A 286,505-nucleotide genomic window follows, 5' to 3' on the forward strand; every position below is an offset into this window, starting at 1 on the left:
ACTCGCTAAAGGGATAGAGCCCCTCATTGGCACCTGGAATACGGCCCAGAGACACTGCATCTCAGATTTCTCAAGAGAAGCCAGAAATCCAGACGTGTAAATGTGAAATTTCTTTTAACTTTAAAATACTGGCTATTTGCAACCGGTTTCTAAACTCTGCAGGCCAAGCAGCATCTCTTACGCGTGGTTCTGGGCCTCAGAACCAGTCTGGGACCTTTGAGTAAGCAGATGAAATCCAAACTCCTGAGCCAGGGCGATTGAAAGTCCTTCCCAGGGGTCCTTTCAGCTACCTTCAGATGGCAGTGGTGGTCTTCCGACAAAAACACTCTGGAACTCAGAACTGTGATTCCTTCTATTGAGCATACAGTTTGCATCTCAAGGAAGGGAACTTGGCAGGCAGAAAACGAGACCCCCGTTTAGAAGTTGAATCCAAGGTAGGTTGTGTGTGTGTGTGTGTGTGTGTGTGTGTGTGTTGCAGATGGGGGCCTGTTCCTCTTCTAGTTCTCGTATGAGGGTCAGGGTTCCTTATAGGCACTCAACTGGAGCTCCTGTCTTTACTCCCCTTGTGGGCTTCTCAGACCCTGTGCCTCCAGCTCCCAAGCCTGTTCGAGAAGCAGGGGCCAATGTGTCTAGCTGGCGTCTCCCCCTGGGGGCACTTCAGTGTTCGAATTCGGTGCCAAGGTAGCCGTCACTGTCCCTGCGTGTTGTATCTTCCAAATATGAGCCGACCCTATGCCTCCTGGATTTCGTCTGTCCTTCAGGTTAAATCTTTTTATTCGTCTACTGTCCTTTCAGTAGGTTTTGGGAGGGAGACAAGAAATGCATGTTTCCTGGTTATCTCGCTGTTTCTTGAGGCTCCAGGTTTCAACATGAAATTTGATTTGTTCAAAGACATTTCGGTAATGACAAGTAAAGCAGCATTTCTTTGTGCTAGGAAAGTCAATATTTATGAGTGGATCAGAGTTTCATTCAGCAAAGTCAGTTTCCAGAAAAACAATTTTTGTAGATTTGCCATGAGTTTCATATATTTTCCTCTTCGTAGTATTTTGAAGCGTTCAGAATATAAAACCAAGTGTCATTACTTTTGAATATGTGACTTTAAATCTTCTGTTTTGGTTCATTATGTGTCTAATTGCAACTTGGTGCTCTTTATTTACCCCCGCCCTTACCTGATACCGGAGAAGGCAATGCACCCCACTCCAGTACTCTTGCCTAGAAATTCCCATGGACGGAGGAGCCTGGTAGGCTGCCGTCTATGGGGTCGCACAGAGTCGGACACGACTGAAGCGACTTAGCAGCTTACCTGATACTCTTAAGCAAGTGGTTCAATTTTTTTTTTGACGATGATCTATTAAGTATAAATATATTTTACGTCAACAAGCAGCACATCATATATAGTGTGCGTGCATGCGTGCTTAGTCGCTTCAGTCGTGTCTGACTCTTTGCATCCTGTAGACTGTGAACCCGCCAGGCTCCTCTGGCCAAGGGATCCTCCAGGCAAGAATACTGCAGCGGGCTGCCATGCCCTCCTCCAGGGGATCTTCCCAACCCAGGGACTGAACCCGTCTCTTACATCTTTTGTATTGGCAGGCGGGTTCTTTACCACTAGCGCCACCTGAGAAGTCACATACATATGATTAAAACAAAAATGCCATGAACTGGTCCCTGGCGATGATGGACTATCTTGCCGCCTTCTACTTTGCTCTCTGTTGTGTGAGGCAAGGTGGGGTCCTGGTTGTGATCCATGACACTGGTTCGTAACTCACTCCCAGAGTTTGAAAAACAAGGAAAAAGAAACTTCATTTATGGTGCTTTTTTTTCCCCCTTTCTTTTTTGTTTTGTGCTTTCTGAATACAGATCTTCTCTTGTCCAAGCTTCTCTTTTGCTCCCCACACTGTTACATCACCCTTGAAAGGTGATCAGCATAGAGAAGAGACCCGTCACTCTGCTCTGCCAACACTGAACACCCTTTCCTGTAAGACATCATCAATCACCTGTCCACAGAAGAGACTCGGGCCATGTAGAGAGCGTGTCTGCAAAATCGCTCCATGATCACCAGGACACTGTGAGGGTGGCCACGGGACGTTAAGCTTCTCCTGAGAGTTCTGTGGAAGGGGATGTTGCCGTGCCAGGCACCGGCTCTGCAGTCCCGGGTCTGACCGAGTCAGGATGGTTTCCCCTCTGAAGTCCACCGCCTTGGCTGTGTATTCCTCCTGAGATTGTCTGGCACAATGTTGAATTCTCAAAGGTGCCTTGAAGTCCCGTCATGGTACTGGTGACAGCTCTCATTCCTAACACATCATTCCAGATGCCCTTGGGTCTTCTCTTCAGCTCAGAATCTGACTATCCACTGCAGACTCCAAGCCTGGCCACACGCTGAGGTCATTGTCCACAGACCAAGCTTTGACTCTGAAAACCTTCCTAGACCCTCCCAAGCCCAGATCCCCAGCCTGCACATCCACAGTGTCCCGAGGGCACTTGTAGACCTAGAGAAGGGAACCCCAGAGGAGAGGGGCGAGCCACGGGAGGAGCCCAAGGCCACGCAGGCAAGGTGGGGATGAACTCCACTTCATGCTGGCCCTCTCAGGCCACAGAACCTACACAGCTGTGCCCTGGGCTGGCTCCCCCTCCAGTGTTCCCCGCCACGCCCCAAGGGGGGTGGCCTTGGTAAAGTGGTCCAGGCTCTGTTTGCAGCATGTTGTTCATAGGTGGTCATCCCAACAGTGCTCTGGCTTCACATGACCGACAGCCCCCCCGGCTGTGCCCTGTGGGTTTCACTTCTGGAAACAGCCCCGTCTCCTTGGGGACATGACCCCCCAGGACAGAGAGGTGTTCTCTCTCCCTAGGAACTGGAGTGGCAAGGGTATGATGGCTTCCACCCCAAAATAAGACCTGTCCGTTCTTACAGGAATGTAAGAATGCAGTGTTAACTGCAACCTTCGGGCATGTCTTCACCACAGGATATAAATTCACGAAGGGTTCAAGAATAGCAAGTAATTGATCAATTTTTAGGTTATTGTTATTTATAAATACGTCTTAGAAATTCTAATCTATTCCATTACGTGAGAAACATGTGGTGAATCCCCAAGATCACTTTCCTTAAAAATCCTTCATATGTGAGTGTTCCTCCTAACATGTCAATTGAATCACACTAGAAGCATGAAATGTTAAAATTTTTTAAAGCATGTGTACTTTGGATTCTAAATATTAAGTTAAATTTTAAATACACCATCTTAAGTTGAAGCAAACCTTGTGCATATGATTGCAGAAAAACAGAACTGTAGTCATTGTCGCAATTAGAATACTGAAATAACACTGGATTACGTGCATGGCTGGATAAAGAAATGCACCTTGTGTGTGTTATGACCTTGGGGAAAGGGTCCTACTGATTGGTCCATGGCAGTCAGAGTTTTCTGTTGATTTTAGGAGGGACTTCACATTGCAAGTCTGAGAAAATATTAATAACTCAGAGTATCAGCTCACACACATTGAACGGAGGCAGTTATAGGGGAGCAGCTATAAGCATAGGTTTCCTGATCGCGAGTGTGTGACCCCGGGCTAGTGACACAAGGTTTCTATTCCTCAGTTTCCTCATCTGCAAAATGGAGATAAGAAGAAGAAGAACTCACCTCAACAGGTCCTTGGAACAATTAAATGGAGGAGCTGGGTTAAGGTGCTTAGAGTCTTTCATGCTGAGATGCTTGCTGTTTATTATTTGTTGTTAATAATCACACAAAGGTCTCCTGCGAGCTCCTGAGAGGTCAGTGCTGTTTGGCTGCTGATTTAATAATTGTTTGATTAGGGGCTTAAAATACCAGTAACATCAAACCAGCTTCCCCAAAGTCACTTAAAGTAATACTCAGCAATATATGTAACAGATGCCCCAATAACGCTTATGTAAGTTACTCTTCCACAAAACATACCCCAAATTCACAGCAAGGCACAGCCCTTGCACTACACTAATCCAAACCACAGTCTTCTTTTCAAAAAATGTGATCCAGAGAGTGGCCACTGGGGGTGAGCCCCCAGCAGCCGTCCCACCCCTCTCCTTTACCCCCAGCTGACAGGTCGATGTGGGTCACCTTGGTGCCCTTCACAGTGACCAGCTCACCAAGTGTGGTCCGGCAGCCATGTGCAGGGCCCGCTGAGTGCTTCTAAGAAAAAGCTATAGCCCCCACCACTGGGGGTGGTCAGTGGTCAGCCTCTTGGGAACCAGCCTTGAAATCAAGCTGACAATGGACGGTAGGTCAGAGAAACCCAGAGTCTGGAGCTTGGGAGACACTGTCCAGCCCTGAACCCACCCTGCTTTCCCACCTCCTCTCGTTGAGCAGATCTCCTAGTTGTGCAAAGCAGCGTGAGGCTGGTTTCCTTCTCCTTGCTATTGAAGAAAGACATCTTAGTGTGGACACAGTTGTCCTCTCAACTGACAGTTAACACATGGAAGCACAAAAGCCTCCCTGCTCACAGAGGCCGCATACCCCAGGCTGAAGCCACGAATGGAAGAATCTTCCAGACTGTTGTTGACTTTGTCCCAAGGCAGAGAGAAAGCCGGGCTCCATCTGCTCCCACCACTCCCAGCCCAGGTGGCCTCGTCCTGATTTACAGCCTCAGCAACCCCATTTCCACTATCAATCAAACAAGAAGCTGGACTAGACAGAGGAAGGACTCTGACTCGCTTCCTGAGCCATCGGGGTCCTCAGACCTGGCGCACGGTGCACACCCCAACACCCCGTGGGCGTTAGCCCTCACGCCTCCCTGTCCCGGGCTGCGTCCAGGGGAGTCTGTCAGCCTGAGCAGAACAACTCAGAGCGGATTTCTGACACCCAGAAGCTTCATTATGGGGACCCAGGACCTCAGTCACCGTCCCTGGACACTCCCGTGCGCCCGTGTGTGCTGTGTCAGTGACGACAATCACACTTCTTCCTGCTGACGAGGCCCCGTCCCAGCTGGAGAGAAACACTCAGTCTCAGGAAAGCTGTGAAACCACCGCAGTTAAAGGGAGTGCTACCTGCTTTCCAGGGCCAGGGCCTGCGGTCCGCTTTTACAAACAGCCGGTGTGCGCTGAACGCTCTGGGGAGCTGGGAAAGTCTCTGGGTGACAGGTGAAGGCACCGGCGCTCCAGGCCGCTGGTTTCTGAGCCATAGCACTGCCTCCTCCCTAGAAATGCACTCTGCTGGGGGACATGCTGGAGGGGCTGCCCCCGGGGGGCAGGCAGAGAAGCAGTAAATTGTGGGGCCGTGGGCGACTACTCCTCCAGCCTCCCGGCCCAGAAAGAAGCAGCGCCCTCAGCCAGGTGGGCGGCTTCCCCTGAGCTACTCCGGGCTCACCCAGTGGACAGACAGTGACACAAACACATGAGACAAGTCGGACAGAGAGAGGGGAAAGTGAGGGACAAGGAGCAAAGTCAGCCAGTAGAGATCAGATGAAATGAGTCCACCCAGAACCAGGGGGAGCACAGGTGAAAACAAGGCCCAGGTAACCAGGCAGGTCGTGGCCCACCCACACAGGAACTGTGGAAGACCACTGTGGCTACCTCCTTTTACAAGACCCATCCAATGTGTTCTATCTACAACCCGCATTTCTATCAGGGGCAACTATGCACCAAAAATAAAAGCCCTGTCACGGCTCCTTTACAGAGTGTCAGAAATAGGATGTTACTCGGGGGAAGAAACCTTCAAGTGACTTCCCGACACATCATTCTACCTGGAGCTCAGAAATTGACAACGGGCCACACAACACAGACAGGTTGGGGAAGTGCCCACTTCCTCTTGCTGAAGTCTTGCTGCATTTAAAAAAAAAATTAATTAAATATAAATTAAATTTTTAAATTATTAATTAAAAAAAAAAACTATTTGGCCGCACTAGGTCTTAGCTATACAGGTAGGACCTTAGAACTTTGTCACAGCCTGCAGGCATGGCATTCAAACTCTGAGCTGCAACACATGGGATCTGGTTCCCAGACCTGGGATCAAACCCAGGCCCCTGGATTGAAAGCGTGGAGCCTTAGCCACTGGACTACCAGCGAAGTCCCTTGCTGTGCTTTTTAAAGGCTCAAAGAGCCTAGAAGGCCCATCTCAACATGCCTGATGATGAAAATGATTCCATGGGAGGTAAGTCCTCAAAAATTAACAAGACGACGTCTCTAATCACTTAGTCCCCAAAATGTTTAACCAAACATTTTTAAAGAAGAACTGCCAACTAAAAAATTGCCCCTGAAAATATTTAATGTAAGCTAATTCCTGGAGATGGTGCTTGTTATAAAACGTTGGTCAGCAACTGCCTTTTTTTTTTAGGGGACAGGGCAACAGGAAGGTGGGGACAAGACATCAGAAAATGATATGATTGCTTTTTATTTCGATGAGAGTAACAAGGAGGCCCCCCGCCACTCTGCTTTATGTAAAAACACGTCCAGCATCGTGAGCAGCAGTCATCAGCGGGAAGGGACCGAGCCCCAGGCGCCCACAGAGCATCTTCAAGCCACAATTCTAGGCTCCCTCAACTGTGTCCAGAGCCACTGGCCAACGAATTCACCTTCCCATTGCATCTTGTTTTCTCCCCTTTCCTCTCTTTCAAGGCTTCAGGAATACAGCAGAAGGATCACGATGTCGAAAACAAGGACAGTTCTCACAAGCATATCGCTGTCAGCCTGTGCGGGGTAAACTCAGGAAGGCACGCAATAAATTAAAGCAGACCCCGTCTCTTGGGAGGGTCTGCCGTGACCTCCAGGGTGGGGGCCGGGTCTGCCAGCAGCCGAGTTTCCAGCACTGGTGAGGTGTCAGGACTGCTAGAGGGAGGAGGCAGTGTCCTCCTTTCGGAAGCCGCGTCAGTCTGCAGGGTGAGCGGTCGCTTGGAGGAGACAGTCCTCCGCTTCTGCTCCGAGGCCACCTGGCCTTGCGCCCTCCGAGGCAAGGGGGACCCTCCCGTTGTTACCTGCTGGTGCGCCACAGCCAGTGCTGGTGGCAAATTAGTCCACAGGACTCCATCTGCCACTGACTTACGGAAGTCCCTTGGGGGGGAAAAAAAGCAAACCGGAGGTTGCTGCTCAGTAAAACAATAAAGTGCTTTTTGATGAGAGTAGCTGTTATTTACTGGTTGTTTCTCATTTCACCTGAGGCACCGACATCAATGACAAGAAAGGCGATCATGTTTACCAGGAGTAAAAAAAAAACTGTAAAAGCTTGTTTCTACTAAGAAGCCTGCAGTTCTACAACGTACTTCTCTATTGGTTTCCACGTCCTCATGTTACTAAATTTTAACGCACTACTGGAAAGGGAAATAGTTTACGCTGGAGTGGGGAGGGTGGAAAACATGAAGATAGAAAAGGTCCATAAATATCCCTTAAGGGGTCCACTTGTGAAGGTGTAAGAGGGGGGTTACAGCCAAAAAGGCCAGGCCCCGTGCTGAATCCAGATGTGTGTCCGGACGGGTGGAGACACAGATTGGCTTCTGGAAGGGTCCACATATCAACCTAAGAGTGTCCTCTGAGTCCACATGCTAGGTAACTGCTATAACACACTTGCATTTTCCATGGCCTCGATCCACCTGCAACACAGAAGAGAGGAGACACTCGGTGTCGAGGTTCTGCCTGGAACTCTGGTCACGGAACCCAAGAGTGATGAGACAATAGTACCATTAATCCAAGGTGAGCGACCAGGTCCTATTGTGTTCGTTTCCCTAGCATTTAGCAAAAGGCCCGGAGTGCAGTGCACAGTTGATGAATCAACGCACGCCTGTATGGATGAGTCATAATACAGGCAGACCTCACTTTATCATGCTTTGCTTTCCTGTGCTCAGAGACACTGCGTTTTCTCTAAATTTGAAGGTTTGCGGAAACCCTGTGTCCAGCAAGTCTAGCAAGCAGCGCCATTTTCCCAACAGTATTTGCTCCCTTTGTGTCTCTGCATCACATTTTGGCAATTCTCACCATATTTCAAACCTCTCCATTGTTAGTCGATGTGTTGTGGCGATCTATGAGCAGTGGTCTTTGATGTTACTACCGCAAAAAGATTATGACTTCTTAAAAGGCTCAGATGATGGTTAGTACTTTCAGCAATAACGTATTTTCCAGTTAAGGAATGTACACTTTTGTAGACATAACGCGACTGCACAGTTAACAGGCTACAGGATAAACATAACTTGTGTATGTACTGGGAAACCAACAAGCTTGAGACTCCCTTCACTGCTGCATGCGCTTTACTGCGTGGTCCGGAACCCCACCCAGTCTGTCTGAGGTCTGCCTGGGAATTTCAATCTGCTCTTCTGCTGTGGCCCAAGGGAACCTGACAGGACAGGCGGGCTGGAGAAGAACAGAAACCAAAGCCCAGGGTGACAGCTGGTTCCCTTCTAAGAGAGGAGAAGGGGAAATGCAGGACTAGTTATTTTGGTACCTCTGAGCCGAACTGCCATCCTCAGCTTTGAAGCTATAAAATAGGGTTTTCTTGTGGTAAAGATGAAAAGTAGGTCCTGCTTCGCTGCTGCCCTCCTCCTTGCCTGGCGCAACGGTGAAGCCAAGCAGGGGCATACTCTCCAAGGCCACTGTGTCCTGCAGAGAGGCAGAGGGGAAACGGACGTTATACATGGCAAGACGCCCATCAGCAGCTGAGCATCCATGCTCTTCACCCCCACTTCCTGCCAGCACCAGTCACGAGGAGGAAAAGAGACTTAACATTCTGCGACAGTGTTTACAGCGTCCTGGGACTTCCACATTATCTTGTTTAATCTTCATGACGGTCATGGAAGGTGTCACCCCCATGCTAAGAAGAAACTGAGGCTCAGGGGAGGTAAATAAAGCCCCAAGATCACACAGTGTGGAAGGGGCAGGGCCAGCATTTGAACTCATGAACACTTAAAACTCTGCATTCCTTCCACTGACTTGGTGTGTCGTGTCAGTGACTCAGATTTTCCACCGTTAGCCCTGTTAACGTATTCTGTGCCCAGCCTCCCATGGTCTCTTTCACAGTGCTTCAATGTGGAGCACTCAGGGCATCGGTGCTACCAAGTTGATAATAATTTGATGAGATGCACCCACAGAATGCACATAGATCTTAAAATCATGGAGCTCGGTGGAAAAAGAAAGAGCTTTTTATATGTAGATAAAGAACTTTTTATAATAAACACACCCATATTTATGTACAAATACATGTTCGTAAAGAATACAACTTAATAAGATCATACGTGAACAGAGATAAGTGGTTAAGTACATTAGAATGACTGTGGGCGAGAAGGAGGGGTTAAATTTGTGTATAAAAGGCAATCAATTTTCTAAGACTGCTGGATCAGAAAAAACATTTGACAAAATTCAACATCCACTCATGAGAAAAACTCTTAGCAAACTAGGGAATAGAAGGGAACTTCCTGGGTCTTCCCGGAGGTACAGTGGATAAGAATCCACCTGCCAATGCAGGGGACATGGGTTTGATCCCTGCTCCAGGAAGATTCTACATGTCACAGAGTAGCTATGCCTGTGTGCTACAACTACTGAGCCTGTAAGCCTAGAGCCTGGGCTCTGCAACAAGAGAAGCCATGGAATCCAGCTCACTGCAAATAGAGAAAGCCCTCAGGCACCAACAAAGACGCAGGGCGGCCAATAAATGAACAGAAGAGAACTTCCTTAATCTGACAAAGGGTATCTATAAAATACCCACCAATAACATCATACTCAATAGCGAAATACTTAATGCTTTTCCCCTAAGACTGAGACAAAGCAAGAGGACACTGCCCGTTACCAATTAAATTCAACACTGCACTGGAGATCCTACCCATTGTCTTAAGGCAAGAAAAAGAAATAAAAGACATCAAGATCAGAAAAGAAGAAGCAAAACTACCTGTGCTTAAAAAGGACATGTTTGATTGCAAAACAACTACTAGAACTAATAATGAATTGAGCGATGTCACGGGATAATTTTTTTTTTTTTTTTAGCCCTCGCCCCTCCCCCTCCCGCAGGTGTCACGGGATAATTAATTGTTGTTTTTTAAAAATATTTTTGTACCATCAGTGAACAACTAGAAAATAAACTCCATTCAACACTGCATCCAAAAATAAAATACTTAGGAATAAAGGTAATAGAAATGAGAGAAGTATAAGAATCTCTACACTAAAAAGTACAAAACATTAAATGCAGAATTTAAAGAACTAAACAAATGAATTATTCATGGATTGGAAGATTCAATATGGCTATGATGTCAATTCTCCCCTGATTGATATATAGATTCAATAATCCCTGTCATAATCTTAATAGACATTTTTATTGAAATGGACATATTTACATGGAAACACAAAAGACCCAAAACAACCTTTAAAAAGAACAAAGCTGGCGGATTTACACAAGGCTTACTATAAAGAATTAAAACCACGTTAAGATACTAATACCTTTTCACCAGAATGGCTAAAATTAAAGACTGGCAATACCAATTGCTAACAAACGTTGAGTAAACAGAACTCCCAAATTTACCTACATTGTTGCAGAGACTGTAAAATGCCACACCAGTTTAGAAAACTACCCAGTAAATTCTTAAAGATCATATGCATATCATTCTGTGATCCAGAAATTCCATTCCTAGGTATTCACCCAAGGTAAAATAAAAACCTATTTTCACACAAAAACCTGTATACAAAAGTTTAAACTGGCTTTATTCATAATCACCTCAAATTGGAAACAACTCAAATGTCCTTCAACTGGTGAATGGATAAACAAAGAGGTATATTCACAAAACAGAATACTACTCAGCCATAAAAAGGGCATGACCGACTGTATGCAACAATATGGATGACTCTTAAAAACACTGTGTTGAGTGGAAGAAGTCATCCATGATTCCATTTATCTGAAGATCTAAAAGTTATAACTAATATATGGTGGGAAAAAAAATAAAACACAGTGTGTTGCCTCTGGGGATGGAGATGAGGTGAGGATTTACAGGTGTATGTATTAGTCAAAACTCAACAAATAGTATCAAGATTGGTGTACTTCATCATATAGAAGTTGTACTTCAAAAGAAAAAAAAGATACACAAGCATTGAACTCTTAGGGAGAATTAGCTCAGTTGGTAAAGAATCCGCCTGCAATGCAGGAGACCTCGGTTAGATTCTTGGATCAGGAAGACCCCCTGGAGAAGGGATAGGCTACCCACTTCAGTATTCTTGGGATTCCCTGGTGGCTCAGCTGGTAAAGAATCCACCTGCAATGTGGGAGACCTGGGTTCAATCCCTGGGTTGGGAAGATCCCCTGGAGAAGGGAACAGCTACCCACTCCAGTATTCTGGCCTGGGTCCAAACATTTGGACACAACTGAGTGACTTTCAGTTTTCAGGGGGAATTATACTTGAAAAGCATCAAAAAGCAAGATGGATGAGAGACTGATAGATACTTGACTAAGTACAGCAAAATGTTGACTGTATAATCAAAATTCCTTCAACATTTCTTTATGTTTGAAATTTTTTGTAATAATTAATAATAAATATATTAACTACAAAATAAAATATTGGAAACAAATGTAAAAGATTCCTATATATTTCTGACAAGCACTCTCTCCCAGGGCTGATACTGAGTAGCAAGTTACATCAGCTTTGGGTTACCTCAGGATGCATGACGGGGGGTGCATGGCAGTAGAAATCTGCCCATCCACTTTATCAAATCTCCTTCTTCTAATGGAATTTGAAAGCTTGGCCCTGTCACTGGTTTAGGCTTATTGGGCAATTGTACAAGTTCCTCTCTCTGAAGAAGTGGCTTTGGAAGCATACCGAAATTCATCTTTGAAAACCAACCCACACTGTCACTTCCACAACAACTGTTGCTCAGGACATAGAGCCTCTGGCTTTTATGCTCTCAGACAGGATCCACACTCTTTGATGGTTGGTTAACTGTCAATAGCTTTTATTCCCCAAGTGTGTTTTCCACGAGATGCTCTGTGGAGGAAGGGTCTGCTCTCAGGACAGCTGGATACTCTCCATACCTCGGGGGCCCACAACACACCCTGTGCACCCCCTCAAAAGCGCTGCTGTGAAGAAATCTCACAAACTGTCCCCTCAGTTCTCTCGGAACCCAGGTCTCAGAGGGCCCGCCACTGCGGGAGTCCTGGGGAACATCTACTTAGGAAGATGCCACCCTGGGCTGCAGCACATTTCAGTTTGCTCTGGAAAGACCCACAGGCTCTTCAGCACAGAGAGCCTCCATGTGTGGCCCCCTTCGGGGAGGGCGTAGTTCACACAGCACCCTGGTCACTCAGGCCCACAGTGGGTCCCTTCTGTGTGTCTGGGATCCCCGACAAAGGGGCCGACTGCAGCTGCCACAGCTGCAGGTCCCTCGTGAGGGGAGCTTTATGCCCCAAAGGGGGACGTGCCTTCTGCCCGGTCGCCAGCATCCGTGGTCAGGGGAGAAGGGCCTCCCCTGAGGTGACGTGCTCATCCTCGTGGGTGAACCAACCACCCTCTGCAGTTGGGGAGAATGCATTTAAGTCCCGTTTTTCAAAGCGGATTTCGCCTGCGGAAACCATCAGGTGGTGGGGTCTGGAACTGGTCATCTTATCTCACAGGTTCAGCCCGAGCCAGGACCAGAGCGCCCCCTGCCGCACAGCCAAGCTCACACCTCTCGACTGCAGAAGCAGGCTGCACCAAGGCCTCTCTGCCCGCTGTATTTTAGCAGATGCAAGTCGAAGATGTTGTGATACATAGGAACGTCGGGCTTATTTAGTAGAAGAGCTGCCATGCACGAGGCAATACAGTTCCCTGATCGATGCACAGAGGACGGTAGCTTCCTCCGGCTCTTGGGTTCCGTCCGGAACAACTGAAGCGGAGGGCAGAAAGGAGCTCTCTTTCAGGCAGCGCCCTGGGTGGCTGCCCCCTCCCTCCGCCCCTCTGCACCGGCCCTGCCCGCTGAACCGCCCGGGCCCACCAGGGAAGGGCCGGTTCCTGAGATCTGAGACAGACGCGTGGCTGTGCATCCACATGGCGCCCCTCAGAGAAGACCTGACCGACGTGGCACTTGAGGCGGGAACCAGACGCAGGCCTCGCGGCGCCCTCGGCCCCGCACGGACGGTGTGAGGCGAAGCTTAACCCCCCGGCCCCCCGACAGGAGAGGAGAGAAGGCGGGGACCACTCTACCTCACGGGCCGCGTAGGTGTAGAGCACTTTGCCTTTGATGACGAACCAGAGCTTCTTCCAGTGCCTCTTGCCCTTCTTGCACCGGCTGAGGTAGCCGCTGATGGCGGAGCCCTCTCCGGAGGCGGCCACCTGGCGGAGGGAAGGAAGCGGGGCGGTCAAGGCACCGGGGGCAGGGGCGTGGACACGGTTCCGACGGAGCCAAAATTACACTGCCAACCGGCCGGCGGGGCGTTCGTGCCGCTCTGGAATCGAGGCGCTTGGGTGGTCTCGGGGTGCATCCAGCCCCTCAAAGGCCGCACAACAGGACCGTGTTTGAGAGACAGGATTGACTGAAGGGGCCCGAGACCCGAGAATCGAAAACTGCCTGCAGGAGTGCTGCCCTCTGGCGGTGAGTCCGAGTCCTGGTTCTCTCCCTTCACCCCTCAAGACCCCAAGTTACAAAACTGCAGGTATCCGGGTGAAAGTTTCTTGCTCATAAAATTGATTCTTACGCTTTTCAGCTTACTTCTTTCTTACACTTAAGAGGGGATCCTTTTTTTTTTTATTGTTTTCCTAAAAAGCTGTATGATCTCCTGCCTATTGAGTTTGTTAACTCCTCTAGGCAGTATCAGGGCTTCCCTGGTGGCTCAGAGGGTAAAGCGTCTGCCTGCGACATGGGAGACCTGGGTTTGATCCCTGGGTTGGGAAGATCCCCTGGAGGAGGGCATGGCACCCTGCTCCAGTATTCCTGCCTGCAGAATCCCACAGACGGAGGAACCTGGCGGGCTACAGTCCAAGGGGTCACAAAGTGTCGGGCATGACTGAGCAACTTCGCTTTCTTTCTTTTAGTAGTTATCAATGGTGTGGTCTTTTGAATGAGCCTCTCATAGGGTCTAAGATCACAGGCCTGGAGTAAGACCCATCTTGGGTTCCAACACAGACTCTAGCAGCCACTAGAGGGGTGATGTAAGACCACTTACTTCTTGTACGTCTCAGTGTCCTGACTAGTTAAAACTGGAATCAAATGACGTCAGACAGGTACCTGTCAGGTACAGTGCCTGACTCACAGTTAAGTGCTCCATAAAAATTCACCTTAATACAAGAGCAAGAAGGCCAGGTTACGAAATAATTTCATCTTTCTCAGTTCACAGGTGGGGAAACTGAGGCCCAAAGGAATGGGGGGGGAACCTACCAAAGGTGAAATCCCGACTTAGCTGAAGAGAGGGCGAGAACTCAGAGCTCTCGGAAAATGTTCTTGAGGTCAGGTAACTCCAGTGTAGGGAGAGGAAGCTACAACCAGCCAGGTGTTTTGAGAAGTACAGGGAAAGGAACCTGCTCCTCTTGGGTCCCCAGGACCCCTAACTCAGACACAGCTCCTCTTCCCACACATGACCTGCCGGAGCAGTTCCCAGAGTCTGCGATCTGCCCCCCATCAGATGTTCCCGGGACAGCACTCCAGCAAGACCTTCCCCTGGGAAGCAGGTCTCACTGCCGGGGTAGGGCTCCTGGGAACAGGGGACAAGGCAGCGGGAGACGAGGGAACATTTCTCCCGGGGCTGCTGCGGAGCCCAGGGTGTAGTCCTTGTTGAGTAATAAAAAGGTTGTCACTATGGGCAACACCTGCCAACATGGCTTGGGGCAGGTCCACATGGCACCTGGATCACGGTGGCCTGATGCCTGAAAAGTGAGAACAGTGGTTCTCAAACTCTGTACCCATGACACACTCAGGTTCTGTGAGCTCAGCTCATGTCGACACGACTGTGGGAGTGAGAGGGCGATCTTTTCTCAATTTGTGGGAGCGGACTAGTTAATAAATGGTGAGACAGGCATACAGTGTAAGAAGTGTGAGATTTATGTGGACAAACTAATGTGAAATTAGTTTGTGAAACAAACTAATGATATCAAAGACAAATTAAGTGAAAGAAAAGTATAGAAGATTCAGAGTATCATCTTTTGAGTTAAAAAAGGATCTATGATCGTCTATCTTAATTATGTATATGCATAAACATTTCTGGAAGGATCCGTAAGAAATCTGACAGCAGTTAACTTTGAGGGATGGGACTGAAGGGAGTCTGGGGAGGGAGAGAGAGAAACTCAATTCTCATCACATATTCTTCTGTGTTTTTGAAAAAAAATTGTTATCACGTGTTACTTCCAAGATTTTCAAGATGTAAAAGGAATTAAGCGAATGGATAGAACCATACTCACTTAAAATTTCCATCCCTAACACTTTTTGAACTCTTGCCACCTGCTATTCAATAATGCATATTTAAACATACTTGGTACCAGCTGCTCACTCTTCTTTTGACAGCCTGTATATTCACGGGCACACATTTGTTTGTGGCTATGATTAGAATACAGTCAATAATCTGGTCCTGTCTGCAGAAAGGAATTGAGTTGAGCTAATTCTGAGGTTTCCTGCAAAGAAGTCTATGGCCTTGCGGAGGCTCACCGCCTGAGCCTGGGTGGGATCCCCAGGATGAGACAGGGATGCGGTTTGAGGGGACCAGACTTGGGAAGGCTGAGCCAGGCCAAGCGGCTTTAGATCCAAGCGCTGCAGCACTGTGTGCACCTGGGGATGGGTCTAGGCTGGAGGGCGACGTGTCTCCCCGCACCTCCGACAGCCGCTCGGGCTCCTGTTCTCTGCCACCGGCGGGGGTCTTCTCGGTCATGCCCAGGAGACGGCCTGTGTTTCAGGGCTGCCTTTGTGAGCACAAGCCAGAACGCCTCCCGTGAGGGATGCTCTCTAACGTGTCCGCAAGAGCCTGGTCCAGCTGGGGCAGGGGGTCTGAGGACCCAGAACCTTCTAAATCCCCCTGGCCCCCAGGCAGGCAGCCCTCTTACCCGCCTCACCTCGGTCAGGGCCGACGGGACTTTCCTCTGCTTCCTGAAGGCCGAGGGGTTGATGCTGTGGAAGACGGACGAGAAGGCGCTGCTCGAGAAGCGGGCGGAGGAGAGGGGGAAGCTCATGCTCAGGGGCCGCTCTGCAGCGAGACAAGCCGCGGGGAGGGAGGTGAGCATCCGCGCCCACGGCGGGGGACACGGGCGCCTCCAAGACCTGAGCTCCCAGCCCTCCCGAGAGGGCACCCGGCCACAAGGGGTGGCGTGGGGCGGGGCGGGAGGTTCCATGTGACCCGAGAGAAGGGCCCGGCCCACCCTGCTAACACAAAGCTGGAGTGGGGGCAGGCTTTCCCGGTGCTGGCTATCCCCTCTTCCCCGTGTCTGCATAAGGCCGGGAAGGTCCTCTCTATGGCCATGGGCAGCCCTGGTGGGGGGTGTGGTGAGGTGACCGAGGAGGAGTCTCTGGTTTCAGGCCCAAGATCTACCCTGCTCCCCCTCTAGCCGACCCTGAGCACGGGCTCTCACAGGCCCTCTCAGCCGCCTCGAGCTCTGCTATCCGAGGACCCTCAGCCCCGTCCCCGACCACAACGCCTCTGGTCTCCATCTCGCCATCCTCATTCCAAGTGGGCCCCTGGGGACTCAGGCCTGTAGACAGCATGGACCCAGACACGCGACCTAGACACACGGACCCAGACACATGGCCCAGACACGTGCCCCAGACATGTGGACCCAGACACGTAGCCCAGACACATGGACCCAGATGTGACCCAGGCACATGACCCAGACACTCTGGCGGCACCTCTGGATTTCCTACAGAACCAACGAAGGTGCCCCAGAGGGGGGTTTAAACCCTGTCTCCTCCTGGAGGGCAGCATTTTGTCTGGAGCCCCCCTAGGAAAGTGGCTGGGAGAAGCCGTGTGGGGAAGAAGGGGAGGGTGGTCCCTGGTACCTCTCATCAGGCCTGGGGCATCCCCGCCCCTCTTCTTCAGCTCCCCGTAGCAGCCGTCACACACCTTGGCCATGCGGTCCTTGAGGTACTTCAGAGGGTACTTGTTCCGAGAGCAGTTCCGGCAGACGATCTGGGGGGAACAGGGGGTCCGTGGGTCACAGGGTCTCACCCTCCTGGCCCAAGCAGAGCACCATGTCTGAGCCCTCTGCCGACCCACCTCCACCTCCTTGAGGACCTCGTGCTCTGAGCATAGTTATTATGCTTCTCGGCAGGTGCTTATCTGTTTTTCTTTTTAAAAAATTGTAGAAAATTATAAAATAATATATAAAAATATTATAGAAGTGATTTCTTGTCTTATGCTTGTGCCCAGTCATGTCCAAGTCTCTGCAACCCCATGGACTGTAGCTTATAATACCTAATATCGTATTTGTAGCATATAACACCTAATATCTTATAATACCTAATATTATATATTATATACCTAATGTTATAATACCTGTACTATAATTGCTTATAATACCTAATAAAATGGAAGTGCTGTGTGAAAAATGAAAGTCTCTCAGTCATGTCTGACTCTTTGCAACCCCATGGACTGCAGCCCACCAGGCTCCTCTGTCCATGGGATTTTTCAGGCAAGAATACTGGAGTGGGTTGCTACTTCCTCCTCCAGGGGATCCTCCTGACCCAGGGGACTGAACCCACGTCTCCTGTGTCTCTTGCATGCAGGCGGATTCTTTATCCACTGAGCCATCAGGGAAGCCCAACAGAAGTGATATATAACATATTATTAATAGTTTCAGGTATACAATGCAGTGATTCAATATATGTAATGTAGTTTGGCCCTCCATGTCTGCGGGTTCCACATCCACAGATTCAACCAATGGTGGATCAAAAAGATTTTTAAAAATTCCACAAAGTTTCAAAAGCAAAACATGCTGCCAACTATTTGCATGGAATTTACACTGTATTTATAACTATTTACACAGCATCGGTAGCTCAGCTGGAAAAAAATTCACCTGCAATGTGGGAGACCTGGGTTCAATCCCTGGGTTGGGAAGATCCCCTGGAGAAGGGAAAGGCTACCCAGTCCAGTATTCCTTGCCTGGAGAAGCCCATGGACAGATGAGCCTGGCAGGCTATAGTCCATGGGGTCGCAAAAGAGTCAGACACGACTGAGCAACTTTCACTTTTCACACAGCACTTCTATTTTATTAGGTATTATAAGCGATCTAGAGATGATATAAAGTATGCTAGAGGATGTGTGTAGGTTACATGTAAACGTTACACCGTTTTATATAATGGACGTGAGCGTCCTTGGATTTTGGTATCCATGGGGATCCTAGGATCCTAGAACCAGTCTCCTGTGGATATCAAGGGAGACTATATGGTGAAATCACCACAATGTCTAGCTAGCATCCATCACCACACATAGTTTACAAGTTTTTTTTTCCTGCGATAAGAACTTTAAAGATCTACTCTCTTGGCAGCTTTCACATATACAATACAGTTTTTAAAATTAATTAATTTAGTTTTTATTTAGCTGCACTGGGTCTTAGTTGTGGCATGTGGGATCTAGTTCCCTGACCAGAGACGGAATCCTGTCCGCTGCACTGGGAGCATGGACTCTTAGCCAGAGGACCACCAAGGATGTCTCTACAACACAGTTTTGCTGACTATTATCACCAAGCTGTAAGCTTTCTGTTCTCTGATGAGCCCACGCCCTTAACCAAGACAGGCTACCCTTCCTCCCAGGACAACAACCTCATCCGCTACAATTTCCTTCGGGGAGCACGGTGGTAGAGTGGAACAGGTCTGGGGTTTGGAGCCCTGGTGGGAGGGCATCAGCAAAAAGTGAATTAACTTAATGCCCCACCCTGGGCCGGACCAGCAGCAGCTGCTGGACGCCTCCCCCATCTCCCTGCCCAGCTGTCCCCACCCCCGCGCACACGTCTCTGTAACTCACCTTGCCGCAGGCATGGCAGTGGTGGCGCCTCAGGGTGAGGGAGAAATCGCAGCCGCAGTTCATGCACATCATGACGTGGGTGACGGGCACGAGGGTCGGGGGCCTCTCCCCCAGGCTGACCCCCAGCCTCTCCCGTATCTGGAGCAACGGAGTCAGGCAAGCAGCAGGGTCAGGGGACCAGCCGGGCCGGAAACCCCCTTCCTGTAAGGAGGGTGTGAGTGTGTATAAGGGAGGGGCGGGGTGGGCTCCACTCTACAGGCCCCCCCCCGCACCCTCCAGGGCGCCGACCTCGGTTAGAAACGGGGCTGGAGGTGCCAGGCTCTGGGCTGCACGGGGACCTCCCTGAGCCGGGCGCAGGAGGACCTGGTGGTGCCCTGATGGAAGGAGATGCTCGACCTCGCGGGAGCGCGGGGGCCCAGGGAGACCCGCTCACCTCCACGCTGTGCTGGAAGGCGGCCAGCGCCTGGGCCTTGTAGTCCTCGGGGAGGGCCCGGCTCACGCAACTGTGCCACTCGTCCCTCTCCGCGCAGGAGCTGCGGGCACGAGCCGGAGTGAGCGAGGGTTGTGCACCCTCTCGGGGTGGATCACGTCTCCGCGGCCCCCACCGCGCTCACCCCGCGCCCAACGCCTGAAACCCCGGCCCGGCTCCCCCGCCAGACTTGCACGGCGGCATCTCCGCTTCCAAGCGGGCGGCCTCGATTGTCAGGTGTCTCTGGGCCTGGCCTGTAAACGTGGGAACATCAAACACTCCTCCTCTAACTCCCAGGGCAGCTGCGGGGACCAGATGACACGTAGGGGGTGGAGGACTCTGTCGATGGCAAAGCACTGTGCAGAAGCAAGGGGTCCCCGCACTCTCGGAGGGGTGCGCTGACAGTGGGCAGACAGCCAGGTACCACTTGGCGGGGGGGCGCCGTGCACAGATGCTGGCAACGGTCACTATCTCGGTCTCTCCATCGTCGTCCTCAGTTTCGCACACGCCCTCCCAGTCACTCACCCATTCGGAGCGCGGACATCCCACCCTGCCCTCCGCCCGCCCAGTCATTCACTCACTCGGAGCTCGGACATCCCACCTTCCCCTCCGGGCCTGGCAGGGTCTCCTGAGAGGTGATGCCCCCGAGCAGCCGCCGGGTGGAAATGCTCAGGGAGCCCACTAGGTGTCGCTCCGACCCTGCCAACCGTGCCTAGAGCAGCTCCTGGCAGGAGCCCCCTTCCTGGTTTCTGAGCCCCTATTCCAGCTCCAGCTGGTCTTGCCCTGGAAGAGGGTGGGGGGAACTCTTTCTTTGCCATAAACCAACAAAATGGGGACCCTGGGGCAGAGCCTGAGGGCCTGGGAAAAAACAACCATCTCTGATAGAAAGGCCCCAACCCCAAAAAAGTAAAAGGGAAAATAAATTGATGAATGTTCCCCCCTTTTGTTTCTCTCACTCTCCAGACTTGGCAGCCTAAACACAGACTATGTTATGAGCTAAGGTGCACCATGCATTTTTCATTGACTTTAACCTTTCTTACTGCTGCAAAGACCCAGTGATACATAGAGTTTTACAACGAGGAGATATTGTTATATTTAAGCAACAGGTTCTGGAAAACCCTGAGATTCCATGTAAAATTTTACGTGTATGCACATGTTTTCTGGGGAGAGAAGCCATGGTTTTATCAGATTTGCCACATGACTGTCCAAAAACGGACAAGAAATAATGGAACAAAAGTCATTTACCCAAAAGGACACCAAAATAAAAATGACAATACATTCAAGCGTCTGCGATTCCAAACTTTCCCACCTGCAAAATCCTTCCCCCTCTGCCCCCCCGGTCCTTCCTCTCCTCGTACCTGGCAGACAGGGTCAGGCAGGACTCAGGAGTCTCGATCTTCAGGGCATAGGGCACTTTCTCCATCACAGGGCGGCTAACCTGGAAACCAGGAGTGGCCCCTCAGGATGGGCATGGGAGGGGTCCTGCCACCACCCAACTCTGAGCCTGAGCTTCCTCACTGCAAAGGGCAAACCTTTCTCACCTGGAAGGTGGGGTGTGTGTGTCTGTGTGTGTGCATGTGTGTTTGTGTCTCTATGCACGTGTGTGCACAGTGAGAGCCCAGCTGCCGACTCTGACTCTGGGGCCACCCGCTGAACCCCAGGAAGGCATCCTTCTCGGAGCCCTCTCTGCTGGACAAGCACCTGCGCAGTGGGCACCCTCCCACATGGCCTCTGTCAGACTCCTGAGCGGACGGATGCTTTAGTCCAAAAAGGGAAGACACCTCCCAGGTTAGCGAGGTCGCCCTTCTCCAGGTTGGGAGCCTCAGGAGGGAGACGGCCCCCTGCAGGTCCCCTTCAGCTCTTCCTCCCTCCCAGCCCTTCGCCCTCCCAAGTGACAGCCCGCACGCACTCCGATCCCCCACTTCAGTGCTCCCCTCTCTGACCCCATCCCCTTGATGGGCGGGAATTACTTTCCTAAAACTCCTGGCTCATCGAAAAGCCCCATCAGCTCCAACCAGCCTCGTATCTGGGACCTCGGTTACACTGAGTGAGGTCACAGCTGACCCGCTCACCGTCCTGTCTCTCCAAGCTCACCCATGAGATTGTCCAGCTGAGCCAGCCTCTCTTAAGAAATAGCTGCCACTTGAACAGGCATTTGCACGCTCGTGTGGATTACTCACAGGAGCCAAAAGGTGGAGACCACTCTAGTGTCCACGGATGGATGAAGGGTACACAAACTGTGGTCTAGGCTACACCCACGATGAAGTACTGCTGCTGCTGCTAAGTCACGTCAGTCGTGTCCGACTCTGTGTGACCCCATAGACAGCAGCCCACCAGGCTCCTCTGTCCTTGGGATTCTCCAGGCAAGAATACTGGAGTGGGTTGCCATTTCCTCCTCCAGTGCATGAAAGTGAAAAGTGAAAGTGAAGTCGCTCAGTCGTGTCTGACTCTTAGCGACCCCATGGACTGCAGCCTACCAGGCTTCTCCGTCCATGGGAGTTTCCAGGCAAGAGTACTGGAGTGGGGTGCCATTGCCTTCTCCGCGATGAAGTACTATTCAGCCTTAAAAAGGAAGGAGATTCTGACACTTGCTACCACACAGATGAACCCTGAGGACGTTACACTAAGTGAAGTAATAAGCCAGTCACAAAAGGACAAGCATCGCCTAGGATTCCACTTATACGAGGTCCCTAGAGTTTCTGAGTTCATAGGGACAAAGAGTAGAATGGTAGTTGCCAATGCCTGGGAGAATTAAGAATTTAAGGGCACAGAGCTTCAGACTGAAGAGATGAAGAGAGCGCTGGGGATGGCTGGTGCAATGGTAGTGTAACAATGTGAATACACTCGATGCTGTTGAATTGTACGCTTAAAACATGGTTCCAATGGTAAATGTACATTACATGTATTTTACCACGATCGACAAAAATCACCTGCTTGTTTCCTCCCTCTGCATTCTCCTCCTCCCAGGACCCCCCTCCTTGTCTCTCTTCCACATTTATCCAAATATCCACTCTGGGCAGCCCTCCCTCACCCCACTCTCCCTGAGCTCCCGACAACAGAATCCTGGGGCAACTCACAAGCCAGGGTCCTCCTCGTGCGCCGGGCTGTGAGTTCCACAGGCGGCGCTGTGTCTCCTCGTCCACAGGGTCCCCAACGCCCCCAGGGCCCCCGCCCCCGGGGTCTTACCTTCATGCTGGCCACTGCCAACGCGCTCTTCAGCCGGTACTTCCCATCCTTCTGGGGGTATGTGTACAGCAGCACATCGCTCATCTGGGAAGAGGGGACCCCGTCAGACGTGTCTTGGGCCCAGAAAGCCCGTGCTGGGGGTCTCCTGAAGCATCACTGAGCAAGAGTGTCTTGCATTCCCAGGGACTAGGGGAGCGAGGGCACTCTGGGCTGGAATAGGAGACCCCTTCCCCACGATTTCACATGGACAAGGAGGAGCCAATGCACATATGCCCACAGCAAGTCCGGCATGGAGGTGTCCCCCGAGGCTTATCCAGCACAGCCCCCAAGGGAAACAACCCAAACATCTATCAGCGGGTGTCAGGACACGGAAACGGCAGTACATTCACAGCTCGCAGCAGCCACACAGCAACCAGCGGGCAGACGGACACACGCCTGACGATAGGGCTCAACCTCCAACACACGCCAGCGAGAAGAAGCCGGACTGCGGAGTCCACGGTGCCTCACAACATATATGTGAAGCTCCAGAACAGCTAATCTGCACTGATGGAAATAAGGGCAGTGGGTGCCTGGGGGACCGTGAGGGGAGGTGCCCAGGGGAGCTTCCGGGGGGCTGCATATGCTCTGTATCTTGATCCAAGTGGTGGTCACACGACGATATGCAATTGTCAACAGACACCGACATGTACACTTAAAACTGATGCACTGAACTCTCTATCAAGTCAGCCTCTAACAAGCAGAGTTAAGGAAGGGAGGGAGGGAAGGGGAAGATTCTTGGGGACAGGGAGCTCGCGGGTCCTGTTCACTGAAAGTTAGATAGTCAGCGTTAAGTCATGTAGCCCACCAAGCTCCTCTGTCCATGGGATTCTCCAGGCAAGAATAATGGAGTGGTTGTCCTCCAGGGGATCTTCCCCACCCAGGGATGGAACCCAGGTCTCTTGCATTGCAGAAAGATCCTTTACTGTCTGAGCCTCCAGGGAAGCTGCACGTCCAGCAACACAGCTGATGCTCAATTAAGGTTTGTGGAATAAACAACTGAAGCTTCCCAATGCAGGGCAGACATGCAGAAACTTAAGCCACTCTGACTTCAGTTTCTGTCTGGCTAAGTGCACAATGCGAAGAGCCAATGGCGCCCTCCAGGTGGCGCTGTGGGCCGTCTGTCCCGACCCTGCTCTGCAGGAGCTAAGTGGCTCCAGACAGGCTGTCTTGCTCCTGGGGCCTCAGCCTCCCCACCTGCAAAGTGGGAGACACCCCCACCCCCACTTCACTACAAGCATCGAGGAACAGTGGCCCCTGTGGAGGTCCCGTGCGTGGGAGCCAAAGGGAATCGGGAAGATGGGGTCTGAAGAGGGGGGCGAGAGCTCAGGGTCCGCGCTCCTCTCCCCGCAGACAGCATCTGCAGAAGGGGTGGGATGGGCGAGTTTTCCTGCCACCAGCTCTCCTGGCGCTTCTGGGACTGGCCTGGGCACTGAGCCGTGGTGTGGCCTCAGGCAAGCCCTTCCTCTCTCAGGGCCTCGCTGTCTGAACAGAGTTGGAACAGACCAGGGTCAGCAAACTGTTTCGTAAACGGGCAGATAGTCATGTACAGATGTGAGAGTCGGACCATAGAGAAGGCTAAGCGCTGAAGAATTGATGCTTTCAAACTGTCTTGAGAGTCCCTTGGACTTCCAGGAGATCAAACCAGTCCATCCTAAAGAAAACGAACACTGAATATTCATTGGAAGGACTGATGCTGAAGCTCCAATACATTGGCCACCTGATGCTAAGAAATGACTCATCGGAAAAGACCCTGATGCTGGGAAAGATTGAAGGCAGGAGGAGAAGGGGGTGACAGAGGATGAGATGGTTAGATGGCATCATTGACTCAATGGACATGAGTCTGCAAATTCTGGGAGATGGTGAAGGACAGGGATGCCTGGCGTGCTGCAGTCCACGGGGTCGCAAAGAGTCAGACACGACTGAGCGACCAAACAACAAAGAGTAAATATTTCAGTGTTTGCGGACCAGATGGTTTCTGTTTCAACTGCCTGACTCAGCCATTGTCTCCCCAAAGCAGGCGCCAGTGACACTTAAGGAAGAAGGCGTGAGGCTGCACTCCCACAGACCTCTCTGAACAAATCAGGCGGCCGGCCGACCCCCGGACCACAGGAAGCTTCCGAGCCCTGTCCGGCTCTGTTCTTCTAACACTGACGAGAACCACTGGCCAGGCCAGGCGCTGGGCTGAGCCCCTGGTAGGATGGATCTCAATTCGGGCCCCAGCGTCCCCTCAGGCAGGCGCAGAGTGGGAACCGAGCCACAGACGGGCTAGACCCTCCTCCCAGGTCTACAGAGCTCATCCGTGGAGGAGTCAGGAACATGAGAGAATGATGGTCCTCTGGGGGTGTGCAGGCTAGTGTGCTTGGGGGTGGCCACACCCCACCCACCCCCGGGGAATCCACCCGTGTCACCACGGTGACCCAGCCTTTCTGCGGCTGCCCCTGGAGCCACGGCTGCCATGGCAACGCCATTGGCACCCAGGGCTCTGTGAATGGTCCAGGACCACACGGCCTCCCTGCATGGCAGCGCCAGCCTGCCAGAGTGAGGGGTTCTCAGCGGAGGTGACAGGCGGTGGGGAGGAGGGAGAAGAGCCCCTGGACTTGGCTCCTCTGGTCTCTATGCGGAGTTGGGTGACCACTGAGGCCGGGCCAGGGCCCTGGGGCGCAGGCCACAGAGGCGCAGCAAACCCTGGCGGGCGGCCACGGATGAGACGCTTCCAGCCAGGCTCGTGATTCCCCTGCTCAGGACCGTGAGACCAGTCTGGAATTCAGCGCCCCCCAGCTGGCAGGGCCTATCTGAGGCTCACCGGAGACCACCCCCTGCCCCCGCCACCAGCCCCACGAGCAAAAGCGCTCATCTGCACCTGTGACTCCACCAGGCCAACAGAGGTGTTCCAGACACACCGTGCTCCTCACACCTCCACCCTTTGCTTCTGCTGTTCCTGCTCCTGAAATGCCCTTCCTTCACCCGCCTGACAAAACTCCAGTCCTTCCTTCCGAGCTTAATGCAGGTATGGTTTTCCCCAGGGGAAAAAAAAAAAACACACCAAACACTCAGCATAGGTCATAGCACCCAGTGAACACTCAACAAATGCCAGCTGCCACCGTGCCGCCCACCTTTCTATTCCCCGACTCGCCTGGATCCTCCTCTTTCCTTCCATATATGCCCCTGCCCCCGAGATTCGGCCCGAACTACTCTCATAACTCAATCTTTACCCCGGACACTGGAGGTTGAGGGCAGAGAAGGGGACTCCTGCCTATTGGTTCCCAGCACCCAGCACACAGGCGGTGCTTCAACAGAGAGAACTCCTATCCATTGACTCAAAGCCTCTCCACTTTTTACTTTGCACACAATCCTAACAAAGTGAAAGGAGGCTGTAATGGCAGGAACAAAAACTGACAGTGAATGGTGAAGGAGCAGAGAGAAAAATTACTTCTAGCAAAGAGAAGAACTTAACAGGCAAAACATTTTGGGGGTCTCAGGACTGGGGCCAAGAGCTGCGTAAAGCTCAGCATCCACGGTTGTTTTTCAGCTGCTCAGTCGTGTCCGACTCTCTGAGCCTCCACGGACGGCAGCACGCCAGGCCTCCCTGTCCATCACCAACTCCCGGAGCTTGCTCAAACTCATGTCCATTGAGTCGGTGACGCCATCCAACCCTCTCATCCTCTGTCGTCCCCTTCTCCTCCTGCCTTCAATCTTTCCCAGCATCAGGGTCTTTTTCAGTGAGTTGTTACTCCTGCCCCTGGCCTGGACGTGCCCCGGTGTTCCAGACTGGGCGGGAAACCATCAAGGACGTTGTTCTGTCCTGTCCTGTGCAGCGTGCAGACAGGGCCAGGCTCAGGTCAGAGCCCTGGCTTCCTTCAGGCCTCCACCCCCGACCTGCTGGGAGGGCCGGCCAGGTCAACTCTCCTTTCTGGATCTCTGGTGGCTCACATGTCAGATAAGGCAGCTGAACAGTTACTCCCAGTTTAGGACCCTTCTGGTTTTAGGGTGGGCACATGAATAATTACATGTTGCAACATTCCCCTGAAATCTTTCAAGTAATACACAGGGGAGAGGCTAGAAAGCCCTTGGCTTTCGGGGACGCCTGTCTCTCCTGGACGATGCTTGCCCTAAGGGCTCGGCTCTGGTCTCCACGGCCTTCCTGCGGTCCTCGGGTAACGGCCCCCAAATGCTTCACAGAACCCGCAGTCCGGGCTGGACTGGGGGCCAGGGACTTACCAGAAACAGGTGCCGGGGACGTCTGTTCTTCCCTGTTACTTTCATGAGCGTCCCTTCCTTCAGAAACTCCTGTGAGGAGACAAGCAGACCTCGGTGGTCAGGCTGACACCCCGCTCCGTCCTGGAGAGGGCTGGGGAGAGGTCCTTCAGTGGGAAACCAATTATGGTGCCTCCTGGAGCTCGGGAGAATGGCTCATGGCAGAAGCCCCTGCGCAGGAGCTGTGCTCCATGCTTGGTGGGGCAGCCCTGGAGACAGGCATCTGGCCTTTCGGGAGCACCCTCTTTGAACCACACCAACCCAGACAGTGTGCCAGCCACAGAGTGGTCCGAACAATGACTCGCTCCCTGGTTTGCTACCACGGGTGTCCAGTGAGAGCACAGCCTCTGAGATACCAGTTTGCTAAAGCGGCTGAAGACCTGTGAACAGTTGCTACAGCCCCCTCAATTCTGGAGGATACTAACAGATGTCTAATACGTATTCACTAAACTGATGACTCTGGCCAAAACACTAGGTGGGATTTTACACCTGAATACCATCTCTCACTCCTTTGCTTCTTGTCTTTCATGGACCGGAATAGGTCATGAACACAGTTGTTTTTTTTTTTTTTTTACTACTCCTGAGCTGAGTTTTGTGTTTTCCATTTGGAAGCTTAAAAGTGGGTAAATCTGTCTTTTAAAAAACGCTGGGGTTCCTGAGAGATGGTTTCCCAGATTTCCCAGCAACTGGACTAAACTGAGGACACTGGTGTCTCTTCTTTTGAGAGGCACATGGAACCCCAATGGCACTGCTTTTTAAAGGCCCCGAGAGCAGCAAGCCCTAGCAGGGATAGCCAGGGGCCTGCAGAGCCCAGCAGAGCCCTTGCCCTCCCGCCCTGCCCTCCCTCTGCCCCCCTCCCTCCCTGCCTGTGGGCACCTGCAGCCAGGCCTGTCTGGGGTCAGCCTGGCTGAACAATGGGCTTATCAGGGCCTCGCCCACCTGCCTGAGGCGCCCTCCTCGGTGGAGGCACTCACCCTTCCTGGCTGGAGGAGATCCCCTTGGCCCCGAACGCTGTGCTCGATGTGGACCAGCTTCTGCAGGTTTTCCTGCGGGCGGGAGCAGGGTGAGGGCGAGATGGTCAGGGCCTCTCATCTCCTCTGTAAGGAGCGGCCCTGCTTCCACTTCGGAGGAAACGCAGCCCAGGAGGGACCTGCTCCCAATCTGACTTCCTGTCACTGGTGGGACCGGGAACCGAGCCTGGGTCCGCGGGATGCCACCTGTGTGGACTCCCGGCAATCCGGCTAGTCCCTGCAGGCCTGGGCGGTGACACCGCCCTCTGTCTGCATGCCGTGGAGATAGTCACTTGGCCTCGCTGTGCCGTCCGATACCCGTTTATCTGGGGCCACTGCTCCTACTCTAGCCTGTGTCCCCCATGACGCCTGGAGGATCCAGGCCTCAATAACCACAAGTGACAGAAGCCTCAGGCCGGACTGGCTCTATGGGCTTAGAGCCTTTGATGGAGAGCTCGGTCACTGAGACACAGTGACCGAGAAAACGCTGCACCTGCGGAAGAAATGCTCTGGGCTCCCTGAAGAAACACGTGGGCCCAGGAGCTCACTGGGAATTCACAGCACGTCTGGTACCGGGCCCCTCCCCTGTCACAGCGGCCCGGAGTACTGGAAGGGCAGATGACCCTCAACCTCACGCAGGGTTGGGTCTAAAGTCAATGAACATGGTGAAAACTGTGTGTAGAGAAAATACCTTGAAAAGGCCTCAACACTGTCCCCAGTTCAGTTCAGTCATTAAATCATTTCCGACTCTCTGCAACCCCATGGACTGCAGCACGCCAGGCTCCCCTGTCCTTCACCATCTCCCAGAGCTTGCATGAAATCAAGTCCTTTGAGTCGATGATGCCAACCAACCATCTCATCCTCTGTCGCCCCCCTCCCCCCTCTTCTCCTCCTGCCTTCAATCTTTCCCAGCATCAGGGTCAGTTTAGGGCATAAAATCCTACCCATCAGAAAACGTGTAAAAGTTATTCTACCCCTGGTTATGACGTAGGAGCTGCAAGGAAACAATGCCCCCACCCTAACAGGGAGAAAAAAAGGAATCACATCATCTACAAAAGCGGAATCTGCTTATGTTTATTGGGGCGCTGGGGTCCCCAGGACCCCACCGTGGATGAGAGGAATGAGTTATCGGGCCTCTGGCAACACACAGGGAGGAGGCAGGAGGCATAAAGAAGGCTGAGAAGAAAGCAGCTAAAATGTTAATGGATTCTTAAAGGTCAGGTGTGGGCTGGTGGGACGGTTTTAGAATAGAGGGAGCCCCAGACCCAAGGGGCACGTGGAGGCCCTTGCAAGCTCTTTCCAGGAACTTCTGCCTGGTGCTTACAAGGACGAGTGGGAGCAGAGAGAATCCCCTCTTGGTGCTGAAGGGGTGCAGGCTGCCAACTGTGGGGCTGGCACGAACCCCAGCCCATTTCCCCAGGGCCCTCTCTGCTGTAAAACCCTCCACCACTTCAGGAGGTGGGGCAACCCTCCCACTCCCAGACCCTGAGGCAAAGAGCGCATGGCTTCCGAGGCAAGGGCAGAAGAGGCTAGAGGTACCTGTTTCAAGAAGAGGTGGCGGACCTCTCAGGAGCAGGATCACGCACCAAGACAAAGCAGAAACCTGCCCAAGACCCGCCACTGACACACGGCAGAGGCCAGCTGTCCGTGAAGGAGGGGCAGGAACGCCGACAGAGAGCTGGGCTCATAGGCCCTACTCAAGACTGAGGCTTGTTCGTGGGAGCCGTGAGTCATGAGCCCTGCGTAACAGGACGCAGTGGTCTAGCCCCGAGGAGGGGAAGGACGCAGAGGTCCCTTCTGTGGTGCAGAGATTGCAAAAAGCTGAAGACGCGGCAGGAAAATCCCTGGGCCCTCGGGTCCCACACACAGTAGCAGGTGACGGCAGCCACCTTCTGGAAGAGCATGAAGTCTGTGGGGGCCTCAAGGTGACTGTCTGATGACAAAACCAAAACCCAGTGCAACTACTGACTGCACCAATTCAGTTCCCACCCTTGATGTGAATGGCATGAGTAGAAAAAGAGACGTGTCCACTTTTAAAGGTAGACACTATTTCCCTCAGGGTCTCCAGTTCTTCTGCACATAATGCTGTTCAATCAGACACGGGAAACACAAAAAGCAAGGAAGAACCCTAACCCATTTTCAAGACATAAAGTGTTCCAGAAAACCAGAACGTGAGGTGACACAGATGTTGGAGCCATCAGACAGGGACATCACAGTAACTATGATTAATTATGTTAAAGGAGCCACTGGCAAAGATAGACAGCATGCATGAACAGAGGGAGTCTCAGCAGAGATGGAAACAAACAAGAGATGGAAATGTGAACAGTAAGAAATGTGTTATCAGAAATGAAGAATTCCTATGACAAGCTTGGCAGCAAATCGAACACAGCTCAGGAAAGAATGAATGAACTTGGCTTCCCTTGTGGCTCAGCTGGTACAGAGTCTGCCTGCAATGTGGGAGACCTGGGTTCAATCCCTGGGTTGGGAAGATCCCCTGGAGAAGGGAAAGGCCACTCACTCCAGTATTCTGGCCTGGAGAATTCCATGGACTGTATAGTCCATGGGGTCGCAAAGAGTCAGACACGACTGAGCGACTTTCACTTTCTTTTCAGGCTGAGATTCACCACACTGAAACCAAAAGAGAAAATAAGAGTGCAGGGTGGGGGCGGAGGAGAAAACAGAGTACCCAAGGAAATTTCCAAAATTAATGGACAAAAAGCACAACCAGGAAGCTTGAGAATCGTAACAGGATAAATGTCACTACTTCTCCAAAATACACATATTTAGACATCATAGTCAACCTTCTAAAAGTCAAGTGTAAAGAGAAGATCTTGAAGGCAGCCAGTGAAAACGGGACCCATCACATAGAGGGTTAATATAAACACCGCAGCAGATTTCTTCTCCGAAACTAGGCAGGACATAAGACAGTGGAGTGGCATCTGTAAAGTATTGAAAGAAAATTTTGGTCAACCCAGATTTCCATACCCAGGAAAAACATTGTTCAAAAAGGAAGATAAGTTGATCAATTAAAGAAACGGATGTTGGATGCTAGGAGCCAGGTTTCCACTCCAACACTCCTCTTGGAATGGAAATTTATAGAGAGGCCAGGGGAGGAGGCTGGAATGATTCAGTTTGTAACAAGTAGAGTTGAAGACTCCGTAAGAACACATATTTAGCTTAATACAGATGACAATGTATAGAAACAGTTATACATATGAGTATATACACAGTATATACACATATATGTCTTTGCTCTGTAGCTGACAGAATCAGAAGAAATGACACCCCAGTAGCAGTGAACATACCTGGTGCCCACATCCTGGTTTCCAAAACCATTATCCAATTAAACAAACCAAGGCTCTCTGGAGAAATAGCTGATTCTAGGACTGGGGCAGGAAACATGCAACACTAACATGGGAGCATCTCATAGTGCCAGGAAGTAAGAAGTGCTCAAAAAATAAGCAAAATAAAAATCCCCGCTCAAACCCACATGAATGGGGGCATGTGAAAGGGACACAGGAACCAACCGGCCAGCTCCTAATGGCCAAAGCTGGGGCAATTTGAGAAATAAAATCAAGTGCATGGGATTAGAAGTCAAACATAAAGATGGATCCGTGAGTTCTTACTGATATAAATAACTTAGATATAAATTAATTTAGAACTAGTAAACATATTAATAAACAAGGGAGAAGAGACCAATCTCCCTTGCAGAAGATTTCCAAATAATTTAGGTAGATATTTTTTCCTCAAGGGGAGGGAGCATAATTCCCCATTCCTTACATGTGGGCTGTGCACAGAGACTTTCCTCCAACCAGTATGGACCGGCAGGCGGGGGTGGAGCTTTGCATGTAGAAATCCAACCAGCACAACCTTGACCAGGTGATCACAGTTCACACCAACAGTCATGCGTCATGTGGCCAGTATGTGCCCTTCATTTGATCTTAAGATTGTAGTGTTTTCTGTGATCTTTTTCCCCCTAAACTATGCATGCATGCGTGTGTGTGTAGTCGCTTCAGTTGTGTCTGACTCTTTGCGACCCTATGGACTGTGGCCTGTTAGGTTCCTGTCCATGGGATTCTCCAGGCAGGAATACTGGAGTGGGTTGCCATTTCCTTCTCCAGGGGACCTTCCTGACCCAGGGATCGAGCCTGTGTCTCTTATGTCTCCTGCACTGGCAGACAGGTTCTTTACCACTAGTGCCACCTGGGAAGCCCAAACTATAAACATAGTCTAATCATGACAGCTCAGCGTGGGAGGGAAGACATGGCCCTTCTTGACCCAGTTTTTCTCTTTGGAAGCAGAGACATCCCCCCTAATAGGAAGTGGGAGCCCCCAGTCCATCTGCTGCTACGTCTGCTGCACTGACTCCAAAGCGCCTCTGTATTTTGGCTACATTGAGGGAAATCTCACTGTCTGTACAAAATGCCAAAGAGTAGGGGGCTCCCAGCATCAGGGGGAGGGGAGAGGGCCCAATGACCCACCAGATTTCCCACCCCACTGGCTTCAGCCTCCAGACTTGCAGACTCCTCCATCAGCTACCCTGACCTTTCCCCCCAAACTCTTTTCCAACTGCGCCTACACTGGTCCCATCTTCCAGCCTCGCTGGGTGACTCTCTGAGCTCTGACACACCGGCACTTTCCCGTCTTCACGCCTGTATCCAGGCACTCCTCCTGGACCACCTCGGCCCCCTCTGCCTTCATGGCATGCGTACAGTCCTCCCTGTAGGGGCACCTCCCGTATCATCATCTCAGCACCCCAGTGGAGAGATGAAACCCTTCTCTGAAACTTGTAGCACTTTCTCTCTCTCTCATGATGTTTATCATGACTCTTCATGTTCATGTCTTTAATGCTCTGCTAAGTGGTGATTTCCTCAAGGGCCAAGATTCACGGTTTTATCTTTGTATCTCCAAATCCCAACCCAAGACCTGACGTACAGCAGGGGTCCAAGAGATGTTACTTCTCTTCCCCTTTTTCTACCTGCGGATGACTTGCTATAAGGATGCTCTGTGCACCTGCGACAGCAAAGCCAAGCAATAGCTTGGCACACATACCACCATCACTCCCACCTCTGCCTGTGTCAGACATCATTAATCAATCACTGAACTTTCCCCATCGAGCTAGGACTCAGCCCCAGAATCATTCCCAACATACAGCTCTAGCTTATTTACAGCTTAAAGGAGCAGAAAAAAAAAAATGTAGATACCAGTAACCGTGGAAACCACTGGAACAGAGTTGGGAGGTGGGATAAAGCTGACCATTCCAGACAGACACCCAGTAAACATCTGATCAGTGTCTCCCAAATGAAGTTACACACTGTCAGAATCAGGCGTGTGCTTAGAGCTCTCATGGTCCTGTGCATAAGCGGCTCTCAAACTTTTGTGGGCCATTTACCTGGGGTGCTTGTTAAAACTGCCTATCTCTGAACCCTACCCCAGAAGTCCCAGCTGGCAAGATCGGAAGGCATGTCTAGGAATCTGTAGTTTACAGAGCCCTCCAGGTGCTGATGTAGATGCTCTCCAGACCAGGATCTGGATGCTACTATCTGGTCTGTGCAAGTCTGCAGCCCTCCTCATTGTTCAAATAAATGGGGAACTGGAGACTAAGACAGGGACACACAGGACCTGAAGTCACACAGCAAGTGTCAGGGCCAGAAACCACAGCTCTTTGCAGGATCCCATGACACAAATGATGGCCTGCGCCAACCCCCCCCCACCAAGAAGTGGGGGTATCACAAGGCAGACCTGGGCAGGGTGGAGGGGCCCCTGGCACCTGCACCCCCGGGAAGGTGCCTGGGGCCAGACTTACGCCTTGCTCCATGCTGTCATTGGCACGGTCTGTGACCTTGGAGATGAGGGTCAGCGCACCTGCGGAGAAAAGCAGAGAGCGCTGGACCTTCTGGGCAGGGCCGGGCTAGCTGCCACCTGCTTGCCTCCTGCCCCAGAGGTCCCCCTGCAGGGCCGTGCATGGGGCTAGCACCAATCCTTCTCATGGCTGGGTAAGGTCACCAGCCCAATCCCAGCTTGGCTGCTACTGCCTAAATGCCCTTGACAGTAACGTGACCCCTGCATGCCTCAGTTTCCCTGGGTGCATATGGAGCGTGTCAACATAGAGACTGTCCTGGCAAGTCGTATGCAGTGATGGCCACACAGAACGGGGAGGAAATCAGGAGTCTAGGGAGTTTTTTAAACCCGGCGCCCCCTCCTATCACCAAACTCTGCTCACCCCCCTTCTCCTCCTCTGACTGGATATTAGCCCCCCCCCCAGGAGTCTCTACGGTTGAGGCGAAGGGGGTGTCACTCTATAGCCCTGGAGGCCTCCTGGCCCCTGCATGCCCAGCCAGCAGGGAGGGGGCCGTGCTATGCGCCTGGGAACTGGGGTGGAGTCCAGAGCCGGGGAACGGGGGGGGCCCGAAGCTCCGCTTCCTCCGGGTTCACACGCAGACTTACCCTGTGTGTCGTCGTACTCTGCGGAGTCCGGGCAAAGGTTATTTAAATAGTCTGTGGATGGAACAAGAGCCAGGAGTCAGTTTGCCCTGGTGAGGCCTGCCCCTGGGGTCCACAACAGGGGACCCTCAGTCTCCAGAGATGGAGGAAGACTTTCAGAAGGACGAGGGGAACAGCCTTTCTCCTGTCAGCCCGACCATAAGAACACAGCGGCACAAAGCCGGGCCCTCAGCATCACCGCCAGTATGGCACCCACCACCGCTAGCCATTCATTCCTTCATCCACAGATGCTGACTGAGTGCCTGCTGTGTGCCTGGTGCTGTGCGAGGCCCAAAGAAGCACACAGTCTGCTGGGGGACACAGATGTGACCACCACTCGGCACAGTGTGATGTGCAAGACCTCTTAACACGTTCACACCCACAACTGCTTGACACAAGCTGGACTCACTCTAGCTACCTCTCCACGCCGCTCACTCACTGGGGCAGTGTTGGCATTCTTGCTACTTCCTGAATGTGCCACATTTGCTCAGATCCCAGGCCTTTGCACTCACAATTTCTTCCACTTGGTACATTCTTCTCTCAGATAGGCATATGGCTCGTGTCTTCACTTCACTGAGATCTCTGTTCAATGTTACCTCCTCAGACAAATCTTATCTGAGGCCTGGATCTAATACAGCAGCCTGTTCCCCTGAATGTCCTTAATCTGCCTTCATTGTCCTCAGAGCTCTTATCATGGACATAATATATATTTTTATTTCTTTATTTGCTTATTTGAATATACGCTCATAGTGTCACAGACTTTGGCTGTTTAATTCACTTCTACCTCCTCAGTTTCTAGCACAGAGTCTGGTACACAGTAGGTGCTGAATAAATCCTGGTTGAATTAGATGAACAAACCCTCCATCTCCTGGCCCGCATGTCTTTTCTTACAGCTTGATTGCTTTCTGGAGCTACATGCATATCTCTATGGGTGCAGTTCCATTTCTCCCCAACAGAGCTTCAGCTCCTGGGCCAGGGGGTCTCTGTCCACTTGGGGGGCAGTTGCTCAGGACAGAGTTTGGGGAGAGGATGACATTCCAGGGGACAGTTTGTAGAGAAGGAGGTGAAGAGGATCTGGGGCTGAGACCCATGGACACTGACATTCCTGGAGCCATGAGGAGGAGAGCGAGACGAGTCAGGGAGGTCACAGGAGGAGGGAGAGTGTGTATCACAGAAGCCCAGGAGGAAAGGGCTTCGAGAAGCAGGAAGCGGTCAGTGACAAAGCCACAGAGAGGGCCAGCAGGTCCGAGGGGAAAACATCCGCTGACTCAGGAGGGCTCTGGTGATAAGAACAGATTTAGGGAAACGAGACCCACAGATCCAGGGAGGAAATGCAGACCAGGGGAAGCTGTGAGTTGCTGTGTGTTTGGCTGGGAGAGGCTGCAGCGAGATGCAGCAGCTGGGCACTCAAGAAAGTTTCCACGTGGCCGCGGGGGTCTGAAGCTCAGCGGGAGGAAGGGGGTGGGCTGGGCGCCTGGCACCTTCACAGGGGTGGGGGGCAGGACTGAGAGACCCTCCCCACCCCTTCTGGCCACAGTGGGAGGCGAGGTCATCGTCCTGCACACCTGGCCGGGTCTTCCCCACCGCTCCGCAGGGGCCTCCCCTCCCCACTCCCCACCCGGCCTCATGCACCCTGCCCTCCCAAGAGCCCACCTGTGAGGAGCACTTGGTACTGGAACAGGCGCCGTACCACCCGCAGGAGCCGGTGCTTCACGTTCTGGCCGCCTCCCTGCTGACTCTGCTGCTCCCCGAGACCAGGGCAACAAAACTCCATCAGGGACCCCTGCCCCCCGCTCTGGGTTCATGGCATCCCACGTGAGCCCAGCCACACGTCCCAGCCATGCCTTCTCCTGGCCAGGCCGAGCCATCTCCAAAACCAGGGTCCCCTCCTCCAGGAAGTCCTCTCAGATTAGCTCTGCCCCACTCTGACAGTTCATTCCTTCAGGCTCACACACTGCTACACTCAGTAATATGTCTCTCCCAGCCCCTTTTAGCAATAGAGAAAAGTCCATGAAGCTAGCCGGTTACTGGATCCTCAGCTGGTGGCCATTTGCTGCTCACTCCAATGACTTAGGGCCCCAGCTTGCTTTGTGCTTCTCTCCCGGGACAGGAGAACAGCTGCTAAAGCCCTCCTCGTGGCTGGTGCTCACGGAGTTGTCAGTGATGGCCCAAGGCGGGATGTTCTGGGTTTTCCCTTCTGCTGGGTCGCCCTCTCCTCCCCACCCCCCAGGTCTGACCTCCCCTGATTGGCGTGAAGCCCTTCCATGCCCGCCCCCACCCCTGCATCCTGAGAGCAGGCTCCTGGGAGGACCAAGGGACCCACCTCAAATTCTCGGATGGCCGCTGCCAGCCGCGGGGCGTGGAGGCAGTTCTCACCAAGCAGACTCAGGTACCTGTCGAACTGCAGGATGTGAGCAGCGTGGTGCTCAAACTCCTGCTCCCGGGCCAGGAAGACGTCAGCCACCTTCTGCTGGCCTTCCCTGCAGGCAAGGAGAGGGGGAAGGGACCCCAAGAACTCAGCCTCATGACCCCCGTGATGGTGAGGACCAGCACTGCATCCTGGGTGGGGAACCCCGGGTGGGCCCTCCTGCAGCGGGCGAGGGACCAGACCCCTCAGTGTCTCGGCTCCCCTGCCCGTCAGATGGAGACACAGTTTTACGTGGTGGTGGTGGGGGTTTGCCCGCCCCCTCCAGCATTCTCCTTGGCAACGAGGTGGGGGTGGGGGCCCTGGGCCACTCACCAGTGTGCCAGCCTCTCCTCCAGCTCCTCCAGGATCCCCTGGTGAAGGTCGCGGATGGCTGGGAGCTCACTCAGGCCACGTCTCAGCTCCTCCCAGGCCACCGGGTCCTTGCCCTCGTAGTCCGTCTCATCCAAGGCCCTCACGACTGCTCCGTGGAAATCCTGAAACCCAGAGAGGCCTGTTACTAACGCACACGCCCACAGGACTGACTGAACACGGTCCCCCTGGCAACTGCCTCGCGGCTCTGGAGTCCTGACTCCGTGCTGACTTGAGGGACCTTCCGCCAGTGTCTCAGACCCTGTGAAGCAGGGGTAAGAACAAGCACCTAGAGATCACAGGTAACGGATGCCCAAGGAGCCCCCACAAGCTCCTGGCAGGCGCAGGTCTAAGGCTTGTTCACTCCCCCCAACCTTGTGGGGACTCCCCTGACTTGCGTGTACCCTGTTCTTTTACGAGACAGGTAAGAAGTGGGGTAATTCCTCCTCTGAAGAAATATTATACAGCTCGTGTTTTACAACTGTCCATCTTTAAAGAAGTTCACGGGCTGCTCTTTCACAACAAAGTCTAAAGAAACCACAGGCATCTGCTCCCGGGTGTAAAAACAGTGAAGATGGTGACTATGTAGAAACATCCACACGTAGGGCTAAGAAATCAAGAAAAAGCTGCCTTCCCACCACAACACAGCTGTGTGAAAAATGAACAAAGGAAAAAGGAAGTGGGATGAAATGTAAACAGAGACAGTGTCGGGGGTATGGAATTAGGAATCAGTTATTTTCCCTCTTTTTGTCTCTGTTTTCTAAAATTTCTGTGAAACGATTAGGTGTTTTAAAAATTAAATTTAATAAACATTAACATTATAAAGAAGGTAAGACTTCTTTCTCACAACAAAAATATCTGATCTTCAAATACACACGCCCTTACACAAGGCTCAGCACTGAAGAGTTACAAATACGCGGAATATCCTGAAGCCACCTTGAATCATGAAGCAACGAACATCAGGTGAACCTCAGCATCAAAAGTCATGGTCCAGCCATGCAGCTGTTGTTGTTCAGTTGCTAAGCCACATCTGACTCTTTGCGACCCTATGAACTGTAGGCCAGGAATCCTCTGTCCATGGGATTCTCCAGGCAAGAATACTGGAGTGGCCATCCTCCAGGGGATCTTCTGAACTCAGGGATCAAACTCACATCTCTTACATCTACCTGCATTGGCAGGCAGATTCTTCATCACTCGCGCCATTCCAGAGTTTGCTCACATTCATGCCCATTGAGTCAGTGATGCCATCCAACCATCTCATCCTCTGTCGTCCCCTTCTCCTCCTGTCCTCAATCTTTCCCAGCATCGGGGTCTTTTCCGATGAGTCAGCCCTTTGCATCAGGTGGCCAAAGTACTAGTCCAGCCCAAATCCAGAAGGTCAAGCCACCTTGTCCGCGTTCAGGAAGGACAACCACCCTGCCTTGTTCAACTGCCTCCCTGAGGGGGAACTCATCAGTGGGCAAGACGGTTAATCCCATCGCTGAACAGTTTTCACTGTTAGAGAAGTTTGTCATTACACAGGTATCTGAAAAGGGCAAGTGCCCGAAGAGGCAGGGAGGTGGTGGGATGGGGCTGAGGGAGGGAGCAGAGGAGAGGAAAAGAAAGGGAAACGAGAAGGCAGAGGAAGGGGCATGGATGGAGGGAGCGAGACAGATCACGGGAGCGGGCGGGAGGGGGGCAGAGACCCAGGGAGACTCTCTGACCACCCCAGATCATCGGCAAGGAGGCCACCGTGCTCCAGGCGGGACGGCAGGTATGAGGTTGCAGAGGTCTCCACTTGCTCAACACCCCGCCTTGTCCCGAGCTGACCTCCTGGCACCACCACCTTCTCTGCCGGGAATGGCAAGGGGGCCACCAGGAGGGCGGTCACCCTGCTTGCAGTCCCAAGGAGTGGGGAGGAGCTTGGTCCCCCCTGAGGCAGGCCCTCGCCACCTCATCACTCAGGTCAGAAACTCGGAGTCCCCTGGGGGGAGAGCATGTGTGTCCTTAAGCGGAGGCCACACGCTGGAGCCATAATTAGAAACCGAATTCCATTGTACCTGAGCAGCCAGCGCCTTTCCTGAAAGCCAGTCCCAGGGAGGGTGGAGGAAGTATGAGTGACAGGGAGAGGCCAGCTGGGTGGGGTCGGCAGCCAGAGGACGGTGGTTCTGAATTCTTAGTTCTGCCCAGAGCCAGCTCTGGGACACCAGGGTCATTCTGAACCTGGAGGGGAGGTCTCTCTGCTGACCTGGCGCGGGAAGACCCACCCACTCCTTCCTTCCGGGTCTCTGTGTTTTTTAGGAGCCAGCCTCCAGCCCCACAGGGACTTCTAAGCCCTGTTCAGTCACTCAGTCGTGTCTCTTTGCGACCCTGTGGACTGCAGCACACCAGGCCCCCCTGTCCTTCACCATCCCCCAGAGTTTGCTCAAACTCATGTCCATTGAGTCGGTGATGCCGTCCAACCATCTCATCCTCTGTTGCCCCCTTCTCCTCCTGCCCTCAGTCTTTCCCAGCATCAATGTCTTTTCCAGTGAGTCAGCTCTTCACATCAGGGGGCCAAAGGACTGGAGCTTCAGCATCAGTCCTTCCAATGAGCATTCAGGGCTGATTTCCTTTAGGATGGACCAGTTTGATGTCCTGGCTGTCCAAGGGACTTCTCAGCCCTGGCATCCCAGAGAAAGAGAGAAAACATGCCAACATGACCGATCGCCCCTCCTGCCTGGCGGCTGGTTGGCAGAGGACTATAACACACTCCCTCATGAGCTCTGGGCAGGTTCCAGCTCAGCTACCCCAGAAGTGATCACAGGCAAACTGCCAAGCTATCCGAGCCTTGGTTTCCTCATCTGTAAAATGGGGATGATAGTGCCACCAAGTATACACAGCGTGAGGCTCCTGTAAGGCTCATCCTGATGTTTAAAACTGCTTTGTGAACTGTAAAGTGCTATTCCCACAGCAGCAATGGTTCTGCTTTATTTTATTTTTAAAGTAATTTTATTTATTTTTGGCAGTACTAGGTCTCCGTGGCTGCTTGAGGGCTTTCTCTAGTTGCACTGAGTGGGGGCTCCTCTCTAGATGTGGTGGTCCAGCTTCTCCCTGTGGTGGCTTCTCTTGTTGCAGAGCACGGGCTCTAGGAGCACAGGCTGTTACTCTGCAGCATATGGGATCTTCCCGGACCAGGGATCGAACCTGTGTCCCCCTGCACTCGATTCTTATCCACTGAGCCACCAGGGAAGCCCTGGTTCTATTTGAGATGGGACATCTTCAGAACAGGGCCACGTCTGTACATTCCCTCCCATCTTCTGAAGTCTAGCAGGGTGTGCACTGTCAACAGAGGAGTTTTATAACGCCTGCGGATGGATGGATGGCAGGGCCCTCATTTAACAGAAAAGGAAGGTGAGTCATGGGGGAGCCACGACCTGAACTGGGTCACCCTGCACGCAGACCAAGCACACAGAAGTGGAGAGAGGGAGGAGGAAGGACAAGCAAAGACAAGGCTGACGGCTGCGTTTGCATCACACTCCAAGGAGCGGAAATATTAATGGCTTTGCAAGCTGGCTTCTCATCTGTAATTAATTCTCACTCAGTTGGCTCAGTCCCAATGGGCAGGACGGCCACCATCCACATGAGTCATTCCATAAACTGGGGCGCAATGGGAATTGTTCAGACATCGGTTCCACAAACTCACTGGAAGTGTGGAAATCCCACCACCCCATCCATGGCTCCCTGGACGGTTTCTGCTGTCACTGCACCTGGGGGCCCAGCAACCACCACATAGGGAGGAAAGGCGTAGTGGATCTGTGGTCCTCATCTCTTTATCACTCAACAGAGCACCTGCTCTGCTCCAAGCCGTGAGGGAAGAAGGGTGGGAGCAGGAGAGACACTGTCCTGCCCTCACAGAGCTTGTGGTCTCGGGGAAAGGCAGAGAGCAACGTGATGATGTCAACACAGGGTGTGAATGCCACGCTGGAAAAGCATCAGGGCATGCAGACCCCGGGAGGGAGACCTGGCTTAGCTCCAGGGAGGCCACCTCCTGGAGACAAGAAGGGGAGTGGTACGCGCTTGGGGACAGCAGGTGCCAAGGCCCTGAGGTGGGGGAGGAGCTGAGCTGGGTGTGGTTTGAGTGCTGTGGGTGTGGCTAAGTGAGTGCATGTCTGTGTGCACTCAGGATTGGAAGACGAGAACGCTGAGGGGTCAGATGGGACCCATCCTACAGGCGCCCTGCAGGCTTCTTAAGGGACTTGGGTTTCATCCTGGGGTGACGGGGAATCCTGAAGGGTGCTAAACGGGGGAGCAAAATGACCAGATATCTCTCTTTAAAAGTTCACTTTGCTGGGAGAACAAACTGGAGGTGGCCAGTCCATTGTTCCATGTTCAGTTCTGTCGCCTCTTGACCTGCATACAGGTTTCTCAGGAGGCAGGTAAGCTCTGGTATTCCCCTCTCTTTAAGATTTTTTCACAGATTGTTGTGATCCACACAGTCAAAGGCTTTGATGTAGTCAATGAAGCAGAAGTAGATATTTTTCTGGTATTCCCTTGCTTTCTCCATGATCCAATGAATGCTGATGATTTGATCTCCGGTTCCTCTGCCTTTTCTAAATCCAGCCTGTACATCTGAAAGTTCTCGGTTCACATGTTACCGAAGGCTAGTTTGAAGGATTTTGAGCATAATCTTACTAGCATGTGAAATGAGCACAATTGCACGATAGTTTGAACATTCTTTGGCATGGCCCTTCTTTGGGATTGGAATGAAAACTGACCTTTTCTAGTCCTCTGGCCACTGTTGAGTTTTCCAAATTTGGTGACATATTGAGTGCAGCACTTTAATGGCATCATCTTTTAGGATTTGAAATAGCTCAGCTGGAATACCATCACCTCCACTAGCATTGTTCGTAGTGATGCTTCCTAAGGCGCACTTGACTTCACATTCCAGGATGTCTGGCTCTAGGTGGATGATCACACCAGCATGGTTATCTGGGTCATTAAGAAACCTTTTGTACAGTTTTGTGTATTCTTGCCACCTCTTCTTAATCTCTTCTGCTTCTTTTAGGTCCTTACTGTTTCTATCCTATATCGTGCCCATCTTTACATGAAATGTTCCCTTGATCTCCAATTTGCTTGAAGAGATCTCTAGTTCCACTATATATTACAACTATCTTTTAAAGTAGATAAATTAGTATTTTTAGTTGGAGTTTCAATATCAAGCTCTCAAAAATTAACAGAATGAATAGACAGAAAGGTATACCACTTAATACTGTTAACAGATCAGCACACTCTTATTTGACAGATTCATATCAACCCCTATCAAGATTCCAGCTGACTTTTATTTTTTTTTTACAGAAATTGACAAGCTGATCCTAAAGTTCATATGAAGATGTAACGGATCCACAATAGCCCAAACAATCTTAAAAAGGAACAAAGCTGGAGGAATCATGCTTCCTGATTTCAAAACTTACTATGAGGCTACAAGAACCGAGATTGTGTGGTAATGACATAAGGATACTTAGATTAATGGAATGGAACTGAGAATCCAGAAATTAATCCTCACACATTTATAGTCAATTGACTTTTGACAAGGGTGCCAAGAAAATTCAATGGGAAAATAATCTTTTCAACAAATGGTGCTGAGATATTTGAATATCCATATGCAAAAGAATGAATATGGACTCCTTCTTTAGCTCACACACAAAAATTAACTCAAAATGAAAGGCTAAAAGTAAGAGCTAATACTATAAAACTCTTTTAAAAAATGAGAGTAAATCTTCGTGTTTGGGGGTTAGGCAAAGCTTTCTTTGCAGAAGACCTGGGTTCGATCCCTGGGTTGGGAAGATTCCCTGGAGAAGGGAACGGCTACCCACTCCAGTATTATGGCCTGGAGAATTCCGTGGACTATACAGTCAGACTATACAGTTGGCAAAGAGTTGGACACGACTGAGCGACTTTCACTTTCACTTTCAAAGCTTTCTTAGATACAACACCAGAAACAGAAGCAACGAAAGAAAAAATAAATTAGAGTTTATCAAAATTTAAAACTTCTGTGCTTCAAAGAATACGATCAAGGATACACAATGGGAAGATATATTTGCAAATCATGTATCTGATTAGGGGCTTGTATACAGAATTATAGTAACAAAAGAAAAAATAAATTAGAGTTTATCAAAATTTAAAACTTCTGTGCTTCAAAGAATACTATCAAGGATACAGAACGGGAAGATATATTTGCAAATCATGTATCTGATTAGGGGCTTGTATACAGAATTATAGTAAAAAGACAGCCCATTAAAAAATAGGCAAAGGATTTGAAAAGACATCTCTCCAAAAATATATATACAAATGGCCAAAAAACACGTGGAAGGATGCCTAACATCATGAGTCATCAGGGAAATGCAAAATCAAAGCCACAACTGATACCACTTCACACCCACCAGGATAGTTATAATTAAAAAGACGTAACAACAAGCACTGCAAGGAACTGGAGAAACTGGAACGGTCATGCTACGCTGGTGGGAAGGCGCTGGTGGTGAAGAATCCGCCCGCCAGTGCAGGAGGTGCAAGAGATGTGGGCTCGATTCCATATCTGAAAACGGACTTGTGTCCACAATATTTAAATAACTCCCACAAATCAATGAGAAAAGGACAGACAACCCAATGAAAGAACAGGCCAAGGACGTTTTTCAAGAGGATTTCCAAATGGCTAGTAAACAGAGGAAAGATACTCAATTTCACTAATCATCAGGGAAATGCATGTTGGAACAACATGAGAAAGCACTGTGGATTGGCACAAAGGCCGGGAGTAAAAGCACTGACAATGCAGGTATGCCGGCCAGCGCGCGTGGGCAGTGCTAGACCCACACGCTGGGAGTCGGGGTGTATGCTGCTTCAGCCATGTTGTAAATATACTTGACAGCTTCTAATGAAGCTAAATCTACGCTCACCCTACGACCCGACAATTCTAGTCTTCCCAGGTGGCACAGTGGTAAAGAACCCACTTGCCAATGCATGGGACGCAAGACACTCGGGTGCAATCCCTGGGTCGGGAAGATACCCTGAAGAAGGAAGTGGCTACCCACTCCAGCATTCTTGCTTGGAGAATCCCATGGACAGGGGAGCCTGGTGGGCTACCGTCCACGGGGTTGCAAAGAGTGGGACATGACTGAGCGACTCACCCCTGGGTCTTAGTTGTGGCATGTGGGATCTTCATTGCATCGTGTGTGCGTTCTCTAGTTGTGGCAGGTGGGCTCCAGAGATCTGGGGTCATGGCCTGAAAAAAGCCACCCGGATCTCAGAACATCTCTGAAGTCTCCTATTTCAGCTTAAAAATGAGTGCATATTTTACATTGTTCTCCCAAATATGCTGTGCTTAGTCGCTCAGCCGTGTCCAACTCTTTGTGACCCCATGTACTGTAGCCTGCCAGGTTCCTCTGTCCGTGGGATTCTCCACGCAAGAATACTGGAGTGGGTTGCCGTTCCCTCCTCCAGGGAATCTTCCTGACCCAGGGATTGAACCCAGGACTCCCGAATTGCAGATAGATTCTTTACCATCTGAGCCACCAGGGAAGCACCCAAATATATCTGTGTCCAATTTATTTAAAATTACATATCTAGAGCAAAGCAGAGATTCTTAATAAATGTGCCATGTTTCTCTGGGGACTTCAACTGCTCCGCAGGCCACCTACTGTGTACCTGGAGCCGACTCACGTGTGTCCCAGCCTGGGAAGTAATGACTTTACAGAATTCTGCACTGTCAGGCTACCTACCCTTCTCTGCATGTCCCTCCAATCAAGCAGGGAGCAGACTGTCTCACTCATTTTTCTTTCACTCTCACATTGACCTGGCTTTGTTCACAACTGTGCTGAATGGATGTCTGCTTCTTTCCCACTAGGTTCTCAGTTTCAGGGGCAGCCTTTCAACTCCCAATGATCAGACTGCCCTCTGGACCAAAGAATCGCAAATCTCTGAGAGTGGGACCTGAGCATCCGTGTTTTTTAAAGCTACTGGGTACCCAGGCACAGGCAGCCTGTGCTCAGGGAACTTATAGAATCACCCATCTGTGGGTCTCAAATGTCAGTGTCAACACAGGTATTGCCTGCAGGGTCCTGAGGGCCAGGCCCCATCCCCCGAGCCTCTGACCTAGCAGATCTGGGGTGGTGTCTAAAGTTACTCCTCTCCCTCAAGCTCCTGGGAGATGCGGACGCTGATGGTTCGGGGATCGCACCTTGGGACCCACTGATGGAGACAAGTCTTTCTCACACTGTCCTCCTCGAAGACCCAGGGGGAAGGGAGGCAGAGGCAGAAGCGACTGTGGCCTCCCCCTGCCTCTGAACAGAAGTGTCTCCGTTTCACCCGCTCTTCGTCTTGGCGTCCTGAATGGCATACTCTTTGAGAACAAGCTTCTGTGGCTAAAGACATCTGAGTCCCACCAGCCATCTCAGGGTAAGGCACCAAGACGGAAGAGACTTTCCAAGGTCACACAGCAATTTTTTTTCCCTGCATCGCATGAAAATATAAAAGGAAAAGCCAACGCCTAGAGTGGGAATCTCCTCTACTAAGATGCCCCAGACAGCTACTGCCTTCACACCTCCCAGCATGGGGAGCCCGTCACCCGCTCACCCCATCAGTTCAGGGGGAAAGAAAGCACGTCTTCTCACACGCGACTAAAATCTGCTTCTGTCTGCTTCTCCCAAAGATTGATGTGCTCTCTGCCTTGGAAGAGCCCAGCAAAGACTTAGAAACCTAACCCCCACCCTACTCCTCCAAGCTGATTAAAAACTATTTCTGAATGGGCAGAGGCTGCAAAGATAAGTAAGAGACAGTTACTCTCCTTGTCCCTGAGAAACACAGAATTTTCTTGATTCTGCACCCACTTTCCCAGGAGGAAGCCGTTTAGGGGCTTAGTCTGGGTTATACTTGGGGTCCCCCAGTGCCACTCCCTGCCACCAAACCCACCAGACCAACCTCTCCTACAGCTCCTTCCCTGCACCTGCCTTGCTGGAGTCCTCAGGGCTTGGACATTGCTATGCTTCCCTTTTGAATCACAAAGCATCCTGGCATTCAGGCTCTGCCTGAAGGCCAGCCCCCAACACACCTCCTGTACAGCCCACACTCCCAAGCCCTCCCTCTGTGAACTTGCTTCTGCTGCTTCTACCTGCTGAAAAGCCTGTTTCTACTTCCTATCCAACCACACCCATCTCAACATCTCCTCTTCCAGGAAGCCTTCCTTGACTTCATTCCTCCCGCTCACATGAATTCCTCCCTCCTCAGGCTCCTTGCCACCTCACTGGAATGTCCCACATCTATGTGTGTATGGATGTGAGAGCTGGGGACTTCCCAGGTGGTGCTAGTGGTAAAGAACCCGCCTGCCAATGCAGGAGACATAAGAGATGAGGGTTCGATTCCTAGGTTGGGAAGATCCCCTACTGGAGAAGGAAACAGCAACCCACTCTAGTATTCTTGCCTGGAGAATACTATGGACAGAGGAGCCTGGTGGGACATGAAGTGACAGCACACACACACGTGACAGTTGGACCATAAGGAAAGCTGAGCACTGAAGAAGTGACGCTTTTGAACTGTGGTGTTGGAGAAGACTCTTGAGAGTCCCTTGGACAGCAAAGAGATCCAACCAGTCCATCCTAAAGAAGATCAACTCTGAATACTCATTCAGAGTTGGAAGGACTGATGCTGAAGCTGAAGCTCCAATACTTTGGTCATCTGATGCAAAGAGCTGACTCATTGGAAAAGACCTTGATGCCGGGAAAGACTGAAAATAGGAGGAGAAGAGGGAGACAGAGGATGAGATGGTTGGATAGCATCACCGACTTGATGGACAGGAGTTTGAGCAAGCTCCGGGACATAGTGAAGGACAGGGAATTCTGGGGTGTTGCAGTCCATAGGGTCACAAAGAGTTGGATATGACTGAGCCACTGAACAACAACCAGTTTCTCAGGGCTCTGGAGTCAAACTTCTCACTAGCTGTGTGAATTTGGGTAAGTCACCTTCTCTGGGACTCAGTTTTGGACCCACCCAACCACCTGAGAAATAGTTACTGAGCACAAACTGTGTGCAACTGAATGAGCTAACATAAGTAAACTGCCAAGCGCACACAGGAGCTCAGCAAATGCCCCTATGGCTGGATGAAGAAATGGGGGACTAGCAGGTTCAAATCGACAGCACACCGGTTTAGGTAAACAAACTCTTAAATTCACCGATAAGTCCCTCTAGATCCTGCGTTTGTCCCAGTCATTCATGTCAGCACTGAGGCTGCTGCCAAATGAACCTCCTGTGTGCTGGTAAGACAGCTTCTGAATGCCTGCCCACTCTCTCTGGGCAGTGTGAGGAGTCGCACTGGGTCCATGGCGCTCCTGATGCCCCCGACACCCTTCCCCGTGGTCACCCCACTGAGAAGGGCGGGGCGGGGGCAGGGGGAGTTGCTGTCAGAGGGAGGGCTCAGGGAGGACCTGTGCCTCTCCCTGCCCTTCTGCACTGTGTCTGTCCAATCCCCCTCCCCAAGTCCTTTCACTCCTTCCTAAGAGCCTGCCAGTCCTCAGGGTCCCCGCCCCGGGGCACCTCTTTTTGCCCAGGGTCTCTTGACAGCCCTCTCCTGGAGCGTCAGCTAACCGCTCTTCACTTAATGTTTTTGGTGCACATCCTTCCCCAGGCCCCCACCCTCCGCCCCAGCAACTTAACCCGCCATTTGTCCCCAAGCTTAGCCTGACCCCCTCCAGCGCTTGCTGCCTTAACAAGCCAATAGGTCAGCCCACCCTCCCCTTCCTGCACTAGACAGCCCACGGTCACAGGGCTCACAGTCCTCTAATTGGCCCGCAGTGCTGCAGGCCACCAGCACTCTTGTGGGGGTCACCCAACAGCAGATCGAACCCAAACCCCCAGCCTGCCTCGCGGGGCTCCCCCAGGCCCCCATGTACAAAACCCACAGACGTGACTGCGTCTACAGCGTCTGTAGGACAGCAGGGAGGAAGCAGTCAGAGGAGACGGTGCAGACACGGATGAGGATCAGGTCAAGGAGGGCCTCCCCGGGGAGGGGCCTCTCCTGGGGTCTCAGACAGTGAGAGCTTCCAGAGTCACCTCTCCCAGTCAGCACGCTGGCTTCTGCACAGGCCTATGTCTTAGCCCAAAGGAGAGATCGAGGGTGGGAATGCTCTGCATCTGCCAAGAGAGGGATGTTTTGCAGATGGGAAAACCGAGAACTGAAGGTGTCTAGGGACTACATCGTTTCAAAATCTCCAGTGACTCACTATATGCGAGGAAAAGCAAAAGCCACCAAGCCTGGCGTTTTTAGGGACATCTCAGCCTGGTTCTAATCTTGGTTTTGGACCAGTCACTTGACCCCTCATTCCATCTCCAAGCCGCCTCTCCAAACGCACCCATGTTGTAAGGATGTGTTGACAGAGCCTGTTCTCCACACGTTGCCATGGACCTTCAGGCCCGGGAGTGCTCCTGTGTTGACCACCTGCCCTCCTCCACAACCCGGGCCTGGTGACTTCCTCAAACTCTGTGTCCGTGGCAGCTCTTCTGCCAACCTTCCTGGATACACCCAAGGGAGATAAGCCTGTCCAACCCCCACGCTCCTGAGGACATCTGCACAAATCACACTCACCGCAGAGCAGCATCGTGGCTCACGTGTGCAGTTCTCCTCCCTACTTCCACCCTTTCCCTCAACAGAGAAAGAGACACCTACTCAAGGGCAGGTTCTGGGCCTTTTCCATCTTGGGGATCCAAGGCCTATCTCACAGCCTACGGTGTTGGAAACATCCTGTGATGTTCTATCCAGAAGGAAGGGGTAAGTCAGATGGATAGATGGTGGGTGGATGGGCGGATGGGCGGATGGATGGATGGATGGATGGATGGATGGGGAGTTTGACGAATGACTGTGTGGATGCATACATCATTAGCTGCATGCACAGATGAAAGGACAAATGAGTGGATGAAATCCTGGCTAGATGAGTGGATGAGAAATTGAACATACAGACAGGTGGGCAAGTGGATGAATATATTTATAGCTTGGCTCATGGAAGGACAGAACAAGTCTTTAAACCAGAAGTCAGCAAAATTTCCTGTAAAGGCCAGATGATAAATATTTCAGACTTTGTGAGCCACATATGGTCTCAGTCACATAATTCTTCTTTGCCTTTTTTTTCGACAAGTGTTTAAAATATGTGAAATCCATTTTTAGTTCATAGGCTGTACGAAAACAAGATCCTGAGCATCAGAATTCAATTCTGGATGACCAGAAGTTTTACTAATCCCAGAGATAGCTCTATCTTCCATATGAGACACACAAAGTTGAATTCTAAACATAGAAGGTCAGAGGCCATCCCCATCCACCTCTCAATGAATGGGAATGAATGGGCCACTGGTCCCTCTCCACGACGGGGCAGCCTTGGGATTTCAACAGCAGTGGGTCTCCATGGAGAAATTCTTAAGAGTACCCACCAACCTTAGCAATCAGACTCAGAGTCTGGGGGAGGGCAGTGGTGGAGAACATCCCGAAGTCTGTGGTCTCCTTTGGCCCAGTGTCCCTGGCTAGGACTCAAAGAGTCACATTGGGGTGTTTTTGCCTCTTCTCTCCTCATCAGCACTGACGTCACAATGCAGATCCAGACCACAGTTTCCCACAACTAGCTCTGAGTTGTGATGTTTTTTATGGGCTCTTTTTTTCCCTCCTCGGGATATTATTATGGTTACCAGCAGTTCAGCATCTTTCCAACTGGCAGGAAGCAGTGCAAGCCCAGATGGAAGTTTCCCAGTTAGAACCCTCTTAACGAAGTCATAAAACAGAAAGGCCCAGCCCCTTGGACACCCTGCCAGCTCAGAAGCAAGTGAGAGAGCATCAGCCACAGGAGAGTAGTGCTTCCCATCGCCGTTGCTAAACGCGTCTTTGAGGTTCATCCCTGGGGCTGGTTTGCTTCACACCTGAGGGCATGGGGGTTTAACCTCGCACAAAAAGTCCTGAGTCAGAAGGGCAAAAACCAGGGGCTGGGAGCACAGATCAGCAGTGCTCTGTCCCCCTCCCGGGGACCCAGGTGGCAGCAACGGGACAACAGGGTGACGTCACCAACAGGGAACTCAGTGGGATTCAACCAGAGACCGGGCTGGGTGCCCGTGTCTGCTGTCTCCAGGGAGGCCCCCGTGCTGAGGAGCTCCCGACACGGGATGAGAGTGCACCAGGAATCAGCAGACCTGGGGCTTCATCCTGGCTCAGTCACCGCGTGACCCTGGCCAAGTCACTCCCTCTGGGCCTCCATGTCATCACCCACGGAACGTTCAGGATGGACGTTCCCAGCTCTGATGTTCTTGGAAAGACACAAGGGATGATACAAAGCACCACGGGACCAGAAGGTAACCTACAAGGAGCCCGCAGATGGTGTGAGAGCTTGGCCAAGCCAGGAGCTGTCACCAGAGCCTCTATGTGACACGTGCCCTCATGGCTCTCTGTGCCCTCTTCCCTGCCCCCTCCTTATGACTCAGTCCCAAGGCCACCTCTTCCAGGAAGCCTGCCGACACTCCCTGAGGTTGTCAGTTACTCCCCCATGCTCCAGATAATTATCCATCTCACTCATTTGTCTCCTTTGCTGGCCAGACTGGCCTTGGGGAAGGGCCTGTCTGATCCCACTTTCCATCCCCAGCTCCGGTCACACAGCATGTGTCCGAAAAGCATTCACTGAGCTGAAGGGAACTGATGGCTCAGGGAGACTGCAGGCAGTGTGGCAGGCTGTGAAGCGTGGTCAAGCTGCAAGTCCATGGAGTCCCCAATCTAGCCTCCTTTCCTCTGAAAGTCCACAGACTGCCCCCGCCCCTCCCATGGGCTCAATGCCAGGGTGACTGAGACAACCTCTCACTACCTCAGCTGCTTGGGTCATCGTGCAAACACATCACCTGCTCCTCAGAGGCCTAAACATACAATGCGTGCACACACATGAACATGTACACGCACACACATGCACATGCGTGCCCCCACCCCAAACATCTGAACTCAACACACACAGCTACGGACCAGAACTACACCTGTCTTCCTTCTGTCTTCTTCAATCTGAGGGTCAAGGAGACTGCAAACACCCTTCTGGAAAACTTAGCACATTCCCCATACGCCTCCCCCTGCCACCCCGGCATAGTGCAGCTCCATGGGAAGCCCATGCCATCCGCCCCCCCAAAGCACAGAAATCAGGTGACTAGCTTCCCTGAGAAGCCCCGGTGAACAGGGTCTCTGCTAGTAGAAGGCACCTCTGTCTCCTCAATTGCTTTTCTGCCCCTTGTATCATAGCCGTGTCAAAGGGCAATTCACTCTGGACAAGTGAAATGACTAACTCACCAGATACAAGTGCTGGAGCATCTCCACGTATCTGCAGGGGGAGAGAGGGTTGAGTGGGCATTAATTCTCGTTCTGCACAAGCCAGGCAGGGGCTGACGCTCTGTTATCAAGCTCGAGGCCACGGGCCACGGCTCAGGGACTCACGCTTTCTCTGAAGACAGCAGCTCCTGCGCGATGGCGTGGGCTCTGGACTGTCCTTCCACCTGCGGGAGGAAAGAGAGCTGTCAGGAGGGCCCATACCCAGGGGGACGGCAGGACGGGAAGCCCAGCTCCACAGGCGCCATTCAGGCTCACAGAAGGACTGTCACGCTGTCAGAGGAGGATTCCACACGCTTCTCAGCCACCCACCCCCCGGTACTCACTACCAGGGCAGTGCGCAGCCTCGCCGCAGCCTGGCCGCCCCATCTGTAATGGGGATGGGACATCAACAGCATCTAATGCCCAGCCCGGTGCCTGCTGCCCTCTGCGGGCTCAGTAAGCTGCCCAAGGGGACTCTGCCCACAGCCGGGCAGGTTCTGAACAACCTGTGGTTCTCTGTGCCGAGCGAGCCCTGTCTTCCTGATTCTGTCCTTGCTGTCCCCTCAGCGTCCTCTCCCCTCTCTGCCTGCCCACCTCCCAGTTATCCTTGGAGACTCAGCCATGGTGTCTATTGCTTCCTCCAAGGAGCCCTCCGGATTCCTCTCCCCAACTGGTTGGATTAGGTGTCCTTTCTGGGCGGCCTCTCTCAGGACACCAGTTGTGTATCCCTGGAGGCAGGGCCTGGGAGGTGCGTCTTTGTGGCCAGTGCCCGGCACGGGTCTGCCCCTCCTCTGTTACTGAAAGAATGAACGAGTGAATGAATGGATGATTGTTTACGCCACTTGGGAAGCACTGACTCTCCTGGCTGACGGCGAAGGTGAGCCATTTAGCCCACCTGAACCGCAGCCTCCGCACCTCTGAGACAGGAGAATAACTGAGATTCTGTCTATAAACAGGAAGGATGGGCAAGGGCAGGGGTGGAGGCAGAGGCCCGGGCCCTCCGTCATGGGCAACCCCTGCGGCCCCAGACCTGCCTGGTATCAGACACTGTGGAGGATCCGGATGAGCAGAGACCCTGCAGGGCAGTGACAGGGAACAGACACAGTGCTTGCGCAGGCGAGGCTGGGTGGCGTGGTCGCGGTGGAGCAGAGGGCGCCGGGGGCCCCACAGCTCCTGGCCTCCCACCACCTCCCCGTTGTAGCCCCGCAGAAGTCACTTTCTCAGATCAGACCTCAGCTTCCTGTGTGTGAGCAGAGTGACCTCTGAAGGCCCTCCTCTGCTCAACCTCTGTGCATTACACTTGAGAAGTGACGATCTCCTCCCATGACCAGAAACGTACCACCTGTCAAGGGAGCAGCTGCTTGGATGCCAGAACCAGGCAGTCTGGGCTCAAATCCCGCCTTCTGCCTTGTGCTTGTTGAACAAGTCATTTAACCTTTCCGTATCTCGACTTTCCTATCTGTAAAATGGGCACAGTCCTATAATGGTACCTCACACACATGCATACTATGAAGTTTAAACAAGTGCGTATGTACATATATATACACACACATGGAGCTTCCCTGGTGGCTCAGATAGTCAAGAATCTGCCTACAATGCGGGAGACCCGAGTTTGATCCCTGGGTCGGGACGATCCCCTGGAGAAGGAAATGGCAACCCGCTCCAGTATTCTCGCCTGGAAAATCCCCATGGACACAGGAGCCTGGCAGGGTACAGTCCACGGGGTCACAAAGAATTAGACACGACTGAGAGACTAACACACCCACACACATGTACACAGAGAAAGATCTCCCTTTGTGTCGGTATCTGTATCTGCATCGCACACCGGGAACAGGGTCTGGCACACAGTACACGCTACAGAATTGTCAGCTGTCCTTATGTTGTGGTTTCTGTACCCTAACATGGTACCAGGAACGGAACCAAGCATCCAGGGATGGAACAGGAACAAATCATTTACAGGGACAAGGAGGGAAAGGCCTCCACTGCTGGGTCAAGGCTGAGCCACTCCTCCGAGAGCAGCAGCTGAGGCAGAGGAACGCACACGGACCCCGGAATTGAGCACACCCAAGTACCAACCCCGGCTCAGGCATCGTGAACTTGTGAGACGGCCAGCACACCACGACCTCTGAGCCTCCGCTTCTTCACCTGAAACACGCAGAGAGTGACCAGGCAGTCTCACATGCTGGCTCTGGGACGATGCCCTCCTAACCCAGGGCCTTCGCGTTTGCTGTTCCCTCTACCTGCGACATTCTTCCCCAGGTCTGCTCATTCTTTTTTTAATTAAAAAATATTTATTCTTATTTATTTGGCTGCGCTGGGTCTTAGTTGCAGCACATGGAATCTTTGATCTTCACTGCGGGATGTGGGGTTTTAGTTGTGGTATGTGAATCTGCCTGCCAATGCAGGAGACACAAGAGATGCAGATTCGAACCTTGGGTCGGGAAGATGCCCTGGAGAAGGGAATGGCATCCCAACACAGTATTCTTGCCTGGGAAATCTCATGGACAGAGGAGCCTGGCGGGCTACAGTCCACGGAGACACAAAGAGTCGGACACAACTGAGCGACTAAGCTCAGCACATGTGAACTCTCAGTTGCGGCACGTGGGAACTAATTTCCTGACCAGGGATGGAACCTGGGCTCCCTGCATCGGGAGCGTGGAGTCTTAGCCGCTGGACCAGTAGGGAATTCCCGGATCTTCTCATTCTCACTTTTGGACTTTTTCGGTCTCTGCTTAAAAGCCACACATACCCTCAGCGTGGCCATCCATGACCAGCTGACCCAAAGAACTCCCAGTCAGTCTCACTCCAGGTTCTCGGCCTTGGCCCCGCTGACATTCTGGGCCCCACGACTCTCGCTGTGGTGCTGTCAACAGCGTCCACGGCCTCTGCCCGCCGGGATCACCGCTGCAGCCCCGCTCCGAGCTGTGACAACCGGCTGTGTCTCCTGCCGAATGTCCCCTGGGGCACGAGCCCGCTCCCGGTGAGCACCTCCGCTCTAACCTGCTTCTTGCACACTTTTCTTTACTGCTGTCACACGATCTAACGCTGCCCCGGCACACAGGAGAAGTTCAAGACACATTTGAATGAACGAATGGAATTGAGATATATAGTACGTGCTCAATAAATGAGTTTGCTTCCCTGACTGGTCTGTCGCTAACTGCTTCCTGAGTAACAGTACAGTGTTTTGGAGATTCCGGTCTCTCCAAGGCCACCCAATTCTGTAGAACGTGGGCCTGTGGTCAGTCCTCCAGTGGTCTCTCACTGCCCCCACTGCTGCAGAGCAGGAGGGAAACCTGTGAGGCCTCACCCGGCCTCCTGCCCCCGACAGGCACCACGTCGAAGTCTGCCTTCTGCATCCGCAGGGCTGGCATGGGCTCTGTGGCCGCCAAGGGCAGCCCATCTCCCAAGCAGGGGTCCTGCAGACTGCCACATGCAAAAAGCCTTTGGAAACAAAATCCTCACGCCTGGAAACGTATCCTGCCGGGACGGGTCTGGACAGTTAAGGAAACCTTGTGGTCAAGCTTCCGTAACAAGAACCACTTTGCAGAGGATGGACGGGGGTCAGGAGATGCGTTCTATGAGACGAGGACGAGAGTCACGACGACCACCGATCTTCCAGGGGCCGGTGCGTCCATTCTCACTCGTGTCCAGCTTGACGCTGAGACCTGTGCTCCCGGGTGGAAAGGCCTGGGTTCAAGTCCTGGGCTCCGCCCCTTCCTACACCTACACCCTTGGACAAGTTATTCCTCTTCTCCCAGCCCCATCTGGAAAACATGGCTGATAATAATACCTACTAATGATCTGACTCTGTGACCCCATGGATTGTAGCCCGCCAGGCTCCTCTGTCCATGGGATTCTCCAGGCAACAATACTGTGGTGGGTTGCCATTTCCTTCTCCAGGGGATCTTCCCGACCCAGGGATCGAACCCGGGTCTCTTGCATTGCGGGGAGATTTGTTTTTTTTTTTACCATCTGAGCCACCAGGAAAGAATAACAATAACATACCAGCCAGCATTTACTGAACACTTAAGTTTAGCTCTGGATTTTCACATATTAGCTCACTGAATCTTCCCAACAACCTAGGAGGTAATTGCTTTTATTATGGACCATTTTACAGATGAGGAAACTGAGGCACAACTAAGTCCTACGCTTTGCCCAGAGTCACTGTGAGCCAGTGGCAGACACTTGATTCAGCCACAGGTAGTCAGCTCCAACCCTGAAGCACATAGTGACGTGCCTGGCACTCGGCCAGCACTCAGTAAATGGTGTTTCGGCTCATTGAAGGAGGCGGAGTTTTCCAATCGGGAAACACCCGTCCTTGACCTGCACCGTGAGGGTGGCGACAGGAGTCCAGCACTGCAGGGGCACCCAGGGTTGGTGCCCACTCCCAGGCTCAGAGCAGCGCCCACGCTGGCACCCAGCAAGGAGAGCAGGGCTGGAAGTCGGGACACTTCCTGACCCACAGCCCGGCAGGACCGAGTGCAAGCCCTGCTCAGATGCCTGCTTTCTCATCGGGAAGATAGGGGATCAGCGTTCCCCCCCACTGCACGGCCGGGATGAGGAGGTGATGGACGGAGGGGTCACGTCCTGCCCAAGCTTCTGGAGCTGTCGCCACTACCACTGTCACAGGCTGGAGGCTGTCGGGAGGCACTTCGGAGCACAGGCCACTCTGCACATCCCTCCCCAGCCCTCCCGCCAGACGGGCCGACTCCAGGTGGGGCGCGGGGGCTGTCCTCCTTTCCGACTGTGTCCATGATGGATGCGTCTTCACCAGCCGGACAAGAAGGGGGCCCAGCAAAGCCATGTGCCCGGGACTCTCCTCCGAAGCTGCTCCTGGGCGTGGTCCCACTGGGGCCGTTTCATACAGATGTTTGTTTAACCAGGAAATGAACTCCGAGGCTGACGGCAGTGTCCAGGGACAGACTTCTGGGAACAGGGCTCCTCCCAGGAGTGTGGGGGCCGGGGCCTGCGCTATCGCATTTCTCAGGCTGGCGCTGTGGGTGTTAGGCCAGGCGGCCCTCCCTCTGCCCCGGGAGCTCCAAGCCGCTTATCTCCGCCGCTGCCCTGGGCCGCCCAGCCGCGCTTCCGCCCCAGGCCCCAGCAAACCTGCCGGCCCAGTGCTGGCTGTCCTGGGACCAGGGCAGGGCCGGACAGAGGGGAAGAGTCCTCCTTTAGGGACCCTCCTGGCTAAACAGACGCAGGAAGAGTTGGCAGTCCTGGTCCTCTGCCCAGGGCTCAGTTTTTCCAGCTTGAGGATATTAGTTCTCTGTCTCCTTCTAGAAAAGCGGTCCCCAGTCTGGTCTGAGAAACTCTGAGGTTCCACCTCCCTTTTCCAACTACATATCTGCGTGAGCCTTAATTTGCACCAAACTTGTACAAAACAATACTTTCAACAGATGGAATTCTCCTCAACAGAGGAGAATCCAGGTGTCTCCTATGAAGCCAGACATGAACAACATGTTTGCAAAAATGTAAAACCTAGGGACTTCCCTGGTGGTCCAGTGGTTAAGAATCCACCTGCCAATGCTGGGGATGAGGGTTCTAGCCTTGGTCGGGGAACTAAGATCCTACATGCCACGGGGCCACTAAGCCTGGGCACCGCAGTGAAGAACCAGCAAAGCCAAAAAAAAAAAAAAAAATTAAAACCTGGTTACTCTTCTCACTGGTGGCTCAGATGGTAAAGCGTCTGCCTGTGATGCGGGAGACCTGGGTTCCATCCCTGGATTGGGAAGATCCCCTGCAGAAGGAAATGGCAATCCACTCCAGTACTCTTGCCTGGAAGATTCCATGGATGGAGGAGCCTGGTAGGCTACATCCATGGGGTTGCAGAGTCGGACATCACTGAGCAACTTCACTACTACTCTTTTCACTAAACATTTTGGAAAACAACTGTTTTTCATAATAAGTGCGATTTATGTTAACATAAAATGGTCTCTGTGTGCTAAGTTGCTTCAGTCATGTCTGACTCTCTGTGACTCCGTGGACTGTAGCCCGCCAGTCTCCTGTGTCCATGGGATTCTCCAGGGAAGAATACTGGAGTGGGTTGCCATGCCCTTCTCCAGAGGATCTTCTCGACCCAGGGATCAAACCTGTGTCTCTTGCATTGGCAGGCAGGTTCTTTTACCACCAGCACTACCCAGGAAGCCCTAAAATGGTCTACTGTTGCTCTCTCAGAATGAGTTAAAAGATACATGTTTTAAGTTTTTCTCAGTGTTACCTTCTCACCTGGTAACCATGGATAGATAAAACTTACAGAAACAAAAACTCTTAGGGGCCTTGGATCATTTTTAAGAGGATAGATATGGGTCTGAGACAGAAAGATTTTAAGAAGCACTGTTTTAGAGAGTGTCACACTGATCACAGAGGACTGTGGATGGAAACACTCTGCATTCTCAGTGAAGAGCTAAGGCAGAGAGGCCTCGAGGCCACTGTAATATAATACCAATCATTGTCACTGTTGCTGTGCGAAGCAGGGTGATGAGCCCCAGGCTGCCTGGCCTGGCCCTCAGCATGGCTCCACGTTTGCCCAGGACCACGGTTCTCTCCCCAGCGTCCTGTCCTGCAGCAGAGGGAGAAGCTACCCCCAAGCTCCTGTTTTCTCCTGCTTGCAGGCCTGCTGGGTTAAGACCTGCTCGGCCTTTAAACAGCTGTCTCTTTCCTCCCACCCTCGTCTCTGCCAGCTCCCAGCAGAGCCCCGTGTCCTGACGTCCGGGGCCTGGCTCAGTGCCCCCTCCCCCGTGCACACCTGCCCCCCTGCCCACGGTCACCTGGACACGCCCCCCTCCACGCTGTAGCTCTCAGCCTCTTGGCTCTTGGAGACATCTTTCCTTCTCAGGTGACTGCCACCGACATCTGTCTCTGCTCCGCCCATCCAGGCCTTGTCCCCGCTCAGAACTGCCCTGCTCTGAGTGGGCGGGCTCTCTGGCCACCATCTCAGACAGGAGCTCCCAAGCGTCCCACAGCTTCAGCAGAGCTGCCTTCTTAGCTCATGAGACCTACTCCAGTCCACCCAAGGTTGGGGGGCTGCCTTTCTCTGTCACCTGCAGCCCTGTGCGGCCCCAAGCCCCAGAGAACCTGCCCTCCCATCCGACGCTGACACCTGCGCTCTGGGGTCAGGAGACCTAGTTCGAGGCCTGGGCTCCACCTCTTCCTACACCTACACACCTGGACAAGTTCCTTCTCTTCTCTGAGCCCCATCAGTAAAACAGGGAGAACAATACCTACTGAGTAATATAACAGCTAGTGCTTCTCGGACAATATGACAGCTACTGATGCTGTTCAGTCGCTCAGTCGTATCTGACTCTTTGTGACCTCATGGACTGCACCACGCCAGGCTTCCCTGTCCACCACCAACTCCTGGAGCTTGCTCAAACTCATGTCCACTGAATCAGTGATGCCACCCAACCATCTCATCCTCTGTCATCCCGTTCTCCTCCTGCCTTCAATCTTTCCCAGCATCAGGGTCTTTTCCAGTGAGTTGGCTCTCTGCATCATGTGGTCGAAGTATTGGAACTTTAGCTTCAGCATGAGTCCTTGCGATGAATATTCAGGGTTGATTTCCTTTAGGGTTGACTGGTTTGACCTCCCTGCTGTCTCAAGAGTCTTCTCCTGCACAACTGGAAGGCATCGATTCTTCGGCGCTCAGCCTTCTTTATTGTCCAACTCTCACATCCATACTGGAAAAACCATAGCTTTGACTATATACGGACCTTTGTCGGCAAAGTGATGCTTCTGCTTGAAGGCTTAGTGTGTGCTAAGTATGGTTCTGAGCTTTCTACGTGGATTATCTCATTAAATCTTCCCAACAACATATGAGGTAGGCACTATTATTCTTACCTCCATTTCACAGATGGGGAAACTGAGGCACAGGGAAGTTCTATCCCTCTCCCATTCCATTCCTCCATTCCTCCCTGTCCCATGGAACTCAAATTTATTCCGTAAGCTCGCCTAGCTTTTCTGTACCTCACGGCTTTTCAGCTCATGCAGGTTCTTGTGCCCAGAACTTCCCTGTGATCTATGAAGTGTCTCCAAGTCACCGGCTAAACCTTAGCTGGGCAGAGCGCCAGGGTGGGCCCCCGATGCTCCATGCCCGCCAGCTTCCTCGGCCGCATATCCTGTGGGTGGCGGGTGGGGGGGACCACATCCGGACAGAGAGAAGGAGCTGCTGACCAGGGCTGTTTCAAACCCTGGGAAATATTCCTAATGAGGCTTAGCTATTTTGAGGGTCCCAGCGAGGGGCCTTGCTGGAGTGCCCTGAGGTCACAGGGAGCCAGACTCACACAGGTGGCAGGGACCCCACGAGAATGCTGTCTCTGAGGCCCCCTGGGGCACTGCCGGAACGGACATCATCTTCCCACTTGGAACGCACCGGGGTATCCAGCACTGACTTCGGCGGCCGTTGGAAGGTTCAGACAGGCGCTTGGAGAGAGGGGGGTTGCTTTTATACCAGCTGTCACCTGTGTTCACACAGGTGGCAGAGAAGGGATGAGGCGGGCAAAAGAGAGGCCACACCTGCAGGACAAGGAGGGAAGTAGGTGGGACCAACAGAACGTCTCCCCCAGCCTCCCCCTCCCCCAGGAACCAGCAGTCAGCTTCTGCGCCTGGGACACCCAGCCTTATTCAAGCTCTTGAGCACAGGCTGGAGTGAGTCTGGGTTTGGCCCAGATTCTTCAGAAAACTTCCAGCATCACAGAGAGCCTCTGGTCCTGGATGCGATTTGTGATGCCAACGGCGTGTTATCTCGGAGCTTCAGGAGACCCCACGAGGCTTCAGGAGACCTGACTTCTCCTCGACTCCGTCTCCAACCTGCAGGACAGCCTGGAGGGAGCGGCGGCCTCTCCCAGATCTGTGGTCTACCCTCTCCGGGAGACAAAGGGCTCTCGTGTATCACAGACCCCACACCCAATCCTTCCCCATCCCTGGCCCCTGGTATCCACCATTCTTCTCTCTGCGTCTGTGACTCTGACTGGCTGAGTCTCGTCCTATACGTGGAGTCACACAGTATTTGTCCTTCTCTGACCCCCTGACTTCACTGAGTACTGTGCCCTCGGGGTTGGTCCACGTTGTACCACGTGCCAGGATTTCCTTCCTTTTAAAGGCTGAGTAGTATTCCACTGTGTGTGAAGACCACACTGTTTATCCACCCATCCTTCGATGGACACTGAGAGGGTAGATTTCATGTTAAGTGCTCTTAATAAAGTAAAAAAAATCAAAGGGGTCCTGTCCTTAGCCTCTCACTTCAGTTTGAGAAAGGCCCACCTAAAGGCCAGGAAGCCAGTCAAAGACTGGGCTCCTCTCCTTCATGCTGTGTGCTCTGCCCTCCTATGCATCTCTCTCCTTTCTGCGTAGCCACATCCCGCGCTCCTTCACAGAGCGCACTACGCCTCACCTCCTCCTGGAAGCCTCCTTGGCTGTCCTCACTCTTAAGACTGGGGACACTCACACGGATCAGGCACAATTACACAACTGAGACCCCGTGACTGCTCCGTCCCCCGAGCAGCCTTTGTTCTGTAAATAACTGTGATGTGTAACCTTCATGAAAGTGCGTAAGATGTAGAGCCTAGAGATTATCACACAAGGAGCCTTCTCATTCTCCACACTGACCATAAGTCCCCACGGTCGGGCACCCCACTGGCTTCTTTTCCTGCACCGTGAGGAGCGGAGGAAGCTGTGAGTGCTCCACACAGACTGGACGGCTGACACAGACCAGAGTTCAAACTTGAGCGCGCACATGAGCCGCCCGGGGGCTCTTCTTAACATGCAGATACGGACAAATCTAGGGGCTTGGGGTGCTGGTGGTCCGCGGGTCAGACTCTGAGCACCCGGGCTGTGGACCAGGCACAGAGAGAGACGGTCACAAAGTCAGGAAGGGGAAAGGGAGGGCAAAGGTCACCTCGTGCCCCAGCTCTAAACTGGTGAAAGGGGTCTGAGCCTTGGCAGAGAGGAAAACCAGGCACAGAGGAAGCTCTCTGAGGCCCGGCGCGTCCCAATGCTGCCATCCCCAGGCTGTGGGCTCCTGACAGCCCACAAGACCTCCAGGGCCCTTAACAAGGATGTATGGGACAGGCGGGCAACCAGGACACCCCCCGGACCTCTGAGCCCCCATTCTCTCCCTTCTGCTTTAGGTTCTGAGAGTCTGCGTCTTCATTGTCCTCCACTCAACTGTCTGAAAATAAATTCTCTGTGTTAACTTGGCTGAACCGCTGTGCTCTGCAAATTTTACATGACTGAAGGGGTGCTTGTGTTCATTAAACTGTCGTTCATCTGAGATCGTTTTCCTTGTTTAAGTGCAGGACCTGGGTCTAACGCATTCATTTATGTATCAGTTTCTTTGAGGATATTTACCGAATGCTGTTTTACGTGCCAGGCAGCAGCGATTTTAACTGCGAACAGGATAGTTACGGTCCCTGCCTTCCTGGAGCTATTCTGAGAGGGAAAGGTAAACGATATGCAACTAAGCAGAAGAAATAATACAGAACACGATCACAGCCTGAGACAGGGTAGAGGAAGGAAAGGACAGGAGTGAGCAGGGCGAGCAGGACGAGGCCTCTCGGAGGAGGCGGCGTTCCTCGGGGCCCCGCAGCCCGCGGTGCCAAGGGCAGGAAGCGTGTCTCGCGTGGAAATAAGTGCAAGCGCAAAGGCCCTGGGGTGCGGGTAAGGAACACACCGCCTCGTTCTGCAGCCTTTGTGGCTGAATTCCATTCCATCCGTGATTAACACATGGCAACAGGAGATGAAATGCTAAGGACTTTAAAGTCGTGCCAATCACCAAAATAGCAAACTCGAGAGGAGAGGCAGGGACTTGGGGGTCGGGGGTGAGACGCGTGGAAAAGTGGCGAGTTCAGCTGGGGGTGTGCCGAGCCTGAGGCGTCTGCAGGGCTTCCGAGAAGGGCCCCCTAAAGCAGGTGGCAGCTGGAACATGGGGCTAAAGGGAGGGGTGAGGTGGAAGGTCAGCTCCGGGGACACACCCGAGGGGGCTCGCCACTGGCCCACGAGCAGCCGCTAGAGCAGAGGACCGGGAGGAGAGCGGAGCTGGAGGAGCCCAGGACCCAGGAAATCAGCACCTCACGTGGAGGCGCGGGCACAGAGGATGGTCAGGGAGTGGGGAGAGATTGAGCAGAAGACAGAGCCAGAGACGCTGAGGCTGCTCCTGGGCTGGGGAGACCACCAGGGTGGAGGCTCGGTGTCCAAGGTGGACAGTGTGCAGAGAGAGGGGCCACAGCGAGGGCGGCGGGGGAGCCGGGAGGAGCCCACTTGTGGGCGGAGCAAAGCCCTACAGAACCTCTCCAGCCCACCCCGTCCTCCTCTGCCCACCCCTCCTGGGCTCACTCCCACCTCCCGCCTCTCTCTGCATTGCCACTCCCTGCCCACAGGGCTGTCCCCAGACCTTCCCATTTTCTTCCTCCTTCCCAACAGCCAGCTCCCTGCTCAAAGGTTTCCTCCCCATCACAAAGGCTTCCCGGGAAACTTGAACCTTCTTGTATCTCTGGAGGGAATCTCAAATGGGCCAGCTTGTAAAAGAGTATGGCAGGTCCTCAAAAAATTTCTTGGGTCCCAAAATCACTGTGGATGGTGACTGCAGCCATGATATTAAAAGACACTTGCTTCTTGGAAGAAAAGCTATGACCAACCTAGACAGCATAGTAAAAAGCAGAGACATTACTTTGCTGACAAAGGTCCATCTAGTCAAAGCTATGATTCTTCCAGTAGTCACGTACTGGATGTGAGAGTTGGACCATAAAAAAGGCTGAGTGCCAAAGAATTGATGCTTTTGAACTTAGGTGTTGGAGAAGGCTCCTGAGGGTCCCTTGGACTGCAAGGAGATCAAACCAGTCCATCCTATAGGAAATTAGTCCTCAATATTGATCGGAAGGACTGATGCTGAAGCTCCAATATTTTGGCCAGCTGATGCAAAGAGGAGACTCATTAGAAAAGACCCTGATGCTGGGAAAGACTGAAGGTAGGAGGAGAAGGGGGTGACAGAGGATGAGATGGTTGGATGGCATCACCAACTCAATGGACATGAGTTTGAGCAAATTTTGGGAGATACTGAAGGACAGGGAAGCCTGACGTGCTGCAGTCCGTGGGGTCACAGAGTCAGACACGAGTGAGCCACAGAACAACAACAGAGAATGACTATGTGATCTAGCAATTCTGCTTCTGGGTACATATACAAAAGAACTGAAAGCGATGTCTTAAAGAGAGATTTGCACACCCAAGTTCACAGCGGCATGATTCACAGTCATGGGAAAGTGGAGGCAACCCAAGCATCCATGGATGGATGAACTAACAAAATGTGATATGAACACATCGTGGAATATCATCCAGCCTTCCAAGGAAGGAAATCCTAACACACATGACAACATGGATGAACCCTGAAGACATTCTGCGAAGTGAACTAAACCAGACACACAAAAATAGACACCCTGTGAGTCCGCACAGTGGAGGTGTCTAGCGTAATCACCATCATAGAAGCAGAGAGTGGAATGGTGCATGCCAGAGGCTGGGGTGGGGTGGGGCGTTGCTCTGTAACAAGTGCTGAGTCTTAGTTTGGGAAGATGAAAAAGTTCTGGAGATGGACAGTAGGGATGGTTGCCCAACAACGTGAATGTTCTTGGCGTGACTGAACCGTATACTTAAAAATGGTCAAGGTGGAAGATTTTATGCTATGTGTATTTTAAACTCCTTTCCCTTTTTTTTTGCTGTGCCAGGTCTTAGGTGCGGCACACGGTGTCTTCTATCTTCAATGCAGCATGTGGGATCTTTAGTTGCAGCATGTGAGATCCAGTTCCCTGACCAGGGACCAAACCCAGGCCCCCTGCGCTGGGAGCATGGAGTCTCAGCCACTGGACTGCCAGGGAAGTCCTTCAACAAAACTCTTATAAATGGAAAAAAGAAAAGCCTTCTTCAGCCTCCCTAAGTTTCCCCTCTCTCTCTTCACCCCCGGTGCTCTGTCCCCCACCTCTATGGTCTGCATTGTTTATAGCACTTTCACCACCGCAACCCATCTTAGGGAGTTTTCTGGATGATTGCTCATCACCTTCTAGAAGGTACACTCCAGCAGAGCCAGGAGACACCTGGTCTGACCTGTGGCTGCTGTTTCTTCAGCCCTGAGAGGGGTGCCTGGCACACAGTAGGTGCTCAGTAAATAGTTGACAAAGAAATACAACTCTGCTGAAGAAGAGGAGGGCCGGATGGAACTGGGTGGGGTCACAGAGAGAAGAGGTGTGGACGGGAGGGAGCTCACATCCAACAGGAGACGGGTTTTCTGGGAAGGCGAGCTGGCTGCAGGGGAGGAAGCTGCGGCAGGTGTGGACCGGCCTTCTGGGCCCAGAGGAGCGTGTCTGCAGTGGAGCCAACGCGCAGCGGAACACGGGTTCAGGATCTGTGGCGTGGAGAAGGTGCAGGGTGACATTTAACATGGGTTGGGGGCTGGCCCCGTGGAGATGACCAGGGTTCAAGCAGATCCTTTAACCCCGACAGACGGTCAGGGCGAGGTCGCAAGTGCAAAGCTGGCGGCAGGAGGCCAGCAGGGGGGCTGGGCCAGGCCCCTAGGACCCCGGGTGCAGCCGGGAGGGGGGGGTCCTGCCTGGGCAGGGACCAGAGAGGGTGGGCAAACAGGACGGGTCTGCTCCACAGGACAGGGCTGGGCTCAGGGGTGGACCTGTCCAAGAAAACAACATCCTCGGTGACAACGGGACTCCGGTCAGGGGGGAGGTAACCAGAGGGGCCGCCAACTCCCGGGCTGATCTCGGGGGAGCTGGTATGTTGCCTGAAAAGTCCCCAATAGCTTGAAAACCGGGCGCACTGTCGGGAGGGGAACCTGCGAGCCAGCTTGTGAATGTCTCCTTTCATTGCTAGATCTATTTTTAGGTCCGTCGGGATTCTCTTTTTTTGCCCCCTCTTTCCTTCAACCCACACCCGTTGTCTGTCCGCGAGTGGGAGTGGAGCGAGGGAGGTCAGACAGGTGGGTGGACCAGCTGGGCTCAGTTTCCTGTCCTGCTGCAAAAATCTCTCCCCTCCCGCCTGGGTCAGTCCCGAAACATCTGGGAAGGGTGGGTGGGGCTCAGCACTTGTTATTTATTGTTACGTAAGCCGTATCACCCTGGAGGAAGGGTGGGGCTCACCACCATATCCCCACACACGCCCAAGGTCCAGGGGAGGCCATCCCAGTCCAAGGCTGCCCCTTTGAGATGGCTGGAGTGGAAATCTGGCTCCCCTTGCTCCCAGGACGCGACAGAGGCACAGAGAGGTGAGGTCTGCTTTTCAGAGAAGCAGAATTTTCAGAGAGGATAGAAGACAGAAGAATAAGAAGTGAACGTTCCACCTCCCCACCCCAGCAAAGACTGCTCCGTCTGGAAACTTCCCAGTGGTCGAGGGGCCCTCACACCCCAGAACTGCCAGGGAGCGCCCTGCAACAGCCTGTGGTGGGGGCTTGATCAGGAGGTACAGACACTGATTGAAATTGGCCTGCTCTTGGCACTGCCCTCTCCCGGGATCCACCCGCAGGAAAGAATGTGTGTATGAGGAGGGGTATGAACAGGTGCCCTGCAGTGCTGTCCACAGAGCAAAGGTGGCTAAGACTCCGAGTTCCCAATGCAGGGGGCCTGAGGGTTCGATCCCCAGTTGGGGAACACGCTCCCACGAGCTGCAACTCAGAGTTTGCCCGCCTCAACTAAAGACCCTGCAGGCTGCAACGAAGGTCGGGATCCTGTGTGCAGACGAATAAGTATTTCCCAAACACCACAGACACTCTAAGTGCCCCTCAGCGAGGGGAGGGCAGAAAACTGACAGCACATCCAGACATTGGAAGAGTCGGGCACAAAAAAAATGAAGTGAGAGCTCCCCGCACTGACGTGGGACAATGTCTAAGATACTAGCAAATGAACCCCACCCAGTGATCGCCCCTGTTTCTCAGAGCTTGATACGGTTTATGGGGGAAAAAAACCCCACACCTCCACAAATAATGCCATCCATTTCGTCCATTTCCAACGCTTAGTGAATGATGTATGTCGGTGAGTACAGGGGAGAAGGTGTGGAGGGACACACAGCCGTCTGCGTACCAGGTACCTCGGGGAAGGCCCTGGGGGCTGGGAATGAGCGTCCCCGGGTACTGAGCCCTCGCCTGCGGGGACCTCAAACATGACGAGGACCCCCCAGCAGAGCATGCCTTGGGTAACGAAGACCTGATGTCCACAGGGGCCTGCACCGCTGCAGCATCACAGAGCCCTCACAGGGAGGAAGGGGGGAGCAGGCTAGATGGGGGCGCTCAGTCCATTTGGCAGGTGAGCAGGCTGGGCTCCAGAGAGTGGACCGACCAGGCTGGGGGGTCTGGACTGCCACGTCTCCCTCTGTGTGCTCAGAAACGACGGGACGGTCCTTCTCGTGGTGGGAAGTGGCCGGCAACACAGTGGGAGGGGGGAGACGTAGGTGGTCCCAGGGGAAGGGGAGAACCATCACGGGGTACACAGAGCTGCATGTGGGGGGCCCCACCGCTCTCTTGGCCCCTCGGCTCTGCTGGGACCCAGCCCCAGCGTCAGAGGACCGACCCCTGAGGACAGCGAGGGCTCTCTGCGCCCAGGCTCCACAACCCCAGCGATGCCCAGAAGGGCCAGAGTCAAAGCTCACCTCCCTTCCCCACACGCCCACCCCTCCCTGAGCCAAGAGCTCCTCCCGGAGGGAGCGGAGGAAGCGGAGAGGCAAGAGAAGGCCACCAAGATCACAGCAGAGAAACAGACAGACAAGACTGGGTTTGGAGTCAGCCCTGTTTCCAGCCCCTTCAATCACGTGCAGTGTGGCCTTGGACAAGTGACTTAATCTTTCTGACCCTCTATGTTCTCAGCTGCAGAACAGGGAAAATGCCACCGACTTCAGCACTGTTGTAAGGAATGAGAGAGAGAGCGGACGTGGGAGCACCGAGTGCCCCACACACAGCTCGCTGCCCGGAGAGTGAGAAGCAGGGAGAGGAGGCCTTCGAAGGGGAAGGGACCATGGCCGAGCTGGTGGGAAAGCCCCCTAACCCTAACCCTAACCCTAACCCTTGAGCATCCTCACAGCACCAGGCAGATGATGTGAAAAGCACTGTGCAGACAGGTGAGCAAACTTTTAAAAGAAAACAAATGCACGAGACAAAATGAAACACGTGCCCATTTGTCAACTGCTTGGTAAGCACCAGGCACCTGGGCCGATGCTCCCGGAGGAAGAGCCCATGGTCAGAGTGGACCACCTCACCTGGGCTGGGAGGGGAAAACAGCCCGTGTGTCCTGGAAGTGCGTGAAAGAACTAAGATTGGGTCAGGAACAGCGAGAGGCGTGGGCTCATCCCAGCACCGGATGGTGAGCAGACGTAACCACCACCATGAACAAGGCCTGATGCCTAATAACAAGGTCTGGGTCTCGACTGTGACCTGGGCCCTGCCTCACCGTCCACCTGCAGGGCTTCCGTGGTGGCTCAGACGGTAAAGAATCTGCCTGCAGTGCAGGACACCCAGGTTCAATCCCTGGGTTGGGAGATCCCCTGGAGAAGGGAATGGCAACCCACTGCAGTATTCTTGCCTGGAGAATCCCATGGACAGAGGAGCCTGGCGGGCTATAGTACCTGGGGTTGTAGAGAGTCAGACACAACTGAGTGACTAACACTTTCAAGTTCACTTTCTCTCAGCCTCGCCCACCTCCCCACCCTTCACTCCAACATCACTGTAGGGAGTAAGGACATCTTCATGAAACTCACTCACACACCTAACTCATCGCACCTTCACAATTCCCACTTCACAGATGAGGAAACTGAGGCCCAGGGCCCCAGGTCATTGGAATCTAGCCCTTGTGTGCTCAGTCACTCAGTCGTGTCTGACTCTTTGTGACCCCGTGGACTGTAGCCCACCAGGCTCCTCTGTCCACAAGATTTTCCAGGCAAGAATACTGGAGTGGGTTGCCATGCCCTTCTCCAGGGGATCTTCCCAACCCAGGGACTGAACCCTGGTCTCCTGCATGGTAGGCAGATTCTTTACCATCTGAGCCACCAGGGAAGCGCTGCCTTGATTCAAGTCAGGCAGCTCTATCCCACGTCCCCCCCACGACCGAGGCTCTGGAAGCCCCAGGCTCCAGGGACCCAGGCGGACGAGAGCAGTCATCCCCGCAGCATCCCGTGGCCCTCGTCTGCCACAGCCCCGAACGAGACTCTGCCTCTGCGTCCAGCCAGGGCTCAGCTGTCTGCAAACAGCTCCCTCCGCCCGGAGACGGAAGGGAGTGGACCTTCCCTCCACCTTCACGTCTCTGACCCCCACATCCCACCGGCCCCCTACCTTGTGGGTGAGGCTGGGGTCTCTCGCAGTGCTGTCCTCCTCCTCCTCCGAGCTTCCGTGCTCTTCATCTGACGTAAGGTCCTCCTTGGGGGCCACAGCCGAGATCGGACAGACCTTGTAGGGCTCGGTGTAGGCACTGGGGAAACAGAGCAGAGGAGAGAGAGAGGGTCAGAACTGCTAGTCTGGCCAAGGGACAGAGAACCGGCCAGGGCCCTGCTAACACCACAAGCCGTTACCGAGTGCTCTGTGCCTCCACGGGGACCCAGAGACGGGTAAGACCAGGCAGGACCGCCTTCCTGCCCCACCCCCGCAAGTCTGTTCTGGTTCAAGGGGCAGTCCAAGCTCTTTGCTGCCTCAGGACCTTTACACATGCTGTTCAAGACAGACCTCTCTCCCCATTAGCTGCAAGGAGACCCAGGTTCGATCCCTGGGTCGGGAAGATCCCCTGGAGAAGGGAACGGCAACCCACTCCAGTATTCTCGCCTGGAGAACCCCATGGACAGAGGGGCCTGGTGGGCTGGCCCCATCACAGCAGCCTCCTTGCTCCCAGCTCCTCTCTCTACACAGCAGAGTGACTGACTGACAAGACAAACCAGCCCACAACCCGCTGTCTTGCTCAAGAACCTTCAATGGCTCCCTCCTGCCTTTGGCAACACGGTCCCAGATGACTGCGCACAAAATCTCTCTTCATACTAAAAATTCAAGCATCTTGTCTTTTTAATTTTTATCAATACTGATTCCTGCCCTCTGGGAATGATGGATGGATAGATGGATGGATGGATGGATGGATGGAGAAGCAGCCGTGAGGAAGGAGTCTCCACTCTCTGGAGTGGCTGTGCCAATTCTATTCCAGGCCTTCAACGGGCAGGCTCAGGACCCCTGCATCAGGCCTGGTCCACGCAGGCGGAAGCATGGCCTCAGGAGAGGACATGAGTGTTAGGTTGCGGTGCAAGGAGAGGCTATTCCTGGCACCAGAAAGACCATGGACACCTCTCTCCAGGTCTGCCCAGCGAAGGACCGGCGTCCTCTGATTCACATGGGGGCCAAGAGCCAGAAAGATCAGGGAGAAACGGCCTGTTCCTACCTGCACTCCTAGTGCCATGTCTGTGTGTGTGTGTGTGTGTGTGTGTGTGTGTGTGTGTGTGTGTGTTCCTACCTGCACTCCTAGTGCCATTGTGTGTGTGTGTGTGTGTGTGTGTGTGTGTTCCTACCTGCACTCCTAGTGCCATTGTGTGTGTGTGTGTGTGTTCCTACCTGCACTCCTAGTGCCATTGTGTGTGTGTGTGTGTGTGTGTGTTCCTACCTGCACTCCTAGTGCCATGTCTGTGTGTGTGTGTGTGTGTGTGTGTGTGTGCTTGCAGCTGTGCACCTGTGTGCAGACACACAGCCCTGACTCAGGCTGCAGTCAGGACCCGCTCAGCTATCGAACTGCCCGCTCTTCTAGCCACACCTCTGTCTTCTTTTTCAAAATTTATGGGATGGCCCAAAAGTTCGTTTGGGCTTTTCTGTAACATACATGGAATCTCGTTAAGATCATTAGAAGATTTCTTATCAGAATTTGGAGGATACAAGGTAGATGGTCAATATATTCAAAATGCTTAAAGAAAAAAACCTGTCAGCTAAGAATCAATCCTGAATTCCATACAACTGTCCTTCAGAACTGAGCTGGACGTTAAGACATTCCTAAATAAACCTGCGGCAGCTTGTGACAACAAAATCTGTGCTGCAGGAAGTGTTCGAGGGAGTCCTGCAAAGTGAAATGAAAGGACATTAGAACCACAAGCTCACAGGGAGAAATAAAGATAATACATGGGAAATTACAAAACTTCAACGATGAATTCTACCAAACATTCAAGGTAGAACTACTGCCAATCATTCTAAAATTTTCAAAGCTGAAGAGGGAACACTTCCCAACTCATTCCATGAGGCCAGTATTGCCTCCATCCTCCCGGGCAGCGAGTCGGAAACCTGAACATCTCGGGTCTGAACGTTAAACGTCTCCCAAGTTCACCCTCACACCTTCCCCGACTCCACTGGCCCCTCTGTCACAGCCTCGAAGCCCAAGCCATCTCTTGCCTGGATGTCTGTAACACTCGCTTCCAGTTGGCGCCCCTTCCCTGGGGCTGCCCTCCCAACTCTTCACCCGGCTGCCAGAGGGACCTTCTCAGACTCCGCTTGATCCTGCCACCCTCCTGCTGAAACTGTCCGGGGTAGTCCAGTGCTGCTGGCATTTGGTCCCAGCAGCTCAGCCTGCCGGGCAAAGCTCTGCTACCCGGGGGCGCGGGAAGCCGGGCCTCCTTGCGCCCTGATGCTGCTGTGAAGTCTGCCCAGCATCAGACACTGCCAGGTATCCGGGAACTTGGGGGCTCTGCCTCAAGCCAGGCAAGGGCTGGACTCCTTGCAGCAGACACTGAGGAGAGAGCTCATGGACGCCCAAAACTCCAAAGATGTGGAGGGGCTGGCTCAAGGTCACGTGGCAAACGGGGGCCAATACACATGGCCTCTGCCTACACTTGATCCCATTTAACAGACATGAAAATAGAGGCCAGTTGGGTTCCCTCAACGTACCAGTGTGTGCAGCTGACTCCCAGGCTGCAAGGGCAAATGGGCTTTGCTTTTGTTTTCTGTGCTCTTTTTATTTCCTTCTGGAGCAGCAGCAGGAGAATCGCCATGGACAGAGGAGCCTGGTGGGCTGCAGTCCATGGGGTCGCCAAGAGTCGGACACGACTGAGCGACTTAGCCCAGCACAGAGTGCAGCAATGCGAGTTCACACTCCCAGGTGGGGCTGTCTGGGTTCAAATCCTGGCTCGGATGCTTACTGGCCATGTATTATATTACCTTTCTAAGCCTTAGCAGTGCCCAACTCATTAATCTGCTGGGAGGGGTCAACAAATTAATACTGCAAGACACTCACAACAGTGACTGACACTTAATAACTCAATGAAGGAGAGCTAGGGCTCTCCTCCTCACCAGTTTGGCTTGCCTGAGCACGGCTGCTCCATTATGGACCAACTGTCGTCTAAACTCAGCTCGTTTTTAACATTTGCTTCTATGCTGACCTCATCCTGATAACACCCATGATGTCACACAATGTGTTCCTCTAACACTTTAAAATAAACCACACAATTGTTCATCTATAACATGTTTGATGACAATGACCTTGTCCTCCCCTGAAGGTTCACAGACCTTCAGAGACAAAACCAGTGAGCACAGACCCACCATCTGTCCTCAATCCAACCTCAGCTTCTGGCTAGAAACGTGTCCTGGGCTCTCTTTAATCTACTTCTTCCTCACTTTTGTTTTCTAGAAAGAGCTAAAAGGGGAGTCAGGAGACAAGGGTTGGGGTGCTCTCATGATATTCTGGCTCATTTATTTCACTGTCCTATTGAAGGGCTGTGAGCACAACAGATGGAGGCAAACTGCCATTAAAAATACACATGAAAAAGCAACTATAATCCCACGCCTTGACAGATTCAATGGAAGCCTTAGTGACAGACCTTATCTTAGACTGGAGTCATTAGTTAAATAAGCAAATCAAAATAGTCTAGGACCACTAATGTCAACAGAACTGAGTCTACACACTTTTGATATTTGCTACCAGGCTAATCTTCAAATCCAGGGGAAGAAAAACACCTCCAAGACATGCTTTCTTAATAATTTCTGCCCAAATGCTCTGACAGGCCCTAGAGAGCTCATGTTCTTGGTGAGTAACCACTTCCTCCCTTGGGGGACAGACTGGCAACCCTCACAGAGGGTTCATCCATTTCCCCAGTTCAGTTCAGTTCAGTTGCTCAGTCGTGTCCGACTCTTGGCGACCCCATGAACCGCAGCACGCCAGGCCTCCCTGTCCATCACCAACTCCTGGAGTTCACCCAAACTCATGTCCATTGAGTTGGTGATGCCATCCAACCATCTCATCCTCTGTCGTCCCCTTCTCCTCCTGCCCTCAATCTTTCCCAGCATCAGGGTCTTTTCCAATGAGTCAGCTCTTCACATCAAGTGGCCAAAGTATTGGAATTTCAGCTTCAGCATCAGTCCTTCCAATGAACACCCAGGACTGATCTCCTTTAGGGTGGACTGGTTGGATCTCCTTGCAGTCCAAGGGACTCTCAAGAGTCTTCTCCAACACCACAGTTCAAAAGCATCAATTCTTTGGCGCTCAGCTTTCTTTATAGTCCAACTCTCACATCCATACTTGACTACTGGAAAATCCATTTCCCTAGTCCATCAATATAAACCTGTGAGACAGGTCCTTTGCACAGCATGCCCTAAGGAAGGCTGCAAGGTCTGTATTTTTAGCTATCTGGTTCCTATCTGTTTGGTTTTTGACCATTCAGACTCTGTACTGTAGGTACTGGTAACTCAGTGGTAAACAAACACATTGTCTGCTCCATGGCCTCTCTCGTCAAAATGCCCATTATAATCATAATGAGGGGGACTTCCTTGATGGCCCAGTGGCTAAGATTCCACGCTCCTAACGCAAGGCATGCAGATTTGATCCCTGGTCAGGGAGCTAGATCCCACATGCTGTAACTAAAGATTTTGAGTGCTGCAATTAACACTCGGTGCAGTCAAACAAATAAACATCAAATAATAAATAAATAAAAGTTCTGTTTAAAAAAAGATAACTAGGTGAGGTGTTGTCTCCAGACACCTTCTTTGAATGCACCAATATATTACATATGAGAAAGCCCTCTGACCCAAACCCCTACCGTCTACTCACTCACCCACCTACACACTTTTCACCCATTTGCCCATACAGCCACTCACCTCTGCTTCCCTCCTTCTCTCCATCAGTCCCCCCATACCTCCATCCACCCACTTGCCTACCCATTCATCTGTCCAACTACCCATCCACTCAGCCATCCCTCTACCCACCCACCCACCTGGCGATCCTTCTATCCACCCAACCAAACCATCCATCCTTCCATTCCCTCACTCACTTACTCACCAAGGACAAAGCAGCACCTACGTCAAAGAGCAAACCCGTGAAGGAATCAGGCATGACTACAGTACAGTGCAAAGTACTGGCTGAGAGGGCGGGTCCAAAACTCAGATTGCCTGGTTTGAATCCCAGCTCTACCACTTCCAGCAAATTACTGCAACTTTCCGTGCCCGTTTTTTTTTTTTAAATCTGCAAATCAAGGGTAATGACACATGCTGGGAAAACAGACAAAAATGCCACGTGGTCAGCACTGCCGCTCTAGAGACCAAATGGCCTAGAACTTCACCAACCTCTCTGCTTCTAATCCCTAAAGTTGGGATGACTATCTAGGTTCATTGTGGGCTTCATGAAGTGAGAACATGCCGGTAAAAGCAGCCATCTCCTCGACCGTAATATGTCCCTTTTGGCCAGCCTGCAGAGGGGCCAAGTTTTAAATCCTCCAGACTAGTCTCCACAGGGCTGTATCCTCCCCCTGGGCTGACTTGGGATTTAAAGGGAACATAAATTAAAGCTGCTCAGAGCTCATTACCCTAAACGACCCTCCAAATGAGCACAGTCCTGTCCAGCAGCCTGGAGTCGTAAAAGGACACGAGCACCCACGTGGGGGGACGAGCGCTTTGTAAGCTGGCCCGGGGCTGTCCGGCTCTGCCCATTAAATCCCACCGGGTGTGACACTCACTAGGAGCCGAAACCCTGAGCGCAGCCAAAGGGGCCTTGTAACTCATAAAACGGGAAGGCTGTCCCCTGCGGGAGCCTCTCGGGGCGCTTCGGGCCCTCACTCCGCCCCCACTGGTGCAGTGACATGTGGGAGGAAACCAGATTGCAGATGTCACGGCCCCTGGCTCCTCTGAAATAGGCTGGAACCTTCCTAGAGCTGGCCAGCTTGGCGGGGAGGCGGTGCAGCGGCTTCGGCACTGCGATCTCTGGGAGCTGGAAAGTTTGAGATGGAGGAGACACGATGACGGACTCGGCGAATATGACTATCCTCATTAGCAGGGCGGCTGGAAGAGCTTAGAAGCGGATGGAGGAGAGGGCTGGGTGCAAAATCAGGGATTTCCAAATCCTCAGACACGAGTCTAACTCCCTGATCTCAGCACCTTCAGAGTTCACTCAAACGTCCCTCCAGATCTTCTCCAGGGTGCATCTTCTGCCCTGATTATTTCCTGGTCACTCAAACCTGACCCCTCACCGGTCCCCCTTCTTCAAAGGCTCAGGAAGTTTTCCTGGATACACGTATCACCTGCACTGGGGCCTTTGAATCTCAGGCAGTGGAAAGCGCCCAGGAAGATGGGGCTCAGAGACCCGAGAGTCCTGCCTTCACCGCTAACGTGCTGCATGGTCATGCTGATGGGCCTCAGTTTGCGCATCTGTAAAATGGAGGAGCAGACATCCACAGCTGTGAAAACGGGTGTTGAGACTGGACCGTGTGCACCCGATGGCCTGGTTGGGGGGCGGGGGGTGGGAGCAAGCTCTGAGAGCAGCTGCTGCCTACAGCCTTCTCCTGGCGTGGGCCTCTGCTTTGCTCCCTCTGGAGGGGGTGCGTCCCACACCCGGGGTCAGCCAAGGGAGAGTGCTTGTAATGCTTCCCAGAAACATGATTGAAGGAGAAGCTTTTCTAAAAGTTCAATTTCCATCTTTCACTAAGTAGAAACAGAAGTGCACTCAGGCTCTCTGTCCTCTGATAGCCACACCCCTCGTCGTCAAGCACACACTCCTCAGGGTTTTATAGGGATTCGTTTTCTTGTTATAAGAGCTTTATTGACATGTAATTCACATACCAGAAGGTTTACCTTTTTAAAGGGAACAATCCAGTGCTTTTTAGTATAGGCACGGAGCTGTGTAGCCATCACCACTATCTAATTTAGAAACTTTTCATCAACCCAAAACAAAACCATGTACCATTTAGCAATCAGTCACAATCCTCTCCCTCCCTAACCTCTGGCAACCACTAACTTGCTGTCTCCAGTAGTGGTAGCAGTGTTAGTCGCTCAGTCGTGTCCGACTCTTTGCAGCCCCCTGGACTGGAGCCCGCCAGGCTCCTCTGTCCATGGACTTCTCCAGGCAAGAATACTGGAGTGGGTTGCCATTCCCTTCTCGAGGGAATCTTCCTGACCCAGGGATCGAACCCGAGTCTTCTGCACTGCCGGCAGATTCTTTTACCACTGAGCCACCAGGGCAGCCCAGGGCTCTGCCTATTCTAGACATTTCATACCAATGCGATCATACAGTCAAGTCATTATTTGTCCTTTTGCATCTGGCTTCTCTATTACTACAGTGTGTTCAAGGTCCATGTATCCGTACTGCACTCTGTTCAGTGGCCACTAATACTCTATGGCATGGCTGGGCCACATTTTGTTTGTCCATCCATCTCTCGAGAGACACTTCAGCTGTTTCCACTTCTCGGCTAGCTTGAAGAGTGCTCCTAGGAGCATTCACGTAAGAGTTTCTTGGGGAGGTATGTTTTCATTTCTCTCGGCACACCCAGGTGTGGAATGGCTGGGTCATACGGTAACTCTACATTAAACGTTTTGAAGAACTGCCGGACTATTTTTAGCATAACATTTTGCACTCCACTGGCAGCGCTGAGGGTTCTGATTTCTTCACATCCTCATCCCTACTTGCTACTGTCTGTCTTTGTTATTTTAGCCTTCCTAGTGGCTTTGAAGCGGTTTACGGGGATTGTCAAGGAATTCTGTTCTCCTTGATCACAGCTCAGCCTCTTCCTGACCCAAACAAACACTACAGTAATTCCTATTCAAAGAGAAATGTAAGTACGATTCCCAAGGCTTCCTTTACAGAAAATCAAATGAGGTTCAGAGGTGCAGGGAGAACACGTGACTATCTCTGGAGGCTCTGCAGAGGCCTCATAACAGAGGCCTTGATAGACTATTAATATAAAGAGGTAACGACAGGAGGAAAACCTTAGGCTAGAGCCCCAGTCTCGCCAGCATGACGTTCTCTCTTTGAGGAGAGTCTTTGCCTCCTGCAACATGGCGTGCCGGGGAGGACAGTGGGTGAAGAGTCCTGTGCGTCCAGCCCTCAGCAGCGGCCACACTGTTGGCAGGTGGCCCCCCCTCTGACCACTGACCTCAGACCCCATCTCTGAGGCCACGGGAGAGGATAATATTAAAGGTCACATGGGTTAGGATTCCACCTCCCGAGGTCAGGCCCCAGCTCTGCCACTTGTCAGCCCAATGCCCTGAGGTCAGCTGCTTAACTTGCCTCAGTTTCCTCATCTGTAAAATGGAAATGCGAACAGCACTCCCCCCACCAGGGTTTACGAGACGGTGTGTATGCATGAGGCGGGTGGACTGCTCAGCACAGTGCCTGGCAGGTGGATTCGCTACAGTCAGTCTGAGCTAGAGGCCAGAACATCTCGACCTCTTACAGACCCAGGTTGTGATCCCACCTCTGTCACCAGCTTGCTGGGTGGACCCTCTCCTCTCCCTGGGCCTCAGTTTCCTCATCTGCGACACGAGGGAGTCAGAGGTCTTCTGCAGGCCCCACCACCACGATATTCTGTGAGCTTGTGTCCAAAGGGGTCCCCTGGGAAGCTGAGGGGATCTGTCCCAGTGAATCCTGGCTCATCTCTGCTGTTCTGAGCCGTCAGTGCAGCCAAACCACCACCGCCCTGCCCCCTGCACGCCCTGGTCCCTCCCCATCTCCGCGCCTCTTTCGAGGCTGTTCCAGAATTCCTTCCTGCCTGCCTCCTGCTCCCCTTGCTCCTCACGGTCCAGCCACACACCACCTCTTCCACGAAGCCTTCTCCACCTCGCCAGCAGGATGGGGCTCTCGTCCACAGTTCCACATGACTGCAGAAATCTGCACCCCTGAATCAGCTCCCCTATCAGCCACCAGCTCTCTGAGGGCAGGAGTCAGGGGCTCACCGTGTACTTCGGTGTCTTCCGTGGGTGGCACACAGTAAGTGCACAGCAAGTGCGTGTCGAATGACTGTCTACAGAGCTCGGTTACAGCTCAGAGTTTTACTTGGCAAACAAAGGATAGTATATCCTCGAGAGGGCAGGCCGACCCCAAAGGAGAGGCAGCCAGATAAGTCTTAATGCAGAGATGAGCTATTCTGCTGATTAGACCATCCTTAAAAAAAATTTTTTTTAATATTTATTTTTATTCACTTACTTGGCTGTGCCCCGTCTTAGCTGTACATGTGGGATCCAGTTCCCTGACCAGGGATCGAACCCAGGCCCCTTCCACTGGGAGCATGGAGTCTTAGCCACTGGCTTACCCGGAAGTCCCGGCTGTACTTTTATACTGCTTTGAGTATGGCTGGAGGTGGGAGTTGGGAGAGGCCCCCCCCCGATTGCTGTGGGCTGGATCTGGACGTGTGTGCGTGCTCGCTCAGTTGTGTCCGACTCTCTGCAACCCCGTGGACTGTAGCCTGCCAGGCACCCCTGTCTGTGGAATTTTCCAGGCGAGTATACTGGAGTGGGTTGCCATTTCCTCCTCCAGGGGACCTTCCCGACCCAGGGATGGAACCAGCATCTCCTGTACTGCAGGCGGACTCTTTACCACTGAGCCACCTGGGAAGCCCCACGTGGACACAGCCAGACAGTAAGAACGGCAGCAGCAGCAACAGTAGCAGAAGCTGAGGCCAGTGATCCTGAGTGTTGTGCTCACGAAGTGCCAGGCACCTGATGGATCCTTCTCAAACACCGTGTCCTGCAGGTGTTAAGGTGCCCATTTCACAGATGAAGAGATAAGCAGAGACGTGGTACGTGCAGAGCTGGGGTCTGACCTGAACGCAGGGACCCCGGCTTCAGACCCCGCTCCCCTACACTGCGTCCACCAGCAGGAGCAGCCCAGGGGGGTCCGGCCGGGACTGTGCATGCGGCGGGGCTCATCCCCTGCAACCCACTCAGCAGGACAAGCCCCGCTACCACCCGCCTCCTGCACCCGGGAATGCTGAGGCTCTGCAGGGCTACATGACTCTCCCCAGGTCTGCTGTTCCCTCCCTCAGCCTCTCCCACCCGGAACCACACTCAGGTGATCCGCACCTGGGCCACTGCCCTCTGTGCCGGCTAGACAGATGTGAAAATGTGCAAGAGGTGCCCAGGACACAGCGGGGTCTGCAGGGCAGCCGGTGCAAGGCGGGCAGGAGGCGGGGCCTCCCCGACACATGTGAACACATGGGTCAAGTGTGGTTGGAGCCGGACGCCTGGTTGGGGGACACAGGGTCCAGACGGAGACCATCGCCCTACGGTTGAGACCCGAAGGGAGGGTGACACAGGTAAGGGCAACAGGCCTGGACCCAGACGCCCGACAGTGCGCACATGCTCTTGTCACGTGACTCATTTGTGGCTGTGCCCAGCAACACCAGCCTCTTCTGCCCCCAGTGGGGAAGGAGCACTTCTGGAGAAATGCCATGCTCTGCCAAAGGCCTGTGAAGGCCCCTTGCTTCTCGAGGGCAGAGCTACTGGCTGAGGACAGATGCCTGGGAAATGCCGAGTCTCTGGGCAGATGAACTCTCCTCTCCAGGCCCAGCTCTGATCTCACCCCCTCTTCCAGGAAGCCTTCCCAGCTGCGACCTCATCTCCTTCTCCAGGAAGCCTTCCCAGCTGCAGCCTCACTTCCTCCTCCAGGAAGCCTTCCCAGCTGCAGCCTCACCTCCTCCTCCAGGAAGCCTTCCCAGCTGCAACCTCACCTCCTCCTCCAGGAAGCCTTCCTTGACCACTGAGCAGGTCTACCATGAGCCTAATGAGACTTCAGCTTCAGGCCCCACACCTGCACGAGTCCCTCTCACGGCTTTGTAGATTATTTTCTATCCTTCGTTGTACATCCTTCATCTTAAAGAGACTCCTCAAATTACGTACGCTTCAGAATCTGCCCTGCCCGGCCCCGCCTGCCTGCCGAGGCCCTACTCCCCCTATGTGGCCTGGCACCCACGAGCTCTCCTCACCGCTTGTGGCCTTATCTCTGCACAGGTTTCCCCTCCCTCACCGGCCCCCAGTGCTGAACTCTGCACACAGCAGGTGCTCTATCAACCTGATGGTTTTAACGGACTCCTGGGGGAAGTGGCTCCAGCTGGAGTGTGCATCCGTGAGTAGACACGGATCTGGGGGTGCCCCCAGTCACAGCTGTCCCCCAGCACAGGCAGTGCAATTCCCCACAGGCAGAGTGCCTGCTGCCTGCCCCGTCTCACCTGACACATGTCACGCGTGCTGACCGCCTACCCAACCCCTGGTGTGGGGGACACAGAGCGGGGAGGAGACACCCTTTCTCTGCCCTGAGGCACCCACAGCCTCGTGGGAACACAGACAGACACGCAGGAGAGGGCTGTGGAGGGCTGTGAACACAGTAGTTCAGTCAGTTCAGTTCAGTTGCTCAGTCGTGTCCGACTCTTGGCGACCCCATGAACCGCAGCACTCCAGGCCTCCCTGTCCATCACCAACTCCCGGAGTTCACTCAAACTCATGTCCATGGAGTCATGATGCCATCCAACCATCTCATCCTCTGTCATCCCCTTCTCCTCCCACCTTCAATCTTTCCCAGCATCAGGGTCTTTTCCAGTGAGTCAGCTCTTCACATCAAGTGGCCAAAGTATTGGAGTTTCAGCTTCAACATCAGTCCTTCCGATGAACATTCAGGACTGATCTCCTTTAGGATGGACGGGTTGGATCTCCTTGCAGTCCAAGGGACTCTCAAGAGTCTTCTCCAACACCAGGCTCCCCACTCCAGTATTCTGGCCTGGAGGATTCCACGGGCTGTATAGTCCATTGGGTTGCAAAGAGTTGGACTGAGCAAAGGGGCCCTAAGCTGTGGGGGCGGGCGTGGGGGTGAGTGGGGGGCGGCCACAGGAGGATTCCAGGCCAGGGGACACCCCAGCCAGTCTCAAGGAGACAGAGAGGAAAACAAAAGTTAGGGGAGCACTCCCAGGAACGTCTGCAGAAGGCACCGGAGGAGAGATGGTGGGACCTGTGTGATGCGAGCGGGGGTGGGGGGGCGGGAAGGAGGGGCTGGTTGGGCAAACGCCCCTGGAGTAGGCCTCCCAGAAGGGATGGGGCCAGTGAAGGTTCTAGCCGGGCAAGGACCCAGGCAGCTCGGAGAGTTCACCCTGGCCACGTGGGAAGACCAGCAGGAAGAGACGGCCTGGGTGGGGACCTCCGAAGCGGGGGCTCAGGCAAGTCCGTGGGACGGAAAGAGGTGGCGGTACACAGCCAACTATTATTATCCTCTTTTCACAGATGAGAAGACTGAGGCTCCGAGATGCTGGGGCATTTGCTCAGGGTGACGCGGTGAGCAAAGGGTGGTCCCAAGACTCAGATTCAGGTCTTCCTGCCCCAAATAGAACCCCTGTCTCTCGAAGGGTGAAATTGGGGACTTAAAAGCCACTGAGACATTACCTGACACCTGGCATGGACTCAGAGGATGCTAGTCCCCTTTCCAATTCCTACTCAGGCTTTGAAAATTAACTCATGCTCCCTGGGTGCATTTTGACAGAACTCCACACGAACAGACTTCTCAGGCACACTGCTGTAGCGTAAGCGAGGCCAGCCTGCACTCCCTCGGTCACGGGGCTGGGGGGCCGTCCCTCCTCCGTCTCACAGCTGGGCTGCACCAGGGCCGTGAGCACTGCTGTGGGTTTGTTGGGGCTGCAGCAAGCCACCCATTTAACAGGTGGGGAGACTGAGGCCCAGAGCAGAAGGACTAGCGGCAGATGCTGTTGTCGCCCAGCTCAGGGCTCTTTTTTTCCTCACTCCCAGGAGCCTCCCTGGGGAGGAGGGGTGGGCTGGCAGGGGGTTTGGGAGGCCGGCAGGGTGTGGCGTCCTGGAGGAAAGAGGCCGGGGAGGGGCAGGGCTGCCCGGGAAGTGGGACCTTTCCCTTCAGCAACAACAAAAACCCTCGTCCTTGGGGTGGGGAGAGGGGCCCCCCGCCCTCAGCCCCACCAGCCGGGCCAAGACACATCTTCCAGTCCCCCTCCACCCACCTCTCAGCCTTGTCCTGCATTTCCTGTAAACACCAGCACTTCCTCTGGGGGGAGGGCCTGGCGGTGTTGGGGGGCGGCCCACGAGCCCAGCACACAATGGCTGGCCCGGGGCTCCGGCTGGCCCCTGCAACACGCCGGGCCTTCCCTGCGACCCAGAAAAATGCCACCCTTGGCGAGAGCTGGACAGGCCGACGATCCCCTGGCGCAGGCGGGGCACAGCAAGTCTGCAGGGTCACGCAAGGCCCCCTCGCACCAGCCCCTTCCACTCTGACTGCCTCGTGTTCAGCCCTAGAGGTGAGGGCGCTGGTCAGGAGCACTGACTCTGAAGCCAGCCTGCCCGGGCTTCCAAAAACCTGGTTCTCCGCTGCTTACCAGCCAGGCAACCACCTCCACCTCAGTTTTCTCATCTGTGAAATGGGGGAGAATAATAGTGCCGCTCTCACCGAGTCATGGTGAGGATTCAGTGAGCTGACATGGGCTTCCCTGGTGGCTTAGACGGTAAAGAATCGGCCTGCCAGCAATGGACACATGGACATAGAGAACAGACTTATGGACAAGAGCAGGGGAGAAGGAGGAGGGGGCGAGATGAACAGAGAGAGTGGCATAGAAGCATGCACACTACCACATGTAAAACAGATCGTCAGTGGGCATCTGCTGTATGACTTGGGGAACTCAAACCAGGGCTCTGGAACAACCTAGCCAGGTAGGAGAGGGAGGGAGGTTGGGGGGAGGTTCAAGAGGGAGGGGCATCTGCATCTAATTCATGATGATGTATAACAGAAATCAAACCAATATTGTAACACAATCACCCATCAATTAAAAATAAATAAATATAATTAACAAAAAAGAATCTGCTTGCCAATGCAGGAGAGCCAGGTTCGATCTCTGGGTCGGGAAGATCCCTTGGAGAAGAGAATGGCAACCCACTCCAGTCTTCTTGCCTGGAGAATCCAATGGACAGAGGAGCCTGGCGGACTACAGTCCGTGCGGCCTCAAAGAGTTGGGCACGACTGAGCGACTAACACTTTCACATTCTTTCCCTTTACTGAAAGAAATTACAGGCTCTTTTCCAGCCCCAAAGCCAGCCTCATCCCAACTCCTCACCCCTCATCCTTCCCCTCTCCCTGCTGGACCACCCTGCCCCCAGCTGCAGTCTCAGCCCCTCTCCAGACTCTGGATTCATTCCACCCCTGGTCAGGGAGGAGCTGGGGGACTCCATTCAGCTCCGCGGGATCTGAACACGAAGCGCATCAAGGCAGCATTCCAACTGCAGAGACTGTAAGACAGGAGGGTGATCGCCATGCCAGGGCCCGCCGCGACCATGCTGTCTTGGGTAAGTCCACCTTGTAACCAGTCCATCCTAAAGGATCCAACCAGTCCATCATACAGGCAATCAGTCCTGAATATTCATTGGAAGGACTGATGTTGAAGCTGAAACTCTAATACTTCGGCCACCTGGTGCGAAGAACTGACTCATTGGAAAAGACCCTGATGCTGAGAAAGACTGAAGACAGGAGAAGGGGACGACAGAGGATGAGATGGTTGGGTGGCATCACCGACTCCATGGACATGAGTTTGAGTAAACTCCGGGAGTTGGTGATGGACAGGGAGGCCTGGTGTGCTGCAGTCCATGGGGTCGCAAAGAGTCGGACACAACTGAGCGACTGAACTGAACTGACCTTGTAACCCCACTCCAGGCTCTGGGAACTCGTCGTGCTAAAGCCCCTCACCTCCTAGCCTCAGGAGTCCCGCTACCTTCATCCCAGCTGTACCACCTGTTCCCAGACTCCCTGGGCCTGAGAAACTTCCCAAACCTCGGAGAGCACAAAGAGGAACTAACAGATAAAAGTGCGATGATGCCACGGCCTTGGGTGGGAGATGAGAACCCTGTCCCTGGTGGTACTCAAACACTGACTGGTTGAGAACGAAGCGCGGTGTCCCCGTCTCGGAAGTCCCTTCCAATCCCTAAGTGAGTGACTTCACTAGTTTTTAATCCACGCTTCCCAGAGTGAAATAACTTAGGAGCTGATGAGGCCGGCACGTTGAGGACGACTTCAGAACGCAGCTGGATGGCACCTTTCCTGCAGTCCATCCTAGTCCACAGGGTGGACAGGGGACTCACTGTCTGCCTTCAGAACATTCAGCATGGAGAGGGCCTGGGGTGGGGTGAAGGGCATCACGAGGGGTCTGTGGACAAGTGACAGAAAAGGAAAACAAAACCAACTCCACAACCCCCGCAAAAAAAAAAAAAAAAGCTCTAGGTCTGAGTGAGCTAAGGAAGAATTTCTTTGGAACCTGGGCTGAGGTTCACATCCGTTGTTTCCCAAACCCAGACATAGGGACATCCTCACACACCTCAGAAGGTAATGAGGCGCCAGTCCTGGGTTACTGCGAGTGACCAGACCAAGAGCAGCCAGGGAAGAGCAGGGACGAGAGAAAGACTTTCCAGAAAGAAAAACAAAAAACAAAAACACCCCAGCACAAACAAAGGCACGGAGACAGGAATGTGGCCTATTTAGGAGACTGTGCATTCAAGCACAGCTCTGCACTAGACCTTCGGAGACACTGTCTTTTGGTCTCCCCAGCAAGCCGAAGCGGCAGGGCTACCGGCTCTGAGGGGCAGAGACGTGAAACCAGGAACCTCAGACCACACGGCTATGAAATGGTAGCCCGAGTTTTAAGCCATGTCTCTCCAAGACGACAGCAAGATGCTCAGTCAGTGTGACCTGCGTCTCCCTGTCCAGGCCGGCCGTCCCCAAAGGGACCCTCCCCTGACCCTCCCTTTACGTAAACACAGGAGTGCCAGCCAGGTCCCAAGACTGCCTGCCCTCGGGAGTGGACTTCCTCATGCCCCTAGTTAAGAAGTCAGATACTTAGAGGAGCATTCCTAAGGCGCAATGGGTACCTGGCCTGTTATAAATGCAGACTCCTGGGCCACACCCCATAGCCTGTGGGTCAGAATCTCTGGGTACAGGTCCTAGAAACCTGCATCTTTGATAGTTTTTTTTTTCAAAGGCATAGGAAGAGTTGAGAACTGCTACAGCTAAGAGGGTCAGGAGACCCCGGTTCAAAGCCCAGTTCCCCTAGCCATGCAACCCTGTGTAAGCCACTTCCGCTTTCTGAGCCTCAGTTTCTTCATCTGCCAGGTGGGAATCTCTTCGCTCCAACTTATGTGGTTGCTGTGGGCATGAGAGGAAATCAGGGAAGCTTGCTGGGTGTGCCCAGGTGTGGACCCTGAGAGACCACTGCACCTTCCAGCCACCGGACTGGCACTCAGTCCTGAGGGTGAGGGGCGGTTGAGGGTGGCAGGGTCCACCCCACATACCCCGAGTCAGGGCAGGCGGGCCACCTGGCATCCAGATGGTGCTCTGTATGCAGTGTCTGTGCAGAGCCCTGGGGCAGGGGGTGTCTGCAGCCAGGCCTGGCTCAGCCCCCAGGAGAGCACCTACAGAGGGAAGGGGGAGAAGGGTCCCCCCCATTTCAAGGCCAAGAGGAAAAGATCACAGCAGGGAATTCTGGCTCAGCACACCAGCCTAACTCTCCTCCCAGCTAAAAGCTCCCTTTCAGTAGTCCACGCGGGGGACAGTCTCCCAGCGGCAGAGACCCCAAGGGCTCCTTGGCTGTTGAGCACAGGACAACTCAGTTCATCTCTGCGCAGTTCACAGTTACAGAGACCCTGCTGTGTGCCAGGGGGCGGTGCTAAATTCTGGAGGGGGACCCTCCCTTTCATGGAGAGCCAGAGTCTAAAAAGGAAACACATAAATCAAGTAAAATGTCAAACATGAAAAACAGGCAACTTGATTTAGATTCTTGTTTTCTTGAAGAAACATCAAGGAGTCAATTCTCAGGATTTTCACAAACAAGAATAAGAAACGTAAGACTTCATTTGATACATATAACTGACTCTAAAAAATAGAATTAAAAAAAAATGTTAATGGGGGGAGAAAGCACAGTATAGAGGTTTAAGGGGGCAAGCCGCCTTGGACAAGGGGACACCGTGGACAGTGGGACCAGGATCTGACAGCCAGCCTCCTGTCAACCACCTGCCCATCTGTCCACCCAGCCTCATACCCGCACACAGTACTGCACCCGCAAGACCCCTGCGAACACGAGGACGAGGAGAAGAGCCTGCTCGCCTCGCTTGGGTCTGCAGTGGAGGGGACCTACAGCCAGGAGCAGACACAAAGCTCCAACCGGGAAGGAAGGCGCAGAAAGCCTTCAGGGCCGTAAGAGGAGGAGGGGGAACATACTGGGAAAATTCAGATGACGCGCGAGACACTACTAAGGGCCAAAAAAGACACAGCGAAGGGCTCAAGGGGAAGGCGGCCCTGAAAACAGGCTGAACCGTGCCCCGGGAATGAGAACCTGCAGGAAGATGAGCGGGGCGCTGGGACAAAAGCGACCACGTGGGCCAGGGCTCAGAAGTGATGCTCAGGAGGAGTGAGAGGACGAGGTGGAACTCCGGTTGAGGGATGGAGCAGAGATGTCGGGAGGAGAGGGTCCTGACAGGTGTGCCGGGCCTTGAGTGGGCTCCAGGGCCACGCCTCAGGCCAGAGGCCTCCGTGACGGCCATCCCCGCGCTCCGGTGGCAGGGAGAAGGCCACTCTGAGAAGCGCCTGCCCCCCACCCCCCCGAGAAGCTCATCCCAGCCCCAGGGAGCAGCAGGTCTCAGGGTGCCTATGATGCTGAGGCTGGACCAGGAGGGCAGACACTCCTTCAGCCCCTTGTGGCACAGGGCAGAGGGGCTGCTGCGGACGCCGCTCCAGCGTCTTGAGGACACCTTGGGTTTTCAACACAAAGATGTTTCCCTGGATCCTGGAAAGCTGCAGCAGCTTAAGCCAATGCCTATCCAGAAAAAAGCCCCCATCCCCACAACTTAGCTGTCAGGCTGAGCTTCAGAGATGCAAGCCCAATGCCCGGATGTTAGCAACTGCCTGAATCCTCTTTGAGAAAAAAGGACTGCGGAGAGCCAGGGCCTGGGACCCTAACACATTTGGGGGTAGGGGGTCTGGGACCCTGGCACACTGCAGGGGTAGGTTGAAGGGGGTTCTAAAGCCCCCAGCAAAGCAAACTCAGGTGACTGTGGGAGGCAGGCTGGAGAGAGCTGTTTGGGAGGCAGGGACCCCTTAATCTTATCCCTGAGGTCACCACTGCCTGGTCCCTGGCGACACAGCTTCCTCTCACACCCAGATCCGTGGGTGATACCCCGGGGACCCCACCCCCACCCTGTGTCCTCTCTGGATAAGGGGGAAAGGACAGCGGTGGGTGATAACCATGTCCTTCGACGTCTGATTCCCCCCCATCTTTTCTGAAATCTTATCCTAAAAACACACATCTTCTCCTTAACTAAGCCTGTTCATCTCCTTCCCCCCCGCTCCAGCAGCCCCATCCGTGTCTCAGAATCCTGAATTATTCACACCAACCATAATCTGATACCAGCCAGTGCAGAGTGGCGTTGAACTCTGGGCCGCCAGGAGCTCAGTGTCAGAGGCCGCTGGGCACCTCCCACCAGCTCCCACTGTCGAGCTTTTGTTAACAATCTTCACGGGCGCTCCTCCTAGATGGGAGCAACGGGGCAGGCCCTCTGGACAGCACCCCGGTCTCTGGCCATCTCTCCTATGGAAATAACCCAGTAAACACCGAAAAAGCTTTCACTATAAATACATTCACCTGAGCATGCTTTTTGATGCAGCAAGTGATTACCGAGGCCCTGTGTACACGGTGAAAGGGAATAAGTAGGTTAGCTGGGGGCACAACCGCCCAAAGGGAATATCTGTGCAGTCACTTGGTACTGTTGTATTCCCAGAGTCCAACAGACACTCTCCTCGCCACTTTCATTAATCGAGTAAATCATTTAATACAATATACGGTTAATAAAATAAAGTGAAAGTGTTGGCTGCTCAGGCGTGTCTGACTCTTTGCAACTCCACGGACGGTAGCCCGCCAGGCTCCAATGTCCATGGGATTATCCAGGCAAGAATATAGGAGTGGGTTGCTATTTCCTCCTCCAGGGGATGTTTCCGACCCAGGGATGAAACCCAGATCTCCTGCACTGCAGGCGGATTCTTTACTGTCTGAGACACCCGGGAAGCTAAGCAAGGTAACCAAGTTTATGCACAATGTAAGTACATCCTTGTTAAACCCTAGATACAGTCATATAAGGACCAGATACAACCCAATGCTAGGACTGATTATGTCAGCACTGTGGGACTGTCTTTTTTTTTTTTATATACCTTCACATAGCATTCATGTAAGTGTGCATATGTGTACATAAAGTTATTAACTGCAGCATTTTCAGAAGAGTATAAGACTAGAAACAACCTAGATGTCCATCAATAGTGAAAGTTAAAGTTGCTCAGCCGTGTCCAACTCTGCGACCCCATGGACTATACAGTCCATGGAATTCTCCAGGCCAGAATCAATAGGGGACTAGATACTGGAGCTCCTTGCAGTCACTAGAAAGAATGGGGGCAGGACTTCCCTGGTGGCGTAGTGGATAAGAACCTGCCTGCCCACCAGGGGATACAGGTTTGATCCCACATGCCTCGGAGTGACTAAGTCCCTGAGCCACAACTACTGAAGTCCCCACGCTCTAGGGGCCGAGAGCCACAACTTCTGAGGCCTGAGTGCTTAGACGCGGTGCTCCACAAGAGAAGACACCCCAGTGAGAAGCCTGCGAACCCCAACCAAGAGAAGCCCCTACTCGCCACAACTGGAGAAAGCCCCCACACAGCAATGAGGACCCAGTGCAGACAAAAATAATACCTACATAAATACTTTTTTTAAATGAAGAAGGGGGGCAGATCTATGTGTCCTGAGCGGGAACAATGTCTAAAGTAACAAAAGCAGGGTCAGGAAGAATGTATTCAACATGCTTCCATTTATGTTCAGAAGCAGTCAAGGATGGGCGTGTGTGTGCATGTGTGTGTGTGTCCCTGAATGTCTGCACACCCTAAAACATCTTGGGAGAAGCTGGAGAACAGTTTGGTGGTGTGAGATCTGATTTTCTGCCACAGATCTAAGATTCTGAAGTGCACTTTACCTTCTACAAAAACACATGAAAAATGATTTTTGAACCAAAATGAACTGGTCAAATTTCTCTTCCCAGAGAAAGATTACCCCAACAGCACGGTTTCCTCCTTGTGACCAGAATTCTGGCCTTTGTACTGACCCCTGCGACCCTGCGCTGGGCCACCCACGGTGGGATCCTCACCTCTTGCCCTCTGAACACTGGTTAGTTAATTAGATTAGCGTGGGGTGGGGGTCGCGTAGTCCAAATGAAATGGGCCGTCAAACCTCCCTGGGTCAGGGGTGGAAGGCACAGTGGTCTTGGGGACTCAGACTGCAAGTCCAGCTACTATCTGCAAACAGTTCCAAGTTTACAAAACGCTTTTCACATACTATTCCCACTGCACATTCACAGCAAGTCTATGGGGTTCACAGTAGTATCTCCATGTCACAGAGCAGAGGACGCGGAGGCGCAGCGAAGTGAAATTTCTGAATTCTACTCAGCTAAACAGGAGCAGATCTAACCCGAGAATCCTCACGTTTCCCACTGCCTGGTGATGGTGAAGCAAAAGGAGGTGCTGGAAACACATGGTAACAAACTCTTCTCATATCAAACATCATCCAAGGCCTACTGAAATAAATCCTTTTTGCTCCATTTCAACTAAATTCCCTACTACTCCTAATCAATGGACACAAAGCTGCTCAAATGTTTTCTCCCAACGCCTGGAAGACAAGGCGAGAATACAGCCGGCCACTGCAGAGGGGCGGGGCGGGGCTGGCAGCCTGATCCTGTAGTGCCCCCCACCCCCGCGCCCGTAGTTTGGGGGGAGGGGGGAGGCTCCCTGGAATGTCAGAGGATTCTACTTTCCACTTCCTCCCTGTTCGAGCGGGAATGTGTGTAACTGGTATTTGGGGAGCAGACAAACGGTTTCTCTAGTTTCCCAGATTCACAGCTGCTGAGGAATTAAGCCCTAGGATGCAGGACACACACAGCCTTGTGTTGTTGAGTCGCTCAGTCGTGTCCGACTCTTTGTGACCCCAGGCCCCACATCAGCCTCCTCCGTCTTCCACTATCTCCTAGAGTTTGCTCAAATTCCTGTTGACTGAGTCAGCGATGCCATCCAACCATCTCATCCTCTGTCGCCTCCTTCTCCTGCCCGCAATCTTTCCCAGCAACAGGGTCTTTTCCAATGAGTCTGCTCTTTGCATCAGGGGGCCAAAGTACTGGAGTTTCAGCTTCAGCATCAGTCCTGAATATTCACCGGAAGGATTTTTAGGATTGACTGGTTTCATCTCCTTCAGTCCAAGGGACTCTCAAGAGTCTTCTCCCACACCACAGTTCAAAAGTATCAATTCCTCAGTGCTCAGCCTCCTTTGGAGCCCAAGAAAACAGTCTGTCACTGCCACTGGATGGTATCACCGACTTAGTGGACATGAGTTTGAGCAAACTTGGGGAGACAGTGAAGGACAGGGAAGCCTGGCGTTCTGCAGTGCATGGGGTCGCAAAGAGTCAGACGCGACTGAGCAACTGAACAACAACAGCTTCCTTTATGGTCCAACCCTCACTTCTGTAGGTGACTACTAGAAAACCATAGGTTTGACTATATGCATCTTTGTTGGCAAAGTAATGTCTCTGCTTTTTGGTACACTGTCTAGGTTTGTCATAGCTTTCCTTCCAAGGAGCAAGCATCTTTTAATTTCACCATCCGCGATGATTTTGGAGCCCGAGAACCTATCACTGCCAGAGCCTTACCCACACTCACTGAGAGGGTTTAGATGATGAAATCTGGGACTTCTGAGCTGATGAGATTCAGATGAGATCTGCTGAGCTGATGCTGTCACGGGATGAGATCTCTGGGGGCTGTGGGATGGAGCGAACTTTGCATTTGGGATGAACACGAATCTCTGGGGGTCTGAGGGTGAACTGTCTTGGTTGATACCTTGGTTTTGGCCTTGTGAGACTCTAATAGCAGGACCCATCCCAGCCTACTAGATTTCTGACGTACAGAACTGAGAGATGTTAAAAAATGGACTTTGGATGGGAAGTGGGAAGGAGGTTCAAGAGGAAGGGGACATATGTATACCTATGGCTGATTCATGTTGATGTATGAAGAAACCAATACAATATTGTAAAACTACTATATTCCAATTAAAAATAAATAAATTGAAAAAAAAAGTAGGCATTGTCTTAAGCCAAGAAATGTGTAATAAAACGTGATGACAGCAATAGAAAACTAGTATGTCATCTCAGAAGTCACGTCCCTGAATCCTTCGTCTTTGCAAATGGGGAAACCGAGGTCCAGGGAGCAGAATGCAGGTTCCACAGCAAGAGGCAGAGAGACAGAGCGAGCCAAAGTGCCCAGAGGCTCTGGGCTGGCTCCAAGGGGGAGGCAGGGCTCTATGCCCCAAACCACACTGAGGAGCGAGTGAGCACCTTTGTGAACGACCATCATTAGCCTCTTCCAACACATTTATTCCCAGAGAGCCTGCGAGCGGACCCAGTCAGCCTCCATCTCCGTGAGAGGAGAGTCCACCCGGGCTGGACTCAGGCCAAAGAGAAAGGGACAGGGTAGGGGTAGGGTTAGGGCAGAGGCTGACTCAGAGACCAGGATTCTAGTCCCCCAGTAAAAGCCACCTAAATAACTGCCATCCTCCCCCACCCCCCGCCATCAATTAGCTAAAATTGGCCTATTCAAAGGGCACAAATTCTTGCCTGCCACCCGGGCACCATGGATTAGAAGCACCTCGAGAATGGAGCCCCATGAGCTGAGTAGTGGCCCCTCCAGGGATAACTGGGAGGCAGGTCAGATCCCAACCTCCAAACACACTGTTACATCCACCCTTCCCCTGCCCCACTGTGGGGACGCGAGTCTCACATAATCCCAGAGCAGGCTGATGGAGGCTGGAGAGGGCATGGACGGTATGATGAAGGCGGCAGGGAGAGTCCAGGCTGTGTCCCACCCAGTGCCCACCTCGCTCAGCCTCTGCATCTACCTGCTTCCCTGCGGAACCTCAAGCTTTTGGTCCCTCCCTGTCACAGACAATCTGGCCACCATGCCCGGGTCTTGTCTCTGGACACCCCGGGCCCTTTCTGACTCTGTGCCTTGCTTGGAACGCCCTTCCCATGCTTCCTGACCTTGCAAACTTATACTCAGAAGTCCAGCTACAAGGCCCAATTTGCATCCTGCAAACTCCTCAAGGAAGCTATCTTCGATGCACTTGGTTGCTCCTTCTGGGGTGCCAGAACATTGCTCATTTTCCCACCGCACCTATAATCGTACCCAGTCAGCTGCTCATGGTTCTGTCTCCCACCCCCCATCTAGGCCACAGTCGGATGTGCACCCGTGATTCACAGCTCCCAGTCCTGCAGGGGGCTGGCACCCAGAAGATGCCCAGTGGGTGCTCCTTAAGTTGATCTGGGTATTTCTCTCTAGATTTGAGACTCACGGATGCTTCTCAAGGTCATAATTCTACGCAGTAAGATCCCAGAGGCAGGAGCCCGAGAGAGTTGGTTACCTGGCTCCTCTCATTGCACAAGGAGGGAACAGAGATCCGGGTCACCCAGGGGTGCCGGGACAGATGAGGCGCAGGGCAAATGAGAACAGGAAGGAGCAGGGGGTGCATGACCCCCAGGTGTGGGAAGGGAGGGCCTTGACCCAGCACATGTGACGCCACCATGGCCAGCCTGGGTGTCCTCATCCAGGGCAGAAACAAGCAGGAGAAAGGGAATGGGCTCTGGAGCTACCCGGACCTGCGGGCAAACCCCATCTTCTCTGGATAACCACGTGGCTTTAGGCAAGTAACGTCCCTGCTCTGAGCCTCAGTTTCCTCATCTGTATAATGGGAAAGATGACTGTTCGCCCCTCTCAGAGTCGTCCCTGACTCTCATCCTCTATCACGTTCATTCTTCATCACAGTTCTGGACTCAGCCCCAACCTCACTTTCTCAGAGCTCTTTTCCAGCCAGAAGCAGGCCAGGACATCCGTGAGAAGCTCTCAGAACAGCCTGCACTTCTCTGGAGCACTCAGCACAGATGAATTTAAGCAATTCACTTCCCAATCAGGTGTCTCCTGTCTGAGTCCCCAGGCTGACTGTCACCCTGCCCTGCGTCTCCTTGCTGTCCCAGCACCCAGGGCACTGATGGGGATCGGGAGGAATCTGCGGGAAGTCCTAGCTAGTGGGGCATCCCTCGGGGACGACAGTGCCCTTCAGCCTCCGGAAGACATCCCTTTACGGAACAACTTATTGAGCATCACTTGGGTACCAAGTTCTATGCCAAGGGCCAGGGATACAGGGATGAGCTGTGGTGGTGACACCATGGAGGGGCCCACAGTGCAGCACAGGACACCGTCTCCTAGTCAACACGGGCGAGCAGGCGCTACACAGAGGCACAGCGGAGAAAGTGACCAGCCCTGGGGAGGGGATGGAGGGAGGGCAGGGCTCACCTGCTGGCATCTGGGCACACTGCAGAAGGCTTTCCGTTCTGGAAGCCTGCTCCAAGCATGCCATCCGGGGTCTGAACGCCCCCATCAGAGCAGCATGCCTCTCCCCCGGGCCCCTACCATCCCCCTCATCACCTCACACGTTTATGAGGGAGGCAGCTCATCCAGGAGAGGAGGGATAGAGGAACCAAGCCCTCTCTCTGGGCCTAACTTCCCCCTTCTGTAAAGTGAGGGGGTTCAGAGACGCTCAGTGGTATCCTGGACCTGCCTCCTCAATGCTGAGAACAGGGGAGGGTCAAAAAAGACTGGAAATTGGGGCAAACCCAGCAACACACAAACATCCCTTCACCCTGGTGTTGCTTCTCTGCCCTGGATGAAACCCTGGGGCCTCCTGGGGTCCGAGACTGGGTTTGGGGGGGGGGCGCTCCTTATCCCACAGGCAAGCAGCTGCCTCAGCTCTGGTCTCTGCTAAGCCACTGACTCACCCCCACGGCTCTAAACCCAGCCTTGACCTCCAGCCTCCGGCCGGCAAGGAAACTTGGGTCTGCACCAGGGACCTCCCTGGAAACCAGATGCAGCATCTGCGAGGAACTTTCTGGGAGGGGAGTGCGGGGTGAGCACAACCCCCAGCCCAGGACACCACCTCCTTTCCCTTGTCATCACCAGAGCAGCTCCAGAGGCGCCCAGGACCTACCGCAGCCAGTCCAGGGTCAGTCCCAGGTGGGATCAGCCTTGCTCAGCTCAATTCAACACAGAACACGTAGCCAGTGGATTCGCAGCAGGCACCCCTGAGCCCTATCTGCCGGCTATGTGACCTCGGGCAACACTCTCTCAGCCCCCAGCTCCTTCTCTGCTCTTCCCTGGCATATTCCAAACCCCCAGTCTTACAGGCACCTTCTCCTCCTGCCCTTCCTTGTTCCGGCACAATCAGAACCATAGTCATAATGACATTCAGAGCTTGCCTGACAGCTCAGTGGGTAAAGAATCTGCATGCAATGCAGGAGACACAAGAGATGAGGGTTTGATCCCTGGGTCAGGAAGATCCCCTGGAGTAGGAAATGGCAACCCACTCCAGTATTCTTGCCTGGAGAATCCCCATGGACAGAGGGGTCTGGTGGGATACAGCCCATGGGGTTGCAGAGCCGGACATGACTGGGTGACTAAGCATGACCACCACCCAGCTTCAACAGTAAACGAGAACCTGCTTCGTGCCAGGCCCTGCACCAAGCCCTTGGCATGGGTTACTCTTAACTGTCACGTATCTGTCACTCTCCTGTCCCCATTTTTCAGTCGAGGAGATGGGGAAAGATTCCAGGAAAATGGCTAACTGTAGGCCCCACCCCGAAAACAACTCTGCCTGGCCACTTCCTGCCCTCCTTCAGGCCTTTGCTTAAATACTGCTTTTGATTTAATCAGAGTCTTGCCTACTTCAAACAGAGGTTGTTGGGAGAACCAATGGAGCCAGCAGACATCCAAAAGCTTTGCAAACTGTCAAGTGCAATGAACATGTATGTGGCTGCCACATCGAGGTTTCACAGCTTTCTGAACTTCCTGGGTTTTCAAGTCCAGCTTTCTGGCCCACAAAAGGAATCCTCAGGACAGCCTTTCTGGCAGGGGCTCACCCAGCCCATCTGCACACACCCACAGGAAGGGTGAAACTGTCTCCTCAGGTGCGGGGGCAACTCTTACTGGGAGCAAGGACCACGCAGTGGAGCTGGGACCCACTCTGTGTCCTGGCTCTGTGTCCTCAGACCCTGTTTGCCACCTCTGTCACATACATTTGGGCGCCTCCATTTTCCCATCTGTAAAACGGGGCTGATAATCAATGAGATAATGTGTATAAAGCAGTGGGGTTAATTTCATTAATTTCATTTCCATTCTTGTAAACCGATGGTGAGGGGGTATTATAATCCAGGAGTTTATGATCCAACAGTGATTTATCCTCAACTGCTTCTCCAACTGCTATACCTTGTTCCCTTCAACAAAACCTTTAGTTTTTGAAACATGGGCAGAAATCACCAGTTCTCCACCTCCCCCGCACAGAGGTCTGTAAACCACGGATTAAATTACGCATGAATAAGAAGACTCTTGAGAGTCCCTTGGACAGCAAGGAGGTCCAACCAGTCCATCCTAAAGGAGATCAACCCTGAATACTCATTGGAAGGACTGATGCTGAAGCTGAAGCTCCAATTCTTTGGCCACTTGATGCAAAGAGCTGACTCACTGGAAAAGATGCTGATGCTGGGAAAGACTGAGGGCAGGAGGAGAAGGGGATGACAGAGGATGAGATGGTTGGATGATGGCATCACTGACTCAATGGACATGAGTTTGAGCAAGCTCCAAGAGACAGTGAAGGACAGAGGAGCCTGGTGTGCTGCAGTCCATGGGATCGCAAAGAGATGGACACAACTCAGTGACTGAACACCAACATGAAATATTAAAATTTTTGAACTTATGAAGGAGAATGATAATAACAAAGCTTTGCCTTCTATGCTGGGGTTCTGATTTCATGTCGGAGTAAAAGAGTTTATATCCTTTTCGTGTAAAAAATGATCCTGCTGCAACAGAAAGTTTGAAAACCTCTGAGATGAAGTGTGTGAGGGAGCTCCCCAAAGAGCAAATAACCAAGCTTCCCGCTTGCTTCAGCGCTGCTGAGGCCTCAACTCCAGGAAGGGGCCTCCTGTTCTCCCCCGCCCCAGGGTAGCAGCCCCCACAGACTGCCTCTTCAGCGTCTCGGAGGCTTCCGATACGGCGGGCTGGGGGCAGGAAAACTGTGTTCCGCTGCAATAGGAGGTGCCTTCTGGAACCCGGCTCAGAGCTGCTACTGAGTCCTCCTGTAGTCTCTTGGGGCCTCTTCACCCTGGGGGCTGGGCACCCAGGGAGCTGCTTCCTTGGGACTTGACCTGCCCAGCCAAAAATAAGCCCAAGAGTTCAGATTTCCTGGCCTGTGTGTAAGTCATGATCCCTTCCAGTATCCCTTCCACTGGTGTTTAATTACTGCCCGTGATGGAGGCTTACGACCCCACAGGGCAGCCCTGCCTGACCCCTCTCAAAGCGTAAGAGACCCTCATGCTACCAGCACAGCAGAACTTAAGGTCTCTGAGTAGATTCTGGTTTTGTCTGGTTGGGTTTCCCCCACCCCCATATATAATGTGTGTGTCTGATTTTCTTAATTAAAATGATGCAAGCACCCTGAAATTTCAAGTTCTTGGATCGTACCCTGACCTGGAGAAACTTCTCTTGGGCCCCGTTCAGGGCTCCAGACCAGCCCCATGCACATAGAGAACGGGTCTGTTTACATAGAGACCAGCCACATCATTCCCCCAACAATCTCAACTCTGAGACGTTCGTTTTGCAGGAAAACGGCCAAAGACGGAGGCCTCTCCAAGACACAGAACCGCAGCAATTGTCAGCTGCAAGCTCAGAAGTCCCCAAGCCGAGCGGCTGCCTTCATCTCTTGGAGGCTGGGCAGTCTTGGGACATTCTCAAGGAGCCTGATGAAACACATCAATTCATCACTCAGAAATTATTACGAGGTTTTTGTCCTGTTGACCTGGAGTATCGTGAACACGGATGATAAATTCCCCAAGGGCCCGCCCTGAGCCCGGCCAGGCAATCTAAAGAAGTGCTAACCTTCACAATATCATCCCTCTGACGGGGACTGCAACAGTGCATGCTGCGCTCTCTATAAATAGTTTTTGCATCATCCCCCAGCCATGTGGATCTGAGTAAGGGGACAGTCATTACAGGCTGTCCTTTCCGAATGCCTGTACTAAGGACGTTTCCGTTCTAAAGATTCATTCAAAGGTGTGTGTCCCCACCTTTGACATCTGCAGGGTTGATGCCAGTTGGAGAGTTCTCAAACAGGGTGAATCAGAGAAAGGGAAGAATTTATCCCTAAAGATACCTTCCTTCCTGTTCCAGCTCCATCACTTACTGGCTTGCCAGTCATGTTACCACTCCGAACCTCAGTTTCCTCTTCTAGTGAGGTTTTAGAACCACTTCCAAAGGGACATTCGACAAATTAAAGGTAGTGATGCCCACGAAGTGGGAGGCAACCTCCCAGCACGGTTGGGAGCAGCACAGGTGCTGGAAATGGCCTGGGTTAAAGCCCTGGCTCAGCTGTCGAACAGCTGTGTGACCTTAAGCCCTTTACTTAACTTCTTTGTACCTTAGTTTCCTCATCTGCCGGGTGCAGATTTAAAAAAAGAAGTATCTGTGTGGCAGGGTTGTTGTTTTTATTTCTCCCCCAGATTAACTGAGTTAACACACGTAAAGGGTCTGAGACAGCATCTGGCATCTCATGAACATGCAGCAGAGCCTCGTGAGCCCTGGAGCACGCGGCTCCCCGCAGCAAAGGCCAAGACTGACGGGGTTCTTCGTGGGTTATCTCTGACTCCCCAGGAAAGCTCAGTGAGAAGGGACCACTGCACCACTGGAACCAGTGAGAAAACCGCGGCTCAGATCAGACGAGGGGCAGAGCCGGACTCGAACTCCTTCTCTTCTGGCCACGCGCCTGCCTCTCTGGTCCGGTCAGCGGCGCTGCCTTCCACCATCTGGCACCCCGAGCCCCCGCGGGGCAGTAGGCAGAGCTCTGGGTCACGCTGCTCTGAGTGATCATGCAGCCGCTAAGGCTGGGGGGACCTCACACAGCAGAGGCTGAGGAGCAGGTCCTGTCATCAGGCCTTGATCCCTCGATGTTTAGAAACCTCGCTGGGAGGAGGGAGGCTTCTTCTTCCTCATTACACTCCCTGTGCTAGAGCACTGAGACTCCCTTGCTCTAAAACCCTCAGGAGCTCCCTATGGCACACAGATCAGATCAGCTCACACAGGAGCCCAAGTCCAAACGGAGCACATTTCTTTGCAGGGATTTTCCCAGCTTCCCTCTGCCGGACTCATGTCCTCTCAGCTCCCTGGACCCTCTTCCGTTAACAGCACTCAGACGGGGACTCAGAACTGCGGGCTCCAAGCCAGTCCACAGCAACTGCAGGTGGGAAAGAGACCTGAGACTCAGATGCTCAAAAATCATACAGCCGGGGCAGAGCTGGGACCCAAATTCAAACCTCTGTATACCTCCAGGACCATTCTGAATAGCAAATATTCTTTGCCGCATTTTCAAATCATTTGCTGATGACCATAAACACGTGTGTTTGTGTGCTCAGTGATGTCCAACTCTTTGCAACCCCACGGACTGTAGTCCACCAGGATCCTCCATCTGTGGGATATCCCCAGGCAAGAATACTGGAAGGGGTTGCCATTTCCTTCTCCAGGGGATCTTTCCGACTTAGGGATCAAACCTGTGTCCCCAGCACTGGCAGGTGGATTCTCTACCGCTAAGCCACCTGGGAGGTCCAAACATACAAGTAAATGTACAAATCTGAAAGCGTTCAGATAACTCAAACATTCTGGATCCTGACACTTCTTCCCAATGCCGTCTAATTAAAGCAAAATCCAAATCTCTACAAAGGCCCACCCACCCCCGGTCACTCTCCTCACTGCATTCTGTTCTCCAGGCCTCTCCACAAACCCCTAAGGGCCTCCAGTCTCAGAGCCTTTGTCTCTCCTGTTCCCTCTGTCTTGAACGCCCTTCCTCTTGATAATGTCTCATCACCATTCAGATTTCACAGTGTCACCTCCTCCCAGAAGCCCTCCCTGACTACCCTGTCTAAACCACCCCTTCCAGCGGTCGCTTTCTATCACACCTTTCTTTCGTCTTCTTTTTCACAAAAGAATAACCTCATCACCGAAGAAAGATCTCGTTATCTACGATTCTCCTGTTGGCTTTTTAGTTTGTTTTACATTCTGCCTCTCCCCAGCAGAATATCAGCTCTCTGCCAAGGGACACAGCTGACCTGACCGCTTGCTAACAGCACTGCAGCGGCCAGAGCAGCACCAGGCATGGAGGAGGCGCTTGATACGAGCTCAGTGAGGAAACGCACGAACGACAGAGATAAGCTTTGGTCTCTGGCTGTACCCTCTCTCCATGATACTCATGTCCCGAGTCCAAGGGCTGGGACCCTGAGCTGCCCCCCCAGACGTCAGCACCACCCACATCCAGGCTGGAACAAAGCCTCCGCTGGGGCTCAGCTGGTCAAGGACACCAGCCGCTGACATCTCACCGAAGAATCCGTGCAATAAGGCTGTCTGCTATTAGTGAGAATTGTTCTCACGCCTCCCACAGAGGGAGACCCTGACTTTATGAAGGAAAAACCACATAGTGATTAACACTTAATCAGGACATTGTCTGTATTATAGCTCTGCAAGGGGCGGGGGAGAGATGAGGCTTTCATCTCACGTTAGAAAATGTTACAATCGGTGTGTTCCTGATGCGATTTTCTTATTAGGGTCCTTCCTTGTAAATTTTATTGCATTTAATTAAAAATTATTGCTAAAAGAAACAGCTGCAGATGGTCTTATTTTAAGTCAGAAAATTAAAAACTGAATATTCTCATCAGTCAATTTCAACAAGAAGCACAGCCACACGCATTAGGAATGTGATGGTTTTGAGATTACGATAATTTTTATGGCATTTCCAGGTCCTTTCAATGAAACTTAATGAAAGCTCTGCATGAGTTCATTTGTCAAAAACATAATAATAATAGGAAGGCTCCCGGCTTGCAGGCAGATAGAGAGATACCAATGAATACCACCGCTGGGATGTGCCAAAAACCTGGCCAGCCAACTCTCAACACCAATGGAATCGGTCAGCAGGAGGCTTGGTTGCAACCCTGCTGTCTACCCACTCAAGGATGTGCAGCTGAGACTGTAAATCACCTTTATTTTTACAATGATGTATATTTTTGTCACTGCAGCACTGTCTGAGGCTGTAAAAAAAAAAAAAGTCAGGTTTTCACTCTCAGGGAACCACCTACTGCATTCTAAAGATGCTGGAAGGGGCCCTCACGCTAGAGTCTGTGCTCATTTCAGACTTATAAACGCAGCCGCTGTCTTTGGTCTGGACAGTCCGTACCATGACCCACCCCTCACCAGTAACTCTGTTACTTGGCTTGTATCCTTTAGCTTTTATTTTGGGTACTAAATTCTGATGCTTTCTTGCATGTCTTTTGTTGGAAACCAACTCAAAACCTTCTGTTTTGGACCAGACGGACTGTAAAAGACGAAGAAAAAAGACCGAGCGGAGAGGTTCTCCCCGGTGGTCCAGTAATTAAGACGCCGCCTTCCGAGGCAGCCGGGGGTGTGGGTTCGATCCCTGGTTGGGGAATTAAGATCCCACACGTCGTGTGGTGTGGCCAAGAAAACAAAGGAGGAGAAAGCTTTAAAAAAAAGAGACTGAGAAGAGAAAAGCAAAGGCAGACACAGCTGGGGCCCTGGAGGGAACCGATGCTGGAGGACAGGGCGGCTGTGCTGAACCCCGCCCCCCTGCCCCCCCCATGCAGCTCCATTGGGTCTTCATTTTCTCGGGGGAGCCCTTGGCTCACCTCCCTGCTTCCTGTGTCTGCACCTCCTCCACTCTCCATCCTGCCAACGAGGCGTCCCGGCCAATGAGGAACAGCCCCACCACAGCCCTGCCCGGCTGAGACCCCGCCGGGGGCTCCCTGCTGCCCTGGGGTGTCGAGCCCAAACACGAGGTGCTTCTTGGCTGGGCCCCAGGTGGCCTTCCCACGTCCGGCTCGCCGGTGTGGATGCGGAGCTCTGCGGTCTGAACATGTAAAGGTCTTTCCTCACCCCAGCCGCCCGCCCAGCCTGCTGCTCCCCCCTGGACGGTGTTTCTCCATTGTGACCCCCTCGCTGCCCCTCTGGAGATACCCCTGGGGCCCCCCCAAAGGCAAAGGCTCCTCGCCACCCCGTCCTCAGAACCGTCTGGACGGACTTCTCACACGGCTTTTATCACACTAGGCTCTAAGGACCTGTATCAGCCTTTCCCCCCAGCCAGCTGGAAACACCCCGAGGGCAGCAACCATCCTCCCCCCTCACACACCAGGACCTAGAGGAGGAGCGATGTTGAGTGGTTAGCGGTGACGGAATCACCTGAGCTGGTGGAACGTTCCACCACAAGACTGGAAATCCGGGAAAGATGGTTCAGGTTTAGACCTTACACCTCTCAACCCAGGCTCCTCTACATGGTCTCTGTGTCTGCAGATGATGGGAACGGCTTTCCAGAAAAAAAAGGCATCGAGGGAATCCTCTGAAACAGAGTTAGGTCACTTCCACTGCGGTTTAACCTGCTAAAACCACAGTCCCACGTGTCCACCTGTGCTCACACCTTCCTCTACCTCCGTATGTGGAAATCCTGCTGTAGCTCAGTCACCAAGTCCATCCAATTCTTCTCCACCCCGTGGACTGCAGCACGCCAGGCCTCACTATCCCTCACCGTCTCTCCGAGTTTGCCCTTTCATGTCCATCGAAATCAGTGATGCCATCCAACCATCTCATCCTCTGTCACCCCTTCTTCTCCTGCCTTCAATCTTTCCCAGCATCAGGGTCTTTTCCAGTTGAGTCAGCTCTTCGCATCAGGTGGCCAAAGGATTGGACCTTCAGCTTCAGCATCAGTCCTTCCAATGAGTATTCAGGGTTGATTTCCTTTAGGATGGACTGGTTGGATCTCCTAGCAGTCCAAGGGACTCTCAAAAGTCTCCTCTAGCACCACAGTTAGAACTTTTCTTCAAGTGCCCGTTCAGATGCCACCTTGTCCTTGATGCCATCCCACCCTCCTCTGGGTGCCTATTCTTTGGGTCTGGAGTGTTTCCGATCTTGCATTCCAGGGACTTGAGTCTAGGTCCTCTTCCAACCCCCTCGACTGCACTTCGGCTGAGGTCAGTGATAATGGGGTGGTTCACCTCTCCCCCTCCTTCCACACAGTACCTGCGCGGCTCCTAGTACACCAGTACTCACTTCTTGAGTGGCCGTCATCAGTGAGCCAAGAGATTCAGGCACCTGGATGCCTCCAGTCCCAGTCCTCACAAACTCCCAGCCACGTAATCCGAGCTGCGTTCTGACCGTGGACAGCTCTGGAGGAACCCGAAATGCTGGGCTTCGGCCGTCCACAGCTCTCTTTCTCTGGAAGCCACTGCTGCTCAGGGCTGAGTCCTCTGAGCAAGCGGTACAGACGGCTGCTCCAACCCAGAGCTTCTGGTCATTCATCCCACCCCAAGAGCCACAGGAGGGCAAGGGTCTCCCCATCCCGGTGCCCGGCGGGAGGCAACAGCACCTGAGCACCTCATTAGCAAGTCCCAGGAGAGGCTGTCTGGATTCTTGATAAGCTGCCAAGATGACAGCAAACCCACCGAGGGGCAGAAACCAAAGGAGGATGTCTCTCTGCTTTCCCTCACGTCCCCGCCTCTGGACCTCCGAGTGAAGCCAGCACGTGGGTGGTGGCCATGCTGGCCTAACTCCTGCAAGGGAGCCACTTCGGAGCTCTTGGGGGGAGGGCACCACTGAACGTGGCATTTTTCAACCACAGAGAACGGGACGTGGAAAGAGCACTGGGTAGACAGTCAGAAAGACTTGGGTGTGAATCTTGGTGTGGTGACTTACTGCCTGTGGGACCAAGGATGGTTGGAATCTCTTCCTGGGCCTCAGCAGTCTCACCTGGAAAATGGGAACTGGAAAGCCCTAAGGTGCCTCACTGATCATGAGTTACAAGTGAAATAACAGCCACAGACAGAGTTACAGACAGTGAGATTTCAGAATCAAAAAACCCCTGGTCCTGGCTCCAAATCAAGTGTGCCCAGACTGGTGCCAGCAGCCCCGACCCCGTCCCCTGCGGAAGGCAGAGGCAATGTGGACGCCATACCCCACCGCTCACGAGTTCACACCCGCTCCTGGTTTATGCATGTGAGGTCCTGAACCCTGAGTCTGACCCATGCACAACAAGTTGTAAGAGAGACATAGACACCCTCTCAGTGAAAGACCCGGTTCTGCACCTGCATCCACGGCTGTGGAACCTTGATCACGTCACTCCATAACAGCTGGTGCTCACTGACCTTCTCACTCCACATTGCATCAACTCATTTCGTCCTAATGACACGAACAGGCCTGGTACTCCTAGCATCGCTTTTTACAGGTAAGGAAACCGAGATACATGGGACTTCCCTGGCAGTCCAGTGGTTAAGAATCCGCGCTTCCACTGAGGGGGCGTGGTGGGTTCAATTCCTGGTCGGGGAACTAAAATCCTGCATGCCACGCAATGCAACAGGAAATAAAAAGAAACTGAAGTAGAGAGAGGTCAGTCACAGTGAGAGGTGGAGCGCAGACTGAAAGGCAGGCAGAGAAAGTGATAAGAAAAAGCCATCACGGCAATATGTTAATATCAAGTCTGAGAGGCGGGCCCATGGACATTCACTGGAAAACTCTTCCTGCTTTTCCGTAAGTTTGAATGTTTTCATAATGAAATGGGGGAAGGGGGCCTTGGGGAATCTGTGTGGAGGGATAATACTGAGTGATTAAAGTAGACGCTTCATCGTGCAAAAAGCGTAGTTACCATTATGGGGATTTAAACAAAACACTTAGGACAGACCAGTGTGTGTGGTGTTTTGCATCCAATGGCTATTTAATAAGCTTATACAAAGCACCTCAAACTGTGTCTCAGAAGATACTTAATAAATGATAGTTCTTTCCCCCCGTGAAGCTCAAAATCACCAATCCATCAACATGCATTTATTAAGCTCCTAGCGCATAATCAACATACCAAGGTCTTGTGGGATATTCAGAAGTAAGGACTAGGTTCCCCCAACCAAGAGTCGTGACTGAGGACACAAAGCATTCTATTGGAAAAGGAGGAGTGTTGGACTAGATGGCTGTTAAGAACATTTTTTCTGTGTTCAGTTCAGTTCAGTCCCTCAGTCATGTCCGATTCTTTGCAACCCCACGGACTGCAGCACGCCAGGCTTCTCTGTCCATCACCAACTCCCAGAGCTTGTTCAAACTCATGTCCATCCAGTTGGTAATATCATCCAACCATCTCACCCTCTGTCACCCCCTTCTCCCTCCTTCAATCTTTCCCAGCATCAGGGTCTTTTCAAATGAGTCAGTTCTTCGAATCAGGTGGTCAAAGTATCGGAGCTTCAGCTTCAGCATCAGTCCTTCCAATGAGTATTCAGGGTTGATTTCCTTTAGGATGGACTGGTTGGATCTCCTAGCAGTCCAAGGGACTCTCAAAAGTCTCCTCTAGCACCACAGTTAGAACTTTTCTTCAAGTGCCCGTTCAGATGCCACCTTGTCCTTGATGCCATCCCACCCTCCTCTGGGTGCCTATTCTTTGGGTCTGGAGTGTTTCCGATCTTGCATTCCAGGGACTTGAGTCTAGGTCCTCTTCCAACCCCCTCGACTGCACTTCGGCTGAGGTCAGTGATAATGGGGTGGTTCACCTCTCCCCCTCCTTCCACACAGTACCTGCGCGGCTCCTAGTACACCAGTACTCACTTCTTGAGTGGCCGTCATCAGTGAGCCAAGAGATTCAGGCACCTGGATGCCTCCAGTCCCAGTCCTCACAAACTCCCAGCCACGTAATCCGAGCTGCGTTCTGACCGTGGACAGCTCTGGAGGAACCCGAAATGCTGGGCTTCGGCCGTCCACAGCTCTCTTTCTCTGGAAGCCACTGCTGCTCAGGGCTGAGTCCTCTGAGCAAGCGGTACAGACGGCTGCTCCAACCCAGAGCTTCTGGTCATTCATCCCACCCCAAGAGCCACAGGAGGGCAAGGGTCTCCCCATCCCGGTGCCCGGCGGGAGGCAACAGCACCTGAGCACCTCATTAGCAAGTCCCAGGAGAGGCTGTCTGGATTCTTGATAAGCTGCCAAGATGACAGCAAACCCACCGAGGGGCAGAAACCAAAGGAGGATGTCTCTCTGCTTTCCCTCACGTCCCCGCCTCTGGACCTCCGAGTGAAGCCAGCACGTGGGTGGTGGCCATGCTGGCCTAACTCCTGCAAGGGAGCCACTTCGGAGCTCTTGGGGGGAGGGCACCACTGAACGTGGCATTTTTCAACCACAGAGAACGGGACGTGGAAAGAGCACTGGGTAGACAGTCAGAAAGACTTGGGTGTGAATCTTGGTGTGGTGACTTACTGCCTGTGGGACCAAGGATGGTTGGAATCTCTTCCTGGGCCTCAGCAGTCTCACCTGGAAAATGGGAACTGGAAAGCCCTAAGGTGCCTCACTGATCATGAGTTACAAGTGAAATAACAGCCACAGACAGAGTTACAGACAGTGAGATTTCAGAATCAAAAAACCCCTGGTCCTGGCTCCAAATCAAGTGTGCCCAGACTGGTGCCAGCAGCCCCGACCCCGTCCCCTGCGGAAGGCAGAGGCAATGTGGACGCCATACCCCACCGCTCACGAGTTCACACCCGCTCCTGGTTTATGCATGTGAGGTCCTGAACCCTGAGTCTGACCCATGCACAACAAGTTGTAAGAGAGACATAGACACCCTCTCAGTGAAAGACCCGGTTCTGCACCTGCATCCACGGCTGTGGAACCTTGATCACGTCACTCCATAACAGCTGGTGCTCACTGACCTTCTCACTCCACATTGCATCAACTCATTTCGTCCTAATGACACGAACAGGCCTGGTACTCCTAGCATCGCTTTTTACAGGTAAGGAAACCGAGATACATGGGACTTCCCTGGCAGTCCAGTGGTTAAGAATCCGCGCTTCCACTGAGGGGGCGTGGTGGGTTCAATTCCTGGTCGGGGAACTAAAATCCTGCATGCCACGCAATGCAACAGGAAATAAAAAGAAACTGAAGTAGAGAGAGGTCAGTCACAGTGAGAGGTGGAGCGCAGACTGAAAGGCAGGCAGAGAAAGTGATAAGAAAAAGCCATCACGGCAATATGTTAATATCAAGTCTGAGAGGCGGGCCCATGGACATTCACTGGAAAACTCTTCCTGCTTTTCCGTAAGTTTGAATGTTTTCATAATGAAATGGGGGAAGGGGGCCTTGGGGAATCTGTGTGGAGGGATAATACTGAGTGATTAAAGTAGACGCTTCATCGTGCAAAAAGCGTAGTTACCATTATGGGGATTTAAACAAAACACTTAGGACAGACCAGTGTGTGTGGTGTTTTGCATCCAATGGCTATTTAATAAGCTTATACAAAGCACCTCAAACTGTGTCTCAGAAGATACTTAATAAATGATAGTTCTTTCCCCCCGTGAAGCTCAAAATCACCAATCCATCAACATGCATTTATTAAGCTCCTAGCGCATAATCAACATACCAAGGTCTTGTGGGATATTCAGAAGTAAGGACTAGGTTCCCCCAACCAAGAGTCGTGACTGAGGACACAAAGCATTCTATTGGAAAAGGAGGAGTGTTGGACTAGATGGCTGTTAAGAACATTTTTTCTGTGTTCAGTTCAGTTCAGTCCCTCAGTCATGTCCGATTCTTTGCGACCCCACGGACTGCAGCACGCCAGGCTTCTCTGTCCATCACCAACTCCCAGAGCTTGTTCAAACTCATGTCCATCCAGTTGGTAATATCATCCAACCATCTCACCCTCTGTCACCCCCTTCTCCCTCCTTCAATCTTTCCCAGCATCAGGGTCTTTTCAAATGAGTCAGTTCTTCGAATCAGGTGGTCAAAGTATCGGAGCTTCAGCTTCAGTCCTGCTAATGAATACTCAGACTGATTTCCTTTAGGATGGACTGGTTGGATCTCCTTGCAGTCCAAGGGACTCTCAAGAGTCTTCTCCAACACCACAGTTCAAATGCATCAGTTCTTTGGCGCTCAGCTTTCTTTATAGTCCAACTCTTACATCCATACATGACCACTGGAAAAACCATAGCTTTGACTCTTCAGACCTTTGTTGGCAAAGTAATGTCTCTGCTTTTTAATATGCTGTCTAGGTTGGTCGTAGCTTTTCTTCCAAGGAGCAAGTGTCTTTTAATATCATGGCTGCAGTAACCACCTGCAGTGATTTTGGAGCTCAAAACAATAAAGTCTCTCACTGTTTCCATTGTTTCCCCATCTATTTGCCATGAAGTGACAGGACCAGGTGCCACGATCTTTGTTTTTTGAATGTTGAGTTTTAAGCCAGCTTTTTCACTCTCCTCTTTCACTTTCATCAAGAGCCTCCTCAGTTCCTCTTTGCTTTTTGCCATAAGGGTGGTGTCATCTGCATATGTGAGGTCATTGTTATTTCTCCCAGGAATCTTGATTCCAGCTTGTGTTTCATCCAGCCTGCCATTTCACATGATGTACTTTCGATATAAGTTAAATAAGCAGGGTGACAATATACAGCCTTGACATACTCCTTTCCCAACTTGGAACCAGTCCATTGTTCCATGTCCAGTTCTAACTGTTGCTTCTTGACCTGTATACAGATTTCTCAGGAGGCAGGTAAAGTGGTCTGATATTCCCATCTCTTGAAGAATTTTCCACAGTTAGTTGCAATCTACACAGTCAAAGGCTTTGGCATAGTCAATAAAGCAGAACTAGATGTTCTTCTGGAACTTTCTTGCTTTTTCAATGATCCAATGGATGTTGACAATTTGATCTCTGGTTCCTCTGCCTTTTCTAAATCCAGCTTGAACATCTGGAAGTTCACGGTTCACATACTGTGTATGAGAGTCAATTCAGGAAAAAAGAGTGCTTTGGGGATACACTTTAAACCAAAGTTGTGTATGTGCATGGGTGCCAAGTCTCTCAGTCGTGTGCGACTCTTAGTGACCCCATGGACTGTAGCCCGCCAGGCTCCTCCGTCCATGGTATTCTCCAGGCAAGAATACTAGGATGGATTGCCATGCCATCCTCCAGGGGATCTTTCTGACCCAGGGATTGAACCCGTGGCTCTTACATCTCATGCATTGGCAGGTAGGTTCTTTACCACTAGTGCCACCTGGGAAGCCCAAAGTTGTGTATACCGGGGGAAAATGTACACAGGTAACAACGTGTACACTTTTATTTCATACGACAGAAGACAGCTACAAAGAATGTTTTAACTGGGAAAATGCTATTATCTGTGTGGACAAACCTGGAAGGAAGTAACTGCATAGAAGAAACTTCACGATCATCCTTCAGACCCTGAGCTGCTGCTCTGACTTAGAGAACTCTGAATTCTATTACATACTCCATACGTTTCTTGAAGGGAGGCACTTTCGTTAGGAAAAGGACTTTGATTTAAATAACACTGAATCGCACCAAGAGAGAGCTGTTCCCTTTTCACCCTTCCTGGATCCCTCTAATCACGCCAAGGAGACCTTCTCCGTGTTGGCCCCAGGATGCCCCTCACATTTCTCGCTGCTCAACAAAGGGACCGAGCCTCCTGCTCACGGCCTTTGCAAGGCACGAGGCTCATGTGAGACTTCATCCATACGGGCTTAGCACTCTTTGTCCTGCATCTTATTTTCACAACTGCCTTCTACTTAAGACAACTAATACTGTTTCTCCATTTGCCGGCAGTGACACAGAATTTCCTTTTGAAATATCTTTTAAGTAAAAAAGATGGACTCATTTAAAGACAAGCAGTGAGCCATAGTGTGGGTGGCTGAGAAATAACAGATCTGCTCCAATCAGACTATGGGACAGAGGAGCAAACGGGGGGCCCACAGGGAGGCAGGGCCAGGTGAGCTCTGAACTCCCCCTCCTGGGGCTCACTGTCGGGCTCTGTTTCAGGAGCGTCGATATTTATCTTGGCCTCGGCCTCTGAGCCTCACTGCAGCGAGGTCTAGGGAGAAACAAGCAGCGGAAGGAGGAAGGGAATGGTCTCCCATCCTCTCATCCAGTCCCAGCCAACCCCAGCATCCCTGGGCACGTGTCTCAGGTCAGCAGCACCCCCCTGCCCTTGGTTTTCAAAGCCCCTATTCAGGCGAAGAAGCCAGTGTCCCCGCACCTCGTGGCGGCCCCCGCCACCTCTCGACACCGTGTGTCTGGAGCCACCCTTGCCCAGACGTGTTCCAGCCCACAGCGGGGATTTCTCTCGCCCTCTGCTTCCCTCTGTTCCATGCAGGAAAACGGAAGAAAGCTCTGCTCACTGACTGATGTCCAAGAGGATGTGGTTCCTGCACGGAAGATACATCCCAGCTAGTCTGGCCTGCAGGGAAATCCATTCCACAACAGAGTCTGATGGTTCAAAGACACTCAGCCAAGGCTCCAGGCTGGAGCCTCAAAGGTGAGATACTACAGGGAAAGCCCCTAGCACGGTGGCTGGCACCCAGCAAGCAGTCAGGACATGGAAAGTATCAGCATTTTCTGGGTATTTTATTCTGGTTTCGATGAAGGCAGCTTTGTTTTTCTGTGTTGTTTTTTTTTTTTGACTAAGCAAAGATGAAGGCGGGCTTACCAAGGGGCTCAGTGGTAAAGAATTCCCCTGCCAATGCAGGCGATGTGGGTTTGATCCCTGGTCTGTGAAGATCCCCTGGTGAAGGAAATGGAAACCTACTTCAATCTTGCCTGGAAAATCCCAAGGACAGAGGAGCCTGGCAGGCTACAGTCTATGGGGTCACAAAAGAGTCAGACACAACTGAGCGACTAAACAGCAACAGACCAAGGCCACAGGCCCTTTGCATATGGCCAAGTAGCCTGCACACTGCACATTCTCACAGACACTATATATAGACTAAAAGGTGAGTGTGACCCTGGGGTTGGGCAGTGTGCAACCCGCACAACTAGACCTGGCATCTCTTAGCATCCTTCACAAAAATTCCTGAACCAAGAGTCAGGGAATCGGAGTCCTGACACTGATTTCTCCACCAAGAGAGATTTGAGGCAAGTCTCTCTCCCTCTTCGTGCCTCAGTTTCCTCCTCTGTAACAGGACCAAATGTTGTCAGAAGTTCCCTTCCAGCTCTGCAATTCTGTGATTCAACAGAAGCAGATTTCCATTTCTGAAGGACTGTCCTACAAAAGAGGAAATGAGCTCAGATGCCTGGCTGTAGGGGGAAGAGTCAGCAGGAGGGGGCAGGGATAGTAGAGGGGTTGGCTTTCACCTTGATGGGGTGGGGACATGACGGGAAGGCGGCTTTTGGCTCAGACAGAAAGAAAAGATAGAAGTACCGAGTAACAGATGCGGCAGCTCTGGGAGGTGGAGAGTTCCCTGGGGCCTGAGGCATTCAACTACAGACCAGGTTAGGAGAGAGACCTATTAGACATGGGAAGTTAGACCACACGCCCTTAGAGGTCTGTCCCAATATGGAGATTTTATTGTTTCAAACCTTGGCTCTATTTCCATTAGTGCTGGAGGTACACCACTAGGGTCGTGTGCATGCATGCTAAGTCACTTCCGTCGTGTCTGATTCTCTGCGACCCTGTGGACTACAGCCATCCAGGCTCCTCTGTCCATGGGATTCTCCAGGCAAGACTACTGGAGTGGGTTCCCAGGCCCTTCTCCAGGGGATCTTCCCCACCCAGGGATCAAACCCGAATCTCTTACATCTTCTGTATTGGCAGGTGGGTTCTTTACCACCTGGGAGGCTTCCCCCACACCCACCGGGGTTGAGTCTTAACAAACCCTGCTGATAACTACTAATGCAATGATCTTGTCTGCTTTTCTGCCCCCACCCTCTTAAAGTGCACACATGTCCCCATTCTCCAAATTAAACTGGATCCCTCTAGCGGCACTGATGCCCACCTCTGCTCCAAACCAGTACACAGAAAGAACCAATTCATAGGCTTACCCAGACTCGGGGCAGAGAGGGAGACAGGGTGGGGAACAGTATGAAAAATTCAGGAGAAGAGTCACACAAACACTCCTAGTGTCTACACTCTACAGAGAGCTAATGCTAATTGCAAATCATTCTTATCTATTCATTACTGCAGGTCCCCTGGGAGTTTGGAGCAGCGACAGCTATGAGGGACTAGACTGAGGTACTGTACATGCGGGGAAAGAACCAGGCTTTCCTTGAAAATCCCCACCATTCTGACTTTTCATTAATTCAGATCAGGTGCCCCTGATGGAGGTTGAATTGCAGTCCTTTAAGGTGCACCCGCGGTGCATAAGAAACAGCAAGACTTGGCAATTACCCACCTGGGATGATCAATAAGGCCATTCAGTCAGTCTCGGGAAGGTGAGGTCAGAAAACCCCCACTGTTGTCAATAATTGCAGTGTTTCACCCTCACTCCCAAGGTGACCGAGTCCAAAAACAAAAAGAAAATCAGCTTGGACATACCTCTTAAAGACCTCTATTGAGAAATTTAGCTTAGGGCGCCCTTAGCTCTTCAAACAATTTAAATAAATTGTCTTTTCTAGTTCCCTTGAATAGAGTGTATATTGACACAATAAAAAGGGATCAATCTCAATTTAGGGTATTTTCCTGATGGTGAAAGATATTTAGTTTGGCAAGATTCCAGGCCCTTCTCTTTTGGTGACTTTCCCAGAGGGGAGTCGTAAAGCCATCTGCCTAGGAGATGAGAAACGTACCCCAAATGATAGCAATACACGTGCACTATATTTGGCATCTGAGACAACATTTTCAAATAGACTAGGTACTCTGATCTTTCCAAACACTCTGCCTAGAGGTAGCACAGATTCATTTCACAGGTGAAGTGAACTGGGACTTGGAGAGGGAAAGCCACTCAGCCCAAGTCACAAAGCTAGAGACAGAGCCCGAGGTGAAAAAGCCAGTCCATTCTGACCACCATGCCGGTCCCCAACCTCCAGGATCTAACGCCTGATGATCTGAGGCGCTGATGTAATAAGAACAGAAATAAAGTGCAAAATGAAAGTCATGCGCTAGACTCATCCCCAAACCATCCCTGCCCAGGTCCGTGGAAAAACCGTCTTCCACCAAACTGGCCCCTAGCACCAAAAAGCTTGGGGATCACCACCCTCGCCTAAGCTTGCCTCTCAGATGGTTACCCCTGGCGGCCGGCAAAGGGAAGGCGACAGTCACGGTACCTTTCGGCCTCCGGGTCCGCGCTCTGCGGCTTGCTCTCGAAGGCATTGAAGCTGCTCATGTCCACATAGCCGTCATTCTCGTTGGCCGTGGACAGGGCCCGGCTCTGGTCTTCAAACAGCTTGGTAAACGTCCCGGCCCGCCCGGGCCTCCGGGGCGGGATCTGGATGTTCTCATAGTCCGAGTTCATGGCTGGGATGTTCTCGTAGTCCGAGGTGTCCGCATTGGGGAAGGAGATGGAGCGCGGCTTGGTGAGGGGCAGCGGCAGGAAGGGGGGGCGGGAGCGGTCCTCGAAGGACTCCACCCGGGACACCGTCCTGCTGAAGGGGACCCCCTTCCTCTTGCCGTCCCGGCAGAAGATGAGCGACGAGGGTGAGTCGCAAGCCCGGAGCTTGCCCGTACGCGCCCGGAGCTGCGGCGAGTTGCTGAGGCTCCTGCGGTCCATCTCCAGGAGCCGGGCCGGCCCGTGGTAGCTGGACTCCGAGGACGACCTGGACGAGGACACATTGACGTCCACGTGCACCTTGCTCTCCGTCTTCTTCTTGAACGTCAGTGCCAGGAACCGCTTGAAGGACGACTTCTTCTTCTTGGAGTGCTTGTCCGGGGGCTCGCTCTCCACCAGGAGCGAAGGGGAGCTCTTGGTGATGGGCTTCTTGGTGATGCAGGCCAGGTCAAACGGAGGCGGGATGTCTACCATGGACGAGGGAGTGGAAGTGCCACTGGACGGCAGGTGGCTCCTCTGGGAGAAGCTGCCGGAGGAGCCGATGACACAGGGCAGGGACAGGTTGTCTTCCTTCCTCTTGATGCCGTGGCCGTCGAGGCTGCACGCCTCGGGCTCCCGGTACAGGGACAGGGGGATCTCCCGGCCCTCCACGGAGAACGATCGCGGGTACAGCGCGAAGGCTCTGGGCTTTGCCGGCAAGGCCCTGCAGACGTCCAGCGGCTTCCCCTCCAGCGACAGGACTGTCTTCCTCGCCTCCGCGGCGCCCGCCCCGACGCCGGCGGCCGCTGAGCCAGCTTCCGGCCCCATTTCTTCCGGGACCGTTTCTGGGACGTAGCCAGCTACCTTCCCGGAGTGGGGCCTGGCCCTCGCCATGACGTTCTTCCTGTCGATGGGGACCAGGCCGCCCTCCGCATCGGGGCTCAGCTCCTCCGAGGCGGCCTGCGCTCCGGGCGTCTCTGCCTCCCCAGGGTCCGACCCGCAGGGCAGCCCAACTCCCATCTCATAGGGGTTGGCATCCTCGTCCTCGGGCAGGACCAGCACGTCGGGCACAGGGGGGCCCTCCCCGGCGCCACCCTGCGCGGAGCCCCGGCGCTCACGCCCCGGCCCGGCCTCGGGGTCCTGCTCCGCGCGTTCTCCCGGCCCTGGCTCCTGTGCTGACTCTCGTGCGGACTCGGAATAAGGAGGGTAGCTCTCGCCACAGAAGGAAGTGCTCTCGGTGGGGAAGAACTCGTAGGGACCGGCCGAGAGCGGAGGCACGAGGTCATCCATGCTCTCGCTCTCGAACGGGATGATGTGGCAGCTCTCCTCGGCCGCTTCATCCTGCACGGGGTCCTCGTCCTCCTGGGAGTCCTCCCGCGCCTCCACTTCTGCCAGGTCAGTGTTCTCATTCGGGTCAGCCGGCTCATCCTGGGCCGCGTCCTGGCTGCCATCACCCGCGGCATCTTCACACGCCTCCCGGGAAATGTCAGGGTCGTCTCTGGCCACCTCGGCCTCGGGGACACCCGTGGCCGACCCCTCGTCCTCTGGGGGCTCCTCGCCGGCATCGTCCCCCTCGTCCACACTGCGGTCCGGTTCTGCGTCCTCCTCCTCTGCCTCTTGGGGGGTCCCAGGGGCCCCGGGCTCCTCCTCGACGCCAGCCGCGGCATCCTCGACGACCTCGAGGTGGGGTGGGATGCTATCACTCGGCGATTCCGCCCCTCCGTCCCCAGGCTCCCCGTCCTTCAGGCCGCAGGCGCTGTGTTCTTCCGCCAGCTCCTCTTCCTCCTCCCTCGCGAACGTCTGCTCCTCGGTCCCCGCGGCCCCCGCACAGTCCGCCCCCTCCTCGTCCTCGGGGGCGGGGGCGATGTCTGGGTCAGCCTGTCCGCTCAGCACCGCCCAGGCCTCTGCAGCCGCGGGCCCCGCCGGCCCGCACCCCTCGCCCCCATCCTGGCCCTCCTCCTCCTCCTCCTCCTCGGCCTCCGGAGGCCCCGTGGCTGCGTTCTCCACGCAGCCCGCATCCCGGGCTCCGTCCTCTCCCGGCAGAGCGCTGGGGGCCACGATGTAATCCTCGTCGGCCTCGGACTCGGAGCACTCCGGGGTGGACCGGCGCTCTTCGTAGAGGCCCCTGTCTACGCAGGGCAGCTTCCCGTTGCTGCATTTGTTCAAGCTGTTGATCACGTAGACGCTGGCCCTCCACTCGCTGGGGGTGGCCAGCCGGGGCTTCGGGGCGATGGGGGGTTTCGGCCCCCTGGACATGGAGGAGTTGGGGCTGTGAAGGCTTTCAGGCCGGAGTGATGACGAGCAGAATTTGGGTGGTGTCTGTGGCGTAAGGGGACTGGCAGCCTTCGGCTTGGGGGCGACTGGTGGTTTGGGTGAATCTAAAGGATGAAAACACAGACAAGAAGGGGAGAGAAAGTACAGTTACCTTTACTTCCACTCAAGAGTCTCCTACCTACCGTTTTCAAGAGAACACTGGAGCTGGCTTCCCAGCCCATGTGAACCCAACCTACCACGTGCTGCCAGGCTGATGCCCTCCACCAACATCTTTAAAATCCCCTGTGTGCTCACGCACTCGGTTGTGTCCGACTCTTACTGGACCCTACTGACTGTAGCCCCCCCGGGCTCCTCTCTCCATGGGGCTTCCCAGGCAAGAACACTGGAGTGGGTTGCCATGTCCTTTCCTACTCAAGATGCATTCTGTAAACAAGGTGAAGAGATCTTTCTTCTAAACACAGTCTGGCTAATGGAACCCAAATGAATGTCAGCCTGTGCTCCTCAGATAAAAGTGTCCATATCTCTGCACTCATTTGCTCAACAAGTATGTAGTAAATGCACGTGCCCAGGAGCCAATGAATATCTTAACAGTCAGCATCCAGGCTGCCCTCAAGGAGCCCACAGCCTTTCTTCCATTAGTGCAATCTACTGTCTACACACACAGCCCCGTCGATGGCAGGGTCTTCCAGGGCCAAGAAGAGAAGAGCACCTCTGCTGAATTCTCACAAATCGAATTAGGGAGACAAGACTGACACAACAGGGACTTCCCTGGTGGTCCAGTGGTTAAGAATCCACCTTTCAAAGCAGGGGACTCAGGTTCCAATCCCTGGTCAGGCAACTAAGATACCACATGCCTCGGGGCAACTAAGCCCACTTGCCACAACTACCAAGCCCGCCTGTGCATGCTGGAGTCTGTGCTCCACAGTAAGAGAAACCCATGGGCTGCAGCTAGAAAAAGTCTGCATGTTGCAATGAAGACCCAGGGCAGCCAAAAAAAAAAAAGGCTAACAGAACAACCAGAGGAGCTGCAGACTCTTGGAATATGATGACTGAGTACCTCCTTCCCTCAAGAATGACAAACCACAGGCTTGGGATGGTGACCCCAAGATGCTTCCGAGGGTCACCTCTGAACTCTACATGCCTCGAGGCTGGTGTCCAGCAAACTGCCCTGCATCCAAACCTCACAGGGGAAATCACATGGTATTTTCCAACACGGGTCTCATCCCCTGTGGATGCTGAGGCTCTATCGGCCACGACAAAATGGAAGATGTACAACACGCACATGTCACAGGGGTTAGGGAAGCAAGGGTGCCGCGGCTAGGGAAGACCGCTCGGAGGAGGTGAAACTGCAGCTCACTTTGGCAGGACGGGAGGGACCCGGACAAGCGGGAGGGTCAAGGGCGGAATCCCCCACTTCCAAGTTCAGCATCTCTCTTGCCACAGCCCGCCCATGCCTTCACACCCCCAGCTGGGCTTCCAAGCCCCTGTCCACGCTGCAGACGGGTGAGGAATGGGGATTCCCAGGGATGCCACTCCGTCCTGCCACCTTCGCTTCAGAAGCACTGCCCGGCTGCCCACTGCCCAGGTTTAGGACATGCACATCCCTGCTGCAGTCCAGTCTCAACCCCCGGTTCCTTCTCCACTAAGCCTTGGGTGTGATACTCTGATACAGAGCCGGCTCGGCGTGCCAGTTCAGCCTGGGACAGAGGGAAGACGGAGCGGCTGGCCTGGAGGGCAGCCACCAAACACCACTCCCTCCCAAGGCGTTCAACTCCCAGCTCCATCTCTGACCTCAGTCACTTCTAATCCAGGGCGGACTGACAAATATAATGTGAGCCCCATTTATTATTACACATGTAATTATTAATTTTCTCATAGCCACATTAAAGAATAAAAAAGAAAGAGGTGACACTCATTTTAACAATAAATTTTTCAACTCAATATATCCCAGATATCAGTTTGGATATTATCACGTAATCAACGAATCATGTTTGGATCAACATGTAATTGATACACAAAGTGCAATCGGGAGATATCGAACATTCTTTGAGATGCTAAGTCCTCGAAATTTAAGGTATATTTCACACTTGCAGCACGTCACAACTCAGACCAGTCCCACCGCAGCGTGCTCAGGAGCACACGAGGGTGGTGGCCACAGTGGCAGCCAGCACAGCTCTAACTGATTTCAACCCATCTCCATGGGGACTGTCCCACTGGCCCCTCCATTTCAGTGTGTGTGTGTGTGTGTGTGTGTGTGTGTGTGTGTGTGTGTGTGTGTGTGTGTGTGTGTGTGTGTGTGTGTGTGTGTGTGTGTGTGTGTGTGTGTGTGTGTGTGTGTGTGTGTGTGTTAAGTTGATGTGTGTGTGTGTGTGTGTGTGTGTGTGTGTGTGTGTGTGTGTGTGTTAAGTTGATTCAGTCATGTCCAACTCTTTGTGACCCCATGGACTGTAGCCCGCCAGGCTCCTCTGTCCATGGAATTTTCCAGGCACAGTACTGGAGTGGGTTGCCATTCCCTTCTCCAGGGGATCTTCCCGATTCAGGAATCGAACCCGGGTCTCCTGTACTGCAGACAGATTCTTGACCCTCTGAGCCACCAGGAAAGCCCCCATCTGAGGCCAAAGTCAGTGTTGTCTCCCAAAGCTGGAACGACTACGAAAAATTCAGCTGAGGGGCCCCAAAGGAAATTAAAAAAAGGCCCGGGATAGCAATAATACAGGGTTATAAAGCCCACGCACTCTGTTCCTGGAAGGGCCTGACTCCAAAGCCTCATTACTTGCATGCTCCACATAAATCTAATGAACTTACTGGCGTGGTTTCCCAGCGCACAGCTAACTGGGAGGGAGCAGTGAGGACAGGGACACTGTCAGTTGTAAGATGTGGCAGCTGACAGCAAGAACAGGAGGGAAGAGGCCCAGAAGTCAAGACTTTAAAGGCGAGGGACTTCTCTGGTGGGCCGGTGGCTGACACTCCACGCTCCCAATGCAGGCGGCCAGGGTTCCAGCCCTCCTCGGGGAACCAGACCCCACGTGCCGCAATTAAGACCTGGCGCAGCTAAATAAATAACTTTTTTTTTTAAAAAAAGGTTTTAAAGACGAAAGCACCCACTGCCTCAACCCCCTAACCCACATCTACATTCACCCACACCAACAACCTAGTAAAGCCACATATAAACAACCCCAAGTCTTCAAGATGAAAGAAGTGACTTTCCAACTCCTTGTTTCTATACACAATTAAATACATCCTAATTTAGAAAAATTTCTGTTCAATTTAGTTTTTTTTTTTTTTTAAGCCCAAAATATTTGGAGTTTCAACAGCTAAGCTTCAGCTCCCTGTCAATGTGGCATAACAGGGTAACAATAATAAGCCTTTAAAGCCTGGTGATCTGGGTTCAAATCCTACCTTTGCCACTTATAAGCTATGAAGCTGAGTCTCAGATTCCTCGTCTGTAAAATGGGTACAAGAGGCTGTTATACAGATCCAAAGATATACAAAACGTTAGCAGGACTTCCCTTAGTAGTGCTCCATAAACAGGAGCTTCCCTGGTGGCTCAGACAGTAAAGAATCTGACTGCAATGCAGGAGATTTGGTTTCGATCCCTGGGTTGGAAAGATCCCCTGGAGAAGGGAATGGCAACCCACTCCAATACTGTGCCTGGAAAATTCCATGGACAGAGGAGCCTGGCGGGCTACAGTCCACGTGGTCGCAAAGAGTCAGACATGACCGGGCAACCCTTTTCCACACTACTGTTGTTCTAATAAAGTGAGGCTTCCCCTCCTTGACGTCTTCTCCTGCTGTTAAGTGTGGATCTACACTGACACATGACGTAATATGAGCTTCATGCTCTCAACACAAGGCGTCAGACACTGGCATGAAATTATTCTCCGGGGGGTGGGGACTCTCATTTCTCATCTCTAACAGGTGGTATTTCACACAAGCACCACCAGACCTGCCAGAGGGACAGATCAGTCATGAAAAATGCATCGCTCCCACCCTGCCCCATCTTTCCTGCAATCAAGCTATTAATCTGCAGGCACCGTCTCCTCGGAAAAAGGTTACAGTAGGCATCTGAGGCATGATCCAGCAAGAAAATGCCTTCCCCACGGGAGCCCCGAGGAGTGAGAAGTACCCAGCGTCCACGTACTGCTCCCTGCTCTGGAGCTCAGGGCATTTTATCCCCATCCCCTCTGAGGTCCAAGGGTGCCAGAGTCAGAAAGGCCCTGCCCAACCCCTCATTGAGAGATGAGGAGACCAAGGCGCAGGCAGGGCAGGGAACCGGCGGGGGACTCAGCAAGTCCAGAGCAGGGCCTCTGCAGAACGGAGTCTCTTGCTTCCAGGTCCAATCCCTTGAACCCCTGCCTTCACCCTTTTGCCATCAAGCATTTCTTCTATGGGATCCCTGGTAGCTCAGCGGTAATCTGCCTGCCAATGCAGGAGACATGGGTTCAATTTCTGGATCTGGAAGATCCCCTGGAGAAGGAAATGGCAACTCACTCCAGTATCCTTTGCCTGGAAAATTCCATGAACAGAGGAGCCTGGGTGGGCTTCACAAGTCCATGGGGTCATGAAGAGCCAGACATAACTGAGAACGGAGCATCTCTTCACAGAGCAGACTCCAGACTTCTGGCTTCCAGTGAAGCAGAGAAAGGCAAAACGCAGAGAGACTGAGGCCAGAAAGACCAGGGACAGCGAACCAAGGGAGAAATTCCCATAAGGCTGAGTCAGAAGGACTGAGTGACCACAAAGTGAATGATTGGCTTTCCTTCACTCCCATCCAGCTCTCTTTAATCCAACTCCACTACATCAGTATTTATGGAGCACCTAGTATTTTCCAGGCCCTCGTCCAGACTCTCTGGATACATCAATAAACAAAACAAAGAACACATTCCTCCTGGCCCTTATGTTGTAGCAGGGGGAGATAAGAGATAAAAAGCCTAAGTTTGTTATCCATCATATGTTAGATGATCATGAAGTCCACGGGAAAAGATCAGGAGTTTGGAGGAGTTTGGAGGAAAGACTAGGAGTTTGCAACTTTAAACAGAGAGACCAGGACAGGTCTCAATGAGAGGACATAAGAGTGAAGACCTGAAAAAGGTGAGGGGATTCAGGACTCACCTGGCGTGTCCAAGGACGTCTGAGCAGTGGGAAGGGAGTGAGGCAGCGAAGGAGGGACAGGAGATGAGGGCAGAGGGGTCCTGGGGAGAGTATAGATGACAACCCGGTCCTGAGCAGAAGGCCAAGTCCACTCCAGCTAGTGTGCTGAAAGCAGCAGCAGTGCTGAGCATGAAATCAGGGAGGCCAGGGAGGGGGCACCTGCGATAATGATGCAGGCCAGAGAAGATGGAGGCTTGGACCAGGCTGCAGCAGAGGAAGTGGTTAAAAAAAAAAAAAGAAAAAGGTCAGATTCTGAATTTGAAGGTAGAGCTGGTGGGATTTACAGACAGTTTGGATGTGGAGTGTAAGAGAAAGAATAGTCACGGGCACCACAAAGGTTTTGAGTCAGAGCAACCGGCAGGGTGAAGTTGCCACCAACTGAACCGGGGAAGGCTGCAGGTGTCGCGGGAGGAAACCAGAACTTTGATTTGCACCTGTTGCAACGGAGTTCCCCATCACAGCCCTGGAAGGAGCTGTCAGCGGGCTCTTGGATGGACCAGCCTGGGTTCCTGGGAGTGGTCTGGCTGGAGGCAGAGCCAGGTGAGATCACCAAGTGACTGAGCGGGGGGCAGAGACAAGAGCAGAGCCCGGGATGGAGCCCCAGCGGCCCCAAGGCTCTGAGAAGGAGCCGGCGAAGGACAAGGGAGGAGAGAACATGAGGGGTGACAGCTCCCAGCTCTCCCTCCTCCCAAAGAGGAACCACACAGAGGCCCTGCGAGCAGTGCCGGGTTATCTGGGTCTCAGACCAGTGCTGCCCAGAGAAGGCCCAGGGGACGGGTACACCAGGGTGCATGCTGAAGGACAGGGACAATTTTCACAATAAAAAAAATGAAGTTGGATATGATCCAGCAATCCTACGCCTGTGCATATATCTGGAGAAAACCTAATTCAAAAACATACATGCACCCCAATGTTCACTGCAGCACTAGCTATAATCGCTAACACATGGAAGTAACCGAGGAGTGGATAAAGAAGATGTGGTACATATACACAATGGAATATTACTCGGCCAAAAAAAGAATGAAATCATGCCATCTGCAGCAACACAGATGGACCTAGAGATCAGCAAACCACGTGAAGTAAGTCGGACAGGGAGAGACCAATACTATATGACATCCAAATCTAAGCTTCCCTTGTTGCTCAGCTGGTAAAGAATCTGCCTGCAATGACTGATCTGGGTTTGATCCTTGGGTTGGGAAGATCATCTGGAGAAGGGATAGGCTACCCACTCCAGTATTCTTGGGATTCCCTTGTGGCTCAGCTGGTAAAGAATCCACCTGCAATGCAGGACACTTGGGTTCGAAGGAGAAGGGAAAGGCTACCCACACCAGTATTAGGGCCTGGAGAATTCCAAGGACTGTATAATCCATGGGGTCGCAGAGTCAGACGCAACTGAGAGACTTTCACTTTCACACTTTCATCTAAATCTAAAAAAGTGATACGAATGAACTTATTTACAAAACAGAAACAGATTCACAGATTTAGGAAAGACATTTATGCTTATGGTAGGGGGGAGGTGGGGGAGGAATAAATTAAGAATTTGGAATTAACAGGTACACTCTACTATATATAAGAAAGATAATCAACCAGGACCTACTGTACAGCATAGGGAACTCTACTCAAGATTCTATAATAACCTATATGGGAAAAGAGTCTGAAAAAGAATACACACACACACACACACACACACATATAAATATTCAAGCATGTGCAGTCACTTCAATTGTGCCCAACTCTTTGCGACCCCATGAAGCCTGCTAGGCTCCTCTGTATATGGTATTCTCCAGGCAAGAATAGCGGATAGGGTTGCCATGCCCTCCTCCATGAGATTTTCCCAACTCAGAGATCAAACCATGTCTCCTATGTCTCAGGCAGATTCTTTATACATGGGGAAGCCCCTATATATATTCCATATATATATATACACATGTATGGTCAAAGATGTTATGAAAAAACATGAACGAATTTTTTTGCCAACCCAATATACATATATAACAGAATCATTTTGCTGTACACCTGAAACTAACACAACACTGTAAATCAACTATGCTCCAATATAAAATAAAAATTAAAAAAGAGGTTAGGTGTTCCAGGTAGAAGGCACAGAATGTGCAAAGGCCCAGAGGCAGTTAGATGCAAGGCCTTTGGAAGCATGGCCAAGAGTCCAGTTTGGCTGAGCTTAGAATATGGTGGGGATGTATTAATAACAGGATAAATCAGAGTAGGGGCTTCCTCCTCTGGGTTCAGTGTAACTTTCTGACTCTCTAGAACCCAGCAGTCATGTATGGATGTGAGAGGTGGACCATAAACAAGGCTGAGTGCCAAAGAATGGATACTTTTGAACTGTGGTGCTGGAGAAAACTCTTGAGAGTCCCTGGGACTGCAAGGAGATCCAACCAGTCCATCCTAAAGGAAAGCAGTCTTGAATATTCATTGGAAGGACAGATGCTGAAGCTGAAGCTCCAACACTTTGGCCATCTGATGTGACAAGCCGACTCATCGGAAAAAACACTGAAGCTGGGAAAGATTGAGGACAGGAGGAGAAGGGGGTGATAGAGTATAACATGGTTGGATGTTATCACCGACTCAACGGACATGAGTCTGAGCAAATTTCAGGAGATGGTGAAGGACAGGGAAGCCTGGTGTGTTGCAGTCCATGGGATCACAAAGAGTCGGACACAACTGAGCAACTGAACAACCACAGCAAGAACCAAGCATGGATGGACCTTTTCTATCCCCAAAACACACAGCCTGGGGGGCACACCCTCGCCACTCTGAGGTGCCAATGCCCAAGACCTCCTGGCAATGTGCTACCCTTGAGGATGACCTGAATGCAGAATACCTTGTGAATCAAGATGCCAAGCGTTAACTGAGAGTGGGGGTGGCAGGTGGGGAGTCACAGTGACGGGAGGAAAAAATTTTTCACAGCCTCTGGAGATAGAAATCATCCGCAGCCAGCCAGCCAGTTTATATTTTCTCTATTTTAATTAAATATCTGCCACTCACACATTCATGCTACACATTCATGCTGCTGGTAGCCCTTTCCTTCTCCAGGGGATCTTCCCAACCCAGGGATCGAACCCCGGTCTCCCGCACTGCAGGCAGATTCTTTACCGGCTAAGCCACAAGGGAAGCCCAAGAACACTGGAGTGGGTAGCCTATCCCTTCTCCAGGGGACCTTCCCGACCCAGGAATCGAACCTGGGTCTCCTGCCTTGCAGGTGGATTCTTTACCAGCTGGGCTATCAGGGAGGTCTCCCTTGTCAGCTATGCAGAGGTTAAATGAGAAGAGGTACTTGGAGGAGCACTGGACTGGGAGTTGGAGCTCTGATCTCCATGGCTGCCTCTGCCATGAGTTGAAGGGACACCTTGGGCAAGACCACTCCTTTCCCTGAGCCTCAGTTTCCACATCTGCAGGGTGAGGGGACTGCACAGAACAGTCAGTAAGTGCCTCAGCTCTGGCCGATGACAGTCTTTTAAACTTGTGGCTTTTCTGATGATGTTCCCTGACATCCCCAAGTTCGGCCCCTGCATCTGTTGCAACTGCAGTTCACTGTTCTCCCCCTTGAACTCTCATAACCATATGTTCCAAGAGTAATTATCTTCCAATTTCACCTTCCAATTGCATCTTAATTTATGTTTCATTCCTGGATGCCTGCTGGAATGTCCAAGTCAAGACTGATGATTTCTAACGAGGCTGCAGTTAGGTGAGTCCAGCGACCCACGATGGGCATGAGACTCACGACCCACGTGGGAAAGGCATGGCTCGGACAGACCTGACTCCAAACCCAGCTCTGCCGCATGTCAGCTGTGTGATCTCAGGCAAGTCACCGTGCCTCTCTGAGCCTCAGTTTCTTTCTAGGTAAAATGAAGAAATACCCCGCTTTTTTCATAATGCTGTTGAGAAGTTCAAGGCAAAAAAACCCACATAAGGTACCCAACCAAGTCAACTGGCAAACATTTCCTGTGCACCTACTATGTGTTACACATTGGATAAATAAAGCAGGCTCTCAAGCTGGACAGTCTGTTTCCACCCTGTGTCAGCTCCTTATTAGGTCAGCGACCATAAAATCCATGCAGATCAATTTTCCCGTCTATAAAATGAGAACGGCAACAGTACTCACATGAGGTTACTGTGAAAACCGAACTGATACCAGTGAAAAACACTCAAGAGCAGCATCTGGTTCAATATTAACTAGGAATGCGTTGGTCATGTATAATGTGATGGGGGCTTCCCAGGTGGCTCAGTGGTAAAGAATCCGCCTGCAATGCAGGAGAGTTGGGTTCGATCTCTGGGTCAGGAAGATCCCTTGGAGGAGGAAATGGCAACCCACCCGGGTATTCTTGCCTGGGAAATCCCATGGACAGAGGAACCTGGTGGGCTACAGTCCATGGAGTCACAAAGAGTCAGTCGGATATGACTCGGCAACTAAATAGCAACAACATAAGCCCGACACCGTGCTAGGCACCTGACAAGCTCTGTTTAATCATGAGACCTCAACAACAAAGATCTTATTATCCCCATTTTCAAGATGAAGAAATAGACACTGAGAGGCTAAGTAACCTGCTCAAGGTCAAATAACTAAGCATACGGTGGTTATGGGGTTCAGTTCCACGGCGTCTATGAACCACTCTGCTGTACGATCAAGAAATTCAGAGCCCAGCACATATATATCATTATGTGAGGTCTATGATTGCCATCACACAGAAAAAGTACCCAGATTTATGCTAGACACAAATTACAGGATGCTGGAACCCAAGAGCGGTAAGTGCTGAGATTTCCTGGGACCAAACCTGCCGCTAAGTCATTTCTGGCTCACTCCAAACCCCGGAGTCTCGGAGAATGGAGGGCTTGCCCAAGTCTCGTGCAGGGAAACGTGGGAAAACCGCACGGGGCTCTCACCATTGTTTTCCAGCGAGTTTTATTAGGCGTGTAGGAAAGACTTAGCCTGGCTCTGTCCGCGCTAGATCAAGCAGCAGGCCACCTCCTTCCTAGAAGGAGGGGGCTGGCTGGGCACTGGGACCCTGCTCCGGTATTCTCTCTACCCCTCCAAGGCGGCACCCCGCCCCCACCCCCAGCCGCCTACTCGGCGACCAACACTCACTCAGGGTCCAGGTGTGTCCACGCCCGGCCACAACAGGGCCTGGACACAGGGAGGCGGCCGCCGCTTCCTAAGCCCCCAAGTGTCTCCTTTGTCAGATCAATGAGCCAAACGTCTCCCACCCGCACCTCACTCCTCAGACAAAGATTTTATTCATTAAAAACACTTGAGAAAGGGAAAGCCCACAACGCACAGACACACACACACACACACTTTTTTACACCCACCCAGGGCAGCAGGATATGGTTCTAAGACAGCCAAAATGGTGGCTTCCTGTTTCTTTAGGGATGTGTGTTTTGGAGTTCGGATTCGGACAAGGGTGTTGGTCGGGGAGGGAGCTGCCTTCTGCTAAATTCTATGAGAAAAAAATATGAAAAGAGCGATAATCGCTCCTTGGCAGGCAAGTGAAGTTAGCTGGGACGGCTGCCTCCTCGTAAACTCGCCTCTGGGAGGCAACTTTCTGCCCTCCCCGCGGAGGAGTCAGGACCCCGGAGAACTGGGGTCCAGGCACCGCCCATCTCTGGGTCTCAGTCAGTAAGTCTGTTCAAGAGCACTCCTCGCTCTGTACTGTCGAACGCATTCGGGATTTCACGGAAGCCCCGACCGGGCAGAGGCAGGCAGATTCTCAGGGTAGAGACGCGAGGGCTGGGAGGGAACGCCTGGCGGGCCGTCCCCTGGGCGTTCGGTCCCGCCGGCGAGGCACAAAGCGGGGCCCCGGGCCAGGGCACCGCAGGGGATGGGGGCGCGCCGCTGCGGGGGGCGGGGGTGGGGTGTGATCATTTAGGGCTTTTTAATTCCAAAGGAGAGCAAGCTCCAAGTCTGGGGGGGTGGTCCAGGAGAGGGAGAGGAGCGAGAAGCCGCCAAGGGCGCGCCGCGCACAAGTGAGGGACCAGGCATAGACCCCGGAGTGGAGAAGAGCGCAGACGGATCCGGGGGGCCAAGAGGGCCTCTGCGGGGCCAGCGAGAGCCTGAAGGGGACCCCAAGGAGCAGGAGGGAGGATTCAGGGGCGCGACCAAGTCGCTTTTGCGAAGGGATAGTCTTTGCCCGTCGCTAGGGGACCCCAAGCCGGGGGCCGCGGTGGGAGCCTGAGGCGGCCTATCGGAGCCGGGGTGCGGCCTCGCCGAGACCGAGGGGGCGTCCCCGAGGTGGGGCGTCCCGGACGGAGCTGAGGGCCCTCGACGCTCTCGGCCTCCTCAGGACCCGTCCGTCCCTCAGCCGAGGCGGAAGGTCGGGGGGTTTCTGGGCAGCTCGCTCCGGAGCGCCTCGCGGGCTCCAACTTGGAGCGCAGAAGGCCCCTTGGCGCGCGTGCCCCGCGCAGCCTCCTACCTGCTCTGTTCATCTTCCAGCGCGCGGAGCCCCGGGCCGCCCGTCGGTGCCTCCGTCCGTCCGAGCGCGAGTCCGCGCGCCGCCTCACTCCATGGCCGCCCCGCGGGGCCCACACCCCCCACCCCCGGCGCCTGCCCCGCCCCCGGCGCGCGCCGGACTCCGCGCGGCGCGCAGGGCCAGTGGGGGCGCGGGGCGCGGGCCTCCGGGGCTGGGCGGGGCCGGGGAGCGGAGCGGGGGCGCGGTCGGGACGCGGGGGGCGGCGGCGCGCTCACTCAGGCCGCGGCGCGGCGCGCGGGGCCGGTGGGGGCGCGAGCCTCGGGGGGCGGGGCCGGGGGCGCGGGGGCGCGGGAGCGCGGGCGGGGGGCGGTGGCCCAGCCGGCCCACGGCGTCGTGTCGGCTCCGGGCGCCCGGCTCTGCGCGCGCTGCGCTCTAGCCGCGGCGCCTCTGCCGGTGCAGCCGCTGCGCCTCCGCCCCCTCCGAGACGTTTCCTCCCGCTCTCCGAGAGGGAGGCTTTTTTTATTTCTCCTTTCTGCTCCGTCAGGGATCGAGGGAGCCGAGGGGCGAGGCGTGCCCCCGCACATTTAAAGGGGCTGTGGCGTGGGGCCTCGGGGAGCTGCGCGAGGTTCTGGGGACTAGGACGGGGGCCGTGGTGAAGCGGCGAGTTGGCGGATCATCTGTCACTTGATTTTCAACCTCGGGCATTCATTCATTCAGTCCCTGGCCCAGCCCCGAGCCGTGCTGTGCTCAGAACAAGACAGCCCAAAATTCTTGCCCCTCGTGGAGCTTAGATGAGAGGTCTGTGGCGACACAAGACAAATAAGCAATAAACATTTCAGAGAGTTACAAGTGCCTTGAGGGAAATAAACCAGGGCCATGGGGGCAGAACAGGAGCGCACCAAGTGAGCTGATCAGCGCTGTAATTTTAAAAGTGCGAATTCTTAGGGCCCTCCCCAGACTTACTGACTCAGAAATCCCCTGTGTAAGAAATCCTTCTGATGCAAGCTAGTTTGACAACCTCTGGAGGACAGAACAGGTGATCAAGGAAGGCCTCCCCGGACGGTGACATGGTAAGGAGGAGCCTTTGTCTGCTCAGCGCAAACCGGCCAGCACCTCGCTGGAACCCGGGCCTGGCGCTGGCAGACACGGATGACGCAAGCCTTTACGCTTGAGCCCCTGTCGGATTGGCCACGCAAACATAGGCAATTCTGTTTCCCTGGACAAGAGCTGGGATGGGGACAGGTGTCACAGGAACTTGGGGGAACTTAGAGGTGGCCCCTGAATGGAGAGGGTACCAGCAAAACAACAACAACAACAACAACAACAACCTTTCAGATGGAGAGAGTAGCTTGGGCACAGACTTAGAGGTGTGAGAAGATACCACCTGATGGAAGTGCCAGGAGAGGTTCAGCAAGGCAGGGTAAAAGAGGAAGGCCGTATCTACTAAGAGGCACAGACAGCGGGGTGTTTTGAATGTCACACCAAGACTTCCTTCTATCAGCTATTGAAAGCTGTCTCATATAGAACTGACAGTCAACCCTCACAGAGCACCTAGCAAAGTGTTAAAAGAGTGTGCCCAGCAAAGTGTTAAGCTCTGTATCTGCATGTTGACTCGTTTAAGTCGCCCCACAACCTTATGAAGCTGGTAGCAAAATTCTTCCCGTGTTACATTTGAGGAAAACCAGTAAGCTAAGAGTTAAAATGAGCTTGTCTGACGGTTCTTGCCCTGGTTGCTCCACGTCTGCATCTCTGGGGCCCAGCTCAAGCTGTGGCTTGGTCACAGAGTAGTTTGGTTGTGAGTCCACCGTGTGCCAGAGTGCAGGCCATCGGCAGCCCGGCACTCTGTGGAAGGAGCTCAGGGGTGGGGCAGCTTGGCAATTTAGCAGGCTTTCCTGGTGGCTCAGAAGGTAAAGAATCCACTTTCAATGTGGGAGACCTGAGTTCAATCCCTGGGTGGGGAAGATCCCCTGGAGACGGGAATGGCTACCCACTCCAGTATTCTGGCCTGGAGAATCCCATGGGAGAGGAGCCTGGCAGGCTATAGGCCATAAGGTCACAGGAGTTGGACACAACTTAGCAACTAAACCACCAACCACCAGGCAATTTAGCCAGTGTATCCACTATGTCCCTTCCTGTCCCTCACGTGGGGAGTAAAGGCCCAGAAATGACCCCTTGCCAGGGTGATGGCTCCAGAGCACGGCCTGTGTCTGCTCTGCTGACCCCTGCAGCCCTGGTATCTAATATAGAACCCAGCACTTAGTAGGTCTTCAAAAGATATGTGTTGTCCACAAAAATAAAGGCCTGGGACAGAGGTTCAGACAGTTGTTCGGGATTTTCTCAGACTGAAAATGGCAGAGGCTAGAATTTTTGTGACTTTGACCAGCTGTGCTGGGAGCTTTTGAGGAGGCAGAATTCCAAATGGACATGAAACTTTTTGCAGCCGTGGCTATCCTCCCTGAACCTAGATGCCTGTGGTCCACCCTTTGGTCCAGGTGGTCCCCAGAGAACCAGATATTTTCATTGCATAGATGAAACACCTCACTGCTCTGAGCGACGTCCATGGAGCCCAGCAGCAGCATTCAGGTGCTTCTTAAGAATGCAGAGTTTCAGACCCCAGCCCAGCCCCACTGAACCATAGGATGCATTTTAACAAGCTCTCCAGGTGATCTGTTCGTATCTCTGGAGAAACCCTGCCCTGGATAACTCAATCCATTACCTTTTGGCCAGATGTGCTGCCAATGTCCAGAGAAGTAGAGAAGACTTCCCCAGGTTCTCATTGCGGTGACAACTTAATTCTCTGACCTCTGTCTCCTTATTAATACATTATCAGAAGGTTGGCAGGTTTCTAGAAATCTGGGGGCCAGCACCCAGCAGAACTCCAGGTGCATATTGTTGTTTAGTCGCTCAGTCATGTCTGGCTCTTTGCAACCCCATGGACTGTAGCTTTCCAGGCTCCCCTGCCCGTGGGATTCTCCAGGCAAGAATACTGGAGCTGTATACCAATAATAAGTTGCCGTTTCCTCCTCCAGGGGATCTTCCTGACCCAGGGATCGAACCCAAGTCTTCCTGCGTTGCAGGCGGATTTTTTACCGCTGAGCCACCAGGAAAGAACCCTGGTGCTTATTACGTGCTCACTGAACTATATATAACCTGTATGAAGGTGTAACTTGAATTGTTTCGTGAGCCACTTGATGCCTGACACACAGGTGTTCAGTGCACACATAGTGAAGACAGGAATCAATACATGTTTCCCCCAATCACGATGAAAAATCTTATAAAGTGTTTTCACACTCACCAAGCACGTTCATACACCTAACCAGGTCTGTAGGGTTTGTTTTTCCATCTTTTAACCCCACAGTACAGGATCAGATTATGCACACTTTCAGGCAAGGGTTCCAGGGTGTACCTCTCTGTTTCTCCAGATTCAGAAATGAATTTGACCCTTTCAAAGGACTTATTTGTCTCTGAACTGCCACAGAGTCCTTAAGCCTCTGGCCTTTTGCGGAGAAATTCTTTTGCCTCTGAAACGGGAAAGTGATGGCAGACTTTGTGTTACTTAAGACAGTTCAGTTCAGTTCAGTTGCTCGGTCGTGTCCGACTCTTGGCGACCCCATGAACTTCAGCACGCCAGGCCTCCCTGTCCATTACTACCTCCCTAAGTCCACCCAAACCCATGTCCATCAAGTTGGTGATGCCATCCAGCCATCTCATCCTCTGTCGTCCCCTTCTCCTCCTGCCCTCAATCTTTCCCAGCATCAGAGTCTTTTCCAGTGAGTCAGCTCTTCGCATTAGGTGGCCAAAGTATTGGAGTTTCAGCTTCAACATCAGTCCTTCCAATGAACACCCAGGACTGATCTCCTTTAGGATGGACTGGTTGGATCTCCTCGCAGTCCAAGGGACTCTCAAGAGTCTTCTCCAACACCACAGTTCAAAAGCATCAATTCTTCGGTGCTCAGCTTTTTTTATAGTCCAACTCTCACATCCATTCGTAAACTTTATGGATCCCTGTGTGGAAGCGGTGAAGAAGGTGATGGAGGTGGTGAGGTGTGGGGGGAAGGTGGCGAGGGGCTGGAAGGAGCTGTGAAAGTCACAGTGAGTGTGGAAGGCGTGATGTCGTGATGTCATTGGTGCTGCTGGAGGAGGTGATAGAGGTGGTGGGACAGAGGGAGGGAGGTGTCCACTTGAATATGGGTGCAAAGGAGGGAGTGGATCAATCACTGAGATATTTGACGCAAGAGGAAAATACGTTTTAAAAGAGATCGTTTCTGAGAACTAGCAGTAAAATCCAAAGAACCAAGGACGCCCCAGGCAGGAGCAGGAGGCTCAGATAATTCAGTCAATGGCCAACTTACCCTTCGCTGTAGGGCGTGCGGAAGGGAGGAGGGAGGGCAGGAAGAGACCTTAGTGCTTGGCTAAGACCTTGTCACGACTGTTGAATTTGGGATTTGAGACTAAGCAAAGTCTACTTTTAAAAGATCATAGCACCGCGGGCAGTTGAGAAAAAAAAAACAACCCAGGTCTGAACTTGTTTAGCTGAAACCACACGGTGGTGTAGAGTGATGGGCTGTGAAGTTGAAACGCTCAGTCCTTTGTTTGCTTTTCCTAATAGGAGAAAATGGATGGGAGAGACCAGAGGGCTTTACAAACATCCGGAGCTAATACTGGTGGTTGGACTTGCTTAGTTCGCGTGGAACTGAGCCATAACCGCTCTCGGAGCTCAGGAATGGGGGTAAATACTGTGTGGTGGTGATGACCACCCTCGCTTTGGTTTTGAGCCTTTCACGCACATATTCTTCCCAGGAACCCTGTAAAGGGTTTATTATCTGTCCATTTCACACATGGGAAAACCAAGGCCCAGGCCGACTGGCCCTTCCGATCCAGCCAGAACTCCCACCCACTTCACCCTGAGAATGTGTTCTTAACTACCAGGCTCTACTGCTCTCTGAGACGCGCACAAAGGCTGCCTAGATTTCACATTTTTGGAATCATTCACCATCTTACTTCCTCCTCTCAGCAGATGTGAGCCACTCACGGTAGGTGTTACGCCCACTTGACAGGCCAGGAAACTGAGGCCCAGCGGGAAAAATATGGTGAGTCAGGGGATTCCAAAGCTGGGAGCCACACCTCCTGACATCCAAGGCCCAAGTCGGAACCCTGTGGTGCCCTGCACACAATTTAGGTGGCCGTAGATCCAGACAGCTGAAATCCAGCTCCTTGCTCCCGCCTGCCTGCAGCCTCGGCCAAAGGCAGAGCCAGCACCGAAGCTGGATGTGCAGAAACAGGGAGCATCCAGGTGGTGCGAGCTCCACGGCCAAGCCTCCCGGACCAGCGGTAGGGCGCTGCGGTCAGGAGGCACACTGGAGTGACCTGGATAAGAGGGCAGGTCCCAGCCTCAGCGTCCCATCTGATAGCTAGGATTTGCTGAGCACTTAGTTGGTGCACTCAGTAAATGGCACTAGTGGTAAGGAACTTGCCTGCCAATGCAGGAGACACAAGAGCCATGGGTTCGATCCCTGGGTCCGTAAGATCCCCTGGAGGAGGGCATGGCAACCCACTCCAGGATTCTGGCCTGCAGAATTCCATGGACAGAGGAGCCTGGAGGCTACAGTCCATGGGGTCGCAAAGACTCAGACACAACTGAAGTGACTTTCCACGCACGCATGTAAGCCTCTTTACTTATTTGGTGTCTCGGTAGCTCATTTATTTTTCTCAACAAGCCTAAGATGTAGGCAATGTTGTTACGCAGGAGGCTACCAAAGCACAGAGAGGCTGAGGTGTTCGCCCAGGGATGCTCAGCTAGTGAGCTGTGGGGATTGCACCCTGGCACGGGGGCCGGCTTTCTTACCTTCTGCCACCCTGTCAAGGACATGATAATAGTGTCTGGTCGTAAAAGGAGATAAATTACCTAAAGCATTCAGGAGCAGGGAAGGGGAGATGGGAGGTGCTCAAGAAATGATCATTAATCATTTAGAACATGTATGACATAGTTGGTGTCCAAATGCTGCCAAACAAAGTACACCGGGAATGGGGGGCAGGCACACCCCACAATCAGCGCAGAAGGGGGATGGGAGAGAGCACTTACTGAGCAGCCTCTGTATAACAGGACAGTGAGAGGGAGCAACGTGGGGGCCCCTGGGAGCATGGGGGGGAGCCAGAGCCCCGCTTCCTGCTCCAGCCTAGGGTTTTGTTTCTGGCTGAGATGGGAGTGCTGGCATAAAGCTGGGGTGCGGGCCAGCCACCTTCACAGCCCTCTCTATAGCAGACACCCCTGGTTTCCCGGGTTCCACGCGGGCGGGCACGCCTTGTGCATGGTTATTCAAAAGGAAGTGGCATCGGGCCCTGCCGCCTCTTCGGCCTCTTGGGCGGCTCGCCCCACAACCCCGCGACCTCGACAGCATCAGCTTCAGGGCTTATCTCCCCCCGGAAAGGAATTGAGCTGCCTTCCTGGCTCCAGGGGCGGCCAGGTCTGAGCCAGACACCTGCCTGGGGTGGACTAGGCTTGGCAAGCCCGCCCCTCCCTTCCTGTGCCCCAAATATCAGCCCCCACTCCCACCTCACTACACACACCAGGCTAGGCTCGAACCCAGGGAGGAGGGGGCGTCCTGAAAACCCCTAGTTTCACCAGTCACTGACTCTGTAGCCTTGGGGTGGGGGGGTACACCTTGACTCCATGCACCTCGATTTTGCCCTCTGTAAAATGGGAACAGTGAGACCTTTCTCTTGGGTCATGGCGAGGGTTGAAGGATGTGAGTTCCCCTCTCTCTTCCCTTTCCTGTCCTTGACGAGCTCTTGGTTTGCTCTGAGAAAAGGGCTTGAGTCAGCTCACCGTGGTGCCCGGGGGTGAAGGCAGAGGACTGAGTTGGGCTGTGGGGCTAGGGAAGGGCTGGTGACGAGGGGCTGGGCTTTTAAGGTCAAGTGGCATTTACAGGGGAGGGGTAAGGTTGCCATTCCACGTGGGGATACAGCCTGTGGGGACGGAAGAGGGCAGGCCTGGGGCAAGCTCTCCAATGGCCAGACAAAGAGTCTAGACTGTACCCTGCAGGTGACAGGAAGCCTTAGAGTATTTATAGGGGAGGGAGGGGGTGACAGGGCCAGACCTCTGTGGTAGCCAGAGTGGGAGAGGAGCCAGAGGGACAAGCCTGGAGGCAGGATGACCCACGGAGGCTGGGAGCAGGGCCCCCAAGAGAGATTAGGTCTAAGTTCATGCATGCTCCTGATTCAAGTTGCAGAGTTCAAATGAATGCAAGGAAGGCTTCCAGGAGGAGGCAGGCTTTGCTCTGCACCCTGAAAAAAAATCACACAAGCAGACGGGAGCAGGAGAGAGCTGCCATACGGGGTGGGAGTAGGAACTGGGGGCCGCCAGGAGCCCAGTGGGGCTGATGCGTCTGGGATGCAGGGGGTTGGGTACACGTAGCTGAGCGGGACAGGCAAGGGCCTCGAAGGCCTTTGTCCAGCAGGCCTTTGACGCCCCGAGGAAGGGCTGAGCTCGGGGGTTGTTGAGGGGGGTGGCGGGAGCGGAGGCCTGGGCCGGGCAGGGCCACTCAGAGTTTTTATCACCACTGGGTGGGATCCAAGGTCTGTGGAGGAAGTGACCGCCCTCTTCCGGTCAGCCATTTTTTTTTTTTCTTTCTGCTGCCCTGTTGGCTTTTTCCCCGAGGCTGCATTTCCACGACGCCCCTCCTGGCCGGCTGGGCGTGGGCATGGCTCCACCACACACCCAGCGGCAGGGGTGGCCCGGCCCTAGGCTTCCTGCCCCTCTCTGGGCAGGCTGATTGGAGGAAAACAGCCCTCGAGCCTTCTTCAAAACAGGAAACTGCTCTCCCTGCTTCCTGAAGGACAGGAACTGTCCCCATGGCAACCGTGGGACAAAGAGGCCAGGTTAACCCTTCTGAGGTCCGGCCTGGCAGAGGCCCCTTCGTACCAGCCCCTGATGGGGGTGGCGCTGCGCAGGGGACACCCTGCAAGTCTCACCACCACTCGGGGGGGACTGGGGGGCAGGGCCCAGACTTCATACCCATTGGATGGATGGCAACGTGGAGGTTATTAACTCCAAGGGCGAGTGGAGAGCAGCGGGGCGGATGATGGGGTCAGAGGTCGGCCGGCTCCACTGAAGCCTGGCTCCGGGCTGGCTGGGCTCCTTGGGGGGTGGGGCTGGTGGCTGAGCCTTCCAGCCTCGGTTTCTCTACCTGTGAAATGGGCGACCGCGCGGGGCTGGGGTGTCTGTTCATCTAGCACGTACACACTCGTGCTGTTCCAGGCCCCGGATGTGGCTGCAACAACACTAACCTGCCTCGCAGGCTGAGTGTGTAGATGGGGGTGGCAGGGTGGGGGTGGTCAAGGCCCACACGTCCACGCAGACCTGAGACTCACGGGGAAGGACCGGTGCCGTGGAGGCAGCGGGGTGGCAGCTGTGCCATCTGGGGACACTGAGGCCCGGGGGAGGGCGAGGGGGCAGCCGGGAGCCAGGTCTGTCCTCAGAGCCGGGCGGGCACGTCCACGTGTTTAAAGATCTGCCTCTGGCTGGAGGGACCACCCAGAGGACAGCGTTTCCTGGGGGCCCTTGCCCTGGGACCCCGGAGAGCCCTGAGTCCTGGGGAGAGGCCGTCTGCACTGGCGCTGTGGGGCTGCCTTCTCTCGATGGCCCACCAGGACACACCCACCCTCCCCACCTCGGATGCCCCCGAGGCCCGATTTGCTGTGACCTCCAGCCCCCACACTCCCCGCCCCCCGGGCCCCCTCCCTAGCCCGTCCCCCCCGCCCTGAGCCCTGACTCGGCCACACTGGCCTTCCTCTGCGCCCCAGACCCTGCACGGCCCCCTCCGGCCCCTGGGACTTTTCTCACTCTCTACAGTGCCTTCCCAGGAGAAGGGCATGGCAGCCAGCTCCAGGATCCACGCCTGGAGAATCCCGTGGGCAGAGGAGCCTGGTGGGCTGCAGTCCATGGGGTCGCACAGAGTCGGACATGACTGAGCGACTAACACAACACCCAACAACAGCAAAGCGCCTTCCCATATAATGATGTGTGTGTTTCACTATTCCTCCCCGAGTTTACCCCTCCCCGTCCTTCCCCCACTGTGTCCACAGCCTGTTCTGGGGAATTTGCTGTGCGACGCAGGGAGCTCAACTCCTGTGACAACCTAGAGGGGTGGGGTGGGGAGGGAGGTGGGAGAGGGGTTCAAGACGGAGGGCACATATGTCCGCCTGTGGCTGACTCACGCTCATGCATGGCAGAGACCCAGACAACACTGGAAAGCAATAAATTTTTTTTTTTTTTTAAGACATGTGAACGATTTCAGAGTAAGTTAGGATCGGTCCAAGAAAGAATGACTAGGCTAATGGTAAAAAGAAAATAAAATGCCTTCATAAATCCTCAGCACGGGGCTGGGCGGACCCCCACCCCACCCCCCGCCATCCGCCAGCTCTCCCGTGTCACCTCTTTACAGCAGCATCCCGTGCCAACCCCTCACCAGTGTCTTATCTCTGCCCGCACTTACCCATAGCTGAGATGGTCTCAGGACTTCACTTGTCTCCCTGTGTGGCATCCATCTCCCCACCTGGAACGTCCTGGAACGTCCCTCCGGGAGGACAGGGCGCCTGGGGCAGAGCCTGGCAGTGCACGCGGTGTGCCGCTCCCATGTCTCCTAAGGGACAACAGCGACAGAGGCCCCCCTTCCCAGGCCTGCTCACCGCCACCGTCTGAAGACAAGTGTCTCTCACCCGGAAAGCAGCTCTCAAGAAGAGCTGGTGGGACGCGACGGGACCTAGGGTTAAATGTCTGCCCTGTAAAGAGACTGACTTGGTTCAGGAACTGACAGTCACCAGGAACTGTGTTGGGGGTATCCCTGGTGGCTCAGACGGTAAAGAATCTGCCTGCAATGCAGGAGACCAGGGTTCGATCCCCGAGTTAGGAAGATCCCCTGGAGAAGGGCATGGCTGCCCACTCCAATCTTCTCGCCTGGAGAATGCCATGGACAGAGGAGCCTGGCGGGCTACAGTCCACATGGTCACAAAGAGTCGGACACAACTGAGTGACTACCGCTTTCATTGTCACAAGAACTGTGTTGGGGGCTAGTGCACTGGGACGGAGCTAGCATTCTCTCCGTTTTTCAGATGAGGAAACTGAGGCTCAGAGAAGCAAAGTCTTGAGCCTAAGACCACACGGCCGGGAGGGGTGGAGTGGAGGGGAAACCCAGTGGGCCTGTGCCGTCCTCCTTAACCTTCTGAACACTGAAAAGGGCCTCACACGCGCACAAGGAAAGGTGACTGACTTTCTGAAAAACCTCCAAGGGTTTGTCTGGGCCACCGCTATTGGCCACATCACTGGGTTAACACAGGGGGATATAAACCTCCTGGTCTGAAGCGCTTTCTGGGCTGTTCAAGGATGACTTCCAAAGCCCCATTCCAGGCCCAGTGAGCTAAGGGTCCCTGGGGTTGAGGCGGAGGTTCTCCCTTTTGGGAAATACGGGTCTGCGGCTGTGGTGGCCCCACCGTGAGTGGAGACCAGGCTGGGAGGAGCACAGGGACCCTTTCCAGCCACAGAGCCTGAGGTTCCAACTGGGTCATCAGACGAGAGCCTGCCCATTAATCCAGCAGTGTGCAGGAACGTCAGAGGGGGCAGGGGTGTCCAAACCCTACCCTGCTGCACTGGGTGAGCCCCCAGGAAGGCCTGCCAAGGGGTCGATTCTGACCTCCAATCCCTGACGGCCATCTGCTCCTGACTTGCCCCCACGATGGGGAGCTCACGTCTTCACAGGGCCGTCATCGCCTCGCAGGGCAGCTCTGCAGGACGGAGGTGGCGGTGTCACCTTCCCGGACGGACCAGCGAGGCTGGTGATTGTAAAAGAGGCATTCTAATGAGCCACAGGGCCTGACTCGGGGTTTATTTTTCCCTGTGGAGCTCCTCAGCGGAGCTGCGTCTCTCTGCCAGCCAGTGGCAGAGGGCGGGGGAGACAGCAGCTCTGGAAAGGCCATATTAATTAGCTTAATAAGCACATGTGCACTTGTGTGGAGGGACCCGGAGACAATGTCACCCCCTGTCATGGACCTCATCAATTTCTGGGGGGTGAGCCTCTCCTACCTGAAATCCAGACACAGAGAAACAAAGCAGGTTCAGTCTCGGAACACCGCCGCCGGTGTTCAGTCTGTCCTGCCACTGGGGTCTCCATCCTTCCAGCAGGGGCTGCAGTCAACATGCAGGGGGCCCTGTGGGAGATGCCTCCTAGCTGCCCTCCAACAGGGGGGCTGCCAGCTAGAGCCTGACCCCCTCCAGTTCAGAGGAGCCCCTGGGAAGGACAGCATGTGAGGGAGGGGCCTTCCACACGTGGTCTGGTGGATTCCCGTGATCTCACCGTGTGAGCCAGGGACAGAGCTCAGACTTTGGGATGCAGGTGCGGACCACACTCTGGGGTTGGCACCCCAAGGCCAGGCCCACCTCCCAGCTCTGGGCCCCCAGCAAGTCCTTGTCCCATTGGGTGTTCTCCCTCATTTATAAGAGGGGGCATTTCTAGCACCTACCCTACATGCCCACTAGGAGAGGTGAAGCAAGACAATGACCCTGCAGTGCTTAGCCTGGTGCCTGTTAATACATAATAAGTGCTCAGTATGCTAGATACTGTCCAGGCCAGCAAGGAGATCAACTTGTCCATCCTAAAGGAAATCAACCCTGAATATTCATTGGAAGGACTGACGTTGAAGCTGAAGCTCCAATACTTTGGCTCCCTGATGTGAAGAACTGACTCACTGGAAAAGACCCGGATGTTGGGAAACATTGAAGGCAGAAGGAGAAGGGGGTGAAACAGGATGAGATGGTTGGATGGCATCATCAACTCAAAGGACGTGAGTTTGAGCAAAGTCCAGGAAATGGTAAAGGAACAGGGAAGCCTGGCATACTGCAGTCCATGGGGTTGCAAAGAGTCGGACACGATTGAGCAACTGAACAACAACATTCGATATCATTACTAAGTATTATTAGTGAAGAAGTACCTGGCACAGAAAGTGAAAGTGAAGTCGCTCAGTCATGTCCGATTCTTTGGGACCCCATGGACTGTAGCCTATGAGGCTCCTCCATCCATGGGATTACAAAGCGTCAGACACGACTGAGCGACTTCACTTTCACCTGGCACGGAATGGTTTGAGGTCTTTTAGCAGGTAGATATGTGCTTGTGGTTGTGAAGGTCTAATCCATATGCCACTCCTCACTGACTTGATAGTTTAACTAATTTTTAGCTCTTTATAAACACACTGTGTTCACATTTCACTAGTGAACAGGCAGCAGCATCCAGACCTTGCTCCAGGGTCCGGTCAAACTTACTTTTAAAGCCCGAGGAGTATTTGTCTCCCTTGGGATGCAGACACACCCAGCTGCACAGACGTGGGCTCGGTGCCTCCTCAAACTGGGGGAGCTGTGGTGCTTTACACATGATGTTTAATCATCACAGGCACTGTGTGTGACAGGTATGACTATACCCATTTTACAGATGAGGAAACTGAGGCCCAGGGAGCTGCTCAGGAATACAGAAGAGCAGTAGAAAGCTGTGACCCCAGCTGATGCTTCTCCCACGGCCCTTATCTCAGGACCTTCTCAAACAAGATGGAGATAATTTCCCCCTAAACAGTGGCAGTGACATGGGTTGGAGGGATCCCTTGTGACCAGGGCACACACCTGGGGCAGCGGCAGAGCAGCATTTGTAACCCCAGCCTCTCTTCTGACATTCATTTCAACCCCATGTATCAACACCCTGTCTGTGCCAAGCCTTGGAGGGGACCCTGGGGGTCAGACACACTCAGAGCACAAGCAAAAAGCCAGGCCCGGCCATGCAGCTGTGGGGCCCAGAGTTAATGAAAATGCAGTGCCTCCTGACCAAAAATCAAGAATTTCACACGGTGACAGTAGAACAGGGAGGTTTAAACCAAGCACGGGCCCTCCTGATCGTGGGTCCCTGCATGCCTGCTGCAAAGGCCACACGCCCGTGAAGCTGGCCCTGTGCACGTCAGAGCTTCTGGAGCAGCATCTCTGAGTGCCCGGCCCCCAGCCTGGCAGGGAACAGGAGCCAAGTACACATATACTGAGCAGTAAGTTCCCCCAGTTCTGTGACATGGATGCAGGATCGTGGGTTTGCAACTGGGTAAACTGAGGCTGGGGAAGGCTTCCAGCCTCACCGGGTCTCACCAAAGCCCGGATCTCGGCCTGCTGCCTGGAGTGTTGGTCCACTGCTCCAAGCTGACCCCAATCCTGACCTTTGTTTTCCTGATCCCAGAAAGAAGGGTAGTGTTTACCATGGGCTGAAGTCTGTTTTATTTTTGTGTTTCCCAATAATTGATTCCAACAGTTCCTACAGACGTCCTGCTGAAGGAAAACATGTTTTGTTCAACCTTCGACTTCCTCGCGGCGCCTCAGTGGTGGGGGCCCACGGCCACAAGGAAAGCGTGGGGTGACTTTTCCCTTGGTTATTTTTTTTTCCATCTCGCTGTCGGGGGGACAACAAAACATGTTTTTCTTTTTCTCCAAAGGAAATCGGAACTTTCTTATTGACTATTTGTTGCCTAAAATTCATCTTCCCACTCTTGTGATTGTCTTGGACTGGGGGGAGTTACATGAGCAAACTTCAGAATAAAGGACTGTCATTTTACTGAAAGGACAACCATTACAGCCGCAATTTTCATTCACGTGAAGCCATTGACACCTCTGAAATTCGCCTTGGCTTCCTCATCAGAGTCTGTGCACGCTCTTGAAGTGGCTTTATTATTCCAAGTTCTCACATTTTCTCATAAGGTTATGTTCTTCAAAGTGCAAGACTGGGGAAAGGTTGTTCAGTCGCTAAGTCCTGTCCAACTCTTTGCAATCCCGTGGACTGCAGCATGCAGCCTTTCCAGTCCTTCACTATGTCCTGCAGTTTGCTCAAATTCATGTCCATTGAATCAGTGACGCCATCCAACCATCTCATCCTCTGTTGTCCCCTTCTCCTCCTGCCCTCAATCTTTCCCAGCATCAGGGTTTTTTCCAATGAGTCAGCTCGTCACATCAGATGGCCAAAGTATTAGAGCTTCAGCATCAGTCCTTCCAATGAATACCCAGGGTTGATTTCCTTCAAAATTGATAGTCCAAAGGGCTCTTCTCCAGCACCCCAGTTCAAAAGCATAAATTCTGTGGCACTCAGCCTTCTTTATGGTCCAACTCTCACATCCATGCACAACTACTGGAAAAACCATAGTTTTGATTAGATGGACCTTTGTCAGCAAAGTGATTCACTACTTTTTAATATGCTGTCTAGGTTTGTCATAGCTTTCGTTCCAAGGAGCAAGCATCTTTTAATTTCATAGCTGCAGTCACTGTCTCCAGTGACTTTGGAGTCCAAGAAAATAAAATCTGCCATTGTTTCCACTTCTTCCCCATCTATTTGTCATGAAGTGATGAGACCAGATGCCATGATCTTCTTAGCTTTTTGAATGCCGAGTTTAAGCCAGCTTTTTCACTCTCCTCTTTCACTGTCATCAAGAGGTTCTCTAGTTCCTCTTCACTTTCTGCCATTAGAGTGGTATCATCTGCATATCTGAGGTTGCTGACATTTCTCCCAGCAGTCTTGATTCCAGCTTGTGATTCACTCAGCCTGGCATTTCATATACAGAGAGCCAGTGTTCCGGTCAGGACGGTAGGTGCTTGGAGTTCACTGAAGCAGATACGGGCATGTGGTCTGAGGTATAGGTCAAGGATCTTTTTTCCTCCATGTGCATATCCAATCAATCTAGCAGCATTTATTTAAAATTTCTCATCATATTCCACTCCACTGCAGGGTCTATGTTGTTATCAATCTGGTGATTCCACCCGTGCTGGTCTAGTTCTGGACTTGCTATCTGTTCTCTCAGTCTAGCTGTCTGCAGTTGTGCCAAGACCACCTGTCTTAGTCACTACCGTGTCCGCCAAAATTGATAAATCATGGTTGGCTTAATGACTCCTGTACTGCTGAACATTTAGGTTGACTCCAATGTTTTATTTTTATGACTTGCTTGTTCTAAGTCATGGTAATAAAGAAAGCAATAATAGCTGAGACAACGTGCCAGACTCTGCTCTAAGTGCTTTCCATATAGTAACTCTAATCTTTACAGCTAGCCTTGGAGGGAGGTGCTCTTGTGACCCCCTCTTCGAGAGACGAGGCCCTTGGGGCACAGAGAGGGAAGGCGGGTCTGTGGTCTGGACCCAGGCAGGCTGGCTCTGTGACCTGCACTTTCATCCACTTCCCTCTAGAATCAGAGAGTGGAGGAGAGGGGAGGTGCAGACAGGGATGAATCAAATGCAGGCTGGAATGCCTTCCTTGTTCAGAGAATTAACGAGGTAGCCCGGTGGCTGTGGAGCCTGGGAGTCCTGGGACAACCCCCCACAAGGCTGTACCACTCACAGGCTGGGTGACTTTGGGCAAATGACAATTCCTCTTTAAGCGTCAGTTTTCCTGTCTGTAAAATGGAGATACTAGGCCCATTTATCTGGGCTGTTGTGGGGCTCACGGGAGTTTCCCTGTCCTGTCTTAACCATCTTAACAGGTGACCCAGGGCCTCAGTGTCCCCAGAGGGCTCGCCCCAAAGATGCCTTGCTTTGCAGGCATCCTGGCTTTCCTGTTGCCTGGAGCAGCTGAAGGCATGGCCAGTGGCACCCCAGAACCTGCTTCTTGCTGCCTCTCTCTGCATCTGGAGATCTGACGCTTGGGGCTTTCCTGACCATCAGCTCCCTGGCTGTCCTGAGACTGCCCCCCCCATTCACTGGGTGGCAACTCCTCCCCCTTCAAGGACGGCTCTCGTGACCTGCAGGCCTGAGTGAGGTCTATGACACTGCCGGCCTCCTGGAGCTGGCCTGTGAGCTCTGTGAGGTGGAAGCTGACCATGACTCTGCTCACAGAGCTGGGCACAGGCTCCCGCCAGGCGGCATTTGCGGGATGGATGAATGATCGCATCAAGCAGTTACCAGCGACCAACCATCCTGGCTTGCCCAGGACTGAGGGGCTTCCTGGGTGGCAGGGCTTCCAGTGCTAGAAGCCTTGGTGAAACCAGACAAGTTGCTCGCCCTGAGTGACCACTGGGTGCCAGGCCTTGGGTTCAGCCTTTACAATCACTGTTGGACCTAATCCTCGTGTCTTAGGTCAGGTCCCCTAGAAGCGAGAGCCCCACTCAAGGATCCACGTGAATTATTGAAGAAGTGCTCTCAGCAGGAGCGAGGGAGGCTGGGGCAAGATGCCAAGCACAGCTGTGGTCCCCGCTGGAGACTGGCCTCTGCCTGGCCCCTCCCCCACCCCACTCCACCCCCAGCTCTGGAGCTAAGAGCACCGCGGAGGAGGCCCCACCTTGAGGGAGGGGGTCCTGGAGAAGGGTGGCACCGAGGGCAATGCTTAGGAGAGGGGCAGCTGTCAGTCGTTAGCAGCCAGTATCACTGCAGCTGGGGGACTGGGGCTTCGTCCTGCAACGGGGCTCAGACCGCAGCCCCCCAGTGTCCACTGCACTTCATCACAACCATGGAGAAGAGGTGAAGGATGGGAATATCCCTGACAACTCTTTTAACCTCAAACCACTCCGTGCAATGCGATCTACAGTCCCACAACGGCTGCAGGCCCCGTCTCTCTCCTCCCTCATCTCATGGAACTCCCAGGCCCCCACCTCTTCTCCGGTCCCCGCGGTCCACTTCGCGTCCTCCCAGTCTGCTCCCTCTGCCCAGCCTCCCCTTGGCCGAGCTCTCCCCAGCTGCCTTCTGCCCATCATTCGGGTCTCAGCTCAAGTGCCATCTCCTTGGCGTCCCCCCAACCCTGCTAGTCACTCTCCACCACCAGAGCCGGGTTATTTGCCTCCTGGCACTCACTGCTATCTGAAATGACTCTTTTCCATTTGTGTTCTTCAACTGCTTCCTATCTGTCTCCATCTCCACATACAAATTCCCTGAGGGCAGCGAGCCTTTCTGTCCATAGGGACTCAATAAATTATCCCGCCCAGTGAACGAGCGTGTCCCCACTTTAGAGATGACAAATGGCAGCATCTGAAAAGTCACAGGACTTAAATGAAAGGTCACCTGCTGCTGAGCGGCGGAGCTGCAGATTAAACCAGGCAGACCACCAGGCTGGGCTACCCACCACCAGGCTGTCCCACCTCGCTCACCGAGTGGCCAGTCTGTGACGGCAGAGACAGGTCACACTGTGTGCGCCTGGCCCAGAACACAGGCCGGGAGATGTGTGGGGAGCGGACGAGTGACAGGTCAGTGGTGAGAAGCCCTTCCTGCCTCTTGCAAGGGGCAGCAGAGGCTGCCTGTGCTCTGCTTGCCTTTCCTGGGGACTGGGGACTCCCTTCAGCCACCATCCTGCCATCAGAATGCACAGCCGGCTCCGGGCTGGGGTGGCGGCTGCTGTCTGCTGGGTGATCAATGTGAATAATAAACGTTTAGAGTTAATAAGCTCGAGTTAACTTCTCTCGCTTCGGTGACTAATGGGATTCCCGGAGCCCATAACTCACACTGTCCACAGGCCTCCTTTCCCTCCGCGGCTGCCCAGCCCCGGCCTGCTGTGAAATGTTGCCCAGGGAGCAGGAGGGACCTGGCCAGGCTGGGGCCTTATTTATGGCTGGGACGGAGGGTTTTCGGGGAGCAGTAGGGTCTTTCTGGCTGGTTTCTGGCTCCAGGAAGATGGTTGGGAGTGGGGGAGGTGGGCGATCAATCTGTCACTAGCGACTGGAGGACCGCGGGTGACGTCTTTCCCCGCCCAGACCTCCTGTTTCTCGTCTGTCAAGGGAGATGACAATAACCTGGGCTGTTCCAAGGATCAGAGATGTGATGGATATAAAAAGTGCTGGAGAGTGGGGAGGGCTTGGTCAGTTCTGTTTGCAAATGTGTGAAAAAACTTGAGGGAGAAGGGGAGGTAGCCATGAATGGAGAGTGCAAAGATCTTCAGAGTGGTAGTCTTCAGACCCGCAGCCCCACATCTCCTGGGGGCTTGCTAGAAATGCAGATTCTTGGGCCCTGCTCCAGACCTATCAGCTCCGAATCTACGCGTTAAGATCCCCTGTAACTTCTGTGGAAGTTTCAGGTTGGGAATCACTGGCCTAGACCAAGCATGATGCATCAGTATCTGGAGCATCCACTGACCAGTCCCCTGACAAGGGCAGACATTGCTAATCAATCACTGCACTCTGGCCAGCAGAGCCTGGAAATGGCCTCAGAATCCCTTTCTGCATAGCAGCCTCTGCCACTGCTCAGAGCTGGCATGTCAGGGGGGGAACCTGAGTATTGTCCTGGGCCCCCAAATGTTTCACCAAGGTCAGGAAACCCAGCCCAGCCCCTTTTGCACAGTTTCTGGAAGCAGTACTGTTCACAGAACAACGGAGGTAGCATGACGCACAGAAAAGGCAGATGAGGGAAACTGAGGCAGGGGGAGCCCATGAGGCTCCATGAGCAGCGGGACTCCTGCTCGTGTAGGTGAGGCGTGGACATCAGATTACTCCTCCGAGGGTCTGCAGTGAGCCTGGCTCCCAGCTGGGCGGACAGAGGACGACCTCCCGGCCTACCGTCCTTTGTTCATTGTGATGACATGGTAAGGACTGCTCAAAATGGCTTTTTAAAGAAAAAGTATTGACATTTACTACTTTAATGATTGGAGCTATAAAAACTTACTGTGAAAGTCAAACAACACAGAAGTAACATAAAAATACAGTAATCTTGCTCCTAGCAATCCTCTTGCCCCGGGTGGGGGTAAACAATGCTAGCCGTTTGATGACGAGTTCTTTCCATTTTACTCTTTGCTCTTTCAAAACATGTTTACAAAAATAAGATCACGCCGTGAACCTGACTTTGCAACTTGTTTTTTTTGTCCAGTAATATACACAAGCAGGGTTCCAGGTCCGTACATATGGCTGCCAAATATTTTATAGAATGAATGTCCGAGGATTCATTTAAGCACTGCCCTACTGATCAACACATAGTACATGCTTTTTTTTTTAAAAACAAACATTCTTGGACATAGCACCTTATGTGTCTGTATGGTTTTGCAGGATAAATTCTCCGAAGTGGAACTGCTGGATCAAAGGGCACACACATTTTAAACTTTAATAGAAACTGCAGATTACTGTCCCAGAAGATTGTGGCAACTCACACTCCCACCAGCAGTGTCAAAACTGTTTGACTGCCCCCCACTTTGCTGGCACTGGAGGTCATCAATATTTAATATTGTTTTCCGATCTGATGGGAGAGAAATGGCATCTCACTGTTCTTTTTGTTTGCGTCTCCATCACTGCCTGACTGAGGAGCGGCTGTGCATTCATTTATTAGCCATTTGCATTTCTGTAGTGAACTGCCTGATCAGAGTCTGCCTGTTTTTCTTCCTTTATTTTTGTTGTGTATTTTCAGGCACTCTTTGTATGTTACTATTAACTCTTTTTTCTCATACGGGATCCACTTCTGTGCCAAAAAGAATTCCGAAAGAGGAATCAAGAGGAAAAAATGCAAATTCTTATTCTTGGGTCTGCAAACCCCCAGTGCCTTGGACAAAGGAGGCGGGGCTTCTTGGCTGCTCAGTGCCAGCAAAGAGGCGGGCAGTCAGTCTTGACACTGCTGGTGGGAGTGTGAGTTGCCATAGTTCAAGAGGAGGTGACAGTGGGATACGGCCTCTAAAACAGCTAAATTGGGACAGAGGTGCACTCAGAGAGAGAGAGGGTTTAAAACATTGTGCCCGCCTCTGGGGAAGGCACTCAGCTCAGACCTGCTGGAGAGGGGCGAAGAGGGGGCCAGAGCCCCCATCACATGAGTAGCTGGGGGAGGAATTTTCTCTTTAACCTTCTCTTTTTCAAATTGTACCTCAAGCACCTCCTGCTTCTTTCCCTGATTTACCTTCTTATGAAAGTGAAAAGGGAAAGCATTAGTCGCTCAGTTGTGTCTGACTCTTTGCCACCCCACGGACTGCAGTCCACCAGGCTCCTCTGTCCATGGAATTCCCCACACAAGAATTCTGGAGTGGGTAGCCATTTCCTTCTCCAGGGGATCTTCCTGTCCCAAAGATCGAACCTGGGTCTCCTGCATTACGGGCAGCTTCTTTACCATCTGAGCCACCAGGGAAGCCCCTTCTCAAAGTGCTTATGATTTCTACCAGGTTTCCTAGATGGCGCTAGCAGGGAAGGATCCCCCTGCCAATGCGGGAGATGCAAGCGATGCAGGTTTGATTCCTGGGTAACATGTCTAGTTAAGGCTGTGGTTTTCCCAGTAGTCATGTATGGATATGAGAGTTGGACTATAAAGAAAGCTGATGCTTTTGAACTGTGGTGTTGGAGAAAACTCTTGAGAGTCCCCAGCATTCATGTGTGGTCCTCTCATCAAGGTGAGATCCAGAAGGGCCTCTGGATCAACGGGAGACCTCCTGGGCCTCCCAGGGCTGCACCTCAGCCAGCTGGGACACCAGAGTGCTCCAACTGGGTCAGCTTCTGTTTATGTCCTCGTCCTGGCCCATCCTGAGCCCGGCCCCACCCCCGGTCAACCCCAGTCCAACCTCAACTATCCCTCCAGCGTGAGGTCCTCATGTTTTGGAAAATCCACGGGTATCACACCAGACTGAAAATATCTCAAAATATCGCTCTCGACTTCCTCCCGCCCCTGAGGCCCCCGGCCTGGGCGGGCAGCAACTTTTCCCTCGCTGTTGATTTTCAAGAAAGGCTCTTCCATCGCTACGACACAGGGAATTTCCAGTATTTTTCTTCCTCTGCTCTATTTTTTTCCCCCCTTGGCCTTCAGACGCTTACATTGTGTTGTCCTGACGCAGCTCAGGCAGTGTTTGGCCCCAGAGGCCTGGGCTGGGTCAGCAAGGCTGGACTGGCATCCCCGGCTCCTTGGGCGCAGGAACAATGCCTCCATAATTCACTGAAAACTCCCCTTGGATGACTTTTTCCTGTTGCTGATTGTCTCCGCAGTCCAGGCCCGCACAAACTGCTTTTTCCTGCAGCTAAATTTAAAAGAGCTGGACCCTGGAAACAGTGCGCCAGGCTGGCCTCACTGTGGGGGCAAAGTCAGGGGGAGGCTGAGTGGAAGTGGAGCCCACCGCCTGGAATGTACACGCAGAGGGGTGGCCGCAGCCCATGATAATTCCATCCTTGGAGCCTCTCGGGCCAGAGTCACAGACCTTGCGGTTCAGAGGAGCCTCCTGGTTCTATAGCGGTCAGAGAGGCCCCCAAGCACTGTCCCAGAGCAGGGCAGTGCGCAGGGCTGGGGTTGACAGGGCAGTGCCAGACCCCAGCAGGCCCTGGATTCACAGGGTGAGGAGGAAGAGGAAGCCTTGTCTCAGGAGGAGTGGAGCAGGGGGACCCGGGAGGCCAGGAGGGGCGAGCCCCTCTCCACTGGGGGTGTGCAAGCAGAGGGGGCATGGCACCTACCAGGGAGGCCGCCAAGGGGTGATGGGCCGGGTGGGAGGCAGGGAGACCAGGGCCCTTCTGGCTTCTGGAGCTCTGGCCTTGACCCTTCTGCACCAGTGGCCTTGGAGGTTCAAGTGGGACTGGAGACCACAGCGTGGCTTGTGACTTTTTTTTTTTTAAACATTTATTGATTTGGCTGCATTGGGTCTTAGTTGCAGTGCTGGGGATCTTTCATTGAGGCGTGCAGGCTCAGTAGGAGGGGTGCACGGGCTCAGCTCCCTTGCAGCATGTGGGGTCTTAGTTCCCCGATCAGGGATCGAATCTGTGGCCCCTGAGTTGCAAGGCGGATTCCTCATTGCTAGGAAAGTCCCTGGCCTGTGACCTTTGACACGAGGGGAAGCCAAACTCTCTGGCTTTGATTTCCGGCTCTGCCGAGGACCTGCTGTGGGGCCTCAGGCAAGGTTTTTTTGCCTCACGGTGCCTCAGTGTCCCTACTGTCAAAAGGGGAATCATAAAAGCACCTACATCATAGGGTTATCAAGAGAAGTAAGCAAGTTAATACCCGGAAGTTGTTCAGAATAGTGCCTGACGCAGAGTAAATGTGAAAAAAATATGATGAATATCAAGGGATTTCGAGCGGAGCCCTCACCTTTCAGGGGTCAGAAACGGCAGCCCTGCGCCCCAAGCACCGCCCTCTCTGTGACCCACGGTAAGTCCCCAACGCCTGGGGACCTGGCTTTGTCCTTAACAGGCTAGATGTGTGGTGGGGCAGCCGTAGGGCTGGCAAGAGGCCCCGTCCCGAGCCCCCCGCCCCGTTAAGCCCCCCTTCCTCCTGCCCCCTTTCCCATGTGGCTCTTTCATGGGGCCTGGGAGCCCAGCCTGGCACTACTATCACTGTGTCACCCTGGATCGCCCGCCCGGCCACCTCACAGCCCTGTCACCTCTCAGGGTTGGTCCCTGTGTCCCGGCGCTGCTGAGGGGCAGAGGGCGAACAGACGGTGCTGCGACGCAGGAAGCTCTGGCCGAGGGGCAGCTCCAGGACGTGGCTCCCCAGCCCTAACGAAGGATCGGGGTGGCCAGCGTGAGGTCAGTGAGAGCGTGGGCAGGTCGGGCCTCGTGGAGACGCCCCCCAGTGGACTAGGGACCACAGGACACCGACCCAAGGTTCTCAGACAGAGAAGAGCCGGCCGAGATTGGAGGGCAGGGAGAAAAGACGGGATCCCACCCGCTCCCACTTCCTAGAGGAAATGGCCAGGGGGTGAGAAAGGAAGAAGGGAGCAAATATCACAGAGGCAAGCTCAGCGAGTGCCCCAGACAAAATGACAAACCTCTCAGCCACCCTACACACATGCCAATTAAGGGAGCTTCCCCAGTTGCTGGATAGTGACGCATCACTGCCAAGATGTTCGCCACATTTATTTATCGCATCTCTATTTAATAGACCCATTCACATTTTCAACTTAGATGGAGTGAAGAGAAACTTCGATCACTGTTTGACTTGCCATTCATACAAGGTCATGGCAGACTGCAGAGACAGAACGTAGAGTAACACTGCTTAATTCTAGCCAAACACTGTTGCTTGCAAAGACCTTGAGCTTCAGGCCAAAGTCCCTTGGTTAAGAAGGGAGAAGCAACTGTTAGAGGGGTGTTAAAGATGAAGTCACCCGCTGGAGACTGTCCTTGTTGTAATGGGAGGGCGGGAAGGGGAAGGAAGGAGTTGCTTTCTCTCTCTGCCTGCTTTCACCCAAAATAAACTGCTTACAGCTGGTGGCACAGCTGACAAGTGTCCTTGAAAGCACTAGCGAGGTATGGACCCCAGTCACCCTCAGGGGGTCCCCTCCTGAACTCCCACCCCACATGACCAGCAGGCCAGCTTGAGGAAGGGTCCCGGACCTCAGGCTGAGAGACCCCAGGATCTGAGCATGCCCCAGCTCTCAGAACTTCCTTTACAGCTTGCAGCTCCAGTGCCGCACGTCTCCTGAAAGCTCCTCCTGAGCGGGGAGGTCCCCTTCCTCTCTTTTCACCTGTGGAGGTGATGCACGCCCCTGGACCTGGGAGAGGTGGCGTCAGCCCATTCACCCGGGTGGCTACAGGGCACGGTTCCTGACCCTCGCTCCCAGGCAGCCTCTCCCGCTGGAACAGCATCTCCATCCTTCCAGAACACTGGAGTCACAACTAATACCCCTCTCCTCTCTGCAGCCCAAACCTAGCCTGTTAGGAAATCCTGTTGGCTTCATCTTCAAAACACATCCAAACTCTCCCAGCCTCCTCCTCGCCCCCAGACTGTTCTTCCCAGCACTGGAGGAGGAGGGACTCACGTTAGTATCTCTGGGGGAAATTGTTGCTTTTTATTCTTCTGACATTCTCCTCTCCTTCCCTGTTTGTTTTTTCCCCTTTCCCCTCTGTGTCTCTTTTCTCGTTTCCAGTATTTTAATCTCTGTCCTAAGCACAAACTTTATATTCAAAAGGCTTCAGTTCATATCCTGGCTCTGCCATTTACTGTGCAACTTTGGGCAAGTCATTTAACTTTTTGGTGTTTCAATTTCCACTTCTAAAAAGTGGAGAGACTAGAAAAGTAAAGTCAGAGATACTACCTGAGGTCAATACTTACTTTCTCTAAAGCTACTGAAATCAAGACAGGATGGTACTGACAAAAGAATAGACAGATTGGTGCAACAGAAAGGGGAGCCCAGGAGCAGACCCACAAAGACAGAATCAACTGATCTTTGACAAAAGAGCAAAGGCAACACAATAGGGGAAACACCATCTCTTCAACAAACGGTGCTGGGACAACTGGACATCTACACACACGCACAGACAAAAAACCAGACCCAGACCTCACACCCTTCTACAACAATTAACTCAAAACGGGGACTTCCCTGATGGTCCAGGGACTTAGACTTGAGCTCCCAATGCAGGGGGCCTGGGTGTGATCCCTGGTCACGGAACTAGATTTCATACGCCGCAACTGCAAGTTCAAGAGCCGCAACTAAAGATCCCAGGTGCCACAAGTAAGACCCAGTGCAGCCAAATAAATAAACACACAAAAATAAACATTAAAAAAGGAATGAACTCACACTGCCAACTATAAAACTCCTAGAAGGTAGAAGAGCGGAAAATCGGGAAGACCTTGGGTACAGTGATAACTTTCTAGATTCAACACAAAAGGCACTGCTCATGAAAGAAATAACTGATAGGCTAGGTTTCACTCAAGTGAAAAACGTTCGCTCTGCAAAAGACAATGTCAAAACAATGAAAAGGGACACTGGGAGAAAAATACTTGCAAAAGACATCTAAAAAAAGAGTTATTCAGAATACGCAAACAAGTCTTAAAACATAACAACAAATCAACAACCTGATTGAATAATAGGCAAAGGGGGCTTTCCTGGTGGTCCAGTGGTTAAAAGTCCGTCTTGCAATGTAGGATACATGGGTTTGATCCCTGGTCCGGAAAGATCCCACCTGCCACAGAGCAGCTAAGTCCGTGCACCACATCTAGAGCCTGTGAGCCACAACCATGGAGCTCTATGCTGCAACTACCGAAATCTGCACCGTAGAACCTGTGCTCTGCAACGAGAGAGGTCCCCGCACGGGAAGCCCCCACACCACAGCTAGAGGAAACCCGAGCACAGCAGCAGAGACCCAGCACAGTCAAAAGCAGATAAAACAACAAAAGCAGGGGGAAAAATAGGCAAAACATCTAAATCGACACCTCACCAAAAAAGATATGCAGGTGGCAACTAAGCATATGAAGAGAGGCCCAAGATCATACGCCATGATGAAAGTGTAAGTTAAAACAACAACGTATGAGATGATACTACAGCCTGTTAGAATGGCCCAAATCGGGGCACTGACAACACCAAACGTGGAGCAACAGGAACTCTCACTCACTGCTGGTGGGAATGCAAAATGCTACAACCACTTTGTAAGACAGTTGGTGGTTTCCTACAAAACTAAACATACTTTCACCGTATGACTTAGCAATCACATTCCTTGGTGTTTACACAAATGAGTTGAAAAATTGTTTTCGAAATATAAATGAAAACCTGCACAGGGATATTCACAGCAGCTTTATTATTTGTAACTGCCAAACTTGGATGCAGCTAAGATGTCCTTCAGTGGGTGAATGAATAAACTGCGGTCCAGCAGGACAATGAAATATTAATCCGCGCTAAAATGAAGTGAAGCGCTGAAGAATTGATGCTTTTGAACTGTGGTGCTGGAGAAGACTCTTGAGAGTCCCTTGGACTGCAAGGAGATCCAACCAGTCCATCCTAAAGGAAATCAGTCCTGAATATTCACTGGAAGGACTGATGCTGAAGCTGAAGCTCCAATATTTTGGCCACCTGATAGGAAGAGCTGACTCACTGGAAAAGACCCTGATGCTGGGAAAGATTGAAGATGGGAGGAGAAGGGGACAAGAGAGGATGAGATGGCTGGATGGCATCACCGACTTGATGGACATGAGTTTGAGTAAGCTCCGGGAGTTGGTGATGGACAGGGAAGCCTGGCGTGCTGCAGTCCATGGGGTGGCAAAGAGTCGGACAGGACTTAGTGACAACAACAAAAAGAAGTGAGCTACCAAGCTATGAAGAGACAGGGAGGAACCTTAAATGCATATAATTAAGTGAAAGAAGCCAATCTGAAAATGTGACAAACTGTATGATTCCAACTACATGACATTCTGGAAAAGAAAAAACCCTGGATATGAGGATCAAGGGGAGGGAGGGAGGAACAGAAGGAGCACAGAGGGTTTTTAGGACAATGAATCTACTCTGTGTGATACTATAATGGTAGATTCAGCATCATCACATCTTCATCCAAACCCACAAAATGTACATCATTGAGAGTGAACCCTAATGTAAACTATTGGCTTGTGTGATACAGGTGTGTCAGCGTAGGTTCACCAGTTGTAACAAATACACCATTCTGGGGTGTGGGGGTCATGGGATTGAGGGGGTGGAATGTTAATGGGGAGGAAGGCTGTGCCTGTGTGTGTGGTGGGGACTGGGTAGGAGTCGGGAGTAAATGGGAACTGCCTGTACTTTCTGCTCAGTTTTGCTGTGAACCTAAAACTGCTCTAAGAAATAAAGCTTATGTTTTTAAAAAAAAAACTAGAAAGAGAGTCCCTTCCTTCTGGGTCTAATGTCACACCTGAACGGGGGCACATGAGGACAGCTCCTAGTGCAGAGTCTGAAAGAAGCGTTCATTAATTTGAAGACCAAAGGAAATTATTTGAAGACCAAATGGTGGGGGCTTCTGATCGGCCTGTGGAGGGCTGTACACACACAGACCTGCCTCTGGGAACTCCGGCTTTTCCTTTTCCCCTAAGAAACCTTCTCTTTTGTTCCGAGCAGCCCCCCTGCTCAAGCCTGTACCCCCAATTCTCACCGTAGACAGGTCCTGTCCCCAGTCCTCAAATCCAGTGGCTTTCAACTTTTTGTGAGTCATCTCCCAAGGAAGAAAGGTTTTACACAGTGAGGACAAAGAGCCCGCAGCCATAGTGGCTGCATGGCTCCCGAGCGCTCCGGAGCTCCTCCTGCGTTTCTCACGATGACGGAGGTATGGGAGCGCCTCTTCTCCACGGGCAGATAGGGAAACCGAGGCCGGAAGGTGTCACGATGAGGTCGAGGTAACAGGCCTGGGCCAGCAGGCTCCGGGTCTGTGTTTTTGACCACTACACTCAAGGTGACTGAAATGAAGCTCGTGGCTTTACTAGCCACCATGCACTGTTTCCTATTCCAGCTCTCTTTTTAAAAATGCGGATCACAACCCCTTAAATGGATTTCACAGCTCACTCGTGGGTCATGGTCTGCAAGCCCCCAGCAGGATGTGCTGCTCTCCGAGACTCTGAGCGCCGGGGACCCGCGCCCACTGGGTCCTCCCCAACCCACCAGCACCACCTCCCTGCTCCCCCCACCCTATTTCACTTTTCTCCCACCCCACAGGGCCAGGAAGGGAAAGACCCAATTTCTCTCCCACATGTGAGCTGACAGCTCCGGGACAGCTCCCCATCCCTGAAGCCCCAGAACTGGGGAAACAGCGGAGGGTCCACCCCCATCTTCCGGGTGGGGAAAGTCATTGTGATGCAGCCTGCGGAGGAGCCTTGTCTAGAGGGGCTTTCATTTCCGCAGGCTGAGCTGGGGGCGGGAGGAGATGGCTCACAGATAGGGAGCGATGCCTGAGCTTTAGTCCTGCTTCGAGCAGCCAGCCAAGCTCGTTAACCCTTGATGGAGCTGGAGGCTGGGAGGCAGCTGGCAGGCAGGCCCTGCAGCGGAGCTTGGCACTGGGGTGGGGGTGAGGGGGCTCTTCAATTACTTATTTATTAATAAATAGTTATTCTCAGCCATGTGCACTGAGCATGAGCTGAGCCTTTCCTTTGCATTATCACATGGAATCCATCCACAGCCCTGGAAGGCTGTAACTGGGATCGTCCCCACTTTACAGAGGGGAAAGTGGAGGCCCAGAGACAAAATCGCTTGCCCACAGTCCAAAGGCTTGGATGGGAGGAGAGCGGGGTTTTGTTTTCTGGAGGGGGAGACACTTCCAGGTTCCCAGAGAGGTATTTCAGGGACCTCAGAGGACCCCCTCCCCCCACACTCGCTCTCGGGCGAGCTCCCCGCTCTGTCTCCCCCCTCTCTGTACTCCTGGCATTAGAGCTGCTATGCTGTGCCTCTCAAGCTGGTTCTCATCCACTCCAGCTGCATTTTATGACCCTTGCATTGCTGTGCGGGCAGCCTGGCCCACTGCTTCTCACTGCAAGATGGCTGACTTCACGTATTGTTCTTGTGTCCGGCACCTCAGTGAAGCCATACTAGGTCTGTTATTTGTCTATCGATTCTCGGTTGGCTGTTCTACGCAGATGAGCAAATCACCTGCCAACAGTGGTCATTTCATGATTTCCTTTCACATCCTTGGAACTCTTTGCTATGGACATTTGTGCTTCTCCTCAAAGTTTATATAATGGAGCCCTAACCTACAATGTGGTGGTATCTGGAGGTGGGCCTTTTAGAGGTAACCAGGTTTAGATGGGGCTTCCCAGGTGGCACGAGTGGAAAAGAACCTACCTGCCAATGCAGGAGACACAAGAGATCCGATCCCTGGGTCGGGAAGATCCCCTGGAGAAGGGAATGGCAACCCACTGCAGTATGCTTGCCTGGAGAATCCCATGGACAGAGGAGCCTGGCGGGCTGCAGTCCAGGTCGTGGTACAGAGTCGGACACGACTGAGCATCTGAGCTGGTGACAGTAGTACACTCATCTTGCTCCTAACCTTACAGAGCAGCAGGCAAAACCAGACATGGAACGATGGATGGTTCAAAATAGGGAAAGGCATACATCGAGGCAATATACTGTCACCCTGCTTACTTAAATATGCAGAGTACACCATGCAAAATGCTGGGCTGGGTGACTCACAAGCTGGAATCAAGATTGCTGGCAGAAACATCAACAACTGCAGATACGCAGATGACACACACCACCCTAAAGGCAGAAAGTGAAGAGGAACTAAAGAGCATCCTGATGAGGGTGAAAGGGGAGAGTGAAAAAGCTGGCTTAAAACTCAACATTCAAAAAATTAAGATCATGGCATCCAGTCCCATGACTTCATGATAAACAGATGGCATAAAAGTAGAAGCACGGACAGATTTTATTTTCCTGGGCTCCAAAATCACTGCAGACGGTGCCTACAGACATGAAATTAAAAGATGCTTGCTCTTTGGAAGAAAAGCTATGACAGATCTAGACAGCATATTAAAGAGCAGAGACATCACTTTGCCAACAAAGGTCCATCTAGTCAAAGCTGTGGTTTTTCCAGTAGTCTGTACGGACACGAGAGTTGGAGCATAACAAGGCTGAGCGCTGAAGAATTGATGCTTTTTGAACTGTGGTGTTGGAGAAGACTCTTGACAGTACCTTGAACAGCAAGGAGATGAAACCAGTCAATCTTAAAGGAAATTGACCCTGAAAGTTCACTGGAAACACTGATGCTGAAGCTGAAGCTCCAATACTTTGGCCACCTGATGCAAAGAGCCAAGTGACTGGAAAAGACCCTGATCCTGGGAAAGACTGAGGGCAGGAGGAGAAGTGGGCAGCAAAGGTTGAGATGGCATCATCAACTCAATGGACATGAGTTTGAGCAAACTCTGGGAGATAGTGAAGGACAGGGAAGCCGGGTGCTCTGTAGTACAGGGGGTCACAAAGAGTCAGATGCAACTGAATGACTAAACAACAGCAACAACATGCTAACATCATACTCAATGGTAAAAAGCTGAAAGCCTTTCCTGTAAATTCAGGAAAAAGAAAAGGATGCCCATTCTTACCACTTCTATTTAACACAGCATTGGAAGTCCTGGCCACAGCAATCTGACAAGTGAATTCAGTGAAGTTGCAAGACACAAGATTAATATACATAAATCTGTTGATTTTTTAATATATTCTAATAATGAGTAATCAGAAAAAGATCTTTTTCTTTTATTTTTCTTCAGAAAAAGAAAGTAAAAAAAACAAGTTCATTTAAAATCACATGAAAAAGAATAAAATACCTAGGAATAAACTTAAACAAGGAGGTGAAAAATGTATACTCTGAAAACTATAAAAAACTGAAGATGATACAAAGAAATGAAAAGATATCCTGTGCTCTTGGATTGGAAGAATTAATATTAAAATGGACGTACCATCCAAAGCAATCTACAGATTTAATGTAATCCCTGTTAGAATACTCGTGACATTTCTTACAGAACTAGAACAAATAATCCTAAAATTCATATGGAACCACTAAAGACCATGACTTGCCAAAGTAATCTTGATGATAAAGAACAAAGCTGGAGGTATCTACTCCCAGACTACAAAGCTACAGTAATCAAAAAAGCATGGCACTGGCACAAAAACAGACAAATAGATCAATGATACAGAATAGATAGCCTAGAAATAAAGCAATGCACCTATGGTCAATTCTTATACAACAAAGGAGGCAAGAATATACAATGGGGAAAAGACAATCTCTTCAGAAAGTTGTGTCGGGCAGCTCCATGTAAAATATAAGATGAGAACATTTTCTTGAACAATATACAAAAATAATTCAAAATGAATTAAAGTCCTAAATGGAAGATTGAAACCATAAAACTCCTAGAAGAGAATATAAGCAAAATACTCTGACATAAATTACAGCAATGTTTTTGGGGCCCAATTCCTAAGGCAAAAGAAATAAGAACTAAACTTAAAAGCTTTTGCACAGCTTTTGCACAGCAAAGGGAACCATTGACAAAACAAAAGACAACATATGGAATGGGAGAAGTTATGTGACCCATAAGGAGTTAATATCCAAAATACACAAACAGCTCTTACAACTCAATATAAAATAAAATAAAATAAATTAATTTTTAAAATGGGCAGAAGATTTGAATGGACCTTTTCCCAAAGAATATAGATACCAAGCACATAAAAAAGATTCTCAATATTGCTACTAGAGACATGCAAGTCAAAGCCACAATGAGATATCACCTCACACCTGTCAGAACAGCTAGCATCAAAAAGTCATGCTGGAGAGTATATGGAGAAAGGGAACCTTAGTACACCATTGGTGGGACTGTAAATTTGGGTAGTCACTATGTAAAACAGTATGGAGGTTCCTTAAAACACTAAAAATAGAAATACCATACGATTCAGCAATTCCACTCCTGGGTATATATCTGGAAAAAAATGAAAACACTAATTTGAAAAGATACATGTACCCCAATGTTCGCAGCAGCTCTATTTACAAGTCAGGACATGGAAACAGCCCAAGGGCTCATGAATGGATAAAGATGTGATACACACACACACACATATACACACACAGACACACACACACACACAGACACACACACACACACACAGACACACATATACACACATACACACACACACACAGACACACACACAGAGGCACACACACAGACACACACACAGGCGCACACACAGAACCACAGACACATACAGACACACACACAGACACACACACAGAGGAATATTACTCAGCCATAAAAAAGAATAGAATTCTGCCATTTGCAACAATGCAGATGGACCTAGAGAATATTATGCTTAGTGAAAGAAGTCAGAGAATGACAAATACTGTATATCATTTATATGTGAAATCTAGAAAACACAAATGAATGTATATGCGAGGGAGAAAGCAGACTCACAGAGGAAACAAGCTAGCAGCTACCAAAGGGTAGAGGGAAAGGGGAGGGGCAAATGAGAGGTATGAGAGTAGGAGATACAAACTACTACATATAAAATAGGTAAGAAATAAGGATATATTGTATAGCACAGGGAATTATAGGCGTTATCTTTCAATAACTTTTAATGGAGTATAATATGTAAAAATACTGAGTCACTGTACTGTGCACTGGAAATTAATACTGTAAATCAACTATACTTCAATAAAATTAAAAAACAATATTGATTCTTTTAATACACAAATTATATATTTCTATTTATTTGTCTTTAATTTTTCTGTGTTTTTAAAAAGCTGAAGTAAAATTCACAATTTTTACCACTTTAAAGTATACAGTCCAGTGGCTTTCAGTATATTCAATGTTACGCAAGCACACCACTAATTCCAGAACATGTCCATCACCCCCCAAAAGAATCCCATATTTTTAAGCAGTCAGTCTTCACGCTGAATCCCCTAGTCTCGGGCAACCACTAATCTGCCTTCTGTCTCCAGTGATTTGTCTACTGTGTATATTTAACGTATATGGATCCACACAATATGTGGCTTTTTGGGTTTGGCATAATGATTTTGAGGTTCATCCACGTGAACCTTGATCCTTTCAAGGCTTATTTTCTTATAATTCTAAAATTAAGGTGTAATTTACATATAGTGAAAAAAAAAATCACTGTTTTAGGTATACACTTCCATGAGTTCTGACAAATGCATACAATCAGGGAACCTCTGCCATTAATCAAGATATAAAGTAATTCCATCACTGCCCCCTTCTGAAATTCCCTCATGTCCTTTGTTGTCATCCCCTTCCAACCACTTATCTATTTTTTCTGTCCCTATAGTTTCGACAAGGGTTGTTTCTAAGACTAGTTTATTCCTATTCCAACGGCCTGGCTTTTCTGGGGTCTCCAGGTCTTCTGATTGGATAGAACTTGAGTATCTCTCAGTGGTTGGTTCACAGCGCCCTGGAGTTTTTTTCTTAATTTAGTTAATTGGAGGCTAATTATTTTACAATATTGTAGTGGTTTTTGCCATACATTGACATGAATCAGCCATGGGTGTACATGTGTTCCCCATCCTGGAGTTCTTTACCTGGCTTCATGAAGCCACGCCCTCAGCGTGTGCAGTTTAGCATTCTGCCGAGATTCAAGGAGACCTCTATGCAGACTCCTAGACCCCTCTCTGTATAGCTAGCTCCCTTTGATAAGCCTGCACCCAAATTTCAGTCTCTGCTGTCTGCCCAAACTCTGATCCCTCCCCTCAGTTCAGCAATACTGTCGTACTGTGCCTGAATTCTCCTTCCCTAGACCATGATCCAGAAAGCATCTTTGGCAGAAAGTTGGGATGGGGGAGGGGGCAGGGCACACTGTAGAAGTGACTTCCTCTTGTCCTGGTTGGTTGTGTCAGGAGGACCTCTCCAGTATCAGTTACTCCAACGTGTCTGGAGGCAAAAATCAGTCCATCTCTTTGTTTTTGTACTTTTTAAGAAAAGATTTATTTTTATCTCTTGGCTGTGGTGGGTCTTTGCTGCTGCACACGGGCTTTCTTTAGCTGTGTGGCGAGCAGGGGCTATTCTTCGCTGCAGTGCGCGGGCTTCTCACTGCGGTGGCTTCTCTGGAAGAGACCGGGCTCTGCAGCTCTGGCTCAGCAGTTGTGCACGGGCAGAGCTGCTCCGAGCCATGTGGGATCTTCCCAGAGCAGGGATCCAACTGGGATCCCTTGCACTGCAAGATGGGTTCTTAACCACTGGACCGCCGGTGCTGGAGGCCCCCATCTCTTTTTGTTTCATAATATCTTGGTCCGTGCATACATTTTCAGATCCTTCTGTTTATTTCAACGTTGACATCTATTCACTTTACATGTATTGCCCAACACTTCCAGTATCCAGAGTCTTGGCTGTTTCGGTGTTCGCTATTTGTTGTCACTCACTTTGGCTGGCAATTTTAGAGTTTGGATTACGAGCTCACATTCAGCTGGACTCTCTGAGCAAGCCTGAAGAAAATACCTTCTATTCTAGTCACACAAGAGCTACGACTTTCTCAGATAGTCTCACACCTTCCCACCACGCCTGGTTTGTGGACGGCCCTGCTGTGGGCATGACGCTATAGCCCCCTCCCCTGGTGTTTCCATGGAGAAAGGGGCCTTCCCCTTTCCTGCCTCCTCCCCAGGAGATGGCTGGAATGGGAAGCACTGGACATCCTTTGAATGTCTGGACAATCCCCTTATTAACCTTATTAACAGGTTAAATTCAAAGAAGGTTCTAACTTTCTGTAGTCAATTCCTGTCTCCACACCTCTTCCTAGTAGAGTTACCAGAGACAAGTTACCCATTCTACCAGTGGAAGGCACCCCCGCTCCTGCCAGCTCACTTTTGGCCCCATTTCAGCGCAGCCAGCACCCTGCGTGGGGTCCAGGGCCATCCTTTACAGACAGGTGTGTGTCTCCTGTGCACGAAGCCCTGAAGAGCGCAGCTGAGCACGCAGGCCCTGAGGGCGGGTCTGCGTTGGAAGTTACGTGGTGAGCCGATGTCTCTGTTAAACCTTCACCAGAGTCCTGCCTGAAAAGCTGGAGGGTGCCTCTGTGCCAGGACAGGGGTTGACTGTGCCTCCCCGTGCCTTCCGGTCCTCCTGTGTCCTTGTGCTCACGAAGGAGGAGGGGGGAGCGGTGAGACGCCCAGGACCCCTGACAACTATCAGGCCCTTAAGGTCAGAGGATGCAGACTTAAGAACACAGAAAATCATTTCAAATCCATTTTTAGGGGAACAACTGTATAATTCAAAAAAAGCCTTTGAATGATACAAAGGATAAAAATTAAATGTCAAAGAATCGAATGTAAACAGCATCTATTCACAGAGGGAGCGTAAGGAGTCACATGTAGAGCTCGTCACGGACCAGGGCCTGAGTCTCTTCTGGGCTTGCGGAACAAGGCAGAGCCTCTGGGGTCCTCGCCCTGCTGGGCAGTGGCTCTTGAGAGCCTGTGACAAGTGTACCCACAGCTGATGTGACATCGGCCCCACTCAGGGACCACCAAGAAGGAATCAGAACACCAGAGGGGGCTGTCATCTCTGAGCCAGTGATGCTGGCAAGGATCCTTCACTGTCAGCTCAGGGCAGGGGCGTCTAATCCATCCAAGGGCACCGGGGCTGGGCTCACGGGATGCCTGCACGCGGAGGCCACACGCTCTGGCTGCCCCAGCGCCACCGGAGGCCCCAGGGTACGCCCTGTCACTGCCCTGTCCCCTCCCCCCAGGCCCCTCTCCCTGCCCCCATGCCCCTCAGTCCCCCTCGTCCCTTGCTGCTCCACACACACCCCCGCCCCACTCTCCCTTCTCGGGGAGCTCCGTCCCTTCCTCTGTCTCTTCTCCCACCCGCCTGGCTTTCTCTCTCTCTCTCTGCTCCCTCTTCTTCTCACCCTGTTTTCCACCTGGGCCCGAACCTGGGCCCTTCCCCACCTAGCAAAGGCCACTCGGCCCCACACTAAGCAAAGCTTAGTCCCAAGCGAGACCTCCCCGGGGTTCACGTGCCACCGGCTCGGCCTCTTGGAGACCTTCGTTTCCCTGGGAGGCTCTTGGGCTGACTGCACTGTTCACGGACGAAGCTCTAGGTGGGAGGCACCATATCTCTAGGGCCTTGACCTGGAAAGGGCTGTCAGGAACTCTGGCTTCATAGGAGCCAGCGCATCCCACGGCCGCACCCGGATGTTGGCGGCACGCTTGTTTATTAGGCTGAGTTCAGAGAAGGGGTGGGAGGCTGGAAAGGCAGGGCTGGGGGGCCCAGGAGGGGCGTGGGAGGGGCCGCGTCCCGGCCGCACTCTGGGCGGCCGCGGGGGTGGTGTCACTTCTTGGAGGCCTGCTTCTTCCAGGTGGTTATCTTCTTATTGCTCTTCCGGGCTTTGGTGAAAGCATGCAGATCCAAATCAGGCTGGATCATTCTAGAAACCAAAGCAGAGAGAAGCAGGCGCTGGGCGATGGGTGGAGAGGGCTGGTCTGCTGGCACCTGGACCTCCCTGGCCTGAGCCGGGGAGGGCGGGCCCTGCCGCCTCACAGCCGAGGCCTCTGGGTGTTGCTCATCAGGGGTCCCGGTGACACCTGTGACCTTCCTGGATGCTCAGTTTTGCTTTTCTGTCTTCATGAGAAATATGTGGTTTTCACGCAGAACATGATTTGCTCCACCGTTACCATGGCCAGCACGCTGGATCTTGAAGGCCTAGGAGTTTCTTGCCAGGAGGCAGCAGGAGTCTCAGAGCAATGGGCCTGGGCCGTGGGGCTTCCCAAAAAGTCTACCAAAGGCCTCCATCTCCACCACCCAGACCACTGCTGGCAGCACCAGGGAGCCACCTCCAGGGCCAGCTGGACGTCACACTGATATAAAGGGCCAGACATCGGGGATTCCTGGAGGACCCATGCCTGGGGGGGGCAGTGACTTGCCTGAGGCCACTTGGCCCCACGTGGCCTCTGCGGCCTGTGGTGGAGCCAGGAGCACTGCCGTGAGCCACACCCATTCTGCCGACCACAGGAGGGTCCCTGAGCCCCAGGCCGGGGTGGCCACCTACTTCCTTTCAGCTTCAGTGGAGGGCTCCTCCAACTTGTCCCCCAAGGCCAACGAGGAGAGGCTTCCTTGGACGTCCCCTGAGACCACTTTCTTGGCTGAGGTGGGGTCTTCCGGGACAGAGGCTAAAACGCTGCAGGGGAGGCAGGGAGAAGGGGGAGCGCTCAGTGGAGGCACAGCCAGGGGAGAGGAGGCCCGGGCCAGCCATCCTGGCTCCGTGCCAACCCATCAATGTTCCGGTTCTGAGAGAAAAGGGCGCTGGAGCGTCTCCTCCCAAGGTGGATGGAGGGAGGACCCTTGGGACCCGAGACTCCCTGGAGTTCAGCTTCCCTGGCTTCTGTTTACAGCTGGACCTGCCCTTAACCCTGTGTCCGCCACATCAGTATGCCCAGCGCTGACCACTGGAAAAGTCGGCCGAGGGGGCCCTGCAGGGCAAGCAGAGGAGAGAGGTGCAGAGGCCCAGCAAGTTGGTCCCCGTGTGCCGTGTTAAGGGTTGACTGTGTCCCCCCCAGATCCTCAGGCTGCAGTCCTAACTGCTGGGACCCCCAGAACATGACTTCATTTGGAAATGAGGAGTTGAGATGCAGTACAGCAGAGCAGCACGGCCTCTCATCTACCTGGGGTCCTTACAAAGCGGGGAGTGTGGGCACAGACACGCCTGGGGACGCCGCGTGCGGACAGCCATGCTGCCCAGCTCGGGAGCCTCCAGGAGCAGGAGGGGGCGTGAACAGATCCGTCCCTGGTGCCCGCAGAGGGAGCGCGGCGGCCACGCCTCCATCGGGCCTCTGGCCTCCCGAGACACGGGAAGGCACCTGCTCAGGCCTCGGCGGTGCTCACCCCTCAGCACACCTCAAGGCTCTGCAGCCATCACGGACGACGAGCACTCTCCTCTGGGAGCCATCAAGGCGCCTCAGACAGGGAGAGCCCGGCCTCCAGAGGTAGCTCCCTGGTGGGCACCCCGGGGCCAAGGGAGGATGGCGGTGTGGACGGAGGGGGGCCCTCCCTCATGGCAGCATCAGGGGAGGGCCTGGCGGGGGTGGGCTTCTCCCTGGCACTGGGCCTGCCCTTCACAGCACCCTCCTTGGATGGAGCCTGGGGGTGTAGCTGAGCAGGAGAGGCTCCTGACACTGGACCCGGCCAGCCACCAGCTGCCCCACCATCCACCGCTGGGGCCTCTCCGCCTCTTCCGATGTAGGCATGCTGTCAAGCGGCACAGCCAGGAAGCGCTTCCCCTCATGGACAGTGGTACCTCACAGTTTACAAAGCCTTTGCTTCAGTTTATATGGAACACTACAGTTTACAGAGCCTGGCGAGGATTCCATGGGCCCTTAGAGCACTGTGCTCCCCATCGGAAATGCACTCTTCACAGAGAGCTAGTCAGCTGAGAAGGGGTTCTAGCATTTATGAGTTTCCTGTGGTCGACAGAGAGCTTCACAGAGCGTCGGATACCTTACGCTTTGCGAAGCACTTTCCCAGCTCCCAGCTCAAGGCCATCTTCATCTTCGGGTGGAGGATACACAGAGTTACTAGACGCTCTGGAGTCACACGCTAGTAAAGTAACGCTCAAAATTCTCCTAGCCAGGCTTCAGCAATACGTGAACCATGAACTTCCAGATGTTCAAGCTGGTTTTAGAAAAGGCAGAGGAACCCGAGATCAAATTGCCAACATCCGCTGGATCATCGAAGAAGCAAGAGAGTTCCAGAAAAACATCTATTTCTGCTTTATTGACTATGCCAAAGCCTTTGACTGTGTGGATCACAATAAACTGTGGAAAATTCTGAAACAGATGGGAATAATAGACCACCTGACCTGCCTCTTGAGAAACCTGTATGCAGGTCTGGAAGCAACAGTTAGAACTGGACATGGAACAACAGACTGGTTCCAAATAGGAAAAGGAGTACGTCAAGGCTGTATATTGTCACCCTGCTTATTTAACTTATATGCAGAGTATATCATGAGAAACACTGGGCTGGAAGAAACACAAGCTGGAATCAAGATTGCCGGGAGAAATATCAATAACCTCAGAGATGCAGATGACACCACCCTTATGGCAGAAAGTAAAGAAGAACTAAAGAACCTCTTGATGAAAGTGAAAGAGTGAAAAGGTTGGCTTAAAGCTCAACATTCAGAAAACTAAGGTCATGGCATCCGGTCCCATCACTTCATTGTAAATAGATGGGGAAACAGGGGAAACAGTGGCTGACTTTATTTTGGGGGGCTCCAAAATCACTGCAGATGGTGATTGCAGCCACAAAATTAAAAGACGCTTATTCCTTGGAAGGAAAGTTATGACCAACCTAGACAGCATATTAAAAAGCAGAGACATTACTTTGCCAACAAAGGTCCATCTAGTCAAGGCTATGGTTTTTCCAGTAGTCATATATGGATGTGAGACTATAAAGAAAGCTGAGCGCTGAAGAATTGATGCTTTTGAACTGTGGTGTTGGAGAAGACTCTTGAAGAGTCCCTTGGACTGCAAGGAGATCCAACCAGTCCATCCTAAAGGAAATCAGTCCTGGGTGTTCATTGGAAGGACTGATGTTGAAGCTGAAACTCCAATATTTTGGCCACCTGATGTGAAGAGCTGACTCATTTGAAAAGACCCTGACGCTGGGAAAGACTGAAGGCAGGAGAAGGGGACAACAGAGGATGAGATGGTTGGATGGCATCACCGACTCAATGGACATGAGTTTGGGTAAACTCCGGGAGTTGGTGATGGACAGGGAGGCCTGGCGTGGTGCGGTTCATGGGGTCGCAAAGAGTCGGACATGACTGAGTGACTGAACTGAACTGAACTGGAGTCCACAGGGCACGTCAGCGTTCACAGCCCCTCGTTGGTTGGGCAGGTGACACCTGACAAAGGACTTGATCTTTCAGATTTCACCTCAGTGTGCAAGGTACTCCAGGGCTTACCGGGCACACAACAGTTTAGACAGAGTTTGCAGCTTTACTGGGCACACGACAGTTTAGACAGGCTTTGTAGCTTTACTGGGCACATGACAGTTGACAAAGCATGATGCCATTGCAGAACACACCACCTCTCAGAGCTTTTCATTCTCTTGACTCCCTGCTCCTAGACGGTCCTGGGAGCACGGGGTCTCCTTCCTACTGGGAGCGCGCAGTGACTGCCTGATGCTACGTGCCGGGCACTTGCCTGCCTTCTCTGTTCCCTACGCCAATGGAGGGGGCTGCGTGAGGTGCTCCTCACCTGGCCAGGCCTCTGTGGGGGCTCACGTCCTGGACACATCGCCCAGCAGCTGGGCCAGAGCCCACAGCTTCACTGTCCTCTCCCTACTGCCCCTGCCAGGCCCTGTGGGCAGGCCCAGGTGGCAGAAACCGCAACAGCGGCAGGTGGATCTGTGTCTGTGGCCCTGAGTGTGGACCAGGATGCCTCCTTTGCCCCACGCCCTTTGAATCAGGTGGTAGCAGGGTTTCCCTGGTGGCTCAGGCAGTAAAGAATCTGCCTGCGATGCAGGAGACCTGGGTTCAATCCCTGGGTCAGGAAGACCCCCTGGAGAAGCAAATGGCAACCTATTCTAGTATTCTTGCCTGGAGAATCTCATGGACAGAGGAGCCTGGCGGGCTACAGTCCATGGGGTCACAGAGAGTCAGACAAGCTTAGCAACTAAACCACCACAGACAGAGGTGGCAGGAAAGCAGACCCCAGTGGGTGCACCTCCTGAGACTTCCTGCGTTGGACACATGGCGGGGTCCCCTTGCCCCCACCCAACCTGCCCCTGTGCCCCCAGATGGGCTGTGGCTCGTCATGTCTTAGGGACTCAAAGCACCACCAAGCAGAGAGGCGGAGTCAGGCAGAGCAGGAAGGACCCTGGGTGAGGGGTGACCAGCGGAGGATTCACAACAAGAGTGGGGGTGACCCTGATGGGGAGGCGCCGCCACCCAAGCCCTCCACAGCCCCCAGCCACGGAGCCCACCTTAAGGAGGCCTTAGCGCCTGGAGCCTATCAAGGGTTCCACCCCCTGTGGCCTTGCCCTCAAAGTTCCCTGGGCTACCCTCCTGCTCAGACCACCCCTGCCCCTGGCTGCCAGCTGCACCTGTGGTCTGGGAATCCGGTGGCCCCGCCTCCATCACCCCCTACCCCCACCCCGAGGCAGGGGTGAGCACCTGGTGTCTCTAGGTGTTTCCAGGAGGATCTCACTGCTCTGTCCTGGGGGAGGGGGTCCTTCCTGCCCGGGGTCATGTCATCACCCTGCCCTCTGCAGCCCAGTGTGCCTCTGCTCACGGGCACCCATCGCAGGGCCTGCCAGTGGCACAGCCTGCCTTGGCCACAAGGAGGCCTGCCCGAGCCCCATGAGGGCAGTGGGAAGAGCAGCCACCAAACACCCAGGTGGCAGCAGCTCAGACTCACGAGGCGCCACTTCCTCAGGATGCCACCCTGCATCCTTCCAGCTGTCCTGACCCAGCTGCTGTCCCCCGCCCCCGAGCTCTCATGACCGTGCCAGCCTGCTGAGCCCTCCCGTGGCGGCGCCCTCTGTGCCTCCCATCAGGAGCCCCTTCGCACGCTGACCCTTTGTGCCACGGCCTGAACACCACCCCAGAGGCGCAGTGTGTCAGACAGCCAAGGGGGCAAGTAGAGGGCTGGGCCGGCGTGGACGCGTGCTGAATACAAGGCTGCCGGGGATGGAGGCTCACTATCTGCTGAATATCTCTGGTCTCCAGGCTGGCCCTGGCTCCCAGCTGTGGCTCTGTGTACCCGGCCAGGAGCCTTCATCGGGCCTTGCGTAGGTGGCGCTGTCTTGGGAGTCAAAGACGACAGCTGAGGGCATGCCTTCCTCCACTCAGCCTGGCTGGCTGTGCACTGAGGGGCTCAGGGAGGCTCCCTCCTAGGTGGGCCTATGTGGGAGGAAGGAGCCGCAGCACAGAGCACCCAGGAAACCTACTGAAGAAAGACAGGCTCCCCCTGGGAGTGCGGGCTGCGGGGCTGATGTGGACTGGTTGGTGGGGCAGAGAGGGAACGATCTGGTGGCCGGAGGGAGAACGGGACCTGGTGCTACCGGAGCAGGAAGCGGAGGCTTTGAGACCAAACCAGCCCTCGCTCCCAGGAGCCCATGAGCAGAGGGAAACAGCCCCTTTCTTCCCTGCTACGGCAAGCACCCACAGAGCATCTCCATTCCCCACTTTTAAAACTGTTAAAAGTGTGTGACATAAAATTTATCATCTTAACAGTTGTTCAGTGTATAGTTCAATAGTATGACGTATAGCATGACGTATGTTCACATTGTTGGGCAATAGATCTCTTGAACTTTTTCATCCTGCGAAGTTGAACCTGTTCCCATTAAACAAACCTCCCCATCCCCCAGACCCTGGCAATCACCACTCTACTCTCTGTCTGCATGGATCTGACTGCTGTAGGGGCCTCACGTAAGTGCAATCGTACAGTGTATGTGGTGTGTCTGGCTTATTTCACAAAGAAATAAGCCTCCTGGTTCATCCATGTTGCAGCAGGTGTCAGGATCTCCTTCCCTTTTAAGGCTGAATAATACTCCACTGTGCAGACAGACCACGCTTTCTCCATCCACTCACCCATCGATGGGCTCTTGGGGTGCTTCCACTCCTTGGATACAGGGAACAGTGAGCTACAAACAGGGTGTGCAAATCTCTCTTTGAGACACCTCCGGTTGTTTTAGGTGCATACCCAGAAGTAGAACTGCTGGATTGTACGGTGGTTCCATGTTTGTCTTAGGAACCTCCAGACTGGTTTCCACGCAGCTGCACCCTACATCAGAGTTCCAACTTCTCTACATCCTCATCAGAACTTACTATTTCCTGCTTGTTTGTTTTTTGTTTAACAGGAATCGGGTGGTTTCTCCAATGCTTAGTGCTCTTCACTCCCTCTCACGTCAGTTTCCGGCCCTATGGACGAGCAAGGGTAGTGCAGACCCAGGTCTTGTCCACCTCCAAATCCCCAGGGCCAAGTGCAAGGCTGGGCAAGCAGCAGCTGATCAGAAACTGACCAAGTGGCCTGACTTTCAGGCTGCAAAGGGGTGACCTCTGGAGAGAGGGCTCTCCCATCACTGGAGGCGTGCGGAGGTGGCCGGTGATCAGCAAACACCCTGTTTGCCAGCCTCTTCTTGCTCTGACCCGACCTCTGACGCCTTGGGACAAAATCAGCCCTTGGTCTTCATTCAACAGACATTTCCCAAGGGCCTTCTTTGTGCTGGGCCCTGAGCAGAGGATATGAAGACAAGAAAGTGGGGGTCCAGGGTTTGTGGGGCAGGGATCCCAGCCCTCCAATGGCTTCACACATGCCGAGACCTGCAGCCACTTCCCACCCACTGCCTGGGCCTCATGGAAGGGCCGGCCCCAGGCGGCCCCGCCCCCCAGGACTGTAGGAGTCTGGGGCCTTCCCGGGAGCCCTGCAGCACCCCCTCACTGACCATGCCCTGGGCACCCCCACTCTATGCTCAGTTTGTCACAGTCAGCCTCTAAGAGGACCCCAGCCCCAGCCAAGGTCTGACTATAAGACACAAGAGACCCCAGGCAAGAACCACCGGGCTGAGCCCAGTCAGAGACAACAACAAACAATTCTCTGGCTTCACACAACTAAGCTGGGGTGATTTGTTTTGCAGATACAGACAGTAGGAACTGTTGTTATGGCAACATCTTCTGGTAGAGATTCCATTCCCTTTTTCCCCTGAGTGCTTTAAAACTGTCAACGTTAATAGGGCATTCGAGAATTAGGAGGCATCCTACTGGTTTACAATATTTTCAGGAATCTGCCCCTTTCCAATTTCAAGAACCTGGACTGTGTGCATGCGTGGGGGGGGGGTCGGGTGAGAGTGGGGGTGTGTGTGAGCACACACACGTGAGCGCACATGTGTATGACTCTTCTTTCCCCATCATTTCTCAAAAAGTGCTGTGAACATACTATTGATTCCCTTCAGAACTCTTGAACATAACAAAGTAGGAACGTGGAACTCATTTTCGTAACAACAATAGCACTGAGAACTATCACTTGCAACCTCTCAGGAAATGCTGGTGAGCATCTGATCGCCACAGTCCAGGACGGTGAGCAGTGTGCGCCCTCTCACTTCCTCACTTTACAGACACATAAGCAGAGGCCAAGAGAGCCTAAGTGCTTTGCCCAGATTACACACAAAGGTGGTGCTTCTCCTGCCTCCTCCGCCCCTTTCTGTCTTAGGCATATGCTGTGTTTTCCCTTTGTAGCTCATCCTTTTGAGGATGGCTACATGTTGTTTAACAATCTTTGGCAGCTCGAACACCCCTCAGTGGAGGGCCGGCCTTCTTTTGAACGTTTCTGAAAATGCTTCTGCCCGTGGCCTTGGCTCATCTTCTGTCTGGCCCCTCCGGACATGTCTCCCCTCCTCCTTCTGTCTCGGCGTATTTCTTACTTAGACCTCAGCAGCCCCACTGCCTCCATCTTCCCTTCCCTCGGGATTGCCAATGAACTGGTCTTCAAGGACCTCCGCAGCTCCCCACTTTGAGTTTCAGCCACTACTTTCCTCTCCACACTGTCAGCGTCAGTCCTTCCACAGGCTCCTCCAGCTCCTGCCTTCCCGACTAAGCATTCCAGGATTCTGGGGTCACGGCCCGACCTCCATGTCCCTCCAGGAGTGGATTTCTCCCCAAACCTCTTTAGGGTCAGGCAGACATTCTGACAAAGCCCAAACTCAGCACACTGCGGAGACACTGGTGTCAGGACTCCTAGAAAACTGAGGGTCTGGTGGGAGCAGCGGCTGCCGGACTCAGTGCAGTGGGGGCGCAATCACAGGCAGGCCCATGAATGCGGGCAGGCAATGCTTCTTAGGCAGGTGCTGCCCGAGCGACTCCCAATACAGTCATCAGCAGCGTCATAAATCCCAGGCTCTGTCCCTGGACCAGGCTATATGCTTTTGCCGCCAAGAGACCTACGTTTGTTTGTTCCTCCCATGCCAAGCTGGGCCCAGGCACCTCCCACAGTGCCAGCCCCTCCCTTCCAGCCACCCTGCCCTGTGCCCAACCCTCACCCCGCACGCTTCATGCTTTACCTGAATTTGTAGTTCTCAGGCAGGAAGTAGCCCATCTTGCAGTCCTGTCGAGCTTGGAAGATCTGTTTCAGCAGATTCTGCCTGCTGAAGCCATAGCCATTCAAAACGCAGCCCCCAAAAAGTAGCTTTCCCCCGGCGAACATCTGTTGACACACAAAAAAGAAACAGTGCGAGGAGCCCTCAGCACTAAATCTCAGGACGGGCCGTGGGCTCTCAGAGCCTGTTCCCGGATCTGAGCCTCCCTTTGGTGGCTCCAGGAAGGGTGTGCTCTCACCCAAGTGCCCCAGTGAGTGTGGCTGAGCCTGTCCCCTAGACAGACCTCTGGGTCAGAGGGCGGCCTCACCGTCCCAGCCTTTGCTCCCTGCAGGCCTGACCTGCTGAAATGCCCTTTCCCAGAGCCCTGGGCGAGAAAGTGTCTTTCTTCTCAGAGGCCCTCGACTGGCTCTGCCTCTAAACCACTTCTCCGTTATCGCTGATCATCTGGTCCCTTCGGACGGGGGCCCCTGAGGGCAGGGAACAGTTTCTCCTACTGCTCTCTGAACCCTCATCCTGTGTGTGTCAGTCTCAACAAGAGAGACCTGTCTGAGGTTTCTGCACAAGGATACCTGTTTGTTCTGGCCCAAAGCAACAAGGAACTAACATAAACATTCAACAGAAGGAACACGAGTAGAGAAATAAAGATATTCTTATGCTGCAGGTAAAAATCATACTTAAAAAGCAGGATCTCAAAGTCAGAACATTCTTGGACAGGCCAGATACCAAAGTGTGAGCAGGGTGTGCCCCAGGGCTCCCCAAAGCGCTGGTGCTGGCAGGCACCCAGTGCGAACAATGAGGCCATCTGAGGGAGATGACAAAGTGACTCTTTTCCTAAATTGCATTTTCCAAAGTCTCTACAACGAATATACATGCTTACACAATATCCTGTATTTAGAAAAACAGTACTTAAAAGTAAACAGGTGAAGAGAATTTGGGTGAAGCATCACCTGCCCCTTCGGCCTCCTGGGATGGGGAACACGAGGGGTCAGCCTGGGATGGATGGCCAGGCTTGGGGGACGAGGGTCCAGGCTGCAGCCCCAGCCCATGTGCTGGGGGCCTTTCGGTCTGTGCTGCTCTCTGGGCCTCAGCCTGGCCCCTATGCCTGCGATTCTGCGAGGGTAGTGGCTGCAGAGGCCAGGGTGGCGGGCGGCGGGGGCCCCTGGGCCCTGGCTCACCAGAATCATGCCCTGCATCACAGCATACTTCTTCACCAGCAGGGGCGGGTCCCTCTGCAGCGGGCTGTCCAGGTCGTAGTGCAGCAGGCGGTAGGGGTCGTGCCGGCACTGACAAGAGAGAGAGCAGTGCCTGTTGCCCCCATGCCAAGGAGACGCACATGGATTCCCATGTTCTCAGCCAGGTCAGGCTCCCCCGATCCCCGAGCCCCACACCACAGCCCCTCCAACTCCTGCCCAAGGGCCCCTCAGCCCCTGCTTTGACCGTCCCTTGACCCCCCCCTTGACCATCCCCAGAGGATGTCTCGGGTCCATTCAGGGCCCTCTACTGGTGAAGGTCATCGCAAAGATGACTGCTCATACCAAGTGACATCCACGAGCCAGCCTCCTGGGGTCTGCAGGATCTGTTTCTCCCCTTTACCTGGGAGAAGCCCTGCAGAGATCTGCAGGTGAGTCCTGTTCCTGGGGGTCCCCCTTTCCAGGACCCTCCCCACTCTATCTACACTGGCTGGCTGCCCCTCTGAACACCCCCAGTCACTCAATCCAGCCAGGACATGAACTGAACGTATACTTCTGGGTACAGCCTGGTCAATCCAGAGTAAAGCTGGTCTCTCTCCTCTCCTCCCCTCCTACAGATCCACTGATACGACTGCTATGTAATGTGATGTCTTCTGATTTTATCTGTCTTCTGTTCCAGGTACCCCAAACTGTCCTGCCTTTTCAGTTTAAAATGTGAAAGTGCACCCAGGGTTCCAGCTGTCAGAGCAGGAGAACATCAGGCAACATTTCTGCCTTAAGACAGGGTCTTTCTGCCAAAGACCCCAGAACGGTGGAACCAGAGTCACCGTGAGATCCAACATCACCCCCAGGCCTGTCCTCTGTCCTCAAATCCCACCGCTCACTCCTGCATTGCTTCAATCACCTCGGGCCAGACCTGTGCCATTCATACCGCCCATACTGGGCCACCGTGCCTTCCTATACTTCCAGACAATTATTCATGAACAATGAATAGCCCTGAGATAAACTAAAGTCAACGCTAATCTCCCACATGGCCAGGGATAATATCCATACACGGGCAGATACAGAGCAAGTACTGAGTAATAATGCTTATGGAATCTAACGAAACTGGAACCGGCTCCAGAAAACGCACGTGGCTTTGATGTGTGAGCCCCATAGGAGGTCTTCTGGCATCTGATCAGAAAGGTTCCACTGCCAAGCCCTGGGCCCTGGCTGGAGTGCAGACCCAAGGGGGGACACTCAGGGGTCAAGGAGGTGGCACCCCGGGAAAGAGGGCTGGAGGGGGCACCCCCAGGGCACACGTGGAAACTTAGCACTCAGGGTTGCAACCGGAGAGAGGGCCAAGGAGTGGGTCTGAGAGGGCACAGGGCACCAGGCTCTGAAGGCAGTCAGCAGGAGGACACGGAGGGCTCATGCTCACATGTGCTCACACCTGGGCCCGCCGCTCCACGTGGTCTGAGGACGGGGCCACCCCGTGAAGCGTGCCAACCCTGCCACGAACAACTAAGACTTGGGAACAACTCTCCAGCAAGGGGATGGGGTGGATTCCATGTGCCCCTGACTGACTGACTCCTGGGACTTCAAGCACAGTGAGCTGGGACCTGGAGCGGCCACTTCCCACCCACCTTTGCACAGGCCGCTGCCTCTGCTGGGAACACTCACCCACCAGCAAAAGCCTCTCTTCCTAGGAGACGTGGGCTGACCCTCAGAGGCGGGCGGCCCTGTCCTCTCACGGCCCTCGCCGGGGCTGCCATGAGTGACCCCTGGGCACAGGACCCACACTGGGGTGCTCAGCTACGAACACCCCAGAGCCCTGAGGGTCCCATGGCGAGTGCGGCTCCTCTATAAATACTCACTCTAGCGCACGACCACCATGTGCAGCTTGTGGTCTGGAAGAAAATGGCAGCACTGTGATGGGCCTAAAGGTCAGAAAAGGCCCCCACCTCGAGTGGTGGCATTCCTCAGGGACAGGAGGATGAGTGGGAGCGAGTAGGAAGAGGGTATGCGAAGGCCCAGGAGAAAGGCGATGGAACAGGGCCCCCAGGTGCTCAGTCAGAGGCCCAGCCCAGCCCAGCCCCGGGGGGTCTCGCCTCTACCCGCCTGCTGGGCAGGCCTGGGACTCACCTGGATGCAAGGAGAGGCACGGCCCTGCTGCCGGTGACTGTAGAGCGTGTCCAGCAGCCACTGGAGCTGCCCCGACTTGGTGGGATTCCGGCCTGACACGATCCCGAACACCAGCACCTGGCTGGGGTCTCGGGGCACTGACAGGAAGCGCTCCAGCTCCACGTCGGACACCAGGGGCGCCCTCACCATGCACTTGCAGCCGGCCCGGATGTCCTCTTTGCTAATGAGCTTCCGCAGCACCAGGGGGCAGTCGGAGAGTGAGGCCGCCCACCTGGTGGGGCTGCGAACCTCTCTGGCCTTCCCTCTGCCAGGGGGAACAAGCAGGTGGCACTCAGTGGGTGGCGCACAGGTTCCAGCAGCCCAGTCCCAGATCCAGGTGGACAAAGGCCACATGACTGCGGAGTTGGAGTCGAGATACAGGCAGTTCTAGCCTGGCCTCTGCCACCAATGTACAGCTCTGCCTTCAAGGGGCCCCTAACGTCTCTGTGCCTCAGTTTCCTCTGGCGCAAAGTGGTATTCACAAGGGAATTCATCCATCCAACAGACTCTGGAATCGTCCTGAACACCTTTCTTCCTCACACATCTCATGTCCCATCCAGTCTATCAGCAAGCTTGTCCACTCTACTTTCAAAACAAATCAAGGATCCGACCACTTTCCCTGCCCGCACTTCTGGGAACACATCTAAACCTTCAACTGCTCTTGCCTGGCTGCCTGCAAGTGCCTCCTAATGGGTCTTTCAATTATCCTGTTATAACCAGGTGGCTCAGTGGTAAAGAATCTGCAATGCGGGAGACCTGGGTTCGATCCCTGAGTTGGGAAGATCCCCTGGAAAACGGAAAGGCTACCCACTCCAGTATTCTGGCCTGGAGAATTCCATGGACTGTATTATACTCCATGGGGTCGCAAAGAGTTGGACACGACTGAGTGACTTTCACTTCACTTCATAACCAAGTCACACCCAGACATAGACAACTTATGATTACCAAAGGGGAAAAAAGGGTCGAGGGATAAATTAGGAGATTGGGATGAATGTATACACACTACTGTACATAAAATGGGGCTTCCCAGGTGGTCCAGTGGTAAAGAATCTGCCTGTCAATGCGGGAGACATGGGTTCGATCCCTGGGCTGGGAAGATCCCCTGGAGGAGGAAATGGCAGCCCACTCTAGTATTCTTGCCTGGAGAATCCCATGGACAGAGGAGCCCAGCGGGTTACAGTTCATGGGGTCACAAAGAGCAACTGCACATGCACGTATATATAAAAGGTACATAAAAAAGATAAGCAACAAGGACCTGTTCTGTAGCACAGGGAACTCTATTCAATATTGTGTAATAACCTGTAATTCTGTAATACTGGAAAAGAACCTGAAAAAGTGTGTGTATACTTTGTTGTACACCTGAAATGTTATTAATCAACTATGTTGTTGTTGTGTTTAGTTACTAGGTCATATCCGACTCTTTGTGACTGCATGGACTATAGCCCGCCAGACTCCTCTGTGCATGGGATTTCGCAGACAAGAATAGTGGAGTGGGTTGCCATTTCCTCCTCCAGGGGATCTTCCTGATCCAGAGACTGAATCCTCGTTTCCTGCATTGGCAGGTGGATTCTTAACCACTGAGCCACAGGGAAGCCCATTAATTTGTTATACTTTAATAAAAAAAAATTTTTTAAGAGCCAAGTCACACCATGTCACTACTCTCTTTGAAACCCTTCAGTGGCTTCCCATCTTCACAGGATAAAAGCCAAAGTCCCTGAAATGCCGTCCAAGCCTGTGCTTGACCTGACTCCTTTCTCACCCCTTTATTCTCCTCCAACATTCTCACCTTTGCTTGCTGCACCAGATGCTCTGGCCTCTTCTCACCCTCCAACCTGAGGGCCTTTGCTCCTGCTGTTCCTTCTGCCTGCCTGGCTTTCCCCCAGACACCCACTTTCTCACCTTCTTCATGTCTCTATGTAAATGTCACCTTCTCAGTGACACTTTCTCTGACCGTCTTCTTAGGAACTGCATCCTTCCACCACCACCAAATGTCCCCCATCCTTGCCTATTTTCCTTAGCACTGCTCACAATCCAAAACAATATACATTTTGCCTATTTATTTTGGTTATTTTACTTCTCCATCCCAATAGAACAAAAGTTATAGGAGTCTATGAGTTTGGAGAGTTCTACTCAGCAGGATAATAGTAAAGATTCAATTGTTGCTGTTCAGTGGCTAAGCCGTGAACATGTTCTTTGCGACCCCAGGGACTGCAGCACACCAGGCTCCCAGTTCAGTTCAGCCACTCAGTTGTGTCCGACTCTTTGCGACCCCATGAATCACAGCATGCCAGGCTTCCCTGTCCATCACCAACTCCCGGAGTTTACCCAAACCCATGTCCATCGAGTCGGTGATGCCATCAAACCATCTCATCCTCTGTCGTCCCCTTCTCTTCCTGCCCCCAATCCTTCCCAGCATTAGGGTCTTTTCCAATGAGTCAACTCTTCTCGTGAGGTAGCCAAAGTATTGGGGTTTCAGCTTCAACATCAGTCCTTCCAATGAACAACCAGGACTGATCTCCTTTAGGATGGACTGGTTGGATCTTCTTGCAGTCCAAGGGACTCTCAAGAGTCTTCTCCAACACCACAGTTCAAAAGCATCAATTCTTCGGCGCTCAGCTTTCTTCACTGTCCAACTCTCACATCCATACATGACTACTGGAAAAACTATAGCCTTGACTAGACGGACCTTTGTTGGCAAAGTAATGTCTCTGCTTTTAAATATGCTATCTAGGTTGGCCATAACCTTCCTTCCAAGGAGTAAGCATCTTTTAATTTCATGGCTGCAATCACCATCAGCAGTGATTTTGGAGCCCCCAAAAATAAAGTCTGACACTGTTTCCACTGTTTCCCCATCTATTTCCCATGAAGTGATGGGACCGGATGCCATGATCTTAGTTTTCTGAATGTTGAGCTTTAAGCCAACTTTTTCACTCTCCTCTTTCACTTTCATCAAGAGGTTCTTTAGTTCTTCTTCACTTTCTGCCATAAGGGTGGTGTCATCTGCATATCTGAGGTTATTGATATTTCTCCCGGCAATCTTGATTCCAGCTTGTGTTTCTTCCAGCCTAGCGTTTCTCATGATGTACTCCTAAGTCCTTCACTATCTCCCAGAGTTTGCTCACATTCATGCCCATTGAGTCGGTGATGCCATCCAACCATCTCATCCTCTGTCACCCCCTTCTCCTTTGGCCTTCAATCTTTCCCAGCATCATGGTCTTTTCCAATGACTTGGCCTTTTGCATTAGGTGGCCAAAGTATTGAAGCTTCAGCTTCGATATCAGTCCTTCCAATGAATATTCTGGGTTGATTTCCCTTAGGATTGACTAGTTTGATCTCGTGGCAGTCCAAGAGACTCTCAAAAGTCTTCTCCAGCACCATAATCCAAAAAATCAATTCTTTGGCACTCAGTCTTCTTTATGGTCCAACACTCACATTCGCACATGACTACTGGAAAAACCATAGCTTTGACTAGATAGACCTTTGTTGGCTAAGTAATGTCTCTGCTTTCTAATATGCTGTCTAGGTTGGTCATAGCTTTTCTTCCGAGGAGTAAGCGTCTTTTAATTTCATGGCTGCAGTCACCATCTGCAGTGATTTTGGAGCCCAAGTAAATGAAATCTGTCATGTTTCCATTGCTTCCCCATCTATTTGCCTGAAGTGATGGGATTGGATGTCATGATCTTAGTTTTCTGAATGTTGAATTTTAAGCCAACTTTTTCACTGTCCTCTTTCACCCTCATTAAGAGGCTCTGTAGTTCCTCTCCACTTTCTGCCATTAGAGTGGTACCATCTACATAACTGAGGCTGTTGATATTTTTTCCCAGCAATCTTAATTCAAGCTTGTGATTTATCCAGCATAGCATTTCACACGATGTACTGTGCATAGAAGTTACATAAGCAAGGTGACAATATACAGCTTGTTGTACTCCTTTCCCAATTTGGAACTACTCAGTTGTTCCATGTCTGTTTCTAACTGCTACTTCTTGACCCACATAGAGGTTTCTCAGGAGACAGGTAAGGTGGTCTGGTATTCCCAGCTCTTAAAGAATTTTCTGCAGTTTGCTGTGATCCACACAATCAAAGGCTTTAGCATAGGCAATGAAGCAGAAGTAGATGTTGTTCTGGAATTCTCTTGCTTTCTTTATGATTCAATGAGTGTTGGTAATTTGATCTTTGTTTACTCTGCCTTTTCTAAATCCAGTTTGTATATCTGGAATTTCTCAGTTCATGTACTGCTGAAGCCTAGCTTGAAGGATTTTGAGCATAATCTTGTTAACATGTGAAATGAGCGCAACTGTATGATAGTTTGAACATTCTTTGGCCCTGCCCTTCTTTGGGATTGGAATGAAAACTGAGATCCTCATAAAATAAAATGGACAGTCTCTGTGGACCTACAGGATCTAGCAGACGTACACATACTCTATGACAGCATTTCACATCCAGGAATATCCCAACTAGAAAGAAGGACATATGCAAACACCAGCATGGTTTGTCATTACCCAAACACTAACCAACCTAAATATTCATCAACATCAGGATGTGCAAAATTTTTAGTGTAATCCTACAGTAGATTATTACACAGCCATGAAAAGAGGCGGTGATTCTGCCACACACAACAACATGGATAAATCTCACAGCATAACATTGAGCAAAACAGGCCAGACAGCAAAGGATACATATTGAATGGTTCTATTGAAATAGTTAAAAAATAAACACTAAGCAATGATGGGAGATCTCTTCCTGTTGGGGAAGAAGGTGGAATTATTGATTGAGAGGGGGAAAAAAGGGAAATTCTATTTCTTGGGGCCGATGGGGTATGCTCACTTTGGGATACACACTGAGCTATACACTTAGGATTTTTTTCATTTTTCTGTACTTTATAAAATTTTTTAAGGCATATAAGAGATACTTTGATCCTATGTATTTTTCTAAGTTTTCTTAAAACCTCATGAATCAGATGGTGTCACCTCCTGCCTTACAGTTACGGAACGGCTTCCTCTCACACTCACAGGTCCACCTGGTCCAGCTCCTGCCTGTCTTTCTGTGCTCACTTTGCATCCCTCTCCCACCTTCCTCACGATGCCCCGCCCTGGCCTTCTCACTTTCCCTCATACACACCAAGCTTGTTCTTGTCTCAGGGTACCTGTACTTGTTTTGTCCTCTGCCTCATGTTCCTTCCCCATCCTTCTTCGTTTCTAATCCTTCAGGCTTCCATTAACACATCTCTTCAGAACTGCTTCCCTGACTGTCTACCTAGGGGAACACATCCCCGCCCCCTTCCCAGTCACTCTCCAAGCTTGGGGTTGGCTGGCCTTTTACTGAATGGTAAAAATCCTAGTCTTTGCAGTGCCAGTGGTCTCAGGCACAGTGATGCACCATTTTCATCCTCGCAGGAAAGCTGCTACAGACCACAGATGGACGAGTGGGCATGGGTGTGTCCCAATAAAACCTTACTCATGGGTCCTGACATTGGAGTTTCCTATCATCTCACATGTCACAAAAAAAATCTTCTGATTTTTTTCCCCCTAAGCATTTAAAAACATAAAAATGACTCTTAGCTAGCCCATAAACAAAGCAGGCAGTGGAGGCCAGATTTCAGCCCTGGCCGTAGCTTGCCAGCCTCTGCTCTAACCCATTTCTACTTTCTTCCCAGGCTTTATCCCCATCTAAAATATTTCAGCTGTTCACATGTTCCTCTTCTATCTTTTCTCCCTCAGTTTTTCCCACCGTTGTGAGTCTCCTACCCATCTTAGCATCTGACACACAAAGCCCACCTGGGTGGAGCCTTGGTGTGGAACTTGCTGGGCTTCTTCCGCGTGGGGCTCACAGGAGCTGACTCAGGCTCTTCCTTTGAAGCCTCTTCAATCATGGACTCGAGTCGGGCTGAATGCGGTCGTAATAAAAGAGTATCTCCTGGGTACAGAGTCAGCTTGGTGCTGCGCTCAGGGAAGAGCCCGGACTTCAGTCTGGGCCGACCAACTTCTGCCTCTTCCTTTACTGGGTACTTGATGGTGAACAGGCCTGTGGACAGAAGATGCTTGGGTTACTCCCCTGGCCACCGTGCCTTCCATGAGGCTGCACAGCATGCCTCTCCTCTCCAGCCTGCACTCCCTAGAGTCTGATGCAGGACTGCCCCCACTACTGTTGTCTGGCCCAGTGCTCCCACCCTAGTGCGGGTGGTGGATCAGTCAGAGCTGGTCGAACATAAGAACAAATCAATCTCAATTCTGGCCCTCTGTCAAGAACCCAGCTCTGATCCCTCCTCCCCCGTGGGCCTGCGTTTCGTTCAGCTTTGTGCTCTTATAGTACTCAGTGTAGATGCTGGGTACCCAACACGTCCACGCTGTTCCTTCTGCCTCCATCTCTGTTCTTTGTTGTACTTATTGTATTTTTCTTTTGCTTTCTCTACTAGATGGGCCAGAGACCTCTCATTTCTTCATTCACTTACCAAACGTTTCCTCAATGTTGGGCACTGGGCATAAAGATGACCCCGCACAGGGTTCCCTGCCTCTGGGAACTCCAAGCAGGAGTTGGGGACAGAGATGGGAAAACAAAAAAATATTCATAATGCTAGGTAGGAAGACTTAGAATTAGAGCATGAACAAAGTGCTGTGGGAGCCTGGAGGAGTGTGTGACATTCTGCTAGAAGGTATGGGAAGGCTTTCCAGAGGCAGGGCGTAGCTGAACTGAGTATTTGGGGACAAGGAGCAACTCCCCAGGGAGGCCATGGGGGGCACCACAGCTCCTGTGTGCCCAGCCAGGGGGTGGCATGGGGTGGGAGAATCAGTGTTTCTTTGTACCCAGGCCCGTGAGCAGTGAGGAGGAGAGCCCAGACATGGGAGGGGTCTCGAGGCCACCCATGCCGGCCCTGGGGGACTCTGTGGGCCTGACAGGGACAGCTTGGTGACTTGGCTGCTTTCCTCTCTTCTACCAAGACCTTCAACAAGGAGAGGAACAGGGGCTGCAAGAGGATGATGGATGATATGGGAGATGGAGCCAAAAAGTGAACCCTGCGCAGGTGGGGGTGAGGACAGAGAGAGCAATAGAAAGACCAAGAGAGACCCAGGACAAAAGCAGTCACATGGAGACATAGAGACACACAGAGAGCTCTCAGAAGTTGAGCTTGGCAAAGGGCGCCATCATCAGCTGAGTGGCCCCGAGGAAGTTCCCTCCCCACTCTTGAGCCTGGTCATCCCGTCACCAACGAGGAGTCCTGCTGTGCCATCTCCCTGGGGTGGTGAAGAGCTGTGCCTGGAGGTGTCCTGAAGGTGGCCCAGGACCTGGGAAAGCCCTGGGACAGGACTGCAACCCCCTTTCTGCCTCGTTACCTGCCGCCAGCAGGATGGAGTTCATGAACTGGGACACTGTCTTCTGAAACCGCCTCTTGATCTCTGCCAGGGCCCGGCTCATCTTAGATATCTTTTCGTCCATGTTGCTGCTTCTGCGGGTTATCTAGGGAGAGGCCGAGGGAAGGGCATTGTCAGCAGCCCTGCCAGGAGCCATCTGCCCAGCCCAGTGACTACAGGCATGGCCTTGGCACAGAGGATGTGCTGTCCCTGCAGGGGACCCATCTTGTCCCCTTGGCCCAGTGAATTCCTGCACACTGACTCAACCTGCCTCAAATGTCCCCCACCCCCAGAGATGCTGGTTGCTCTGGGCAGAACTGTTCCTTGCCTTGGACCCCCACTGTGCTCTCTATGCAGTCTGAAGACAGAGGTTAGGTAGCCCTTTGTGATCAGCTGCATGGGAGCCTGTCTCCCCAACCAGACTCCAACCTCCTGGAAGACAAGCATCAGGTCTTGGTCTCCCTTGTATCCGGGAGCCAATCAAACAGAAGGCGCTCAGTTTATGCTTGTTGTATTATGAATAACTGGATGGACAAATGCTTCTTGGGAGCCTCTGCTGCCTGCAGGACCCTCAGAACCCTTTTCATCCTGCTGGCAGCTCTCAGCTGAGAGACCGCCATGTACCAGGGTTACACAGACTGACCGGTCCCCATGGGCAGTTTGGGATTACTAGCTCAGTTTGGGATTACTGCGAAGGGCCACCTTGGCTCCGAGGCTCCTGTGAAGCAGTTGAGGCCATCCTGCAAGTCAACCTCTGCTTCTGCTGGGGTGGACAGAGGCTCAGCTTCTGGAGTTCACGGAGTCAGTGTCTGACTTTTTTTCCAGGAAGTTCTGGCCGACTTGCTAAGCCAGCAGTAATCACTCCCCATGCTGAACTAGCACACCTGCTCATTCCTATCTTTCCTGCCCTGGATTCTGATCACCTTTTACTTTCTTTATCCCTAAAACTTCACCAGTCCCCTGAAGCAGGATCCATGATGTCTGTATCTCCCACTTGACACAGAGGAGGTGGGAAGTAATTTTTCCCCTGAAGAACTGAAGCCTCAAGTAGAGAACAGGGTGAGTGGAGAACAGATTTTTGAAGAACGGTGATGTCAGCTACATGTCCCTCTTTGTCCTGCAGGCAAGGCTTCTGTAAAGAATGCCCCAATTAACAGCAAAGCCTCAACCATCCTTCTGATGGTTGGTCCCAACCTCTTGTCTCTGGGCTAATTTTATTTATTTTTAATTTATGCCCAGTCTTGCTTCCAAAAAGGATTTGAGGCAGTACTGCGTGAATAAAGCATTTAAAACAAGGCATTTCCTTGCTTCCAAAGTGCTGCCTTGATAGAAATATTTAGTGAGGAGTCTGACTGCAGGGCCATAAAATCTGGGACTGCCACTCTGCCTATCACTCTGATGGGTGGTTCCTTCCAGGGTAATGCGTGTCTGGGGAACCATTTAACAAGTTTTCCAGTGACAGGGACTTTGAGGGAAGAGGCCACCTTACCCGCATCCCTCAGCTTCCCTAGATGGCCACAGGTTTGCTGATGGGTGACAGCTAGCCCCAAATACATACACACACACACACACACACACACACACACACACACACACACACACACACGATGGAGCTGAACGAAATTTTAAAATCCCAGGAAAGAAGTATGGGAAAGCTGGGTAGGCCTTTCCACATCACTATACAAATGGGGAATCTGAGACCCAGGAAAGGATGGTAGATGGAATGGCCTGAGGCCCCCTCCTAGACAACGGTCTCTATCTCTCAAGATTTCACATAAAAATATTCTGAGATGCTTAACCTGCAAGCTAGGGTTGACATTTGGAAATCTTGTTACCCAGAATAAGCCTGATATTTCTTCATTTGTTGTTTTTCTGGTCAGAAAGTTGTAAAATCCAGTATACCACCCTGCATTCTCTAAGAGAAGGGGTTATGACAAGGACTCTTTGGGGCAAGTCAATTTCCTTGGTCAACATCAACATCTAGACTATCATCTAGAATGCAGTGGTTTTCAGAAGCTGTTTTAATGTATTTGCCTGTTTATCCCTACACTAAATGTCCCCAGGACAGTTATGCTTTTTGAGTTATAATGTTTGTATATGATTTCAATACCTTTAGACCATGAAATTTTTGCACCTTGTTTTATGTCACTGGATGTGTTCCAGTGTTTCCTACTTTATAGTCTATGGGAACTTACATAGAATTTATATCCTGCTGGTGTGTGAAAACTGTATGTCTAAATCTTAACTATGTTGAATTGGTTCATAGTGCTCTTCATGTCTACTGTATCCTTCTACTTTTTCCAATCTATTCATTCTATTAATTTTTGAGAGTTTCATATTGAAACTCCAACTAAAATCTTAATTTCTCTACTTGAAAAATAACTGTAATATATAGTAGAACTGTATGTAAGTTTGTTCTGTATTTTTCAAATCTCCTGTAAATGTGTTATCATACTTTTATAATTTAAAAAAATTAAAAAGAAAGAGTTACAGAGTTCTTGTTAATAAACAACTTTCAGCTTCCTTCTGCACTGTCAGCCTCTGCAAGCTTCCTGTAGTGGGAATTCCACCTTTAGATTCCCACTGTAGATCTGTTAGAAATACAATGCGAGCTGCACATGTGGTTTTAAATGTTCCTGAAGCGACATTAAAAAGTTCACAGAAGATGAAATCAATTCTAATAACATATTTATCTAACACAATACATCAAAAATATGATGACTGCAACATGTAATCAAAATAAATGATCAATAAGAACTATGACATTCTCTTTTCATACTGAGTCTTTGAAATGCAGCATGCGCTTTCACTTCCAGCCCATCTCAGCCTTGAGTTGTCACATTTCAAGTGCTCAATAGGCATTTGTGACTCACAGCTACTGTGTTGGAACACGAGGCTCTGGACCTCTGATTCTAGCTCATGAAGGCTGCACTTAGTTAAGAAAACATAAGATGTGAATGATTGTGGGGCTTTCCGAGGCCAAGAGGGCATGTTTGGTACGTGGACTTAAGAGTGACTTCTCTCGGCTGTTTCATGAGGGTCTTCAATTGCTTATATCCTGGTTCTCAGCCTCATTCCAAATTTGAAAGATTATCAGACAGGAGGGTGCCAGAAAACAGATGCATCACTGCAATTTTATGGGAACAAAATTTTTCTATTACCTACTGCCTTGATAAGTCAATGCACATTTAAAAAATATAGTATAAAAAGGTTTTCAAGAAATATAGACATGGGACCGCATACATTCTGTGAACTTAGTCACCCAACAGCGATGTTTAGAGTAAGAGCAGGGGACCAAATTGACAGAATGGACTCAGCGCTCAGCACAGTCATTTATCTCAGCCCAGAGGGACTCAAAACCCCGGGGCTGCTTTGGTCTTTGGTGTGGGGAATGTAGGCTGAAGTCACAGGCATCTGAATTTCCTGGCTGCTTGATGAGACCCTTGAATGAACCCGGCACACCCTCAGCTCTCCTCTCTCCCCTACACCAAGCCGGTGAAGCTGCATCACAACCACAGTGATGCTTTTGCCCCTTCCGTTAGACTGAACATATTTCATAGACGAGAAGGAGTGAGGCTTCTTAAATATCCCTGGCGGCCAATCTAGCACATGGCAGGTGCTAATTTATGTTTATTGAATTAGCTAATCAATTTAAAAAGTTGAAATGCTACTGAAATGTAAGAAAAAACAGTGCAATGCTTCCCTTCAGGAGAAACACAGGTGTTCTCTATATCGTATTCAGATAACAAAGGTCTCCAACAAATGTCTGCCTCACCTGTGCCCAGAGAAAGGGAAACTGGGACACTTCTGAGAGTGAAAGTAAAGTGAAAGTTGCTCAGTCGTGTCCTACTCTTCGTGACTCCATGGACTATACAGTCCATGGAATTCTCCAGGCCAGAATACTGGAGTGGGGAGCCTTTCCCTTCTCCAAGGGATCTTCCCAACCCGGGGATCGAACCCAGGTTTCCCACATTGCAGGCGGATTCTTTACCAGCTGAGCCACAGGGGAAGCCTAAGAGAGAAAGGGATGCTACTAATAATTTCTGGGCTGACAGGTATAAACCGGGACTGGGCCGGGGAAGACTGAGAGGTGTGGTCCCCCTGCCTCCACTCCAAGCAAGCCAATCCCTTGTGTGTAATGCCAGTGGCTGGTGCCACCAAGGAGTCCTTGGCTACCCCAGTGTCTCACAGTGAATGTCAACTGCTCTCCTCTAGACTATAAACTCCTGGGGGATCAGGGACTTTGTCCCCTCCATCCTATTCATCTCTTTGCAATACTATGGACCAGGCACACAGGAGGTTCCACGAAGACCCAGTGAATGAAGAACTGGGTTTTCCAGACTCTGCCACTGTCTCACCTGCCCCCTTAGCGAGTACTTCATCTAAAGCAGTCCTCATACTGAGTCCTGGGGCAACAGACACAAGTAGGAATCCCCAGTTCAGTAGAGAAGGCTGGCTTATAAATAAAGCAGTGTTGGAATGGAGGTGAATCACAGCTGGGAGGGCTGAGTAAGGGGACAAGAGGACTCTACCTGGGACGGGCAAGGAGGTGGTGGAGAGGATCAACACATGGGCAGTTATTTTATTCGGCACCATCTCTCCCTCTTCTGGCAACAGCACCATAATCTTCCTTCAGGAACACACTCCTGCCTAGTCATGTGCTCAAGTGGTATACCAGGGACTGATCACACCCCACGGCTCCTGGGTTGGACGTGACACTCGAGCCTGGCCAGTGAGAGCAACACACACTTCTGGCCACAGAGAACATTCCAGGCATGGGCACCAGATGGAGCCAATGATGTTGGTGTTGGCACCTCTACTGGAGCACATAGCTGAGAGAGGTTCTCTTTCTCTTGGGAAAACCAAAGCTGGAAGAACAATGAGCCCAGAGAGGCTCATGACCATCTGGTCACCATAAGGTGAGAAAAACTCCTTGAGAAGGAAGCCAACAAAGAGGAAGGCAGAACGAGGGGATGGGAAGATCTTATAGAATCCTTTGAGGGCCTGGATCCAGTCATGTCTGATGCTGCCTATCTACAGACTGACTTTTCCGTTTACTGAGCCAACACTGTCTCTTTCCATGCTTAAGCTAGTCTGCACTGGATTCTGAGGCACCTGAAAGACCCTTGATACAAGCGTCACAGAGAAGGCAGTACTAAAGGCAGACTGACTGATGAGCAAAAGTCCACGAGGCAGGGAAAGGGGTCAGGCCTTGCATGGGGTGAGGGAGGTATTCCGAAGTGACAACCCACACCGAGATGCTCTGGGCTCAGGTCCAGGTGACTGGCCTGTGAGCCTTACCCGTTTATCATGCGATATCCCGTGGGGACAGTTGCTGGCCGATATGGGGAGTGTTACTGTCTCATTCATGGAGGTGAAGGTGACCATGATAGAGTCCTGCCCGAGCACCGTCAGCTTCATTTGCTCATTCACCTGTGGATGAAGAAACCAGGACTGGGTGGGCCCCCACTTCTGCTGCCCCACCTACTGCTCCTGACACACCGCAGAACACAGAACCCCTCTTGGCCTGGGGCTGAGGGAGCCGTTTCTGGTTACTATGTTAGAATCTTGCTTTCATGGAGAAGACAAAAGAATTCCCACTTCTCTTTGAGGGATTAGCAGAAAAAGTAAGGATGTTTCTTTACCACCGCCCCTTCCCTTTCCAACCCAAACGTGTAAACAGCTGTGAAGGAGACAGAAGGATCCAATAGCCAAGTCAGCTCTTACCAGGTTGATTCCCCCCACATAAATGGGAAAAAATACAACAAGACAATGGTCTAAAGGCTCATAAGAGTGAACAAAAGCAGGCAGATTTCAGAGTCAAAACTTAAAAGGACCAACATGGGATGAGTTCTTTCTGGCCCAAAGAACCAAAGGACAAAACCTGGGGCAAACTACAGTCACAGAAAAGCAAGGAGAGATTTACAGAAAGGATAGAGAAATAGAGTCCCAGATGCCATTAATAATCAGTTCACAGCTCTGGCTGATCTCTGGACCATGTGTGCAGATTCAAGGCGGCCTACTTCCAGGGAAACAGAAAACAACTGAGATTTGAGCTGCGGCCCACTACTGGTGAGACAAAGTTTGCACTGTAACTCTAACTAAGTCCACTGCCTATTAAAACAAAAACAATCAACACGTCGGAATTCAGAAACTCCAAAACATGACATTCACAATGTCGGCAAACCAAAACAACTCAACGTGTGAAGAACCAGTGAAGCGTGAGCCATTCTGAAGGCAACAAATAACCAATTCTGTCTGATATGTCCCAGATGTTGAAATTAGCAGACAAGGCTTTATAGCAGCTAATTTAACTATGTTCGATAAAGCAAAGAAAAATATACTTACAATGAAAAAAATTAGGAAATCTCAGCAGAGAAACAGAAAATATAAAAAACAGCTAAATGGAAATTACAGAGTTGAAAATAAATACCTGGAATTTCTAACCTTCACAGGATTAGCACAACAGCAGAATGGAAATGACAGAATAAAGTCAGTGAACTTGGAGAGATATCCATGTAAATTATGTAATCTGAAAAATAAACAGAAAAATATTGAACAACAACAAAAACAGCAGAGCTTCAGGGACCTTCAGGACAATGTGAAAGGTCTAAAACATGTAATTGGAGTCTCAGAAGAGATGGAAAGAGATTGGAGCACGTCCTCCCTAAAATAGGGGCAGAAGACTTCCCAAATTTGATGAAAGATGTGAATTTACAGATTAAAGAGGCTCAGTAAACCCCAAACAGAATTTATATGAAGATAACCACATGCAGACACATCACAGTCAAACTTATAAAACAAAAAGAGAAAATCTTGAAAGCAGCTAGAGAAAATGAACAATGATTTAAATAATCACAGATTTCTTATCAGAAACTATGGAGGACAGACACAATGGAACATCTTTAAAATGCTAATTTTTTAAAAAGTCAAACAGAATTCCATACCCAGCAAAAATATTTTTTCATAAAAACATTTTCCACATGAAAAACAACAGAATTTGTTGCCAGAAGATATTCAAGAAATGCTAAAGGAAGTTCTTTAGGCTGAAGGGAAATGATACCAGGAGGAAAATGGATTTTCAGAGAGGAATGAAAATGCTGGGAATGGTAAACATCTGGGCAGAAACTGGTCACTGCAGCCTTCAAGACAGCATGCAATCCAATGCCTCTCACCTCCACCCCATGACACATATAGCTCCTGGCTTCTTTTCTTGCATGAAAAGCACCTGTGAACTTTTAACAATGCCACACTGACGCCTAACTTTGGAGATGCTATTCCTCTACCCAGAGTTCTCTCCCTCTTTATCTGTATCTATGAAAATAGTATGCACACTCATGTTACACCTCAAGGCCACCTTGTCTTCCAGGCCACTCCTGACTGCACCAGACTCTGCTGTGCATTTCTGCATGCAGCTCTAGGGCCTAGAAGAATGAATTGAAACACACTGCTGAAACGCATCAGTGATGTTAAAGCACCCTCCCCACCATCGTTTCATTTAGTTCTCACAAAAGCAGTGTGAGGCAAGGACGGAGGCTCTGGTGACCCACCTTGTACTGATGGGACACCAAGACTCAGAGAAGCTGAGTGGTTTTTAGAAAGCTGCACAGCCAGGGATCAGCAAGACATTAGTACTTGGCTCCTCAGATCCTCATCCCAGTTCTGTCTACTTGGCCTCACTGACATATAACATATGGTGCCTGCTTGCGAGCAACTTACAGTCTTTTTGAATTTTAAACTTTTCATACAACTACAAAATGTTAAATATTAAGGCAATAACAATACACCTCTGGACTGGGGAGCTGGGACCTGGTCAAGCAATAGAAAGACTTGTGAAAACTACAAAATCCAGAACCCACGGCAGACCAACTGAATCCAGATCTCTCTGGAGCTGTGTCTGGGGTCTGTATTTCTGTTAAAAGTGTCATGGGTGATTCTGATATTCAGCCACAACTGAGAACCTCTTCATTGCATAACTAATTGTCCAATGACTGAAATTCCTCATTTCAGTGTGGATTACCTTTTAATCCAGACAGTGTGCCCTGGAAGAAGAGAGAAATGGGCGTGAACTGGAGAGCCACAAAGATAGGAAGTCTGAATAGGGCTTTGAAGATAGAATGATTTGGACTGGCAGAGAGAGAAGATGTATTTCAGGCCAATGGGGTGGGAAAGGTGAGTCATGTTCAAAGACTTGAATGTTTCCAAACGGAGGTATGGACTACAGGAATTGACTTACAAGAATGAGAATCCAGTGGCCAATGTAGAGGATGAACAGGAAGGGCATAAGACTGGATGTGTGAGCCCCACCATAAGCTCCAAGAGTGCTTCTGTCTGTAACTCTTACCTTGGGTGGATTCTATGTTCTATGGTCTTTGAATCCCAACCCACGGGCTAATCCCTGTCTCACAGTGCTTGCCCTCCTCTGCCACATGCTACCCCCAGACTTCTAAGCTCCTTGAGGGGTATAATCTATCTTTCTATTCCCAAGGTTGGTGATTTTAAACAATGGGTGATTTTTGCCCCTCAGAGAACCTCTGGCGCTGTCTGGAGCTATTTTTGGTTGTCATAACTAGGAGACCAGGTATCACTAGTGTCTAGGGTGATACTGATAAATAACCTACAATGCACAGTTATCACAAAGAATTATCCATCTCAAAATGTCAGTGGTTCCAGGGATGAGAAACTCTGCCATAGGTAAAGTGATAAGCACACGTAATTTGCTTGATTAGTAAATTAATGTAATCAGTTATTATTTAGTACTAGTAATTCAACATTAACTTATTACTTAATAAATCTTTGAAGAATAGCTTAACAACCAAAAGAATGAAAAAAGGATTTTTGTCTATCAGCTACCTTTAATGCTCAGGTTTTTTTATTTCACAGATAATAAACTACAAAAACAAACATTGACGAGGACCAACATAATATTAACTTTTCTTACTGCCACATCAGACATTAGAAATAAAACTATCAACTATGGTAACAGTTAATTCCTAAAATAAAGGACATTTTTAACTATAAAAAAATGTTGTTAATAATAAAAATATAATAGGAAGAATGTTACCTAGAAAGGTTAGTACAACAGTTGCCGCAGGCAACTGAAAAGTTCACTTCAGCCAACCGTGGGCCACTGCCCATCAACACGGGAACCTCTGGATGAGATTACAAGCTCCTAGAGGCCAGGGCTCCTGTCACACAGGCAGCCTCCTGGTTCATAATGCCATACCTCTGCTGCCCACCCCTACCTTGTATTCCAGAGAGAGTAAAGTCTCCGTCTTGGAAGTCCAGCTCCACTTGTGGACTACGTAGCCCTTGTGGTCGTTGGTGATCCCACCTTCCTCATCCAAGACCAAGACGTATGGGCAGCTAGGAGAGATACATGAATGAGGAGCTGCCTCCATGCCCTTGAAGGAAACCCTCATCACTACAGGCTATCAGCAGGCAGGACGCTGAGACTCTGCCCTAGATGGAGGAACTGTGGACTCTTTCAGATAGCCCCACGTCCCCTGCCTAACATGGTCTGAGGTCCCTTCACACCTGTTGATGCTACTGGGGGAAGTCTGCTAGGAAGCGCAGGTCTGAGGGAGATGGTGGAGACTCAGGCTAAACCCAAGGGAGATAGAAATGGTATGTGTGCCTGCAGCCCAGGAGCTTGAGCATGTAAGATCTCAGGCATCAAAATGGGAAATGGAACATATGTCTCATAAAGTAAGTCATTCCTTCCAACACAGCTCCTTAAGAGTATCAGAGAAAATCCACATTTGGCTGCCAAGAATATGTGCTACCCATGGCCTCTCCTTCACTGTTTCCAAGTATAAAACACTTCTCTTCCCTAAAGAATTCTCCCATGAACCTAGCTGACAGTCAAGATCTTAGTGTTCTGGGGGAACAAGTGGAATAGGACTTGGGGAGTTTCCCTTCTTGTTGGCTGTGACATGGTTCCAGCAAAGAAGGGCCTCAGGGCACCCATGTCCCTGAGGCATCACTTGGGCCCTGCCACGCTGTCTTCCTAGACGTCTGGATGCGGCCTGGTCCCTCCTTTTACCAGGGGCTCCTACTTTCTACCTCGGTGCCCCACTTCATTACCCTCAGAGATTCTTCCATGGGGCCAAGACTCCTCCCACCTACTCACCGGGCCTTTAGGTTGTAGTGAACACAGCCCTGGCCTTCAGCATTGAACAGGGCCAGGAAGGAGAAGTTGGGTGTGTCGTTAAAGAGGCAGGTGATGGCTCTCCCTCTGCAGCACGTGGGGATCTGACACATGGCGATGTTTCCAGAGGGATAGCTGGCAGAAATGGTTAAGTAGAAATAACAGAAACTCTCCAGGTTCTGCTCTCAGGTGCCTCATGGAAAGCCCAACATTGTAAAGCAACTTTCCTCCAATTAAAATATAAATTAAAAAAAAATCCCAATATATGCATAACAGGAGTCCTGAAGATGAAGGAGGGGGACAGAAAGAATGTTTGAAGATACAGTGGTTGAAAACTTTTCAATTTTCATGGAAGATATGACTGTATATGTTCAAGAAACTCAACAAACTCCAAGTACAATAAATTCAAACAGAGCTACACTGAGACACATTATTATCAAGTGGCATAAAGACAAAGACTCTTGAAAGCAGCAAAAGAAGAGACTTCACATGTACAAAGGATCCTTAATATGACTGGCCAATTTCTCATCAGAAAACAAGGAGGCCAGAGGTACTGGGATGAAATATTTAAAGAGCTGAAAGAAAAAAGCTATCAACCAAGACTTCTATATTGAACAAAACTATTCTTCAAAATGAAGGAGAAATTAAAATTTTCCAGATAAATTAAGCTTAGGGAGTTAACCACTAGTACACCTGCCAACCAAAAATGCTAAAAGGAGTTCTTAAGGCTGAAATGAAAAAACACTTATTGTTGTTTCTTAGTCACTGAGTCATGACTGACTCTTTGCAACTCCATGGACTGCAGCACACCAGGCTCCTCTGTCCTCCACTATCTCCCAGAGTTTGCTCAAATTCATGTCCATTAAGTCAGTGACGCTATCTAACCATGTCATCCTCTACCGCCCCTTTCTTTTGCCTTCAATCTTTCCCAGCATCAAGATCTTTTCCAAAGAATTGGTTCTTTGCATCAGGTGGCCAAAGTATTGGAGCTTCAGCATCAGTCCTTCCAATGAATATTCAGGATTGATTTCCTTTAGGGTTGACTGGTTTGATCTCCTTGCAGTCCAAGGGACTCTCAAGAGTCTTCTCCAACACCACAATTTGAAAGCATCAGTTCTTCAGCACTCAGCCTTCTTTTATGGTCCAACTCTCACATCCATACATGACTACTGGAAAAACCATAGCTTTGACTACATGGAACTTTGTCGGCAAAGAGATGTCTCTGCTTTTTAATATGCTATCTAGGTTGGTCATAGCGTTCCTTCCAAGGAGCGTCTTTTAATTTCATGGCTGCAGTCATTGTCTGCAGTGACTCTGGAGCCCAAGAAAACAAAATTTGCCACTGCTTCCACTTTTTCCTCTTCTGTTTGCCATGAAGTGATGGGACTGGGTGCCATTATCTTAGTTTTCTAAATTTTGAGTGTTAAGCCAGTTTTTTCACTCTCCTCTTTTACCCTCATCAAGAGGCTCTTTACTTCCTCTTCACTTTCTGCCATTAGAGTGGTATCATCTGGATATCTGAGCTTACTGATAATTTCTCCTGACAATCTTGATTCCAGCTTGTGATTTATCCAGCCTGGCATTTTCCATGATGAACTCTACATATAAGTTAAATAGGCAGGGTGACAATTTACAGCTTTGTCATACTCCTTTCCCAATCTGGAACCAGTCCATTGTTCCATGTTCAGTTCTAACTGTTGCTTCTTGACCCACACACAGGTTTTTCAGAAGAGATAAGGTGATCTGGTACTCCCATCTTTTCAAGAATTTTCCACAGTTTGCTGTGATCTTCACAGTCAAGGCTTTAGTGTATCCAGTGAAGCAGAAGTAGATGTTTTTCTGGAATTGCCTTGCTTTCTCCATGATCCAATGAATGTTGGCAATTTGATCTCTGGTTCCTCTGCCTCTTCAAAATTCAGCTTGTACATCTGGAAGTTCTTGGTTCAGGTACTGTTGAAGCTGAGTTTGAAGGATGTGGAACATAAGGTTGCCAGCATGTGAAAACATACTTGACAATAACTCAAAGACACACAAAGGAACAAAGAACACTGGTGAAGGTAACTACATGACATATGATTCAGTATTATGTTATTTTTGGTTTATAATTATTTTTTCCCATATGAGTTGAAAGAACAATTACATAAAATAATAATTGTAAATCTATGTTAATGGCACACAATGTATATATAAAGAGTTAATTTCTGTTAATAACAAAATAAAGGAAGAGGAATGGAGCTGTATAGGAGCAGACTCTTATATGCTATTGAGGTTATGTTGGTATTTACTCAAACTAATTTGTTGTCAATTGTAATTAATTTCTTGGGGCTACTATAACTAAGTACCACAAATTGGATGACTTAAACAGCAGAAGTTTATTCTCTCAGGGTCTGGAGTCTAGAAATCTGAAATCAAGGCGCTGATAGGGCCACGTTCTCAGAGGCTCTGGGGAAGAACACTTCCTTGCCTCTTTCTATTTTTCTGGTGGTTACCAAGAATCTTCAGGATTCCTTTGTTTACAGATGCATCACTCTAACCTCTATCTCAATCATCACATGATATTTTTCTCCGTGTGTTTGTTTTCTCTTCTTATAGGGGACACCAGTAGATGAGGGCTCACTCTAATCCAATGTGACTGCATCTTAATAATTATATCCCATTATACTAGGGAACCACTGAGAAAATAACTAGAAAATATGGAGAAAAGGAAATCAGAGATATAATTTAGCAATCCCACTCTTGGGTATATATCTGGAGAAAAACACGGTTCGAATGAGCACCCCAGGGTTCACTGCAGCATTGTTTACAATAGCCAAGACATGGAAGCAACCTAAATGTCCACTGACAGATGAATGGATAAAGAAAGATGTAGTACATATATACAGTGGAATATTACTCAGCCATTAAAAAGAATGAAATAATGCCATTTGCAGCAACATAGATGGACCTGGAGATTATCATACTAAGTGAAATAAGTCTGAGAAAGACAAACATCATATGATATTGCTTATATGCAGAATAAAAAAAACGGTACAAATGAACTTATTTACAAAACAGAAATATAGTCACAGATGTAGAAAACAAGCTTGTGGTTACCAGGAGGGAAAGTGTGTAGAGGGAGATAAATTGGGAGACTGGGATTGACCTATACACACCACTATATAAAAAGCAGATAACTAAGGACCTACTAGATGGCACAGAGAATTGTTCTCAATACTCTGCAATGACCAATACAGGAAAAGAATCTTAAAAAGAGTGGATACAGTAAATTAACTATATATCAATTTTTTAAAAGATGAAAAAAATTAAAGAGTGGAGATTCACTTCACTGTACAGCAGAAACTACTAACATTGTAAATCAATTATATTCCAATAAATTTAAAAAAATATTTATATTAAAGGAGAATGATATCAAGTCAACAACTGAACATTCCACTGTAATGAACTATTAAAAGAAGAGCGAAGTAAAACTAAAGCTAGCAGGAGAAGGAAATAATATAAGAAGAGAAAACAAAGAACAGAAAAAGACAATAAAGAGAATCAACAAAACCCCAAACTGTCTCTTTGAAAAGACCTGTGAAGTTAACAAAACTAGCTAGACTGAGAGGGGGTGGAAAGGAAGACTGAGTCCAACAGCTGCACTTGTGTTTTGGCCATTTGGTCACAGTAACACAGACGCTGTCCTTCAAGATCACTGGGTCCAACTTCATCATTTTATAATGGAGAGGAGTAAGGCCCAGAGGGACGCAGTGGCTTGGGCAGGGTCACCAAGAACTGGGCCTAGAATCCAGGCCTCCTGGCACTCCCACAGCGGAACTACATTAATGGCCAGGATGTGATGATCATTGGGGATTAGGTCAAGTATATCAGCGTCGATGGCCTCAGGTCTGGGGTGGTCCCAGCAGGGGATCTTTGGGATTCTGCGGCAGGGGAGCAAGTATGGATCCCAGCAGGCTGAGCTGCGGTCCCCCAAGCCCCTGATCTATACTAGTCCACCCCCTCTGGTGGCAGCTTAACTCACAGACACAAGCTTCATGAGCTCTGGGGAATGGTCCCATTCAATGCAGTGTGGAGTCTGAGAGGGCGAGCCCCACGATCCATGTAAGCAGCAGCTGCCTGAGGAGGAGTGTGCTGGGTTCAACACACAGGGTGCCCTGGAAGCAGGGCTGAGCAGAGGGTGATGAATGCACTTATTTATGGCCAGAGAAACAATAGGACTCCTGTGACAGGACTGCAGTTCTGAATGCCCAGTTCAGTAGAGAGGAAGCCAAAGAAAATGAAGGGGCCACGGCGGGCAGACCTGCTGAGCTGCTTGTTGAGACAGCTCAGAGAGCCACCCTCTCTGCCAAAGGTGGTGGACTCTGTATGCTTAGTGGTTTTATTAGTAAAATGAGGTTCCCTCTGGCTTCCAGAACCCCTGTCCTGCTCTCTGTGGGAGGGAATAATCCTGAAAGGCATAAAAATGGTGCTGGGAAGAGGGCCCTCAATAGAGGTCAAGAGACCCTGGACCCAGGCCTGGCTCTGCCACCAATTTCCCCTGTGGCATTGGGTGAGTCACCCCTCTGGGTCTTGGTTTCCTTGTTGCTACAACAAAGGGACAGGAATGAAGAGATTGGTGTCTCTTTGCATCTCGTCCAACTCAGGCTGCAGAGTCTGGAGTAAGCACTCTGTCCTCTCTGGCCTCAGAGCCTTGCTGAAAAACGGGCTGTGCATCTGAGGCTGGTCCAGCTCTAGAGCATGTTGGGGAGAGGGCAACAGGGCCCCCATAAGGAGCATAGGATCCAAGGTGCCTTCCTGATACACTGTTTCTCCCCCAGATTGTTCTCAAAAAGGAGCCCTCTCTTACCACCAACACCCAAATTCAAACTCCTTTCCCTCATTTCAGAAGAAAGTAATCATATTCAAGCTGCTCCCTCTAAGGTAAAGTGGCACCTTCATTCTATTCATCATCGCATGTGATACTCGAGAAACATTTGTGAAAGAAAAAACCCGTCTGACTCCATTCACTCTAAAACATGCATAACCCTCAGCATTTATCCGCCAAAGAGGATTTGCATATTAGAAATCTCAGTTTTCCTCTATCTAGCGTTCTAAAACCCAGGTCCACAGACAAGTTGTGGAGGTCTGCAGACCCCCTGCAATCACAGGTAATGTTTTTCATGCATGTCTCAGAGCATGTTTCTAGGAAGAGGGTCTACACCTTTCACCAGATTCTCAAAGAGAAAATGTGTCCCCCCCGTGCCACTCACACATCCTGAGGCTGGGACCCAGCTGCCCATATGCTCATGAACATAGACAGACCTCTGCTGCAGAGCAACCTGGGTGGGCACATGCCAGGTGGGGTTCTGGGGTGCAGGTTAGACTCCAAATACATGGATCTTGTGGGCAAAATATTCAAGAACCACAGGGCTCACCCAATGAGCCTGGAACAGAAAGATGAAGACTCTCCCACCAGGACTGAGGGTCTCCTATCACTTTGTCTTAGCTAAAGATGTTTTGTGTCTCTAACCTCTTCTTGCCTGGGAGAGCCTCGAAGGCAGAGACCACTGCTATACCCCCAGCCCAGACTGACACGCAATCACACACAGCTGGTTTTGTTGCATCCTGGTTGATAGGACCTGACTGGGGGCTCGACTGTCAGGACTTCTTCCTCTGACCTGGACAAATTCTTAATACCCCGGAGCACTGGTCATCAGGCTTCTCTGATCAACTAAAAAGCCAAAGGAAACACCCCGGCTTTGTCAAACCCTGGAGTTCCCTGGGCTGAGCTGCTGGGGAGAAAGTACCAAACAAAAGGATACTAAACGAAGGAGGACCCATCGTAGAAAGAGTAATGCAACTTGATGACCTTCCTGGGTCCCTTCCAGTCCTGAGAATGCCGGCTGAAGTGGAGGTGGTGGGCGGGAGGCTGGTGAGGGGTGGGAGCAGAAGTCTGAGCACCCGGAGGGTGAGGGTGGTGGGAGCTCTGGGTCTGAGCATCCCCTTTGGGGGTCGACATTAGATGAGGGGGCATCTTTGCCCTGTAGTTGCGTATGATCATGGGGTAGAAGATATTCCTCCCTTTCCACGAGACCCTTTCGGCTTCTCTGCAGGGAAGGAGACCAACATGTCTTCTAGCCACTTGGCTCTCACTTACCAGGGAGGCTCCCTGTAGCCCCTCCCCAGCTCCCAAGACTCCCATCCCATCTCTCTGTCCCCGGAGGACCTTTTCCCAGCCCAACACCTCATCCTCACAGGTAATGCTTTTAGAAAGAACTGGGAAGAGCTGTACCCCTGTCAGACCAGTCCTGGCCTCATTTCCACCTTTTGCACAGTGGTGGGGACCCAAGGGGTGGGCCTGTGTGCAGAATGGGGTGGGGAGCTGGAGGCTTTGATCCCCTGCCAATCCTGAGGTTACAAAGGAAGAGAGCTTCCTTCTGAAATGTCACAGTTAGGAACAAACTGGGTGGCTGCCCTCTACCCAAGCTCTACAGCTGCAGAGACAGTCGCCCAGGAGCTCCAGGACACATATATGCTTAGATGTGACTACGTTTGAAGTCCTTCATGGGCTTTGTTCCAGGGAACAAGGGGAATGCAGGTTCACCTGCTAGGACTCGTGACCCACTAAATCATAAACATCATTAATCACCCATGTAGACATTTTTTGTTTGAGAGGTGTTTCTTTTTTTCCAAAGAGAACATCTAACAAATTATGTTAAGAAATAAACATGCTTAACTATAAGGGTGCATAAATTACAAGAAGCCATGCAAAGGGGTCTCACTGGTGAGGAGGCAAAAAGCATTGCCCTGGGTCAGGCTCACTGAGCTGGAGGACCTCCGACAATGCTTTCCTACCATGTACCTGGGGTACCCCAGTTTCCTCACCTGCAGAATGAGCATAAACCTACCTTCCTCATAAGGTTATAGTAGGACTGAAAAGGACTATGGATGGCGAAGGACTATGGATGTGCGTGTGAGGGATGACAGTCACCCCTCCACTGTGGCTGGGGGCACCGGGTGGCCACACACCCAGAATCCCCCTTCCACACACACAGGCCGTGCCCTACTTTCCCACCTGCCCCAACCACTAAGGTGCTCACATAATGCGACACATCTCCTGCAGCTTCTCCCGGGCTTCAGGGCAAGGGTCGCTCAACTCCATAACCTCAGAGGCAGAGGTTCCCCCTCCTGCTCCTCGCTGCGGGGATGCCAAAGCATCGTCCATACATTTGGGTTTGCCTGTAGCTGAAGATGAAGAGGTTAAGGACAGTTTTAGACAATGGTTTCTCAAGATGTCCTGTTTACCTGGGGAGAGAGGCTGGGAAAGCAGGAGAGTTGCATCCTTTGAGAGTCAAAATAACTCGGAATCATTTATGCCTCCAGAGACAGGAACTCCCGGCAGGTCTTATGAAACAGGCATCACTCGGTGACTCAACCGAGTGTGTGTCAGGAACATTCATGAAGAGTGTTGAATCCAGCCACGTTTTCCCAAGGGCGGCCTGGTTCTGGACAGGGAGAGCACACCCATGGCTGCCGTGGATACAGAAGGGATTCCTTGTGATACTTCTGACTTAAGACAAAAAGTCTCAATTACAGTTCAAGGAATGGGCTTCAACACTTCTGTGATGCTGGCTTATCTCAGCCTTCAGCAGAGGGCAGAGTGTATTGACTGAGACTTGGAGTGTGATGTTTTGGAGTTTTTTGCCTGTGTTTGTGGTAAAATATATGTAACAAAAACTTACCCACTTCATTTTTAAGAGGCCAGTTCAGAGGTATCAAATACATTCAAAGTGTTGTGCAACTGTTATCACCATCTATTCCCATAACTCTTTACATTTTGTAAAATTGAAACTGTAGCAATAACTCCCCATTCTCCCCTCCCCTCACCCCCTGGCAACTGCCAGTCTAACTTTCTGTCTTTATGAGTTTGACTTCTCTAAGTACCTTGTATAAGTGGCGTCATTCGGTATTTGTTTTTTTTGTGACTGGTATATTTCATGTCCTCAAGGTTCACTGATGTTGTAATAATACTGCAGAATTCCCTTCCTTTTTAAGGCTGAACAATATTCTATAGGTATAGACCAAATTTTAATTTTTGACCACACCAGTGGCATGTGGATCTTAGTTCCCCAACCAGGAATCGAACTCATGCACCCTGCCCTGGAAGCATGGCATCTTGACCACTGGATCTCCAGGGAAGTCCCATGACCAACTATTCTTTATCCATCATTTACTGATGGACAGTTGAGTTGCATCCACGTTTCAGCTACTGTGAATAAAGCTGCTATGAACACTTGTACAAACATCTCTTTGAGACCCTGCTTCTAATCCTTTTGGGTATATGCTGAGAAGTGGAATCACTGGATTATATGGTAATTCCATGTTTAATTTTTGAGGAAATGCCACCCACACTGTTTTCCACAGTAAACTTGGCTGTACCATTTTACATTCCTACCAACAGTGCACAAGGGTTCCAGTGTCTCTACATTTTCACCAGCACTTGTTTTCTCGTTTTTGACAGTAACCATCCTACTGGGGTTGAGGTAGTATCTCATTGTAGTTTTGATATCCATTCTCCCAATAGCTAGTGATGTTGAACATCTTTTAATGTGTCTATGGGCCACCTATATCTTCTTTGGAGAAATGTCTATTCAAGTCCTTTGCCCATTTTTGAATCAGGTTGTTTTTTTTGTTCTTGAGTTTTAGAAGCTCTCTATATATTCTGGATATTACTCCCTCATCAGACATGATTTGCAATTATTTTCTGCTATTCTGTGGACTCTCTTTTTACTTTGTCAATAGTGTCTTCTGATGCACAAAATTTTAAAAATTCATGAAATGCAATGTGTCTATGTTTCTCTTTCTTGGCCAATGCCTTTGGTGACATATCCAAAGGAATGAGTCATTGGATCATGGATTGGATTACGGATTCACTGAATCATGAATCATTGTGAAATCCAATGTCATAATGTTTTAGTCTCGTTTTCTTCTAAGCGTTTTATTGTTTTAGGTCTTACATTTAAGTCCTTGATCCATTTTGAGTTAATTTTTATACTTGGTGTTAGGTAAGGGTCCAACTTCATTCTCTTGCATGTGGATATCCAGTTTTCCCAGCACCGTTTGTTGAAAAGACTTATCTTTTCCCCATTGAATGGTCTTGGAACCCTGTCAAAAATCTTTTGCTCATATACATAAAGATTTATTTCTGGTTTCTCTACTCCATTTCATCAGTTAATATGTCTGTCATTGTGACAATATCACACTACTTTGATGAGTGCAGCTTTGCAGTAAGTTTTGAAATTTTGTGAGTCCTCCAATTTTACTGTTATTTTTAAAATATTTATTTGCTTTTACTTATTTGTGTGGCTGTACTGGGTCTTAGCTCTGGCCTGCAGGATCTTCAATCTTTGTTGCAGCATGCACGATCTTCCAGTTGCAACACGTGGGATCCAGTTCCCTGACGAGGGATCAAACTCAGGTCCCTGCATTGGGAGCACAGAGTCTTGGCCACTGGACCACTAGGGAAGTCCCCTGTCGCTCCTTTCAAGATTTTTTTTGACTACCCAGTGGTCCCTTGAGATTCCTTATAACTTTTAGGATGAGTTTTTCTATTTCTTCAAAAAACATCTTTAGGGGACATCCTTAGTGGTCCAGTGGTTAAGAATCTGCCTGCCAATGCAGGGAACATGGGTTCCATCCCTGGTCAAGGAAGATTCCACATGCCATGGAGTGACTAAGCCCATGTGTCACAACTACTGAGTCTGCATTCTAGAGCCCATAAGCTGAAACTACTGTGCCTGTGTGTTGCCACTACTAGAGCCTGCACACCCTAGAGCGGGTGGCCCGGGACAAGAGAAGGCACTGCAACGAGAAGTCAGTGCACCACAGTGAGAGGAGTCTCCACTTGCTACAACTAGAGAAAGTCTACGCGCAACGAAGACCCAGCGCAGCCTAAAGAAATAAGTAAATCAATCTCTGGCATGTTGATAGTGATTATATCGAGCCTTAGACTACTTGGGGAAGTACTGACATTTTAACAATGTCAGATCTTCCAATTCATGAACATGGAATGTGTTTCCATTTATGTCTTCTTTAATTTCTTTAACCAACGTTTTATAGCTTTCATTGCACAGGTTTTTCACCCCTTTTATTAATTCCTAAGTGTTTGACTCTTCCTCTTACTATTATAAATGGGATTGTTTTCATAATTTCCTTTTCAATCGTTTACTGTACATGTATAGAAATAATGCCGATTTTTGTGTTGATTTTGTAGCCTGCTACTTTGCTAATTTCATTTATTAGTTCTAACAGCTTCTTTTGTGTAGAATATTTAGGGTTTTCTGCACATAAGAAAAGCTATGACAAACTTAGACAGCGTATTTAAAAAAAAGACATTACTTTGCTGACCATCTAGTCGAAGCTATGGTTTTTCCAGTCGTCCTGTATGGAGGTGAGAGTTGGACCATAAAGAAGGCTGAGCACCAAAGAATTGATGCTTTGGAACTGTGGTGTTGACGAACACTCTTGAGAGCCCCTTGGACTGCAAGAAGATCAAACCAGTCAATCCTAATTTCAATCAATCCTGAATATTCATTGGAAGGACTGATACTGACGCTGAAGCTCCAATACTTTTGGCCATCTGATGAAAACAACCTGATGCTGGGAAAGATAGAAAGCAGGAGGATAAGAGGATGACAGAGGATGAGATGGTTGGATGGCATCATGGACTCAATGGAGATGAATTTGAGCAAGCTCCAGGAGACAGTGAAGGACAGGGAAGCCTGGCGCGCTGCAGTCACAAAGAGCTAGAGACAACTGAGTGACTGAACAACAACCATATAAGATCATATCATCTGCAAACAGGTAATTTTAACTCTTTCTTTTCAATTGGAATGCCTTTTATTTATTTTTCTTGTTTAAATGCTCTGGTTAGAACTTCTTGTAATATGTTGAATGAAGTGGTGAAAGCAGACATCCTTGCTTCATTTCTGATCATAGTGGAAAAGTTTTTATCTTTTACCACTGAATATGATGTTCACTGTGCGGTTTTCATATATGACTTGTATTACGTGGAAGTAGGTTCCTTCTATTCCTAGTTTGTTGAGTGCTTTTTTTTTTATCATAAGAGGAAGTTAAGTTTTGTCAAATGCTTTTTCTGCATCAACTGAGGTGATCATGTGGATTTTTTTCCCTTCATTCTATTAATGTGATATACTACAATGATTGAGTTTTATCTGTTAAATCATACTTGTCTTCCAGGAATAAATCCTGCTTGGTGTCATGTTATATAATTCTTTTAATATGCTGCCAAATTCTGCTTGCTAATATTTGGCTAAGGATTTTGACATCAGCGTTCATCAGGTATACTGGTTTCTTGTAGTTTTCTTACAGTGTCTTTGGCTCTGGTATCAGGGCAATACTGACCTCATGGAATGAGTTGGGAAGCGTTCCTTCTTCAGTTTGGGGGAAAATTTTTAGAATGATTGGCATTAGTTCTTTCTTGAATGTTTGGTAGAATTCATTGTTGCAATTTTATAATTTCCCATGTATTACCTTTATGGAGATCTTTATTTCTCCCTGTGAGTTTGTGGTTCTGCCTAGTGCCCTTTCATTTCACTTTGCAGGACTCCCTTGAACGCTCTGTTCATTTTTCTTCAATCTTTTTCTTTCTGTTCTTCAAACTCAGTAATTTCCATTGTCCTGTCTTTGAGTTCATGGATTTTCTTCTGTCTGCTGAAATCTGTAGTGGCAATATTTTATGCTTATTTCATTTAAGTGTTAGGTGGCATGAGGATATGATGACATAAAACTGTGGAGGTGGTCGTCTGTGGCTGAATTTCCAGAAACATCTATTCAGATCCTACATGCTTCTGAGCCTCTGCTGCCCACTCAGCTGGAGCCATATACTCTCCTTTGATATATACAGGCTCATCTTCACCTTGGTCTCAAAAACAAAATGAGACTTCAGGCAAGGGGCACTGCTCAGGCTCCACCTGAGCCATGAAAGCTTCAGAATGGAGTCTTCCTCACTGTTAGCCAAGACTTGAGGTTTCTGGTTGGTGCCTGGGTACCATCTCTGGTACCTGCCACCTTCAGTGGTTTGTAGTCCCTTCCCTGACTCCTCCAGCCACCAGACCAGAAGCCTAGCTACCTGCTGCTAGCCTCCTATGTAGAACAGCTGCTGGCCTGAGCACTCATTTCTAGCTGGCCCCTGGCTGGTGTGGATCCCCAAGTACGGCAACAGGGACAGCTGTTGACAGACTTCTCTGAGTTCTCTGCCTGAAAAGCTGGGCTATGCTCCAGAAATAGCTGTTGTCCACTCAGAGAGTAGGTGCAACTCCCTTTCATGTCTGTGTAACCCTAGGATGGCAAAGAGGGCCAGCTGGCAAGCTGTTACAGCATGAGTACATGGAACAGGTAGCAGAGGTCCCAAACCCACCACAAGGACTCTACAATATGTTCTTTTTAAAAAAAAAATTTTTTTTTTGGTGGTGGGATCTTTTCAGTAGTTCAGTTCAGTCATTCAGTCATATCTGACTCATTGTGACCCCATGGACTGCAGCTGCCAGGCTTCTCTGTCCATTACCAGCTCCTGGAGTCTGCTAAAACTCATGTCCATTCAGTCAGTGATGTCACCCAACCATCTCATCCTCTGTCATCCCCTTCTCCTCCCGCCTTCAATCTTTCCCAGCATCAGGGTCTTTTCCATTGAGTCAGTTCTTCATATCAGGTGGCCAAAGTAATGGGAGTTTCAGCTTCAGCACCAGTCCTTCCAGCGAATATTCAGGACTGATTTCCTTTAGGATGGACTGGTTGGATCTCCTTGCAGTCCAAGGGACTCTCAACAGTCTTCTCCAACACCACAGTTCAAAAGCATCAATTCTTCAGCTCTCAGCTTTCTTTACAGTTCAACTCTCAGATCCATACATGACGACTGGAAAAGCCAAAATTTGACTAGATGGACCTTTGTCGGCAAAGTAATGTCTCTGCTTTTTAATATGCTATCTAGATTGGTCATAGCTTTTCTTCCAAGGAGCAAGGTTCTTTTAATTTTATGGCTGCAGTCACCATCTGCAGTGATTTTGGAGCCCAAGAAAATAAAGTCTCTCATTGTTTCCATTGTTTCCCCTCTATTTGCCATAAGTGATGGGACCAGATGCCATGATCTTGGTTTTCTGAATGTTGAGTTTAAAGCCAGCTTTTTCACTCTCCTCTTTTGCTTTCATCAAGAGGTTCCTCAGTTCCTATTCACTTTCTGCCATAAGGGTGGTGTCATCTGCATATCTGAGGTTATTGATATTTATCCTGGCAATCTTGATTCCAGTTTGTGCTTCATCCAGCCCATCATTTCTCACAATGTACTCTACATACAAGTTAAACAAGCAAGGTGACAATATACAACCTTGACATACTCCTTTCCCAAACTGGAACCAGTTCATTGTTCCATGTCTGGTTCTAACTGTTGCCTCTTGACCTGCCTAGAGATTTCTCAGGAGGCAGGGAAGGTGGTCTGGTATTCCCATCCCTTTAAGAATTTTCCACAGTTTGTTGTGATCCACACAGTCAAAGGCTTTGGCGTAGTCAATGAAGCAGAAGTAGATATTTTTCTGGAACTCTCTTGCTTTTTCAATGATCCAGCGGATGTTGGCAATTTGATCTCTGATTCCTCTCCCTTTTCTAAATCCAGCTTGAACATGTGGAAGTTCTCGGTTCACATACTGTTGAAGTGTCGCTTGGAAGATTTTGAGCATTACTTTGCCAGTGTGTGAGATGAGTACAATTATGCAGTAGTCTGAACATTCTTTGACATTGCCTTTCTTTGGGATTGGAATGAAAATTGACCTTTTCCAGTCCTGTGGCCACTGCTGAGTTTTCCAAATTCGCTGGCATATTGAGTGCAGCACTTTTACAGCATCATCTTTTAGGACTTGAAATAGCTCAACTGGAATTCCATCACCTCCACTAGCTTTGTTCGTAGTGATGCTTCCTAAGGCCCACTTGACTTCACATTCCAGGATGTCTGGCTCTAGGTGAGTGATCACACCATCATGGTTATCTGGGTCATGAAGATCTTTTTTGTAGTGTTCTTCCATTTATTCTTGCCACCTTTTCTTAATTATCTTCTGCTTTTGTTAGGTCCATACGATTTCTGTCCTTTACTGTGCCCATCTTTGCATGAAATATTCCCTTGGTATCTCTAGTTTTCTTGAAGAGATCTCGTGTCTTTCCCATTCTATTGTTTTCCTCTATTTCTTTGCACTGATCACTGAGGAAGGCTTTCTTACCTCTCATTGCTATTCTTTGGAACTCTACATTCAGATAGGTATAGCTTTCCTTTTCTCCTTTGCCTTTCACTTCTCTTCTTTTCTCAGTTATTTGTAAGTCCTCCTCAGACAACCATTTTGCCTTTTTGCATTTCTTTTTCTTGGGGATGGTCTTAATCACTGCGTCTTGTACAATGTCACGAACCTCTGTCCATAGTTCTTCAGGCACTCTCTCTATCAGATCTAATCTCTTGAATCTATTTGTCATTTCCACTGTATAATCATAAGGGATTTGATTTAGGTCATACCCAAATGGTCTAGTGGTTTTCCCTACTTTCTTCAATATAAGTCTGAATTTTGCAATAAGGAGCTCATGATCTGAGCCATAGTCAGCTCTTGGTCTTGTTTTTGCTGACTGTATAGAGCTTCTCCATCTTCAGCTGCAAAGAATATAATCAATCTGATTTCGGTATTGACCATCTGGTGATGTCCATGTGTAGAGTTGTCTCTTGTGTTGTTGGAAGAGGGTGTTTGCTATGACCAGTGCATTCTCTTGGCAAAACAGTTAGCCTTTGCCCTGCTTCATTTGGTACTCCAAGGCCCAACTTGCCTGTTACTCCAGGTATCTCTTGACTTCCTACTTTTACACTGCAGTCCCCTATGATGAAAAGGACATCTTTTTTTGGTGTTAGTTCTAGAAGGTCTTGTAGGTCTTCATAGAACTTCAACTTTAGCTTCTTCAGCATTAGTAAACTCTTTTCCTTGCGGCATATGAAGTCTTATTTGAGGAATGTGGGATCTAGTTCCCTGATTAGGGATTGAACCCAGGCCTCCTGCTCTGGGAGCACAGAGTCTTAGCTACTGGACCACCAGCAATATGTTCCTTAAGATAGAGCACTTTAGAGTGAACGTGGGTATAATTAATAGTTATGTCAGGACAACAGCATAAACTGGGACTTAAGTGGATAAACTAGGACACATGGTTACTTATAAACTATTAGGGAAGGTTAACCACCCATCCTAGCACTCATGTGTGAGAATAATTTCTGAACAACATCAGGAACCTATAAGAAATGCAGCATTGTTGAACATACATCCTAGTGAGAGTGATGCAATGTCACAGGGTGATCACATCCTCAGGCGGCAGAGGAAACAGCCACACCGACAAAGAGATCAACAGAGAGATGGAACTTTTGTTTCGGAACCACCTTACTCAAGGCATCACCCTTGAACTGAAGTCATTAGGAAGAAAAATCATGAATTCACTAAGTGTCCTAAGGAGACTTTGTTTCCCCTCAAAGTAACTGCACTGATGTAGGGCCAGCTCGGGAAGAGATGGGATAAACCAGGAGAACATGAAGTGGGACACTGGAAGTGATGCTCAGAGGGGGAGAAAATGCATCAACAGAGGTAAAGGAACAAGGGGAACAAGAAGCTGAGGATGTCAGCTCCAGCAGGGAAGGTGTTCTTCGTCTTAGAATCCACACGTGCACCCCTGGCATTCAGAAGAGTGACTGACAACTAGCGATTGTTCAACAAACATCTGTTCACTGACGGAAAAGTGCCAAGGCTGGCTTAATATGAAGAGTGAGGCCTGGAGGAGGGCAAAACACATGACCGTCCAAGGTAGGCTCAGGAATAAAACCCAAGGTTCTCAGCTTCCAGCCTGACCTCCAGGGTCTAAGGGAATTACTGGACAGTCTTGGAGCATCCCAACCTTCCATGCGTCCTCTGTGAACACAGTTCCTCCCCTATCCCACCACTCTCCCATCACAGCCTGGGGGGCCCTGGAAGATCCAAAGGGAGAGAAGTTCCTTCTCTGCCCTCTCCAGCCCCAAATCACCCCTCCTCTAAGCTCTGATTGCACGGTCAGTGCTACACTCTATGGTCTCACCTGCCACCAGTTCTTTCCTTTAAGCATTTCCTTCTGTTCTGTCTTCTGCAATAGAATAGCAGTAGCCTCTATGTCTGTTTTCTGCCCACATAAACTGGCCCGGTTGGGGACACACGCTAAGGTCTGGTATCCAAATACCTCTGTTCAGGTACTGGTTCCCCTACCTGCTGGGTGAGTACACAAGTCTCTGGGCAGAGGTGGTGAGTATGGGATAATGTAGTAGGTGGAAGATGTGGGTTTGGTAGGGGTGCTGCCCCAGGTAAGAGGAACCACATTAACAGAAATGGAGCGCTTGTAAACATTCACACAATGAGGCTGCAGGGAGGAGGGAATGGGTTGAGATATGTCACCTTGTGTGCCACACAATCTATTAACAGCTGCTGGGCCTACAGCCAGGGCAGCTACCTATCCTTCCTATCAGAAAACCAAATCATCTCATCAGCCCACACAGGAAATCTTCTATCCGCCTCCCCTTCCCTCCCCACCCCACCCCCATCACCAAAGATATGGGGGTGGGAATCACGGTTACCTGTTTTCTTCCTGAGTTCCCTTCCGGTTGAGAGGGAAAAGCTCAGACAGCCAGTAGAGGACTCATAGACAAGCTGGTAAGGCGAGTTCACGCCCATGGCTGGGATATTCATGGAGGACTCTTGAGTAGAACAGAGAGGGATGTTGCTTTCAGTTTTTTTATTTTAATTTAATTTTTTAACCAAGAATACAATAATGAACTGTCTGTCCTAGTCATATGATAGGCCAGATATTCTGAAGTGCCCTGTTGTTACAAAACCACCAAATTATGGAAGAAAAAGATTTTTACTACTGGAGAAGGCTCAGAGTGATTAAGAGAAATCTTTAAAAGTCTGCTCTACAGTGTCCCCCCTGCCTGGCCCCCAATATCTCTCAAGAATGAAATGACACCAGAGCAGGGAAGAGAAGGCAGGTACAAAAGGTGACGTTACTCTAAGGATAAATGCAGATATAACTGCTGCACTAGCTCAAGAGAATAAACATGGGGCTAGCTAGAAGAGAATTTAGAGTTATCTCTTTCCCTTCTCCAAGCCACAGAAAACAGATGTTTCCACAACAACAGATCAGTCTCTTGCAGAATCACACTGTTACGTACAAAATCACTTGATAGCAGACCATTTAAGAATTAAAATTTAGCACCCCTTTACTTGTGGAAAATCTTGATCATTCTTCCACAAACTTCATCAAATCATTTACTTATTCTTCCCCCAAATACAGTCAATTCACATGTTGGGCATGAAATTGTTGGGAAATGTCAAGCAATTCATCACAGTTCATTCGAATTCATAAAGAAAATGGCAAACATGACCTTCTAAATAGATAAAACCTGTACCCAGAGACTGCACATTGAATGATATGAATCAAAGACAATCACCTTCACTGGTAACCCAAAGCCAGAAATTAGGACCACATGAAAAGAATTAATAATAGCCAATGCTGAGAAAGATGGAATAAAACCAGTCAGTCCTACTGGTGCAGAGAAAATTCATCAAGAAAGCAATATTTAACAAGAACTATATACATCCTGAGACCTTCTGCCCAGTTATCCTCTCTCCTGGGAGAGTAATCTTAATAACCAACACAACAGTGATAAGAACCAATATGCATGAAATTGCATATTACAATGCATATTATACTAATAGTAAGAAACCTGGAAGCCTAAGCATTCGGTTAATTATGGAACATGAACATCAGAAGAACTCTACACTCACTTAGAAAGCAACTGTAAAGGTACAGTCATGTTGGAAAACACTGTGTCTGTTAAGAAAAGGAAACTGAAAAATAGAAAAATTATAGTATCCTTAGAAAAATATATATACATACACAAATACACACAAATACAAATACACACACAGAGAGAAGAACCACAAAGGGAACTACAAAAGTAAAAAATAGCTATTATATAAAAGTGGCAAGACTATCTGTTTTCTTTTTGCTGTTTTATTTCATAATATGGCATCAACTAAAAATGAAAGAGCAGTCCACTTTTCTTTCCTGACATGTCAGGACTAGACAGGAGAAAAGCTAGGAAGTAAATTTATTACTAGGAAATGCTGCCTTAGCAATGGGTATACTCTAGTTACAGCATTCAAGGAATACCACTCCAGACTCAGTTACAACTTGGGTCTACCTCAGCCATTAGAGGGTCCAGAAAAGCAAAATTCATGCAAAACAAATCAACAGGCATTTGAATCTTCTTTTTAAAGCCCTCCTAGGATGAACGCTTTCCCAAAAGAAACAGATTGCTTCCTCATTTATATTTTGCCATTTAGATTTTCTTTTCAAACTCTAGGTTTATTTGAAGGAGTATCAGGAAATAGACGTGCCAACAAGTAAGAATGATTTTCTGGAGGAGTGTGATGCAGGAGAGGCTTGCTCAGCGCTCCTCTGATGCAAACAGACAAACATCACCAACAGGCTCTCTGCAAAGTCTCCTCCACCAGGTTAACCACAAACCATGAGGGAAGCCACTGCATCACAGGTGAAAGCCTGCGACCCTGAAAGATGCTTAAACACCCTGTGAGGTGGAGCGCTAAAGGGACGACTGCTTCATTTTCAGGGTCGGGGAACACGATGTTCAGGTGGGATAGCACAGCCCGCAGGCTTGAGTGTGGGTGGCTGGGCCAGGCTACCAGTTCCCCTCCCAAGGACGCGCCTACCCACATGACAGACCACCAGGCAGCTGTCTCCCAAACGAAGTAGAGCTCCAATGCAGTGGAGCTCCGAGCCCCATGTGGAGTGCAGGGTGCAGAATTCCATGTCTGCTGGCAACCTTCTGCATAAACAGAGCATAATCAGAGGGCCTGCATTATCAGCGCAGAGCTAACCCTGAACACAATGGGCAGAGTGCATTCTCTTAAAACAGAAAGAAACCCATGTGAGTGCACACTCAGCTGTGTCTGACTCTTTGTGGCCCCATGAACTGTAGCCTGCTAGGCTCCTCTGTCCGTGGAATTTCCCAGACAAGAACACTGGAGTGGGTTTTCATTTCCTCCTCCAGGGGATCTTCCCCACCCAGTGATCAAACCCACATCTCTTGTGTCTCTTGCAGTGGCAGGTGGATTCTTTACCACTGCACCCCCTGGGAAGCTACTTCATGGTAAACAGTTGGGATATGCTTGATCGGGACTTTATCTTAGGAAAGTAAACCAAAGTTTATCAAAATAACCTTCTCTAGCTCATATTTCTTTACCAACTGAGCTATGAGGGAAGCTCCCACAAATCCACTGATATTGTAAGCACATGCTTAATTCTTACAAGAAATAAAAACAAGTATCGGTTTTTTCAGATGGTGTGATTTTTTTTCTCCTGCATGGTTGTATGACAGCAATAAAACATGAGTCCCTCCACACCTGTCTTTTGCAAAAAGGTCCAAATTTGTTTGTATTGTTAACCCTTTGATACCCAAGTCATCCTTTCTCCATGGAGTGGTCGTCCTGGTTAACTTTCCTGCCCTCGGCAGTAAGTAATTTTGCTTCTCCGCATCACTCACAGGTGGCTTCATGTGGGCACCCAGCAGGTCTCTAACATCCTTCTCACTGAGTTCATGAAATCCCACATTTCCCCCCAAGCCTTGCAATTTTACTGTGTAATTTATTTGCCCTGTGTGTTCATGTATTATCATCAGATGTTTAGCCTCTGACCATCAAGGGAAGCCTGACAAACAGTCAGAGGGCAGGGAGAGACACTAAAAGGGGATGGATTTTATAGGTTAGAGCAAATGGTTATGGGTTATAAATTTTGAATGCTTCCCCATCAAGGTTCCTAACAGTGAGGACTTTCAGGCATTTGAAATGAATACCTCTATATTCACCAAGCTTAAGAGATACAACAGTACAGATGTGACTGAACTGCTGTCTTTTCAATCATAGCTGTCCCCCTTCCCGCTAGCAGAGATCACGTCCTCCAGCTCTGTGTCTATTATTTCCATTCAGCTTTGGGTCCTTATACTTTGTATAACGTACTCAAAAGCAGTATGCTATAATTTTGTTATTTTACACTTTATTTAAATGGCATTATACCATATGTATCCTTCTATAACTTGCTTTTTCGTTTTTTTGCTTAACACTATTTTTTGTTTATCTATGTTGATATGTGTGCTTCAGTACTTGATTCATTCTCACTTCTCATTATGTTCCATCATCCAAAGACTGTAATTTTTCTCTTGTTGATGAACATTTAGGTTGTTTCCATTTTTTTTCCATCCCAAACAATTCTGCAATAAACATTCTGATATGACTTCTTATAACGTGTGTGTGTGTGTTTCTCTAGGGCAGTGCAATTCTCAAGTGTCACACCAGGCCATGACCAGGTAAATACGGTAACTGAGAATAAACATTTAGAGGTCTATGTACCAATCTGATGTAGCTGTGACAATATCATGCTTGGAAACGGGGTGATCCACAAGGGACTGGAAATTTTACAAAGTGGTCCTTCACCACGGAGTGTTTAAGAAGCACAGCTCTAGGGAATGACTCAGCAGAGAAACCTCTGGAGCATCTCCCCCCTCGCAGACACCACCACCCTGTTCTCCACGAGAACTGCACCAATATGCACGTTCACCTGCAGCATGTGAGAATCCCTGCTGCTTTGCATCCACCTCAACTCTTGGAAATGTCAAACGTTTAAGCTGGGGACTTGACCTTTCCGCTGCACTCTCGTTGGTATCGTCTGACCTTTCACCTAAGAGCTAAAACTCAGGTACCCACCTTTCCTCGTCTGTCCAACACTGGCACTACTTCTCCCGATGGTGCCAATCAGGAAGTCGAAAGCCGTCTCTTTGGCGTTGAGGTACAGGAGCTGGCTGGCCTCCACGAAGCGCTTTGTAATGTCCAGGGGGTTGGCACCTACTAAGAAAGTCATCAAAGGCAACTACTCACTTTTCCCCAGTGTGGGGAAAATGCTTCTAGAAAAGGACTTCCCTAAATGGCCCTGGAAGTAAGGGGGAGTGAAGCTCGATTCCCAGGGTGAGGAGGTGTGAGGGGGCTGCTAATGAGAGGGCCTTGCGCTCCGAAGATCTCCAGGTGGCCCCTAGCTCTCTGCCCCCTTCCCCTTCTCTCTCCCCACCCACAGGCCTGGAGACTGATGCTTTTGTTGTTGTTGTTCAGTTGCTAAGTTGTGTCTGACTCTTTGCCGCTCCATGGACTGCAGCATGTCAGGCTTCCCTGTCCTTCACTGTCTCCCGGAGTTTGCTCAAACTCATGTCCATTGAGTTGGTGATGCTATCTAAGCTGATGCTACTGGTATTTAAAATAACATCACCCAGAAGGCTTCATCAGTGATGAGTCCCCAAGTCCTCGATAGTGGGAGGAGAGACCCTTATCGTGAACAGACCCCAGTTCTCACGACTCTCCTGGTTCTGGCTACCAACCAGCCCTTCCCATTCGCCCCCTTCTCCTGGGTGCTGCTTCTCTCTACCACTGCATCATTTCCACAAACTGGGCCCTTCAATACCTCGGACCTCACACTGTGCTCACCGTCAACCTCTCAACCTGGGCTTGGCGAAGCTGGAGGGATGGGAGGACAAAGTGGAGAAGGGAGAGGGACGGGGATGGATGATTCCTGGGGGTGGTCTCAGGAAGGAGGTGAGTTGCAAAGCAGACTCTTGGCTGCCACCTCTCCACAGCACATCCTTGTAGACCTGTCTGGGGAGGGTATGGTGGACACACACACCTGCCCAGGCCAGACCCTCTGGGCCCAAAAAAATGAGCCATGCTTCACAGAGCCAGCCTTGGCCAGCTTACCAGACACAGACTCCAGCATGGCCTTCATCTTCAGGCTGAGGAGCTCGGTCAGCAGGTGGATGGACTGCCGCTGGAACCTGTGCAGGGTCTCCTGGCTGGACAGCCCCCGGCGGCCGTGGGTGGGCGAGTGCGTGAATTTGGCCAGCCCGGTGGAAGCAGGCATCATCGGCAGTGGGAGCGTTGGTGGGGGCGGCTTCTTCTGGACGGGGGCCTGCACGGGGGCTGATTCCATAAGCACCGTGGGTGGGGCACCAATGCTGATCTCCAGGCCCAAGATGTTGGAGGGGGTAGGGATCATGGGGTCGGTGATCAGTTCCTCCCAGGTGAACTCAAAGATGTTTCTGATGCCCTTGGGTACAGAAATGCCCGCATTCCGGCAGCTGATGAGCAGCCTGGAGATGTGGGCCAGCAGCTTGGGGGCCGTGGCGGTGTACTGCAGGTACAGTTCTCGGTTACTCTTGATGTCATTCATGGTACTAGAGAACGCATACTGCTAGGTGATGCTGTCCATTTTAGACATGAGGGACCTTCAGCTGTAAGCAGCTAGACATCCTGAGAGCGGAATGAGAGCCTAAGTTCTCACCTAAGGTCAGGTCTCGGGACAGACGGAAGTGCTGAAACGGCCCTTACAGGTCATTGAGCCAGTGCATCCTATGTGGGAGGGTAGACGTATCACTGGTCACTCGCCCTGGCAAAGGGATGCCACTCCCACCCTGCTTCTCTTCCCGGGGACACGTCAGAGACCAACTTAGTGAGTCACGAGGGGAGGGGCCTGGAGATAAGCAAATTCCCCACATGGACCCTGGGCTGGAGGAAGGGAAAGGAAGGGGAGGGGAAAAGTTCCACGGCACCTTTTGGAATCAGAGATCTGAGGATGGAAGTTCTTCTTGTGGTCTCTCAATAAAAACCTGCGAAAATGAAAAATAAAAAAGATATTTCATTGGTCCCCATTGGGGGAAGGTGACATGGAAACTCCCAGCTGCGAGGTAAGGATGGGCCTGGATTCGACCTGTACCTCCAAGGGCAGAGGGGAGAGAGAGAGGAGGATGAGTTTTTTAATCCAATGACTAGTATCACTTACCACATCTCATCAAATCTAGAACTTCAGGCAACTCCTGCTACTGCAGCCTTTAATCATCAGTTCTACCACTGTGCATCCTGACAGGCACTCCCAACCACATCTATGCCCTCATCTCCTGCCAGACAAATGTCACCCTTTCACGCTTCACTCTGCGTCCTCTGGAGCTAGCCCGAGTTTGCCATTCCAGAACCAAGCCCCTGGTGCAAACCCTCAGTGTTTACAGTATGCCGCCCTGGTGTGATAAGGCTATTATCACTTCAGTTTCACCAATTTGGAGGAATTGGAGGCTTATGGAGCTCTCAGTCAGGAGTTGTCTGTCTGCAGACTCTTGGCATAGAGACCTTTCCAAACATGACTCCCCCACAGCCTTCCAGCTGCCTGCCCACCCGTCAGCAAGAAAGCCTCCAAGGAACAAGGGTGCCACAGAGCAAACCCTTCTGACATTCTGCTGATCTGCAGATAAAGTGGCTTTCTACATCTATTTGCTGACCCTCTGACATCTCCATTCCTTAGCTTTGGAGACTCAGAAAAATAGGTTCGTTTTTGAACTGGTGAGTCTACAGAACAAAGAGACCACTCAGAATCATGGTCATCTGGGCAATCAGCCAGAGGGATCTGACCCTAGCAGGCAGGGCAGATCTGTTTTAAAACCAGGACTCAAATGAAGAGAAGATGAATACAATTCGTGAAATGTTCACTGGTGTGAGGAACCCCATCCCACCCCCTACCAGTTCCTTTCTTGTGACATTAATTTGGAAGACATGCCTTACAAACAGATAAACTCTGGCTTTTAAAAGTTTTATTGAGATACAATTCACATACCATACAATTTACTCTTTTCAAAGTGTACAATGGTTTTTTAGTATAGGCGCAGTTGTGCAACAATCACCACTAATTTTAGAACATTTTCATCACCCCCAAAAGAAACCCATTAGCACCTCCTCCATTCCTCCTCCCCCCAGGCAACCACTGATCTGCTGTCTGTGTCTACGTGTCTGCCTGTTTTGGACATTTCATATGGATGGAATCATACACTATGCAGTCTTTTGTTAACTTGCTCCTTTCATTTACAATCACGTTTTTGAGGTTCATCCATGTTATGGGAAGTATTAGTCCTTCACTCATATATCTTATTATATGGAGAGACCACAATTTGTTGACCCATTCAGTGTTTGATGACACTTTGGTTGTTCCCACTTCTGGCTATTACGAACAGTGCTGCTGTGAACATTCAGGTACAAGTTTTTGTGCAGAGGGAGGCTTTCACTCCCTTGGGTTGGGAGCCAGGAAAGGTCGTGTGGTAATTCAACGTTTAACATTTTCAGGAACTATCAGGCTGCTTTTCAAAGTGGCTGCACCATTCACCGTTCTTTTTGCAAAACCAGTAATGTATGAGGGTTTCAATTTCTCCATGTCCTTGTCAACACTTGTTATATTGTTTTGATTCCACCGACATCCTAGAGGGTATGAGTGCTATCTTATCCTGGTTTTCATTTGTACTTCCCTAGTGACTAATGATGCTGAGCATCTTTTTGTGTGTTTATTGGCCACTTTTGTATCTTCTTTGGAGAAAAGCCTTTTCAGATTGAAAAACTTTTTTTTAAAGGTCATTTTAAATTAAACACACAAATAGCTTCCACTCATTACCATATATTTCTCTCTTCAAAATTCGGCTAGAGGTGACCACGTGACTCCATTCTGGCCTATGAAATCCATGTGGAGCTGCTGGGTAGGGCTCCTGCTGACATCATGGCACCCCCACACCAGTGCTTAACCACCTGCCTCCAAACTTGTCTCATATGAGGGAATGAACCCCTGATCTCTTTAAGCCCCTTTACTCAGATCTCTATTCCTGCAGCCAAATGTGATTCCTGACAGCCAGTCAGCTGCACGGGAACAGCATCACCCCCTCCTTCCCACATATCTTATTTTCACTGTCACTCGTTCATTTTTCCATCACTGAGACATGGGGTTTGCCCTCAACATTCATCAGGCAGAACAGACTTGCAAAATCTGAATCATAAGGGTCACACCACCAAAAAAAAAAAAAAAAAGACACAGGCCATGAAAACCCAGACAAAAGTCTAAAGGAAACTGCACTGAAGGTTGTCATAGAAGACGAGTAAGAAGCCACCAGGCAGGGAGGGAGGAGAAGGTATTCTTGGTAAAGAAGAGTATGTACAAAGGAACAGAGATATTTAAAGCATGGAGGGTTCAGGGAACCACAAAACACCTCAGGATGGTTGGGGTTTGGGGCTCTATGGGAATGCAGCAAAGCTGAAAAAGTGTCTAGAATCAGATTTTGAAGGGCCTTATATGCCATGCCAAAGAATTTGCATGTTATATAATCATCCTTAGTACAAGTACTCAAATGTATTGTCTTTGATTGCTAGTTGCATCCCATGTGGTCTCTGCAAACCATGGCAGGCACCATGTCTTCCTCCCCTTTTACAGTATGACTCTCAGTAAGACACCAAATAAGCTGCCACATGACAGAAGGTGAAAAATATTTATGGTATCAAAGTCCAACAGTTAGCCTAAGAGACCCACAGAGACAGCTATATACAAAGCTGCAATGAATGATTCCCACAAAGAAATTAAAAGAGCATGGAAGTTTATAAACGATATGAAAAATGACCATCTTCATTCCAGCCTCTTCCAAGTTTTGCTGCTTGTCTTCTCTGTCCCAGGCCAGGGGAAGGACAAAGATGAGGGGCACACACATAGCAAATCAGAGTGCTCTCTGCCATGGAGAAGGGAAACCCAGAAAAGGCAGTGTCACTGGGTAGCTAAGAGCTCAGTCCACATGACCTCAAGCCTGGAACCTGTGGACTCTAGACCCTGCTTCCTAGGACTATGAGGATTAAATGAGGTCGCGTGTGTTAAGGGCTGGCACAATGTCTAGCAAAGTGCTCAGTGAATGTTAAATAGAAAAAGATGATTATTTGAAGCGGTTGAAGAAGGCTGTGTGATGGAAATGACAGAAACTGGTCCACAAGTTGAAGCTGACTAGAGAGCAAGGACATGAAGAGCACTCCAAGTGATGAGAACAGCACTGGTTCTGGCTGGAGGCTCAAATAACCTGGCAAGTTTGGGGAACCACATGTAACTCAAGGATGCCACAGGTTATTGGCAGGGTTGGGAGTGGGCAGCAGCCTGCTGAGAGGAGCTGGTATAAACCGCTGAACGTGGACTTCATCTTGCATGTGATGGGAAACCACGGAAGGACTGCAAGCAGAAGTGGCATCTGTACAGAGGGCGCTCCTCCCAGGGGGGCCGGCAGTGTGCTGGGGAGGAATGAGACATACAACTGCAGTGAGATCAGCCGAGGAGAGCTGTACCCATAGCATCCTGACTTCTGCTTACAGTAAAAAAGCAATTCCCAGCCCCTGCACCTCAAAGAGTACCTCAGAAGGCACAGACCCAGTGAACTCTCAGGGAGGGGTATACCATGAAGCGCAGGAGGACAAGCATGAAAAGTGGGAAAGTCCTGAACAGGCTCTGGGAAAACCAAGGGCACCTGACCAAGAAGGAAGCTGAGGGGGAAGTTCAGGCATGGATATGAAAAAAGAGAAAAGGGCATACTTCCCTCTTGTTAGTGGCACTGACTCAAGAATACATTTTGGGGTAGAAGTTGTATCCAGCTGTATGTTTAAAAACAAAACTAAACTTAGCCCCCTCAGGTGACCTGGTCCTGGCTTTCTTTGCTCTTTTCTCTAGTTTCTGCCTCTCTTTAGTTTTACCCAGAACGCTTCTGATAAGGATAGTGAGCAGTCCAGATGGAACCATGTGACCACCATCTGTGAGTAAATGCAGCTTCAGGCTGGGACAGGCAAGAGGAAAGAGGCGGAAGTGGAAACAGGAAAATTAACAGACACTGTCCTCTCCATTCCATACATAAAGAACATTCTGGTTAGATGTATGAATTCTCCAGCAGATGAGAGGAAGAGGGGCTGAGCTATGGAGAGACATGATCTGAGAGGAAGCAGAGTGAGGCCCACGAGCATACGCTCAAGCTTAACTGCCCGCTGCCCGGCAAGGCTTGTGAGACTAGAACCTTGCAGTCACCACTTGTCATCGAGGGGAGTTCACTTGAAAACCACCTCCATCCTCCACCAGCGGTATCTACTGGGGCACCAAACGGCACTTGAAGATGAGTCTCCCAGAAAGACTCATCTAGAGACATAACAATGATCAACCCTTTGACCCAGTGATTTCAGTTGTGAAATTCCCAAGGCAACAGTTTTAAAAGGAGGGACGGCAGCTGTATACATGTAGTTAAGCCAAACAAAAAGATGCTTATAGCCACTGCATTCCTAATAGTGAAATACTGCAGACAGCCAACAACTGAGAAAGTGTTTAACGACAACGTAGATTCACTTGAACCATTAGGCAGCAAAAAAATAACTGAGTTCGGTTTTGAGAAATAATGTTAAAAACACACACATACGGATGGTAGGTCTACATGATGACACATCCCATAAAGACGTATGCTGATCATAATGGGAAGCAGAGACACAAAGTCTTTCCGTTTGAAGGTAAAGATGACACTTCAGGGAAGAAAACAGTAAAGAAGGGTCCCTGCAAAGATGGCAGCATGTTCTCAGACAGGCCTGTGACCTGAGACAGGGGGGGAGCAGGGCCCACGCGTGTGTTTCCTGGTTTCCGTATCAACCCTGAACAACTGGGACTGTCTGTGCAGAGAAGAATGGTGTGGGGAGTGACGGGTCAGGAGCTATACCCGCGTTCAAGCTCAGGGAATATGACTGGACAGAAACAGGACACGTCGTACCCCAGAAAAAGTTACAATGAGCAAAACCACCACTGAGCAGGTGAGCTTAAGATTGGAGAGAACGTGACAGTTAGAAATGTAGTGGGCGAGATGCTGCTTAAATGGACAGGAGAAAAAAATATTTGTGGACACTCCTGTCACTGGGGAGATGTACACTTACTGGGTGCAGTTATACAAACACCTGAGATTTACTGAGAAACAGTAACAAAAGATCAACACTAGGTCTGGGTGACAGGTTTTCACTGAACACCCTGCTTCGTCTGACTGTCCTGGTTTCCCAGTCTTCCTAGACAAGAAGCCACACCATCCCATCGTTCTCCCCACTCTGCTCCACACACTTGCTCTGTGTGTGTTACGCTAATGTCTGGACCCACACCCGCAAACACCTCACCACTAACCGGCCAGCAGGGCAGATGCCAGGACCAGGGGAGTTCCGTTTTCTCTCAAGGTTTTCAGCAGGTTAACCAATTCAATTATCACCACTTACCTTAGCCATATAGTTTTCTTACAGGAACTGCTTGACATATAACTGACTTAGTTCAATTTACTGGCTGAAAAAAAATTAAACACATATGGCGTGGCTGCTCTGTGTTGTATTAACTGTAAAGACCAGTACCCCCATCCATTCCAGATTCTAAATTCTACTGCCTCATCTGTATGTCACAAGGTCAGCTGAGAGCCATCTCCCAGGCTGCACTATGGCTTTAAGAAGAAATAAATTATCCCACAAGTCTTTGGCAAGTACACAGCTAAACACAGCAGGAATTTCATGTATATGGATTTAAAGTTTCTCCTTTGGGACTTTTGCAAGCAAACAAAATGATTTATTTAGCCAATTCAAACGAACTGTATTAAAACACACAAAGGCCTCAAGAAAGGATTACAATGAAAACAAATAATTCAAAGCAATTTCTAATCCAAGACATTTTGCTTAGCTCCACAACGCCATGAACGAGGTGTGGTCATGCTTTCCAACTGGAGATTTCAGCACTGGTGGCTCCCAAGTCAAACACAACCAAAGGAGAAGCGTGAGTGTTTAATATAAGGCTGGAAGAGATCTGTTTGCCGATCACTTAGTGACTATCAGGAGAATTATATATAGTTAAACCACAAAACGTGTAAAAACAGATCATTCAGAGTTGTCCTGTGCATTCACTAGCACTAGACACGTGTCTTTTGAGCATCTGAAGTGTGGTATAGTATGACCAAGGAACTACATTTTAAGTTTATGAAATTTAAAGCTTGATAATCAATTTCATTACTGGCCAACTCTCAAATGTTTTTAAGTGTGTTTGGATCAACTTAGGTATGTGAATCTACTTTTTCAAATGTGTATTTTGTGAAATCCAAATAGAGATCACGTATTCCTGATGAAAACTGAGCATCTGAATCAAGATGTGCTATAAATGGACACACAATGGGTTTTGAAGACTTGGTGTGAAAGGAAATGTAAAACGTCCCATTAAACTTTCTGTATATTGATGGAATACTGAAATATTTTGGATATTCTGGGTTACATGGAGTTGACTCTTTGAACAACCTGGGTTTGAACTGGGAGGTTCTACGTGTGCGCGGACCGTTCACTAACACTACAGCACTACATGCTCCAAAGCTGGCTGAACGTGCAGATATGAACTGCATGTAGAGCGGGCTGACTGTGGAACTCGAGCATCTAGACTCTGGTCTCCACAGCAGGTACTGGAACCAATCCCCCCGCAGACATAGAGGGATGGCTTTATACCACAGGAGAATTCACTTTTTAAATGTGGCTCCTAGAAAACAAACTGACACACGGCTTACACCTCATTTCTACTGGGCAGTGCTGTTTCAGAGAATGGGTCTGCCGTTTAAGAACTCCAGTGCCATCTGCTGGACATGCTCCTACATAACAGGCCCAAGAGAAAGGGTGTGTTAACGCTGAAGGACTCTGGGTCTGAAATGGAAGAGGATGTAACAACTAAGCACAAGACACTCAACTAATTTGTATGCTGTGAAAGGGGGATTTGAACGAGGCTTATAGGCTTTTAAATCCTAGAGAAAATCCAACTTACAGTTATTAGTTGACAGTGACCATGAGCCAATGTGCACGAACTGCTCTGCTTTCCACCATGGGTGCCCTGGTTAAGGACAAGAGGTTATTTGAGTGCCCTTCCCATGACCACCGCCTCCCATAAAAGTGAAAGTGTTAGCTGCTCAGTCATGTCTGACTCTTTGTGACCCCATGGACTGTACCCCAACAGGCTCCTGTCCATGGAATCCTCCAGGCAAGAGTACTGGAGTGGGCTGCCATGCCCTCCTCCAGGGGATGGTCCCGACCCAGGGATCAAACCCACCTCTCCTGCATTGCAGGTGAACTCTTTACTGTCAGAGCCACCAGGGAAGCCCACTGCCTCCCCTACTCGTGGGCTTATTGCTGCCTGACCTGTCTTCCCATTCTTTCTCTACAGCCTGCCTCTTGAGTCCCTCTGCTATCCATATGTGCACTACCTTCTGCACCTCCCTCTACCTTATACACGCTCTTCCCATCTCCCTCATATTTGTCTAGAATTTACCTTCCTCTATTTTCCCTTATGATCTTAGGATATCTAACAATTCTGTTTCTCCTTTTAGTACTCCAATTTCTTTCTGTCTCCTCTCCATTTGTCCTACAAGCTGTTTCAGCTGGTTTTACAGTTTTATGTTGAAGTCTCTGGTCCACTTTGAGGTGGCTTTGTACATGGTGTGAGCTAAGTGTCCAAGTCCATTCTTTGGGAGGTGGAGAGTCGACTGTCTCAGAATCATGTTGAGATCTATTCTTTCCCTACTGGATGGTCTTGGCACCACTGTCAAAAATCAAGTGACCACAGATATATGGGTTTATTTCTGGACTCTCAATTCTGTTTGTTTATTACTACGTCAGAACCACACTGTTCCAATCCCGGTAGCTTTGTAGTAAGTCTTGAAATAAGGAAGTTAAGTCCCCCAACTTTGTTCTCTTTTGAAATTGTTTTGGATGTTCTGGGTCTCTTGTAATTCCATACAAATTTTAAGATGAGTTTGACAATTTCTGCAAAAAATGAAGCGGAGTCAATTGGTTTTCATGAATATTTCTGCTAGAAAATGTATTTGCCTGATTAGGCTGACAAAATGACTTTTCATAGGTCTTGCCATTCTGCCCTTGATCTGGACTTCAGAGGTTAAGTTTGTAAGAATTTGGGATTTTCGTCTAATACTGCTCAATACTGGGGTTAAACACAGAGAGCAGAGGGTGCTGGAGAAAGCATGAGTCTGGAACATGCACCTACACCTGCCACTTGGACACCACATGACGAGTCGCTGACCCTGCGCTCCAGCTTGCAATCTGTAATGAGAATGAGGCCCTCGCATCAATACCGCCGTGCTGTGGAACGGAGACCACGGGCTCCTGTGGGCCCTTGGAGGATCTGCTCGAGCAACTTCTTTCAGGACTCACTGGCGAGGGAGGAAGTTGTAACAGCCTGGTGGGCCTGGTGGCCAACTTCTACTGCTTGTCTGCAGCTGTGAAGAGGACATTGGGAGAGGACACAGATGGTACCCAGGCACAGGAAGTCCTTCTGGAGCACTGCTAACCCACCTGTCGTTAGCAAAGACAAAGGGGTCTAGCAGCCCCTCACTCCAGCCCAAGTCCATCCCACTTAGGCTGGGGTGTCGGCTCCCGAATGAGATGAGGGCCCAGATACGCAGCACCAGAAGGGCGGGCAGAGCTGAAAAACTGACTCCGATGGATAAGAAGCATCTCGCGCTCTGACTAGGCCCAGCAGCCTCCATGTGTGGCCGCCACCTCAATACACGCTTACTGAACGCCTACTCTGCAAGTCGTCAACATCTACTTTTCTGGACTACGAAGTCCTCTCTGGTCTTCCTGATCATTTCAAATGATACCCTAAATTCTCCACCAGTGTCAGGGTCCTCCTGGAGACCAGATCACTTCATCCCCCAATGTCCCCTTCTGTGCTACCATTTGGCAGGCTGAAATTCTTCCTAACAGAAGCTCCATCAACTGACTTGGAAGCTGAATGCTTGGGACAAAGACATCTGCCAGCCAGCACTGGCAAAAGGAAAGAAATGGAGCCTTTAAATCTGAGTAACTCATCAGAGTGGGCATGAGAGACAGGATTACAGACTCCTTAGTATCAAATATTACAGAATACGTCTACTCTATCTCAGATCACGTGTAAATCCAGATGAACTGGTGTCTTCATACCAATCAGAATGAAATGAACAGCTAAGTGGCCAGAGTTCCCACAGTACCATTCACTTTCTTCCCTGCTGACAAATCCGGCCTGAAGTCTGGGTCTTCTGGGAAAGGACAGGACTGTGGGAGAGGAAGGCACCATTAACAGTACAGACCCAAGTTATAGTGTTTTTAAGGTCATGTTACTTGTTTATAATATGATATCATATCATCCAGAGTTTCAAAAGTGACCGTTGGGGCTTGTGGCGGACTGCTGGGGGCAGGAGCAGATGATGTCTGTGACGAGCAGGGGTCACGGCTCTGGCCGGAGTGCTGCCCTGGGTCCCTCTGTGCAGGGGCAGGTCGGCTCCACTCCTGGCTGCTCAGACACTCAGCTCTCTTTTGGTCCACAAAGTAATACGATGGTGGCGCAAACTCAGGGTCTCTCTCAGCCCGGAGATCTGACTGCCTCTTCGACCAGTACCCAAAGGAAAAGTCTAGTAAAAATAAAGTGTTATTAGAACCGATTATTGAATCATTTGAATGTTTTTACTTTTTAATTATCATACATATTTCTTAACAGCCACCTTAAATTCTCTGGAGAACTCAACTACAAGGTACATGCAATGCCTACGAAAGTACATGGAAGGAACCAGGCTAAGGAAAAAGAGTGAAAAAGTTCCACCCAGAGAAAAGCTCAAGGAAGGTTCTGTGGAGAAAGAAGGTTGGCAGGTTCTGGAGACAATGCCAAAGAAGCACTAAAACAGAAAAAAATTAAGTACTTAAATGATTTGCTTGACATGTTATAGTACTTCATAGCAAAACACAAGTTTTGTCCTTTATTGAGGTAGAGAAGACACAGAAGGCACTGTCCAGAGCTGTCTGTCTTCAACAGCCACACTACTTAAAGCCACGCACCGTCTGCACCTTTAATTTAGTCGTGGATCTCACAGGCTTCAACAATTTAAGCCAATGTACCACTGAAATGATTGTTTTCAAAACAGCATAAACCCGAGTCTTTTCCCAAACAGAGGCTGCTGCAGATACCACAGTGTATTTACAGAAAAACACTTCCAGAAAATTTTGCATAACCCAGTGGAATCATATGTGAATCCACTTGAATACAGATTGTTTTCAAGTGAGCATAAAAGAGACTATTAAAAACACAGAATACATTAAAGTACCAAACTTTCCTAAGACTTTAAAAAAGCAGTTTTGGAGAAATAGTATCCTGAAGCTGTAAAACCACCAGAGGGCAGCAGGAATTTCCAAAACCTGCCCTCAAGTGCGTCTTTAAAATACCTCATCCTTTAGGCAGGATGGCTTGCAGACCCAGTGCTCCTGGTTATTGAGAAGAAACAAGCTCAAGGACCTAGAGAATCCTTTAAGCTTCTCACAGTCTGCTCAGGAGACCCGACCCCTCACCTTTCCTCTGTCCCACTCGCAGACGTGCGGCACCCCAGGCCTGATAGCCTTCCTCCCCTGAACCAGAATCACAGTCTGCTCAGGAGACCCGACCCCTCACCTTTTCCTCTGTCCCACTCGCGGACATGTGGCACCCCGGGTCTGGTATCCTTCCTCTCCTGAACGATGACTTCTACTTTGCTACTCTGGGTGGCTATACGAGGACCTGGCGTGACCTCTGGTTCTGGGGGCAAAGGCCCAATAACATCTCCATCTATTTTTGTAAAGGAAATAAGAATTCATTACAATAAAGCTTACGACTCCTTTAAAAAGTTAAATAGAACATACTTATCCTGAGAGTACAAGCAATGACTGGTATTCACTGAGCACCTATTATATGCCCAGTTGTGGGCTAAGTACTTTGTACACAGTAGTTCACTTACCTCTGTAACTACCCAAACAAAGTCAGGATTGGTACTCCATTTTATCCCCATTTTACAGATAAGGAAAATTAATATCAGAAATGCTACAAAAGTACATAGTGAAGAGCCAGGATTCAAACCCGGATTGGATGGATTTCAAAGTCTCTGTTTGCCACTATGCCACCCCACCTCCCCTGATCAACAATCGAAGGACCAGAAGCCCTTCAATTACTCATAGGGAGTCTCTCAGGCAAAGCAAGGGTGATGAGAGAGCTAGAGCCTGGTGACAGTCTCCAGGTTATTCAATTTTGGCCATATTTTAAAAGAAAACGGTGTTTTAAAAAACACTGGTGGCACTTCACATCTTGTGGAAATGACATGCTCAGGAGCAGAGCAAAAACAGACAACACATAGAGTTTAACATGTCACAGGGAGACAGCATTTATACAAAACTAAACGGACCAGCTACCAATTTTTAAGTGTCCCAATCTCTTTCAAAGCTAAACTGAAGTGGGTCCAGAATTTAAAAACGGCATGGGCTTACGTTAGAGCTGGAGAAGCTTCTATCCACCCCTAACTCCTTTTGGGACTAGAGTGCCCCCTAGCTTCAGCTGGATGTGTGACACCTCACCAGTGAGGCCATTCCCCAGCCTTCCCCACCCCTCCAGCTGGGGGTGGTCTGTGGACTTGGGCCATTGGGATGTAAGTGAGAAGGTTTTGTGTGAATCCCAATGCACCTTCCTAGAAAGGGAGCTGGTTCCCGCCCCTTCTTCCCCAGGGCTGAATCATAAACAGGTCCTGGGGAGCTAGTGACCATGCAGGTCACAGCAGCCCGCTAGGGAACGGCAGAAGCAGGAAGACAGGTGGCAGCAGGAGAACAGGTGACCGTCAGAGGCAGAGCTACTACCTGCAGAGCTACAGGCAGAGCTACTACCTGCCCTGGACACCCCCCACCGCTACAATGTTCAACTAGAGAAGCAGAGGGCCCCCTGGTTGAGCCCATCTATGCAGTCTGTTGGGGCAGTTCAGCCCAGACGAGCAGTACCTCACACAGCGTGTCTGATCACAGTCCTGAACAGTGTTCCCAAGCCATTCAACAATCTGTTGGTAAGCTGTCTCTACCCACATCTCTACCTTGGTAAGCTTTCTCTACCTACATTTGTAAATTATTTACTACCTTTCTGTATGCATGTTTTCTTTAAAACACAGTTATAATAACCAACAATAACTGCTGCCACAGCCAAAGAAAATAGGCCTAAAATAAGTACATGCACAACTAAATTTTATCCTAAAATAACTTTTAAGCATTTTACCTCTAAGTCTCACTTACTGAACTGTGCTATTGTATGAAGCAACAAAAGGTACTGCTAACATCCTTGTCTACAATCTGGTATTTTCTTGCGAGTGTAATTCCACACCACATCAGTTACAAAAACTGTTCCTGTTCCTGGATGTACCTCTGAGGTGCACTGCTTGGTCAGAAAATGAAACTAGATGGCTGATTTCTACACTGCTATTCCTGCTACTGAGATGTCAATGGAACGAAAATATTTCCTTTTGAGATTTAGAAACACAAGCCATGATGTACCTCTGTTTTCCTCCTCTGCTCCATCTTCTTTTGATTTCTTCATCTTTTTCTGTCGGAGTTTGGCAAGTCTCGCTTCTAATATGGCTTTTCTCTTTTCCTTTATGTTTTCTCGTTTTGTTCTCTGATCTGTTGTCTGAACAGGACAGAAAATTAGAAAACGATTAGCCCCGTTAACAGTATTTCTGTTGAAAAGGATGAAATATTTTTATTCTAAAAATAAACTGACTTTTCTGCCACCTCTTAGAAGCCATCCGTTGAAATGTTCAAAATGAATATCCTTGTGTAAGTCCTCTTATACAAGCCCTCTGATGTTTTCTGAAGTTCAGTTCACAGAGCATCCCGGAAGAGTTAACATTTTAGGAAACCAACCAATTCTGCCAATTCCTTAATCCCCCTCTAATAACTTTCCATTTTCTTACCCAGGCCGCTTCAAAAGTGCCATATTGGAAACTAAATTTAAAAAATCAAAGTTACACAAGTTACTTTTCAACAACTATAATCTTAAAGTCTGAAACACCAAAACAATATAGCAATTATCTTTATAAAACCTATAACTGAATTCTGAATAGTTATGTCCATTTCTAATTAATTTTACTAGATTTTTCTCTTTTTTTTTTTACAGTATGGTTCAATGAGAAACCCAACTGTTCAAATCCTTCAAGTCAACTGAGCTTAATCTGTACCTGTTCACGCAGCATTTCTAAGGTTTTCATCTGCTTGTTTCTCAATTCTTTATCTCGGGCAAAAGCAAAGTATCCAACACCAAGTTGCCGGGCCTCTGAAATAAGTAAAAATTACCCCAAAGATTAGATTTCCCTGCTCAGTGAATTAGATTCAGGACATATTTCTACCAAAGCAGAAAGGAACACAGGGATGTCTTCTACATTTTTTTTTAAGAAGCAGGTACAAATGTTAGAAGTTTCTTTCACTCTGTTTGCCAAGTGATAAACGCAACAAGTATTCATTAATATTTTAGTCACAGGCTGTCTCCACTATTCTTGGGGCACACACTTGGATTAACAGACCCTTTGTTAGGCTAAAATGTAAACAAACAGTTATTTTCAATTCCAAAAGTAGAATTACTTATTTATACAGAAGAGCTGCTGCTTTGTGAATACTTCCTTTCCCACCTGCCATTTAAATGTTCAAGACAAAAAAAAATGACTTAAAAAGCTGCCAGATGACTGTACCATTTTCACGAATGTCTTCATAATGTACAGGCCCCATTGGCCTTCTCAGGGCCTCCCTCTCTTCTTCCTCCCATTGCTGGCGCTGGAGTTCTTTTCTCATATCTTCAGACAGTAAGGTTTTCTCATTTGCAGGACTAACGAAACTAGGAGAATAGAGTGAAAATCATTTTAGATAAGAACTGTAGCATAGCAATGCTTCGGTTCAGGCATTTGGGGTCATGGATGAGTAACTCTAGTTGTGAAGAGGACAGTTCCTTAAGGAGGTTTCTGATTCATAATATCACTGGGAAACTGCAAAAAACTATTTCCTCCTTTAATCCAAGCAGGCAGCTTGTTACATTAGCATAATAAAATCTTGTCTCAGCACTGAGACACATCACTTTCCTTCCCAGCCTGTTCTTGGGCTGAATGGACAGGGCAGGCCAGGCAGGGAGAAGAACTATGGGCCTTCAGTGGAGGGCCTCCCATGCAGAGCCTGGTGTCCCAGGCGGTGGCTCAGGGCTTTCCCACTGCCTTCCCTGTGCCAAGCCCAGGCCTACCAGAACCTGGACATGGACAAGGTGGAGCTTCTCCCAACACTTTCCACACAATAGCTGCCCTTGGAAAGAAGAATTTGATTGTCTGCAACGTTTTAGCAAATTACCTCTTTAGGTACCATAGAAAAAAATCTAGGCATAAGTCCTTACTTCAAAATGCAAAAAAGTATAAAGAAAGAGTTAAGCTACCTCCCTCCCTGCCCCCGCCCTGTCTGGGTCCATGACTTCATCTGCTGTGGGATAACCAAATCTATACTCTTAAATGCACTTTCTATACAGTGGTTTGTTCGTTTCCTCTGGGCTTATTCTGTTACTCTGTAGACAGATATCCTCCCAAGTAAACAGACAGGCTCTAACTCATTCCTTTTAGTATGGATGAGCAATCATTCCAGTTGTTCTCTGAATGCGGACCATGTATGTGCACGCTAACCACAAAAAAGTGCTTCTGCAAACATTCTTACACATTAAAAAAATATTCTTACAACAGAGCCCAAAAGATAATTAACTAAAAACAGCCTCGCTCACAAAACAATCCCTGTGTCTGCATGTCAGACCTGGGCAAAGTGTTGTGTGTCACACACTTACAGCCTCCCCTGAAGATTTTTATCCATTTCCAGCAGATCTGGCAAATCCTTTTTCATACAGCGCCGGGATCGCCCTAAAGAATCCACATAATCCACCCTGAAATAAAAGTGAAGACATGAAAAACTGTACGTAACATATGGTTCCCTAAGATGAGGAGTTGGTGCACAATGAAAAGTTAATATAGGCTCCATCACAAACCCATCACCAAGGGCTTCCTGGGTAACTCAAACTGTAAATAATCCACCTGCAATGCGGGAGACCCACGTTCAATCCATGGGTTGGGAAGATCCCCTGGAGAAGGGCATGGCAACCCACTCCAATATTCTTGCCTGGAGAATCCCACAGACAGAGGAGCCTGGCGGCTACAGTCCATGGGCTCACCAAGAGTCGGACATGACTGAGCGAATAACACACATCACCAAGAAAAACCCTCAACTTGAGAGACCACCACCATTGGTACAAACACATTCTTCAAACACACAATAGGTTCATTGCACCCTTGATTAAATCTTAGTTTTAGAAACTGTAGAAAATGATTGATCATGTGCATCTCCGATCTCAAAGATAAAACTCCACACAGACCTCTGCTGCAGTATCTCAGAAATTACTTTAATCTGGTTTACACATTTGCAAGGAGATCCGACCAGTCCATCCTAAAGGACATCAGTCCTGGGTGTTCACTGGAAGGACTGATGTTGAAGCTGAAACTCCAACACTCTGGCCACCTGATGCAAAGAGCTGACTCATTGGAAAAGACCCTGATGCTGGGAAAGATTGAAGGCAGGAGGAGAAGGGGACAACAGAGGATGAGACGGTTGGATGGCATCACTGACTCAATGTACATGAGTTTGAGCAAGCTCCGGGAGTTGGTGATGGACAGGGAAGCCTGGCGTGCTGCAGTCCATGGGATCGCAAAGAGTAGAACACGACTGAACTGAACCGAGTAGAAGTATTCTGAGAGACTCTTTTTAACTAGGAGGAAGCCAAGGCAACACACATTTTGTACTACAAAAGCCCCTCAACAGTGGGCCAGTCTGTTATCTTTCACCCTTGTTCTTCTTTCCTCATCTTGGCCCAAAGTAAGTACCTTGTTTCATGTACCAGGCAGGGAAACCAGGCAGCCAGCAAGGCCAGTGAAGTACTCTGATGCCCAAAACAGGAAATAAGGGCAGGTTTTCACGTATAACATTTCATTTGCATTATGATACAAAAGATTCTTAATGTTTTAAATTATAGGCAGGGACTCCCCCAGATCCTTTGGCAGGAGGCTGAAAGCACAGAAGGGCCAGCACCACTGCTGGACCGACCCAAGGTCAGATTCCCACGCATGTGGCTTGTGGTTTTGTGAGTCTTTTCTTTCCTGTCACACATGCCAAGTCCAACTGTCAGCCTGTGATTTAAAAGGTGAATGCTTGAGAATCCACAACTACAGTCCTAAAGCTGATGACCACAGAAATAAAACCTCCAACAGCAAAAAGCAGTTTCTCCCTTTTCTTCTTTTCCTTCAATGAATGGAGAACCAAAATCACCTAACCAGATGGTCTGAGTAATTATTTACAGTATTTTTGTGGAAAGATTTTCCACCACCTGGAATTTAACTGCAAAAGGATTTTACAAGCAGTTACAATTCTGGAACCTAATTTAGAAACAAAAAACAGGGTCAGAACTGCTTGCAGTGCATCTTCTTTCACTCTATGGGGCACGTGACACCTTCAATTGCCCTTCAAGGTCTTCAAATCGGTAACAAATTGGTTGTAATCATACAGGCATTAATGGGGGGGAGGTAGACATTAAACCTTTCAAAGGAGATGAGATTTCTGCTATGAAAAGCAATCATAAGCTATTCTGTCTCTGGAGAAGGCCTCGAAAACATACAGATCTCGTTGAAACAGAAGTGGCAGGACAGCAGCCAGCAACTGCCGCATATAACCAGCAATCGGTGCGCAAGCTCTCAGGGAAACACTCAGCTGAGGCAGGCGGGGAACACAGGAGGGCTCAGTCATGCCCTCTTCACAGGACGTGGGGGAGGCTAGAGCACAGACCCTTGAAAGGCTCCTAACAAGAACAGGCAGGATATAAAAAGTACCAGAAGTCTGCCTCAATCCTTTTCTGGTAATGAGGCCAGTTATGTGTCAATATGGGCTTTCCAGGTGGCTCAGCAGTAAACAATCCAGCTGCCAGTACAGGAGATGCAGGAGATGTGGGTTCAAGTTTTGGGTTAGAAGATCTCTGGAGGAGAAAATGACAACTCACTCCAGTATTCTTGCCTGGAAAATTCCATGGATAGAGGAGTCTGGCGAGCTACAGTTCATGGAGTTGCAAAGAGTCAGACACAACTTGGTGACTAAACAACAAAACCCAAAGGAGCAAGAAGTATGTTTAAGTGCTATCAGAGTTCAGATGAGGGAGAGACCGTTTAGAAATGCTGAAGAAAAGCATGACAAAAGGGATGGCATCATACCCGCTCCTGTGTGACTGCTACAGCAAGCACACGGCCACTGAGCCCACCTCAGATGGGTTTTAGAAGGTTGGTAAGAAGACCCTTCTGCAGCATGAAGATGCAAGTTTTCTGCGTTCCCGAGCAGTGGGGACCGCTCTCTTCACTCATAAAGACTCCTTCCCATGGGGGGAATGGCTGACAAAACATCAACAAGTCCTGCCAACAATCCTAAGCAGTTCCTAACAAACGCTCCCATGATGTGGACATCTGAGCCTTCGATGGGGAGGGGTGGGCTCCACACCAGCAGGAAGGGTCAGGCCGGCTCACTCCCAGGAACACAGCATCAGTGCACCTGCATGCAATCACAAGCCCTTCTGAACAAGTTTCTAAACAATGTCTTAGGTACAGAAAATCACCATGGAATTTCCTCTGCGGTTTCTTTCTAAAGAAAAGACTAGTTTGGTTTCCCCATCATTCACCTACGAGGCATCACCATCCCTGTTCTACAGATGAGGAAACTGAAGCCATGAGAGGGTAGGAACTTGATTACAACCGTACCACCAATGAAAGGCAGAGCCCGTGCTGTCCAGAAGCAGGTCCATGACACCTAAACCATACTGGCAGAAAATGCCCCAGCCAGAGTAAGGCTCACCAGATCAGTTCTGCCAGTCCGTTTTCACTGGAAACAGAGCTCACACTATCTACATGATGATGTCTGAATAAGGACCTGGGTAAGGCGGCAGGGTGGGTAGAAAGGAACATTCTTCTGCCTAAACAACTCTTTCACATCAATGAAACAAGGGAAACAATGCCTCCACGCCTGGCACGGTGCCTGGCACATGGCAGGAACACAGTCTATTTGTAATTATTTCTACATAGCAGCTACTACTTCTACATCTATAAATGCAATCCTAGTTAAGAGTGGAGTCTCTAAAGAAAGACTATAGAGAGAAATGGCTTGATAACAGCAAAATAACATGGCTCTAAAAAAGTAAACGCAAGTCTAACAACATTAACATAACCAAATGGCATAATACACCAACCATTCTTCACTGGGATCCTGGGGAGGAGGAATATCTTTTTCAGAAAGAGCTTCTTCACCATCGTCTCTTTCGTCAGTCTTTCTGTAATCTCTATTGACACCAATGGCTTCCATTTCTTTGTGTTTGTCTATCATCTTCTGTGTGAAATCCACAAGGTACATATCCTCCACTTCTTCATCTAGGACACAAAAGTCAATTTTCAGATGCATGGAACTGACATGAAGCAATCACATTCACCACCGGGCGGCTACACCACCTGACAGTTCACTAGTCGAGGTCTCCACCTGCTCCTTAAATGCTCAAAAGACACAGAGCCTCCTGGAGACCTGACAGAGAAGCTGTAGAGAGGCCACTGGACACATATACCACATAAAAAATCTTTCAAAAGCCTGTAGTTTTCTGCCGCCTCATCAATAACAAGACTAGAAGATAAAAGTGTTTGACTTCAAGAGACTAATCTAGCCAATCAGATAACAGAGGCAGAACAGCATTGCTCAGTAAATCTTTGTGGCTCAGTGACACCCCGTCTCTAACCACATGAGTCATATCCCATAACGCTGGGTATACTGTTGCGGAATACCAAGTGTTCAAAGGGTCCTAACACAGGTAAAAGAAGTAATCTGAATTCTTTCCAATCCATGAACACCACCTTCAGGTAAGGCATGGTGCCAGGATCTGAAGGGCATATAGAGATGCCTAACGTGCCATCTACCTGCAGGCCTTATCTACTTGAGCTGAAACCTACACTGAAATAGTAACCCACGATTCTAATTTAGCACAGGAGAGCGGATGCATGCACGAACAATGTACGCATCACGTTTCACTCTGCTGGATTTAAGCTCCAAGAAACAGATGGCAGGTCCCCTACTACCAGGGGCTGATGTTACCCTCCCTGTACAGTGGAAAATAACTGAGGCTCCAAAACTTGCCCAAACATGCTGGTCCAAGAAGCCCATCAGGAGGTGGGCCTGCCGGTATGGACAGAACCAAATCTCCACGTCCACAAACTCCTTTGACTTGATTCTATATTAACAATATAAGTAAACTTTGAATCAAATGAAAAAAGACTGTATTTTTAGCCACAAAAACATGTAATTCAAATGGGAAAGAAATACATTTTCCCAGAGATGAGTTAACAAAAGAGTGAGGCCTCCTGGCTGGCTGACACCTGCCGCTTCTTCAGGGGGAAGGCAGGGAAGGAGGGCCTCCCCCACGGCCCTCAGCTTTGTGAGCACCCAGCCTACCCCTGCTGGGCCCCCAGCACACAGGAACGCGGCCCTGCGGTCTGCGCAGCTGTGATCAGGATCCAGGCGCCTCCTCTCCTGCTGCGCCCCCCGCCTGGCCCTCAGCCCTAGCCCCGCAAGTCAGCCCAGACAGCTCTGGCCCTCTCCTCCCTCTGCTCTCCCCATTCCTTCCTGCAGAAGCCCTTCTCTAGTTCTCCAAAACCTTTAAGACCCCCGTCAGAGCCACCTTTTCCCTAAAGACTTCTACATATGCCTTTTAAAGGCAGTAAGAGATACACTGCCTTGTAAAATCTCTTTTATTGTTGTTGAACTCTAGGATGAGTTTCCTTTTTGTGGGGCAGGTATAAGGAGGGAGGATCTTTTAATTATTATCTTAGAAGCAACTATACTGGCTTCCAGGGCAGCAGAGTGGTTAAGGCTCTGAGCTTCCACTGCAGGGGGTATGGGTTTGATCCCTGGTCAGGGAACTAAGATCCTGCATGCTGTGCAGCACGGCAAAAAAGTTTTTCCTTTTTAAAAAGTAAATTACAAAAGCAACTATAAGAACTTCAAAGAATAAAATTAAAAACAGAGGAAAAAAAACAGGGGAAAAGGAATGATAACTCCAGTACTCTGATATAACCAAAATTCCTCTCAGGTTGTTTTTTCTTAAACATAGCCATAACTGTAATCATGGCCTATTTAGACCTTTTTTCCTAAATTTGTTTTCTTATGTGCCATTTTCCTCCACTGATGATACCTCCGTTGATGGCACCTCCGTTGATGGCAGAGAATCTGGCTAATACTGTACTGGCTTGTCCCTCTATAACACCTAACAGGCCCAGCACCCACGGGACAAATAAAAAAATATTGCTGATTTTCTTATCTCTGTGCTGACATGCAGGCCTTCCCTGGGAGCTCAGCTGGTAAAGAATCTGCCTGCAATGCAGGGGACCCCAGTTTGATTCCTGCGTTAGGAAGATGCTGACACAGAAAGTCAAATCTATTTAAGTTTCTCCCTATTCTCATAATTATTTTAACAAATAAGAAAATACCACAGAGTTGTATGAATTGCAGAAAATAAAGACGCATAAATAATTATATTTACCTATAAAGTCTCCTTTAGTCATTTTTTCATATAATTTGGCTTTTTCTTCCAATTTCTCCCTAGGAGAAAACAAACAGACATGTACAAAAATAGTCATCACTGCCACTCCTGGTAAAACTGCCCTCCCCGGCCTTACTGCTGCAACCTGCCCAAGGGGCCCAGCCTGATGACTAGAGCTGAGTCCCCACTCTGAGGGGACCCTCAGCCCCAGCAAGGTCTGCTCTGCCAACTAAATGTAAAGCCTGGCCCATGTTTCTTTCATTCACGACTATACCAAAGGGCCAAAAACAATGCCTGGTGCACAGCAGATGTTCAGTCAGTATTTGAGGAATGAATGAAGATTCCAATTTAAATGCCAAATGCAACAAATTAAATACCAAAAAAAAGAGAGGTATCTAAACAAAAAGATTTTCTGTTACAGATCACCAAATTCCACAGTAACTCTGTATCATTGGTTTTACACAAGGGTCCCTGGTCTCCCTTGGCTAATTAGGTCTCTCTAAGGAAGGTAGAGACCAACCTCTCAGAAGTCTGTTAAAAATATGATAATGTCTGTTTTATACAGAACATAGATAAATTATTCATGACAGATAGCTAATAAAAAACAAACATCAACCCTGGCATTTCAATTCAGCAGCCTCTCTGCTCATGTTAATTCCAGCATTTATTAGCGACACTTATTCTTTAGTGGCTAAGAGCTGACAATTCTTTTATTCTAGAAATACATATGATGATAAAGAGCACCAAAGAAGTCATCTGAGCATTTGCTTGTGAAGGATCGTACTTTATCATAGTAGAAAATTTCATTTCTAATGATGAGTATGATGTTAGCTAATAGGGCATAAGATGTTATGGAGAAATTAGAATGAACATTTTGGTCAATCCAATACAAAGCCATAGTAATCAAGACAGTATGGGACTGGCATAAAAACACACACAGATCAACAGAATGGAAAGAGAGCCCAGAGATAAACCCACACACATATGGTCAATTAATTTACAACAGAGGAGCCAAGAACATGCAGTGGGAAAAGAGCTGTCTCATCAATAAATGGTGTTGGGAAAACTGGACAGCCACATGCTAAACGATGAACCTAAAAAACTGTATTACACATCTGAATTAAAAATTCACAATGGAACCATAAAACTCCTAGAAGAAAACACAGGCAACATGTTCCTGACATCAGTGTGGCAATGATTTTTTTGGATTTGACAACAAAAGGAAAGGCAACAAAAGCAAAAATAAACAAGAGGGACTATATCAAACTAAAAAGCTTCTGCGGAGCAAAGGAAACCATCACCAAAATGAAAGGGCAATCTGTTACTGAATGGGAGAAAATATGTTCAAATCTTATGTCTGCCAAGGACCTGAATAAACATCTTGTGAGAGACATACAGATGGGCAACAGGTACATGAAAAGGTGCTCAGCATCACTACTCATGAGGGGAATGAAGACCAAAAACACAGTGAGAGGTCACCTCACACCTGACAGAACAGCTGCTACAAAAAGATACGAAATAACAAGGGTCGGTTGGTGAGGATGTGGAGAAAAGGAAATCTTTATGCAGTGCAGGGGGAATGTAAACTGGTGCAGCCACTAAGGAAAAAGAGTATGAGATTGCTCACAAAATAAACAGAACGACCAGGTGGGAACTTCCCTGCTGATACAGTAGTTAAGACTCTTGAGTGTCCACTGCAGGGGCATAGGCTCACTCTCGTGTAAGTGGCTGTCCAGAGAACTAAGATCCTGCATGCCACACAGTATGGCCAAAAAAAAAGTAAATAAGTTCACAGATACAGTAAACAGAATGGCAGTTGCCAGAGGCAGCAGGAGGATGGGAAGGAAATCGATGAAATGGGTCAAAATGTACAAAATATACAGTTATAAAACATGTTAGCAATGAGGATGCAATGTCCAGCATAATGACTACAGTTAATACCGTATTGCATATTTGAAGTTTATTAAAACAGTAGATCTCAAACGTTCCTAGCAAGTAAGTGTTAGTCATTCAGTCGTGTTAGACTCTTTGCAATCCCATGGACTGGAGCCCGCCAGGGTCCTTGGTCCATGGGATTCTCCAGGCAAGAATACTGGAGTGGGGTGCCATTCTCTTCTCCAGGGGATCTTCCTGACACAGGGATCGAACTGTGTGGTGATAGATGTTAATGATTAGATCTATTGCGATGAGCACTTCACAATAGATACAAATATTGAGTTACTCTGTTGTACATCTGAAACTAATACAATGTTATGTTTCAATTACACCTTAATAAAATACACATATAAAGCATAAAAAAGTTACAGCATCTGTCAACAAAATTAAAATTCTAAGCATAATGTCCAATAGTGAGAAAAATGTCTCAATAGTGAACATGTCTTTGAGTAAAGTCTCCAGCCTGTTGGGGATAGGTCAAATACTAAAAAAATAATCCCCAAATGGGCAGAATATTATTCTGCTCTTTACTCTCAGACCCAGAAGAGGCAAGCATTCTGAGCAACCGCTATTTTCAACTGCCAACTTTTTATTATGCAATAGAACCAAACATACACATGGCAGTCACGCCAAAGATGAAAACTTGGGATTCGGAATCCAGAGTGATAGTGCAAAGAAGGGAAGAGCTCTTCTTTACAGAAGAATGCCAGCTAGTAAACAGAACGAAAAGATAATACACATGGAATGACAGATTTAGAAAAATTCTAATTTTGAAATCATCAGTGTAATAACTGACTCAGCGATGACAAAATCATCACATGAAAACACAGTGGTAAACAAAATATTCACACAGCCTCAGTTTCCCTCCTTAGATTATTATTAATTTCAAATGAGGAAGAGAATCTTATTGGTGGAAAACTATAGCACATCTACCGTAACTGAGTGATCAAACTTATCATCACCAATAATGACTTAAGCTGACATCATGAACCTCCTGATGTGACTCAACGGAAGGATATATCATCACCTAGATAGTGTAACAACCGTTGGTAATTAGTCTGACTCTCATCAGACTGTGGGACACCACAGAAACAATTAGCCTAGACTTTTCAAACGATGTCAGTGGTGTAACAGACAACAAAAAGGCAAGGGAGGGACTTCCCTGGTGGCCCAGTGGTTGAGAATCCACCTGCCAATGTAGGGAACACAGGTTCTGTCCCTGACCTGTGAACTAGGATCCCACATGCCACAGGACAATCAAGCCCCTGTGCCACAATTACTGAGTCCATGTGTAACTGCTGAAGCTTCCTGTGCCATAGAGCCCGTGCTCCACAACAAGAGAAGTCACCACAATGAGAATCCCTCACACCACAACTAGAGAGTAGCCCCTACTCGCCGCAACTATAGAAAGCCTGCATGCTGCAACAAAGACTCACCGCAGACATAATTAAATACAAATGTAAAAATTTTTTTAAACAGGCAAAGGAACTGTTTTCTATTAAAAGAGACTAAAGAGATATGACAACTACATGCAATGTGTACTCTTTAACTAAACGTTTTAAAAAACAATAAAGGACATATCTGTACTAGGATAACTGGTGAAATATGAATATGGACCATAAGGAAAATGTCCTTATTCCTGCATAACCACAGTACTGCTGTCTTACCCAGAAATATGCCACTGATAAAATAGTATCATACGGAAGATATATGCTGAAATATTTAGAGGTAAAGTACAGTGATGTTTAACAGTTTCTCTACACACACAGGAGAGAGAGAGGGGGAGAAAGAAAGCAAATTTTAAAAGATGTTAAGTGGTAAATTTAGGTGAAAAGTATTAGAATGTTCACTATAGTCTTGTTTCAAATATTCTGTTGGTTTGAAGCTTTTCATATTAAAAAGTTGGGAGGAAAATTCAATTTCTAATTACCCAATAGCACATCACCTAGTAGCCCGGAACCACACCACATGGACGCTTCTTAAACACATGTGGATAATCTCAGTGCCTGACAGGGGCTCACAGGGGGACTGTTTCATCTTTTACACTGAGGCTATGTCTTACCATCTTATAAGATTACAAATATGTCTGCAAATTATATTATTTTCAGAGTAATAGAGTATCTGGTTAGAAGGATGATAAAAATTAAAATTGTAAATCGAATAAAGGTGAACTTTCACTTCTTTGCTCAGGGAGCCACAAAGGTAGCTCCACTTATTAGAGAGTAACTTTACCTTGCTTTGTCCAAAGTCTTCTGCTCTTCAATCTTCTGTTCAGCATCCTTTTCAGCTCGATTAGAAACTCCTGCATTCTGTTTGCTCCAGATACTTGGTTTCTGGAGAATAATTTAAAAAACATAGAATCACCAACTGACTGCAAAAAATCTCTACTTGTACATCAGAAGGGGGGAAAAAAGATAATTAGATCTTGTGAATCAATGGAAATAACGGGGACCTCTGACAGCTGACTTATGTCCTGCAAATAAACTATACATAGCAAAGCTGGAGCTGGGGGAAAAAAAAAAGACCCTAAATTACTTTTAAAAATTTCTTTATACAATTGCAGTTACTTTTTTAAATCTCCTGAATGATTACAACCTAATTCAAGACTTTAATGAAAAATATATAACAGATTTAGTAATACAAATAATAGATATCATTATTATAAAATTGGAAAAACATTCACATACTGAAGAATTAGAGCATTATAATACGCTTTTGAATCTTACTAATTTCTATTTCAATATTTGAAATATTTTATGCAGATGTTCAAATACAAGACAAGGATTTATAGGTAGCAGATACCCTGGACACTTTCGAAAAACCTAATTATGGTTTAATTCCCCTTTCTTTGGGGTCAATGGAGATAATTAGATTTTATTTTTACCTTGTTAGTTAGTTTTGGTTTTCCCAAAACTCCAGCATCTTTTAGAAGTTTTTCTTGTTTGAATTCTTCTTGTTTTCGGAAGAGTTCAGCCTTAAGGTCTACCAACTAGAATAAAGCCAATAAGAAGAAAAAAAGAAAGAAAAAACAATTAACTCTAATGAGTGATTGGATTTCTAAGTTTTATAATTCTGAAAACAAGATCACAAGCTCTTATAAACGGACAAAAGTGGATACAGAATTAAATGTTTAAATGTAGAGTCTAGTACAAAATAAATCCAAGTCATATTTCATTCCAGCTCTGTGGTAAACATATTTAATTTTCAACACTTCAAGGCTTTCCTCTGGGCAAAGAGAGAATGATAAGGCAAAGTAAATGAAATCTGCATCTTCTAGATTCAGATTTAACTAACATCATTAACCACTTTCTCTCTGACTGGCACTGTACTCGGCTTTTTCATGTAGTAAAAGTAAAAAAAAAAAAAATTGTTTTTAATTTCATTTAAACATCACATTTATTATTTCTACAGGAAAACATTTTTGATCGGCAACAATCTGAGCCCTAGTATGTGCCTGGCACTTAACACTGAAGAGCAGAATACAAATGCGAATTAGACATACTCCTGCCTCAAAGAAACTACAATCTAGTAAGAAACGTAACTTACAACACCAGTCAGATGTAATATGTGACTTTAAGTGGCATAAAAATTCAGATAAAGGAGTATTTCCTTTTGTCCAGAATGATAAGAGATGGCTCTGAAATGAGCCTTAAAGGATAGGCAAGATTTCAACAGCTAAAAATAAAATAGACTGAGTAAATTTTGTTTCAGCATGTTTTGGAAACCACAAGTTTAGCTTGTGGTTAAGAACAAGAAAAGCCAGGGCAAAAGGCACAGGGGACTTGGATCTATCATCACTATCCACTCTGCACAAAAGGCTATAATGGCGGTTTTCTTTTTAAGGATCGAAGTACAGCTGCTTATATACATGGGCATTTGTAAACTGAATACTTAAAAAGCCCAGCATTACAGACTGACTTTTAAGGGAAATCAAAATGACTGCATTCAGTGATTTCTATTTTGGAAGAAAGTATTTAAAAATAGGTTTGGCATAGATTTTAATAACATCAAGGGCTGGTTTATCCCAGAACCTAATACTCTAAATTTTAAAAAGCAAATTTAAAACTTAAGCCTTTTCTTCTAAGCCTTCTTAACCACATCAATTTTCTAGTCGCACATTTTCCTACTATACTTTTGAATTTTAAAAGGAAGATGCTCAGAGAAGTGTCAGTTCCCAGAGGGCATTCACATTATTACTACTAATTTTAACCCATCAGAAAAAAATAACTAATTTTATAGCTTTTTAGTTCCTAATCCTCAAACATTATGTGTGTGTGCTAAGTCACTTCAGTCATGTGAAACTCTTTGCAACCCTATAGACTGTAGCCCTCCAGGCTCCTGTGTCCATGGGATGCTCCAGGCAAGAATACTGGAGTGGGTTCCCATGCCCTCCTCCAGGGGATCTTCCCGATCCAGGGGTCGAACCCCCCATCTCTTACATCTCCTGCATTGGCAGGCAGGTTCCTTACCACTGGCGCCACCCGGGAAGCCCTCAAACATTATTAACTAGTACCGATTTTCAGTATGAGACGGGGGCAAGGGGCTCAAATATTGGGATATTTCCTTCATATCCCTTGCACCCCAACATTCTGCAGTAAATCCAAGATTAAGCCAAAGGTTAGGCAATTGCTCTGATATACTGGAAAAAACAACTGCCGTGGAGTCAACCAGACTGAGCTAGCCCAGTTCTACCACTAAGAACTCTGTATGTGAGCTAGAGAAAGCCACTTCATTTTCTGAGCCTCAGAGGCGTTATTTATAAAGTGGGGATATTACTAGCGCCTGCCTCCTAAAGCAGCCAATAGAGCTCAGGGAGACTGTGCATATAAAGTTCTGGCACAAACAAGTACTGAGAACTGGTTTTCTTCCTCAATTCAGTTCAGTCGCTCAGTCGCGTCCCACTCTTTGTGACTCCATGGACTGCAGCACGCCAGACCTCCTTGTCCATCACCAACTCCCCGAGCATGCTCAAACTCATGTCCATTGAGTCAGTGATGCCATACAACCATCTCATCCTCTGTCATCCCCTTTTCCTCCTGCCTTCAATCTTTCCCAGCATCAGGGTCTTTTCCAATGAGTCGGTTCTTCGCATCACGTGGCCAAAGGACTGGAGTTTCAGCTTCAGCATCAGTCCTTCCAATGAATATTCAGGGCTGATTTCCTTGAGGATGGACTGGCTGGATCTCCTTGCAGTCCAAGGGACTCTCAAGAAGCAACTAAATTACCAAAGGTGCTTACATCTTGTTAGACCTTCCAGCCCCCGGGCAGCGAGCGCATCCTATGGGTGTATTAACAGCTGTTCAGCCGTCCTCCTGCCGGGGGACGCTGGGCCTCTCGGACCCCGGGGAACAAGTCACACTAATGTTCTTGGGCGGGGGATTGGGGGGCGGGGGAACCGTGCTGGTCCCTGAGCTCAAGGGGAACGTGTCCGCACAGCTCGCAGAGGCCGGGGTCCCCCTCCGACAGTCACGGAGACGAGGCTGCCAAGGAGGCCTGGCCTGTCGTCGCGGAGAGGAGGCAGGGACAGTCCTAACCCGGAAAAGACACCAGGCTCAGGACGGCGTCTGAGGGGAGAGCCTGGGCCCGGCGCCCCGGCAGCGGGGAGACGCCAAAGTCAGGGTTTTATTAGTGAGAAAGTGGGCCCGCTCCCTGTAAGGAAGAAAGCACGCTCCGCTTTTGTTTTTTTCCAGAGAAAAGCCAGGTTCAGGGTTCTCTCTGAGGAGAGGCCAAGTCTGGCACCCCGAGTGAAGAAACAAGGTAGGTGGGGATTCTTATCCTGCGGAGGCGGGGAGACGTGGAGCCCGTAGCATCATCTATCCCCGTACTCACCGAGGACGCTGTAACTTCCAAAGGCTTCTTTCTCCGGTCCATATTCGCCCCGGAGTGTCCTGAGGTGTACGCCTCAAGGTGCCAGGCCGGCCTCTTGTACCGCCTTCCGCTGGAACCGGAAGTCGCTTCAGGAGAGCGATGGTATTTATGGCTCTGGCGCCATCTTGAGAAGGTCAGAGTGTAGCGAGTAATGCGTCCTTCACCATTTTGAGAGGGTCAGAGGGTGCTCAGAAGTGAAGCTAAGACCATCTTGAAAAAGGCAGAAGGTAATAGGGCTGATGTTTGGTGCCATCTTGAGAAGGTCTCCATACGACTGGCGGGGCATGCACGCCATTTTGAGTGGGGTGGATTGGGTGTGGCGAAGGCGCTGTCTTGGGAAGGGCGGAGAGAACTGACATGATTATCTTCCTAGTGAAAAGAAAGAAACGTTAGTAGGACTGGAAAGATCTAAATACCCTTTGAACACCTGCCGTTCGCCAGGCACTGCTTGGTGCGTCTCACAGGTTAATTTATTTAAATTCTTACAAGAGTCATATGAGCTAAAGATTAGCATATTAATTCTAGTAGAAATAACAACAATAATAGCTAATGTTGATACAATGCTTACTATGTGTTAGTTTACATATTTCAGCTGGTAAGAACATGAACTCCAGAAGTCAACTTCCTCAGTTGATGTCCCTCCATTACCACTTATTAGCTGTGTGACCTTAAGAAAGTTACTTAATTTCTCTGTACTTCAGTTTCCAAATGGAAATAAAATAGTACTTACTACATGGGGCTCAGTGAAAATTAGATGAAGTAAATGAGCTAGTCGATAAAAATATTAATGATTGTGCTATTCAGGCTAATGACACCCCCCCCATGTCCATCTTCTAATCCCCAGAACCTGTAATTATGTTACCTTATATGGCAAAAGGGAATTTGCACGTGTGATTAAATTAAAGAATTTGAGATGAGATTATCTAAGTAAGTCCAACGTAATGCAGGAGATCAAATCAGTTTATCCTAAACCTAAAGGAAGTCAACCCTGAACATTCATTGGAAGGACTGATGCTGAGGTTGGAGTACTTTGGTCCAGTACTTTGGCCACCTGATGCAAAGAGCTGATTCACTGGAAAAGACCCTGACGCTGGACGAGATTGAAGGCACGAGGAGAAGGGGTGACAGGGGACAAGATGGTTGTATGGCATCACTGACTCAATGGACATGAGTTTGAGCAAACTCTGGGAGATGATGAAGGACAGGGCAGCCTGGCGTTCTGCAGTCCATGGAGTCACAAGGAGCCGGACATGACTGAGCGACTGAACAACTACAACAATCACAAGGATGTTCTATGTAAGAGGGAGGCAGAAAGGTCAGAATCAACGAGAGATCTGAAGTCACTACACTATGGGCTTTGAAGAGGGAGGGTGGGACTGATGCCAAGGAATGCAGGCAAGCTTCTAGAAGCCAGAAGACACAAGGAACTGAGTGCTCCTCTAGAGCCTCCAATGCATCACTGCTGACACCTAGATTTCAGCCGTGTAAGGCTCATTTCAGACTTCCCACCTCCAGAACCTTAAGAGAATAAATTTGTGTTGTTTTAAACCACTGTGGTGATGTGTTACAGCAGCAGCAAGAAACTGATAGGAATGATAACGACCGCAGCAATAGCATGTGTGCACCTCTTTTCATGGATTATCTGGTTTAGTCCTTGCAAGGATCCCAGAGGTGGGAGCTATTTATCCCATGTTACTGAGGAGAAAAATGAGGCCCAAGAGGTTAAATAACATGCCTAAGGGCATTTGCCAACTAGTAAGTGATGGACCAGTGTTCTTCCGTGGAGAATCTGAAGGACAGAGAAGACTGGGGGCTACAGTCCATGGGCTCACAAAGAATCGGACACAACTGAGTGACTAAGCATGAATGCATGCACAGTGATGGACCCCAGTGTCAAAAAATAGAGACAGTGAGTTATTTACTTGCATGCTATTTACTTGTAAAGAGAAGAACCTTTAGTTTCCTTGCCAGCCGGGCACTGGTAGTGAGGCTAGTCAGCGTTCCGATCTTCCACTGCTAGAAATAAACAACATTCAGTTGTTTATGGATGTCCCAGAAGACTTGGAGAGTTTAGCTTTCTCTGTGTGAGGCCTGTCGGTGTCCTTGCCACCATCTCCATGTTCATTGTTGTTGGTCTTCAGTCCATAAACTGTGTCCGACTCTTTCTGAACCCATGGACTGCAGTGCGCCAGGCTTCCCTGTCCTTCACCATCTCCCAGAGTTGCTCAAACTCATGTCCATTGAGTCGGTGAAGCCATCCAACCATCTCATCCTCTGTCACCCCCTTCTCCTCCTGCCTCCAATCTTTCCAAGCATCAGGGTCTTTTCTAATGAGTCGGCTCCTTGCTTGTTCGTTAGACAGGTTTGTACCATTGCCCTCATCTGAAGTCCTCACTACTGTGGCATCCAGCCTGATTTCAGTTGCCTTCAAAGCCATTTCAGTGACCAGGAGCAAACCAATGAGTCTCCCCCATCCCCCCAGCCCCTGCACACATCCACATCTGGAGAAGCACAGAAAACAATCTGGATTGACCAGAATGCCCTCCTGGCACTCCAACCAGTTTTCACATACTCCGTTCCTCAAATTCTCTTCCTTTTATGCTTTCCAAATGTCTGGGTCTGTCTGGAATTGCCTTCCTCTAAGGGGCTTCCCTGGTGGCTCAGAAGGTAAACAATCTGCCTGCAGTGCAGGAGACCCGACTTTGATCCCTGGGTGGGGAAGATCCCCTGGAGAAGGGAATGGCAACCCACTCCAGTATTCTTGCCTGGAGAATCCCAAGGACAGAGGAGCCTGGCGGTCTACAGTCCATGGGGTCGCAAAGAGTCGGACGTGACTGAGCCGGTAACACTTTCACTTTCACCAGGTACAAAAACTGAGGCCACAGCTCTCTGTTCGTCACCACACTATGCTTTCTTCCTGGGGTGTCATGTTCTAAACCGGATGTCAGGCCACTGTGTCTCAAACACAGACCTGGGTTTGTTCTGGAAGAGAGGGGAGGGCAGGCCCCTCGTCTGGTGAGAAGCACAGACGATTTCCTCCAGGCCCACGCTCAGCCGACCTGCACCCCTCTGGTTACCTTGAGAACCTCACGTCACCCCTCTGAGCCTCACTTCTGGCACCCAGTTGCATGCACGGATGTTTGAGATAGAGAGGAATGTGGAAATGGTGTGCGAGCCGCAAAGTGCTATGCACGCCTCTCTCTCGGAACACAGGAGTTCACTCAGCGCCAGTTTCCTCACTGCAGAAGGCTCATGCCTGGGGACAGGCTGTGTTATGACGCTGCATATTTTGCAGTGCTCCGAGCTCCAGCTTGTGGGCCCACCCCTGTTGGGTCCCCGGAGGTGAGGCTGGGTGGGAGAGCAATTATCTTCTTCCTTTTCCCCTTCCTACTGGACTTTAATGATCTGTCAGAGCTCCTAGGGACTGTAAATAAAGGGGAAAGAGAGGTGGCTTTTGGAAACACACGGCAATGATTTTCCCCGTGAGCATGGCCACCTAGGCAGGCTCTTATTTTTAAAGTGGGGTCCTGCAGTCACTTTCTGGCATGAAGTTTCATAGTGATGGGGTTGCAAACTGTCGCCTGTGCTGCCATGGTTAATGTTTTAATTGGTAATTAAGTCAAGAGGTCTAATTCAGCCCGGGCTCCTTTTGGCATGTGAGTGGTCTCTCTCCACAGTCTCCTGTTTCCTCAAATGGAAAACGTGCCTCTCCCAGATGCGTCCCACCTGCAGTGTCTTAACCTTTGTTCCGTCTCCCAGACACTGTCTCTGATCCCAAGTTACTCAGCAGTGTGGATGGATCAACCAAGTCCAGTGTGTGAAAAAAAGATTAGGTCAGATCTAAGGAAAATTAGGTTCTAAATATGAGCAGAGCATGCGGTATAAAGATATCCAGACTCATGGCCTGGATGATGAAGACGCTCACCTTTATTAGGATCAAGCACAGAATCAGTTATTGGCATTAGCTCATAGAGTCCTCACAACAGCCTCAATGGAGGGTGCTATTATTATTTTATTCAGCAGATGAGGCAACTGAGACTCAGAGAAGTTGAGTGACTTTGTGATGCTCACACAGCTAGTCTTGGCCCCAGGTTTTGATCCCAGGAAGCCTCATTCCAGGACAACACACTGTCCTCCTCCTGTGGATCTGAGACTAGATTCACCATATTTATTCAGTCATGTAATCGTTAATCCATTCAGCTTTACTCGAGAAGAGGGATGTTTTTATAGGAGCTGGCCCCAGAATATTTCTGCAGTTGGGCACTGTCATTAGATCACTGCAGACAGAAGGGACCCACCAGGTAAATGCCAAGAGGTCTGATGGGGCAAGCTGGGACTGGACAACGATCCTTTGGTGCCCTGAAAAGCCCAGCTGAGCTTGCAAATCTGAGGTAACTGGATAGTTAGTGGGGCTTTTCCAACAGCCTGAGAAATCAGTGCTTGAGGCCATCACTGAAAACAAGAGGTGCTAAGAACTCTACAACCTTGAGAAAACCACCAACAAATAGGGCCCAAGTGCTGCCTCCCAACTTCAACCCAACAGCTTCTTATAAGCAGGAGAAGTTGCTTTACTATGTCTTGCCTGTGGTCCTCACCCTTCACACGTCTGGAGGTGGAAATAATCAGGTTCCTTTGCGGCCCCAAGTCTGATCTGAAGATGTACTTGGAAGGAAAAGGCCCGGAACCACATTCCTTCCTGCAGACACTCTTGGGTCCCAGAGCCCGGGGCCTGAGCTATTGATTGCTGCCCACTTTCATTTCCTGCATGGTCTAGATGGACGCAGATAGAGACAGGGCGGTAGAGGTGCCCATAGGGGATGGACCACGACTCTCACAAGAGAGATGCTAACAATGGCTACATGCCTCCTGGTTCCTGCAAGGGAGGGGCACGCTGCAGGGAAGCTGCCGCCAGCCAGCCAGCCAGCCAGCCGGGACATGATTTTGGCGGGAGGGAGCTAGGATCCAGGTCTTGGAGGGTGGGGGAGGCCTAGGATCATTAAGAGATCGAGACACAAGGTTGCCTGGGTGACCAGGACTGTTTTCATGAGCACACATCCTCCATCCCTTCGTTCCAGAGCCTTCCTCCACACCCCAAATCCATCTTCTTCCCTCCCCTAGAGTTCACCCTCAGAACAACACCCACAGGGACTTCCCTGGTGGTTCAATAGTTAAGAATCTGCCTTGCAAAGCAGGGTACACCGGTTCGATCCCGGGTCTGGGAAGATCCTATATCCCTTGGGGTAACTAAGCCCGTGTGTCACAACTACTGAAGCCTGAGCACCCTGGAGCCTGGGCTGTGTAAAAAGAGAAGCCGCTACAGTGAGAAGCGCTCACACCACAGCTAGAGAGTAGCCCCCACTTGCCGCAATTAGAGAAAGACTGCACAGCAACAAAGACCCAGCACAGCCAAAAATAAATTATTTTTCTTTTTTAAGAGAAGAAGCAAAGGCTGCCTGGGTGACCAGAGCTATGTTCATGAAAGCACCTTCTCCATTCCTTCATTCCAGAGAGCCTCCCCCTGCACCCTGACTCCATCTTCTTGCTCCCTGAGTTCAGCCTCCACACGACACACGCAGGGCGATGACTGTTCTGCTTTTATTCGAGCATTCTATACTCAACACACAGCTAACAAGGGCCTGCTCCGTATTGGGAATCATGCCAGGGGCTCTGCACACGCTGTCCCTATTTATCTGCATGGCATCCTGGGGCCCCCGGGGAGGACTTTTACACCCATTTCACAGATGAGAAGAGAGTGACAGTGAATCACAGCTGAACCAGAATTCAATCCAGGGATATTGACTGCAAAGACTCTGCTCTTGCAACTCATAACCATCTACTCATTCATTCAGAGTTATTTTTGACACGTGCCAGCTGTTGTGCAAGGCGCTGGAGGTATAGAAACAGACAAGATGGACATGGTGCTTGTCCCTGCGTCCTCAGGTTCCAGGGGGAAGACAGACCCTTCCATCACAAAGGTAACCAGCACACCAGCTCACTGTAAGTCATGGCCGTTGCCATTGGAAGGATGACGGATACATGCTGTGAGGACAGAGAAACATGAGATGGTGGGAACGATCTAATACAGACTGCGGCCGGCCGGGGAAGCTGTCTCTGGGCAAGTGATGTTTCAGCTGTACCTGAGGGACTTCCCTGGTGGTGCAGTAGATAAGAATCCACCTGCCAGTGCAGGGGGCATGGGTTCCATCCCTGGTCCAGGAAGGTCGCACATGCACCCCCAACTGTTGAGCCTGCAAGCCTAGAGCCTGTGCTCCACAACAAGAGAAGAAGCCACTGCAGTGAGAAGCCCACACACTGCAGTGAAGAGCGGCCCCTGCGCACTGCAACAGTGAAGGCCCAGCCCAGCCACAGAGAAATGAAATAAACTTACCTGAATAGCTGGAAGAGCAAGAGGAAAGGCATTTAAGGAACGGCTCTGTTAGTCGCTTAGGTATGTCCGACTCTTTGAGACCCCGTGGACTGTAGCCACCAGGCTCCTCTGTCTGTGGGATTCTCCAGGCAAGAATACTGGACTGGGTTGCCATACCCTCCTCCAGGGGATCTTCCTGACCCAAGGATCGAACCCAGATCTCCTGTACTGCAGGCACATTCTTTACCATCTGAGCCACCAGGGAAGTCAGGCTGTGCAGTGACTATGCTTTTTTCTTTTTGAGTTGGGGTGGGGGCTTCCCTGGTGGCTCAGATGGTGAAGAATCCTCCTGCAATGTGGGAGACCTGGGTTCAATCCCTGAGTCAGGAAGATCCCCTGGAGAAGGGAATGGCTACCCACTCCACTGTTCTTGCCTGGGGAATTCCACGGACAGAGGAGCCTGGCAGGCTACAGTCCACAGGGTCACAAAGAATTGAACATGACTGAGCGACTTTCACTTTCATGGATTCTAACTTTTCATTTAAGGAACATCAGTGGTTTACTCACCGCCATCACAGCAAGGAAGGGGCTGGATCTGCAGGAGAGACGACCTGTAGACCCAATTCTGGAATGCTTAGGAATGCCAGAGTTGGAAGCTGAATTCCGGGGCAGCTGGAAATTGTAATTTCTCTCATATCAGGACAAAGTTGCCTGACACGCCACCTTGACTTAGAAGTCCAAACAAACTGATATCCAGCACTGTTCTGGTTTATGCATCACTAACCTAACCTGGACATAACTCTGAGAGGCAATTACCTCTGAGATCTCCATTTTACAGGTGAGGAGGCTCAGAGAGGTTAAGCGACTAACCCAAGGTCACCCAGCTAGAGATGAGAGGATTGAGACCCCAAATCAGACTTCTCTGACTCCACAACCCATGTGTTGCAGTGTGCATGCGTGTGTGTTTACATAATAAATTCTAACATCTTACCCAAGCTTGTTTTAAAAAATAAAGCCAAGATAGCCCTTTACTTTCATCCAAGGCTGGGATTTATGGGGCTGTCCATCCAGATCACCCAGAGAAGGCTTGGGGAAGCCGACGCACCCCTCCCCTCTCCTCCCTCCCAGAGTCCTGTGTTTGGGTAACAACGCCTTCCACAGACAGTACATATTTAAGCATCTCCAGGGCCCAGAACATCTGCTGCACGGATGCTCGCGTCTCCTCCTGCAGGTGCGTGGTTCTGCGTGGGGGAGAAGACGTGCTATAAATGTCAGCACGATATTCACACCCGACTGTCTAAGAATTGCCACGCCTTTGCAGAAAGGCTTGTGTCGGCAGCCGCAGGCTCGGGAGACACACCCCCTTCAGGGATCCGTGCGTCTGTGGTTGGTGCTGTTGGCATCGCGACTGCGTGGGGTTGTTTTGGAGCGGTGGGAGCTCACACAGCCCAGCCAGAACTGAACCAGCCTGCGGAGCCCAGGCAGGGAGTCCGCCCGCTGCCGCCCGGGGAAGGGCAGCAGGGTGACCATGTTTTCGGACAGAGCGGCTGCTTCCTGCCACCCAAAGCGGGGGGAAGAATGTCTTCTCTGTAATCTAGAGGGAACAAAGAACCAAATCAAATGCCGACTCTTACCAACTCTAGGGAGACTCATCAGTGTGAGAAGCAGTTTATCATAAAGGAATTGGGCTTCTCTTCACGGAAGTAATCAACGTGGAAGGCTATCTAAGTCTCACAACCAGTTTTGAAAACAAGCCAAAGTGAGTTTTATGAAGGCTTCTATTTATTCATCCCCTGGACCATCAGGGAGACAGTTCTTCATGCTTACTGTCCTCACCAGGACTGTGTTCCCAGCCTTTGGTCTATCACATTGTTCTGGGATGAGACTGGACGCGTGGGTGACTTGCTGGGCCATTAAGAACAGGGACAGACCCCTGGTAGCCAGCTCTAGGGATCCACTGGACACCCAAGGTCTCTCTCAGTCCTGTGTCCAGTCCCCCTTCTGGTGACAGGGCCCCAATTTATTACAGGGCACCACTTATTGCCTCAAGTCTACTTGGTTTGGGAGGAGCTGACTCCCATCTAGTTCTAAAGATGGAGGTGTGACCCAGACCCAGCCAATGGGCAGATTCCATTGCCATGGCCTCAGTCACTGGTCTGAGGGTGGGCACGTGACCCAGATCAGTCCAGTGAGAGATAAGTCTGGGACTGTCGCTGGAGCTACTGGTGAAAGAGAAGTTCTCTTTTCACAAGTGTTGCTAACAGCCAAGAGTTGAGTCTGGGGCTGCCCAAAGTCATCTTGCCACTAAGAGGGGAGGGCCTGTCACAGAATAAAGCTGACCTAGAGGAAAGTAGAGCACTGAAGAAGAGCCATAGCTTCCAGATGACACCTGTAGAGCACCTAGATCCAGCCATGCCTGAAGCTGTCATGGCCCTGGAAAGTGTTACATAAGTGAAGCCATGTATCCCTCTGTGATCAAGTCAGTGTAAATTGGGTTTCTAACACTTTCCGCCAGGAGAATCTTAACTCATGCCAGGCATTTACTTAACCAAGGGATCTGATGGTCCCAAGAAATCAGGGCAGGGCTCAGTACAAGGGCAGACTGAGGGTGCTTGCTTATAGACAAGAGGCTTGAGCCTGGTGGACGCTAAAGGCCCAAGCCCAAGGCTAGGAATTTTCCTGCATGTTATGTGGTAATCAAAACCAACACTCTGTGTAAAGATGCCCAACATTGTGAGTCATCAGGGAAGCCTAAATCAAAACCACAATGAGATATCACTTCTCGAAGGCTAGAACTGTTTTTTTTTTTAATGGAAAAAGGCACATTGGCAAGGATGTAGAGCCCTCATACGCTGCTGTAAGGAAGGTAAAACGGGGCAGCTACTTTGGAAAGCTGTCTGGCAGTTCCCCAAAGAGTTAAATACAGAATTACTATATGACCCAGCGATTCCCCTCCTAGGTCTGTACTCTAGAAAACTGGAAACATGTTCATACAAAAACTTGTACACAAATTATTCACAGCAGCACTGTTCACAATAGTCAAAAGGTAGAGACGACCCAAATGCACATCAACAGATGAGGAATAAACAAAAGACAGATAAACAAAATCTGGTCTATCCATGCAATGCAATATTATTCATCCATAAAAGGATAGTGTGTTGGTACGGCTACAACACGGGTGAGTGAGCCCTGAAACATTGCACTAAGTGAAAGCAGACAGACGCTAAGCCAGATATATATGAGTCCATTTATAGTTAATGTTATGGACAGAGGAGCCTGGCAGGCTACAGTCCATAGGGTTGCAAGAGCCAGACACGTCCTAGTGACTAAACCACCACCACCATAGTTAATGTCCAGAATAGAAAAATCAATAGGGATGGAAAGTAGATTAACAATTGCCATGGAGTGGGGAGGTTCCCCGGTAGCTCAGATGGTAAAGAATCTGCCTACAATGTGAGAGACCTGGGTTCGATCCCTGGGTTGGGAAGATCCCCTTGAGAAGGACGTGGCAACCCACTCCAGTACTCTTGTCTGGAAAATCCCATGGACAGAGGAGCCTGGCGAGCTACAGTCCATGGGGTCCCAAAGCATCGGACGCAACTGAGCCACTTTCACTTATGGAGTGGGGAAGGGAGGAATTTAGACTGGCTGTTAGTAAGTGTGTTGTTTCTTCTGTGGGATATGGAAATATTGTGGAATTAGATAGTTGCACAATATAGTGAATATACTAAAAAAAAAAAACACTGAAATGTATACTTTAAAATGGTGAATTTTATATTATGGGAAGTGTTATCTTGACAAATGCTATATAAAAGAGAAAGAGAAAAACCCGCCGTGCTGGGAGGAGCTGAAAGAATGGGCAGGACCTTGTTCATGTGAAGGAAGTTAATGAGAGGGGAATGGTTCAGGGATGAACACCCAGGTAAGGGTATAAGGAATTTTCAGTTCAGTTCAGTTCAGTTCAGTCACTCAGTCATGTCCAACTCTTTGCAACCCCATGGACTGCAGCACGCCAGGCCTCCCTGTCCATCACCAACTCCCAAAGCTTACTCAAACTCATGACCATTGAGTCAGTGATGCCATCTAACCATCTCACCCTCTGTTGTCCCCTTCTCCTCCCGCCTTCAATCTTTCCCAGCATCAGGGTCTTTTCCAGTGAGTCAGTTCTTCACATCAGGTGGCCAAAGTACTGGAGTTTCAGCTTCAGCATCAGTCCTTCCAATGAATGTTCAGGACTGATTTCCTTTTGGATGGACTGGTTGGATCTCTTTGCAGTCCAAGGGACTCTCAAAAGTCTTCCCCAACACCACATTTCAAAAGCACCAATTCTTCAGCCCTCAATTTTCTTTATAGTCCAACTTTCACTTCCATACATGACCACTGGAAAAACTATAACTTTGACTAGATGGACCTTTGTCGGCAAAGTAATGTCTCTGCTTTTTAATAAGCTGTCTAGGTTGGTCATAATTTTCCTTCCAAGGAGCAAGCGTCTTTTCATTTCATGGCTACAGTCACCATCTGCAGTGATTTTGGAGCCCCCCAAAAATAAAGCCTCTCACTGTTTCCACTATTTCTCCATCTATTTGTCATGAAGTGATGGGACCAGATGCCATAATCTTAGTTTTTTAAATGTTGAGCTTTAAGCCAGGTTTTTCACTCTCCTCTTTCACTTTCATCAAGAGGCTCTTTAGTTCTTCTTTGCTTTCTGCCATAAGGGTGGTGTCATCTGTATATCTGAGGTTATTGATATTTCTCCCAGCAATCTTGATTCTAGCTTGTACTTCATCCAGTCCAGCATTTCTCATGATGTACTCTGCATATAAGTTAAATAAGCAGGGTGACAACATGTAGCCTTGACATACTCCTTTCCTGATTTGGAACCAGTGCATTGTTCCATGTCCAGTTCTAACTGTTGCTTCTTGACCTGTATAGAGATTTCTCAGGAGGCAGGTCACGTGGTCTAGTATTCCCATCTCTTTCAGAATTTTCCACAGTTTGTTGTGATTCACACAGTCAAAGCCTTTGGCATAGTCAATAAAGCAGAAGTAGATAAGAAATTTTAGGCTGATTTTATTTTCTGTACAAATGCCCTATGTATGCAGAGGTTGAATAGCTAGCACTTAGCCACCAAGAACCCAGCAGTGGATGTTCCAGGCAGTCAATCTGCCCTTGGGTTTGCTTCAGTGGGGGAAAACGAGCTGGCCTCAGCCTGTCCATAGATGTCAGTTCCCCATGGAGCTGGAGGATTGCCCAGATCAAAGATGAGGAATACTCGGGTCCCAGGGGAAAGGAGAAAGGTGAGGTGCAGAAACAGGGGTAACAAACGAGTGTCAGGGTTTGTGGACTGAAGAAGATGGGGACCATTCCACATAATTCCAGCTCCCCTAGAAAAGACAATGTCTTGAAACCATCTGCCTGCAATTCAGGAGACATGGGTTCGATCCCTGGGTCAGGAAGATCCCCTGGAGAAGGGAATGGCAACCCCCTTCAGTATTCTTGCCTGGAAAATTCCATGGGTAGAGGAGCCTGGCCGACTACAGCCCATAGGGTCGAAAAGAGTCGGACACGACTGATGGACTAACACTTTCATTTTTCATCCCTTAGGGGACATGTCTGGTGCTCCAGTAGATAAGACTCCGAGCCGCCAACGCAGAGTTCTAGGGTTCGATTCCTGGTCAGGGAAGTAGATCCCACATGTCATATGGTGTGGCCAAAGATTTTTTTCTTAATCCCTTATGAGCTCACAGGGCTCCGTAGCTTACAGATACTAATGATAGCCTTTGCAGCCCACACTGTCCCTGCCCCCCTGGCTGTGGCTCCAAACACCTGTGCCTCTGCCAGCAAGTGCTTCTCTGGGTGCAGGAGTAAACTCTGCCCAGGCACAGGGCAGTCTGTAAACGCCTGGGAGTTAATGCCCAGAAGCGCCCCTCAAACAGCCATCAGTGGCAGCTGCTGCATCCATACCCCAGCCCCGCCGGTGATGGGCAGCACTCTGAGGGGTATCCGCAGCCATCTCTTGGAGTTCTCCAGCAACATCGAGTCCCACAGCCCACAGCCCGCTCACTACTGCCCCTCTTCTTCCCTCTTCCACTCCCCTGTTCCTTCATCCTTACGGCCTGGAATACCTCCCAGCTAAACTGCTCATGTGGACATCTTAAGTCACAGAGTCTGCTTTGGGGGAGCCCAGACTCAGATGAGAGCTAACATTTATTTGCACGTTTACTCTGTGTAAGGGATAATGCTAAGCTTTGCACAGATTGTCTCACCTGCCCTTATAGCACCTCTGAGGTCAGTGCTGCTACACTCATTTGGTGTTTAGTCTCTAAGGCATGTCTGACTTTCTGCGACCCCATGGACAATAGCCCTCCAGGCTCCTCTAGCCATGGGATATTTCCAAGGCAAGGATCCTGGAGTGGGTTGCCATTTCCTTCTCCAGGGGATCTTCCCGACCCAGGGATCGAACCCAGGTCTCCTGCTTTGGCAGGCAAATCTTTTACTACTGAGCCACCAGGGAAGCCTGATACTCATTTACCCAAATGAGGAAACTGGGGTTCATGAAGGCTAAGCAACTTGCCGCTGGCTGACAACTCAGATTCAAACCCAGGTTGAGCAGTTTCTAATAAAATCATCTCTTTACTGCACCAGGAACCTCCCCACGGCCCTGATATAAACATGCAGTCGATTTTGCCTTGAGTGCTGACTCCAGTCACTGTGTTAAGAAGGATTCTGAGGCTTCATTCATGCTTGGTTTTGAAGAGTTGGACTTTATCACTGATGTCTGCCCAGCTTCTCGTTCTGGTTCCTTCAGGAGGATGGCTCCTTCCGGATCCCTTGTGATTCCGTGGACTGCCAGCCCCAGGGATCAGCACCCACTCCCACCACTGAACACATGACCCCTGCTGGCCAATCTGAGACCTTTCCTGAAATGTTCAAATTGGAGGGAGAGGGGTATCCCCTCAACTTTTCCCCCAGGTTCGTAGCAGAAAGGAGGTAACCTCAGAGTTGCCAGCTTCCAGTCACCAAAAGCCTAAGAGCCTTGCCTGAGACAATAATGCCAGCAAACATTCGAACACCTAGAGGAGAAATGAAGAGGTGAGACGGGGACCTGATGAGGTCCCCAGGAGAGCCCAGAGCCTCCCTGCTGCCTGCAGCTCCTTCTCTGGCTTTCTGAGCTACTCTAGTATCTGTACAATAAATCCCTTTTTCCTTAAGCTGATCTCTTCCAGCCAAAAGAATCCCAAATACAGAGTGTCATGATTGATTAGTAATGTCTGCCTTGGGCAAGTGAGTAGGGAGCAGAGAATCACATGGCAGATATTTCCCATTCCTGGCTAAGGGTTTGTTCATGACAATGAGCATGAGCCATGCTTATTATTCCTAAAGCAATAACAATATCACTCGTGCATGCTAAGTCACTTCAGTCATGTCTGACTCTTTGTGACCCCCTGGACTGTAGCCCACCAAGCTCCTCTGTCCATGAGATTCTCCAGGCAAGAATACTGGAGTGGGATGCTGTACCTTCCTCCAGGGGATCTTCCCAACCCAGGGATCAAACCCGCATCTCTGAAATCTCCTGCATTGGCGGGCAGGTCTTTACCACCAGCAGCACCTGGGAAGCCCATTACTCATGGAACCATTAATAAATACTTACTGAGGCCGTATGCATACCTACTCTGGTGCTAAGCACCCAGGGGACATAAAATGAGAAGGGTGAACAGAATTAGCATTGAACATCTACTATGCGCTGGATGCTTTATATGTGTGTCCTCTAATTTTATTTCACCATCATAACACCTAGTCCCGAAAGATTTTATTATCCCCATTTTAGAGGTGGTGAACTGAGGATCAGAGCTAGCCAAGGGCAAACCGTGATTTCAAATGCAGGTCATCAATCTCTGGTCTGAGGTCTTTCCACCACACCACTTGCTTATTCACTCATTCATTTACTTGGTACATTGATTTGACTAAAACCGCAACAGCATGACGACACCATCATAACAGCTACACTTGCATAGTCAGGCATGGTTAGAAGCACTTAGTACACTTCACTCACTTGCCAGTTTCTTTGTTAACTAGAAGGGCAGAAAAATAGGTGAACAAGGTGTTTCCTGACCTCAAGGATCTTGCGGCCCACTCAGTAAGATAAACACGAATAATGAATAATTTCATGTTCATGTCCACACTCTTAACCTAACGATGCCAAGACTCAGCTTAGGCATCACCTCCTCCAAGAGGCCTCCCCTGGATATCCCCAGCCTCTAGGTGCTGGGGAGCCCTGGCTGGTCCATCTCTGATGTCCAGTTCCCAGCATCAGGCCTTTTCCAGAGTGGGTGCTTGAGAGTATCTGCTTCATGAACATACACACGGAAGTCTCTGGGGATGCATGGATGGATGAGGGAAGGAGAGACTAAGAGTATCTCTCCAGGGTCAACAGGAAAGCAAATCTCTGGTGAAGAATCTGCCTGCAAAGCAGGAGACCCCGGGTTCGATTTCTGGGTCGTGAAGATCCGCTGAAGAAGGGATAGGCTACCCACTCCAGTATTCTTGGGCTTCCCTGGTGGCTCAGCTGGTAAAGAATCCGCCTGCAATGAGGGAGACCTCAGTTTGATCCCTGGGTTGGGAAGATCCCTTGGAGAAGGGAACTGCTATCCACTCCAGTATTCTGGCCTGGAGAATTCCATGAACTGTATAGGCCGAGGGATCACAAAGAGTCGGACACGACTGAGCAACTTTCACTTCCCTTCACTTTCATTAGAGACCAACACACTGAGGCAGTCTGACAGAATACAGTGAAGAAACAGTGTCACAAAAGAATTTATTTTACACGATTCAAATGAACGAATGAACATTTTAAACAACACAATGCCAAAAAAACACAACGAGGGATGTGTTCCCAAAGACCATGCATAATTAAAAACTCTCACATTTCAAGACCCCCAAGGACAGAACTGAAGCAACTTCTTTACGGTTTGCGTGGCGCCACCGTGTGGCAGGAGGGCAGTATGACAGGATTGTCGAGGCCTGCCTGCTTTGAAAATGCTTGACACTTGGATTTCCTTCTTCTCACTGGTGCGTGTGTGTGCGTGTGTCCATTTTGCATTTAAAATAGGACTTTGTTAATGTTTTACAAAGCACTGCCTCAACTTCACGCACAATGTGCCCCCCCCACCCGAATGTCACAGTCTGAAGGTTGGACCATAAAGAAGGTTGAGCGCCGAAGAATTGATACTTTTGAACTGTGGTGCTGGAGAAGACTCTTGAGAGTCCCTTGGACTGCAAGGAGATCCAACCAGACCAGGCCATCCTAAAGGAAATCAGTCCTGAGTATTCCTTGGAAGGACTGATGCTGAAGCTGAAGCTCCAATACTTTGGCCACCTGATGCTTACAGCCAACTCATTGGAAAAGACCCTGATGCTGGGAAAGGTTGAGGGCAGGAGGAGAAGGAGATGACAGAGGATGAGATGGTTGGATGTCATCACCGACTCACTGGACATGAGTTTGAGCAAAATCTGGGAGATGGTGAAGGACAGGGAGGCCTGGCGTGCTGCAGTCCATGGGGTCACAGAGAGCCAGACTTGACTGAGTGACTGAACAGCTAACTGAGCACTTGCTGTGTCCCGCTGGTCCAGAGAGGGCCCCTCTTTCCGTGGAGCTCTGTCCAGAGCTGCTCTCCCACCAGATCCTGTTCTTTACAAGCTCCGTCTCACGTCGGCTATGTGGTATTCAGGTAATTCCAGCCCTGTACTTTCTTGGGGGCAAAGGGAAATCAATCAATGTCAATCATGTTGCAGGAGCATCTGCTGTGTTCCGATCGCCCACCCCTTGGGCCCCTCAGGTTCTGGGGGCGAAGAGGCACATGAGTTGCCCCACCATGAAGGGTCTGGGATGGCCCCAATTGCAGATATTTTGGTTTGTGATTCTACAGAGTGGTTCCCAGTGGGAGGACAAGGGTCCCAGCAGCTTCTGTCACTGTCCTGCGAGAGGCCCTGGCCTGTCCATCTGGTGGTGCCCAAGGCCTCTTTCTGGCTGCTGGACATGCTGGCAATGCACTGTCCCCTGGGAGCAGCCCCAACCAATGGCTGCAGAGAGTCAGGGTGTAAACGTGCCAGACCCCTCGCCCTTCAGGTAGGACAACTCTGAGCTAGTTCCTCCCTGACCCTCATCTAAGTCTCCACGGCTTTCCGCTCCAATTGCCCTAGCGGTGTCCACATCTGAGCACTCTTTGCTGGCTGCCTCCCCTGTCTCACCCGGGCTTTTTCAGCCATGCACTCTGGATCCCTTCCCAAGGAAAATGCACGCACTTGAATTCTCCACTCAGGGTCTGCTCTGAGGGAACCCAAATTAAGACAGAGGAATATTTTTTAAAAGCCCCCAAGGTGATCCCAAGATCCTTCCCTCTGTCCCTCTGAATTAAGAACCCCTCCAGCAAACCATCGGAAAGTCGTGAGAAGTCAGCTTGCTTGGGATTAACTCCCAGCAATGCCACTAGCCAGCTGTGTTACCTTGATAAGCTACTTAAGGCATCTGAGCCGCAGTTTTCTTACCTGTCAAGGAGAGTATCTCCTTTCCCAAGCACTGTGAAGATTCCATGAGAGATACATGAACTCACCTTGAATGGACGTGGACACTGAGAAAACCGTCTATGATCTTTTACATGTCAGGAAGCATTACCTTAATATACATGTCACAAAAATCCTTGTCAGATTGCTCTGATTTACTTGCTATGTAGGTCACATAGCAAGGAAATGCCTGAAAAGTACAATTTAATGGCCAGTTATTAAGCTCTTCTTCCCTTGGGCTGGAATGATGCTCTGGAATTATAAATGAGAAGGACCCTTGTTCCCTACCAGCTGGGGGAGACACAAATAAACAAATAATTGTATGGTGTGAAAAGGGCTCTAAGAGGCATCTATGGTAGGCACTTGTGGGTTTTGGCTGCTGGGTCCCCTCTTGGCCTAGGGGCACCTTGAACTTTCCCTCCAGAAGTTGCCCCTCATCACTCTAGTTCTTGGACTTCAGGAGGTGTCATGTGACTCCAGCTAGGCCAATCAGAGCTGTGGATCCCCTGGTCACAGGGATTGGTGTGACCCAGGACTGACCAATGAGACTCAGTCCTGGGGCTTTCACAAGGTTGCTGGGAGAGGCAGCCTTGGACTGAACTTCAAGCTGAGGGGTGAAAGCTGAACTTGGAGGGGTTTCTGGGGGCTGCCTGAGGTAGAAGCCCACACAAAGGAAGGCAGAGCCGGTGGATGCTGGAAGCAGAGTCAGGGTGGCTCAGTTTAACCCTTTGTCTCTGCTGCGTTCAAAGCAGTTCTACCACATGGGTGTTTCCACTAAACAAACCAAAGGTCTAAAAGGAAAAAAAACACACTTTTTTTCTTAAGCCATCTGCTACCAAGAATCATGCAAAGGAGTGTGCAAGACACAAAGGAGGCATTGTTGAGCAAGAGATCAGCCACTGAATAAAGGGTCTGGAAAGCTTCTGAAGAAAGAGACCTCTGATCTGGGTTTTGAGGGATTAATAGAAGTTTGTTCTTTGATGATTAAGGCAGGGAAGGGCATTTGAGGCCGAGGAAGTAACATGGCAAAGGAGTGGAGGTGGGACCTGGGAGTCCTTCAATATGGCTGGAATATGGGACATAAGAAGATGAGTCAGGGATGCTAGAAGGGGCCAGATCACAGTCAAATGTCAGGCTGCCAGGGTTGTCTTTTCTCCTGTCGGGGGCTGGGGAGGCAGAGAGTAGATGCTTGTATGCGGGAAGCAGAAGGGAAGGTGGATCAGGCCTCACAGAACTGTAAAGACTTTATGAATGTCTCTCACAGAAAGTGTCCTCCTCACAGGCAGATATCTAAGGGCTTCATATGCTAAGATTTCAGCTGAGGTCACACAGTGAACACAAGTCAAGGCTGAGGTCCGAGGGACCCTGAACAAGCTAACCACCTCCCACCTCCGTAGCCAAGCTAATGATATAGGTGTTCAGCTTTCGTGTGGCAGAGGGGCAGGTGCTGCATGGGAAGGGGAGAGGAAGATGTGGGCGGCAGCTTCAACCTCTGCTCCCCATCCTGAGCAATTCCACTCTGGCCCCAAACTTGCATCCCCCTGCCTCAGGAAGACAGAGCCCTGCAATTATGGGTCCGCCCTTCTTTGAAGGCACAAGGGCCCACCCTCCTTGGAGCCTCCCACTGGAGCAGCCTCCTCAAGAATCTCACCCCCACCTAGGAGACTTTGCAAACCCACACAATCTTCCCAGTGACTTTCAGCAGCACTTACATGTTGGTGCCTTTGACATTTCCTGTTGTCTGGCTCTTTAATCCAGTCCAGGGGCCAACAGAAGACCTGTGAGAACCAGGACTCATGGACTGGGGCACAGATGTTGAGTGCGTTGCCTGAGGCCACAGAGCCTGCAGTTGACCCCAGCTCCACATGACTCTGTGCATGGTCTGGAACAGCAGTGGCATCACCTACAAGGTTATTAGTAAAACAGAATCCAAGCCCCACTGCCCCCATCAGAACTTCTAAGTCAAAATCTGCGTTTTAACAAGTCCCCGGGTGAAAAGTGTTGGGCTCTGAGCTACATGAAGCTAACCAAACAAAAAGACAGAAGAAAGGACTTCCTGGGTGGTTCAGTGGCTAAGACTCCACCTGCCAATGCAGGAGACACTATCCTGGTCCAGGAAGATCCCACATGGCCCAGGCAACTAAGCTGGTGCACTGCAACTAGAGTGTAGCCCCAACTCACTGTAACTAGAGAAGACCTGTGTACAGCAACAAAGACCCGGGGCAGCCAATAAAAAAACAGCAGAAAAATACCCCAAATTAACTTTGGTTGGGTTGAAATGAGGGAATTATAAAGGGTCATTTTTTTCTCTTCTGTATATTCCAGAATGTTGTTATATTACTTTCATAATGAAAAAAAGAACACTTAAAATTAAAGAAAATCTAAAACACAAAATTACACAATATTATAAAACTTAAGAAACAGTTATTTGCATTTAAAAATAGGCCTCATTTTCAGTCTGTTATTATTTTTTTTGTTTAAATTGTGTCTTCCCTTGAAAAAAATTTTTTTTTCTGCCTCCAAACACAGATGCAGAAATGTCTTTGAAGGCTCGGGCCTTGTCCTGTGATAATGGCTGTGTCGGGATGGGCATCTTTCCATCTGCAAAGGGGACTCGTTGTAATATGTGTGCTAGTCGCTCAGTCGTGTCCGACTCTTTGCCACCTCGTGGACTGTAGCCCACCAAGCTCATCTGTCCATGGGGGTTCTCTGGGCAAGAATACTGGAGTGCGTTGCCATGCCTTCCTCCAGGGGATCTTCCCAACCCAGGGATCGAACTCAGGTCTCCTGAATTGCAGGCAGATTTTTTACCATCTGAGCCACCAGGGAAGCCTAGGTCTTAGCAAAATCCATTTCTCTGTTTACTGAAATGAGCAACAAGGAATGGTTTAAGTACACGTGTGATCTGAGACTTGCCTTTTCCCCATGATTATCTTCCCTTATTTGTCCTTTTTCTGCCTGCACAGAGTGAAGGCTTCTCTCCTTTCCTGAATTCTCAGGGTTTGCAAGCCAAAGCTGCTGGCTTCAGACTTGGTCTCTCTGCCTCCTTCACTCTTACCCATCCTTCAGCACTCACGTGTGTCACTCCTGAGAGGCTAACTCCCCCAAGACCCGTTAGTCCTGTATTAGCATGCTCTCAATGGCAGGTGGTGGCGAAACAAACTTAAATTGACTTAAGTCCAAAAGGGTGACAGTTGGTTCAGATGACAGAAAAGCCTGGGGGTAATGGCTTCAGGTACAGTTGGATCTGGGGTCTCAAATGACACCACCAGGAAGCTACTTGAAAAATCTCTCAGGGACTTCCCTGGTGGTCCAGTGGTGAAGAATCCACCTGCCAATGCAGGCGACACAGGTTGGATCCCTGATGTAGCAAGATTCCACATGCTGAAGGGCAGCTGAGAAGCACTGCAACTCCTGAGCCCGTGTCCCACAACTACTGAAGCCCTGGGGCCCTAGAGCCCTGCTCTGCAGCAAGAGAAGCGAACACAATGAGAAGCCTGCACACTGCAAGGAGAGGGTAGTCCTCGCTCACCACAGCTAGAGAAAGCCCCCATGAAGACCCAGCCCAGCCAAACATAAACATTTTTTAAAAGAAGAAGAAAATCTCTCCACCTTCTTCTAAAGGATTCCATATTTAGTCGGTTCTCCCCTTGGGTGCTCCTGAAAAACCCAGATTTTTGATCCTCCAACCTAGAAACACCCAGCAGAAAGAGAACTGTCTTTCCCCACTTGTCCCCCCGAAAGTCCCAGCATTGAATCTCATTGGCCAGATTTAGGTCACACGTATATCTTTGACCAATCATTGGAGTGGGCAGGGAATGGAATGCTCTTATTGGCCGGGGTCCTGTGCCTACCCTAAACTCACCATCATCACCTGAATCATAGGGCCTTGTGGAAGGTAAAAGTGGGTCCCCAAAAAAAAAAAAAAAAAAAGTGGGTCCCCAAAGGAAAACTGAGAAAATGAAGGCATGAGGCTAGGTGGGCATTATTAACTCCAGTTTACAACAGACCACTTGTTACAAGTTTTCATAGCATCTTGCAATTTTGCCTTGGTAACATTTGCTGGCTTTTGAAAACTATATATAAATTTGAGCAGTTAATTGATTCATAACTGTCTCCCTAACTCTAAGGGGAGGGACTATATGTACCCACAGATAACGGTATTCAAAATGCCCCACACAGAGTAGAAGTGAAGTGAAGTGAAAGTCACTCAGTCATGTCCAACTCTTTGCGACCCCATTATACGGTCCGTGGAATTCTCCAGGCCAGAATACTGGAGTGGGGAGCCTTTCCCTTCTCCAGGGGATCTTCTCAACCCGGGGATGGAACCCAGGCCTCCCGCATTGCCGGCGGATTCTTTACCAGCTGAGCCACAAGAGTATATCATAGATAATGGTATTCACAATGCCTACTATATTCACACATAGTAGGGGTTCATCAAATATTTATCGAATGGATGGACTCTTCCCAGCTGCCTTAACAACAGCTATGTTTACTCACATTTGCCAGAGGCAGTTCTGGAGTGCCAGCGATCAAGCTTTTCATTTTGAATGAGATCTGGCTATCATCACAGCCAGAACCACTGTTCTAGCTGGGCCCTGGGACAGTCGGTGACACAGAAATGCTGCCCTGCAGAACTGGGGACATCTGCCATGTGGCCAGCGGCAGCTAGAGACTGTTGTCCAATAGTACAGCCCCTTGGCGGGTTGGCAGTAGACAGAGTGGGGAGACTAGGGAATATCTTGAATTCTCTTGTACTGCAGCCCTTGGCCTCTGAACGTGGACTGCTTCAAGCCATATGGCCTTCCTGTGTGGTAATATAATTATATCCATTTATTTAGAGCAAGCGACTGATGTTCAGAGTAGTCCACAAGGTCTTCTGGCTCATACCCAGCAGAGCCTGTACTTGAACCAGCACCTGTCAGTACACGACAGTCTTCCTGACATCAGCTCTGCCATCAGCTTTCCACATCAACTTCAGCAAGTCTCTTTACTTCTAAGGCCTCAGTCTTTTCATCCGTAAAATGGGCATGGTTATCCTCACCTGAAGGTAGTGTTGTGAGATGAGATAAACTCTTGTACAATATGCAGAAGTCCTAGGCAGGTAGTAGGCACAGCCTTCCCCTCCCTCTAGACATTTCTCCAGCCAAGTTGTATATTCCAAGTGCCTCCCTGGCTGTAACTGAAACAGAGATGTGAGCTAATAGGGGGAGGCCACCAGGAAGGATCTTCTCTGGGTTTGACTAGACAATGAAATATATACCTGATTGTCGGACACACCTGTCACTCAGGACCCCGTCCAAGAAACAGCTTGCCTAACGGCAGCACCAGGCCTTTCCCACCGCTGGGACTTCCCACAGCACCTCAGGAGTGTCTGGTCCTCAGGTGATCATAACTTAGGTCCAGGAGCCGAAATCCACACTGGGCAAGAAGTGTGGACCTCAAAGACTCATGCCTTAGGAGTCAATGTCTCTTGTAACAACAGCTCCATGTGAAAAGTTTCTTGGGAGCCTGCTAGGGACACACCCAGCAATAAGACTATGTACATGGGGAAGTTCAATGTTTTGATGTCCCCACTGAGCATTTAGAATTCATTCCTGGTCATTCTAGTTCAGAGGCAATTCACCAATCAAGAATCATTTTTAACATAAGGAATGTTGCCTGGCAACACAGCCAATATGCCACTTTTCTCCAGTTTTTGGGGTTAACAGAGATAGTAAGTTAACCCAAGGTCAAATGTATTCTTGAGAGGAGAGGGGGTTTGTTTAACTCTTCATCCACAGGTATTTCCTCCCCACATATATGAACACACACACACACACACACACACACAGCCGCTCTATCCCCAGTCCTTCGCTCTCTCCCATCTTACACTGATTCAGAAAAAGAATGATAAAACAGAAACACAGGGTGGCCTGGGGAGCTGAGTTTTAAAAGTCTAGAGTTCTTGGGAGTCAAATGCCAAGAATTTCAAAAGCAAAGCTTTTCTCGTCCGAAAGTTGAGACTTTCAAGTTTCAAATGCTGGAAACCTTGAGTTCCAAGGTGAAGACTGATAAGTTTTGAACGCCGTTTTGATTTTCCCAAGTTTGATCTTTGGGGTTTTGGAAAGTGAAGCCCTGAGTCAACGCACAGATTCGGTGTGCTCATCAACAGATTTGGGAAGGAGAGACAAAGAGCTGGGTGACCCGGGCCTGCGAACTTTGGATGGTTTTCTAGACTGAGAAAGCAGGGAGGAGATGAGTATGAGGGAGTGCAGGCAAGGGGCCCAGGGCTACAGAGATCTGGCTGTCCTCGTGGGCGCCCAGGGAGGACCGCTGCTCAGAGGGTTAGCAGGAAGGGCCCGTCTGTGCCCCGAGGGGCCTGTGTTTCTATCTGACTTGCCCTGTGTGCACAGCCCCGGCTCATCACCCCATCGGAGGTGGTAAGGGTGCCTGGAGCCTGGCAAGGGGCTGGTGGCCCGGAGGGAATCTTTTGACCTGGCACCAGGATGGTTCTGAGCAGAGCCCACCTGTGGTCTCCCGGCCAGGTGAAGCAGCGCGGAAAACCCAGCCCCACCCTTCCGGAAATCCACACCCCACGAAGATGACAGCGACGAGGCGCCCTGCTGCTGTGTGTGTGAGGGAGGGCATGGGGCTCTTGACGCCAGTTCCCCAGCGTAACTTGGGGGCAAAGTCATTGATTTACTCGACAAGCTGCTCTTCCCCTCTGAGCGAGGTTCTGGGGCCAGACTGCCCGGGACTCGCCATTCTGCTGCTTCCTCGATCAAGTTCTTTCATCTCTTTGTGCCTCAGTTTCTTCACCTGTAAAATGGAGAGGAAGAGACTCCCCGAATTTTGAAGGGTCATTTTGCAGTCTAAAAGGATTAGCATATCCTTGCAGAATCTAAAAAGAAATGATACAAATGAACTTTTACCAAAAAAATGAAAAAGATTCACCCACTTAAAGAACAAACTTAAGATTTCAGGGCGGGGCAGGATAGGAGAGGAGGATAGAGGAAGGGATCGTCAGGGAGTTTGGGAGGGACACGGACACACTGCTATATTTAAAACGGGTAACCAACAGAGACTATAGAGCACATGGAACTGTTCAATATTAAGAGGAGGATTTGGGGGAGACTGGATAAGTATATATGTATGGCTGAGTCCCTTTGCTGTTCATCTAAACCTATCACAGCATTGTTAATCAGCTATACCCCAATACAAAAATAAATTTTTTTTTAAAAAATTAAAGGATCAGTATATGTAAAGAAATCAGAAAAATTCCATGCAGCTAGCAAACCCCCCACAAATGTTTAGAACCATTATTTCTACGTGTCGGACATTCTTCTATGCACCAGGGGTACAGTGGTGACCAATCAAAGCATCGGCTTCATGGAGCTTCCGTTTAGTGGGGGAGCCAGGTAATAACAGACACCGAACTAGTATCTATCTTTGGAAGAGAGATAAAGCGGGGAAAGCTAAGGCGGTCCCTTCAGTCTGAGCGCTGGCACCTTGGGGGAGGGGAGGAGCACCCACGGCCCCCTGGGCTCCCTGGCCTCCAGGCAGCTCCCTGAAAGGGGCCCTGCCCCCTTGCTGCTGCCTGGGTGACCAGCCTAAGCTGCCAGCCCCTCGCTGGAGGGCCCTGGCCCTCAGGAGCACCAGGAGAGTCTATAGAATCACGGATACAAAGAATATTCCCAGAAGCGCTGTTCCCACCAACCAGATGTTCCCACGCCTTTCTCCAACAGATTAGTGTCCTAGCAACTGGAAAAGGGGTAAATGGTCTGTTTCTCTCTGGGAACACAAGGGACAAAAGACATTTAAGTTCCGCCTCTGGGAAAGCCCCACGAGATTTCAGTTCAGGACACCCCGTTCCTCGCCACCCCAGGTCACTGTTGGGCTCTGCGAGCCCTGGGTGACTTCCCGCGGTCCTTCAGAGTGAACAGAACAGGACTGCTGCCCCTCTCCACAGACCTGCTTCCTGGCTAGTCTCCGAACACCCTCTTCCCTGTCTTTATTTAGGGTTCCCATCACTCGGAAAAAGAGTCCTCCAGACGCCGCCACCCCCTCGTTCTCATATGCAAACGATGGCACAGTGGTCTGCTTCTGTCCCCTCCTGTACCTGCCACTGAGTAAGAACACCTAGTCACCCCTCCCACCCCATCCACGGTTTCGATTTCCGGGGTTTCAGTTACCTAGGGTGAGCCGTGGTCTGAAATTGTATGTGGAAAATTCCAGAAATAATCAATCCATGAGTTTCAAATCGCTCACTGTGCTGAGTCGTGTGCTGAAATCTCTCTCTGTGCCGCTCCCTCCCGCCTGGGATGTGAATCACCCTTTTGTCCAACAGGTCCACGCTGGATAAGCTTCCCTTCCCACGTCAGTCACTTAGCAGCTGTCTCGGGTATCAGATGGGCTGTCCTGGTACCACGGTGTTCGAGTTCAAGTTACCTTTCTTTGACTTCACAGTGGTCCCAGAGTGCAAGAGTAGCGATGCCAGCATCTCAGATATTCTCTGACTGTGCCTAATCTCTACGTTACACTTTATCGTAAGAAAAGCAAGGTCTGGGGGCTTCCCTGGTAGAGAATCCGTCTGCCGATGCAGGAGACACGAGTCTGATCCCTGATCTGGGAAGATCCAACATGCTGTGGGATCTTTCCCAGGCAAGCCACTGAGCCCGTGCGCTACAACTACTGAAGCCTGAGTGCCCTAGGGCCTGAGCTTCTTTCAAGAGAAGCCACTGCAGCGAGAAGCCTGTGCACTGCAACTGGAGAGTAAGCCCTGCTCGCTGCAACTGGAGAAAAGCCCACACAGCAACAAAGACCTAGCACAGCCAAGAATAAATAAGCAAAATTATATTTTTTAAGTTCATTAAAAAAGAAAAAGCACACTCTGTGTGGGCTTTGGTACTACTCGTGGTTTTAAGCATCTCTGCAGGTCATGGATCAGAGAGGGGGCAACGTATACTGGTGCATAACCAACAATTCTAGACCTCAGAGCATCCGATGATAGCATCTGTTCATGGGTCCAGGATCAGCTGGGGGTGGGCTGGACAGTTCTCTAGCCTTGGATGGGCTCTCATGTGCCTGGGAGTTGCTGGCTGGCCACAGATCTAGGCTGGTCTTGTCCTGGGGCCAGTCCACACGTCTCCATCCTCTGCCAGGCCAGCCTGGCGCATGGTGATGGCAGAGGCTCAGGGCGCGCACTGCCCAAGTGCACGGGCCCATTTCAGCCTCTGCTGGGGTCACGTCTACTGAAATCCCATTGGTTGGAGCACCTCACGTGGCCAAGTCCAGCGTCAAGGAACAGGCACTGCAAAGTTCAGTGGCAAAGGGTGAAGCTCCGGGAGGTAAAGAGTTAAGACCGAGTGGTATAACCTCCCCCGCTCACCTGTTCTGCACCCCCCTGCTTTGCCAGACCACTGCTAGCTCAATTGTAGACCCTTCCGCAGCTTCTAATGACCACCTCCTCTTTCATCCACCTTTGACATCCGTTCCCTCACAGAATGGACCCTTGCAGGCCACCCCACCCAGAGGGACTTCTAGCAATGTGAATCTGACCATGTCTCTCCCCCGCCCCAAACCCCACATGACTTAGAGTGAAAGCCCAACTCCTTACAGGGAGCTTCCCTGATGGTCCAGTGGTTAAGAATCCTCCTTCCATCAGGAGGACAGGGAAGGGTTCTATCCCCGATCGGGGAACTAAGCTTCCACGTGCCGCAGAGAACTAAGCCCGCGCGAGCCACAACTAGAGAAGTCCATGCGCTGCAAGTAGACAGGCCTGGGTGCGGTAACCCAGAGCCTGCACACCACAGTGAAGACCCATTTCAGCCCAAACAAGTAAACAAATAAACGGGTGAACAGACAGGATTACAGAGCCTGTGGGATAAGGCTTCGCCATTTCTCTCAACCTCACTTCTGACCACAGCCTTCTTTCCTCTGAGTCTTTCAGCAGCTGGGACCCTCACTCAGCCCCTCCAATGGGCTCTGCCCGCTTCTCTCTTCAGGGCCCAGAACTTGCCCAGGGACACCCACTCCACAAATCCCTGCTGAGCACCTTACTCTGTGTCGGGGACACAGTGAGGCCTTGAGGACGTGGCAGGACTGGGAAGGACGTTCTTCTCTCGTTCAGCAAACACGTGGACCCTCTCTGAACGAGCACGGAGCCAGGTGCTGGGACTGCTCCTGCAGTATTTCTTGGCCACCCTTGTCTGGTGGTGACTCATTTACCCATCTGTCTGTGTCCCCCGGGGGTCCCCCAGCCCCTCAGGGACTCTGGCACCTGTGGATCTGGTACACAGCATGGAGCTGGAGAAAGGGGCCCTGGATGAAAGCGAACAGACACAGAACTTGTCCTCAGAAGGCCACACACAGTCCAGGCAGGGACACTCATGTACAGTGTCAAGGCTGCAGACCTGGGACAAGGCAAACTCAGAAGAGGGGAGAGTATTTGGTTCACTGTTGTGGTTATTAAGTTGCTAAATTGTGGCTGTCTCTTTGTGATGCCATGGACTGTAGCCCACCAGGCTCCTCTGTCCATGGGATTCTCCTGGCAAGAATACTGGAGTGGGTTGCCATTTCCTTCTCCAGAGCATCTTCCTGACCCAGGGATCGAACCCACGTCTCCTGCACTGGTAGGCGGGTCCTTTTCCACTGAGCTACCACTGGTAAATTTCCCTGTGCTATACATTTGGCTCATAGTAGGTGCCAAATCGATGTTATTAAAAAAAAAAAATTTTTTTTGACGTGGATCATTTTTCCTTGAAAGTCTTTATTGAATTTGTTACAACATTGCTTCTGTTTTATGGTTTTTGGTTTTGGGGCCATGAGGAATGTGGGATCTTGCTCCTCAACCAAGGATCAAACCTCCACCCCCTGCATTGGAAGGTCAAGTCTTAACCACTGGACCATCAGGGAAGTCCCCAAATCAGTATTTTCATTTCCCCGCTCTTGGAAAACTCCAACTGATTTTTCAAGACCCTGATCAAAAGCTCTTTTCTGCAGGAAAACTTCTCTCTCTCTCTCTCCTGTTGTAGGAGATGCTGAGTGTGCTGCACCCAGATTCCCATCACCAAAACAGAGCACCCACCTCCCAGCTGCTGTGTGTTGACTGCTAAGAGCTCCGGTTGTACCTGCCCCCCGAGAATGGCTTTCAGCCAGCGGGAGCCTCCCTGGGGGCCGAGTCTGGGATGCTACACTCTTCCCATGGGAAGGGGGCTAGTATTGTTCCTGCTCCAGAGCAACCCATGGGGTCAGGCTGAGGCCAGACTTCTCCTGAAACCACATTCCTGCTTGCTTGGTTTCTTCCCTGCCTCATCTGACTTCCCTCTCTCCCCTACCAGGTACTCCTGAGCTCGCCTTACATAAATGCATGCGCAAGAGTGCCTGTCTAAGGCTTGGCCCAATCTAAGACAGTGTGTGTGTGTGTGTGTGTGTGTGTGTGTGTATCCTGCTCCTATTCAGTCGCTAAGTCATGTTAGAACCTTTGTGACTCCATGGACTGTAGCCCGCCAGGCTCCTCTGCCCGTGGGATTCTCCAGGCAAGAATACTGGAGTGGGTTGCCATTCCGTTCTCCAAGGAATCGTCCCAACCCAGAGATTCAATCTGGGTCTCCTGCATTGGCAGGCAGATTCTTTACCACTGTGCCACCAGGGAAACCCTTTGTATATATGTGTGCGTGTGTGTGTTAGTTGCTCAGTCATGTCCTACTCTTTGCAGCTCTATGGACTGTAGCCCGCCAGGCTCCTCTGTCTGTGGAATCTCCAGGCAAGGATACTGGAGTGGGCTTGCCACTCCCTCCCCGGGGGATCTTCCCGAACCAGGGAATGAACCCGAGTCTCCTGTATTGCAGGCAGATTCTTTACCTTTGGGGCCACCAGGAGAGTCCTGTATGTGTATGTCTACACCCACATATCTTATGTGATGAAAGCCTCTTCCAGGCCTGGACCCTGGAGCCCCCTCAAACACCCCTGTGTCCTGTTTCCCTTTGCACCAGCTCAGTGTATATAAATCACGTGGAAATGGGGTCACAACACAGAAGAAACTTGATCTCTGAATGACCGCATGGAGGAGGTGATTTGGAACTTCCCACAAGTGAGAAAGAAGCTTATCTCACGTTTGCGTCACTAAGGACTTGGGGGTCTGCTGATACTGCAGGTAACGTTCCTGTAATGAGTACATCTGGGTTGGTCATTTGTCAGCCTGGCTGAGCTGTGGCCCGGTGTCAGCCTCGGCGTCATCAGGCTGGGGCTCCAGCTCAGACACATTTGGCCTCCCTGGGACTCAGTTCCCTCAGCTGCAAAGGAAAAGGCACAAAGCCGCCTTTGAAGGTGATCAGGAGCATTAAATGAGATCGATTAATTTAATGTGTCAGCTTGACTGGCCTTAAGGCGCCCAGGTATTTAGTCAAACGTTATCCTGCGTGTGTCTGTGTGGATGCCCCTGGATGAGATTAACATTTCAATCAGTTGACTGAGTAAAGCAGCTTGCCCTCCCCAGCGTGGGTGGGCCTCGTCCAACCCACTGAAAGCCTGAATAGAATAAAGGCTGTGAAAGAAGCCTTTCTCTATGCCAGTCTTGGAGGTGGGATGTTGGTCTTCTCCTGCCTTAGGACTCAGACTGGAACTTTCATTGTTAGCTTTCCCCGGTCTAGATTTCTCTGTCTCCATAAACACGTGTGTTGGTCGACTGCTCATGCGTGTCCGACTCCGTGACCCCGTGAACTGTGGCCCACCAGACTCCTCTGTCCATAGGATTCTCCAGGCAAGGATACTGGAGTGGGTTGCCATTTCCTCCTCCAAGGGATCTTCCCAACCCAGGGATCGAACCCCGGTCTCCTACATGCAGGCAGATTCTTTACCATCTGAACCACCAGGGAAGGCTCTTTTCTAAAAATAAATCTATCTATGTCGAAATATTTATATATCAATATATCAATATCTATATGTATGTATACACACACACACACACACACACACACATCTTACTAGTTCAGTGGAGATTCCATACTCATTCATGTGGGGTATTCAGCCAGCCTTCATTGCTGGAGCATAGCCACATCACACAATGTCACCATATGTGCCTCCTCCCCTTCAGTCATCTCTAGGATCCCTGCCCCAGGGCACGGCCCCTCACCCTCACCTGGACCATCACACACCCCTCATCAGCCTCCCTACCTCTGATCTTGCCTCTCCAATCCATTCTCCCTGAGGGCCACAAGGACGAGGTGTCAAAAACCCACATCAGTCCATGTTATACATGCAGTAAGAAAGCTTACTAACTAAGCTTAGAAGCCTCAGTTTCCTCATTTGTAAAATGGGGAGGTGGACTAGATGAACCTAATGCCTCCTTCCAGCTGTTTGTTTTTTTGGTTTGAAAATGTGGTCCTTACTCCCTGTTTTCGGAGTCTTCTGGGTCCTGAGTCTCTGCCAAACCACCTCTCATTCCTGCTGCTTCTGCCCTCATCAACAACTCATTTCTCCCACACTCTTGGCTCCTCTTCCCATTTCTATTCCTCTGCTTACAACATTCCATTCCTACTACTTTCTCCCCTAGTCCTATCACATTGCAAGCTTACTCACTTGCTGCCATTCTTTTTACTATTTCCCTGGCATTACTCTGCAAATATTGCCTCAGTGTTTGCACACTTCCCTTTCTCCTCTCCCTCCCGTAGAACAGCCTCTCCTATTTTAACCCTCCCATTCCTACTGCCCACAAAGGTCTGTCTAGTCAAAGCCATGGTTTTTCCAGTAGTCATATATGGATGTGAGAGTTGAACTATAAAGAAAGTTGAGCACCGAAGAATTGATGCTTTTGAACTGTGGTGTTGGAGGAGACTCTTGAGAGTCCCTTGGACTGCAAGGAGATCCAACCAGTCCATCCTAAAGGAGATCAGTCCTGAGTGTTCATTGGAAGGACTGATATTGGAGTATTGACAAACTCCAATACTTTGGCCACCTGATGGGAAGAACCGACTCATTGAAAAAGACCCTGATGCTGGGAAAGATTGAAGGCGGGAGGAGAAGGGGACAACAGAGGATGAGATGGTTGGATGGCATCACCGACTCAATGGACGTGAGTTTGAGTAGACTCCGGGAGTTGGTGATGGACAGGGAGGCCTGGTGTGCTGCGATTCATGGGGTCGCAAAGAGTCGGACATGACTGAGCGACTGAACAACAACAACAAATTTCTACTGCAGTTCCTCCTCTTCAGGCTGCTATTGTTTGTCTTGTTCCTATCCTCAATGTTACCTCTCCAAGCATCACTCCTTTTCTCATATCTGCTACTTCTCTGATTACTCCTCCTGGCAAATGATTTCTTCTCTGACTCTTTGTCATCTCTGTAACTTTTTCTCTTTCTTCTCCTTCAGCGAATAAGATTTCTTCTCTTATTCTTCCTCCTCTTCTTTCCTCTGACATTTTTTTCCCTTCTGTGGGATTCAAAAATACGTGCAAATTCTTCGACACTCCTCCCATAAAAGGGGGAGTCTGTGCCTGGGAGTCTGAGCCGGTGGCTGCTTTAAGGATACGTCTGTATTATTTGAGTTTATTTTATTCACAACAATACGTATTGCATTTATAACATTTTTTAATAAAGAGATGCTTTAAAACTAAAAAAAAAAAAGAAAGAAAAACAGGAAGTGAGGCTCGTGACTTCTGATGCAGGTTCGTGAAAGTGGAGCGGGCTCCGCCTGTGCTGTTTGAAACACTCGCTCGCTCTGGGGGCTCTGAGCCCAGTGCGAGCAGTTCAGCTGCCCTGAGGCCGCCATCCAGCTCAGGAATCAGTGAGGCAAGAGACCTCCGGATGGGTCCAGCCCTCAGCCTTCCCTGCTGAGTGCCCCGATATCATGGAACTGAGATGTGCCCTCTGCCCTGTCCAGATTCCCGACCCTAGAATTCACAGCCATAATAACTTGGCTGCTTTATGCCACTTGACTTTAGAGTGGCATTCTCTGCAGCAGGAGGAGCCAAACAGCTCTCTCCCCTTGCTCACACGGCCCATCCTGGAGAGTCCCGGAACTCTGCCCTGCCCTGCTAATGGCCCTCTTCCACCAGAGCCTCCTGACCTTGGCACTGGCACCTCTGCCTCTCCCATCAGCCATCTCAGCCCCGTCACCCTCTGAGCCGCGGGTATCCTGGCCGTGAGGCCATCCGTCTGGGTACAGACAGCAGTGTTTCAAAGTTCTGCTGCCTGGGGGAAACTTACTTCCTTGTCAAAAGCTCTCAGCCAATAAGACAAGTTGTGAAGTCAGCACTCTGCGGACTCGGGCCTGCGTGCTGATCTGCCCCGGCCTCACCCCAACCCCCTGGGCCTGCACCCGACATACTGAAGTGATTAATGATTCATGATGAATACGGGGCTGGGGTGTGACCCATCTGAGGGTCTTAGGAGCACAAATAGGTGATAGATGGATCAGATAGACTGTGTGTGCAGCACTGTCTGGGGGTGCTTGGAGCTGGGCAGATCTGGGTTTGATGGCCAGTTCTACCAACTTTTGGCTGTGTGACCTTGAGAAAGACACTCAACCTCTCTGAGCCACACTGCCCTCCTTTGTAACATGGGTTAATTACACCAACCTTGCAGAAGTATTGGGGATCTAAGATCCCATAAAAGCCCACCCTTACCTTACAAAAGGGGTACTTCTGAAGGCCAAAGGTTAGGTTGGCTTCACTGATAGGATCAAGACGCCCAGGCTTCCACCACGGGATTCCCTTTTGGAATACAAGCACCCGGCTCCAGCTTTCCTGGACTCTGTGAGGACACTTAGGATGATTCCTCATTTGCAGGTGGGTAATCTGTGGCTCCAAGAGATAAGGTCATTTGCCAAGAACACCTGGCTAAACACAGACTAATCCAAGATGCAAGCAGAGGCGAGTTGTCTTCCTCTCAGCATTCATGGAGGGCAGTGCTCTCTACTGAGCCCCAAGTTCATACTTCACTCTGCTGTTGACTAACAAGACCCCCTCCCTCTCAGAGTAGGAGATGGGAGGGAGGCAGCCAGGCAAACAGGGTGACTTGATTGGGCAGGGGGGAGGCAGCCTTTACTGAGGTACAAATGCTTTTTCATGCCGTCATAAAATTTTATTTATTTAAGAACCTTAATTAAGTTTTTTAGATAGGTAATTCGCAGTGGTAAAGAAGCTGTCTGCCAATGCAGGAGACGCAGGTTCAATCCCTGGGCAGGGATGATCCCCTGTGGGAGGAAATTGCAACCCACTCCAGTATTCTTGCCTGAAGAATTCCACGGACAGAGGAGCCTGATGGGCTACAGTTCATGGGGGTCGAAAAAGAGTCAGACATGACTGAGGATGAACTCCTTAATGCATTTCCAGGGTTCAAAATTTCAAGGGCTTCCCTGGTGGCTCAGTAGTAAAGAATCTGCCAGCCAATGCTGGAGACATGGGTTCGATCCCTAGTCCGGGAAGATCCCACGTGTGGCAGAGCAGCTAAGCCCATGTGCCTCTGAGCACTACTGAGCCTGTGCTCTAAAGCCTAGGAGCTGCAGCTACTGAAGCCAGTGCCCCTAGAGACTGTTCTCTGCAACAAGAGAAGCCACCGCAGTGAAAAGCCTGCACACCGTAACTAGAGAAAAGCCCCTGCAGCAAAGAAGACCCAGCACAACTGAAAATAAATAACATTATTTAAAATAATTTAAAATAAAAAATAAAATAAATAAAATCACTTTAAAATTTTTCAAGAAGCACAAATGAGGATGCAATGAGAATCGAGTTTCTCGCAACTGCCCGCAGCCACTTTGTCAAGGGGATCTGTGTGTCCACAACAGAGAATTTTCCACATGCTTGAGCAAACATGAAGGCAGAGCCTTCGCTTTTTTTCCTGCACATTTTATAAACCGGTACTCCACTTTGCCCTCTCCCAAAGAGACCTTTCCTCCTTTTTTAAACGGCTGTGTGGTATTCCTTTGTCCGGATTGCTCACACACCTCCCTCCCCCCATTCTAAAGGAAGAAGCGTGTCTGATTTCCAAGGCTAGGACTGCCTATGCCCCTTCCCTGGCTGTTCCTCAGAAACTCTGCGCCCTGGGGAGCTTAGTGGCTGCTGGGCTGATGGAATGGAGCTCTGGTGGGCTTCAGTGGACAGAGCCTGCAGACAGACAGATCTTCTGACCCCTGGCCTGCAGCCTTTGCTGGGTCCACGGGCAGGGCCCGCCCTCTCTGAGCCTCCTTTACCCCAAGATACAACTGGAAGACTCCACGCCCAGGGCGGAGGTGAGGGCTGCTGTAGAAAGTTGTTTGCCTTTTAGCCTGAAGCCCGGGGACACTCGCTGATTCATTGATTCACTCGTTCTCTTATTTATTCAGCCACTTATTGATGTATTCCTCCCCAACCCCCATTTATTCACTCGCTAATTTACATAAATCATACACCTACTTACTAATTCATTCATTCATTCATTCCGTCACCGTTTTCTCACTCATCCATACACCCATGTATTCACTCACTGATTCCCTCCCTTATTCACCCATTTATTCAGGCATTCACTGTTTTCACTCATTCATTCACGGTCTGATTCGCGGTGATGAGCGTTTCTGGGACGTGCTAAGTGCGGATTCGCGGGAGGCTGGCGCGGTGAGCCGGCTCAGGCCGCTGCGGGGGCCCCTCCGGCCGCGCTCCGCGCCGCCCCCGCCGGCCCCAGCCGCCGCGCCCCCGCGCCTGGGAAAGCGCGCGCTCTCGGGGAGCTTCTGCTCAGCCGCGGGCTCCGGAGCCGAGCCGAGCGCTTGGCGGCCGCCCGGGCCCCCTGACCCTCGGCGGCCGCCCATGCCCGCCGCGCCCTGGGCGCACGGCCCTCCCCAGCGCTGCGCTGCGCCTCCGGGCCCGGCGGGGGCGGGGCCGGGCTGGCGAGGCTGGGCCGGGCCGCAGGGCGGCCGCCGGGATGCGGGGCTGGCGGAGGAACCTCGCGTTCTGCCTGCAGCGGCTGCCGGACGAAGGTAGGACGCGGCCGCCGCCCAGGCCGGTGAGCACCGGCGCGGCGCGGCGCGGGGCGAGGAGGGCGGGCCCAGCGCGGGGCTGATCGGGGGGCGCCCGCTGGGGGTCCCCGCGGGAGGCGAGGGGCGGACGGCCGTCTGCTTCCCAGACGCGGGAGGGGAGCGCCTGAGGCGCCGAGCCCTAAGGGTCACCGCAGGACATGCGGTTTGAAGTGCAGCCTGGCCGGGGGGACACGGCGGGCGGCTGCACGGGTCGCGCGGAGGTGGGACCCGGGCTGGGCGACCGCTTGGGGCTGGGGGTGGGGGGCGAAAGGCTCTGGACGCCCCAGGGTGCAGCCCGCGACCGGCGCGCTTGTCCGGTCCTTGGAGCGGCCGGGGCCGGCGCGGCGACCACGTGCGTCCCCGCGAGTTGGCCCGGGGTGGGGAGGGGTGTCCGGTGTACGCGCACTCACCGCGGCTGGGGCCTGGGGATCCCGCGGCTGCCGTCGCTGGGACCCAACTTTCCTCCGCGCGCCCGGGAGGCGCCCCGCGACGACCCCAGAGTCTGCAGTTCTTCAAAGTTGCAGAGAGGCCGGAGGCGGGAAGGGGTGCGTGGCGGGCGGGGAGCCGGCCGGGCCCTGCCGCAGCGCGGCGGCGCAGCCGCCTCCGCCCGGCCGCTCCCCGGGCTGCCCCGCTGCTTACCTGTGGTCGGGGCCGCTGGCCACGAAGGCTGGAGGTTAAGAAGGACCCGCGCGCCCGGGTCCGGCCACCGCCGAGGGAAATTCGGCTTCGGTGAATTGCCAGAACGGTGTCGAGGGGCCAGAGCCAGGCAGGGATCGCAGTGCCCACCCTCCGCTCACTTTGGGGGGCACGAAGGCGGGCTTACAGGCAGCGGGCACTGTGCGTCCGGGCCCTCACTTCCGCCTCTGCCTTCACCTTCGCTGCCACCCCTCGGGAGGGCGCTCTTCTTTCCTCCTGGCCGGGGAGGGCACCGAGCTCCAGAGAGGGCCTCTCGCCCAAGGTCACGACACCACTAGGTGGAAAAGCTGGAGGCGAATGAACCCAGGTCTGCGTTACTGGCAAGATTTCGGTTGTGCCAGCCCCCTGCCCCGACTCCTTCCCATTTCTGCCCTCCCGAGTCGGAGCAGACTCAGTTCCTGGGAAGGATCCGTGTCCATCCAGACCAGAATGCTCTTGTTTGGGGCGTGAGGGAAGCGGGGAGGGGGGACAGCTGAGAGCAAGTCCCTACCCCTCCTGTCCTGTCCCCAACGCTAGGTCAGTTCTGGAACCCGTGCAAAGGTGGGGGGGGGCAGGTGCCCAGGCTTCCTTCCTTTCGGTGGAGGGAGGGGTCACCATGGAGCTGCCCCCAAGAAGAGGAGTAAATTAAAAGGGCATCTTCAGAGCCAGGGGCCCAGCACCAGCCTTCAGAAAACAGCGCAGCTCAGCCACAGGCGTGCTCCGTGGTCTTGGACCCGTCCTTCCGGCTCTGCGAGGCTCACTTTCTGTGTCCCTAAGGGGAGGGCCTGCCTAGGGAGGAAGATATGAGATCTTGGCCCCTGGGCACAGCGCACAGCCTAGGGAACACTGGCAAGTGGGGGTGTGACGTCCTGAGATGGAGGGTGTTGCTGTCTTGCTCCTGGATTCCCACAAGCCTGAGAGTGGTTGAGGCCCGTGGGTGGTGTGTGTGTGTGAGGTGTGCATGCCGGCACGTGGGTGGCGTGTTTGAGATGCACGTGGGCGTGCCCAAGGCTCATGGGTGACCTGTACGAGGCACGGGGGTCTTGTGACGCCTGCAGACCTTTGCCTGCCGCTGGCCACTGTCTTGAAGAGGAGCCCCCTGCCCCCTCCCTCAATGCCATGAGATACCCAGCGTCTGAGTTTTCCTTGGGAAATTTTACCTGAGGTTGATCTCTGAGCTCGGCACTGAATCGGAGGGTGACTGGTGCCTCTGCCCTTGCCTGGCAGGAAATTGCTATTTTAAAAAGACAAAAATCCCCAGCTGACTCTGGGCCGTGGGAGAATGGTTTCCCGTGGGCCAGGTCTCAGATGAGAAACTGCGCTGTGGGTCCAGCTGGACGGGAGACCTGTGAGAGGTCAGCCGAGCTTGAATGAAGGAGAGAGACGGCTGCAGAGATGGGACCGCAGGCCTGGCATCCTCAGAGAAGAGCTTCAGCCAGCAGGAGGGACATTCTGAAAGAGACCAGCTTGTCTGCTTGTTGGGCGGTATAAGTTAAGGCCCCAGGGAAAGGAGAGTGGGCTTGGAGACCAGATTCAGGGCCCCAGCTTAGCGTCTCTGCTGGCCAGCTGTGTGACCTTGGGCACACTACTTAGTTCTTCTGAGCTTCCGGTTTTCCATCCGTGAAGTGGGAAAGGTACCCTTGCAGGTGGTCTTGGGGAGTCAGTGTTAACATGGCTTAGCAAGTGGTTGATGCTCAAGAAATACTAATGCCCATCTTCCCTTCTGGATCTTTACACCCGCTTCAGATTTGGGGGGGGGGGAGGGGTGGCTTCCCGGATGGCTCGGCAGGTAAAGAACCCACTTGCAATGCAGAAGACACAGGAGATGCTGGTTCGATCCCTGGGTCAGGAAGATCCCCTGGAGGAGGAAATGGCCACCCACTCCAGTATGCTTGCCTGGAGAATCCCATGGACAGCCCGGCGGGCTGCAGTCCGTGGGGTCGCAAAGAGTCGGACACAACTGAGTGACTGAGCATGCACACGTGCTTAGATTTGGGGAAGTGATCTAGTGTGCTGGTCAGGGGAGCACTGAAGACTCAGGGTGGTCATCTTGAGGCTCCCCACTCCTGGGGTTTGGGGGAATCCAGTCTGCGTTGTGTCTGCTGTGTGGCTACTTGGATCCATCGGCCAGCCTTGCCCAGTGAGGTTGGCCAAAAGTGTGGGTGTGCTCAGCACACACTCACACAGTGTGTGTGTCTGGATCACATGCAGCCACAGGAATTGGCGAACTCTGTGACTCTAGCTTCATGATGCTTTTGAGGGGTGTGTGTGTGGAGGGGGAGATGGAGAGAGAGAAACTTGTGTTCTAACAAACCATCACCTTGAGGTTTGTGGCCCCATAGACAGCAACAGATCCCCTTCTGTTCGCCACAGTAAACCCTTCTAGAGGACCCTCACCTCCCTCCTCCAGGCTCCTGCTGATCTCTGTGTGGGGTCAGAAAAATAAAAGCCAGTCCTCAGCCTCAGGTTCCCCCCAGTCTCTCAGATAACAAAAGTTCAAGGTTCCCAGTGCCTGGGGAACGTGAAGTTGAAAGCAGCAGCCAACTCCCGGTCAGAGAGGCTGCTCAGAGGAGGAGGGCGCTGCGACCCAGTGGAGACAGTCGGATGTCCACTGGCAAGTTCTTCCCATGTTGTGGCCTGATTAATTTTCCTCCTTATGCCAGTCCTTTCTGCTCTCTAATGGACTTTTGGAATGTTAGCCAGGAGGGTTAATAGAACTCATCACGCCCAACTCTCTTAGTAGAGAGAGGGTGAAATACGGAAGCAGTCAGGAGGAAATGACTTTTTAGTCACTCACCAGATATTTCCTGGGCCCTGTTCTGGGGGCTGGGGATACCGCCATGAGCCAAACAGAGACCCTACTGTAAGGGACTTTACATTCTGGGGAGAAACAGAGAACAAGTAAGCAAGTAAATAGGAATGGGATTGTTTCAGCGTCAGCAGTGAAATGAAGACAATGCAGGAACATGGGGTGATGTAGTGGAGAGTCCAAGAGGAGGGACTCGTTTAGAGAGGGTGGTCAAGGAGGGTCAGGGAGGGCCTCTCTGAGGAGGTGACTTTTGAGCCAAGACTGAAGAACAAGAAAGCTCAGCCATGCCAAGAGCAGAAGGAAGAGCTGTGTAGGTAGGGTGGTTGGTGGTTTAGTCGCTAAGTCGTGTCCGACACTTGGGACCTCATGGACTGTCACCTGCCAGGCTCCTCTGCCCAGGGGATTCTCCAGGCCAGAATACTGGAGTGGATTGCCGTTTCCTTCTCCTGTGTAGGTAGAAGGAACAGCAAGTGTCAAATGCCCTGGCTTCCAAGGGGTAGTGTGGGGAGGACGGGTTTGACCTATTGGAGGAAGAGAAAGAAGCGAAGGAGGAGGGTGATGAGTGAAGAGGCTGGAGGAGCCAGGTCATGAAGGGCCAGATTACCATAGGAGAGGAGGATGTGATGGGAGGTATCAGAAGTCTTGACCAAGGACTTGGGTTGGCTCCGAACATGAGCAAGGTTTTGAGTGGTGGAGATGGTGGTGGAAGAAGCATGCCAGGGAGAAGGATGGCATGGGTATAGGGGTGGAGGCAGGAAAGCTGTAGGAGCTGAGACTGCCGGATGGGCAGGAGCCAAAGGCACTGAAAGAGCGTAGGGGGAACTGTCCAGGGTGCTGACAGGCTCATCCAGTGGCTCTGCAATTATGGACTTTTAGGGGATCGTGTGTATGTCTGTCCCCGTGGTACCCAGCTAGCTGATGTATCCCTTTGCTGGTTACCTAGGAGACAACGGGAAGACGGTGGGGTGGGATCTGATTGGCTACTTACTCCCGCTGCTCATCTTTCTGTCAGACTTGCAAGCAGAGGTTACAAATGGTCCATGGGGGCATGCCAAGTGCTGGAAGGGGAGCTGCGAACATTTGCTGCCCCAAGTCCTCCATGTGTGTGTGTGTGTGTGTGTGTGTGTGTGTGTCTGCCAGTGCGTCTGTGTGCACGTCTTGAACAAAGTGGCGGCATCTGGAGCTAATGTGCTTCCTGCTGTGAAACATCTGCTTGTTGCCTTAAATCAGGTAGTGGGGACTCAGAGAAATTTAAGAAGAGCCAGCCAGACTTGAGAAAGAATCTTTTGTTTGGTTTTAATAACTGTGGTGTCAACACTGAAGCTGACTTTAAACATCTCCCTGTAGCTCCAGAAATGCACATCAACCTTTGAGTGGCGGAAGCTATGTCCCGTGATGCAGACTGTGATGTCAGTGTGCAGAATCGCCTCCTTCCCCCCGCCCAGCCAAGAAGGATGGTATAAGATTGTAGATCTGGTGTTTCTCTCCTCTCCTCTCCTTTTTTTTTTTTTTTAAATAGTATCTCTTTTTCTTTCACTTTATGGGCAAAAGGACAAGAGATCTGCACTTTCATTTTGCTTATAAAGGGAGTGGGGAAACAAACAAAAACCTCATCCAAGTGTTTCCTTTGCCATTGACTTTCTTTTTCCTTTTTTTTTTTTAACTTTTTATTTTGTATTGGAGTATAGTTGATTAACAATGTTGTGGTAGTTTCAGATGGAGAACAAAGGGACTCAGCCATTCGTGTACAGGTATCCATTCTTCCCCAAACTCCTCTCCCATCCAGGCTGTCACATAACTTTGAGCAGAGTCCCATGTGCTACACAGTAGGTCCTCGTTGATTGTCCATCTTAAATATAGCAGTGTGTACATGTCCATCCCAAACACCCTAACTATCCTTCCCCTCTATCCATCCCCCTTGGTAACCATATAGTTTTCTAAGTCTGAATCTGTCTCTGTTATTTAAAGAAGTTCATTTGCATCATTTCTTTTTAGATTACTGTTGACTTTCTACAGCAGAAGCCCAGGTAGGCTTGAGGGGAGAAACACAACAGCAACAAACATAGTACTTGCTCAATAAATATTTGAAGGAAGCAAAATGAGCCTGGAGGACAGAGTTGAAGCAGAGAGTTAGACTTTATAGGAGCCCTGGCTCAGCCCACCAGATATTCTGATTTTGTTATTGTTGTTGCTGTGTTTTCTTTTTTCCTAGAGAAGCTAAAAATCCGGTTTTAAGTGCTACCTGCCAACTTTAAAATACTGAGCATCAATTCAAACGAACTCTGTTGACGCTGCCTTTGAAGCTGGAGGCCTCTGATATTCCAAACCGTTTGGGATCTGGCTGCAGTAACCTCTCTTTGCTCCTGAGTTGTGGATGGATCTTGTTCTGCCCCACCTTTGAGCCTTTGCTCAGACTGCCGCCTCTTCCTGGAGTACCTCTTCTCCCACCCTCTTCTCACCCAGAAAATTAGTGTTTCCTTGTGTTCCTACCTTAGACCAGGCCAAGGAGCAGCTTCCTGTTGTCCCCTCCCCCCAACCTGGCAGAATTGGTCTCTCGCACCACATTTGAATTTCAGCTCCTCTCCTGCTGGAGCATAACTATGTGTCTGCTCATCTCTCTTCTCCGCTGGATTTGGGCTCCATAGGGCAGGAACCCTGTCTCATCCATCTACGCAGTGTCCCGCTCTGAGGCCCCGGCTTGGGAGCTGGCTAGGACAGATTTGAGTGTGGAGGGGGCAGCAAATCCCTTCATGGGGAACTGCATTTATGGCAGTTTATGCTTTGCAAAACATCCCCCCACCTTTTTTTTTAATGCTCTGTTGGATTATTAGCCATATCACCCTTTTAGGAGTTTAGCATAATGTTTGTGGTTGGCCAGTGCTGGGTCTTCATTGCTGCACATGGGCTTTCTCTAATGGCAGCGAGTGGGGGCTACTCTCTAGTTGCAGGGTGCGGGCTTCTCTTTGTGGTGGGTTCTCCTGTCGGGGACCACAGGCTCTAGGGTGCACAGGCTTCAGGAGTTGTGGCTCATGGGCTCAGTTGCCTCAAGGCATGTGGAATCTTTCTTCCCCAACCAGGGATCGAACCCATGTTGGCAGGCAGATTCTTAACCACTGGACCACCAGGGAAGTCCCTGCAAAACATCCTTATTGGTATTATTTAATTAGCAGTCCACTCAATCAGCAGATGTTTTTTAAGCACCTGTTGTGTGCCAGGCGTGGGCACACAGTGCTGAAGACCGAAGAGGCCGAGATCGCGCAGAGCGTGCACGTGTGCGGCTGAGCCCTGTGGGCTGCCACCTCTTGGTTGTGCTTCCCAAACACCAGGGGCTTGACTCTGCCCACTCTTCTTCCTTTGGCCAGCCTGCCTCAGTTTACCCTCCAGGGACTCACTCCTCCGCAGTCCTCTGCCTTGAATGGCTCCTCAGAGCGCATGCCACAGAGGGGCAAGTAGTCCGTGGCCTTCTTTGAAATCAGGAGATGGCCGTAAAGGACAAGCTGCACAGGAGTGTAGGGAACCCCCGGCTCCCTTCCAGAAAATTAGCTAACTTTTCCATGTGGGGCGTTCAGAGCATTCTGAGAAAATATTTGTTTGTTCTTAAAGTTTACCCTTTCATTCTGCAAACTCTTACTAAGCCCCTACTAAGTGCCAGGTCCTTCTCTTATTTGTTGTTCAGTCGCTTGCTAAGTCATGTCTGACTGTTTGCAACCCCATGGACTGTAGGCAGTGCACCAGGCCTCTCTGTCCTTCACCATCTCCCGGAGCCTGCCCGAACTCATGTCCATCGAGTCGGTGATGCCATCCAACCCTCTCATCCTCTGTCCCCCTCTTCTTCTCCTGCCTTCAATCTTTCCCAGCCTTAGGGTCTTTGGCAATGAGTCGGCTCTTGGCATCAGGTGGCCAAAGTATCGGAGCTTCAGCATCAGTCCTTCCAGTGAATGTTCAGGGTTGATTTCCTTTAGGATTGACTGGTTTGATCTCCTTGAGGTCCAAGGGACTCTCAAGAGTCTCCTCAAACACCACAAATCAAAAGCATCAATTCTTTGGCTTATACCATTTCAGAAACCCAACCTGAGTTCAGGGCTCAGTATCTCCGTCTCACACTTGGGAACCTGAGGCACAGGGAGGCTGAGCTGCTTGCCTAAGAATGCAGTGCTGGGTTGCAGTGCAGCAGGAATTTCATCTCAGGGATGTCTTTCCCCCAAGCCAAGGCTCGTTCTGTGACCCCAGGCTGCTTCCTCTGGAATTCCAGTCCCAAGAGTCACGAGTGATGGGGCACTCAGGGAAGGAGCATGGAATTCTCTCTGGGTTGGGGAGACATCTGGTGTTGGGGAGACAATTGGTGTTGACATCTGACTTGAGTGGGCTTCCCCTGTGGCTCTGCTGGTAAAGAATCCTCCTGCGATGCGAGAGACCTGGGTTCAATCCCTGGGTTGGGAAGATCTCCTGGAGAAGGGAAAGGCTACCCACTCCAGTATTCTGGCCTGGAGAATTCTTCCAAGGACTGTACAGCCCATGGGGTCACAAAGAGTCTGACACGACTGAGCGACTTCCACTTTCTGCCTGGGGTTTCAAAGAGCAATGGTGAGTTGGCCAGGAAGGAAAGGAGCAGGGAAAGGCACTTTAGACCAAGAGATCAGCAGGTGAAAAAGCAGAGTTCAGAAAAACATGCCGTGTCCACTGTGTGCAGCGTGGCTTGCATGAAATGCGTGGGGGTGGGGGAGTGGGGCTCTGTTCTGGAAAGGTGGGTCCGGCCAGATTGTCAGGGCAGAGACGACCGTACCCAGCCTGTAAATACACCTTGCTTGGCACTGACAGTAGCTTAAAAAAATTAGTTGCTGTTAAATTTGAAGGGTAGGTGGGAGGAGGTGGGGAGCTTTCACACTGGAAACACAGACGTGCAGCTCTCTTCAGAGGACCTGGCGACCCTGGACTCGCCCTGCCGCTGTGCTCTGTGGAGTGTGGTCACCACCCCCTCCACCCCATCCAACCGATGACGCATTCACGCACTTGCCCGGTGCGGGAGACCTTGAACTCACCCACTAAAGCAGTTTATGCGTCATTTCTTGAGGCAGCTGAAAGGTTTTCAGGCAGGAGAGTGATTATCTTCAGAAAGCTCCTGCTGGCTGCCAGGGGACTGGGAGGCAGGGTGAGGCAGGAAGACCCACCCCCCCACCAGCGACTGTCCTTGTCATTTTTAGGCGTATTTGCTCAGCCCTGCTAGATGCCATATTCACTCCTCGTATTCACCCTGCAAGGACAGGTTATCAGATGAGGGAATAGAAAGGCCACGCAAGAAAGGATGGAGAGATTGGACCACCAAAAGATGCAGAAGCTTTGTCTGAGCAAGGAAACCATTCGCAAGGGTCAAAGGCAAGCCACAGGCTGGGAGGAAAAGTCTTTAAAACATACCTAATCCAGGGACTTCCCTGGTGGTCCAGTGGTTAAGAATCCACCTTCCAGTGCAGGGGACGTGGGTTCGATCCCTGGTTGGGTAACTAGGATCCCACGTGCCATAGGGCAGCTGAGCCCGTGAGCTGCAAGTACCAAGGCCGTGTTCTCTGGAGCGTGTGTGCAACAGCGACGGAGAAGCCTACACACAGCAACCGAAGGTCCCATGTGCCACAGTGAAGCCCTGAAACAGCCAGAAATAGGCAAATATTAACAAAAGAATCAAACCTGTCCATCCTAAAGGAAGTCAGTCCTGAATATTCACTGGAAAGACTGATGCTGAAGCTGAAGCTCCAATACTTTGGCCTCCTGAGGCGAAGAACTGACTCATTGGAAAAGACCCTGATGCTGGGAAAGATTGAAGGCGGGAGGAGAAGGGGACGACAGAGGATGAGATGGTTGGATGGCATCACCGACTCGACGGACATGAGTTTGAGCCAGTTCTGGGAGACGGAGAAGGACAGGGGAGCCTGGTGTGCTGCCATCCATGGGGTCACAAAGGGTCAGACATGACTGAGTGACTG

General features: G+C 50.5%; 3 protein-coding genes and 1 long non-coding RNA gene across 59 annotated transcripts; all 4 read right to left on the bottom strand.

Moving 5' to 3' along the window:
• Positions 1–6,334: 6,334 nt before the first annotated feature.
• FGD5 (FYVE, RhoGEF and PH domain containing 5) lies at positions 6,335–125,990 on the bottom strand. Of its 6 annotated transcripts, none has more exons than XR_014064389.1 (21): positions 125,843–125,990; positions 111,790–114,367; positions 68,661–68,796; positions 51,488–51,546; positions 51,344–51,374; positions 37,009–37,169; positions 36,592–36,748; positions 35,922–36,009; positions 34,233–34,283; positions 33,592–33,650; positions 27,750–27,821; positions 26,740–26,808; positions 22,483–22,566; positions 20,655–20,734; positions 19,261–19,360; positions 18,828–19,028; positions 16,865–16,994; positions 15,928–15,982; positions 13,096–13,224; positions 8,388–8,542; positions 6,335–7,542 (listed from the first exon to the last, which is right to left on the bottom strand). XR_014064389.1 is itself a non-coding variant. In XM_081526408.1 (21 exons), exons 1-21 carry the CDS (start codon positions 125,853–125,855, stop codon positions 7,506–7,508), a joined length of 4,458 nt encoding a protein of 1,485 aa, XP_081382534.1. In that variant the 5' UTR covers positions 125,856–125,990; the 3' UTR covers positions 6,335–7,505. The 6 variants fall into 6 exon arrangements, 4 of the variants coding, with proteins under 4 accessions (XP_081382534.1, XP_081382532.1, XP_081382536.1 ...); XM_081526408.1 differs by having other exon boundaries at positions 15,928–16,058; positions 18,828–18,965; XM_081526406.1 differs by having other exon boundaries at positions 15,928–16,058.
• LOC145520292 (uncharacterized) lies at positions 40,013–46,202 on the bottom strand. Its single transcript, XR_014064391.1, has 2 exons — positions 45,881–46,202; positions 40,013–44,082 (listed from the first exon to the last, which is right to left on the bottom strand). It is a non-coding gene; the product is annotated as an uncharacterized LOC145520292 (long non-coding RNA).
• Positions 125,991–161,098: 35,108 nt separating the features above from the next.
• Positions 161,099–220,796, bottom strand: C9H3orf20 (chromosome 9 C3orf20 homolog). 50 transcript variants are annotated; one of them, XM_081526419.1, is made up of 19 exons: positions 220,670–220,796; positions 219,106–219,169; positions 213,597–213,653; positions 212,746–213,396; positions 211,711–211,848; positions 207,504–207,623; positions 197,917–198,061; positions 196,639–196,923; positions 190,823–190,975; positions 189,936–190,056; positions 185,992–186,123; positions 180,673–180,796; positions 179,119–179,365; positions 173,306–173,609; positions 173,038–173,070; positions 171,167–171,274; positions 169,956–170,098; positions 161,950–162,078; positions 161,099–161,328 (listed from the first exon to the last, which is right to left on the bottom strand). In XM_081526419.1, the coding sequence occupies exons 4-19, from the start codon at positions 213,215–213,217 to the stop codon at positions 161,232–161,234; spliced, it is 2,751 nt and encodes a 916-aa protein (XP_081382545.1). In that variant the 5' UTR covers positions 213,218–213,396; positions 213,597–213,653; positions 219,106–219,169; positions 220,670–220,796; the 3' UTR covers positions 161,099–161,231. The 50 variants fall into 50 exon arrangements, with proteins under 50 accessions (XP_081382545.1, XP_081382540.1, XP_081382546.1 ...); XM_081526414.1 differs by having other exon boundaries at positions 211,711–211,851; XM_081526420.1 differs by lacking the exon at positions 219,106–219,169 and having other exon boundaries at positions 212,746–213,297.
• A 2,198-nt stretch (positions 220,797–222,994) lies between these two features.
• On the bottom strand, positions 222,995–242,231 carry CCDC174 (coiled-coil domain containing 174). 2 transcript variants are annotated; one of them, XM_081526466.1, is made up of 11 exons: positions 242,114–242,231; positions 239,169–239,273; positions 238,517–238,617; positions 234,350–234,408; positions 232,019–232,196; positions 228,536–228,631; positions 227,415–227,557; positions 226,908–227,002; positions 226,225–226,357; positions 224,336–224,488; positions 222,995–223,307 (listed from the first exon to the last, which is right to left on the bottom strand). In XM_081526466.1, the coding sequence occupies exons 1-11, from the start codon at positions 242,153–242,155 to the stop codon at positions 223,009–223,011; spliced, it is 1,404 nt and encodes a 467-aa protein (XP_081382592.1). In that variant the 5' UTR covers positions 242,156–242,231; the 3' UTR covers positions 222,995–223,008. The 2 variants fall into 2 exon arrangements, with proteins under 2 accessions (XP_081382592.1, XP_081382593.1); XM_081526467.1 differs by lacking the exons at positions 226,225–226,357; positions 226,908–227,002.
• Positions 242,232–286,505: the final 44,274 nt, after the last annotated feature.

Source organism: Giraffa tippelskirchi, chromosome 9, assembly GCF_054371585.1.
Source record: "Giraffa tippelskirchi isolate mGirTip1 chromosome 9, T2T-mGirTip1v1.2.pri, whole genome shotgun sequence".
Classification (NCBI taxonomy): domain Eukaryota; kingdom Metazoa; phylum Chordata; class Mammalia; order Artiodactyla; family Giraffidae; genus Giraffa; species Giraffa tippelskirchi.

Excerpts from the sequence above, each read along its gene's own strand:
- FGD5 (XM_081526406.1), bottom strand. Across the intron at positions 36,749-37,008 it reads GAGGAGAGGCTGGCACACTG|GGAAGGCCAGCAGAAGGTGG; the intron begins GTGAGTGGCCCA and ends CCTTGCCTGCAG. Across the intron at positions 22,567-26,739 it reads GTCCCCGGCACCTGTTTCTG|ATGAGCGATGTGCTGCTGTA; the intron begins GTAAGTCCCTGG and ends CCCTCTTCCCAG.
- C9H3orf20 (XM_081526415.1), bottom strand. The coding sequence starts at position 213,217 with ATGAATGACATCAAGAGTAACCGAGAACTGTACCTGCAGTACACCGCC. Across the intron at positions 170,099-171,166 it reads TGATGCAGGGCATGATTCTG|ATGTTCGCCGGGGGAAAGCT; the intron begins GTGAGCCAGGGC and ends GTGTGTCAACAG. Across the intron at positions 162,079-169,955 it reads CCTGAGAACTACAAATTCAG|CGTTTTAGCCTCTGTCCCGG; the intron begins GTAAAGCATGAA and ends CCTCCCCTGCAG.
- CCDC174 (XM_081526466.1), bottom strand. The coding sequence starts at position 242,155 with ATGGACCGGAGAAAGAAGCCTTTGGAAGTTACAGCGTCCTCG. Across the intron at positions 227,558-228,535 it reads AAAAATCTTCAGGGGAGGCT|TTTCGTTAGTCCTGCAAATG; the intron begins GTAAGTGTGTGA and ends CTATTCTCCTAG. Across the intron at positions 224,489-226,224 it reads AGCAGAGGAGGAAAACAGAG|ATGGAGATGTTATTGGGCCT; the intron begins GTACATCATGGC and ends TTACAAAAATAG.